General features: G+C 39.2%; 8 protein-coding genes across 8 annotated transcripts; 4 read left to right on the forward strand and 4 right to left on the reverse strand.

The window, feature by feature from the left end:
* Positions 1-15,930: 15,930 nt before the first annotated feature.
* Positions 15,931-120,696, reverse strand: DCHS2 (dachsous cadherin-related 2). Its single transcript, XM_054514721.1, has 20 exons — positions 118,873-120,696; positions 77,345-77,536; positions 70,937-71,168; positions 57,685-57,921; positions 55,333-56,352; positions 53,789-53,964; positions 53,259-53,358; positions 47,686-47,843; positions 45,765-46,599; positions 44,591-44,830; positions 40,495-40,629; positions 40,040-40,249; positions 37,954-38,811; positions 33,116-33,223; positions 30,111-30,322; positions 28,477-28,628; positions 25,536-25,666; positions 23,766-24,052; positions 20,960-21,098; positions 15,931-19,560 (listed from the first exon to the last, which is right to left on the reverse strand). The coding sequence occupies exons 1-20, from the start codon at positions 120,694-120,696 to the stop codon at positions 16,934-16,936; spliced, it is 9,873 nt and encodes a 3,290-aa protein (XP_054370696.1). The 3' UTR covers positions 15,931-16,933.
* A 21,016-nt stretch (positions 120,697-141,712) lies between these two features.
* PLRG1 (pleiotropic regulator 1) lies at positions 141,713-157,229 on the reverse strand. Its single transcript, XM_036382262.1, has 15 exons — positions 157,161-157,229; positions 155,325-155,431; positions 154,955-155,097; positions 153,857-153,910; positions 152,551-152,644; positions 152,060-152,150; positions 151,762-151,863; positions 150,779-150,871; positions 150,277-150,426; positions 150,067-150,168; positions 149,605-149,707; positions 148,920-149,028; positions 147,291-147,430; positions 145,617-145,810; positions 141,713-144,635 (listed from the first exon to the last, which is right to left on the reverse strand). The coding sequence occupies exons 1-15, from the start codon at positions 157,167-157,169 to the stop codon at positions 144,576-144,578; spliced, it is 1,551 nt and encodes a 516-aa protein (XP_036238155.1). The 5' UTR covers positions 157,170-157,229; the 3' UTR covers positions 141,713-144,575.
* A 5,556-nt stretch (positions 157,230-162,785) lies between these two features.
* Positions 162,786-169,229, forward strand: FGB (fibrinogen beta chain). Its single transcript, XM_036382200.1, has 8 exons — positions 162,786-162,860; positions 164,393-164,596; positions 165,346-165,529; positions 166,110-166,337; positions 166,920-167,033; positions 167,567-167,689; positions 167,876-168,161; positions 168,722-169,229. The coding sequence occupies exons 1-8, from the start codon at positions 162,786-162,788 to the stop codon at positions 168,948-168,950; spliced, it is 1,443 nt and encodes a 480-aa protein (XP_036238093.1). The 3' UTR covers positions 168,951-169,229.
* Positions 169,230-171,011: 1,782 nt separating this feature from the next.
* Positions 171,012-177,306, reverse strand: FGA (fibrinogen alpha chain). Its single transcript, XM_036382199.1, has 6 exons — positions 177,256-177,306; positions 175,362-175,490; positions 174,335-174,518; positions 173,895-174,040; positions 172,190-173,228; positions 171,012-171,828 (listed from the first exon to the last, which is right to left on the reverse strand). The coding sequence occupies exons 1-6, from the start codon at positions 177,304-177,306 to the stop codon at positions 171,080-171,082; spliced, it is 2,298 nt and encodes a 765-aa protein (XP_036238092.1). The 3' UTR covers positions 171,012-171,079.
* Positions 177,307-181,830: 4,524 nt separating this feature from the next.
* FGG (fibrinogen gamma chain) lies at positions 181,831-187,076 on the reverse strand. Its single transcript, XM_036382323.1, has 10 exons — positions 186,978-187,076; positions 186,837-186,881; positions 186,257-186,440; positions 186,059-186,152; positions 184,986-185,116; positions 184,227-184,360; positions 183,908-184,092; positions 182,974-183,251; positions 182,467-182,636; positions 181,831-182,062 (listed from the first exon to the last, which is right to left on the reverse strand). Exons 1-10 carry the CDS (start codon positions 187,047-187,049, stop codon positions 182,048-182,050), a joined length of 1,308 nt encoding a protein of 435 aa, XP_036238216.1. The 5' UTR covers positions 187,050-187,076; the 3' UTR covers positions 181,831-182,047.
* An 8,829-nt stretch (positions 187,077-195,905) lies between these two features.
* On the forward strand, positions 195,906-253,921 carry LOC118686463 (uncharacterized). Its single transcript, XM_036382691.1, has 20 exons — positions 195,906-196,071; positions 196,301-196,401; positions 196,737-196,806; positions 197,854-197,984; positions 199,663-199,751; positions 200,903-201,002; positions 202,352-202,395; positions 204,089-204,166; positions 212,795-212,991; positions 215,203-215,267; positions 215,541-215,647; positions 218,743-218,854; positions 222,093-222,192; positions 233,008-233,047; positions 234,054-234,105; positions 239,598-239,709; positions 244,428-244,511; positions 246,042-246,165; positions 251,029-251,116; positions 252,058-253,921. Exons 1-20 carry the CDS (start codon positions 195,906-195,908, stop codon positions 252,130-252,132), a joined length of 1,935 nt encoding a protein of 644 aa, XP_036238584.1. The 3' UTR covers positions 252,133-253,921.
* A 4,042-nt stretch (positions 253,922-257,963) lies between these two features.
* LRAT (lecithin retinol acyltransferase) lies at positions 257,964-264,193 on the forward strand. The gene is made up of 2 exons (XM_036381498.1): positions 257,964-258,587; positions 259,055-264,193. The coding sequence occupies exons 1-2, from the start codon at positions 258,045-258,047 to the stop codon at positions 259,205-259,207; spliced, it is 696 nt and encodes a 231-aa protein (XP_036237391.1). The 5' UTR covers positions 257,964-258,044; the 3' UTR covers positions 259,208-264,193.
* A 4,164-nt stretch (positions 264,194-268,357) lies between these two features.
* RBM46 (RNA binding motif protein 46) lies at positions 268,358-287,936 on the forward strand. The gene is made up of 6 exons (XM_036381524.1): positions 268,358-268,604; positions 276,154-276,315; positions 279,935-280,402; positions 281,597-282,379; positions 284,998-285,057; positions 286,365-287,936. Exons 2-6 carry the CDS (start codon positions 276,165-276,167, stop codon positions 286,388-286,390), a joined length of 1,488 nt encoding a protein of 495 aa, XP_036237417.1. The 5' UTR covers positions 268,358-268,604; positions 276,154-276,164; the 3' UTR covers positions 286,391-287,936.
* Positions 287,937-288,358: the final 422 nt, after the last annotated feature.

Below are 288,358 nucleotides of genomic sequence, written 5' to 3' on the forward strand. Positions count from 1 at the left end.
GGAAAGAGTTCATAGGGAAATGGCAATGGTCAAAATTATTTTGACCATATATACATAGCAATGGTCAAAATGCTCAGGGAGTTTATGATCACTGCATGGGCACTATGCTCCAAACCTGGGTGCACAATCACAATTTTCCTAAAGCTGGGTCTATTTTTACCTGCATGGGACTGTCTGTTGTGTCTAGAGCTTTTTTTTTCATAAATGCAGCACACAGGAAATTACCCCTCTTAAAGCCCTCTTGGCTCTACTTCTCATGCCAGGAGAGGCAGCCTCTCCCCTGTGAAAAGGGCTTGTGCTATTGCCTCCTCCTAAGGCTTCAGTGTTTTACAATAAGCAGTTCCTTGGAAGGTAAAGGCCCCAGTCAGCAGTTTAGATGCCTTTCTCATTTGACTGGATCTGGATTTATTTGATGCTCAGCAGGGTAAGTTCAGCAGAAGGATATGAGTGTCACTTATCAATACTGTTATCACTGTCATGCCTCAACTCTAAACTCAACCAATATGCGACATTTTCTTGAATAACAAGTGCTAGAAAAGGACAGACTTGGCACAGGAGTCTCTCTGCAAAGTACAAACATGAGAAAGTCCCCACACCTTGTGGGGACTCCTTGATCACAGATGCAAGGCTGAAGGTCAGCTCACATTTACTCAGACAATTGAACAGGCAGCCTGAGTTAATCCATTAGCCATCATCATTCCCAGCTCTCTCCTCAGACTGCAGAGTACTATGACAAATGTGGCTGACATTGCACCAGGACAGAGTGCCACACCAGAACCGAAAGTATCTGATTGACCCTGTTTTGCCATAACATTTCCCTTGGGTGCTCTTCATTCACTGGTTGAACGGCCTCTTGGTTAAACAGCAACTCTACTCTTCGGGCCATTGATAAAAGGTAAGAAACTGCACAGATCTAAGATCTGATCCTGTTAATTTCATTGACTAGAGATCATAGGGGTTTTACATTCTTCTTATGTCAAAACTAAAACAGTCAGGAAGAACAAGTAAAATACCAGACGTCTTGTATCACTACAGCAATCATTAGCAAGTAAATTCACAAGCTCATGACAGGTTTTGATGATGTTGTGAATTTACTTCATGAATTATAGTGTAAATTATACAATATATGCAAGAACACAAATTTTCTACTGAATTATATTGTAATTTAACTTTTCCCTTACCCCAGTCTCACCTTTGTGAACTGACATTAGGTATTTTATTGCCGTTCAATTCCCTCTTGAGTCACATTTCCAACATTTTGTTCAGTCAGGCTGACAAGCCCACAGTAATGACTCCAGTTGTCTCAATGTCAACATTGACTTAATATTTACATTTATAAGTTCCCCATGGTTTGAGGCACTACCACATTTAAGAACCAGTCCCTTCTCATGTAGCTCTTCACAAGCTAATTATTGAGACCTGTGGGTTAATCTATTTGACTATGTCAGTGGAAAGCATTGCATGACCAGCCAGAATAAGAGCATCTCTTGCTTGCCTCTCTATCTGTGACCTCCAGTATTTCCCTAACAGGAACTTCAGTGCTAAGCCTTTCTGCTTAGCTTCATCCACTGGGGCTGACCCAGCTGGGTTAACCAGTTTGAATCGTTTAAAAGGAAAGCCAGCTGCAAACCCAAGAAACAACTCTCAGCTCCTCATCTTCACCAAGCCACAAGAAGGCAAGACCTTTCTCCAGCCATCCTGTGCAGGAGCTCACCAAGAACAGACTCAGTAGGTCTGTCTAACTCCAAAGTGGGGTGCTAAAAGCTCTCAGGATATTTGCAATGACAGCAGCCACAGCAGGAGGGTGAAGTCTGGGTTTTTGTTCCATGGAACTTAGGACAAAGCAGTAAACATTCAATCTTCTCACAGGAAACTTCTCTTCACGCTACTGTTGTTTTGTTCACCCAAGTCTAAGTGAACTGGATCAAAGCTCCATCTAACCCAGAAAATCTAGTTTTTTTCAGAATATGTTCCCAAGTTCCAGCCACTTGTGGCTGGAGGATTTCCTGAGCCAGAACAATGTCTTTCTATGAAGGTGTCTGGGAAGGGTTTTCTTCCACAAATTTTTGCAGGACATTTTTAAACTTTGCATACAAACACAAGCCTATATATATAGGCCTATTGCACATTTTTGTTGCTATTGATACCTTAGTTCAGAAGAGACTACGTATCATTGGTAAGCAAAGTTATTGTTAGAATAGCTGGGGCCAAATGGTTACATAAGCAAAATGAATCCAATTAAAAGTCCATTTTCCCCCACAACCACAGTCTTCTGAATCACTCATTGTTCAGGCTGAAGTTTTCCATGCCTAAAGAGAGGTTTTCTTATTCCCTTACAGTCAAAGCAAAATCCCTGCAACCATTTTTAGGTTATGGGAGAGTGATTCTAACCAAATTTTTTCCAGAAGAACTACAGTAAAAACAGATGAAATTTGAAACTTGGCCATGACTGAGTGAGTAATCAATGAAAATTAGTGCCCTTGCATGCTGTGCCAGCATGCCCTTTGCTTTAATTTAGCAAAGTTGTTGCTTTTCACAAACAGCATGCTGTGTACTCATGGCTAAGATGCTGTCTACAGGTGGACCTACTGAAGGGGTGAGTGAGAACATGCACTGATTTCAAGATCTCTGTGTTGCTGCAGAGCCTGCCATTCACTGAAGTCACCCTGTAGAAGAAATAATTCTCTTTTATGGGTATGGAGATCTGAGCTAATCCAGCCCTTGAATTTCTTCCAAACTCCACCAGGTGTGAGGGTCCTGTGCTCAGATGTAAGAATAGGGTAGCATGGGTGAAAGGGAAGAATCAATAAACCAACTACCTTTTCTAAGAGCTTTACTAAGTTTGAAAAAATCTGCTTCTTACTCTTCCCTGTTTTAAGAAAATCCTTGCATCAGCTCAGCTTTGAAGATGGGAGAGTCCTCCCTCAGAAAACCAGTGGTCACCAGGAAGTCAGGGATGTCCCTGAGACAAAAATGTTGGTAGTTAGGACTCCTTAAGATAGGTCTTACCTCATAACTCTTAGTTCTTGGATGAGTGCTTTTACTCCTTTGCAGCCAGGGAGCATCAGGAGTTCTGGGTCAACAGAGGCAATCTGAAATTCCTGCTGTATTCTGTGCATTCCTTGAGACAGGGATGACGGCCAGGTCATCTTCTGAGTGTGACTCTTTAGGGAGCCAACAAAGTTAAAAGCTGATTTCTCAGGGAACATCTCCTGAGGCACCTGTTGCCTCAGTAAGGAGTTCACTGACTGAGTAAATAATTCAGCATAGGCAAGAACCTTGGCAAGACCAAATGCTTAGGAAATTGATAAGCCAGTGACTAAGCTAGGCTACTTGAACCTCCCACTCTGCTTTTAGAGAGAATATTTCTTTTAATGGTGGCCACAGCTGATTGTTTTAAAAGTTTCATTGTGCTGGAAACAATATAAGAAATCACATAAGGTCACAACCAGCGAAGGAACAAACAAAAATCAGCCTCAGCTTTACCCAGTTACATTTTCTAGGAGTTCTTCTGAAATATCTCAATATCCCTACACATCACTCATCTGCACCTCTTTGTTTACATGAATAAATGGTTCCCACAATGTCAGAAAGGTTTCAGTTCTGGCATTAATCTTCAAATAAATTCTTATTAAGCAATTTCCTCCATGTCAATATTTAGCACTTTAAAATAAGATTCCTCGTCTGGGAATCATTTCCTTGGACAACTAATTACAACAGAAACTCTTTCTTGACAGAATTTATAAATGCAAGGATAAAGAAAATAACACCATTCTGACTAATTTGAAAATTACTGGTGTCTTTTACCTGTTCTCAAAGTCTTTAAAGCATTTGGATCATACATGACAGACTATTACCTTGAACTTACGCACCACTGGGAAATGCCATTATCCACCAGGGAATACTGAAACACAGAACTTTAGAGTTATTTATATGATTTACACCTTTTGTATATTCTTTTTTTTTTGTTTGTTAAGAGCTTATCAGCTTTTATATTTATCTATTGTGTCATTCATCAAAGCACACAACTTTCTCTGAGACCTTTGAGAAAATGAAGAAACAAGGTTGGCCAGGTAAAATCACATAGAAAGTTATGCAGAAAAATGATGCTAGAATCACTTTCAATATTGAAAACACTATCATGGGTGACCAGGGAAGCATTAGATATGAAGAAAAAGTCTTCAATTCTGTAAAACCTTAGGTTTTCACTGCTTTACAAGCTTCAATCCATTTGCAAATTTGCAGCTATAACTGAATAAAACCTACTACATAAAATCAAAGAGAAAAAAATCCATGACAATTCCTATTTCTTTGAAAACACAGAATTCCTTTCAGTACTAATTTTAGCAGTATGACTGAAGTGTGAAAGGTATCTAATACAAAATAAGCAACTTATAAGTTCTTTCCAAAACATCAAAGATACTTTACTGCTGTGTTAATCAACCTCTAGTAACCAGTGAAGGACCAACCGGAATACTCCGAAGCATCTCAGCACAGGCAAGCAAGAACCAAGTCAGACCCAAGAAGAGTAATTTTTAAAATTCTTTGGCAACATAATAAAGTCGTTTCTGTTAAAAAACCCTAAATTACCTTTTCTTTTACAGGCTCTCAATCCCACTTTTCAATTATTGTCACTTGCCATGGAAAGACTTTGATCATGTAAATGGTTTTGCAGTGGGCAGGAGTGCAAGTGTCAAGATGCAGAACAAGGAAATTATCCTCAAGAGTTTAATTTTGATGGGTTGCCTTTGATCCCACAAAGACCAGATTACAAATTTAAAGTCCATCCTAGCAGTGGGTGCATCACCTCGGGAGCCCACCAGAGAACAAAGCACATTCCAAAGACGGAAATTGCAGGATCTGGCTTAAAACTCTTGAGCTGCAGTTCAGGAACTTCACCAAAAAAAGAAACCTCTTACTTATGCCAAGCCATCTAACGACCACAGAATTTGGGAAAGTGTTCAGTTCACTTCCTTTTTTATCTGTTTGTCCAGTCTCCAGCTTTCCCCTTCAAGATCACCAGGTTTGTTGACAGCAGACACTGTCAAACAAAGTTATTTCTTGAATATTGTACTGAATTTTATTCTGTTTTGCCTAAAATTTTATTCTTTTTTGCCTATACCTTGTGCAAATGACAGGAGCTGTTTAACATTTATGGGAATGCAACAGAGAAAAGAATTTGAAATGCTTCAAAACTATGCAAGATGAAAAATGTAAAAAAGCATTCAGAATGTCTACAATAAAAGAAAGAGAAGGAGACAAAAGAAGTAAAAAGATTTGTTTTTCCTTTGGTGAAAGCCAGCCAGGAATTCTTGAAATTCTTCAAGCTACATTGAGCTACATCTTCTAGATCTAAATGTGAAGCTGCACAGGATTTAAGCACATGTTTCCACAGACTTTTCAACCACTGGAAATCTTTGTTCTGACACAAAGACTATCTCTTATCTTATTGGGACTCTATATCTTTTACAGCCTATTCATTAAAGTTGTTTCTGACTCCTAAATTTGGTTTCTGAGTAGTGAGTTTTGTGAAAGACATAAAGTGTTAGATTTAATGCAGAAGGAAGCATAAAATGATGTGATTTTTCATGCTGTGAGCACTCTTCCACATATCTAAGAGATCTGTCCTGGTTGAGAATTCCCACTGATGTCTTGGGAAAGAATTGGATTCAAATGAATAATTCCCAAATGGCTAAGTTACAGTCTGATACTTGCAGGTATTGAAAGGAGGGAAACCTTGTGGCTGATGTCTAGAAGAGGAAAAGACATTAGAGGGAAGAAAAGCAGTGGGACTTCTCTCTCCTGTGTCCCCTGACAGAAACAGGCTCCTGCCTTGAAGTCCATTCGAGAAAGGACATCGTATTGCATTTGACTTGAGCACTCTGACCAGGAGGAACATCCAGAGGAAAAAAGAACTGATTAAACCACCAGCAATTCATTTAAAACAACAAAGCCTGCTGGGAAAGTTCCTGGGGAGGAGGTACTACTGTTGAACTTGGGGCGTTTCCTCCAAGATTTCCACATAAAATTATACAAGTACAGGCTGCAATACGTAAAACCCAGAGATTGATTCAGCCCTTGAGCTACAGATGATGCTCTGCAGAGTATCAGCAGATAGGAACTTGGGAGCCAGCTGTGGTAGTTTTGGATGCACACAGGACTCAGACACCAGTCCTGTGAGCAAGGTGATGCCTTCCCCAAGTTGACTCTTCTCTTGCCAAAATAAAGTGTGAATCTTATCCATGGAATTAGCCTGCTCAGAATAAAAACTACTGATAAGCCTAATGACCTGCCTAGGCTGCAAAAAAAATATTTAGTTTAATTAAAGAAAACAGGAGGCTCTTCCTACCTGTCTATGGTTAAAAAAAATAAATCTGTCACTGATCATGAGATATTCTGCTTTAACAAGTGCCAAAAGTTCTGAAGATCCTTTTTAGAGGTTTCTAAATGCATTATTTATAAGTTCCCTTCCTCTCGCAGAATTCTTTATAGCTGGAATTGTAGTATTAATGGAGCTTGGCTTTACAGGCAGAGACAGAAATAGAAACAATAAAACTTTAAACTTACTAAAATATTTTAGGAATAAGCTGCTGTAAAATATCAGGCATCTACAGAGCTGTGGTGTGAAATGCGTGGCTTCTTGGAGATGACCTACATAACTCACCCACAATATTTTCACTCAGAAATACTGAATCTTTCCACATGCACACTGCAAAACTTTCTCAGGCCACATTCCAAAAATGTTACAATTTTTATATCTATCCCAAACACATATCTTATGTACTTACACATCTCTAAAATGGAGTGAGATGATTCATTAATGCAACATTTGATAGCAAAATATGCTTTCAGCAATCTGACTACAGCTCTCTGGTTTGACTTCAATTCCCAAAATAATTTTTGGCAGGAAGATATATTGGGGGGTGGGGGGAGAAAGAGAGGCAAGGAAACAGAAAAAGAAAAAAAAGAGGCAGATTTGTGAAACTGGAAGCTTAAGTAAAATGTGCCTGCTTTTGAATTTTCATCCATTATTTATTAAATGTGAACATCTCCATTACATTTCAAAATACCTTGATGAGAATTCAAACAAAATATTTTGAAATATTTGAATCTCTGGGCAAATTTTGAAAAAACTCAATTGGTCCCAAACTCTCATCAAGAAATGGCAGTTCTAGATAGCCTAATGGATTAAACAGAGCTCTTTGAGTTATGGTACCCTGAAGAGTACTGAAGCCCATGCCAATATGCACATTCTCTTTAGTACTTGCATTCATGTTTTATGCAACCTTTTCAAATGATAGTATTTTCTTTCTCTGCACAAATAAATGTAAATTCTTTCCTCAAATACAAGTGTGTGTGAAGCACTGTTAATTCAAAAGTGTTCAATACTTCTTTCTGGTTTGTGCTTCTGAAAGAAGAACACAAAGAACCTCCAACATTATTTATGGATTATAAGCATTGTCCAGTCCATTAGTAAGTGAAGGAATGGTGATACTATGAATGTTAGATAACACATAACAGGATGAATATGGCTGAGTCAGAAGCTGGAGTACTTTGCATACAACAGTCAAAAAATTGGCTGCAAATACTTCAGGTCTACAAATGTAAAGTTGCAATTATTTTCAGTATTTAAGAATACTGGAATAACAACTGAATTAAATATATTTCAAGGTGTTGAAAATGTAGGTTCTGATGACAGCCACAAAAATTCTCAAGGATTAGAGAAAATGACATATGGTGTGACAGTAGAAAAGGTTAAAGAGATTAAAATAGATACAGTTACAATGAGCAATCATATCAGGTGCTCCTTAACCTAAAGCAGAAAAAGATATTATATGATCCAATAGTTGGTGGATGAAATTTGGCCAATTCACATATGAAATTATTCCAAATTCCCTTTTTTAAACTTACCAAGCTCTGTTTCAATCAGGCTTGTTTCTGTTGCTGACTCTATTGGAAAATATTAAACAGTCCAGAAAAATCTATCTGTCTCTACCAATGACCTCGCTCCAACTCTATTTTTCCCTGCCAATATACTCTACAATAAATGTATCATGTTGCAGTTCTAGAATTAACTCTTACTTGGCACAGTGTCAAATGTCTTTCTGAAACTCAAATACATTAATTCCATTGAATTTATGTATTTAGCTATCTTCTCAAAGAGTGCAGTGTTTGGGCACATGACCTACCCTGAAATTCATGCACAATACTATTGCGTCTGTGTGTCCTGATTTTTCCCCAAAGCTGATTCCATTCCAGTGGAGGTAACACTTGGAGAGCTGAGTGAATCCTTTTATTTGCCCCTTCTTTGCTAGGGGGACTCAAGCATGACTTCCAATGGCATACTTTTATCCTTTCCTTGGTGAAAAGCCACAGCATTTCATGCCTTACCATACCATGCTGTTGGGCAAGCTGGCTCTGCATCCACATACTCTATTTCAGCCTTAGGACAAGAACTATTATTTCCCCTCTATTTGAGTACAGCATCTTCACCTTAGGGGTTGTCTCATTTCCTTCCCTGCTCTTATTATTACCTTTGTCCTGTCATTAATCTCATGATCATCATTATCAGTAGCTTCAATGCAAATTAAGGTTAAAAATGCCTTCACTTTAGCTGGAAGAGATTATTTTTAACCTTTACCTCGATTTTCAGGGTTCCTACTTCTTTTCATGAGCAAAAAGCCTTTGGCAGTTTGCACTAGTATTCTCAAGTCCATTCACTGAATTTTTGCAATCCTTACACTTTGTCCTCTTTTAAACATAAACATTTCTTACTGGACAGTCCTACCCTGTGGGGCTTTTTTGCCCTGAATAATCTCTGCTATCCAGACAGTTCCAACTAATGTTCACATCTTTAGCTTGATACAATTCTAAACCTCTTGAGCATTCAGATTGCTGTGTCCCAATGCCTTCACCTCTATATTTATGAAAGTTTGTTCTTTGAAGTTAGTAATCCTAGAATTTAGCTTATACAACACAGTAGGGAATATGATCAAAGACTTTGTGGGTAGCGTAGCTGTGTCAGTGTGATGTTCCACTTGAGCTAGTGAACTTTGAGTCTGTTAGCTGGAGCAAAGAATGTGGCAGAACAGCTTCAGATATTCAAATCAGCCCATAGTTAATGTTGTGTAGAAGTAATTCCTAGTTACAGACCTATTTCTTCCTTTCTTTGGAACAGGGTTTTAATTTTTTTTTTAATTTTAACCAAAGTAACTTTTGGTTACAAATACAAGCTTGTTTTCTGCAGTAAAGTTTTCTATAGCATGCTATTTTTTTATGAAAATAAAAATTAATACAGATCACCTTTTGTCAATAACTTTGTGAATAAGTGTGTTGGCTCCATATTATTAGCAGTATCTGTTTACCAGCCATATATATATTATTACAGAAAATACCCCAGGAGTACAGTTACAGAAAATCCTATGTGTACATATATACCTGTGCCTAAGCCTACCTTAGAGGCTACAGCAGGCTCTGTAACCAACCAAAACCTGCTCTAACTGGACAGTGAGCATTTTTGAACTGGAATAATTACAATTGGTACTCATCTCACCTCCACACCTGATTTTTCTCTTCTATTTAACTCGACCAGGCTTGAGATATCATATGTGTGACCTTCTCTACACAGTCTTCCCCTATTCTGTCCCTCTACTTGGCTGACCAGCAGAACTCTGCTGAAGGTCATTGTCATGCTGTAGGAATGGTGTTCTCCAGTTTAGTGCTCCCACACTGCTGCTCGCTCCCCCACTCCACCCTCACTCCTGTGTTGGGATGGAGAGGAGAATTCAAAGAACTAAAGGCAAAAATCAAAGGTTGGGATAAGAACAATTTACTAGAAAGAGCAATAGGATAAGAAAATGAACAGTAACAATACTGGCAATGGAGGGCATAAGAAAAGAAACTATTCACATGGAAAAAAAAAACCACCTGACAATCGACAATATTGGCTCCTTCTGGCTACTGCCAAAGTTTACCTTGTCCTGGCTGGAACCAGGACAGTCATCTAGACTACAAGGTCCTGAGGCCCCAGCTTTTCATCACTATCCTTGACAGACTCCATCAGATAGAGTCTTTTGTCAGGAGACTGCAAATGAGCAAAGAAACTTTTTTGTTTCTCAGAGATTATTTCTGTGTCTTTAACATGTAATTCTGTCCCTGGCAGGCAGCACAACATTATCTTCTGAAACAGCTGAGCTGCCAAGTACTCAGTTCTCTCTAGCAGGGAGTCCTCACTAAGAGAGATCTACTCCATGTCTGTTATGCATCTTTGCTCTTCCATTCAACTCCATCTTTATCCATCAGTTTATCCCATCTTCTCTTCCTTACCGTAAACCTTCATCTCTCCATTGCTGACACTCACAACATCTCTGCTGAGGAGAGAATGTAATCAGCAGTCTCTTGAAAGATTTTGCTCCGATTCATAATTAATTTCTCTCTTAGGAAGAATACCCCAAAATCTGTCTTTTTATTATTTATTTTAGGCAAGTTTTTTGTAAACTAAGAAGCTCAGTGAGTGATGGGTTTGATGATGTTGTTTCAGTTCCCGTTGTTGCCAAAAGGCATCACTAATTCTGCCAAGGGATACAGTATCAGGCACTTTTGTTTATACATGTGAGAATTATCATTGCTACAAAACAAAAGAACTGTAACAAAGGACTAGCAGGCCTGCACTCCCCAAAGTATTACCTTGCAGTATGGACACAAGATATTCCTAAGGAGTCAAGATCTCAAGCATGTGGGTGAACTGGATAGGCCTTTTACTCACTGTCATATTTTAAAATTTGGTTATCAAGATCTCCTCCTTGCTTCATCATTTCACCTTTGCACTAGTTGCAGTAATCAAATCTCCTTGTTGCTTTTTGTCTTCGTGCTATAAACTTCACTATTTAATTCTGCAAATCACAGAAGACTTCATTAAACCCCACACAAAAACTATTGGTAAGAGGAGGCTTGTGTTACTAAACCTGCATTTATCTCTAATTATGGTGATAGAACACACCACATTCTTTTAACAGGAAATATTCACAACTTAAGGCTCCACACCTTAAGTGCTTAGGGATCAGAATGCCCAATTTTCAGTTACTAAAACTAAGTTAAAAGAAGTATGCGAGGGATGAAAATGGTGAACAATGAAACATTTTAGCTACATATGGAAAATATCTAAAGGAAAAGTGGGGAGTTCAAACATATCAGTGATCAAGCCTAGAGTTTATGACATTCAGAAACAAAATTAAATACAGTTTACTGCAATTCTATTGCCAGAGAAAAGAGGAGGCTGCTGAAATTTACCAATCTCTACCCACTGAATATATGATCAGCCAATGGCACAAGATGTTCCATTAGTGTGACAGAAGACAGATTTCAAAGTTCAAAAGCTGTAGATTTCAGCCTAAAACTGAAAAAACATGTGCATCTCTTAAAAAACACAATCAAAAGCCAATGCCACAAAATCTCCCAAAACCCTGGTAAACCCCCAACAACCACTCAACAATTCCCAAATCCTTCCTGTTTACCTTAACAGTTACAAGGATAATTTTGAAGACTAATTCAACCCCATACTTGATCTCAGGTCGACAAGTAGAGAAATCCTTGTCTGACGGTGTAATTATTTTGTGCATTCAGTAAAAGCAGTAGCAAATCAGGCAGCCAACTGTAGTTTACATAAAAGAAGAATAAGGAAAGAGTAAATGAACTTTCCCTTACAGACCTTCCCAGATTTCTCTGAAAGTTGCTTCAAAATAAGCATATAAAGCAAGGTTTGCATCAATCACCTGGAAGCACAGAGGAAGCTCCACTCCAAATCCCAGCCCCCTGCCCCATGGCTAGTTCTTCTATTTTCTAGGCTCCCGATTTCTCTTCTCTTAATGCTCCCTCCTGCAGGCTTACAGCCCTGCGCACTGGAGCCAGCTCTCCACTGCTACTGACTCTTGCAGGAGCATCAGCAAGACATATGTTGCCCATTTCTTCTAAGTGCATTTTTTATTCAAGTCCCACTTTAATCAGTGGAAGAAGTCTTGGGATGTTGGATCAGAACCCAGTATAAAAAACACCTTTGAAATTAAATAGAACCTACAGTTCGTTAAAAGGGAGATGCTGGAAAGTAGTCTGCAGCCAGCAAGATGGGGCTTGAAACAGAACTTTCAGAGGTCAATGCAAACAAGTTTGACTTGCTACTCTTTTCTTTTGGTTATGGCACCAGTAACACCATTTTGGAAATTCTATTGAGCTTCCCATTTAAAAGTTTCCCACAAAAAGTTTCCAACAAAATGGTGGAGGTGGATACAGGCAACAGCCAGGTATTCCCCCAGTCTGAGCTAGTGAGTATGCACCATCTACCCCCAGCCACTCTGAAATGGTCACTTCTATACAACAGTTAACGGCAGCTGAACAGCTCTTGCAATCAACAGCTTAACTTTCATTTTCTGAGTTTTCTGAGAGCTTTCCATAGGCAATCAACATGAAGTATTAGGGAAGGTGACCAGCACTATGTAAATACTAACTTCTAAAAAAAGTGTAAAATAAAAGACTATTTACAAGAAGATAAGGCTACACAGATGTGACTGACAGTTTTCAGTGTGGTTTGTAGGGCAGAAATACCTTGTTTTAAACATGATACTCCAGAAATCTGAGTTTTCTAATTGTAATGAGATTTTCATTTGAAGTTTTGAAAACGTGATAGATTCCTTCAGTCCTTTACTATGACATTTGCATTTTCAGGCATATGGTTTGGCTCCTAATGCTTCATCCAGTACAGGACTTATTAGGGTCAGTTAAACATTTATATAGTAACAAGGCAGCAATTGAGATTTTTGTGACTATCACAAGCTAAAGGATTTGGTACTTTTTTCATTGCTCAAATAACTCATAAGTGTCAAGAAACAGAATAATTTTGTAATTCTAGCCTACCCTGCTGCCTCTCGGTATTCCTTACAGATGCTCTTCTATTACTTTTTACACATTACAGAAGAAAAGCATCTGATGTTTTATGAGGAATAGCCCAAGCAGCAACGTAAAGTGCAAGTCTTAACCAGAAAGTTTTAGATCTTCATTTTTTCCCTTCTATAAGGCCCCTTTTCTTTTGCTTAGGCATCCACATTTTTTCCAGTGTTTTTTAAATGTTGTATGTATTTATGGAGGAATTTTCAAAGCCACCAAGAGGATTTTGGTGTCAGACTGCAGCTTTTTGAATGAGTTCTAAACATACAAATCCATGCACAGACTGAATATACATTAGGCTTTCCATACGTGCTAGCAAACAGCTAACAGAACTAGCAACCATGAGGCACCCAAAACTATACTCAATTTGATTCTGCAACACTCTATTTATTGCAACCAGATCATCTACAGGCAACTGAGCCACATATTGCCATGGTGAGTCGGTTCTGTTGTGACAGACATTAAGAGCAAGAAGCTCCAAAGCAGATTTCAGCTCCAAAGCAAGCCAAATCCTAAATATAAACCTCCCACCACAGTATATTCAATTACTAAGTCACAACTGCCTCCTATTCCAATTAGTGTTTTTACAAGGTTTTAGGGAACACCCCCTTCCATTTGCAGCCAACCAGTGCAATTCCCTTCCTGCAAGGATTCAATTCCTCTGTGTTCTTCACCCCCAGAGGGCTGGTTTTCAGGCAGCAATATCCCAATGGCCTCACACATGCCTGTGGTGGCCAACTGGATTGCCAACTGGTCTTAGTGCTGGAGAAGTATAAAGCTATATTACTGGGCACAATTGTCAGTCTGGTACTAGCTGATGTTCTAGTAACTTTTTTTTTTTTGGTCAGGGCAGCATGTTTCCAGTTTATAGATGTCCCAAAGAGAACAGTTAAATATAGTTTTCAGCAACATGTCAGTTATAGAAAACAAGTGACGTGCAGCACAGAGGATGGATGGCTACCAAATGTAAATGATACTAGGAAATTATCAGTGCAATAGACTCAGCAACAATGGTTCATTTTTATCACAAGTATTTTTACCTAAAACTGCTTTGTGAATAATATTTGTTGTCAGCTGAAGATAAAGTACAAAATAAATATGGACTTGGTAGGTAACTGGTGTTTTTAGTATCATTTTAGAAAATAGGCATACAATGTTATAATCAGTAAATAATGGGTTCCCCACAAATTCTGAAGGTTTTTTCCCTTTGCACAGAAATCTGCTTGAACGTCAATATAACAATTACTACCGGTAGATGGAATTTTTATATCCATTTGGTAGTGATTTACACCAGTGTTTTCAAGGCTGCCAACAAGCAAATCCAGAAGGCAGGCAGCCAAAATTCCAGAAGAGACAACTGTCTTTTATTTTATAGCTTATGCTTAATATGATTTTCCACTAACAAGTTCTGTACCTTCTCCAAAGTGCTAAAACTGGTGTGCAGAATTGCAAAGTAACACAGCCTCTTCAAGGCAAGCTAATATTAAAGTCATGGTAGATTATAGAAGTTATACTGTTTATTTAGGGAAAAAAACAGTAAGGTTAAAAGAACTGCATGATTTATTGCAGGCACTTGTTTCAATGTTCAAGTTTTTGAGCTTGACTTTATATGACACAACAATATATCAGCTAAGCGTTTCCCATTTGATAAAAAAGAAAATCAATAAATACTTAAGAAAGAAGGAAAAGATTGCTGTAACACCTAAATGGAGCACAAAGTATCCATTGGTTATATCATGTGCTTGATAAATAGGATGTAAATCATATCTAATATTCTTAGAAAGGCATCAAAACCAAGCTGAATTTGAAGGAGCTAAAAATGCACAAACAGAAAAAATTTTCTTGTTTTTCAAGAACTCCAGGGGGAGGGCCATTAGCAAGGTGAGGTCCAAATATCGTCCTGAATATGGTTAGTGATGCTTTCTAATGATTTCTAATGCTACTAGCATTAGAACTTTTGTAAGAGCCATATTAGCAAAGAAAAAGCTACTCATCCATCAGCCTAGACTGTATACATGAAATGAAGGCCTTGTTACCTGCTTCATATCCATCAATGTGAAGGATGAAACGATTTTGCTGTATAAAGCATTCATTCTTCCACTGATCCCATGCTGAAAAGGTGACCCCTCTCTAAGGATGGCATGTGCTCATTGCTCACCAGAGCAATAGCTGCCACTTTTCCATGACCATCTGAAACTAAAATCAAATTAGCAAAGTTGTTGACTTCACAGAAAAGGTAGCTCTGTGTGCCTTCTGATACTATAACTGCACAGAAGTCAACACCCAAAGAACACCTTTCAGTGTATTAGAAATTAATTTACAACTTCACACATATAAGTTAAAGCCAATCAGGCTGTATACAACATAATGCCAACAGGCAGAGTGTTGACAGCAGAGAATAACATTCATTCTGAAATTATGTCCTTTAGCTGAATCTCTGTGTTTAGATATGAACTGGGAATGAATTCCTCTTTTTTTCTTTCTTCTCCCTGGCACAGTTTTTTGTCTGACTACAAATCTTACTATCCCATCTTCTTTCTTAGTAAAATTTGTCTATCCCAATTAATTCCCAAGCTAAGTCTCATTTCCAGCTCCATGGCAGTACAAAGAAGAAATGCCAGCTTTAAAAGACACATAGCATCATGGATCCTGTTGCATGTACAAGATGTACAGTGTCAGTGTAGCCTCAGAAACAGGATCTCATTCAAAGACTGGTTATGAGCCCACAGGCTGCAATTGTTGACATGCATGCTTGAGGAAAAGCAGCCACTGCACAAATGCTACTGATCCCACAAAATCACTCAGCCTAACCACACTGCATGCTTTCCCTCCACACCTGTTATGACCTGTACAATATATAACTCTCTATACATCCAACTTGTAGTAGCAGACTCCTAGGTATCAATTAGACACTTCCTTATAAACCCAGTTTTAATACATATGATGCAAAGGACTTTGGAACATACATTGAAGAAAAACCAGAGTTATTCTAGATGTATTGTCTGTGCATTTTATTGATCAAGATACAAGCATATACAGCATGTGTATGTGTCTGGATATACATACGTACACAAAATGCCATGTGTATGATACATACAACAAACAAGGCCAGATTATCTGGTCTTGCAGAGATCTTTGGTCCAGCACAGAACCAAAGACCAGGGTGGAGGCATACTCAACCTTCAAAACGGTAACACTGTCTGTTCTTACAGCTGCCTGAGCCCGCCCAGGGCACCCTCTGTAATGCAACAAAAACACAATACATATCTACTTGAGATCTAGTAATAGAGGAGATGGTTGCTTTTATCTTATTGCTGATTATTCTGTTTTCCAAAGGTCATCCATTATTCAGATTATGGTGACTTGCTGGCTTTAAACCAGGAGATAAAAGAAAGGTGCACAGAACCTGGGTTCCACACCACAAAGATAGCTAAGAAAGCCCACTGAGGAGCCATTGCCACACCAGGCCAAACAGATTGCTGGGACCCAGAGGCTGAGATGTAGGAAACCTGGGTAAACACTAGAGAAAGAGCTCAGTAGGAACCCAAGTTTTATCCTTTGTATACCCCCACACCCGCTGTACTTACACATCCCTCCAGTACTCTCCTCTAACACCACCACAGAATCAGTCAGAACCCACCAGTATGCTAACAAATGCTTTCCACAATAAATAATTACTTCCATTTGTTTGTTATTAATGTATTTTATAAGAAAAATGGTAGAATTGGGCAAATTGGTTATCAGGCACTTGGCTGTGTGTTTTACATAGAAACCACAGTTGGGAACCGAAAGAGAAGCCTCATGTTCTCCCAGTGTATTCTGGGAAGAACAAGAAGTATAGTTACCAAATTTCTGACTATATATTTTAACTTTTTAGGCTTATGAAAACAGAAAGAATACTGGTGATGCAGCTCTGACGGGCATATTTTGCTGTTAAAAAGTAACAAAATACATTTTAAGCCATATTTTTTACCATAAAATACTTTCAGTTAATAACCTAGACCTGAATTTTTTCTTCTGTTGCAAGATCGTAGCTCGGATCAATAAGACACGTTCCTATCATTTTCCCATCAGACACTACTGGAGAAGCAGAAGGTGTCTGCATGGTAAGTAAAGAGAGAGTAGGAGAAAATCTGGGGGTCATGGTTGGTGGAGGGTATCCATGATAATGGATAATGGGAGAATAAGGGCATTTATTAAAAGCTTGCCCTGATGTTATATTTGGCATTCTTGGCGGCACTGTCCTTATGCCAGGCTGTGCTACTGATGTTATCAAGGGAGGAGGGAAATCAAGAGATTTCTTCTCCTGAAAGAAGCTGTGAATGTGAACATTTTCATCTTTCAGTTCTGCAATATCATTAAACACTGAGGCAAGAGGTTGAAATCTGGGTTCACAGCTAAGCCCATAATCCCAGTCATAACCACCTCTGAGATCCTCATCTGAGATGCCAACAGTTGCAAGCAAATCATACCCAGAGTCTTTCCCATCTGGCATCAGGACATAGTCTCTTGTGTGGTCTGTCATCATGCCTTCCTCTTTTATTCCAATTTCTGTAAGTGTTTGAGACAAGATTTTGTGTGCATAGGCTGTGTCACAGGCTTCTTCTCTGCTTTCTCCTTTAATGGTCTGCACATTCTCCATGCTTTGCATGGTAGCTGTGACATCTGTTTCTCCAGAATGATAGGAGAACTGATCAGACTGTCTTGGGATCCCCGAATCTGGCACCTGCGAGCCGTGCTTGCTCAGCGCTGAGCCAATGCTTTTTCTGCAAGGACACTCATAGATCCGTTTGATTTCCTCGTCCTCTGCAGTCTCCCCTTCAGCAGAACCATGGCCACTGGAGTCTGAATGCCTGCAGGAGACATCATCATCCTTCCCCTCTCCAAGTCCTGCTAGGCTCAGCCATTTTGCTATAGCACCCATGGGAAGCATACTGCTCTCTGTACTTTGGATTTTCTGGCAGTCCTCATCTTCTCTTATTGAATTCACATCAGCAGCTGAGGAGGATACTGGGTTTCTTTTCACACAAACATTCATCAGATCTTTCTGCTTAAGTCTCAGAGTAAGTGTGATCAGACTGATGGCAAGCAGCAGAAACACCATCAGTGAGATGGAAACACTTACGGTCAGGCTGTGTGCTGACACTGTGGGATCACTCTCAGGAGAACTGGAAACATTCACAAAAACAGTGCATGCTGTGAACCTTGACACAATTTTAGGGCTATGAGCTCTTACCAACAATTTCAGAGTATCATCATTCCTTTTGATGCCATTTTTCCTTCTGTGAACAGTCTGAGTCAAATAAATATTGCCACTGGTTTGATTCACAGAAAAGAATGGAGAAGGTTTTAGAAGGGAGTAATGAACAACTCCATCCAGTCCACCATCACTGTCTGATGCTGTCACTCTACCAATCAACTGGCCTGCTTCATTCTTCTCAGGAAGATTAAAGAAATAATGTTCTTGTGTAAACACTGGATCAAATTCATCTCTCCCCTCAATATCTACCTGAACTGTAGTGGTAGTCAGTGAATCACCTTTGTCTTTTGCTTGGATTATGAGACAGTACCTATTTTGACTTTCATAGTCAAACATTTGCTTTGTATGAATATCTCCTGTTAAAGGATCAATGAAGAACATGTCATGGTCTCTAGCAGCTTCACGATGAGTCAAACATGAAGACTGTATGGAGTAGGTAAGGTACCCATAGGAGCCTTTATCAAAATCCAATGCACAAACAGCACACACAAAAGAAAAGGTAGGCAGATTTTCACTGACAGTGCAGCTCAGACTGGGAAACAAAAAAAGCGGGGCATAATCATTGTCATCTAGGACACTAACAAGAATAACAGCAAAAGCCATATTTTTTACATCAGTTCCTCCATCTGTGGCTTGGATAACCAAAGTGAATTTCATGGTATCCTCATAATCCAGCGTTTTTGTCAAATTTACAGATCCTGTTCTACCATCCAAGCAAAAATGCCCTCTGTCATTTCCAGAGATGATAGCATAAGTGATCTCTGCATTAGTGCCTGCATCACAGTCTTTTGCTGAAACTTCAGTGATGTGACTGCCTATGGGGATGCTTTCTTTGACATGAACATGATACTCTGAGTTGCTAAATACTGGAGGGTTATCATTAACATCCAGCACAGTGATTAGCACTGTAGCAGTTGAATTCAAAGAGGGTGTTCCACGATCAGAGGCAAGGAGAACCAACTGGTGAGAAGCAGCTGTTTCCCTGTCAAGAGCACTCCTCAAAACAAGACTGCCAACAAGTTTGTAGGATGTTTCTGACCCCATGACACTTGTTTCTACAGAGAATAAATTCTCAGCATTGCCACCAATAATGGAGTATTCAACAAACGTGTTGTCACGCGTCCAGTCGCAGTCGATGGCTGAGAACAGGAGGATGTTTTCTCCAACTGAGGCATCCTCACTCACACTGAGATTGTACAGAGCCTTTGTGAAGTGAGGGGCACAGTTATTGACATCTTCTATGTGCACCTCTATGGAGGTAACTGCACTCAGAGGGAGACTGCCACCATCTGTGGCCTCTATCAGGAGATGAATAATGGAAATATTTTTCAGCTGCATAACTGGTTCCGTGAAAAACAGTGAACCTGAAAACAAAACAGAATTAACAAAAGTCCACACTGCACAGGCAAATAAATGTGATTCCAAAAGCTGATTCTAAACAGTCATATTTAAAAATGACCCAGCTGTAATGGCTATACACAACAAAATTACTCTCTTGCATCTGGAGAGTAGTGGGTCAATTTCTGGATGAACACCAGTGACAAGTGGCATACCCCAGGGGTCTGGGACCAGTACTGTTTAATAGCAGTGACACAGACAGTGAGATAGTGTGCGCCCTCAGCAAGTTTGCAGATGACACCAAGCTGAGTGCTGCAGCTGACATGCCTGAGAGATGGGATGCCATCCAGGTGGACCTGGACAAGCTGTGGAAGAGGGTTCATGAACCTCATGAAGTTTAACAAAGATGAGTGCAAGGTCCTGCACATGAATCAGGGCAACTTTTGATATTGACAGGGCGTGGGGGAGGAAAGGATTGAGAGTGGCCATGTGGACAAGGACTTGAAGGTATCAGTAGATGGAAAACTGGACATGACCCATCAATGTGCACTTACAGCCCAGAAAGCCAATTGTATCCTGGGCTGCACCAAAAGCAGCATGGGCAGCAGGGAGGAGGACATGATTCAATCCCTCTGCTCTTAATAGGGTCCAACTGGAGTGCTGCATCCAGCTCTGGAGTTCTCAGCAAAGAAAACACATGGACCTGTTGGAGCAAGTCCAGAGGAGAGCCATAAAAATGATCAGAGGACTGGAGCTCCTCTCCTGAGAAAAGGCTGAGATAGCTCAGCCCAGAGAAGGCTCCAGGGAGACCTTATTTTGGCCCTAAAGAGGGTTTATAAGGATGAGAACAGACATTTCAGTAAGGCCTTTTATGATAGGACAAGAGATAATGGTTTTCAACCAAAAGAGGGTAAATTCACATCAGATATGAGGAACAATTATTTTCAATGAGGGTGATGAAACACTGGAACACATTGCCCAGAAAGATGGCAGATGCCTCATCCCCAGAAACAATCAAGGTCAGGTTGGACAGGACACTGAGCAACCTGACCTATCTGAAGAGGTCTCTGCTCATTGCAGGGGGGTTGAACTAGATGACCATTAAAGATCATGTCCAAACTATTCAATGATGCTAAGAACTCATAGCGATGCTGTGAAGGCAAGACCTCCCCTCAATGATGCAGTATCAAATACACATTCTGCACTTAGACCAGAAAAAATATGCATGGTCTAGGTACAAACTGAGAACTCCAGTCTTTGATGCGATAGTTCCCCACTGATAATGGCAGATTTAACATTAAACACAGTGGACTTTGGCCTCCACAAATTTCCAGAACTCAAGTAATCACTGGCAACAGGTGAGAAAGCAATAGGACTCTTTGATTTATACTTAAAAAGCTGAAATAATAAACCATGCAGACTCACCATTCTTGTGATCAATGGAAAATCCCTCACAGGAAGAGAGGATTTTGTAGGAAATCATTCCATTATGTTCAGAATCCCTGTCTATGGCAGAGAGTGTCAGAACAGTGGCATCCATAGAAATGAGCTCTGGCAAGTTCACCTGACATATAAACCAAAAATAGAGCTTAAAAAAACATTTTAGATGCAAAAAAAATTGCCTTTATTTGTTCTTATCAGTAAAACCCACACAATTCCCAGCTTTGGAAGAAGTTTTACCTACCCATTTTCTTCTGGGACAAAACCAGAAAGACTTGAGATATTGAAAACTATGCCTTCAATATGGCCAAAATTCATAGTAAGCTTTAACAGTAGTAAAATCCATCTGTTCATTATGACAGCAAGTTCAGAAAATAGATTAATCACTTTTTTCAAGAGTACACTTATGGACTGCAACTAAAAGCTTTTCCCTTTGCTTTCAAAACCCCCCTCATTTCCATACATGGAATACAGTCTGCAGTATATGACTGAATGCTAAAAAAGCCAATATGTGCACCCCAAAAACTCCAGCACTAGTCCAGTTAATCACCACTGGATTATTCCTAGAATTTGACTTTTCAAAATGCTTCCTTTTTTTTCTTCTAGGAAACCAAGAAAATCCATTCCCTTTTTAAGAATGTTCATTGTTTTAAGTTTCATACAGCACTTTTGTGACCAAAGTTTCCTTCCACCTTATAAATCAAATTTCAAATGAACAGTATGCTATAGCAGCTACCTCTGTCATAACTTGAAGTGTTAGTTTAAGTAATTTAAACAGAGAGATTATATGTATATAATAACCACATACATATATTAAGCTATATATGAGGAACATAAATATGAAAACATTTGAAGGAATAATAAAAGGGTAAAAATACAGGATGATGAATAGGGAATTACACATATCATCAACCAAAAAAGAAGCAGTGTATCTTACTTGCCAAGCAACACATCAAAATATCAGGACTGTGGAGAGAGAAGCTCAGCAGTTTACATTAAAATAGTAAATAAAGCTACACTGTTTTGAATCAATTAATAATGCTCCCTACAATGTCTGCTCCAATCTACAAAAAAAAAAAAAAGTTCTGGCACTTGCACAAGCAATTGCTTGCCTAAACTACTCTCCAAAATCAGACACATATGAGGATTGAGGAAAATAAAGGTCTAAAAATCACTTGAGTATTAATAATGCATTTTTTCCAGAATGTGGATTTATAATTTTTAGTGGAAAATTTACACAAATTCTGCCCACTCAGGCACCCAAAAGTTTCACAGGTGTCTACAATTTGTCACAGAGGTATCGAAGTGACTAAACTACTGTGCCTGCAAATGCTCAGAGGTAGAAAATTCTTTACTAGACCAAATGTTTAGACTTATTTCTTTACTCAAACTGTCTGAGACTTACAAATGGAGCATTATTAAAACCAAGTCTTCTGTGGTGCCTCATATTTTTGGCTCTGAGGACATCTACCACACACAAGAAGCACCAAGTCAAACAGCTCAGTTCCAGAATGGCTGGGGTTGTTGGGTACCTGCAAGGTGCAATCCTTGGTCAGAGTAGGGTCACCTAAAACAGGGTGCCCACGACTACATACTGCTGAGTTTTGAATATCTCCAGAGAGAGAGATGCCCCAACCTCTGTGGACAACCTGTGCCAATGCATAGTCACTGTTAGAGTTTGAAGGAAAAAAAAGAAAAAAGTTTCCCGATGTTTAAACAGAACTTCTTGTGTGTCCATTTGTGCCCACTGCCTCCTGTCCTTCAACAGAGAAGACTTTGGTTTGCCCATCTTTACTTGCCCCCGCTAGTATTTAAACAGATTGGTAAAACTGAGCCTCCTCTTCCTGAGGCTGAAACATTTCTTTAAATAGAGGGTGGTCAAGCACAGGAACAGGTTTCCTCAAGAGGTGGTCAATGCCTTGTTTAAGAGGCTTTTGGCCAATGCCCTTAACAGCATGCTTTAGCTTTTGGTCAGCCCTGAAGCAGTCAGGCACTTGGACTAGATAATGTTTGTAGATGCCATGCATCCCAAACTATTCTACAACTCAATGATTCTATTTTATATATGCTCCACTTTCTTTAATCTCCACTTTTCTTTATGGCCCACAGTTGTCCATAGTCACAAAAAGATTTGCTTTCACTGTTGGACAACCTCACTTCTACAACAGTACCAGTTCAAATGCTTGTCCAGGAGTCCAAAAGCAGAGCTCTGTACCCTCCTCAGTCTCAAGGGATGTTGGGGAGGTCAAAACTCATATCCTTCACTCCCTAGGTGAGTGCCATAGCCATAAGGCAGCATTACACATTGCAAACTTTAAAGGCATCATCTACCATAAAGGCAATCACTACACCTGTGGAGCTGTGTAACTGAAAATGAAGAAATTCATGCCATAGTAAGTGGGCCAGTATAAAGGTACCAAATTGTTTAGCATTCTCTCAGAAGAAAGAAGTTCTGAACACTGGACCCTGCTCCCCAAACTGGATTGGATTGTATCCAGTAACTATGAATGCATGGTTGATGAGCTCACATTCACACCAATTGCCTTCTGAAGACAGAAACCACAAACATTGAAAGTGAGCAGTTTCCTCAGTCCTTTTAGCAGAATTCTTAGGAAGGGGCTGGAGGTCCCTAAAAGAGCTCTGCTCTGTTTTTGCTCAGTAATAGTTTGCAGAGACCTTTACTCTCAGTGCTCACATGCATTCAAAGACAAATATGAACAAGCACTCCTACTATTTATCATCCTATATGGAAAGATACCACATGCTGATGGTTCATTTGCCATGTTCCCACCTGATAAAAATCTTGAGTAAACACTGGAGGGTTATCATTGATGTCCAAAACAAGGATGGTCAGTTCTGCTTCTGTTTGATGCACAGAATCTGAAACTATGATATGCAGCGTATACACAGCAGTTTCTTCAAAATCTAATGGTTCCACCACTATGATGACACCAGTATGCTGATCGATGGCAAATTTCATTTCAGGACTCTTATCATAAATAAAACCAAACTGAAGTGCTGGCCTGGAGTCTGCATCACTTGCTGACACTTGAGTCACTATAAAACCAGGCAGGGCATCTGAAACAATAATTTTGAGAATAAGTCAGAGTTAAAAGATAATGTTACAATTTCTGAAGATTTTGCCTATTTTGTAATATTGGATCTTGGATGCATTTAATCTTTCTGTATAGCTTTTGGTGTATTCAAACTTTGTGTATTACAATGATCACAATATCCAGAAAAGCTATGGAAACAGTAGAATATTTCTTCAAAGGTATGTTCTGTATCCCAATTTTAATTTGGATTTTCTTAAGACTTTCCCAGATCCAGTGTAGTCATAACAGTTTCTTCACCAGCAGCAGGAACTTACATGGTTTTCCACAAGCATTTATGTGACTGAATGTAATTCAGAATGTATTTACTGAACAATGCCACAAGAATATTTAACTGAGGTATTAGAGATGCTGATCTGTGTAGAACCAGCAAATGCAATTCTGGAGCTTTTCCAAATGAAGAGAAGGCCACTAGAGAGAAACAAGGCCTTCAGACAGACCTACATGGCACAAAAATATGAAGAGATCAAGGTATAATCCTACAAGACTGAGAAACTGGATACAGACAGCTTTTGTCATGGGCCAATTTGACAGTACCAGAGATTGCAAATTGAACCTATTAGTGATCATTTCACAAAGCCTGGAACTAACAGAAGTGAAATCATTTCTCATTTACATGCCTTGGGCATGAGGCCTCAAAAATACTGTGCCATGTCGTAAAGCGAGTTCTTAAATGGAATACAAAATATTAAGTAACCTGTAGTTTATAGCTGCTGTGCATCTATGGATTCTGTACTTGTCATAACCAGTGGCAGGTAAACTTAGGAAAGACTAAAATCTATCAGAAAAGACAAACTTGTTATCTTTTGTTAAGAGAAGTACTGGTGTTTATAATTTTTCTGATGTGTATCTTAATGCATTCACATGTAAGATGCCTGTATTTGAAAATTACAGGCCCAGTACTCAAGCTGTGCAGATGTTGAGCTTATGTCACACAACACACAGAATGCATGCTAGGTTGAGAACTCAGGAGGTCTTGAATCTTCTCTTAATGATCATCAACTGCACTTAGCTATAGAGCTTGTGTAACACTACATTCAAACTTATAGGAAGTATTTCTTTCATCACAGTGAAGTTCAAAATGTCTCATTTCTAGCAATGCTGGTTTTAAAACCAAACATTTTTATTGGAGAAGAGCAGAAATCAAAAGACATATGAAGAGTACAATACTGAAAATGAACAGATTAATGTTGCATTTCTGCGGATTTTCCCTCCTTTTAAATAGCCTATGGTTTTATTCCAAACTATCCACAATTAAGATTAAAAATAATGACGCTGAGAATAAAAGCAGATCAAAATTTGCTTTGATATTTCAGCTTTAATACTACCCATTATAATCTTTACTGCAGTTGTTTGGTTACACAAATCACCAAAAGCACTAAATAATTATCTGAGAATTCCTAGCCTTAGGAATTAGGAAGGAAACGTAGCTGTACTTTAACACTTACTTTCTGGGACCTCCGCTTCACCTAGTGGTTGGACAACTGGAGCGTTGTCATTAACATCTAACACTTGTATCCTCACAATAGTTGTAGCAGACAGTCTGGGGTTTCCTTTATCAGCAGCTTGTACAACCAACCTACAATTAAAGGAGGTACTAATTGTCACTTTTGATCAGAAATCACTGAATTATGCACCAATATTATAAGCAGGGGAAGTTTTAAACCCAAAAAAATAGCCATTTCTGTTCCTCATTGCAACTCCTAAATTCCATCTTTCTTTCTGTAAGGTTGAATGTGCATCATTTTACGTTTTGGTTTTGCAGGAAAAATGTCCAGGAGATTCTACATGGCAAAAGAATAGCAAAATCATACAAAGAAAAGGAAGTGTGTGTCTGTACTCATTTAATCCAGTTTCATACCAAATGTAAGTGGTTGAACAACTCTTTCATATAAGACACAGTTCTTCCACTGGTAATTCAGAGCAGTACTAAATACTAATTAGTACTAAATTATCATTTGCAACAACTTGACTCTCTTCATTGTTTATAAAGGGACAAAAGGGATGTGGAAATTGGAAAATACAAAAACATCCAAAATGGTATTCAGCCAGAATTCCTGCAGACACAGAGTAGCCCTTCAGTTACATTATAAAGGCAAGTGATAAAGTGAAAACCCTGAATATGTGCACCATTTGACAATGGCAAAGTTCCCACTGATTTTAGTGAGATCAGAATCATGCTGTCAGATAGAAGAGTTTTGACTTTAAACTTCCATTTCACATCTGCATAAGGATGGGTTGTAAATTCTGTAAACAACCTTTCCACAAAAAATGAAGCAAAGAAAATGGTGAGCAGCAACATGATAAACATGTATAAAATGTTTACTCTTTATGGGAAGCAGCTTCTGAACAATAAAAAGCAAATGTAAACTGAGATTATTTGGAAGACTTTACCACTTCCCAGTGGAGGATATTCCAGAAACAAATTCAAAATTAAATCTAACTCAACAGGTGATCTTACAAAGAAAAAGGAAAAAAAGAAAACAGTGAGTTAGGCTAAAGGATATACAGGTCAAAGCTGAGCATCTCAATTAAGTGTTATATGTACTAACAACTGTTTTCATGTTGCACCACACTTTTTTTTTGCCTCCCCAAAGATCTTCTTTCTCCATCTTTCTTCTAAGTAAGAGTTAAAAAGTGTCAAATAGATATTTTACTTCCTAAATGTTCACTTGACAATATGGAATGCCAAGGCTGTAACTCAAGCTGTGGCTTAGAGCATTTCTATTCCTTGACCACACCACCACTACTCTGGGTATCCTTGTGGTTTCTGATCAAATAGAAGATAACTTAAATTGCAGGCTAGTATTCAATCAGTGACCATGCATAATTCCATATAGAAAGTGTATTTTTTCTAGAATGAAAATTGGGAAGGTATACATATGGAAATATTTTAGTAAAAATAATCACTTTCTAAGGTTTCAGGAAAAAAAGCCTCTCATAAAAACATTTTAGCCAAGGCATTAAAATTAAGGTTCTGTCAACACTTTCATTATAAACCCTGTTGTAAGGGACTTAGAACTTCTGGGGATGAAAATGTTCCATTCAGATATATAAACAACTCCTTGCAAATTGGAAAAAAACAACAGTAACATTTTGACATCAAACAGGAAATACTTGTGAAAGCTTCTTTTGCTATTCACTTTTCACCTAACAATGTCCAGATTAATAACTTGTTTTAGAGAGAAGGAATATGAAGCCACAGATTCCCTGAACAAACTGTCAAACTGAAAGTCTAGAATTTTAACATAGATATGGAAATAAATCAGGCTCGCATTTAAAATGAGATATGAGGATTATTATGATCCCATGTTGAACATTTCACCATCAGTAAACATCCTTCCTTTGAAGGACTTATTCTAGGTGTTCTTTTAAAGTATTCGTTACAAATAAAATGTATTTTTTAAGTTTTTGAAAATCAGAATTGATGTATTTGATTCAGTGAAAAACTGAAAAAAATCCTCCTAATTAAGTGTCCTGTGTATTAAGTTAAAACAAAGTATTTTGGGGATATTATCAAATCAGCCTGATACTAAAAAAAACCCCCACATACTCTATCAATATTCTTGGATGTGGTTTTCTACAAGTTATTCTCATTCATAAGAATTCTTATTGGAAGTTTAAAACTTTGAGGTCCCACAGGACAGGAAAATGGACAAATATTTTAACTGATACCAGATGGAAAAAAAAAAGTAATTTCTATTGACATATACACAGAAATACTACTTTTTGTGGAGACTGCAATACTTAAAATGGGTCCATTAATGAATCTTCATAGTAATATTTTCTCTTCAAGGCATTATTTATTTGCTTTCTAATTCCAACGATGGCATGACCCATAAAGGAAAATTGTCATGTCCACTTGTCCATATTTATTCAGAGTTTCAGAAAAACTGGAAAAAATTAATACTTAGTGCAAGACAGGTTATAGATAGAAACAGTTTAAAAATAGTCTTTATCACATTATTGAGTACAAACTTTGAACTCTTTACCAAATAAAAATGAGAACATATCCCTGTTTCTTGGATTTGATTTAAGTGTTTTCACTGTGTCTTTATAAAGTACATTTCCAGAGAGGGAATGGCTGTACAGTTATTAATAAACTAAAATCCAGGAACTGTCACTGTTCCTATAGTGAATAACCACACTTATATCAATAAGTGTTGTCATTGATTAAACTATAGTATATTTCTTTCTCTAAATGTGGTAACTACACAAGAACCTATAGTACAAATGGGCAGCTTTAGAGCTGTTCTCAGTGCTGTCTGGCTTGCACCCAGGTTCTGTGGGTAATGGATACCAACAGGAAACTATGAAATATGTAACATTAATATTCTCAAGTTAGACAAGACAAAAAGAATACATTTTATGGGAACCTTAAATACAAACCTGTAAGATGAAGCATTTTCATAATCTAGGCCTGTATTAGTTGCTAGAATTCCTCGTGCTGAATCAATTAGAAATGTCGCATTTTCATTACCAGATACAATTGAGTATTCAGTTTCTCCATTCAGCCCACTGTCAAGGTCAGTTGCAAATACCTGTTTGTGAGCAAAGCTGAGGCTTAATTAAAAACAGTAGAACATGATTCCAGAAGGAAAACCCTTATACTACAGTCAGATATTTCTGATTACTTTCCTTTCTACTGCACGTATTTAAATAAATCATCTTTGTCCCCAGCTTGAGTGTTGTGTAAGGTCACAAAATCTGCTCATGACCTGCATGGGCTGCACATGAATGAATAATTTGAAATTCAGCTACATAAAGCATTAGGGCTGAATGCAATCATCTTACTGTTAGGTTGCTATTAGAATGCTGTCCTTTTTGAGCACATAAAAATGCACTTTCTCAGTGGTACAGGACTGGCCTTTAAAGTATTGCTGCTATACAAACAGACAAAGGATAAAATAATTAAACTACTATGTTTTCAGAGATTTCATGGGATAGTTTAATAATTACCTCTTAAAAATACCAACCAGAAAATGTAAAAAGGGCAGAGGCACTCTGTAAAGATTTGCCAACAGAATAAGGAACATTCAGCAGCAGTGAACAGGTTTCTCAAAGAGTCCTCTTACTCTTTGAAGAGTCATCTTTGTATTTTTTTGTTGCTGAACAAGCATTATAATGAGTCTGGGACCCAAAACACAGCAGAGGCAACCAGTCAGATTGAATAAAGGAAACATAATAGAATGTATTCTGTCATAAAATTTTGATTACACATCTGGCTTGACTGCCTTTTGATTTTTCTCCATTCCTGGACATATGTTTCTCTAAATAGAATGTCCATCAGTTTCTAATCACTTTGCCCTGGAGGCATTTGTAGCTTTTCATTTATTTATTCTCTAGAGAGGGAATATCTTTAGTACCTAACATGACCCTCACCGTGACCTGACTTGCAATGCAAGAACACGTACTGAGGAAATTATATGTTCTTCTAGTCCAACTGATGTCTTCTTTTGCTCTAACACAGCCAGCTGGAAACATTTTGGGAGAATGGACCCATTCAGAGGAAGAAGTGTTTGCACATTTAAATTAAGACAAGCTGCTCTTTAGGCAGCAGATTTTAAATTGAACACTTGGGTTCAACTCTACTAGTCTGATGAGTAGAAAGTATTCTTTTTATTGCTATAGTCCTTTCAGTAGAGGCATTAATCCAAGACCCAGCCTATATTGTAACCAGAACCCCAGATTTGAATGGTATTTTTCAATTGCTTGAAGATAGAAACAGAATTTTTTTTAAAAGAGAATTTAAATTCCAGGTGCACAGTTGCCCAGAAGATAGAGAATTCTCTTTCAGCTCAACAGACCTGCATGAATTATCGGATCTGCAATATGGTCTAGAAGAAAGAATCATGTAATATTTTAGATATCCAAGCAGACTAGTAGCAACACCAAGAGCCTTACTCACAGTTTTTAAGACAGAATGGTCCAAGACAGAGCTAACAGGATTGTAGTGATTAACAGATCAGCCAAACTTCTTTTGAACTACAGCACTGTGCTTGGGAAGATATACTTTCACTTACCTGTATGATATCTGTTTTAGGACTCTGGCCTTCCCATATTGATGTTCTGTAATAGCTTTGCTCAAATTTAGGTATATTGTCATTCACATCTTGAATCAAAACTGTCACTCCGCAGAACACTGAACTGAAGCTATTTTCAGCCACAACTGTAAGATGTATTTTACGTTTATCTTCATAATCAAGGTACTTTGGCTCTTTTACTGTGATTGTGCCTGGTTTATTATAAGAAAAAAAAATCTCAAGATGTGACATACTCATTCAGAAAAAACAGGTATAAATGCAGTTATGTCCAAACATACATGGTCATGGTCACATGACAGAATTCCAGCAAGCTTGCCATTGCGTTCTTTTTCTACCTACTATCACCCCAACATGCTAGGTACTGAATAAATCTTGGATAGCTAAGTTTTCACCAACCACCACTACACTGGCAATTTCCAAAAACTAAGCCAATTTGTTAGCAGAAGAATAGAGACAAAATGTCTGCATGATGTTTCCTCCTCAGGACACGACAGTGAGACAGCCATGTCAGGAGAGACTCTTGTCCTTCATCTGACAGTGGCTACATCTTCTCCTCCACCAAAATCCACACCAGGCAACAGCTGTAGCAATTTCTATATCTGATTGACACACAGGCAAAACACTCACTCCTTCTGAGGCAGTGAGCCTCCTTCCCCTGAGCTTTTACTCCATCAAAAATAAACAAAGAATGAGACTTATTGAGATGACAAGCACAACTGGCCACCTCCACATTAAACATGACATGTCCTTGGAAATCTATAGACATTGTTTCAATGTTCTAGGAACATACTCATAATTCTCCATTACATCTAAGCATAAAACATACTCGATTTGTATATTAATTTTAGTTAGAATTCAAATGCAGTTTTGCATGGACTTTTCAGTAATGATGTCATGAATCTTGTTATCCCAAACTTGGGCTATCATAAGAATGTATCAACTGTGGCTCCCCAAACTAGTGCTTTTTATTTTTTATTTTCTAGGATAAGCAAACATTAACTATTGTTTATGGACCTGCATCTTGAACATAAAGATTTTGAAGGTGTTTTATTTTCAGCACAACACTTTAAAATATCACATTCTGTTTACAGAGATAAGAAAACAGACAGTGGTAGAAGAAATACATTTCCAGATGACAGAGAGCAAACTGAAAGGCTCTAGTGAAGACTGAAACAAATAATCACGTTTGAGGTACACCACCTAGGAGAAACATGTGAAAGAACCAGAGTTGCTCATCTTCAGAAGTGCACTTGAAGAAAAAACAGGGTAACAATCTTCAAATATGCAAATAAGAGGGGGGTTGCCTTTGTCTTATGTCTACCCTTATTGATTAAGAAGTAATAAGTTTAAAACATTTCAGCAAACATTCAGATAAATATGAATAAAAACTTTCCAATTGCCAAGACTTTTGCAGACTTTTGAGAGGGTTTGCAGAATCACTGTCCCTGATGGTTTTTAAGGACAGTACAAATTTCTGTCATATTTTGGCGCAATTGATTCCCCTCCTGCATTGGAGGGACAGACTAGTTCATGTCTTTGAGTCATCTCCACTCTTTCTACAATTCTACATCATAATAAAAAATTTGAAAATGGTATAGAGTCTTCTCCAAAGTGTGGTTAATTAACATCAGTGCTAGAAAAGGCAAGTAGAGCAGACCTTTGGCTGTTCAGAAGATGAATTACAGACAGGGCAAAATTTTGGTACGGCTCAAAATACTTCTGCTGTAGAAGCAAGGGGTAGAGAATTACTGGCTTTGAAATTATGCTAATGTAAGCACTGCTCTTCAAAAGTCCTTAAAGGTTGAACTTCAATTAATTTTTTCTAAGAAACACAAGAGAGGCTTCAGAGGAAAGGAAACAGAAGAAACCACAATGGATCAGATGTCTCAAAAGAAGGCTTCTGACATTCACTGCTATAGAAATTCCACTCCTGTTGGTGAAGACAGTGCTTATGAGACCCTTCAAAGCATCACGTAACCATTTTTCAGCCTAGCTTGATAAAAAAAGAGTAAATACCATTTGAAAATACCATTTCTTTTTTTTTTGAGGTGATATTGGAAAAGATTCACTTCCTCCGTAAAAAACCTGTCTGGGTCTAAGATGTTCTTTAAGGCCAATCTCTCTAGTTTTATTTCAGTGAAATAAGAAGGACTTGAAAATCAAAAGTATGCACTTCAGGCACCCCTCATCTAAAAAAATTATTCTAGTGGTATGCCATTTGTTGCCTGGAGACATCATGATAATCAGAACTAAAGTCTTCAAAAACTCAGGGATAAAGCTATTTATTAAGGGTACAAGTATTTACACCGTTTCTGAGGAAAACTGCTTATACTGTCTATATGCCATCCCAAAAAGAGAGACTGCAGCTATTGAGAAGGCAAACATATTGCAGATGTTTGGGAGCTGAGAGGTAACCAGGGTAGCTGTGCTCTCTTAGGCACCTTAGAGGAGAAAATGTAAATGTACATGGGGAAACCTCACCCTCCTGTACCTGGAATTCCTGACAAAAGAGTAGGTGAAAGCAGAACTGCTGAAGAACACAACTACAATCACAAAAAAAATAAACAGGCTTGACTTTAAAATGTGTTGATGTTTGCCTGAAACAAAGAGCATTAAAATCAACAAGAGTCTAATGCTTCTACTTTAGAAGTGTTTTGAAGGATTTTCTTTATTGAGTTTTTGAGAAACTGTATGATGAGAAAGAAGTTGGAATCTCAGCTTGAATCACAAAGCAGTAGTTTATCAACTCCCAACACCTGGTGATCAGTAGTAAATCAGAACTGAGTGTTTTAAACAGGTATACTGGTGCTCAATTTCTCTTTACCTCAAGTTTATGACAGTGCCTGGATTTACTAATGACCTGCTCATTGTTACAGAATTACTACTACGAGTACTCTTAAGATATCTAGCCCTTGTTCTTGTGGTAGGAACTTGCTAATGCTCCAAAATACACACAGACACTTGAAAAAAATAATAAAATGTACCTGTAACAGGGTGTATGGAGAATATTTCCTGGTCATTGAAGATGCTATATTTTATGTCTTCTCCTGTAAATTTGTGTTCATAGGCTTCTACTCTTAGAAGTGATGTACCTACAAAAGCAATAAGACATTTTCATCGTGTTAACCTAGAAGGTTTTGTTCTAATTTTATAGCACTGATATAAATAGCAGAAACACAACTCTGTACTAGGTTAGGTGTTCATTCATTAGTTTAGTAGACAATAAGAATAATTCTCCATTATTTTTCCTGTATTACAAATTCATAGACAAAGCACTGTCTATACCTCCTTCTTCAGTAAATTACACATCTGATAACAACTTTACCTGCCTAAATAAAATTTTGAGATTTAACTTTTCCTAATTGCAAACTCACAGGAATCATTGGACTTCTCTCTTACCTGAAGTCATATCTAATTTTTTTTGGTTTTTGGTGCATCATGTCACCCACAAATGACAAGAAAGAGTTAATTTTTTTTCTCCATTTATCAGGATTCAATTTGGTTTTTTGAACAGTACCTTAAATTAAATATCCTTCAGAATTTTAATTAGCCACCTTTTGATAAAGAGAAAGAAAAGATGAAACTATGTGCGTAGCTATGTGTCAATTCACAGATAATCCAAATTCCATGAAAAGACCAATAATTTAACATAGAATGCAGGAGACATGAATTAGAAATCCTGTTTGGAATAAAAAAAAAGGGAAAATGTGGAACTCAGTAAATTATCTTGCTCAGAACCATCACTTTTAACAAAAATATAGTAAATTCAAAAGGCATTATCACAACCTCCAAATAATTATTATTTGCAAGTGATTTAAAAAATTCTCTAGCATATATGGCCATTGATTTTAATGCTTTTAACTATTTAATTAAATTGTAATTGTTTCCATGCAGCTATGATGGAATGAGGCAACATGAGCTCTTTCAAACAGCATTAGAGGCAACTAGTTATTTTATTATATCACAAAGGTCATAGTCAGTGTCCTGGATGCCACAAGAAAAGACTTTAGTGTAAAAAATGAGAGGACACCTTGCTATTACAACAATCTGATACCTTTTTTTATTTCAGCAGTTACATATTATGTTTTAGAAACCAGAATTTTTCTATTAAGGGTTTACTATATGCTCGCAAAATCTGTCTGCCAAAAGAAAAAGTATGCCAATTTTGACATATGATTTTCTGAACTTGTCAATATACTTGTAAGGTATTTACTAGAAAAGCTCTGGAATCAACATCTATCTGTTCAATATGTAAAGAGAGATATATGAATGCTGACCTAGAGTTTTTTAGGAACTAAAATAAGGGCCTGTAGGTTGAATTTTCATTGCCAAGCAACTCTGGTTTACTACAGAAAGCTGCAAGGACAATCATTCACACCATCCTCACAGCAGAGTTAGAGATAAAAAACCCCAAGGTCTGAAGAATATCCCTCTTTATCTTTTAACACACTCTGCATCTTTTTGTTTGCTTGTGTGTTTAAGAAGAAATACTATCAGAAATAAAGGAAGCAGCAGCATTTCTACTTGTATCCTTGTTTTTCAGAGGTTAGGTTAATAAACTCTTTGTCTGAGTCCTCCTATCCTAATCTTTAAGCTCCACATTTTTCATGCAGATAGAATTGTTTACAACTTCTTTTTAGCAGAGTACAAATCTCTTGTTCTGATACCCTTCACAGAAAACAATTCCTCCCAACAGTGAATTTTTACAGTTCATTGTCAAAAAAATATGACCAAAGTGGGAGGTCAGCTGTGACATAAACAGGCCCTACACAGATAAAGAGCAATAGAAAACGTCCATCTGCTGGAACTTGCCATTCCAATCACACCCAGTTCAGACATTGCCTCAAGCAGAGGTCACATCATGTAACTCTTAACAGAGAAAAATCAGTGAAAGGGAGCTTTCTGTCTGCAAAACACATTCAACACTGAAGATAGAGCAAGGCAGCAGGGAGATCAGGTTCAAAGCAAAAGCTGTCAGATTGGCTTGAAATAGTAGGCAATTGACCTCTGAATTAGTAAAAAAAATTGAAAGACATGAAGAGTGATGTAAAATATGTAAATCCAGGATTTTTTTCAGGGTTTTTTAATGTTTTTGTTCACATACAGTCTGACTGGATATGGAAGTATCTCAAACTGTTTTATACAGCCTAGATCCCACCATTAAGCCTGCAGACTCAAACCCAAAACACGGCAGAGTGAACAGCATTTGCCTACCTGGTCAAATCAGCTCCAAAACACTTGCTGAATTCTTTGTTAGGGCATATATGTTTTATATATATGGGGCTTTTTTAATATATATGTCCTAACACCAGCACCACACAGAGCTGCTGTATCACTGTAGCACTTTCTTCTTTCTTCAGTCCTCATTAGTAGGCTCTTATCACTGTCCTCTGCCATCTAACCTATGTTCATCCTTGTCATTATTTCTTCAGACCTCTAAATTGCCGTGAAATGAAAAGCTGAGCACAGAGATAATGATTCAAGAACCATCTTGACACAATCCATGTGCTCTGTGATAACCCTGCTTGAGCAGGGAGGTGGCACCAGATGACCCTTTTGGTCCCTAACCCTAACCCAACCTCACCCATTCTGTGATTCTTTGACTTAAAGAATGAGGGGATACATATTTGATATCTAATGGAAAAAGAAAATAGAGGAGTCAAGAAGTTTTACTGGTGAATCTGTCTCCAAGTGTTATGCAAACAACCATTCAATTAAAAGTTGGGTAAATAATAAAGGTTTTTTACTCTCTGAAGAGCACAGTCACGTGATTATTTATTGATTAGCTTCTAAGTGCCTGCTGTAGAACAGTTTATAGTATTTAAAGACATTAAATATTCAATATTAAACAAAAAAAATTAGAAAAGTAGGGTTTTCTAAAGGTCATTAAACTTGGAAGTTAAACACTTAAAGAAAATATGACCACAAGGACCAGTTCCTGAGGCACTTGCACATTTGATGGGTTTAGACTAAATTAAAACTAAGGACCCTTGGCTTTGGTTTTTTGTTGTTTATTTTATTCACATTTTTTATTCTTTTTAAAATAAACGTAGCGTTTTTCCCCTCCATCAGTTAAGGCAGAAATAAAATTATGAAGAGAAGCCACATTTATTAATACCAGTTCTACAAATAATCAGTATGTAATGTAAATCTTCCCTGGACTAAATACACTGGTACCATTCACATTTGTCGGGGTCCCAGGATCACATCTATCCTATAAGCTAACTTCTATGAGAGTTTTAATTACAATCATGCTTTTCTTCCCCACTGAAATGTAAAATATTTGATATTTATTTATGCTTATGAAAAAAGGAAAATAGTATAAACAGAGACAAGCAGTATACTAGTATTTGGTAAAATCTCTTATATTCTTAGAAGAATTTGATCTTCTTAGCAAATAGAAGTATTATTAAACACAAACTAACATTTTGTGATCAAAGCCACCTGTTTACCCTGAAGCTTTGCTAAATTTCCTTTAATCAAAACAACTTAAATTGAATCTTAATTACATTTCTATAGATTGAATGGGAGAACACAATGGCATTCTGACACCACAGTTCCTTGGGGCATTTCGGTGATTTCAGGCTGGCTTTTTAGCCTGATCCAGGAACACATCTACACTTAAAAGATCTAGGATCAGAGCAGTTTATCTATTGCCATAAAGCTCTGATCTTTATTTTCTTTCGTTAAATGTAACAATTAAAAAATTTGGCTTGTAGTCCCAAACAAGCACAGAGGAAGGAATGGCTGAATAACCACAGCAGTAATTACTGCAACAGCCATCTTCACCCTTCAGTCTCTCTTCTGTTTGCAATCATCCAAGAATATTGATTAGTTTTCCAAAATTACTAACATATTGTTATTTACTGATTCATAATCCAATATACAGGCTGTTACTTAAGATCTAGTAATCCACTAGTCTCACAAAACCCTTAGGATATAAGGGAATGCTGCTTTTGTTTTACTGAGGGAAGTTTGAATTATAAAAGAGAAATTACTTGTTCAAGGTGAATCTCATGGGCTGTTTTAATTGAGAATATAGTGCAAGTCAGATCTTTAAATACATCTGGCCAATTAAATAGTGAGATTTGTGGACAGAAATACACAAAAGCCATTCCTTTCTGCCCCTCATCAGGACAGAACCAATCCCTGTTGCAGGAGAAGATACCACATCTAATTGGTTGGAGGGATAACTGTTAATGTTCTTTGAATGATAAAAAGTAGCGCAGTAATTCTCATCAATATCCAGAACAAATCCAAATAAATCTGTAAGTACCTTGGGACTGAAGCTGGTTGGTCTGTAGGTGGCATTCCATTGTGCAGTCTCTACCTAGAGAGACACGGTAGAAGCATGCACCAAGTGACCATGTACCAATAGCCTCCGACCTTCTCTACCCCATCCTACTCCCCTTTCTCCTTCTTCTGCAAAGTCTAAAACTTCAGTAAGGTATTTATGAAAGCTACTACAGTTTGTGAAGGGTTTTGTGAAAACAAGAAATGTCAGGGTGCAACTAGTTTCCAACACTCAACTCATCTGAGCTTGCGTGCACTGCCCAGCAAAACAACAAGTAAATGCCGTCCACCCATCATTAAAGCAATTTTGCTATATGAATGAACCCACTGATGGTTAGACAATGCCTCCTCCATTGCATCTTTTTCATGCTGGTGCATTTGAAAGGGGCAAACAGGTATTGGCTACATCCACATTAACTTTTCCCTGCTGCTGCACATAAAAAAAAGGTTTCCCTATACTATTCATTACAATTTCAATTCCAAAAAGAGGGGAAATTGGCGACTACAAGAAGAGGGATTTCATGCCCACCTGCTGCACTGTTCTCAGGCACACTTGCTTCGTACAGGCTGTGGCTGAATGAGATCACCTCCTCTTGCTCTTCTGTAAAGATAATGACCACAGCTGTGGCTGTTCGAGGTGTGATGCCTTGATCTGAAGCTGTCACTAGCAGCAGGGTACTGAAGTCCTTGGAAGCCAAGGGCTCCCGAAGAATGATGTCACCTGTCTTCACATCGACCTGAAATACAGTTTCTGCCATCATCAAATTAAAAACAACAGCTCCATTTGATCCCAGATCCACGTCCTCTGCTCTCACAGTGGCTACTGTCTCATTCACAGCAGTTTCAGCAGGCACAAAGACCCTGATAGGATTCTGCAAAAAACCAGGATCGTTGTCATTGACATCATTAACATGCACCACAACACTGACAGTGGTGCTCCTCGGAAAATGGGTGCTACAGTCACTTGCCACAGCCCTAAAAGTGTACTGGGACTTGGTCTCCCTGTCCAGTGCCTTTGTAGTAACAATGGATCCTGTGACACTATTGATGGCAAATGCTCCATAGGTGTCATCAATAAGGGAGTACATAACTTCACCATTCAGGCCAGCGTCTTCATCAGAAGCAGAGAGGTCCAGGATGGCTGAGCCTTCCTCCAGGTCTTCTGTCACTGAGATTTGATACTGGGTCTTCGCAAACAACGGGCTGTGATCATTTTCATCCAAGACTGCTAGATGGAGCTGTGCAGTGGAGCTTCTCAAGGGACTGCCTAGGTCATGGCACTCAATTACAAGAGTGAAATTGCTGATGTCTTCTCTGTCTAAGCTACGAGTGACCAGCAGCTTGCCTGACGTGTTATTTAGTGTGAAGTATTCTCCAACATTTCCACCTTTCAAACACATGAAAAATGAAATGATCACAAACAACTACTTTTAAAAAAGAACCCCTTGTGAATGCTTTATACTAATTGCAGTAACAAGGTCCAATTGCTCATACAGCTGGTGTGCTCATGTACCTTTCACATATTATATTTCTCATACAAATTAAAACCTGTATTTAATTTAAATCAGTGAGTGGCAATGATAGCAAATGCAGAATGTCATAACAATTTAGACTGGCCTTTTGGCCAGATGCATATCTTTTTTTCCCAAAATAGCCTACCTTATAAAAGCTCATGCATCTAGGCTACTCCATGAAGTGACCTCTTCCCAACCTTAGTTACAAATTCCACAAATCCAAAAAGCATTGCTGACAATTGTAATTGCTTGCTCCTAGTTCTGTTCTACATACCTATCTCTTGGAACTCAAGAGTTGGGCAAGGTCATGATTTGGGAGCACTGAGAATAAATATGAAGCAGTCAATTGAAAAGTCAGCATTTTGAGTAACAGTGAATGGCTTACATACTTTATAACATGCAGAAAGACCAAAGGTAACTAAATTAAATGTCATAGAGATCACAACATTAAAACCAAGAAAAAAAAGGAATTCATAACTGTTTCTTCAAAGAAAAATGTGTTGGTTTTTACCACAGTAGCTCTCTGCCTACATTTGAGCTATTGCTGAGAGCCACAAACCAAAGTAAGCACAGCAAACTTGTACTTGTCCAAAGATACTACAGGAGGCTTTGAACAGCTGTGGAGCTTACATTGGCATAGGGGACACAGGGAGAGTTTGGCAAGATGGAAGCCAAGTATGACATTATTAATTGCTGGGTGAAAGAAGCACTCACAAAATAAAATTTAATAAATAGCATTACATAAATAAATTTCAATTAATTCTTGGGTACATTTTCAAGGGAATATTTACATTCAGACTTCTACAACTATAACAAAAAGGACAAAAATTATGCCTTCATGATTAATGCCTTGTTCTAGCATTTGGTGGTTTTTTTGTTTCAGTGTTCTGCACTATTTCAAATCCAGAACGCAGAATGAAAGTATGCCTGGGAAGTGCTTATTAGTGCTGACAAAAGGGTGAAAGATCTCTTTTCTTTTCCACTGAAAAGAAGCATGGGAGCTCAGGAGGCCTGGTAAAGTCAAGACTAGCCTAAAACTTGGATGCTGCTATTTAAATATTTCCCTGATTCATACTAACAAAATGATGGAATATAACTTACCAGTTATTTTGTATCTTAGAGCTCCATTATTGCCAGCATCCATATCTACAGCCTGGATAATGTAAACAACAGAAAGCTGTTGGTTCTCTGGAATAAATATCTCAGAAGGAGGAAGAAGAAATGTGGGAGAGTGATCATTTTCATCCAGCACTGTGCAGATTACTGTCACTGTGCTTGACAGCGACGGAGTTCCACTGTCCCGAACCAAAACTAAGATCAATAAAAAGAAAGCAATTTTCATTCAGTGGTTGTGGTTGCAACAATAGATGTTCTTTAATAATATCAGAGTAAGAGAGTTATCTGTACTATGCAAAAAGCATATGCTCTTCTGTACTGGAAAATCTTACCACATGCATTGACTTCAGAACACATGAAAAAAAATAATGCTGATAGTAACACCTCACTCATTCTCACTTCCCACTCTAGAGGCATTCACAGATAATTCACACTGCTACCTTTAATACTGAAAACCTCCTGGGTTTCCCTGTCCAGTGATGCAGCTGTTACGAGCTCTCCACTGTCCGAGTTCATTTTGAATTTCTCATAACCAGCTCCTGGTAAGATTTCATACTGAAGCAAGGAATTCAGCCCTTTAAAACAGAATAGAAGTCTTAGTAAACCATGGCAACTCTCCTCACATTCAGGTGTACTTATTTGTCTCTTTCTTTCCCCTCCAGATTCTTCTGAATGACAATTCTATACAGTTCCTGATCAGACCTACCAGTAGTGCAGGGATATTAGCCTTCCCATCTTACTCTAGGGAATAGGTTAAAACTTTTAAAGGTTTTAGAAACCTTTCTTTCAAAGTTGCCCACCTTAGTTGAACAGGAAATGAGACTCAACATTCTTACCTATTATGGTTGTAAGATAATTCCTTTCATATTTCTTCTTGTTTCAATATCCTCCCAAGGAAAGTATAATGTCATCTCCATCACACCTATATTATTGCCTTAAATTAGTTTAATCCTACATTATAACTGAAGGATTTGACTATTGTACCCTTTTTTTTTTTTTTTTTTTTCATTTTCTTACATTCCAGTCAACCATTCTGTGTTTTTCCCACCCAGAATTAGTCCTTGAGTAAGGCAGGGACAGTTGGTATGCCTGAAAAATTACATGACACTTCTAGTAATTTCAAAACACTACCTGCCTGTTCTCATCTGCTGCAGTCAAGCACAAGACAATCTGCACTGGAGTTGATGGAGAAATACAATGTGAGAGAAGAAACAGAGTCTACAGGTTGTAACATACTCGACTTCATTTGCCTTTGAATAGCTTTGTTAAGTGGTTGACAGTGCTACTGAAATTTGATTAAGAGAATTACTACCGTGAATGCATTCGCACCCAAACTAAGTCAAGGGAGGGATGTATACAATACACAGCAGGAGGAAAAATGACTTACAGAAATCCTTTCAGCTTTACAGAAGAAGGGAGAAAAATCACATCAGTGAGGACAGTCAAGGTGAATGTCTTCAAAGTCTCAGGTTACTAACATATATTTATCTGATCTACCCATATCAGATAACATTCAACTAAATTTTAAAAGCTATTCACAGTTCTACTTGCCTTTATCTATCCTTTATCATCAATATTGCTACAAATGAAAAAACAGAGACACAAAGCTGCAGGTCTGATAATATTAGCTTCTTGACTCCTGCAATTGAGCTGCTTCAACCCAGTTCCTTCTCCAGCAGGTTCCACAATGGACACTATTCACAACCAGGGCTGAAAAAACATGGATGCCATCCAAGTTGACTGTTCACACAATGCTGAAGTTAAAACTTTCAACCCTTAAAAAACACAGATATGTGACTTCTTAATTACATTTATTTACCAAATATTTACTGACTCCTTTCCCATATCCAACTGCTAGGAGTGTAAAGTAGCATCAGGAAAAAGCTGCACACCCTGCCCAGGAGAGGAGCGTGCTGACTCTACACATGCATACACCACAGCACAACAGCTAGCACATTTGCACTCAATCCAACCTGCTGGCTAATTATTCAGTAGCACTGGTCACACTTTGGGAGCTAAAATTACAAACTGAAATAAAAAATGTCCCCCCTGCCCCAAATCCAGATTCAAGTTTCATCTTTATAGGGCTTTACAATAATGTCTAACGGATGGCAGTAAGCCCTGTCTCATAACTCAAAGTCAATGGTTCCTATTAACCTTTTAAGATTTTTTTCCTAAGGCTCTAGACAATAACTATTGAACCACAGAGGTGCACATCAGATTAAAAGGAGACCTTGCCAAATGCTAGTTTGGTTTGCTAGTTCAGTCTTCTGCAAAGACCTACCTCAAGAAAAAACCCTGACCTATCTTAAATGTGCTGCTGATATCTTCGCTTTGCCATGTGTATTTTTCCAACATGCATATTTTCAAATGTTATCATCTTTTACACTTGCATTTGCTGATGTTGAGCTGTCAGATGTCAGCTGGGTAGGGATGAGGGCATGGAGGGATCCCTAAAGGCTCCCAAAGTCAGGCAACATAGAGATGCAGTAAGTGCAGGTGTTGTAATGTACAGGAAAGAGGTAGCTAAACAAAAGTTTTCAGGGATATTCATGTGAAGAAAACCATTCCAAAGTCAGAAGCTTTACTTGTGATTTCCCAAAAAAAAGACCCCCTTTCAGTCACAGAGAATGAAGAAGAAAGGAAAATAAAACAAAAAGTTGAGAATGACTGGTTCCTCCCAGTGGTCACTCAGGGAACATACAAAGAGAACAAAAAAGTGTGATGGGATAAAGTCCTCCACTGAGACTATGCAAATATTAATGGGATGTGAACTGCAATTCAAAGAGTATGAAAAAAAAAAAGAAGATGGAAAAACAAAAAAAGGACACCATGACAGGAGTCATTTTATTCCAAAACTGTGTTCCAAAAATGTAAGAAAAGTGAGTAGCATTATATTTATATGACACGTATATAAATCAAATTTTCTTACATTAGGAACATCACTTCAATATTAATTTGAAACAATAGTATGACACACCCACGACATGGGGCCAAATCATGCAAATGTAAGAAAAAGACCCAACAGAAGGACTGTGGTTACTGGAAAATGTACTTCAAAAAACTAGCAGGAAGGAACCATCAGCCACAACAGTGCTCCAGCCCAAAGTGTCTGCACAGGCAGGCACACACTGTGCCACCCAGTGTGGAATGCCCTTCCTTTCCACACTGCCAAGCCACCCTGACTCCCTCCCACTAACTGCTCTGGAAAGTTCCTTTCTGCTGTATTTCCCACAAGATGTGAAAAAAATATAAGGGATGGAAAAGGAGGGAGAAGAATTCAAGCAAATTCTCAGTTGTCTCCTTTATCTTCCAAACCTTTCTTCAAGTATCATCTTTTTTGTGATCCACAAAAAAAAGAAAATATTTGGAAAAGTGAGCTACAGAGGCAGACTGCAGTACAGCTCAGCTGTTTTGGAGATCATAACAGGCAGGGATACCTACACATTTCCCAATTTCTAAATACTTTACAGACTTGTGGGGAAATGTCTTTTTTATATAATACCTCTACTGAGCCCACATCAGCCTTTTGTAATCAATAAGTGTTCTACATTAAAATTACCAATCTTACTGAATACATAAGTTTATTTTGCTAAAAAGTTCCATTATCTGTTTTTAAGATAGCACAATCTGACACAATTCTAAAGAAAGTACAGAAAGTGAACCTACAGTAAAAATTAAGCCATTCACAGAGCTGAGACTACCTTTGGGCCAAAGATGGCAGTATTGTAATATTTAACTCTCTTTCCAGATTTTATTATTTATCACATAGACCTTGTATAAGTGCTCCAGCACACGGACTAACTGTAACATCATATGCTATGCATTTTAGACAGTTCAAAAGAGCATGTAGTTGAAGAACTGGAGGGAATTTTTTGTTGCTTAGCAGACTCTCAGGTTTAGTCCTTACATGTGATTCACTGAGGAGATGAACCATCCACACATCTTATTTCTCCATTCTGTGTATTTTTGAAATGTATTTTTGAAATGCATTAACACTCTTTAGCATGTAAAAAGCCTCTTTAAAACCCGGGGCAGTTTCCACTATCCCTTCACAGCTCAACCAGCATGAAAATCTTGGATGACAGTGCCCCTCTCTGGTCAGAAAAGATAAGCGCACATTTGCAGGCTCTGTTACAAAACCAGGACTCTAGACTAACTGCTTTAAAACTATCCAAAATGCTTTGATTAAGAGGGACAAAATGTTCAGATATTGACTTTGAGTTGAATATTGTTCGCTGATTTATAACCAGAGAACGTTGTCTTTCTTCATGTGAAACCTACAATATGCTGTGTCACACAAGAACACATTTTACATTTAATATAATCATCAGAGCTGAAGCTACCCCAAAGTGCAAGTCAGAATAGCTCCAAGCTCTAATGAAGATTGAGAGTCTGAACCAAAACTCACATTTGGAAACTCAAAAGACATACATTACCTTGGGAATGGCACAGCAGCTGTACACACAAGGCATCAAGATTGGATTAGTCTACTATGGTCCACAAGTAAATTACAAGCAGAAGGACACAAATTACCTGCATCTTGGTCCACAGCCTCCACTCTTATGACAAACTCCCCTGGATCTCGGTTTTCAGGAACTGCAGTCTCATAAAGTTGCTTCAGGAATCCCGGGGCCTCATCATTCACATCAAGAACAATGATGGTTAGAACTTGTGTGGCAGAGAGAGCTGGGCTGCCATCATCAAGAGCCATGACTGTCAAACTGTAGCGCTCCTGAACCTCACGGTCTAGAAACTGGGCTGTAGTTAAGAGTCCTAGTTTAAAGAAGAAAAGGTTTTAAAAAAGTATCCTGCTCCAGGTTAGGATCCTAGCTGTTCCAGCACTCACGGCTCCAATGTAGCATCACCATGCCACTGCCGCAAGGCTTCGGGACTTGCAGTCTTTCATTACCTTTGATTTCCTGTACAGTGCTAATTGGCTCAGAAATATTGCCTTTGGTATCCAGGGAAATTGGGGTTCATGGAAAATTCAAGAAGTTCAGAGATTGCTTTTTATTTAACTTTGGGGTTAACTTTTTAACTATATTTAACTTAAATATTTGTCTTCTTTGCACATAAGTAATGCAGTTAGGAGCTCCACAAACCAGTGTAAGCTCCATCACCTAATAGATTCAAAATCAGAATAAAAACCAGAAAATATTACAACAATTAAAGTATTTTTAGCATTTGTGAGACCATAGTATAATAGTTAGAAAGCAGAGAATTTCAGCGAGCTGAAGAATGAAATTTATCAGCACTTTGAGCCTCCACTGAACACATTCCATCCACAGTATAATGCAGACTCCCTGATCTCAACTTTGCCTTTCCTCATGTGCACATATCATAACATACATGTGTGCACATGCTTTAAGTATGCATCATGCCAAAATCAGAATGAAGTATTTCACTGCCCGCATTTTCTTCCCACCTTCCTCAATACACCATTGGAAGATGCCCCAGTACACCCACACAATACAGTAACAGTGTTATGCCAAAATTTTTGAGCTGAGTCTCACAGTGTTTGACTACTGTGCTCTGCACTGCCCTGCTTGTGTGGTGCCCTGCCCAAGGCAATCACCCCTGAGGACAATAAGTCACCTGGGCAGAGTGCCACACTAATGTGGTATTTCACTATTGTATGGTACGCACTCCCAAATGTTACTGTGAGAATCACAACACAAGAAACCCCAGAGAAGAGAAGTCACGGTACCTGTGATTTTATCCAGTACAAATGCTTTGTTTTCATTGCCTGCAAGAATGTGATATGTAACCTGTCCATTTCTTCCCTCATCAGGATCCTTTGCAACTATGTGGTGTACAAGGAAGCCCACCTCCACATCCTCCATGACATAGGAAAGATGTGAAGATGTAAAACTGGGACTGTTGTCATTGATATCTAAAATAACAATTTTGACAGCCAGGGAATCCAGCCGACGATCAGTCAGATTTATCGCCTGGTCTTCTGCAAACACTGTCAAGATCACAGAACGAGTAATCTCCCTGTCTAGTGGAGAAGCTGTGGTCAAGGTGCCATACAAAGGGTGAATAAGAAATGGATTTTCACCTGTGTTACTTATTTCTAAGGAATACTCTATTTTGCTGTTCAGAAAACTGCCATCTCCATCCTTTGCATTGAATGTGTAAACCAGAGTGCCAACAGGTACATTTTCTTCTATGCCAATCACTACAAAGTCATCTTGAAAATGTGGAGAATGATCATTCTTATCTTCTACATCAATACTTAGGAAGACAGTGCTATTTTGTGGAGGATTATTACAATCCTTTATAATAACTTGCAAAAGAAAGTGTGAATCTGTTTCATAGTCGAGCTCCTTGGAAAGATAAAGGTCTCCTGTTAAGCTGTCTACTTCAAAATGAACATTATCATCTTTAGCAATACTGAAATGCAGTTTCCTGTTAAGTGCTAGATGGTTACTCAACGCCTTCAGAGAATCCAACACTTGTGCAGGTTTAAAATTTTCAGGTACGACAAAGTGCTTGAAGTTCTGAAAGAAGCCAGATCTCCTGTTGGGAAGTGGGATCACCTGCAACCAAAACACAAAGACTGCAATATTTTCCCACTGTTATTGTTAATATTGTAATGTGTAGTGGGCTGACCCTAGCTGGATGCGAGGTAAAGCTGCTTTTTCACTCCTCTCTGCCACTGGACAGGGGACAGGAAACATAATGAAAGTTCTTGAGCTGAGATAAGGACCAGGAGAGGTCACTCAGCAAATACCATCACAGCCAAAACAGACTAGAAATAGAGATATTAACTGAACTTAGTGCAAACAAAATCAGAGCAGGATAATGAGAAGTACAATAAGAGCTTAAAAACACACCTTCCCCCCACCCCTCCCTCCTCTTCCAGGAGTGCAGGGAGACAGGGAATGGGGTTCACAGTCAATTCATCACCGGGTGTTTCTCCCGTTGCTCAGGGAGAGGAGTCCTTTAATTCTCTTTAATTGTAGGAACAGCATTTGCCTTGCCCGGACTGAAGCTACAAGCTATCCAAAATTAACCATCTTTAGGGTGACTTGAAAATAGCAGCCTCAATAACATTCAGCCTCTGACAGAGGAGTGCGCAGGTGGCTGGGACAAAGCAGGTCCACTGTGGCTCAATGAACAGCAGGTGGCTGGCTATGGAATGAGCACATGCTGCATTGCACACTCCCATGAGGAGCCGCCCCGTATAAATCACCACAAAGAAATAAGATATCCTTATACAATTTAATTTATAGAATTTAGAAAAGAGAGCAACTCAGGGAAGGGAACAAATCTGCTCTCTTCCCCACTTTCAGTCCCACTTGATATTTTTTTCTCTGCCTACCTGGATATTTTCCTCCTATTTCCCAGTGTTTCCAATGATCTCCTAAAGCACAAGCATCATCTATTTGCAAGATGATCCAGAATGCTGCTATGCATTCTTAACAAATCAAAATGATTTGCCCTCTCATTTCCTCCCTCAACAGAAAAACAGCTAAAGAAAATTACCATGAGACAAGGTGCTTACAATTTTGAGCTTCTTCCTTTTTTCAGTCTATTTCCCAACCTTCTTCCAATTTTTTTTTTTCTTCAAAGAAACTAAGCATTTAACATAATTGTTCTATCTGCACAAGGTAAATAAGTACCTGGATGTAAACAGCAGCACGTCCTTGAAGTGAAGGCATCCCCTGGTCCTTGGCTATCACCATCATTGTGTAGTCAGATCTCTCAGCATGTGACAGAGGCCGGGTTGTTCTTAACTCTCCACTGACAGCATCAATCTGGAAGTATCCTATATCGTCTTCTGTGGGGTAAAAATGGACATGTGTTATTGAAAATCAGTAACAGCTTGATTCCATAGTACTGAACATTGTAATGAACAGTGAAAAAGAGCAGGACCCGGAGGAAAGGAACTTGCTGCACTCATTTGTATCTCTCTGGCTTTTTTGGTTTACCTCCTCTTCCTTCATTGAGTACTTATTATAAACTACTTAATGTGGATTTAGAAAAATATGGAGAGAAACTCCATAGAGTACTAAAGCAACTGCCCAGTTTTGTACCAACTTCACTCGCACCAGTGGTGTGTGCATCAGGAGGGTGACAGATAGCCCAGGACTGGTCCTCCCATTTCTAACCTTGGCAAACAGGGCCAGAGAAAGAATTAAGTCTTAGTCTCCAAACTGGCATGAAGAGTAAAGTATCTCCTGTGACTCACAGATCATGGGGTCAGCAAAGAGCACTGTTGACCCCTACAATATGCCATGATTGCATGATTGCAGCCATGCCACCTGCCCTCCCTGTGCTCTGTACCAGCAGACAGATGGGGGTAGCCACAATCTTACAGTAAGCTGTTGCAGAGCAACATGTGAATATTGGAAATTATGCTCATATCTTTCATCGAGGACTGGCGGCATTCTAATAATAAGTGACTTTTAATTGAAGTTATTACTTGCAGCCACATCATTTATTTGAGAGTTGCAAAGAATAATTTTACCACAGATGAATAAATAGCTCTTCTTGACTTAGAATTAGAGAATCATTTAAGTTGAAGAAAAGACCCTTAAGATCATCAAGTGGAACCTTTAACCCAACACTGCCAAATTCCCGAAACCATATCCCTAAGTACCATGTCTACATGTGTTTTAAATACCTTTGGGGATGACGACTCCACAACCTCCCTAGGAAGCCTGTTCCAATGCTTGACAAAAAATTAAGTAAAGAAATTTTTCCAATCTAAACCTCCCCTGGGAAAAGAGACTGATACATATCTCCCCCATGTTCAAGAAATAGAATACAAATTACTTTCAAATTTTAGTAAAATGGGAAATACCTATTACTCTGTATACATCACCAGAAACTGAGAAAATGACAATTGTTATAAGTACTTCTCTCTTAGAATACTATCCAAACAGCTTTCTGTTATGTGAATTTTCAGTAAGGTGCGCTAGCAGGTTAAATAAAGTCCTGCAGCATAACAGCCACTATTACAGTAAGCAACTGTGGTAAAAATAAATTCAGTGCAGATGTAGCACACAAAACACACATAAACAACTATATTTCCATAGACACCTAAGTGAGCATGAAGCTGTTTATGTTCTCCAAATCTGCACACTCAAATTAGTTAACTGCACATATAGATGTTCACTTTTGTATCCAATTATATCATCTGCAACTGTAAAATATTTGCACCTGTAACATTTGAAGAAAAAAACCATTTAGCAAACTAATTAGAAAATTGGGTTTTCACAACCAATAAATAGGAGGTTTTTTTAATATTGTTCTGCTATTTTTTGCATGAATATAGCTTTCTAATTCTCCATCAGTCCCTTCTGAGTTGAGTCTTGCCGTCTGGAACATTAACAAGGAAATTGCCAACAAAAGGAAACAATATATAAAGACAATTATATTGAATGAGACAGTCTTGCATTTTTCATTTTTCATGGTAGTTTCAAAATATTAATGCTATATCACTCTTTTCATAAATAGCTTTTGGTTTACTTTCCTGGTGTAGGTCCCAACAAGATGTCTACAGTCACAGATCTGCTACTTTGTTCCATATAATGTTTAATGACACAAAATCCCAGCTAGGCAAAAGTCACAGGAGATATGAGAAACAGAACACAATGTGAATTGCATGCATATATTTTCAGTATTTTGCTAAAACCTACACTTAGAGTTACACTAAAATTCAGATATTGCATGAAATAGTTTTGTGCATATTTTGGTGGTAAAAAAGTCTGAAAATTTTGGAAAGAGACATTGTATAGAAGAAAAACCCCTTGGGACTTCCATTTTGTAAGTGTTTCATGTTTTCATTTTTTTATCTGATTCCACATTATAAAGACAATCAAAACTGAAATGCCCCATGTCTGTTTTTTTGGTATTTTTATCAATCTATTTTTAAAATATTTTTATTTAGTATTCCAAGTGTAGTCATTTGATTGAAATTCAGAAAAAACTTTTACACTGGGAAAAAAGTTTAACACCTACACAGCATGTCAGTCATTGGTCTAAAAGCTCATGCTCGCTGCACTTCCAGAAATATTTCCTTAGCTCTTATCTCCATAAGTCACCTGAATTAAACAACTGCTGCTTATATCGAACACCCTAAATATGTCCTTTTGCATCTGAGGAGAAAATGAAGAAAGTATATGAGAAATGGATAAGAAATAAGGAAACTGGAAAAAGCAGATTAAGCATGGAACAGAAAAAAACTGAATCTCTCAAAAACTAGACTCCAATGGCCCCAGCCTCTTCTTGAGCTTGCAAAAGTAAACTGCCAATAAATACATATGTTTTTACAATTAAATTTTTCACCTCTGTCTTGTCCAACTGTTGGCCAGACTTTCATTTACATGAGGTTCTCCAAAACTCAGACACTCTTTCAGCTCTGTGGTCTCAAAGATGTTCAGAGAAATTGTAGTTTAGAACCAAAAAGAAAAAACCAATGGTGCCCTGAGAAACACCAAGCAATGTGCTACTGTGAACTTTGGCTGGCTGAACATTTAGGCCTTACAGAAACTGGCATTTAGGCAAAATGGCCCAGAAGGCAGACAGAAAATAACACCAGAGATTTCTCAGAGATTAGTGACCTCAGCACACAGTCATAGTTAGCTACGTATTTTTACCTAATTTCCTGAACAACTATTTCTTTCCTAGGCATTAAAATACTTAGTGCCCAGACCATGTCCTTCTCCTTTGAGATGATGGAAAAGTTGTTTCCTTTAACAGAAAAGAGGAAGGCAAGGCCATGGCTTCCAAAGAACCTGAACATGATGAGGACTTGTGCAGAAATGTAGCCCTCTGCAAGTCTGTGAATGCTCCCTGCACGCTGCTTGCAAGTCATTCTGGAGAACAAGGACTTCTTCACAGACACATGGACAGCACTTGCCAATTTGTGCATGTTAGCAGTGTAACTAGGCTTCTCTTGGCACTTGTGTAGTCAAGGGCTAACGTTGCATTCACATAATTGCTCCAAATATAACCGTAAAAGCCTCTGTCAATGCTAGACTTAACACACAAAGCAGTAGTTCCAGATGCCCTATAAATACACACTAATTTCTGTTATAAATGCAATACTATATCCTATTGACAGTCATAAAGAAGACCAGGCAAATCACTTTCTGACTGCCAGCATCACTAAGGAAAAAACAGTACACACAGCTGGGATTAACTCCCTCTGAGTTAGTGATAACACAGAAGTGGAAGTAGGGCCATGTGACCACCCACTTTGATGCATATACATTTTTAAAGCATGGTTTGCTTTGATTTTCTAGGAAGAGGAAGGGGCATTTTGAAGGAAACACTTCCCTGTAACCTAAAATTTATCTGGTGCGTAAACCTCATAGTTCTTTTACAGATTTGCCCTCATGTATTTTGTTGGCATTTGTCATTAACATTCCTACATAGCTTAATATATTGCTCCTATCTTGAAATTTCTTTAAGATCTCGAGAACATTAAAAATTACCCAGGAACATTTACGAGCTTAACAGCTGACACTGACACTCGCAGCTTTCCATCTTGTGGCAGCCCCATGACTGAAGAATAAAGCACTGGTCTGCATGGAGTTCTCCAATTAACCTGCTGTCTCTCTGTTTAACAAATATGGCTGTAAATCAGATCATGTTTCTTCTTCATATTTAAGTACTGAACAGTGTCCCAGAACAAGAAAATACTATTTTAAATATAAACCAGGCGAAAACTTCACCATGAAACAGAAGACCAGATGTTAAAGGCTGTGAGCCAACTAACAGCAACAAAAATTAGTATCAGAGAAGCTCAGCTGTTTCTGGATTTATCAGGAAAATATCTAGTTCCAAGGCTGGGAGGGATTTTTAGTGGTTTTTTGCATCTGAAATGGGGGGACATAGGGGTGTGTTTGCTGCTGTTTTTATGTTTTTGTTCTTTCCAGAGACGGCTTTTGCAACACCAGTCATATTTTGTGTTGCTAGTCATTTTTATAATTTGAACTCTTACTTACTCCCCTCTGGGGGCCCTACAGTGAAGCCAGTAAGAAAATCCAACATGCTGTTTGAAGGAAGGGGATATAGTTAGATACATGAACAGGCAGAGACCCCTGAAAAACACTTACTGTATTGCCTGGCCATCACTCTTCAAACAAAGGGTTGCACACTGCTCGTCCCCTTTTTCACAAGGGGGAACTTTTTTGTGCAAAATACTCTTACTCACTATGCAGAAGTCTAAGATACCATCCAATTCCCTCTGGAATAGGCAGTCATTTATATTCAAATTAAGGCAATGATGTTTTCTAGCGCTGATGAAACTGTAGGATCTACATGCAAATTACCATAGATTACGAATCCCAAGCTTAAAAAGTATTGATTACATAAATCTGGTAGAATAGAACAGAAACCAAACAAAAAAGAAATAGTCCTGTTCCTGGGAACTCTTACTGTTTTGAAGCAATAGTGAAGGGAAGCAGGAGAACAGACCTGTTTTCCTTCCTGGTTATAGATGGAGTTCTCACTTTTACGGAAGCATAGCAAGTGGTATGCAGCAAATCCAGACATCACATCTATGTCTCCTACCAGTATTAATGCCCCAGTCCCACTCATGTTCTAACTTGGGACTGCTCTGTTATTAATTTCACTGCAAACAAAACTGGATCCTACCGCTTACCCCAGAAGTGAAATATTACATGTAGGAATTATGGGGAAAAGTAAAGAGAAGTGTTTTTAAGGGGCCACGCTATGTCAGGTTAACACACTGCTAAACAAAGGGTGAAACCCAAACTAAAAACCACAAACCTCATTGCTTGTCCAGATTATCTGCTGATCCCTCTGATCCCTGTCTCAGACCATCACAAGCTGTTATTTTAGCAGGAAAATTTTCAACTGGTCATGGGAAAAGGGAGCTCATTTTTCCTTTAAGATGTTAAACTGACTGAAATACTAAACTGTACAGTAAAAGATCACGATCCTAGTCTTTTCTGAGAGCTGTTTGAACACTTTCTGGCCAGCCACAGAAGCAACCAAACCACATGAAAGATGGGGCAGAGAGCAAAGGGAGGAAAGGCAGCTGCTTACACTTCCTTAAATACTTTGTAAGACACATGGTGGTGCTGATTCCTATTTCCAAAGGCAGCTTTATTCTACCTGACACAAAATAAACATAAAATCTGGTATGATACATGGCTTTTCTAAAATGCTAGTTATTTTAATGTATCCTTTTGTATTAATTAACCCTCAAAATTCTTACCTGATTCTATTGAATATAATACAACACCGTTGTTTCCAGAATCGAAGTCTTTTGCAAAGATGGTGGCAACAAGTGTCCCTGATGGCTGCCCTTCCAAAACCTGTCACCAAGCAGTTCATAAATGATTTGAAATGATACATGGATAAAGCCATCTTAATCAAATCCCTTGCCATAACACAAGAGTTTAGCTGCTGCACTATTTTCCATTTCAGTAATATTTAGCGTGCAATGAGCATTTCAGGAGATGGTTAAACAACAGTTCTAGCAACCCTCTGTCGTAGTCTGTATAGAACACTAACTCGAACATCTTTACTATGGCAAGCTCGGAGGTTCGAAACCAAAAGGGATTCCAGTGCACACATGAACAGAGTTAGGCTCGTGCAATCCTTTAGATCTGGCTGTGTGCGGTGCCCCGATTTGGAAGGACCTGCAGTGCGCGGTGCGGCCACAGGGTGGCGCTGCATGGTGCCCCGCCCCACCTGTCGGCGCAGCGCCCCCTGCAGGAAGTGCAGTGCGGTGCCCCGCCCCACCTGTCGGCGCAGCGCCCCCTGGGGGAAGCATGGCGGGTGGTCATTGCGGTCGTGCACGGCGATGCGCACGGTGGCCGTGGCGCTGCGCTGGGGCTGGCCCGCGTCCGTCACCAGCACCTGCAGCTCGTGGTGTGCCTGCTCCTCGCGGTCCAGCGCCGCCCAGTTTATGATTTCACCTGACAGCCAAAGAAAAGGGGTGAGAAATGGAGTTAGGTGTTTACTGTGTGCTAGGACCCGTCTTAGTGCGTGCAATTATGCATTTAATTTAATGTGAAATAATGATAAGTGCCCTCTGATACACCTGATCATTGACATGAAAACCTCAGCTTTCTAAACCCCATCCTGCAGAAACATTCTGTCAATCACAGTTTTGCATATGTACTTTAGTGCCCTATTGACACATTTTACTGTACACTGGGTGCCCCAGAGCAAAGGTATCAAACAGTATGAACCAAAGTGCCGACCTTCCAAAGAAATCCATCTGGCCTTCACCACACTCCAGGACAGATAATACATGAGCACAGGGGTTTAAGTGCTGACAAGGGGCCTTTATTAATTACGTGCATTAATCATAAACCCTTATGTCTCCCATACATTCTGGTAAACCCAGCAAATAAATCTGACCAATATTCTCCCTATCTGCTTAGCAATACCCAATACAGCCACAGATTTGCGGTTGATCAAACCTTATCACACAGGTAACCACATGGTTTTTAAAAACCTTCTTGGTTAACTCCTAGTATTCTGTTTGCCTGTAAAGTTCCATAAGTGTACTCAAAAGCTGCTTTTATTTTGAGATTCATACAGAGAAATTCTGGAAAAGCTTTTCACTCCCCATGGGGACTGGACATCTGGAAATAGGAATTTTAAACAGCAGATCATCGCTTCCTACACAGCATTTTGCTAAACTGGATTATTTACGGTGCCTGTATCCCTTGAAGAATTCCCTTCCTTTAGGCTCTCCATGCTCTGGTCTCTGGTGTTATACTGTGTAGACATAACCTCTATTACTTGAGGCATTTGGGATTCACTGCAGAGTACACCCTATGCTGTGAAGAATTTCTCTCAGCCAATTTGACTTCTTTGATGCTGTGTACAACATGATCTCCGTTTTGATGTCAGTTACAGAAGCATTCACAAGTATTTTAAATCACTTTGTCTAACTTCATAAGTACATTTATAGTTACTTATGGCTGATTTGTACTTTTCAACTCGATCACAGGCAAAAATTTTTCTCATATGAACCATTGAAGCTATAACTTAAAACAACTTCTTTTAATTTGTTTCAGCCAAACACCAAAATTTATGACCAAGTGACCTGAACAAATTAATGAAAAAAAAATCCTAAGGGCCAGTCCATTCTTCATGAAAATATATTTGGTTTATTCCATTCCCCAAATTGTGACACTCCGAGTTAAAATATTCATATATCAACCCAAAAGATTCACAGCAGTTTCTGGAAGCTTTATATTTACTTCCGTACCCTTAGGGAAGGCTGCTTTCCAAAAGCAATATTAGGCAGATTACAAATCATAAAATGCTACCTGTGTTGGAATTCATCTTGAAATACTTTCCATCAGACAAGAGGAAATAGGAAAGCTGTCCATTTCTTCCTGAGTCTTTGTCAACAGCTGTAATGGTGCCAACCACACCACTGGGAATTGGATTTTCCTCAATTTCAAAGAAGTAGCTCTCACGCAAAAACATGGGAGAATTATCATTTTCATCCAGGACGTTAACTATTATAGATGTACTTGCATTTTGCCTAAGGTTTTTGTCCTCAGACATGCTGACCAAGGCTCTAAAACACAGCATCTGTGCGCATTCATAGTTCAAGCGTTTCCGAAGATAAATCCAGCCAGTATCAGAGCTGATTCCAAATGCAACAGAATCAGTGCTAGGCTCTAAGGAATACCTCAGATTGGAGGTAATACTGTGTGGATCAAGGGAGTGGGCTTGAACCTGAAGGATTTGGGCACCTGGAGAGGTAGCTTCACTGACTTCTACTTGATACACCAAGCTTTGGAAGACCAAAGTAGGGCCCATCTTCTGCTCTTCAATAACCACTGTCAACATCAGCAAAGAAGTCAGAGGAGGACTCCCGCAGTCTTCAGCTGCTATATGCAGAGTATATTCCTGCTGCTTTTCTGCCACCACTGTCCTGGTAAGGTTTACCACTCCGAGACTTGGATCAATGCTAAATGCATCTGACTGCTTGCTTGCAATACTGTATTTGATTGCCCCATTTAGGCCACTGTCTTTGTCTTCTGCATGAGCAATGTAGACAGCAGTGCCAGGAGGCTGGGTATGTGAGATGGTTACCTTATCAGATTTGGTAAGAAACTCGGGGGGGTTGTCATTGATGTCTGTCACAGATATGTTGACTTGAGTGCTGCTGTAGACGGGGGAGTCACCCAGCTGAGACTGAACAGTGAGCACCACAACAGACTGAGCTTCGTGGTCAAGCTGTTTCTTGGTGCGGATAATGCCAAACTGGGGGTCAATAGAGAACTTCCCATGTGGATCACCGGAGCAAATTCTGTAAGAAACCACTTCTAGCGAATCTAGAAATGGAAACAACAAAAAAAAGTGTAACAAAAAAAAAATGGAAGTGATAACATAAACATTGGCAAGAACATCTGGGGAGAATGCATGCTGTTAAATTCAATGGAATAAATGTAAGCTACACAGATGTTTGACATTCTTGGGCTTTTTATGCTTCCTTCTTCACATCCCTGGAGCCCTTCAGTAAAATATGAATCTACACAGTTTGTCCACTTCTGCACTCTTTGATTTTCATCACACTGGTATTATAAAACTCTATAGAGAAAATCACATAATAGCCTCTTGTTTGTCCCTGATCTAAAATACAGAAGAAACACGCCTATAAATTAGTCTTATGGGAGCAATTTCACTACACACAGGCATTCATTACAGCGAGGAATGAAACAGGTGGCAGTTCCCCGAAAAAAAATGTAATTTAATAAACTTACTGTTCATGGGTGACCATTCTTGTAACATTTATACATCAGACACTACCTTAAGAAAAAGCTGTCTAAAGATTCAGGCTTTCTATCAAGACCACACAGTGGGTGCTATCTCCACGCTGAGGACAGTTCTTCCCAAAAGAAAGAAATGGGAGGACCTGACTAATGAAGATTGTATGAAACCTTGCCATCTACCACCTTACATTTACAGATGCATCATCAGGCTGTTATGTGGACTCACAGATCCCACTGCTCTGCATAGGAACCAAGTATGTACAGCTCTCAGGACAGGGCTCTTTATGACCAAGGACTGTCAGGAGCTAATCCATTTCCATTTACAAATGATAACAAAACCAGATGGATTAAATATATTTTCCAAAGGTCCTGCAAACATTCATCTGGACTTCTGCACTTAATTTGAGACAATGTGGGGTCCTGTTTGGTTGCTTGGTTCTGATTTGGTTTTTTGAGGGGTGGCCAGGAGCACTTCTTGCTGATCCTCTGAAATTTCTGAGTACACCCTGATTTTAAGTATTGCTCTGAAATTTGCCCTGCATGGCTAACGCTTTAACATGAGCCAGTCCGTCACACTTACTTAAACTTTCACAGCATGCTTCCTATCTCCTCATTTACAATTATAGAAATCCATCAGGAAGAAAATGGAGGCATTGCCAATCTCTATGGACCACCAAGGAGAATACCAGAAATCTCCAACTGTTCTAAAGAGCGTCCTGATAAATCAGCCATTACACCAGTTGCTGTAAATACCAAAGATAAATTCAATTTAATGCTTGACAGACTGAATAAATAACACAGAGGTTTATGGGAAAAAAAAATAATCTACAGCTATTTCCAGTTAATGGTCACAACAAAAATACAACATAATCTCTGACAGAGAACATGACTTACTTGGAGGCTCTCTGGCCTTTACAGTGCCAATCACGCTGTCTTCAGGTGCATCTTCTGGAACAGAAAAGCTATACCGGGATCTCTCAAATATGGCAGGGACCAAAACAGTCTGAAGGACATTTACTGTGACAGCTGCATTGCTGGCAGAGGGAAGGCCACCCCCATCCCGTGCAGAAACACTCAGGAAGAATGCAGAATGTGCTAGGTGGCCAAGAGCTGAGGTCAGGTAAATAATTCCTGAGAGTACACAGAAATAAAATAGCACTTAAGAGAGATGTAAGATAAAATTCAGCAGGTTGTCAAAATAGTTTCAACATATATTGCTACTCTAAGAGAAGGTCAGACCATGTAGAAAATATCAGCACTCCCAATTAAATTTTTGAGAGCCAAGTTCTTTTCATACTATGTGATCTTTACCATTCACTGAGCCACTGAAAGACAGCAAGTTCTGTTTCAAAACACAGTGTCCATAATTCTAATTTAGAAACATTTTAGAAAATCTAATTTTAGATTCAGTTAAATCTTTAACAATGCTAAATTTTACTACTACTACTAGTCAATACCAATTTGGAAATGCATCAGGGTGGAAAACAAGTATTGTTTCAGAAGACTAATTTATCTCTGCAAATGGTAAAGTTAATGTTATTTCAAACAGGCTGTAGAGACATTCTGCTTAAGTAACTCATGAAATAAAATACACACACAAAAGGAGTCAAAGCTCCAAAATATACATCTTAGGAGCAGGGGGCTCTGTGGAAAGTATCTGGAAAGAAATCACCTGCAATCTGATCACAATTTTCTGTCAAAATACCCCTTAATAGTGAATTCTAAGGTCCATTGAATTTGCAAGCTGCTAACAATTACATTTTATATGAACTTTATTAAGTAATTATTTGAAAAGAAAATACAATGTTCAGTCCCAAAATACAGCACTTTGGAAGTATATTCCTCAGAATAATCTATTTGTGAAGTAAATTTTTCAACATGAAAATGAAGATGAAAGGTGACCAAACACAAGAAAATTTTTCTTATCAATGAGTGTGTCTAACTAAATATACACTAAATGCTAGAATCACAGTGTGTTAAGTAGTAAAATTGCAGTAAACTCAAGTAATTCAACTAACAGGGACAACCTTTTACATACCTATAGATATTTTTAAGGAATCACCTAGTTTTTTTTGTAGAAGCTGGTGAAGACACAGATCCTCTGGCAGTTCAGTAAAACCAAACCTTTAAACTTTGGGCTACCTTTGTAATTTCCTGGCTGTCAAGACAAGTTTAGTAGGGATGATGTCTGCCATTCAAGTTGGACATTTAGTGGTTAGACAGGGTAAAACTAGAGTTAGCTCAAAATGCCTTAGGAGAATCAATGGATGATTCAATGAGAATATATCTTCTCAGAATTTAGGGTGAATTTTCTACAATCCAGTTTTAAGCAGAATAATGGAAAAGAAATAAAATTCTTATAAATACTCAAATGTGCATGCAATATTCTTTCCAAATCTACTGCTAGGACACTATAATAAACTGTGTCTTGACACGCTTAAAATGAAGTAAAAGGATCCTCAGGATCAAGGGAAAACACTTTTTACTAACAAAAAGGGAAGCTTATTCCAGTGTGACAAACCACACTAAAAGCTCAACAGTGATACATACAGATAGATTCAGGGTTCAGTACTGATTCAGTTTCTTTGCTAATAACTGATGCAATTCTAAGAAACAACCTTATTTTGGCTTTTAAAATATTTTTTTCTTCTGATGATTGAGTTCTATGATTACTTCAGCAGCTCAACAAAGTAGTCCTTCAAGGACATAGACTTCTGGTATTTCCTGAGGTAATCTGAGCAATAATAGCTTCATGGAAAAAGGGATTTAACTATTTTTCTCCAGAGGATAAACATGTACACATAATTTCTGTCCAATTAATTTAAACCAATCAAATGGGCTGTATGTTAGTAATTTTCCAACTGGATATTTTTCTATTGACAAGGATATAAATATGTCCTTCTCATTTTAGATACTTCAAGAGGAATGTGGGAACTGGAAAACTTCTACAGAAAAGCATCAAACTGAAAATCTTACTCTCAGAGCAGTAACTAAAGACTCCAGAACATCCTTTAGCAAAGGGTGGAGCAAACAGAGCTCCACTCCAGGAGCTCTGAAGACCTGTTGAACAGAAATATTTCAGAATCAAAGCTCCATCTCTGCTGACCTAGACACATTGCAGCACACTCCATGCCAGTTCAGTTACAGAAAGCAAAAAGAAAATTAATAAAAGATTTTGTTTTCCTTCTTCATTCTTTTGCTGTGTCATAGGGAAAAAGGGGAATAGGCAAGTACGTCTTGCCAATTCAGCTCTCTTTTGCAGGACCAGGGACACCATGAGACCAAGGGCAGAATCCAAGTAAAAAGTATGTGTTTTCCATATGGTTCCCTCCAACCTCAAAAACTGTAGTATGCAGAAATTTAATAACCCATTTTAACTTTTAACTGTGTGCATTCTGTTTCTTTCAGCATTTGTAGGACAGGGCATTAGCTTTGCATCTGGTGATACATAATCTATAGAGACATTTGAGATAGCTCAGCCATATGTTGGTGGACATGCCTCATTAGGCTCTATTATGGCACCACATGATGGGAAAGAAGCTGTGGAAGAAAGCAGCATCTGGGATTTCACTTTCTGTATGATTAGATAACACAGCAGACTGTGACTGAAATGGACAGTCAGGACCACTTGGGCCAAAAGCAGCTGCCAGTACACCTGAGAGCAGGCTGGCTGGGTGCATTCCATCTGCTGCATCATGGTACAGGAGGTGCCTGAGTACTACACTGCAAAGGCAGAAATATGGAGGAAATTTCAAGGAGCAGGAGCTGTCAAAGTCACAGGTTCAGTATGCAAAACTCAACAGAGGCATCTCTCACTAAGTAACTGGCTGAATATGAACCATGGTTTTCCTTTCTTCCCCATTTTGTAATTAAGATTGGAATTTATTATTGTTATTGCCACAATCATTTGCAGCCTGTAACTCAAGGCTTCAGAGAACTTAAAAGACAATCAGGTTGCTGCAGTACAGAATATGGTCTTCCATTATGAAAAATAGTTTCTATAAACATTGACAATGAAAAGGGAATAATGACACAGCTCCTCTGCAAGGAATGTTTTACCAAAGCTCCCAACAGGGGACCACAAAGAGTGGGTCAGCTTCAAGAAAAGGGACATATTTCTTGCTGCTTGACTCACCATATAAATGAATATCTGCTGCCCTTAAAAACATTTAATTTCCATTTTTCAAATTAATATTTATATCACTGAAGTGCTTTGAAGATTGTATCCCTAGTTAATTCCTTATTCTGCATGAGAGAGAGCTGGAATCAATTCTGCTTCACAGGTGAACAATCCTATAATTACACACTGGAAGAAGCATTAACACCCAGCCTCATTCACACCTAGGCAATCTCATTTTTTTTACTAGATCTACATGGGCGTAACTGATTGCAGATCCTGACCCTTTATAAATCAAAAGCATGACATACAGACTGCCTGTTGCCTGGATATGATCTGGATACAGACTTCAGGCAGAACCTGCAATGCTGGATGCATGTCAGCAACTGCCACTGGAGGTTGTGGTCTGGGAACAGCTCTGCTCCAAGGCAGGTCAGCACAGCCACGCTGGAATTCACAGATGCTTTGCTGCAGAACAATCTGTGCACAAGGGCTAGCAGAAATCGTTACCATGGTTTGGAGCACTGAATGTATGGGGAGAAATAGTACTATTGAAGGCAAAATCATGACTGCCAGCTCTTTATCCGCCTCATACTTCCTCACTCACTGTACATGGTAGGGCAGGATCTTCCAAGAAGTCTTGCTCTTCACTTTCTGCCTATTTGCCCAGAAAGTGCAAATGCACTAATGAAGGACAGGACTCTCTGCCACCCCCCATCCTCTAGCAATGGCAAAACTTCTCATGGGATTTTGTCGTTCTTATTTTTGTGGAGGTGCATCCTATTCCATGAGGGGGTTAACTGCCATTTCTCAACATTTGAAGGCAGGAGACAGGAACCCACATGTAATGATTTTTTAAAATACTTGTTTTATTATATTCATGATCCTGTGTTCAGTCCTAATCTTACCACAGCATCCAGCACCAAAGTAGGCTCACTCACCAAAAGACCTTTTAGTATGGGAAAATATCATACTGGTAAACCCGATAGGATTTCCACGCACATCTCCATCTGAGCACTTTGAAAATCTGCTTTGCACAGGGTTCTCCCATAAGCAAAACAAAAATCAGCCCTACAATTATAGGCATTTGTAGGTAAACCAAATGTTTTCCACATTTGGTCAAGTGCTGCAAAGACAAAAATCAGGATGCACTAACTTCAGCAACAAAGTCTGGATTGGATAACTACGCGTACTTAAATAGCTTCTAATATTATATAATTGTTCATGAAATTAAAAAAACAACTTTAGAACATGGCAAGAGGAATCAAATTACCAGTGGTTTTACCTAAGCCCTTGAAACCAAACACCCTAACAAACTTTAAATGATGGCACTATTTCTTCAGCAAATAACCTAGGATGAGCCAGCTGGCATCACCTGACACAGCTCAGACAACAAGCAGATGGTCAAAAGGTCCAAATGGCTCCTCACCCCAGTTCACCTTCAAAGCTGGCCACTGTACCTGCTGCTCACTACTGTGCAGGTCAGAGCTGACCCACTGATCTGCCCAGAGCACCCACTCTAACTCAGCAGCTTCCCAGTGCAGGGGTGCATGCACAACTTTGCTTTTTATATGTCAGAAAAAACTTCAATATGAGCACAGACAGGGTGATCCTCCAGAAGATCAATGCAGTTAGGAGGTGTGCATTTTGCATTAACATTAAAATTAGCATTTCTTTAAGGAAGAATGATAGTGCTTCTGCTTGACATTTCTATTTAAATTTGTCCCACTCATTGCCTATGCTGTCATCTTGGCACTGCATACAGTTCCAGCTTTAGTATTTCACCTATACTTAAAATGTGCCTTTTTTAGTGAAGCTGCATTTTTGATAGTAACCATAGCAACACTGCCAAATACACTGAACAGCTGGTTTAATAATGGCCAGGGGAAGGAAGGAATTAAATTGTTATTTACAATCTACCTACTGTAATACACATAGCTTCACCTCACATGAAAAGTCTTTAAAAAGCTTAATCTAATGGTTCTAATGCTGGTTTGCATTTCAGCAAAGAAGAGGACTTCTTCAGTTTGAAAATATTCATTGTTTGAATGTTTTTGTAGTAAACAACTGATTGAACCCATATCAATCTTCTAGCTACATTTATACTTTACAGGTCTCATACCCCTGCACTGCAGATGCTTTCAACACTGGCCCCTCTGTAGCAAATTCTTGTGCTCAATTCATAGTTTGCCTCTTAGAAAGAAATATAGCTATAGAAGGACTTAGTGTCTACAACCAATACTATACAAACATACTGTGTTTAATCACAAGAATTAGCTTAGCACATGAAAGTCTGGCCATGGAGTCTGCACATAACAAACCAGTACCTGGATCTATAAACTAACATAAGCAGTTTTAACACTGCAGCTCCCCCAGAAGCATGACACTATTTCAAATACTATAGGTTACAGAGAGTTTTAGTGAGCTAAGAAGTATTAATCAACACATAAAATACAAATTTCTAATTACAGCAGTTCCATTAGTCACAAACAGAATACCCACCTGAGCATCAGCTTCTAATATCAAGCAAAAGAAAGCATGAGTTTAGTACTAGAATGGTTTTGTATCATCTAGGCTGTTTTCTTTTACACAAGTGCTTTTTAAGCAAAGTCTTGTAATTCGGGATGCAAAATTTTACATCCCTAGAGACTACAGTTTGCCAGTTTAGAAGATCAGGTGCCTCCTAACTCTATTTTGGTTTTTTACATATTTAAATAACTATTCCCTAAAAAAACCCACAAACAAACAAGCAACACCACAAAAACCCCTTCTGAAAATTCTACTTTTTCAGTAGAACAGATAACTGAAGAGATATAATTCACTGTTATAAGACTTCCTTTGTTTCTGCCCTGGTTTATTTCCTTTCATCTGACCTGATAGTAACTCAGAGTGTGTTTGCTGTCTGACTGTGTACAAAGCGAACACTCTCACACAAGCACGAGTCCATCCAGAAATCAAAGTTTACATCAGTAAGAGGGCAGGAGTTTGTCCTGGTGAATTGCTGTGTTTTCAAAGACAAAGGCAGAGACCCCCCGTAATCTGCACAGCTCCAGCCCTTCCACACCTTCTCAACAGGTCACCTTTCCTTGCTTACTTATCAAAGTTTTTCAAAAATGTCTATTTAATCAAGAACCTTTTCAGTCAAGGACCTTTTCAATCAAGCTGCCAGCCTCTAGATCCAAAAATAGCCCACTGCACAATCTGGTAACACAACTCAACTGCCATGGTAACCAGGGATGGTTAAAACCTTTCTTTGAAGGTACTGTAGAAAAAAAACATCAGGACAGACACAGAATGAAGCCTGCTATAAGCTAAAGAAGATATATTTACTGTTCTTATATTAAGAGCACTACAAAACATTCCAGATGCTGACCTTCATTTATATAGACTGATTTTCTGCTGCACACACTTCCCTGCTACATTCATTCTAACACTGTACCACAGCTGTCTACTCCCTTGGTGTGACCTGACACTTCTTTTCTTTAGGATAACTGAGAACACAAAGTACAGTAAATATATCCTGTGCTCTGAGACCCATGCAGTCTCTAGCAAAGAAAAGGGTTGATCATCTAAATTTTAGTGAATAAATATCACACTATTCTCCGCCACTAAAATGGGCATAATGTTTTCCTTTTCACCACTTTTTTTTTTTAATCAGCCCACATCATTTGCACAATGCCAAGGAAGTTCACTCTTTGCCTCTTCTGGTGGGTTCTTCTGTTTCTGAGGTTTGACATTGGCTTAACTAGGATGTAGGAGGGTGGGCTAGAGTATTTTTGTTAATACTTTGCATTCTTTCATGCACAAATCATCTCACGTACATTCCACTATTGCATGGTTGAGTTTTTGGCACAGAGCTTGTAGGAATATTTCTCTTTGTAGATAGCTGATTCTATTGGATTTTATACATAAAAGAAAAAAAAAAAAAGAGACACATAAGGCGCTAGCAGTATGGATATTTTTTCATGCTGTTCTGCTACACACCTTTCTTTCAGGGCCAAAATCTGCACCCTCACACTTGCTACGGCATTTGCTTCTAGGACAACATACTATTTTCCATTTTACAATTTTCTAGGATAACATACTATTTTACTATTATACTATTTATGATAAATTTCTCATTAGGCAAGATCTCAGTGAAGGTAAATGCCCACAAATAACTCTAATTTTTCCTGTTTGATTTAACTCAAACAAAGTTCTTCAAAGGTGAAAACTTACTGTGCTAAACCAACATCTCAGACATATTCCACTGATTTGCAGCATTCCAAATACACTATCAATATCATATGACAGATCAGAAAGACAGTAATTGAAGAAACTGCAGTTTAAAAAAAGAAGTGGCCTCAAAATGTTCCAAAATAAAGCACTCCTAATTTTAAATCTATTTATGTGAAGTTCTTCATATGTTTAGCAAATGTACTACATGCTGTAGGAAAATGCCAAAAGTAGTTTAAAAATAAAGTATTTTTTTCCCTACAATACCATACGAAAACATCATCAATCATCATAAATATGGGCCTTGTTTGCTTTAGAAAGGGTGCATCCTCATTTTACTTTGATGCCTAATACAATCTGTTATATATTAAACTGGGTATAATACATGGAGTTAAGCAAAGTTTTGGGGTTTTTCCCCCCATAAAAATAAACGTTGGTATTTCAACATTACTTTTCAACCTGTATTGCAATAAAAATAAAGGAATTAACATTTCTGAAGATGCAGCTGTTAAGAAACAGTCCTATTTTTTAATAAAACTAATTTTTTCAGCATCCTTAACTGGAATGAATCTATTCTGAACCAAATCAAAGTTTATTATAAGTTAGTTTGCCATTAAATTGCATTTGCATATGTGCAATTCCATAGTGTAGTAATTAAAGTAGTACAGCACTAAAATAAACACTGCCACAAGAAATATATACCAGTGAGGCACTATTCTGTACAAACTGTACACAACTCCTCTTCTTGTATCCATTACTAGGCACTGTTAAAGTGACAAGATGCTGGAATTGAATTTGGCTTTTGGATGAGGTACTTCTTACATTCTTAAATTTGCATGATCTTTAGGTGTACTCATCCTTTTATTCTTTGCCAGCAGACTAAGCTCCTAGACTGCTCTAAATCTTTTACAGGACATTTTAGTCACATGATGCCCTTTGCTAGAAAGAAATCAGAGTGCATCTTAAAGCCAAAATTCCCACAAAAGAATGTTCATTTTGAAGGAGCTGTACTTCTGTGCTGAACTTTTTTAAGTCATGTTTTTGTTTTTTACGTGTTCAACTACTAACCAGCTCTTGCAACAAGGCTTGTCTGCTCTCCTCAAAATGTGGTTTTTGGTGTAAATAAGTAACAGAAAGTAACAACATTTTAACAGAATGGTGATCCAAGTATCTTCAAGTCAATGGCAAGATTTCCAAGTATCTCAGTGTACTGTGTTTATGTGTCAAGGGTTTGGCCACGTGGGCACTACAGGAGTGGCTTCTGTGGTGCAGAGCATGGTGAGGCAGCTTCCCCCTGCAGTCTATGGAGGTCCACAGGGGAGCAGAGATCCACCCTCAGCCCATGGAAGACCCTTTGCTGGAGCAGATTGATGCCCAAAGAAGTCTGTGACCCCATGGGAAACTCATACTGGTGCAGGTTTGCTGGCAGGACTTATGACCCCACAGGAAACCCACATTGGATCATTCTGTTCCTGAAGGACTGGACCCTGCTGAAATGACCTGTGCTGGAGCAGAAGAAGAGTGCGAGGAGGAAGGAGCAGCAGAGACAACCTGTGATGAACTGCACAGTTCCCATTCCCCATCCTCCTGTGCTGCCGGGGCCAGAGGACATAGAGAAAATTGGGAGTGAAGTTAAGTGCAGGAAAAGGGAGGGATGGGGGGAATGTCTTTTATGATGTAGTTTTTATTTCTCATTACCCTCCTCTGATTTGATTGGCAATAAATTAAAGTCATTTCCTCAAATTGAGTCTCTTTTGCCAGTGACAGTAATTGCTGAGAGATTTCTCCCTGCACTTTTCTTGACCCACAAGCCTTTTGTCATCATTTTCTTCCCCTGCACAACTGAGGAGGGGAGTAATAGAGTGACTTTGGTGGGCACCTGGCATCCAGCCCAGGTCTATGAGCCATATTGACAGACACATTCTCAATGAAATACACAAAAGGAAGGTCACAGCCTTTTTTCTAGGCATCTAATTTAGGTAGGAATCACAGAATCACGAGCCTAAATATCTTATAGAATTTAAAGAAACAGAAGCTAAATTAAAAGCTTATACTGCTGTAACATACAATGAGCGAATGATACTTTATCTACATGGTTTTCATGCTAGTTTTAAATAACAAATACATTCATATGAAGACAAACCATGGCTGCTGCCTTTTGCTTAGCATCCATAGAAGTTTTCTCTGCACACAGGGACTAGCTAGGGGATTTGTTTTAAAATCTATGAACAGACTATTTACCTGAAGACTGACACTCGAAGTCACACTAGTCTAGAATAATTTTCAAGGACTACAATTTTGTTGGTTTGAAACAACTTCTCTGAACCAGAACGATGATGATGATAACTATCTTTTTACCAATCTCTTGAAAAGGGTATCACTAAGATCAATGGTAAAATTAATTACATGCCCTTGGGTGAAGGTAAGTATTAATGCTGTTATTGTAATAGAAGTTTCCTAAATCAGTTGTTAATCCTAAAGTCTTAAAGTCAAACACTGCATAGGTTTTCTGCCACACTTATGATTGCATCCTGTGACTTACATTTTTAATTACCAGCTCAGCCATTACTATAAATACACTGTCTTTCAGATAGCTTGTTAGGTAACAATGGGAAAATAAACAAACATAGCTCAAACAGTTTCTTACCCAGAAGAGCTCTTCAACTTGCCCTGTTCTAATCAATTCCTGAGTACTGTTCATAGATCATGCATGGATCAGATATCTACAAAAGGCAACATAATGAAGCCAAGATGTTGTTTACACCAACACTAGAAACAAACGATAGCAAGAGTCACGAACCAGCAGAGGAGCTGGTTTACAGTTTCCTATCCATACATTTTTCTAGTTACACAGTTCTTAAAGTGGTTTTTCTTGTGGAAAGTCTACCATTAATCAAATGAAAAAGACTTCAACTTTTTCAAAAACTGAAACATAATAAATGTTATTTATGAGTACAAGAGCATATCACAAACAATAAATGCAGTGTCTAAAAGCTAAAATAGCAAACAAATATAACTAATAAAATCTTGTTTAGAATTGAAAAAGAATTCAGTGGAATGTCAGTCTGGTCAATGAAAGGATGTTCCTTCCCGCTCCCACTGAATTTATCTATTTACAACATCCACATGTCCCAGTGCTTGAAACAAAAGATGGAGCCCCTTCAAAGAGCCTGGATGTGCCTCAACCTCATCATATCTATGTATCAAAAGCAGTATTGTTATTTTCTATATAGTGAGGAGTTGACCAGCTGGTAGGATATTTTGAACACAGCTCATAGAAAAACTAAGAGCTTTAACAAACAAGAGCCAGAAGCAAGACATAGCAATGAAGAATTTTGGTTTCAATTGTTATTTTACTGTTTTATCCATTTATCTTCCAAAAATTCAAAAGTCAATTTTTAGTGAATATTCTAAGTGCAGCACTCAACAAACATCCCTGAAGAAAATTACAGTGAGAAATTTTCCTGGCAAGAAAAAGAGAAAACACAAAAAAAGAGAAAAATTACATACATCATGGACAACAGCATCATCTTGCATATTATGTTAATGGATCATAGTGTAATGTGACACACCATTTGCCACTAATTATTGTAAATCTCATAATACTGAAAATAACTCTGTCCACGTAAAATATTAAAGGCTATAATGAACATAGTAAGTCAAGATTACTAATGCACTGATTTTCATTTCTCCTTTCTAAATTCTCTATCAGTGAGAGAAAAAATTATTTGAAAAAATAAAGCCTATTAGGCAGCCAAATCCACAGAATTCTCCAACACCATCATTGTCCTTCTGTTCAGGTCCTCTAATAATGAGAAGAGTAGATAAAACAGAATATGCCATACATACATAAATTGGAAAAAATGAAGAACACAACAGAAACAGACCGCACATCCATAAAATCAGAAAAAGAGGCCAAGCTGTAATATCTCATTTGGCTTTCTGGTTTGAGCACCCATCTCCTGGAGAATGCCTATTCCTTCACATACTTGTCTGTTGGCTCTGTCCACAAAATGCTGCCCAGCTAACAAGATGAAATCCCTCACATAACCTTCAGAGAGGCACAGCTAAACTAGCCCGTAAATCAGAGCATATAAAGACAGCTTTAGCACAATTAACACTGGAAAATGTCTCTGTTGTAACAAGAAGTAAGGAGGAAGAGCTCAAAATCTCTGTGCCCTAACAGTGAGCCACTTGTTTCATCTCTCTCTAAATACTGAAGAGGTTTACAAGCTTAAAGATGGCAAAACTTCTGTGTGATATATTGGCAATTTTAATGTTTTGGGGTTTTTGGGGGGCATTTTGGGGGGGGGTGGTGGGAGCTGGGGCTTTTTTTGGTTTAAAATGTTTATTTTAGTTTAAAAATCATTTGCCTCACCAGTGACTGAGCATAAGCCCTTATTTTCAATAGGTGTGGAAGAATATAAATGGAAAAATGTATTCAGAAAAAAAAAGAGCCCACAGCATTAATATTAATAAGTTAAAATTAGACACAGTCCGACCTTGTGAATTGCCCAGGAGATCTGATTAAGTGCAATCAGATTCCAAGCACTATAATGCTGGGAATAGTGTCTAACCTAAGAGCTTTTCTCATCATGAAATGTCAGCAATAATGACCTCAAGCAACTTCACCCTGAATTTGGTCTGCCTTTGATAAAATACCATGATAGATCCATGAGGTAATAGTAACTTACAAGCTTATAGAGTCTTAATCATTAAGCATGACATTTTTCCTATACAAAGTGCCAAACTGGAAAGAGAGGCCAAAAGGTCACAATCCAAGGAAGAAACCTTTCAAAAGGCTTTCTTTCAGCAGAGGGTTGCTGCAAAGCCAGTGCTGCTAATGTGATCCACAGGGGCTCCCTTCAACAAGCCTGATGGGACAGTTTTAAAATGACCAGTTAAATGCCTGTGGAGATCCAGCTCCCTAATTATTGACTGACCTACGTATTTTTGACATCAGTTATGCCCCTGAGAACCTGACTTGACAGGTAGTTAAAAGTCCACAGTTAAATAAATTCTGAAATAGCCAAGACAAGCAGCCTAACTTCCTAAGAAGATTAGTTTCTTCTGTTCATCAGAATGTTTTGGGAATTGTGTAAAAATAGACACCTATTAGAAAGAATAGAACCTTGCAAGATTTTGAATACTAAAGACCTAATATATACACACATGTATCAGAGCCTAAAAAGATCTTAAACACATAAAACAATCTGTGCCATGACTATCTGTTGATCAGGATACATTCACATGCAAGGGCTGGCCCTCAAGAAAAATGGCAATTTCCATTTAGTCAATCACTTATTGAAAAGCACAGTTAGAAAGCTAAACATTGAGTCAAAAAGGGAGGCAAATATGCCTTGTAAGACTGACCAGAATGAGGACTTATCCTAGCACAGTACAGAGGAAGATTAGAACAGAAATACAAAAGGAATGAAAGGAGGAACATTGTGAAGGGTGTTTTATTGCTCTTCAAGAGTAAGAATTTTAGAAATGCAGATATTTTTGTAAAAAAGAAAAATTTAATTATTTCTTACAATGATCTATAGATTTAGGGCTGAAAATAGTGGGTATGTGGCATGCTGCTTGTTCTTCATTGTGCTGTCATGTACTATATTTTCCATTTTTCTGCTTATTCCAGTGAATGCAAAAGTTTCACATTAAACCTAAATCCTCCATCTACCTCTAGAATTATTTTCCATCAGAATCTAAGTTTCACCCATGTGACATGACTCCAAATACAAAAAGCATAATCAAGGAGAATATATATCTTGTATAATTATAACCTTTCTGACTCATAGACACATACACTACCTGTAGATGAATCCACTGTGAAAAAAGAAGAAAATTCTCCTGGGACCAATTCGTATGTGACAATGCCAAATATTCCTGAATCTCTGTCTGTGGCAGCAACATTGATGATTTCTGTTCCTGGGTGTGTGTGACTGCTGATACTTGTCACATAGGTGTCTTGTTCAAAAACAGGCTGATTGTCATTAATATCTTCTATCTCGATGCGAACAAAAGCTTGGGCACTCAGACCACCCTGTTGGATAAATATGAAAAAAAGAACAAAAAACAAGATAATTTTTAAAATAGGATGGTACACAGCTGGCTTCAGTCCATCATTAGGAAATGGAGCATGCTGCAACAATATGGATCAATGAAAATGTCCATTAAAAGCAAATTACAGTATCTGCAATACCCCAAAACACTGCTCAGAAGTAAGCTATGTGCTCAGCACAACACAAAGGGCTGATGGAGTGAATAAAGAAATCCAGCTTCTCTACAACAGCGAGGCCTGAACACAAAAAGTCAGTTTTGTTAATGCTAATGAGCAGCACACATCAAAAACTTTGCTAGTCTAACCTCACATGCTTCTGCTGACATCTCCAACACCCCACTTATTCCTTCACAGATAAAAGTCAGGGCTTTATGCTCCAGGAAGACATGCCCCTCAGGTGACTGTGGTGCTCCAGCAAAACAGGAATAACTTCTCTCTATGAGACTTTTAGATGTAAAAGCATGACCATCATAATGGTGAACATGAGGCTTTTTCAACCAGGGACACAAACTAAAAGCAGGACAGCCAAAAGCTGACCTGTCAGGCTGCTGTCTGCAATACCTGTGGTCAATTTACTGACAGATGCCCTACAAAAGCCCACTAAAATACCACACGGGACCACATTTAGCCTTGCTCTGGAGTGAAACTGAAGAAGAAAGGAGCAACTACAAGCTGGTTTATCACACCATACTACGGAAAAATACTGATTTGTTATGACAAAGCACTGAATTTTCTGACAATCTGCAAAAAAGACAATTCTCTGGGTACAGAAGTATAGATGCCACAGGCACCTGAGTGAAACTAGTGGCAATTTACTTCTTGAAGGACTCCCTCCATGAGTTTGGAGGGGCTCATTTTTCCAAGACTATTTTGTAGCCATAGGAAGTACCAGCAATTTTAAAAGAAAGCAGGTCCACTGTGGCAGAGAAAACAGTGAATTCTGGGGCACTCTGGCATGCTCAGCGGCACAAAGCAGCACAGGCATGTACAGTCTGCATGTGCTTTATGTGTTACATTAAAATACAGATGGAGGAAGAATCCTGAGCTCTTCAAAGTCCACTGAGCATGCTGTGCTTGTAGCAGTCACTTTGAGAAACTGCTGACACAGATCAGATGTGCGTGCACACACAAACTATGCTGAGCTAGTGCAAACTTCATTTTGCAGTCACAGTAGCTGTGATACAGAGAAAACCACACCAACCCAAAACCAACTATGTTGCATAATTCTGCAATCCAATTGTTCACATCAATTATTTTTAAACCTGACCTTCATTAAATTATCCAAGGATTCAGACTGGATATGACTCCTTTAGACTTACCTTGCCATATAACAATCTCCCACAAAACTATTTTTGAGTGTTTGCTTAGTGTGTCCATAGGTTCAGACTTATTTTAAAAAAACCCAAACATTATCAGCATTTACCTTCACATTTGCATAGTGATTTTTTGCTTTATCCTGTTTTGGTTTTTTTCTGTGTTGTAAATGTTACCTCTATTGGGTGAAGTGACATTCCCATAAAGACTGAAGTAAGTGGAAAATTAAGATGATCTTATGCATCATGTGTCTGTGTTTCACCCACAAACAAAGAGATCTATCCCACATCCTCCTGGTGTGCTTCTGAAGAAAATAAGGCATGGCATGCTTCCAGGGCTCATGCTGCTGCACAGGCAGCCAGGACTCTTGCCTGGAGACCAGGACTCTAAAGGACAGTAATCAGCCTACAAATTACTGGGACTGCCATGAAACCTCATGCTAATATGGAGAAATGGAAATGGCAGTGAGCCCAATGCCAACACCTCCACTTCAGGGCAAGCCCCTTCCCCAGTACCTTGATTTCCATGATAAGGGATGCACAGGAGCTAAAAAAAGGAAAGCAGGGCAAGGGGAGGGAATGTGCTCTGCTCACTGTCAGAATATACTCTGTGTGTCCACAGCTTTCAGGTACTTTAGCAGAGAAATCAGAAGTATTTTTAAGGGAAGAGGACTAGGGAAGAAGTGAAGTCAAGAATAAAAAGAATCTAAAAAAGATGGTTGGAACAGCATGAAACCAAACTCACAAGAGCTTGTGTTAAGCTGTTTCTTTCAAGCTTCATTATTGCTAAACAGATAGGAAAAATCCCCAAACCCCATTCTTCAGCCAATTTATATTTGTGCTACAGAGTTATGTAAAGACTGAAAAGTCTACTGAAGTTGATTAACTCTAAGTATATAGGAAATTTCTATTCTCTAAGAAAATTGACCAAATTTTATGATGGAGACAGAATCTTCTTTTCCTGAAGAAGCAGTGTATACCTTCACACGCCAAGTATGACATTTACTTAATAACTTAATGATATTAACTGGTTATGGCCCAATTCTTGCTCTGACATCTGAAAAAAAGCATCATTCCAATTGAGAAGGAACTAAAACTCCTATTTCTAATGATGTGGATATACTTTGTCTGCTCAGAAGCAAGCAAAACATTTATCTTCCAAAACATGAAGGCTGACTTATATAAGATCTATTGCTGACAGAAAATTACACTTGTCAAAACATGTTAACAAGGAGCAGAAAGCCACAGTTGTTCATTTTAAAATCCCTTATCTCAAATGTTCAAGTATTTTTCACTACTGTTGTACTCTCTGGTGCAACAAGGTCACAACTACAATGACTTCTCTGTCAGACTCCTGAGGGTTGTGTCCCTCATGGAAGAAAAAGGGGACAAACTACCATCAAGTCAAAATAACAACAATTAATGTTTTCATTACTTCAGAAGGATCAAATGTGTGTAAATAGCTAAAGCTAGTAGACCTCTTGATCAAGTCTTTAAAAAAATGTCCTGCCTTGGGCAGGGGAAACTTTGTCTTAAGCAGAAATGATGCTATTTTGAGCAGCTATATTTCTTTATTTTGGTGCTGTAAAATGCTTAAAACTCTATCAAGATTTTCATCACAACCTCCAAAGTTTTTGTCAGCGAACCATGCTATCAAATTTTTGTTCCAAACTGGACTGTTAGATACAGAATCTAACAGTCATAATGGCTTTTTTTTTGTAAACCTAAAGGATATGTCATCTTGAAGTAATGCTGTCAAAGTGGAGAGATGTCTGCAATTATTTCAAAAGCCTTAAGTTCTTCAGAAGCTTTGCCTGTGAATGTCCAGTGTTTATATCTAAATTTTAAGTGCTCCAATATAAAAGACAAATAAAATTGGATAGGCCGGGTGGATTACCAAAAAGCAAGGGACAAAGTGCCTCTATGCAGAAAGGCAGTAAGAGAGTCACTAACACCCCTGCTGATGGTGTACTGAACCCTTTGCAGTGATGATGAAGCAGCTGAAAAACTGAAGACCTACCATTTCATATAGGAGAGATAAGGATACTTCTTTTCATCTTTGCTTAATCAGTGAGAGTGCTCCCACAAGCTCTCACAGGATGTTTATTTAAAGTCAGTTTAACAGAAGTTCTTTCCCACCTGCCTCTCCATGGGCTCTTGTGTGCAATTCAAGTTCACTCCTTACATTTTCTACTCAATGCATTTAAGACATGACTGACAAGTTCTAAAGCCATGTAATGGAGTAGCCAGGAACAGGTGCAGGAAACCGATAGCTTAGCTGTAAGATAAACTGCACAACACCTGGAAAATACTTTCTTTTCCTCCTCACTTCTAATTAACTGTGTTATTTTCTTTCCTTTTCATCTCTCTACCCTTCTTTGTCACAAGTGACCTTTCATCCCTCCTCTCTCTTTTCTGTGCACATTTCTCCCCTGATCACAATCTCTACTTTGAGCCCCATACCTAACATCTTTAATCCATCAAAATCAGCAACAGAATGTCAGGAAATAAGATAAATATCCTACTACAATTCTGCTTTAAGGGTAGAGAGTTGGTCAACACAAGTTCAGGTGCACTGAAAATTTTGAAAAGCTGATATTGAATTTAGGTGCTTTAGTATTTAGGTCTCAGATGGGAAAACTTCTACAAAGTGCTGATTCCAGTAAAAAGATCAAGCCTTGCCTGTCACAAACAGGGCAATAAAAAATTGAACCTTTCTCCCCATTCCTGAACTTCTGAAAACACAAGGTCCATAAATGGAGATAAATGACAGAGCAATTTAAAAACATAATACCTTATAGTTTCAATGCATTGGCTATTTTCCTTTAACTTAAGATGTATGAATAGAGCAGTAATTTAATGAAAAAAATTAAGGCATCAAGTTTTTCTTCGTGCAAACATATTTTCTTTCAGGTTTTCAAAACAATTTTCTGTAGCTGACTGAATATCTTAGAAACTTTTCTGAATTTCACTGCTATTGTTCAGCTCTCACATACCGTTTATTAATGATTAATCTTGATATTCCAGACATGTGTATGTGTCCTTACATTTATACAGCTTCAAAACACGTGAATAATAGGAAAAATGAAATTATGAAGTATAGCAGAATGCCTAATTTTCTGCTGTTGTACATTTCAATACAGACTGCTTTACTTTTCAAAGTTTTTTTGGATATATGTATTCAAGTATAAATTTTGAAGGCAGAAATCACATACAAGTGAAATTCCAAAATGGTCAGAGAGAACTACCTCTGCTATAGACATTACTGTCCTGGAAAAACCCACTCTTATATCCTTATATTACAATCATGGAATGGTTTGAGTAGGAAGAGACCTTTCAAAGGAAGTCACCTTTCGAAGACACCTTTCAAACCCCCTGCAATGAGCAGGGTCAAGTTATTAGACATTAAAATCAGATGAGTATGGAAACAAATATACCAATATATTTATGCAATTTTTTCTGCTCTAAAGAAATCTATGAGGAAGAAAAGGCACACTGGTAAAGGCAATATTAATTAAAGAATATTTCTGTAGCCTCTGAAATGAGCACTGAATTGGGACAGCTAAAGAAAAAACATTGTTTAACTATTACACAAATATCTGAATTCAACAAAACAGACATACTCTCAATGGCTACATTCTCAAAATGAAATAATTAATACAACCATCAACTGCAGCTGTTTAAGTTAATCTACTCATAGGTATAGAAATCATAGTTCACTAAGTTCCTTCAGCGTACAATAAAAAAAACCTACAGGCATTTTAATGAAAAATACAGCATTTCTAAGACAACTGTATTTTTAAAAAGTTATATTAGATACATTTAGGACATTATCTTAAATGCAATTTTAATATTCAAAGTAAGAAATAAAAACTGCTTAGCCTGAAATAATTGAATTTCCATGTTTTTCAGGACAAATTGTACTGCAAAATGTGACCTGAATAACATTTCAAAAAGTGTCCTTATGTTAATTTTAACGTTTGAAGGCAACCAATAACCTTTTTCTTCAGCTTCTTCACAATTCACCATTAAGCTGAAGAAGGTAAAGACAAGTACTAATTGGGCCTTACAAAGCAAAAAATGACCTCAGACTGCAAATCACCAAATGAATATTTCATAATGAAAATATAATGAATAGTTTTCTTCCATTATTTTTTGGAGCTTACTAGCAAAATCTTTTGTTACATGGCACCAGGTGGGCAAGTCGTCCATCCCCAGACATCTTAATATGTTCACACCACAGAAATGTCTCCTCACCTTCCTTGCCAGGATCTGCAATGGACTATTTCAGGCACATACAACTACCCTGCCCTTGCTGTACCATGAATGCTCACTTACAAGAACCAGATCTTGAGAAGTGGGAAAACTTGCAGACATGCAGCTGCAGGGAGGCTGCACCCAGCCACAGCAGCAGCAATGGCACCAGCCACCTAGAAAGGACAGGGAACTTACCCAGGAAAGTCACTGTCACCCGCAGTAGCCATGCAATTTTAGCCCATGGTACTGTCTTATTACTGCCGCAGGGGTCTTGAAAGCAGGGAGCAGAAGTAACTTGGAGTCCATTGGTTCCAATAGGAGGAGGAAAATTAGTAAGGACTAACATCCTAGAAACATTTTTCCAGACTTTATTTAGGAGTCATTGGGTATTTCCCAGCCAATTGTATTAGTTTGTGTAGAAATTCACAATTCATGAATAGAATTTTCTGTTCTCTTTAAAGACAAGACATTTTATCCAAATTCAGGCAATTTTTAACATAGTTGCTACATTCTCATTTAAAAGTATATCAGACATCCAGATTTGCAAATACATTCACAAATCTGGCAGTATAGAAAGGTGAAACTTACCCCATCTGTAGCTTTTACTAAGAGATCATAAGTGGTTGGATCTCCTTCTCTGTCAATGTCTTGAGACACAAAGATCTGACCAGTGTGTGGGTCAATCTGGAAAGCTTTGGATTTTTCATAAAAATTAAATCCATCATAAAGAGAATACTCAATTTCTCCAAACTGGTCAGCATCTGCATCTGTTGCTTTGACCTGCAAGGAGACAACAGAGATAAAAATGAAGCCAGTGAAACTATTACTCATCAAAACAAAGTATCTGTAATTTTTGAACCCATTTGTGTTGTACAAGAAAATGCGTATACCCAGAATAAATATAAACATGTTCTGCTACCTAAGCTGGCTGCCAGCAGTTCATAAAATATCTCCGCTACTGACAGTGTAAATATCAATCCTCTTCATTTCCCAAGACTGGAAAAGCCATTCTCTTAAGCCATACCTAAACTATTTTCCCTTTATGTTTTTACCAGTGGAGGTAGCTCTTACAAAAAATCAGAAAGCTCTTATGTCACATGTGGATCAGAAAAGTGCTGCAGGACATCCTTACCTAATATATTCTATAAAAGACTTCCCAGATCTTAATTTAGTTTTCACTTGAAAGAGGGCTTGGTGGCACTCATGCTTTTTGACCCACAGGTGGTATTTGATAAACACAGAAGTTTTGTACATTGCTCCTTCAATTTTATTCCCCTAAGATCTTTGATAGCAAGTGTTTTGTGCTGAGTTTGGCTCTTCTCTGGGATGTTCTATTGTGATATTTTTATAAATTATTTTCTAACAAAATGTTTCTAAACTTAAGTGAAAACTATGCACGCATTAAGAAAACCAGTATTTTCAGTTCTGTAATTTGCTATTATTGGAGATAGATAAATAATTTCTCCTTTGCAATTGGTTTCCTTTTTCACTTTTTCTTTGAAAACGGTAATTTCCATGGGTTTTCCATCAGCCTGTCTGTACAAGCACAATGTAACAGAGGCATTAACAGAGAAGACCTTAAGAGAGCTTTGGAAACGTTAGTATCACACAGCCCACGAGTCAGAATTTGTGGGAGCCCAGAGCGACCTGTGCCAGTCAGTGCCTGCACCTGACACAGGCTGATGAGACCCACAGCCAGGTCAGAGGTGGAGGTCTGCGCGTGCCTGCCTGTACAGAAAACCATCTGGCACAATTTTAGGTAGAGTTTCAAAATAAACAGTCCAGGCCAGGGAGTATTCCTGGAAGTAAGTTTGGATTAGGTCACCCTGTTTGGGTGATATAAATTAATTTAGTTGCATGGACACAAGCTGTGCCAGGTCATTTGGCCATAGGACCCAGAACAGCCTTTGGCTGCTGCTCCTACCAGAACAAATGTGGCCATAAAGACCAGTGACTGCCTGCATCACAAGCTCCCTTCTTTGCCCGCACAGGAATTGTTTTGGCACTGAGATACTTAGCTGGGACTGAATTAAAACCAAATGAACAAAGCATGTGTTGGGAAGCCTGGAAAGCATGGAATAGGGGAAAGGGAAACCACATAAAAAGTGCCAATTCAAATCAAAAAGTTAAAACTTACTCTAGAGAAGTTACATCAATCAGAATTTAGAAGTGACAGCCCAAAAGATACATGTGTTATTTCAATTATTATTTTTTGCTTGCTTTTCCGACTTTTCCACCTCTTCATGGAAGCTCAAGATTTTTTTGTATTTCAGAAGTATCACTGTGACTGCACCACACGCTCCATAACATTTTTCCTCCCATAGGAAGGTTTTTCGCACTGCCAAAGGCCATCATACCAGAGTTTACACCAAAAAAAGCTCCTTTAGGGGAGCCCTGTGCTCGCAGAGCCCTTCATGCCCTTTTCACACCCTTGCAAGATTGCATCCCACAGCTGCAGCAGCTGGCCACTCCTGACCCGGGTCCAACTACTTGTTCTGGGCAATTTAAAGGCAAAACTCACAATCACACACAGCTAAACAAAGATCCAGTCCTAAAAATGCTTTACAGCTGTATGCAAATCAAGTCTACGACATGCACGTTTCTCCAGCCTCATACTTTATTATTTCTGTCATAAAAACAAGAACAGAACACACGTCTAGTGTGCTCTTAGTAATCTACCACCCTAATGTTATGAAACAATAATTCACTCGGCCCTTATAAGAAAAGTATTTCAATTTATTTCTTTTGCCTGAAATCCAACAGGGGTGACAGTACTGAAAGGTTCTGTCTGACTGTGCCTACATGCAGTTACATGTGTAAATGCTAACATTTTTGTCTGCAACTAAGCATGAGTGATTAATTGCAGGTGAAATTTGAGGGTATTGTTAGAAGTTTAGCTCATTACATTCGGTGACTTGTTTTCTTTGTTGTAAATTATGCAGTCCTCAGACTTTGAACAGTACATGTAAAGGCATAATGAGTGATGAATTTAAATAAAAATGCTTCAGTTCAAGGCTATGCAAATTTAAAGGTCTAATTGCGATCAACTTAAATTACTATAATCATCTTTCAGGCAGCAGAACTAAGTGGCATCCATTTTTTGAGAAAAAAAAAAAAAAAAAATCTTTCTCCCAGTTCAAGTACCTCACATCCATTCAATTTCTACCCACTTAGTAGTCCTTTTTTTAATCACTCACCATGGAACCTTTGATCTGAAGAGGGAAGATCTGGAATTAAAAGTGAATGAAAAATTTCCTGTAGCAGAGAGATCTGACACAGAATGGCACTACAATTGAGGTCAGGGAAGATATTAACTATGATCATAGAATCATTGAGGCTGAAAAAAGACCCTTAAGATTATCAACTAAATGCAAGCTGATTTAGAAGGAGGAATTCAGTGAAAACACAGTAACAAATTCAAGTTTTTTGACACAATTAAGTGACCACATTGTTAAAGATTTTAGGAATTAAAGCACACAGTGGTCACTGTCCGAAAAACATTGGGTTGTGATAGCCTACTGTGAGTACCAATCCTACAGAGTATTGCAGCAGTTAACGGCCCAAGAGCTGTGAGTTACAGCAGCCCAAACAGGAGGAAATGAAGGCAGCAGAAGGAATTTTCACAGTGGACTGATCAAGAGAGTTGTATGTTAGCAATATCACAAAGGTGATAGAGTTGAATGGATTTATCTACCTTGAAGAAGCAGGAAGCAAGAGAGTACCAAATATGTAACACCTCTGACAAGCCTAATACAAGATTGGAATCTTGGAGAAAAATAAAGGGGAAGAAAAGAAACAGTTATGCCCCCAAGGTCTTTCTCCTTTTACTAAATTTGTTTTCAATGCAGTAAGTTTAACATCCAAGTTTTTAAGGAGTGCAAACTTGGGAATAAGTTCAGGACAAAGTACTTCCCCAAGAAACATTTTTAAAGCCAACAAGAGTCAATGTATGGATAGCTCCTGGCTGGACGTCTCCCATCAGTCATGCTTCCTGTAGCCTACACCCTTTGGTCAGCTTGTACAATGTCTAGACTAAAAATCTGTCAGAGAAAAAAACAGTTTGTTCTGTCCTGTTGACACTACCAATAAAGTGGTTAGATTTCAGATATTGTCTCAGGAGGAGACAAGAGGGGGACCTAGAGAAATGTTGTGCAGAACAAGTAAAAAAATCTGACCCACCTGTGTGATGTTCAGACAGATTAGTGTAAGAGGAAAATAAATGGTGTGAAGTGGTAGATACTAAAAGGTGTAAGAAGACAAAATTCAACAGTGTTGCAAGTGCAGAAATCATCTTCTATTTGCATATGGAAAGAGGGGATGATCTCAAAGAAGCCATGATTTTAGGGGCAACTACCCTAACTTCCTCACCCACATGTGCACTTCAACCCTGTAACACATGTCCAGGTTTAAATGGAAAAAAAATTTCTGGCAGTACATGTAAATAAGAGGGAACAAAACCATTTTAGCGCTATGCTGAGAAAGCAAAGACTTCAGAGCTTACAGAAAGAAAGCATCTGGCAGATCTTCAGCTCCTTCCATTCACTTCAGTGGGTTGATGACAACTCAGCAATGGGCAATACCTCCATATTTTACAGTCATTGAACTGTGTAACCAATAAACTAATAGTAAACAAGATTATAGAGAAATAGATCTGCTACTAAATTCTACATTGTTTTAAACACAAAGTAATTTTAAGAGAAATCTCCCGTTATATTTTTGTTTTTTTTTAAATTTCCACTCATTTTTATCCTCAACAAATTAAAATAAAGTCCCTGTGGTTATGTTTACCTTTTTTTATTTTGCTTCCTAGATATTATTCCCTAACAAAGGAACATATTTTGAAAAGCAGATTAAATATTTTACATTATATGCAAAATGGGGAAAGTGTCTTGTACTCACAAAACCACAACAGAAAAGACAATCCTATTACTTGCAGATCAAAGATTCAGAACCTATAAAAAATAATTCTTAGGATTTAGAGTATGCAGCCTTAAAGATGACTGATTGGCAACGCTGAATTTCACATTTGAGTGGCCAGGATTCATTTTATATCTTTCAGATAGACCAGACCACTGGAAAGACCAGGACATTCAGTCAAGTAAGTCATCACCATGGTCATCTGTGATAGCAATTAAATGAGACTAAGAAATATTAAATCAATTCTTCACAGCTTAAGAAACTACAAAAAAGAAAAAAAAAAAAAAAAGAGGAAACTACCAGGGAGCTGAAAAGGTTCAGTTAGATCAATGGTGTAAGCATGGATCTATCCTGCAGTCATCAACAGCACAAAATCCAGCGTCCTTACATTTGACATGCTGAAGGACAGCAGGCCTGTTCCAGGCAGTACAGCAATACCTGATTGCAAACCCTCACCAGAGACGTGTTTGAATTCCTCACGTAGGCAGCCCAAGCACCACTGGAATAGTTAGCTGCTGGGGAAGCATCTGCTCTGCCAGACCCTCATGTGGTCCACGACCACAGGGAAGGAGAAGAGCAGTCTGAGTTGGAGGCATGCTGTCAGCAACACGTGACCATAGAAATACTAGCAGTGAAGTTACTGGTAGAAGACATTTTTCAAGTTACTTGGGTGTATCTGAATGATAGATTAGCATGCGTGCTGCCACAATCACACATCATCAAATGTCTTCAAGCCAGTGCTCTGACTTACAACCCTGGTTAGTGAGAAAATAGCATATCAAATACAAACCAATGATCTCTACCTCACAGCTGCCTGAGGCAGCACAGACAATAATGCTGACACCAAACCTAAAGAGTGCAATAAATATATTACTTTGGAATTTTATCTATCTGCCTCAGCACCCACGATTAGCCTGCTCCCTAGTGCAGCAGGTTTAACATATGGAAATGGGAATAAAGCTGCAGATCCACTTGAAGTCCTAAAAGCATGAGCCTTGACTTCAAGAACAGGAACTTTTTGCCTGAGGCCTTAACAGCTGGTCCTTGACAATTGCACTGACAGCAGAAAAAGCCCCATTCTTCATTCTCAAACTGGGCTGCATCTGGAAAGCCACAAATCAAAATAAAAACTGAAATTTAAGCTGCTAATTCAACTGGCATTGATTCTTACTTTGTCAACCACCACAATACCAGATACTCAAAAAATTCCCACCAAATAAGAAAATCCTTAGTCCTCATCCTTGCTCTGATACAAAAAATTTTCACTGTGCTGGTCAGGTCAATGGACCTGACTAATGTCAATTTTTCTGCATTCTTTTGATCTGCTATAGGATGGAGATAACCACAGCTGAACAACTGACAATAAGCACTGCACAGACACAACCTTGCTAACCTGTACTGAAGCTGATGCTGATTCCTCCAGCTGATTTCCGATTCACTCTAGAAATTGCCATCAGTTTTATGAAGGTGCTAATAAGAAGCAAGTCCCATCAAAACACTTAATAATTCTCAATAGCCTTTCAAGTGTAAAGAGAAAAGCCTAAATGCAAGCAGAGACAGAGGCCAGGCACACTCTCTGCTCAAGGACAGCATGTGAAATGTAGTATTCACTGTAACCTCAACTAAACGTAACATTTCTTAATTGTAAGGCTTTTGGTTTTGACTTTTCCAACAACTACATCTGTTTGGGGTTTTTTTCCACTTGTGCCCCCATGAGTTGTACAGAAATACCAACTAACTACTACATGGTTTTAAACAAAAGTAAAATTAACCCTACTTCACATATGAATCTCTCATTAAAAAAATCACACTATTTTTTACCTTCTTTATAATACTCCATTTTTCCAACATTCTCTATCTTCCCCACAACAAACAAATGAAAAGAAATTTAATTTACATGATGAACGATTATGAGATCTTAGTTTTTGCCTTCTCTGCTCTTCTGTGTATCTAACTGATGACTGTGAACAAACCTGCCAATAAAACATATTGACAGATCTTTGATTTACTGCTTTCAGTTAGTCTACAGAAAGCAAGAAAAATTAAAATCACTGGAGGAGAAAACAGCTTAAGTACATTACAGCATCACTCTTTCATTCTGAACACCAGACACTATTCAGCAGGTAAAGTCCACATACAGGAAGAACTAGGCATTTCAGTCTGTATTGTAATCTGCAAATCCTGCTCTGATGCTAGCCAGAGGTTGAATTCACTCCAGTTTAATGCAGCTATTCCTGACATGCCTTAAGTTTTGCTACCATGCCTTCTGCAAAACAGCACAGGCAGCTAGATCCCATTGAGGTGAGCCAGGACCCAGAGATGTGGGAGGCAGGTCCAACCAGGAATGTCTGACCTTATCACTCTAATTACACTGGTTGGATTTGGCTGCTACAAAATACAATTGTTAATGTCTGAATTCATAGCAAGCAGCTGTACTGCTAAATGCCTACTTACTACATGATAGAGTAGGGGTTAAAAAATGTCTTTTTGGAAGTACAAAGCCCGAGTTCCAACAGAGAAAATGTCAGCTAAAAGCACCATCTACTCTGTCAGTCTGTTTGCTCTACATTGCCTTCCTTCTTACTGGGCAAATATAATCAAAAAGAAATAACTTAATTTTATCATTAACGTAAACTGAAAGAATAGAAGCAAAAAGAAAGTATTTCTGAGGAAAGAAAAAGGAATTAACAGCAACTAGCAAATATTTGCATGACAAGCCTTATTTAATCATCTAAAGTCAAACTCCCTACTTTTCAGTGAGAGCAGCTCCATCCATTTGTTAATTCTGTTCACATACTCTGCTATAATTTTAGATTTTATAACATGCTAAAACCTTGCTATGCACATTTAAGGGTTTAAGTACAAATCCATTTTTATTCATTAGTAAGCTACAGAGCCCCAAGACTGAATACCTCTGTCAAGCAACAGCAGAGCACAAAAATTTCCTTATTCGGTGCTAATTGCGTAAAGCAAGGAGCAATGGGTTTTATAATTGAGAATATTTATCTCAAAAATAACTATTCATACTGAACATGCTATTTTAATAATTGTACACTGGAGCATGTTTTAACTTTTAGTGGCAGGATTATTTTAGAATTATATTTAGTAAGTTGTTTTAGAAAGCAAAACTCAAGGTACTAGCTATCTTGTTTAGGGCAACTTAGAATAAAAAGCAAATCAATAGTGTAACATTATTAGTAGCATGTATTATAGGATGAATAAAAAATTGTTAGAATAATTCCATTGTTTCGCTTAGATCAATTAACTTGATTAATATACTCATAGTAACAAGTATATACTTATACAGCTGTAACGTGATCTATTATTTGCCTGATTGAAGTATGTATCCTGAATTCAGCACATGTGTATGATCTTAGAACACTAATGACAAAATCTTTTGATTATAGTCGTATCTGTGATAGACAAACTGCAGAAGGATGCTACAAAGGAGAGAAAGAACTCTAAGTAGAAAAGCAACCATGCACCCAGCTGCATTCCTTTTGGCAGAGTTTTATGCAAATGGATTTTGAGACAGATCAAGAATAGGATCCAATAAAAGCTCATCATAAAAACTTTGTAATTGGTGCAACATTTGATTTCAGCCAAGTCAGTTCCTGATACAACTGACCTGAGGCAAATGGTAAGAAGGTGGTAGGAAAAGTTCAGTCCATGTAGAGGCTAAACCCTCTTTAAGCAGTGGCATGGTCTTAAGAGAGGCTAAAGCTGAACAATTAGACACATTTGTGTAAACATTTTCCAAGCCCCAAAACCAGTCTGAGCTGCTAAATCCTGCCTGCCAACCACAATGCTCCAATCAATATTCCTGACTGGACTGCTACAACAATTTATGGAGCTCTGTTGCGAACAAGATCACTAAGAGTAGTGGTCCATTTAAAGAAAAAGAAGACAGAATGAAACCCAAGAACCTTTATTTGTATATAGTCAGATTACTGAAATTTTTTTTCCTAGTTCTTTTCCGAGTCACATTAGCAAGTAGCAGTGAGCAGCCAAGATTAAAAGCTCAAACTTACTTTGCTGTCGGCCTGAAAGGATTTGCATTGCACCTTTACAGTAAGCAAAGACTATGTGTGCGCTACCTAAATTGCCACTTACAAATACACTTCTAAATTTCTGCACTCCTTGGGTAGATATGGTGGTTTAACATCAGGGAAAGGGTAGTATGGCAGGCCAGCAGGAGGCCTGCTGTCACTGGAGATGAAACCTGTCCAAAAAGCCCTAGCAGAAGGTTAACTCAGATAATGTACAGTTTTGCTCAGGTCCAAAGATGTCAGAGAGGGTCAACCCAGAGCCCATCTGGACTACAGCTGTGGGTATTCCATGCAGTGTACATGGGTGTTCGCCAGAGCAGTGAGCTGACTGGTCACCACCTTTCCACAAATCAGGAAGAAGTCTTCATCTTAAAAAATAAAAAAAAATCCTCAGAAAAAGCAAGTTGATCAAATTTAGACAGATTCTTTGCTTTCCTCATGGCATCAGCTGTTTCAGTTTATTTATTTCTTCAAAGTGGTAGGCTTCCTACTGCCCATACTCTTTTTTTACAGATATTTATTTACCTTTCAGACTGCTACTCAAGTCAATGAGTTATACGACAATGGACTCATTTAATTTACCTAGTCATCCACACACTCTTGAAAAGCAGGTATTTCTATTTCATCCATGAAAAATCAGGGTTTAATTGCTGTCTTAGATAGCAAGAGTTCTATTATCATTATAGTGCAAGGATTCCATATTGCCGGGGCTTCATACTTCCTCAATGTTTGTCGCAGGCAGCTCCTCTAAGCACTGACTGTTCCTGCTCCTTGCAGTAGTCATCTGACTCCTGATCCCACCAATCCCCTCTTTCATACCACTTGTTCTTATTGGCTACAGCTGTGGCCTGCTCCTAATCTTTAGTAATTGGTCCAGCTGCAACTCATTGGGGGCTAAGATTACATTCTATACCACCTTCATTTACCCATACCGTATCCCCCTACATTTAATGACTACAGCAAATGTACTAATGTAAGTTAGATAAACAGCAATATATCATCATCATCTGTCCCATTTTATTTTGATAGCCATGGTGAGGCTCAAGAACACCACTTCAAGACAGGCTTTGCAGAACTCATAAGTAAATGAAGGCAAAGGCTTCTATCATTTTGCATGTCTAATGCTCAGAATCTGAATGTTCATTTAAACAGACTGCCAAATATTAACAAATATGAAATTCCTTCCAGAATCCCTTCAGAAAGCTGGCCTCTTCTGTCCTGACTCCTTCTGAGTATCTGCTAACGTGCTTATGTCCAAAATCACAGTATTAATAGCATCTTCTAGCTTGGCTTTCAGAAATATGGCCTGCACTACTTTCAGTTATTCCCTGCAAAATGTTGTGTTCCTAAGTGTTAAAAGAAGAATAAACTCTCTTCTAAGGAAAGCATACATTTTGTGTAACTGGAGTCTTATAAATCATGTCCAATTTATATTTGGAAGTAAGCAGATGAGGGCTCTCTTAGTTCATTTCAGCTTTTATGGAAAATTTAAAACATGGCCAAACTCACAGCTTGAATATTGTATTCACAGCACTTGAGAAAAAATATTTTCATATTTTGTTCATTGTAGGCTAAAAATTAGCAAGGGATCTTATATATCTCCTAAAAATTGGTGAGAAAATGAAGCCTGACACAAAGTATTGAGACATTTCCCTTCTCCTTCCTTCTAAATCAATTTTTTCATATACACACACCAATGTTGTTTTCTCTCTCTCCAACACTGCCTGTCTACATTTCTAGCTATTTTTGCTCTACACAAGCCTCACACTCACAGAATTTAGGGGCTAGCAGAAGACAATGTGCAATGATAAACAATCCTCAGAAAGAACAACAGTCACAGAACATGGAAATGTTAACCTCAATTGCATGACATGAAGCAAAATCTGGGATAATGTCTAATAAAAAAAAAAAGAATCCTTTAGTAATTTATTTGGTTTGAAATACAAAACCCACTGAGTGCCCAATAAATGTAACTAAAGCAGCAAGGTCTTCAATTTAAGTTAGCTGTATATTTTACAAACATGATTCAGATGGCCCAGCTTTGAATATGTGGAGGGGGCAGAGCCACTCCCAAAGAGTTAAAGGGTATCACCTATGATCCATGATGTTTGAACAATGATATGCAGAAGCATGACAAACTCACCACCACTCTAAATTTAACACAAGACAGAGCTTTTAAACACTCTAAATACTTAAAACTCTTTTAAACACTCTCAATACTTAAAACTGAGCTTACAATAAAATAATTCCCAATCCCAAACTAGAAGTCCTGATTAGTATTATGAGAATTACACTTACTCATACAACAGAAATTCTGTTTGCTGAAGGGCTAGTAAAATTTACCTGAAACACATTATCATGCCAACTAAGTCATGCACATCAATAATAAAAATAGTTGCGTGTACTCTCTCTTTCACAAGCTACAAATCTTCAAATGAACATAGTGACATCTATGTCATTCAGAATTATGGGGATAGAAGTACTCTGCCCTTTTCAGACCAGGCTACATGTCTGACTGAAATCACAAGATGCACTTTTCCTTCTACATTCAGTCCCTGCTCATGCAGCCTCCACACACAAACCCAACTACATGGTGGCCACAAGACCAGCATGTTATATGTGCACAAGTCAGGATACACATCCAGACTGTGCACTGAGTGAAAAATATTTCATTTGTCACTGTAAGAGATGCACCTCCGTCAGATGGAAACCCAGGAGCAGATTGTCCCGCTGAGCTGCACACACCACACAGAAATGCAAAGTTACAAAAGCTTCCAGGCCAGAACAGTCCTGAGCCAACTAACAGGGCCAAAGAGAAAGCATCATGAATCTGCAGCATAAGTAGACAATCCCCCTCCCCTCCATCATAACAGATGCATTACATACTCCAATTTCTACATTAATCCTTTGTTCATGAGTTCAGAATGAACATGCTGAATAGCATGATCCAGTACCTGACAAACCTTAAGACCTTTAGAAAATACACCCCACCTACTACAGGAACTACAGAACATCATACGAGGGAATAGTTCAAGCAAATACACAAGCACAGAAAGTAACTAAGTTTCATAGTGTAACATTCAAGGAAAGCACACTGTGTACTAGCAGCAATTTTTAATTTGCAAAAACAGCAGATGTATTAAGTTCTGGGAAGGAAATGAGAGAGGCTGATGGTATAAATTGGCCACATCAGTGATACAGACACAAGCATTGCTTTCATTTGACTCCAATGAAACAAACGGACACTGAAGCCTCCAAACAGGACACTGAAGCCCTATACTGTCCTATACTTCTTGCACAGAAGTCAGCTGTTTTGAAGTGGGAGATTAGGAAAATCAGATGGTTAGGTTCGTTTGCTCAGCTCCAGAATTCTCCAAAGTCTTTTGTTTTCTCTTAGGAAAGGAAATACTCTGTTCTGGGAACTGGTTCTGAATATTTTGGATTTAGCCCCTTCAGTTATCAAAAGGGTTAACTGGGATGAATTTCAACTTCAACAATCAGAAGAATGAGATCGCGCTGGCAAGTAGAGAAATTCTTCAGTATTTGCTCTTCAGAAACAAAAATTAGAAACATAGCAACTCCAAAAAGAAGTGTATGTCCAACTTGGTATATACAGAATTTATACATCCATAATCTTTGGGAGGATTGAGGCCTCCCTGAATATTCAGACAGTATGTCTCTAATACTAAATCACTTTATCACATGTGCTGCTTTTAGACAACCCATTCCCTATTTCCTCATTACTTTGAGAAATTTTCTCAAACTAATGGATGAGACTATTTGAACCATGGTATTTAAACTATAAACAGACCAGATATTCTGATTAAAACAGAAGGATCCCTGCAGTTTTGTCACATCTCTGTGCTAAATTTGTAGCCCTTTAATTTCCATTGCTGTGTAATGTTCCCCCATTTTCTGGAGAAGCTAAAAAGACACATTAGAATAGCAAACTACTGAATAATGAGATTCTGCTCTCAATTGCTTCCATCTTTCTTGCATATTATTGGTACCTGTCCACGATGCTAGTTATTCTCAGCTGCCTTTATTGGAACTTTTCACCATATGGCCAAAAAAATGGCTTGTTTTTCCTGACCACTGCCATGTCATTTCATCCCTAGCCCTGGTCCTGTCCTTTGCCATAGCTCCTCAGAGAGTGGCAGCTCTCCCTCACCAGCAGCTATACAGCAGACACATAGCAACAGTCTCTTAATTTAACTTTTTAAACAGTTTCTTGCTGAGACCTGGCTCCTGCTAAACAACAGAAATGGGAATCACAGCAACTAAAGTTTCACAACAGAACTATTGTATTTCATCCACACAAGGGACCCTGGAGAGAACACAGAAGAGAGATGGGAATATCTGGGCTCTGTGTGCTCTTTCCACTTTGCACCACTGGTTTCCACTTGGCTCATAAATATACCAGCATATTCTATTCTCAAGATCTCATTCTAGTACACAGAATCAGACCTTATTTCCTAGTGTGTCTCACTACATTACAATCTCATTTCCCCTTCCTTCTTTCCCAAGTGAAGCTGCAGCTTTTGAAGGAACATTATAAACATATAAAAGTTCCAGACTAGAGCAGAGCAACTGAACCTTTAGTGCAGGACCTGGTTACTGGACAATGGTCAGTGCCAGAGTCTGAAGATCTGAAGAGCAAGATGCAAGAACTGCACAGTCAGCTAAACTACTCTCTTCCCCTCTACCATGAAGTGCTCAATGTAAATATAATAGTTAAACAGGCTAATAACCAAAGGTCAGGCTTTTATTATTTCTTTAAATATTTCTTTAACTCTTCTAAATGAACTGTCTTCACTTGTGTTAAATCCACAAATAAATGACTTTTCTGAAAAAAAAAAAACCTTGCCAAGAAAATTCATAGCTAGAAATCTTCTTCCCAGGAAGAATGTTCTCATAATTTTTTAATTTATGCCTTTTCAATATAATGAAGTATTTTCTATTTTTAGACAATGAGTGAAAATTTCCTAATATCTACACTGAAATATTCAATTATTTCATAATTCCTTTACTCAGTGTCCCTTTACTCACTTTCTGGCCAAGATAAACAATACCAGTCTCTCTCTTCTCTTTCCCATTTCTGAAATAGGAAACACTTTACATCAGTCACAGCTTGTGTTGGGAAGCTGGGCTAATGTATCTGCAGAGTCCCATCAAAAAGCACTAAAAATTCCATCTCCTTAACAAGTGTGGAGCCAGCATTGTCCTAGAAAAATGATGGAACAGTACCAGTAAAGATCCTTTTCCACAGATAATGATCTACTACAGATTGCAGTAAGGTCCCTTTTGCCTGTGGGAATGTTGGTAATGACTAATAAATAATTGCTGGGAATGATCACTTAGGGATGAAAGTTGAAAAGTCACAAAGTGATCTCTTAAAGGAGTGACCTCAACCCATCACAGAATATTCTGAGTTGGGAGGAACCCACAAGAATCAAGTCCAACTCTTAAATGAATGGGATGATACCCATGGCCTTGGTGTCATCAGCACCATGCTCTGACTAACTGAGCTACTCTCAGTTGACCCTGAATAATTCACCAATCCTCCATCAAGAAGGAGGATGGTATTGGTTGGTTGGCCTTTATCACTATTGGATCTGGCACCAACAGGCACCACTATGGCACACCTCCACAACAACTTTTGACATTTAGATTCACTTCACCACAAAGTATAGAGCTTGCTTAATTGGCAGCTGTTTTCAAAATGCTATACAGCATTTACTGTAGCACTTGAAGCCTCCCGTGTGCTAAGTGAAAGGTAGGATGCATTAATGGTGCATGGAGCAGGATGAAAATCAACTCATAGGAAGGCTAAAGAATAAAAACTGACATTATGGAATTACAGAACAACTCATGCAGTCTAAAGTGAGCACAGCACCTCTGCAGCTCAAATTAACTCCAGCAGAAAAGCAATGGCAGGGAAAGGATCATTCAGTTGGAGGACATTCACTGTCTTAAATGAAAATGTTGGAAAAAAACAACCCTGACATTTTGAAAAAGTCAGTTCCACAGAGGGGGAAAAAACCCAATCAAAACAAATCATCATGAATATACACATGTGCTACTATCAAAGAACTACTTTCCAAAGTGGTGAAACCTAAAAGTGAAAAAGTAGTCTTCACAGGAAAACTAAATGCAAGAGAATAATATTTTAAATGTGATTTTTTTCTACAAGATGTTACAAAATACAATTCAGAAGTTTCTGAAAGAATTAATTATGACAAGAGTGATGGAGCTTCATGGGAAAGCAACTGCTCCATCACAAAGTAAGCATACTTCATCTGGCCCACCAGTTCTACACATGCACACTTGGAGAATTAAAGAAGCGTAAGTACTTTAATAGTCAGGTACTGTAAATGCAGATGCAGTTTTTTGAGACAGGAAACAGAAACATGATCTCCACATAGCCACCATGCTCACAATTCACAACTCTGTCATTTGAGCTGTTTTCACACCAGTAACCCAATGCCTCAGCCTGGACACACATCTGGTAATGTCATGCATGTAGCATGCAGAGGAAGAACAGGTGGGCTCATATAAAAATGAGCATGTTTTGAAGCAAATGCAGAATGGATTGGAAGTACATCTAGAAATAATTGAATACAATGACCATAACAGGAGCAACCAAAGCTCATGAACAGTGAGATGTCTTAAATAATTCCTGGTAGAGCTACTTTACTATTAACACACAAGTAGCCTACATTGAAGAAAGAAACTGTTGCTTCTTCCTGACAGCAACAGAGCTAAACAGAACTACAAAGCAGGGGATTCTCGCCGACTACTTGATTATAATAGTTATCTGCTAGGTTGTGCAATTTGCTCAAAAATAAGCAAGTAAAAGTAAGCAAGGGAAAGAGATTTATAGAAAAAATAACAGAAATGATACTTCATATTCTCATTATGGGGCAAAACTTTCTTTGAAGTTACAATACACTCTCCGTCTGCCAGAGAGGCAATTTCCAAAGGCACCATAAGATGGAACAGTGAGATTTACATTTATTTTCCTCTCAGTAATGGCAATTGAAAATGGCTTTTCTGTCTCTGAAAACTGTCTAGAAGTAGTGTAGTATTCTTTACTCACAAAAGATTGTTATCATCAGGAGAAAATATCAGGCAAATAAAGCACTGCTGCAGACATGCACTGCTAATACTTCTCTATTATATGAAATCCAAGCCATTAGGGCAAGGAAGTGTCTTTTGCTTGTTATTGTGCTAGGAACACACAATTACAGTGAATGGGAGTTGATTTTATATATATACACACACACACATATATATATACATATACACATATACATATATATATATTTCAGTGAAGTCAAAGGAGATAGATTCATGAGTTATGCATAATTTAATCCTTAAAAGACCCTTCCCATCATCCTCTGATTCTATCACTTGTCCAAGGCCAACATCATTGTGTCATTTCCTGCAGCCTTCTCCGCTGCAGGATTTGGTCTACTTCTGCTGTAAATTCAAAAAGCTGGAACTACAAACTGATCCTCTACTAAATCCTGTGGCCATTCACCGTGTTTTTGTTCTGTGAAGAAGTACTTACTTCATTTCCACTTGGTTCTATAGGCATCTTCCATAGGCACAACTTCAAAAGCTACAGAATGCTTCAAAACCAGGAGCTTCTTAGTCATACTTTGCAGGACAGACCAAGATTTGGGTTACTACAATTAGTGATAATGAATTCAAGCTATGGCAATATCAACTCATGGGCTGAGTACTATGAAACAGTGCTGTGAAACTGAATTACAGAAGCAGGAAAGAAGCAGAGGGCAAACTCAGCACAAAACTCCAGGAGAATGAGATGATGACAGAAAGCCAAGTTTCCAGCTTTAAGAAAAAGAAGCAGGCACACATCATGAGTACCAGGTTGTACAGTCCTTTGTGCTAAAGCTGCCCTCAACAGTAACACCCTACTGGCTACAGCATCTGACTTTTCACAGCCCACAATGCAAAAGTCCATTTTCTGATTCCTTGAAGATTCACTTCCAGCAAATTAGAGTAATTCTCCCATTCATAGCAAAGAACATGAATTCCAAGATAATTTCAGAGCCAAAAACCACTTTCTCTGAAGTCACTGTGGTTCCTCCACGTCAGCCCACCACTAATAAAAAAAAAGTTCAAGAGAAAAAGTAAGTTTAGATACCTAATCTAATTACATTAGAAAGATAACTTCAAAAACTAGAGTAAATTAAACAAATAAAAGGGCAAATTCCATTCAAATTTTGTTGTTGTATAAAGAAATAAAACAACTAAAGGGAAGAAGAATAAGCTTTTATGTAAAGACAGTGATACCAGCATTATGCATCGTTCTTGCTTGTACAGCTTTTCCAGGAAGAAGTGCAGCTTCACACAAACTTAAAATACCAAGAGCAAATTCCAGCTCATATTTGTTTGGTAAACATACAGCCACAGGCAAATATCTCCTAAAGTATATAACATAAAAGAAGATAAAGGAAGGAGAGGATAAGACCAACTAAAGAACAGAAAAAAAAAAAAAAACTGTAGAAACTATCTGAAGAGAAAACATAAAACACTTCATAAAACCATGAGACAAAATAGGAGAAAAATGTGATTACAGGTGTGGGCTTTTTTCCCCAATCTTAAGGAAAGATAGGAAAGTAGTTCTGAAATTCCACTGTGAAATTAATATGAAGTTATACTTGACAAATAAAATTGGCAAAACAAAATTACAGGTTCTATGACAAAGATTTTTTTTAAAAGGCAACATTGCTGTGAATTGCAACTGTTCTGCAGTACAAGGAATTCACTAAGAATAACACTATCACATTAGCATGCAAAGGCATTTGCAAAATGTATGTCAAAATCAATTTCCCAACACAGGCAGTGTTCTCTATTACTGCATGAATTCCTGAGGGACTGGTTTGAACTGACCATGGTGGCATTCAACACATTTTGAAACCAACCCCACTGTCAACACCTGTGGGTTCCAGACAAAAGAAAAACCAGCATGCAGAAAAAGATCTCTTTCTCAGCATCATTTTCTACCCTGCAAGTATCTCCTTTCTGTACTGCCATCCAATCTACAATCTGATGAAAAATAACTATTTGCTCTAGCTTCCCTCCAGTCTAAATGACTCCTTTAGTTACAGAAATACATCTTCAGTGTTTGATTTAAAATTCTTAAACTAAGAATTTTCACAAATAAAATCTTACACAATTTCTTCTTCGTTATGAAATTAATAAAAATACATTTAATACCTAATTCAAACCAAACTGTGTCATGGCAAATTTGCCCTCCTTTAATAATCTTTCCTCTTGCAAAGAATTCCACTATTTTTTAACATGATAGCCACAGACTGGGAAATTTCAGAAATACTACCTTAAGCCTTATAACATTATCACTTTGGCAATCAAAGGCAAATGAATTCAGACTTTGTGCTTTTATTAAGGCTCGTTTTACATCTAGTATAGAGAATAATATCATGCTGTGGCAAGCAGTGCCTGTGATAAACTCTGAGCAAAGTCATGCTGGCATGTATTTATCTGCCACTTGCACATTGAGATAATGTACCCAAAGAAAATAAAAATAACTTGCTAATAAATATTGCCGATGTTTTGCAAAACAAATAACAGGATAAAAACAAATTATAGGAAGTCTTGGATGATTGATCAGGTTTTTTGGACTGCAACTTCATGACAGCCCAGTGCTTCCAGCATGACTGCTCCTATCGATGGTAACACTACAAAGAGCCCTGCCCACAGCTCACGCTGCCAATGCCAAAATATTGAATGCCACAAGGAAAAAAAAGATGCATTTATGGATTAAACAGACTATACTGTTCATGCATTAAGTATAAAGTCTCCCACTGTGAAACTGAAATCAAAAGCAAAGATGGTATGTTAATAGTAAATGGGATAATTCCATGACAGAAGTGAGAAATGTCTCTTGCTGCAAAATACAGTGAAACAAAGTCTCTTCAAGCAAGTAATATTACAGCAATGCTTAACAAAATATTTAAATCCTTAATTAATACCTGCTTATCTCTCTTAGTCAGAGAGATCTCACCATGAAATCAAACTCAGTAATGCAAAAAACAATAACTACATGACAGAAAATTACATAACTCAAAAGATCAAATGTAGAAAGTCACAGCCTTTAGTAAACAAATACTGTGGTGAGCATGCATGTACTATCACTGTCTGTTTTACTTTATATGCAGCTCCTCTGCATTCTTTGAGGAATTATGCTAACTCCAAAGATCATCTGGCTTCATCTGTGGGCCTACTGGTCATTGACAGATACACTGACAATTTTTAAAATCTCATCTTCACATCTGTTACCAACAGCAGCTGGGAAAGTAAGCTGTTTCTGCTGCTTTGCAGATAATAAGGATTTACAGTTTTGAACTTTGAATCAGTGGAAATCAGAAAAACCTGCTTTTTTAGTGCCAAGACAAAGTTCTGAGGTGAAACAGGATTTTTCACCACTTTAAAGTATGAATAGTATTAGATCCTCTCCCGTGCATGCAAAAGCAGCTCATTATGTGGACATAGTCTCTGTATGAAGCTGTAGCAGCTGTCTCATATTAACATGCTTAACAACACAAATACAGTTACAATATAAATGCAAAATTACAAATGTTGCATTAATTTTAAGCTAGTATATAGTTGATACTAGCCCCTTTTTTCAGTGAGTGTCAGAATCCCTAAATCCGAGCTACTGTTGAGGTCTTGGTCCTTATTTTCTTTGGCTGGGTTATAGCTAAACATATCTACTCTCCCTCTTTCTTGAGCTTTAATCACTCAGTAAAGTAACTATTATTATTTTGTCTATTGGGTTAACCTGTCCACAATCACATACTACTTTTATCAAATTTGAAAGGTCACACAGCAGTCATTTTGCATGCAACCAGATAATGTCATGTGAACAACTGCATTTGGACACGTTAATGTCAACAGGCTAATGAAACTTTATTAATTTTGTGGGAAACTCTCACATATTTCCTTAACATGCATTTGGTTCCCATAAAAGCCCCAAGCAGCCAGCCCTGGCAAAACGAAAACCCTTCTCTACTCTGACAGGACAAGTTCCTGTTGGAGTGTATCAGCACCAACCACAAAGGAACCCACTTTTAGTTCAGAGATTTCACTATCTGTACAGTTTTGGGCTGTTTTGTTTTCCACTTGGCTGCCAAAAGGACTAGATTCTTTCACAGTGTGTTCTGTGACAAATGAAGCAGCAGTAACAAATCCAAGAAACCCAGTCCCATTCATGAAGAATAAGACTGTACAAAAGTAAGACTATTCATTTGTTACAAGCTACAAAGCTCTTCCTAAGAATCTGGGTTTTTAAGATCAGGGTAAATTTAACTTTTCCCCCTTGTTTTTCAGTTATGTCATATTCCCTGTTAAAAATCTTTTGATAAGGATCTCCTTTAAAGCTCACAATATTTGGCTATCCATTTATTCAACTCCCTTATTTACTTATTGTCTGTAAACTCCCAGTTCCCAAGGAAGCCAAGTGAAACACTTGGCAAGAATTGCCTCCAAGTCTATTCAGGAGCTGCCAAGAAGTGGGATTCCTCCCAGTTGAGGATGTTACTGCCATAAACACCTCACAGGGGTCACTGGGCTTGTGGTGAGCTGGTTTTAGTGCTCTTTTCAGAAAATCAAAGTGTTCCTGCTCCTCCTCTCCCCAAAACCACTGGGCTAAAATGAAATATAATGGCTTATGTACTGCCAACATCCCTCTTCACTATGATATACAAGAGCATGATTTCACTGGTATCCAAGATGTAGGATATGCAGTGGACAGCTGATTGAATCCTAGCAATCCTAAGATTGCCCTAGTGGAAAAGGAGAGTTGTTATAAAACCCTAACACCTTTCAAGTATCCCTCGCATCAAATGTAATCTCCCTACAGAACATTAGATTAACTGCTTTGGTATTCATCTGAATTTAACATCCTTCCCAAGGGGGGGGGAATTTGGGGGGTGGGGGGTCCGTTCCTTCCACAGCTGGATTTCATCACAATGATCACAAGTTCTTCCACCTTTAGGCCTCAAAAGTTTGACTGCAACAGAGCAAATAACTGAACAGACCACAGCCTCAAATCCTGGAAGGGCTCCTACCAGACTGAAAGACAGCACAACAGCTGCTCAGCAGTCATAATCGCTCAGCACATTTATGTTCCTTTGACTAACTCCCCTCCCATTAAATAGCAGATCAAATATTAGGCTTGCAAGAATTCTGAATGAGTAAGATGTGTCCTTGAACAAAATGAAAGTGTTCCAGATGATTACAGAACTTCCCTTCTCAACAAGGCGATGAACACTGAAGCAGCTGTTCAGTGGGAAGAATGTTCAGCGGTGGTTCAGTCAGGTCCCACAGTGCAGGAATGAAGGCCTTCAGAAGCACTGGCAGATTCTGGAGAGTCAGAAGGCCACTTGGTGATAACACAGTTATATAAACAAGGAGAGGTAAGTGAAAGAACAGAATCACTGGAGGGAAAACTACAGTAAAAGAATTGCTATCATTTGAGGCTGAAAGAAAATATGTTGTTGACATCCATTACAGGAAGGAGATCTGACAAAATGTTGAGGAGGTGGAAGAGCATTCTCACATTTTCAGCCCTATTTATACAATTCTGTCTGTTAAGTTCAAATATTCTTGTTGACAAACATAAAAAACCCTTTCACTTAAAAAAATATATGAACGTAGTTGAAGAGGAGACCTTAAAAGTTATTAAGGCAATACTTCACCACACCTTTTCAATATGGCCATTTCAACAGGCTAAGCAGTTATGTAACTACTAAATGAAAACCACCCAAGGAGGGTTTATGAAAATAGTATTTTCATAGTAACAGCCAATGTGCTGAAGAAAAATAGATTTCTTTTCTTACACTAACAAACCCCAGTGCATTAACAAGTTTTATAAATTAGACTTAATGAGCTCCTTTTCCAGTCATTAATGTCACACAGTAGTGCCTCCTTTTGCACTTTAATGACTTCTTTGCATATATCATCTGGCAGTGTCAAGCTTACCATCCAAGAGTCTGAATAAGGAGGTAGCACCAGAGCTCTGTTCCTTAAACTCTCAACTCCCTTGAAGCAGCAGCTACACTCCCTGCTTTTGTCCCAGAACACAATGCATACAACTCCTTTACAGTAACTGCATCTGCCCTGCTTATAGTTCCAGCATGAAAAAACAAAAGTACTTTTTACTGTTTATTTCAACTTCTGCCCAGTGGACTTTCGTTCGGGTGTTTGTTATGCAGCCATCAGAACAAAGTTATTTGTGAGAACAAGTCTACTCACACCCACTCATCCAGTCAAAGCTGAGGATAAACACCCATGGAAAGAGTTATCACCCCAACACAAGGAATAATATCCAGGCAATGGAAGGAATGAGAGTATTTTCAAGCAGTTGGGATTTTGCTGCCTAAAGACAAGGACCACAAGCCTCATGGAGGCATGTGAGCCTTCTCAAGAGAAATTAAAAGCAGCTGTTAAATTTCTCACTCTCCTTTGAGCCCTGATTTCACTGTGAGGAGTCAGTATCCTGTTTTACAAAGGAAAGTGGGCAGCTGGTTTCTTTTTCACAATACGAGCTGACCTGTTGGTTCTGGATCTCCTTAGATGAAGGCACTTGGACACACTACAGCTGCTCCGCTCCTGAAGAAAGCAAATTTCAATCTGTAATAAAATACTGCCCATGGTCATCCTGAAGGTATAAAATGTATGGCTTTAAATTTGTTTTAGGACTGTTGTTGATGAACTGTATCTCAAAGATACATAGGCTATCTACACAGCTAGAGTGGAATTTTTCTGCCATAAAGACACCTGGAAATTTGACTACTGTCCACTAAATAATCCCAAAGTTTTGAATTCCTGCTGATACACTGCTATCAAAGAATTCAAGCCTTGATTCTTATCTTAAGCATCTCTGGACTCAGACAATGAAATCAAGCAGCTCTTCATTTATAGATGCATCTAAAGACAGACTACAGAGAATCAGAAAATTTGTTCAAAGTTGTGATACTCTTCACAGTATCAGAGAGACACAGAGAAGAAATTCACAATACAAAAATTATTATGTAGAAAACATCAGACGAAACCTCAGAGAAAGTTAAATCTTGCCTTCCTTTTTATATTTACAAGCCAGGTGACCACATAATTACAGGTACTTAAAGGTCTCAGTAAAGTCCTAGCTACTGGACATGTTCAAGGGCTTAAGACAGGGGTTTTTTTTCCATTATGTCCAGAAACACAGGAGAAAAATTTACCTTTTGGTAGAAAAAAATAGTAACATTGACAGAACCAGAGAAGCTTGGCAGTTAATAATCTCATCTTTGAAGCCTGGAAAAGTTTGCTAATGTGTGTCAGCAATTCTCTACAGGAATGAAGCAGACTGACTACTATCTTGGGTAGGACTATTTGAGATTTATCAACCACAACACAGAAAGACAAGAAAGAAACCAAAACTGCATCTTCTGTTGACTTAATTAGAAAAAGAGAAACCCTGACAAACACAAAAAAAAGCATGAAAGGACTAAGTGTTCTGCATTTGCCACATAGATATTACTTAAGTGTTCCTGATTGCTAAAACATGGAAATGCAAATACTGCTGACAAACATAAAAGCCAGCTGTATTATTAAAAGCATGTTTTTTTATAGGAAAAATTTTTAGCACACAAAACAAGTCACCATCCTGGTTCATGCTATGAAAGTTTCTAATGCTCTATTGCACTAATGAATATTATAACACAAAAGCTTAACACGAGCAATTGGCAACCCCATGTAATAAATAAAGTTTCTTTGTATACTTGGAAAAGTTTTTCTATCACATTCAGTCTTCACTGTCTTTACGTCTCACTTTTCTATGCCACAGCTCACAACATGAAGAGTGACAGGATAAAGCACAGGGCAGCAAACTCATGTGTTTTATACAAGTGAATTTGGGAGGAAAGTACCTGTCCAGACAGACCACACAAGACACATGTAAGAAGTGGAAACAGCTTCAGTTACAAATCAAATAAGAAAAACAAACTAGTCACATGATCTAGGGTAGATATACTAGACACCTTCATTAAAAAAAACCCTAAAAATACAGAAGAAACAAGACTAAGTTCTGCAGTTAAAGCAGAGGACTGGGAGAAAAGTACCCTCCCTCCTATTCTGATTTAACCACTGTCATTCAAGCTGCTCACTAATATAGTCTTACCTGAAAGCACAACTGCAGAAGAGCCTCAGTAACCTGAGGCTTTAAAGGACAAAAGCTTTACACAAGGCTAAACATGGTTTAGAGCTGGACCAGAGAGGGAAAGGTAGCTAATTACTTGTAACTCCCCTTATTACAAACATCAGCATCACCAAGAAAATTTAGTGCATTATTTTGCACAACTGATAGAAAATTATGATATCTAAAATTCACTAAGGACTTTTTTTAAAACACCTATTGGACTTTTAAAAGGCAATATAAGTACCACCTCCATTAAGATGTTAAAAACCCCTAACTTTTGCTGTGGAGGCTTACCACAACCTGGTACATATATGTAAAGGGGCCTTTCCAATCAAATAATAAAGCTTGTTGGTGGCAGAATAGTTGATTACTTTCATCTGGTAGCAGGATAACTATAACACATTGTCCTAATGATCTTCAGCCAGGGAATTTTAAATTGGGCATGCCCTTACCACAGCTCAGTTTCTTAACAATACCCTTCAGATACTAGGAAAATTAATAGAGACAACAAGATAACAAAGACATCTACTGTAGCTTCTCAAACCCATCCATTTCTAATTGCAGGGAACAACAGCATAAACTCTAGTTAAGCTGAGTTCACAAAAAGGTTGTATTTGTCAAAGAAAAACACAATCTGTGAGACTTTCAAACACCTAACATTAATAAAGATTTTTCCCAACATACAACTACCAAAATGGAAAACTTTGTGATCAGTGGACATTCAGGATGCTGTCTACACTTACAGAGGTTTTAATTGCAACACACAGGTTTAGTGTGTTGCAATTACTGTGTCCAGTAATCCATTTTTCCTGTTCACAACACATAACCAGGGACAGACTAACACATAGGAAACAGGTCAGTGATAGAATAGTCCACTAAGTGGCAAGTGAAGGCAAGGGGTACATTAACTGCTGAACAGGTGAAATTTCTAGGGAATAGGAATGACTACATGAGTAATCTCTCCTGCAGAAATTAAATCCATTAGGCAATTAACTGCCTGAAGTGTTATATCCCCACTACAGGGATCACAGCTGAAACTGTCCCCCTTCAGATGGTTAACACCTGGACAAAGCCATTAGGCTTGGAAGTAAATCATTGCCTTTCCCTGCAGCTGAGCCTGCAGAAGCATTCCTGAAGACTTTCACGTTTTTATATCCATTTCTATAACTTCCCTGCAGGTCCCTCAAAAGTCAATCACTGATATTCAGTGTTTTCCACTTTACATTGAACTAATTAATTCAAGATAATGAAGTCAGGCTTTCAGTATTAAAGAGGGCTCTGGGGGAAATAAACCAACAGCAATGGTAGGGTGAGAGCACAAAGAGAACTGAAATTTCACAGTAAATTCTCCTATATGAGAGAGAACCTTGCTTTACTGTCCAGGACTTTTCTTTCTCTTTTGATTTTCTTCTCTTAAGTCTTAGTTCCACAAAATTAATTTCATGTCTTGGATTTATTATACTCAGTTTCCTGGGAAACATCCTGGCATGCTGCAGCATCTCACCAGATTAATATCACAGTGATTAAGAGCACCTTCAAGACTAGAAATGCTTTCCAAGCACAGGTCTACAGCTGTGACTGTGGAAAACATATGGAATTTTTTCTGGTTTTAATGAACAAGAAAAGCCTTCACCTACACATATCACACACCCCTTTTCAGAAAAAGGAAAATGGGAGCTTGATTTCTGCCTCTGTCCCTTTATTAACAACTGAGCCATCAGAGAAAAAAAAGGGGGAAAAAAAGAGATAGAACATTTACTTTGCTAACTTATTTGCTTCCTTAAGGATCAAAAATATGCTTTATTTCCAAAGGATGTCAACATTTTGTTCAGCCTGCAGCACCTTGTTAAATTCAAATGTTCATATTTAATAGGAAATAGAACAAAAAACAGCAGTGAAACAAGTTTCAGAATCATTCTAAGTGAAAGCCTGTATTAATTTTTCAGCTCAGAAAAGGCAGGATAAGCTCTAAAGCACTGAACCAGAGTAAGTGTGATAAAAGAGCCAATATAAGTAATATCTCTGGGGATTTGAACCAGAGAAGATTACAACAGACTAATCTTTCTACTACTTATTTTGTGCTGCTGGTCTAAATGTCAAAACCATATTAACAATCAAAAAAATCCACTGAAAAGAACTTCAGACTAATGGTACTGGAGTGACTAGAAATTGACAAATTACTCCAAAACACAGATTGGAAGAGCAAATTAAAGACAGCTCCACCAAATCAATGTTAGTATTTTAAGGTTTTGAATAATATATCACATAAAGATCATCCATATTCATTGATGCTGCAGCTAGATGTGATCAATATACTTATAGCTCAGTAACCCTCTGAAGATATAAAATCCCTCTGCAATTGTCACAAATACACAAAATGTTCCCAGAATCTAAATCTGTGTACTACATTACGGTTTCCAAGGCCAGCAATGACTGTACATATGAAGAGAATGTGAGATGAATGATTCTAGAGGAGTTCTATGCAAAAAAAGTGTTCTTAAAGTTCCCATTTTAAATGAGAGTAGCCAAATAACTAGAATTCAACTTATGGTTCTGTATTATATTGAATCCCATTTTTATTATAATTTAAAGGATAAGAATTAACAGTACCACTTTATTGCTGCAAAATAATATAGCAAGAATATTGAATGGTCTTAGTACTGTATACTTGGTAAAAAGCATTCAGATATCTAAAGAGAAATATTTATTCTAGATTTATTTGGTATTAAAATATTTATTCTAGATTTATTTGGTATTGTGCCATGATAATGACACAATGCCTCTTTTTTCCCAGCTGCTATGAAGGGCAGCTTAATATTCCAGTCTCATCACTGTATTTGTTAGTCTGCCACCTTCCTATTATCTTAAAAGTGTTTTAAAGTCCTTTCCTCAGGACTTTAATTACCTGTGTAATCTTTTCTCCCATTCCATTCATGCAACAGCAAACCTATAAACAAAACTAGGCTGAATTATAACCACAATTACATTATGTATAAGAACTTCACAGATTCTAGAGGAATACAACTGAGATTTTTATTCTTTCAAGTCAGAGATCCTATCTCTTGCTTGTAGTGATGTATCTTATTTAATTCAATGAATATTAATTTTGAAGAGGGATTACAGATATTCTAAATATTCAAAGGTCCTGAATTTTCTAGAGGATTTTTAAATGCAGGGTGAGGAATATAACAGATGACTGTCTCCTGAGGCTCTGTGAAGGCTTCATTAAAAATTCCACTCAAGAAAAGCAGTTTTAGTACTGCATGATAATAATATCCACACTCACTGTGACAGTTCATGAATCCTCCCTGTAAACAATTCATGAACTTTGTCTGACATTTGGAAATGTTTTAATAAATATTGTTTTTTTAATTGACTAACTCTCATACACACTATTTCAAATCATACCACTCGAACCAGACAGAATGACTGGCCATTAAGAATAACAACTGCTTCATTGAGAGAGATTGATTAAAGTCAGTAAAGAGTTTTCTCCTGCTTGTCCACAAGGAGGAAGTGGAGAGAGCAGAGAACACCCAAGCAAGAAATATTCACTGAGCAGATAAAACATAAGCTTAAAAAGCTTTGAAAGAAAAGCCTACATAGGGGGCAATCTCAGACATTTTCAGAGAGCAGAAAGAAGGTGGTCTTATTTAGTTGGAGAAACATAAATTCACGTGAGAACAAAATGTCAGAAAAGCTTTGTTATGAAGAAAAGCCGGAAAGTGCAGAAGCCAAGAGGAGCTGGGCTGAATCCCAACAGTCACTTGCAAGATTTATGATATCTTCAGAAGGTGCTTAGAGACCCCACAGAGGTTCAGATTCCAGGGGCTTAAAGAATGAATGGCCTAATGAAATAAACCCCTAACACATAAGCCAGTGAAATGTCCCACCAGAGGGGGAACTCTACCGGCAACCCCAGTTAACCTGTACGTTATTAAAAAGAAAAAAAAACAGAATGAATTCATGTGCAAGTCCATGAGCCAAGAGAAACATAGATGGTTAGTCCTCAGAGCAAGAAGATGAGATTTTAACAGCTGCAAAGTGTTGAGCTAATGCTTCAGAGGATATTCTGCTGTTTGGTGGATTCTTTCCCTCAGCATCACATGGAGTAAAGCTGAGTATCTGCTCTAGGTCTCCTTGGCCCCAGGACTAGACTTGAAGATATACAGAGAGAATTACCATGCTCTTGGAGAAAGAATATCACTAGGAATCATTTCTTTATAAGAAGCTTTGACTTCTCAGAGACTCATAAGCCAGTGAAAATAGCAAAGCCATTGGACTTGAATGTTTCAGACCATTTAATTACCACTTAAGTTTAAATTAAATGGAGGAATGAACAAGAGTTAGCTTGTATCTCAAAGTTTATGTGATAAATACATAATGCTCAAATGAGCAGTTAATAGAGACCAAAAAATCCTGGAGGGTTTGAGAAATGTATGAGGTATGAGAAAAGCCTAGCACTTCAATTAATCACTGAAGTGATATTTTTTTATATTAAAAAATAGAGGTATTTCTGGACAGAAGAAAATGAAGAGAAATGTGTGTACTAAGATGAAATGAGAGCATGCTGTTAAAATTGGCCATTTTAATTGGCCATTGGGGAAGGAGTACCTTCCCCACTTCTGCTATCAGCAGTGATTATGGCCAGCATAACTACAGTGAGGACACAACAGGTCCTCACAAATAAAATTCAAACAGCATTCCAAGTGGGAGGACACAATATAGAATTATTATAAAACAGACAAATCAAACTGCAAGCCTGCAGCCGTAATCATTCTAGATCTTAACAAAAAAATCTCTCTAAAAAAATCAAATGGAGGGGCTACTCGAAAAGGAGAAAAACTGAATGTGGCAACTACAATCCTATCAGCCTGACTTAAATTTTCAAGGAATAAAGACAGAAAGGAAGACAAAACATTTGTCACGTTCTTCAGTATCTTTCCAATAACAGATTTTCTCTAGGCACAGAAGAAAGCTGATCTGTATTTAATAAAGCAACCAATAGAAATCACATTTCTTTACATACTAAGTAGAGAACAGCACAACTTTTAGTCAAAGAGTTATATTTTATAAAACTAGGTAAAGAAGGAATCAAAACAAGTTGTCTCGAAAAAGGGAATTAACAAATATGTTGGTTGTATTGATAACCAGATTGTTAAATCTATTAATTAACCAGAAAAAAAACCCCAAACATAAGCAACTCAATAACATTCACTAATTCCTGAAACTAGAAAGTATTATCAGTGCAGCTAATCAAGAGGATCTTTATACAGAAGAACAAGAAGACTGAAGTAATAAATACAGAATGACAAAATATGAAATTACATACCAACAAAGTAATATCTCTTGCTGCGACCTGGGAATTTCTTCATTGGAAACTGAAGAAAATAACCACAAACATGGATGACTATAAGTTAAAGAGGTCTAGCCTAAAAAAAGGATAAATGCAAACTGATTTAGGTGAGATGTTACCACTTAAGTACTAACATTCCTCTGCAAATAACTGAGAAAACGCTGAATATAGGTGTTGGAGCAGAGAGGTCCTGATGCTGTTGAGTCAGGGAGGGAAAGAAAGACTCCAGTCTCCAGGTGGATCAGAAGGCAAAAGCGTTTCATGAAAGTAGCGGGTCTTTTATAATGTGACTCGCTAAGGTGATGATACTGGATTGGTCTCAAAGTAGAAACATCTCACTCTGTTGGTGACTATGAATAGCACACTCTGGAGAACCAAAAAAAAGCAAAATGGTTACAGAGAGAGAGATAATAATTGTTTTAATTATTTTCCTCTAAAATTCCCAGGCTCAGCCTGGGAGAAATTATCTCTCTCTGTTCTTTCTTTGACTGAACTGAGAATATCCACAAGGTCCAGTGGTCTGACTAGAGCCAGTGACCTGATGAAAACACCTGCCTGACCATGCATTTCAGAAGGCACAGCAGTTCTGATATGTTTCCCAGAAATGTGGGGTAGGCAAGGGGAGGTTTAGTCACTGGGAGCCTCTGGGGACTGTGGGTACTGAGATTTGCACCTGATAATCCCTACCAATGTTTCTAATTTTCATCCATACTTTCTAGGAAAAATTACCATGATTAGTGCATGCTCATAGGCCTAAAACATGGTTTCCATTAGAAGCAATTAGCAAGAATTATGGCATAGCATAAAATCAAAATCTCAAAAAGTGCACGATAAATGGCCTCCAATAAGATGTAATAGACATAGAAAACATTTGTTCTTCCTGGCGATTTCCGAACATTTCAACAACGTTTAGAAAATGAGGGATAACTTGTGTCCCACAACCACAGGGTTCTGGAAATGTAACACATGGTCTAGTCTAACTCCCAAATACTGGCTAGAGTCTTCCTTTCAGACAAACATTTCTGAAAATTAAACGCAGTTAGCCTTTCAAAAAGGCTGTTTCAACTGTCAGGTCTTTCCCCCATCCTCAGATACAGGCACAAGTGGATATTAAAATAAAATCTTAAAAGCCCAGTCAAAATTTTGATTAGTTTTGAGAAAATGTAAACATTACTTCTTTAATTGAATATTACAAACCTAAGAGACCTAGGGTTTGTTTTTTATCAATGGAAAGAGAACACAAAAGCAGTCTGGTATCATGGCAAAATCATTATAAAGCTGTACCCCTGCCAAAATTATTGCTAAAGACACCAACTTCAAAGACAGCTAAAAAAGGAAAAGAAACAAATTCCAGGATATGGAATTTGACTTTCATAGTAACAAAAGGGAGCAAATAAACAAACAAGAGCCAAATACATGGGAGGTTGCCATTCTTCTTTCTTTTGAAAACCAGAATGAAATGCTCTCTCTTAGATCCCTTAAAAGTTATACAAATCTAAAACTAAAGGAGAAAGAATTTTCTAACTTGTGACTTCATTTTCAATTTAATCTTTTGGGGAAAATAATTATTCTACTATTACTAGACACAGTAACACATTGTTTTGAAATGTGTTACATTAAGAAGGGGTTATGGGCTCTGGGAAAGCAGGTCACATTTAGTTTGTTTAGTATTAGTTTGTTTCATCCCCTTGCTCCTACAGGGCATGCACACAGCATTCTCTTCCCCTCAGAAACCCACAGACACACATTAAACTGACTGGGATTTTAAAAATGCAGAAAACCTGAAAATCCCCCCAAAGGACAATCTGTGGCTGATTTCATTGCAGAATATGTTCCTGAGCTCCCTGTATGTTTGAACAACTGAAGTTTTTTGAAAAGATGCTCCCAGTTCTCCCCACTGTCTCTCAACTTGTCCAGCCACCAACTGGAGTGATGTTGTTGTATAGTCTTACTATAGACCTACACAAGCACAAGGCAGAGGCAGGAAACACCAGGTTTTGTCTATTTTAAAACCCATCATTACCAAACCTTGAGGTCTGATTCAATAGACAATGTTTAATTTGAGCAATTTTTGCCCCATCCTTCTTTTGCACCATGAGCTGGAGACTAGATCTTGATGGGGCTTGAAACACCAAGTGACCCTTGGTACTACTGGTGCTGAACAGCTACCCCAGAGCTTCACTAGAATAACCACCTAAGTGTAAGCACAGTATGCTCCAAAACATTCAAAGTGATTTATTTTCTCAAAATGCTGTAAATCAGGTTCTCTTGCATGTCTTCATGAGCAGCAGTAGCAGTACACTACACAAAACAGGTTTTGAGTGTTTAGTGTACTATACTGAACAAGTGCTGAGTTAGTGCTTTAAGGTTACTGCTTCCCTTCCCCTGAATGTAACTGCAAATTCTAAAGTCTAAACCCTGATTGATACATGTATGTAGATGAATGTATTTTCTAGTGGTACACCAAAAACCCTATCTATACCACATGCACTTATGGTCCCATGTATGGCTTAAATATTAACAGAGGGATAATCCCTCTCTCCAAGAGATTATTCTCTTCCATTTGGGAGCATCTTAAGACAATGTTCTCAGAAGAGAATAACAGACATGCTTTATTGAGTCCATGTTCATGTAAACACACATTAATCCTACAGTAATGTCAATTAAGCATCTTAGTGATCAAAGTACCAAACTGAAATGTATCTATAAAATTACCTAATTAATAAAAATGCAATAGCCTGTCCAATGATTAATGAAATAACTTTAAGTAAAAATAATTAGGTGTCTATGTATCTATGCAGAGTGTTTAATATGTGACCTTACTGGTGTAAAGAAGGAGAGATGAAGCTATCAATATATCTGTGACAGCCTATGAGAAAACAGTTTCATGCAAATGGTAGGTTTAATATTAATGCCACAATACAGAAGGACACATGGAAGAAAAGGCTTTGATAAATCATTACTGTGGTATGTCTGGACATGAGCTCAAAATTCAAAGCAGGAAAAACTGAAAGTGTAGAATAAAATTCTATTCATTGGGGGTTTATGCAACTGAAAACAAAAGGTCATGTAGAAGGTAATGCACCAGAAGCAGAATGCAGTCATCTCCACAGTTTCTTTGATTGGTAAGATACATCCAGTTCCTTGGACACTGCATTAAACCATATGTGTTTGTTTATAACTGTTAAAAAAAGAGCATACACAAGTTGTTTGTCTCACATATGTTTAGCCAGACATTAGCTAAAAACTGCCCTTCCTGTTGCCCCTTTCCCAGTACCAGATGTAGGCACAAGTCAGTGGAAGTGGAGCAGACATAGGCATGACAACCTAATTCCCTGCATGAAGGAAGTAGCTGGGGACAAGGAGGGGGAAGGGGAGACATAAACACTTTGCACAAGGTCAGTGCAGGAGATTGAGACATCTGTCAGGCCTGGAAGTTAGTACATTTGCTTTTATTACAGCCAATAATGTTAGTACTGCAACAGTTTATGCTGAAAGCAGTGCAGCCTGTGAGCATAACTACATAGGCACGACTACCCTGATTTTTATTTTAAATCATTTCCCCAGGAAATGGAACTAGTAAAGTCTGGCATAAATGTAATGCTTGTTTTCATTTAGTTCAGAGAACAGGAAGAGAGAGAACCTAGAGCTGTGTCTCTAATGTACTTTCAGTTACAGAATGAAAACCCACTTCTAAACAAAGCACTTCAAAGCATTTCAAAGTCCATAGATTTGACCCATCCAGAGTAACCCAAGTTATCAATGGGAAGCTTGTGGAAGTGAGGAAATAGGCACAAAAAAGGAGTGCAACATAAGCATTGTCTGTCCCTTAAAACAATATTCTGCTAACTCTCCCTGTCAGATGCTACAATGAAGCTCTAGGTTGTACTGTCAAGTTCACCCACTTAAAGAAAGCCCAGTTAAAACTTTCTTTATCCTATTTCATTTAAATGGGATTAACTGAGGAATATGATTTGACTCCATACACAACACAACCAGTAACCCACCTACTTTGGTACATATTTCCTGCCTCCACCCTAAAAATACTTAACCAGGAGGAGGAGGAGGAGTCAGCAGAGATTTTATATCTAAGCATATCCAGCCAGCACACAGGTCCTTACAAAGATCCCTTCTGCATTAGAGTGCACTAGTAGTTCCTGCAAATCCTTACAGTTACTACATTTGGCCAAGCATGTGTTAGAAAAAATACAGCTATTTAATCACCTGCAGATTATTTATTTATAATATAAAATTATATACACGAGTTTATATAGGAGAGTAGCTCAGTACAAAGAGGTGGGAAGTAGCTGCACATCTTCTGCTGCAATGCTAAATACACCACCACTCTTCAGGCATGACAGAAATCCCTTGCAATTCAATATTCTGAGAAGAATTATTTCACCTAAGTGCCAATGAAATTAATGATTTTGTACAGCTTCTTATATACTTGTCTCAAAGAGCTTAGAACTGATTGAATGAACTGTGATTTATGAGCATCATTTTAAAAATCCATTACTCCTTCTGAAAGAAATGCCTTTTTACACAGATTAGTATGCTTTTCTCATAGACTGAGCAAGGCACTATCTTCTATTAATTCTATAACATGTGAACTTTCTTCTGCTACATTTCCTTTATAAACAAGGCTTAATTTTATATTTTCACCAGTGACACGTTTCAGCATTTGGTGTTAAAGAGTAGCTGCTGGCCAGATGTTTTTTTTCTTTTTTTCAGCTAACAAGAAGGAGTACTGGAAATGAATGGGGAGGTGATACAGCAGATGTGAAATCATAAGGAGTTGGACCAACATCCTCTTTGTCTCTAGGTTGAGAGCAAAAGGTGCTTTCTCCTGGAGTAGGCAGCTGATTGACACATCTACCACCACAACATATTAGGGCCAATGATACTTGGGAAATGCTGGCGTGGGGGCTAGGTAATTTCATTAAAATTAAAATGAAAAAAATCCATTCAGGGTTACAAATGTGCAAAAACTACCTTGCCTGGGATATCCTGAGACTAAAAATGGTCAAACACCAAGAATCCATGAGGGAAAATATCATGTTTGCCCTGCTCTTGCCCTGCTCTTGCAGGGTGTATGCTTTTAGCTTCTACAACAAGAAGGATATGGGGCTAGATAGGAAATTTATTGGTCTGATACAATACATATAATGACTGCTGCATATAACACCTGCCCCAAATGAGCTGTGTGATATTTTACCCCAACAGTTTTGTTAGCTGATATCTCTGCTTCCATGCTGTTCACACCTGCAGCAGGATTTGAACAATCAGTTGGACAGAGAGCCCCATTCCTCACTACAGAAGTGTTCACAATACTTTGACACTCAATGTGGAGTTCAGATTGCTCAGACAAATTTAAAAGAAAAAAATGCAGACTCTGGAAATCATTGATTATTTTTCAGCATGCAACTAGAAGTTTGTTTTCAGGAATTAACTGAGCCATGAAGTAAAATTAAAAGGCTCATGCTGCTGCGTGTCAATCTTCTTGCATAGTAAAGTGGAATTTAAAGGATTCCTAATTCATCTGTTTCCCAATGCTTTCCAGGAAAGACTGAGCATTCTGCTGACCCAGAAATTCATGAAAATCTGTAAGGACAATAAAATGCCATTAATATTTGATAAATTGACAAAACCAAAAATACCCATCCATTTACAGCTTATTAATAATTTGCTCTAGTGTACTCTAAGACAACTGCTGATGCCAATTCTTTGTATAAAAGTGAACGCCAGCAAAACCCATCCATTTCTGAATTGGGATGACTTCCATCTGAAAAAGTAATTCAGGACCATTGCTCCAGAAGGTCAGTGGCTATAAATGAACTCTTGTTGGAAACTTAACAGAAATGTTATTCATTACGCCGCATAAAAACCTAAAAATTTAGCAGCCAAAGGTATTTAAGAACTCTATCTTTGCCACTGGTGCTCTGAGTAGGCTATTAGCTAATATTTTAGTACACAGCTCTCTGCAATGTAAACTCTATGATTAAGACTTTTTAATATCATTACTCCTCTTCCATAGTTAGGGACATATCTAATTTCTCCAATAAGAATATCTTAATCATATATGCTTGGTTTCTATCACAGCCATAGACTGAAGTATGCAGAAAATTTTGGACTTAGCCACACATAAGCTTTCAAAACTTCCCTCTTTCCAGATCCAGTTTGTTGACATCAATTAAAAGATTTTCCTGAGAACCGGGGAAAAAAGGTAATTTACTGCAATAACTTTTTAAATGTTTTTGTTCTTAAACTTTAACATAATTTTTAATTCTCAAATAAAAGCCAAATATTTCCATGACAATGTGTTTTTGATGTTTCAGTATTTCATATGTTCTCAAAATCATGGATTAAGGTAGCAAACAGCTGTAGATTTATTACACAGATGGGGGGCAATTACCTTTGGAGAACTGTTTTTGCAGGTTTTAGACACTGAAAATTTAATTCTTGCCACATTTAAGAGTAACCACAAACTAAGAGAAGCAAAGTGAAAGGCTTCCAATTCCAATTTCCCAGGATAACAGCTTCTTAAATCTACAAAGCACCCATTCGATGTCAGATAAGGATTGCATCAAGGAACAGAGTCTCATTCTTACAAATGCTTTAATTATTAAACGGAACAGTTTTTCTATTTTTAAAATGCTAAAAGGCCACCATAAGAGAATTCTTAAGCAAAAGTATTTGGAGAGTTCTAATTCACCTGAAGTTCCCTAATGATTAAAATTATGTATTTTGGGGCTTGATTTTTTTTCTTCCTTCCTGCAATCAACTCAGCATGGCCATCTACTACTGCTGCACAGATTCAAAGAAACATCTATTTATCTTTGAGCCCAGACCACCCACACCTTCTAAAGCTACATATTAAGAGATCACGAAAAGCTGTGCATAGCTACAAAAACTGATTTTATATCCACAAAGCTATGATAATATACTGAGAATCTACTGAACAGCTTCTGGAGTGCAAAGGGATACTTGTTGTGAATTTAGAAAGAAATAATTGCTACAAAATTACACATCTAACTGATAAATGATAACATGTTAACTGCTTTCAGATTCAGTATAAGAATAGAAATTGGATGATAGTAAGTAAATAGTTTTGAATTATAGTTACAGATTAGATGACAAATTTCTTTGCTGTTGCTGTAGTTTAGTATGGGGTTTGGTCTCTCTGTTGTCAACTGTATTCGTTTTAAAACACAGTAGCATTTCAAGTCAACAAAAAAAAATCTGTCTTTTTTGCAGCTGACTAAATTGAATACAGTGAAAATAGGACCTGGGGAACTGAAGAAGCAGAGGAATTCATGGCATGACATCTTTAGCTTCTTTCTGGCTTACCTCTAACAGGGATGAGTTGGATTTCATAACTCTTTAGAATTTGCATGAACCTTCTTTGCTGGCTTCATTTCTGCTTTTGGTAATTGCAGTGGGGCTTAAATGATCCAGAACTAAAACCAAGAGGGAAAGGACTGTCCTTTTAGCTCCTTGTTTCAACATTCAGGGAAAGAAAAGGAAGAAAAATGTGGTCTGCAGCCAATGCTGGTGCTACCTGCTTAGTGTCTCAATGACAGATTACAGTCTCTAAGTCTCCATCCCTCAAAGCAGGGATGTATCCTCCATTCCTTTTTGTCCTCTTAGTTTTCTTTTTAATTTTGCAGAAGGCAGAGAAAAATTAGAGAAGAGGCATGTTATAATGTCTTTTTAGAATTCTCTCTTTCTGCAAGTAGCTCTTGGAAATGTGTATTTCAGGAAAGTAACAGCTCGCAAATATACTAAGCACTTAAAAAATCCTCAAACCACATGCATCCTTCTTACATATATTGTACCTTTAAATAGTGTTTTCTAAAGTCTCACTGATTTATTATTCCATAATTCCTGGCATACCTAGATTAACTTTAAGACCTTTAAACAAAATCTCTCTTTGATGTCATTGTATTTACAAAATTCCCACAATCTCAGCATCAGAAAGTCTATTATTTTTCAATAAAAGGAATAGAGAAACCCTACCCAGTAAGTTGAAACAGCCTCCTTAATGGATCAGAAAAGTACAAGTTGTCATAACACTGGAATGCATGTGATTCTCTATCATTTGCCAGATAATATATGTTTTTTCTCTTCCTCTGCTCTTTCAGCGATGACTCTAAAGCCAATAAACATGAATTTTCTAATACACCATAAAAGAAAATAAATTTACTAAAAAGCTACTGATATGGCTGTTACTAATTCATGACAATGTTCTCTTCAATATGCAATTACAGGTACATAACTTGTTAGACTTTTCATAAGAATGCACGTGCACTGTAAGAGAATGACCATCCCACATTTATACACTACAAGGTACAGCACACTCTGGCAGTGGAAGCAAGTTTAACCTACAAGCCCCAAACACATACAGAATGTACTGTGCTATATAACTCAAAACAAACACCTTCATTAGGTTCAAAATTTGATTTGAACTGACAGCTGTCACCATCACCAAATCGTTAAGCTTTGCAGAAGCCAGTAAGGGAAATACTCTTTTATGTAGAAGTCCTTGGAGGATAAGAAAGAGAATGTGGTGTTTCCATCCCATCTAGGTAAAAAAACACCAGGCAAATTGATGCCAACATGATGTGCTGGTTTCTCCTAATTCAGATAATGTTGTAGCCTTCTCAGAGACAGAAAGAGGGAGAAAGAATATTACCTTTCAATACTCTACTTCAGCTAGAAGACAGGAAATCTGGCAACCTGGCAAATCTGGCAACACAGTACTATAATTACGAGATATATTGTGCTAAAGAGAACCATGAGTATTGAGAAGCATTACAATCACCAAAAAAGCTTGAAAATAAAATTTTTACCAGAATTAAACCTCTGTTATCAAGGCAGGTCTATGACAAAGCTTTATTTCTTAATTCAGGATAAGTGAATGGCTCAGAAGAGAGACACTTTGTCACACCCTTACCCTTAGGCCACAGAGGTGCAGTTAACAAAGAGTTACACATCATCAGATGCTAACTCTACCTAAAATTGTCAAGCTCACACCAGAGTGCAGAAATAGGGCATAATCACCACCATCACTCAACAGTCAATGGACATTTGTAATCACACTGGTCTTTGAGAAAGTATAGTAAGAAAGACAGAAGAGCACCCAATGAGTTCTCACTCGTTCCTCCATCTTATTCCATTTCTAGGTCATGCTGAAGATCTTCAGGAAAATAGATTTTTATTATGCTGAAAGATCATCATAATAACTGATTAAGGCCAGTGGCCACTCAAAATTAACATGCAGTACCTCTACATGAAGAAAGCAGGATGTTGATACATCTGAAAAAATCAAAGCATTACTAAAATGTCTGCAGACATCACAAGGCACCAAGAGTGCTTCTGCTGCTTCCCTTTTAGTTACTGCAAATTGCCTTGATCTACAATTTATTTCTGGTTGTGTTCACTTTTACCTTCCTGTACCTTTTTTTTTAGGCATGCCACCAGCAATGCTTACATTTTAACAAAGGTGTGTCTATAACAACTGGTAACAAACCAGAAGTTCAGTATCAAAAATAGGCCAAAGTTAAACAAATGCTGTTAATGACTTCAAAATTCTACTTAGGTCTTTCACTGCATACATCTGCTCTACTTTCTAATGTCTGATAACCCACTACTTTCCCACTGATTTTCCCTTTTCTTCATTTAACATTCTCCCATTTGTCTGCTCAGATTTCTGATCTTCCCCTGCATTACCTACCCTGAGGATGCAATATTTTATATGCAATATGTTAATTAATGGCAACAAAATCCATTTATTTTTCAGGATTCAGATTCTCCCTTACTGGTCAATCTGCACTGGAAGGCTGAGTCTTTTGTTCACAAGGAAAAGCCCAGACATATGCCCAGAACAAAGCAGAACTTCCAGAAGTGTTTGAAAAATATGTCCTTTAAGTACATGGTTAATTCTTCTAATTGGTAAATTCCTACAGACTAGGAGGAACCACTAATACAGACTTACATGCAAGTTGATCCATTTCACAGGACTAGCCCCTGTTATGGGCTATTTCTGTGGAGAGTAGGGGGGAAATGGAGATAACTTGAATGATCACCGTAGGAGTTCAAGATCTCCCAGAAGGAAAGAAATCCCCCATTATCCACATGCAGTCAAGAACATATGGGAAAAAGTTGTGCAGTTATTTAATGGCTGGGTAGAGGCACAGCAAAGTACTAAGGTAGAAGGCTCTAGACAGTGTACAAGGCAATGGTTTGTCACAAGCTGGTCCCTAAACAAAGGTTACTGATGAACATGACTACTTCAGTAATGCCCTTTGCTTGCAGAGGGAAAAGACTAGAGGGTTTAGAAGACTTGCAGATATCATGATTGTGACTCAAATATAAAACAAATGTTTATTTATCATCACCTCCCAGCTTGCGGAGCAGGGGCAGATGTAACATGAGTAGCCTCCTTCAATATCTTGGTTTGTTTCCTATTCTCCAGGAGCAGCAATAACAGTAACATGGTTACCTCCTTCTCACGCTAGCTCTGATGCTCATGAGCCCACCTGGAGCCGACTCACACCACGGACCCTGAAAAACATGTTGGCCAAACCAAAACCTATTTTCTACATTCTCACCACTCACTCCAGCTCCTGGAGCAACACAAATGAAGCTGCCCACTTCATGCTCACAATCTTTGAGCAGAAGGTTTCCTTTCCTGGGGGAAAAGATACAAGGATTATTGTAGAAGGTGGGCATGTTTAAAGTTTAAGCCTGCTACACAATGTCAAATTAAACTTGGACATCACTACAATGATCCTGGATTAAGCTGCAAGTAGAACCAGCTTCCTCTCCTGGCAGGCCATAGGATACTCATCTGCTATTCTTCCTGTGCATGTCTCTCATGCCTCCTTCTCATTCATGTTTGGCTTTATTACCCCTAGTTCAATCATCACCGGGACGTGACTATTTCTTTCTACTATCTAAAAAGGATTATGGCAGCATGGTGACACTTCCAAAATTCAGAGCACTGTGAGTGATATCCACTCCCATGACATCACAGTGCATGACATGTGCGGCCCTAGAAATTCTGCGCTATTAATGCACCAAAACATTAAAAAAAATAGTAAAATCACAATTACAAGTTATTCGCTTTGAAACACTCAGGAACCCTTCGGGAGGCTTCTACCCGCTTCAATCGAAAGCAAACAGCCGCTGTCCGCCAGCCCGGCCGCGGTGTCGGGCTGCGGCCGCGCTCCCCGCCGGCCCCGCTGCCTTTCAGCACCACGGACGCCCGCGCCAGGGCCGGGGCTGCCGCCCGCCGCTCGCTCCGCCCCGGGACATCGCCAGCTCCTAAAATTATGTTGTTATTCTTCTTCTGGGCTTTCCTGGGGCCATCGATGCACGGTGTTCTGGGGTCTTTTTGGGGTTCGGGTTTTTTTTTTTTTCCCCCCATGGTGTTGAAAGAAAAAGAAAGGGCAGTGATGGGATTTTCTTTCTGACTTGGGATACCAAATGAAAAGCTCCATGAGCTCAACCTGCCCAAGGTTTTATATATTAAATTGTATTAGGGCTCTAAAAATGGTGTGCTTTTTGAGCTCAGAGTACAATTTGGAAAAAAGAGAAAAAAATATATAGAGAAGGAAACGCCTTTTGTTCCAATCAGCTATTGTCAGACCCAAAATATGACCAATGACTCCCGACTTGAAAAGAAAAAAATTAATTTAGTAGGCCACCTGAAGATAAAGACAAATTGATTTTTCATCAAATGTACTGAAGAAACACATTGCGGTTCTCCCTAGGTCTCCTCTTTAAGTAATGGTTTTTCCCAAATTCATGTAAGTTCTGCACAAACTCAGAAGCATTCACAGGCCCAACTGCTGTGAATTTTCTTCTGATGGAAAAGGCTTTGTTCATTTCAAAGGTATACATTCTGCAATGCTTTTCCAAGCTAAAAGCAAAAGGGCTCTCTGTCAACTTCTGGCCCTCCAAAGCCTCCAGTCAACCTCACCTGCGAAGAATAAAAAGGGGTTTTTACAGACAAGTAGAATTTTTTTCTCTATGAGGACTAATCAGTTTCGGCAAAGGCAGGGTGAGTTGATTCACGTCGTTAGCACAAAGCTCGGGAACCATCACAAAGGCCCTGAAGTGCATTTTAATTGTGTGTTACACTGGCTGCCCTTCTCTCTGGCTCAGTTTGGGTCATGCTGCCCTCGGGACGGGTCCTACCGGCTCTCTGAACACCATCTCAAGTCCTCAGAAGTATCACAGCTGGTTTAACTCCCTCTGAGGTTTAACCAGAGCTGATACTTGACTCCTTCTGAAGACCTGAGCTGTGCTCATTACCCACGCTGCAAGTGTTACGGGGCAAGGAACGCGTTTCTCAGAGCGCTTGTGAGACGGGCGGTACGAGGGCCGCGCTGACTAGCTGCGCTCCACCTGCCGCGGACCCTGCTTCCCGGCAGAGCTGGAGCGCGGCGGCGGCGCCATGGAGCGCAGGCGTTCCAGGGCAGCGGCCCCGGAGGCCGGACCGTGCCGGACCGAGCGGGGCCGGACCGTGCCGGACCGAGCGGGGCCGTGTGGGGCTCACCTGGAGGAGGCGGCGGCCGCGCGCGGCGTGCTCGGGCATGCGCGCGCGGTACACGGCGCGCTCGAAGCGCGGCTCGTTGTCGTTGGCGTCCTCCACGCGCACGCTGAGGCGGCACGCGGCGGCGCGCGGCGGGACGCCGCCGTCCCGCGCCACCACGCGCAGCTCCAGCGCCGCCTGCCGCTCCCGGTCCAGGCGCGCGCGAGTGCTGACGGCGCCGCTCCGCGCGTCGATGCGCAGCAGGGCCAGGGCGGCCGCGTCGCCCTCCAGCGCGTACCGCACCTCGGCGTTGGGCGAGCCTGGCTCGTCGGCGTCGGAGGCGCTGAGGCGGAGCACGGCGGTGCCGGGGGAGGCGGCCTCCGAGACGGCGGCGCGGTAGTGGGGCTGCGGGAACGCGGGCGTCTCGTCGTTGAGGTCGGCGACGCGCAGCAGCAGCGGCTCCTCGGCAGAGAGCGGCGGCGTGCCGCCGTCCGTGGCCACCAGCCGCAGCTCGTACAGGTCGCGGCTTTCGCGGTCCAGCGGCCCCGCCACGCAGAGGAAGAAGACGCCGGCCCCGGCCGTCCGCAAGGCGAAGGCGCCGTCGCCGCCCAGCAGGGCCAGCGCGATGCCGCCGCCGTCGTCCTCTGCGCCCTCCTCGTCGCCGCCCTCGTCGGCGTCCGAGACGGAGACTCGGGCCACGTAGTCGCCGGGCCGCGCTCCTTCGGAGACCCGCGGGCCGCCGGTCTCGGTGAGGTAGAGCAGACGGATGGAGGGCCGGTTATCGTTCACGTCCAGCACGGCCACGGAGACGAGGACGCTGGAGACCTCGGGCTGGGCGCCGCCGTCCCGCGCCTCCACGACCAGGCGGTGCAGGGCCCGCGCCTCGCGGTCTAGCGGGCGGCGGAGGCGCAGGACGCCGCTGCGCTCCTCCACCGCGAAGTAGCCGTCGGGGTCGCTCTGCCGGCGATTGATGGCGTACCGCACCTCGCCGTTGGCGCCCAGGTCGGGGTCGGTGGCCCGCAGGCGGCAGACGGCGGTGCCCGGCGGCGCGTCCTCCCGCAGCCGCGCCCGGTACTCGCCGCGGCTGAAGGCGGGCGCGTTGTCGTTCTCGTCCAGCACCCGAACCGACACCCGCAGGCGGCCGCGTCGCCGCGGACTGCCGCCGTCCCACGCCTCCACCACCAGCCGGTGGACGTCAGCCCGTTCGCGGTCCAGCCGCCGCAGCAGCACCAGCTCCAGCGGCTCCGGCCGCACATAGCGCAGCTGGAAGAGCGGCGGCTCCCCCGCCGCGCCGCCCTCCTCCAGCAGCGCGTAGCCCTGCGTGCCGAAGCCGCCCGCGTCGGGGTCGCGGGCAGCCGGCAGACGGAAAGCGGTGCCGGGCGGGCTGAGCTCGGAGATGTTGAGCTGCAGACTGTCCTTCGGGAAGCGCGGCGGGTGGTCGTTCACGTCGGTGACAGCGATCTCCACCTGCACCACCTCGCCGCGCAGCGTGGCCGCCGCGAAGCTGTAGCGCGCCCGCCGCTCCCGGTCCAGCCGCCGCGCCGTGCGGATGATGCCCGTCTCCGGCTGGACGTGGAAGTCCGCCAGCACCGCCGACTCGCCGCTCCCCTCCGACAGCAGGAAGCCCCCGGGCGGGTCCGAGCCCGGTGGCAGTCCCGCGCGGATGTCGCCCACCAGCGTCTCGGCCGGCAGCCCCTCGTCCACTGCCAGGCTGAGGTTATACACCGGCGCCGCGCCGCCGCCCGCCGCGCACAGCCACAGCGGCAGCAGCAGCGCCAGCGCCCGTCCCGTCGGGGGAGCGCCGCCCTGCCCGGCCCGGCACCTGCCGGTCCGCAGCCGCCGCGCCATGCTTGGCCGCTAAGCCGGCATCGCGGGCAGCCCGCACCCTGCTGCTCGCCACCGCCACGCAGGTGCCTCCGCCTCGCCGCCGCGGGAGCGACTCCGAACGCCGCCGCCGGTGATGGGAAGGACGAGCGTGTGCGAGGAGGCGGGAGAGCGGCTCCCGCCGCCGCCGCCCCGCGCAGCCCCCGCCCCGCCGCGCCCCCGCAGCCCTGGGGGCCACCGCCCGCCCGCCCACCCACCCAGCGCCCGGGGGGGCGGCCGCGTCCCCCGCGCACGGACGTGCCGAGCTCGGTCAGGATAGTGTGGCGCTGCTCCGGTGCCGCCCAGGATCCGGAGAGGTCTTCGCCGAAATTGATTACTCGGGAAATTAGCTGGTGGGACAAAGCGTGACTAGCGCACGGGCTGCGTCTAGATGCAGAGGCATGGCTCGTGAAGGACAGGAATTTAAATGAAACAGAAATCTGCAAGGATAAACGAGTTTGCACAATTCAGCAAGGATTTGTCTCGCCTTAATATTCAGGTCCTCATTTTCCATTAAAAGGCTTGCTTGTTATCCTAGCACCAGGTCAGTAAATAGCAACTCAGCATGGCAGGGAAGCATTTACCAGAGGTAAAGCTTTAACTAGAAACTTCAATCAGTTTCAGCAAGACCAGAACTTTTTTCCTTTACCACTATTCCTGACTCTCACATCTATCTCAGAATGGTCTAAGAATGAATAAATGTTTTTCAATTACACCAAGAATACACAGTGTCATATAAATGCTAAGTACCAGCCATCCATCTATCCATGAAAGCCAAGTACAATACTTTAGTGGTTACTCGTCTCTTGCTGTTCCCACTGATCCTTTACAAACTTAACTTCAGTTTTCAGGCAAGAATCTAACAGCTGTTCAGAGAAAAGTAAATTCATCCTAGGACTGCCAAGTAAAATCAGGGCAAAGACAGTAAGTAGCAGGAGGAGTTACTATAGCTTAGTCCTCTTCTATGAAGGGGCACTTGACAGGGCAGCTGTTTTACTATTTGCCCCTTTTCAAAGTCATGGAAGAACTACCCAAGTACACTGCCAGAGCACTCTAAGGAGGGAGAAAACTCACTGCAAGTGAGGAGAAGGTGAAGAAATGTTTTTTCCAACATTTTTGAGACGTACACAATACCACATATCCGGGTTAAGAGAGAGAACTAGGTTCTAAAGTAAGTTTAGAAGTCCTTAGGTCTTGTCAGATCTTCTTAGGCATATTCTGAGAAAGTCTCTGTATATTTATACACTGTGATAATTACAAGCATAGAAGTAAGAAGGAAATGCAGAGACCCTTGCCAGCTTAGTTCATATTCATTGAGAAAACACATGGATCCTCCCCAAGTCACAGATGTTCAATATGAAAATGCCTGAATTCCACTGAATCACGGCAAGTTTGGAAAAACAGCCATGTCCCTTGCAGCCCATGCTGTCACTAAGAAAACATGTGAATCATGTTCAGTCAGGCACAATCACCAAAAAACTAAACAAAACCTGCTGTTGACATGGTCAGGCAGTGCCTAAAGAGCAAAATTCTGTCTTCAGATACAGCATGTATAAAGATAGCAGGGGAAAAATAAGACTGACGTAGTTATCTGTGGTTCTGGCAGTATTCATGTATTTTGTGAAACTAGGACACTTTAACAGTTTTGTATGAAGTAAAGTCATATGAAAGCACTGCCCAGCTACAGCATGTTTCCAGAAATACTACATCTTTGGGACACTATAGATGTTTTGCCTACTGTGAGCATGAGCTTTACCTCTTAAGCGTTCCTCTACCTTCTTTGTGTTTCTGCCTTCTCTGAATCTATTCTTTCTTCCGTTCCTTTCTTAAACATTTTTTCTTCCTCTTTTGCCATGTTCATGACCTCATTCTTTTCTTCCACAAATCACAAACAGAAGTTTCTGAATCTTAAGGAGATGTTTGCCATCTCCTGGATATATTTAGCTGCCCCTGCTGTTCCCCATCTTCTCAGTGACATGCTGACCTACACAAAAAAGAGAACTGACAGTTCTAAGACATGGTGGGAAGCTGCAACAATGACATTATCCCAGGGGAAGCAGGGTGTCAAAGTTTTAGTGCACTAGCCACCTCCTACATCCTCAACAGATCGCTCTCATAGTGAAGACACTTGTCACCTCCTCAGATCTACGAAGTATTCCACTGTAAAAAGTGGGCAGGAGGAGAAGCATATTATTTGAAGATGAGGGATGTTGGTTAGAGTACACAAAATGCCAAAACATTCCAGTTTAGAAGGGATTGCCTGTTGGTGAGCCAGCCTGCTCAGTTAGATAGAAGAAAGTAACTTCTCCTGCTGTTCTCCAATCACATTCCTGGAGGCCACCTCCGACTTTGCAGGCAGGTGAACAGCACAGGAATCCACTTTCAAGCGACAGAAGTTTTGAACTCTATGTCTTCAGGCAACCCTACATGAGCATCTCTCTAATCTAATATGCAAGGCAGTGAACTCTGGTGCTCCTGAGCAGCTCCACATGCCAAATTCAGCTGTCTTGTGGCAGGGACCCAACCTCCAGGAAAGGAGCAAGGAAGGAAGCTGGAAGGTGATAGCTGTATCAGCTGCTCAAATTAAATCAGCCCATATTTGCAAATCACAATTTACTACAGCTTAATCCTCCCTGGATTAATTGGAAATTCTTTTTCCTTCAAGGAGAATTAAACTACAGCAAACCAAAGCCGGGTATGACACTAGAGTGCAAAAGATCACTGAAACAGAGATAGTGTTGCTACAACCACAAAGGTCTACCAATAACAGAGTTAATTCTATCTACAAACATTGCCTCACCCACGCAACAGCTGTGGCAGCTGAAGGTGTGACTCTTGCATGCTGTAGACATGGCTGAGGTGGTAAAGCAGGATGACCACTTCCTTTTCTGCCACTCACTGGCTCACTGCAAACCATCTTCAGCAGCAGCAGCAGCAGCAGCAGCAGTTCAAGCCAAGCCACCTGACTTGGGGCTGACACAGGGCGGGAGCGCTGCAGGATCCATTCCAGCACTCATTAGATGGGTGGTAGCAGCCAGCTGAGGGCAGAGCGTGGCTGAACTGCTCCAAACAGAGCTGAAGCAAATAAAATAAAACCTGAAAAATTTTCCATGAAGTTATTTCCTGCTGTTTGAATACAGTATGGTCTCAGCTGCTTGTTACTGCCTTTCAGCCAGTGGACACCATGCTTCCATTTCTGCCTACCAGGCGGTGTTCCCTGATCCTCTGTGAGTTTAGTTTAAGGACAGAGATTAGTTTAAGCAATGCTGAAACAATGATTTCCATTAACCCCAGTGATTTTTTTTCCTATGCTTGGTTACAGAACGCCCATATAAATCAGCTTTCTGGCAAAATTGTGCTGCGGGGAAGCACTAATATCTTCAACTATTGCAGCTGGATCTAAGAAAGGATGCTTGTCTCCAGCCTCACTGGCTGGGGTCACTATGGATATTCAGCCTCTAATATGTGATATATGGAGAAAGCGTTAACTTTGCAGAGCATCAGGTGTTTCATTATTTATAGTTCCCCAGGCACACATATATTGATTTCAGCAACACCTCCTTGAAGGAGTGTCAGTTGCACAAAAGATCTTCTGGTGACTACATGAAGGCTGGTCACAGTTACTATAATAAAGAGCTATGTAGGGACTGCTCTTCTTATAAATGCAGAGAAATGTAATTAAGAGTATTTTTTTTTTTCTGGTAGCCATCATTTAACTCTTAATCACAAGCTAATTTGACGAACTCCTTTTGCTGTGAAATAATAGATGCTTTGCCTTCTCTGTGGAAAAATCGTGTAGTTGCCAGAATCTGATTGGAAATAATATACCCGAGTCGGTCTTCAAAAGTAGGACAGACTTTCATACTGTTTGTAATACAGATAGTAGTAGTGGGGTGTTTCAGTTTCATTCCAGATATACCACAATGCTTTCACTCCACCTGTAGAGCATGTGGCTCCTGCCTTCTGTGGGCAATTACTTCAGAATTTGTCACTCAGATATAACCATTTAAGGTAGGATTACTGAGATCAATATTTTCACATTAACTTTATTTCTAGTCCACTTATCTCATATGCTGTCAACCAGACTTAATCATCTGTCCCAATTTTGTGTTTCCATTTTATGGATCTTCATTAATCTCTTTGCTGTCAATCCCATTCTGTTTCTACACACCTTCCCAGCTGCAAAACCAATCACTTTTCAAGATGATTGCTCAAATATACTTAGGTTTGCCTGAAAAAATTGGTTTTGTCCTACACATTAAATTTATCCCACTATCCACTACAGGATGAGGACATTTCTTGTTATGCATAATATATAAATGATCCTTTATTATAAGCAAAGTTTATAGAAAATATCAAATATTCATTAATTTATTTATTAATTATTTATTAATTTAATTTTGTTAATATTTTAAAAATATTAACATAATTAATTTAATTATACTAGGTAGGTGTTCATTCGGATTTTGACATCCTAACTAATTTTATATCTATACCTATATTTAGTTTATAAACTTGGTCACAGATTTAATTAATCTAGCAATGAGATTTTATCCAAAAGTAAAAGACCCCATATTTGATAGCTGTTCACTGCCTCATTCGTTATTAACATGGTACGGGGTTATCTTTAAAACAGAAAAAAAAGGCTTATTTCTTTAGCTGCCTGTTATTCCAACAAGCTGATGCAGATTTGAAGAAATCTCTTCAGGATGACAAAGGGTTCACCCTTACAGGCCAGGAATAAACACGCAAGAGCTTCCCACTACATGGGCTGCAATCCACATAAAGATGTCCTTTGCCATCTTCTTGCCACTGCTGAATCCAGACCTTGGTGGCCTCTCTAAAACCTGAAAGGTAGCTCCAGAAAGTGTGAAAAAATATATCTCAGGCTGGATTTAATACTCCTTGGATATAATATCTCCCTTGACCACTATGTTGAATTTTCACATAAAATTTATGAGATTATCTACATTACCAACTTCTCTCACACAATAATAGATTACAACCTGCAATCAGCTCCAGTAGTCAAATTCTATGTGTGTAGAAGAATGAAAGAAAAAAAGATGCAGATGTGAGAAACAAAATGGAACCAAATCCTGTTGTTTGGTTTGTTTGTCTGAACTGCAGCTGATACTGAAAGTATGCAATGACCAAACACATTTGCAGGAGCTCCAAATTCAGATAATCTTCATCTGAATGCAGCCTCTTAAATCAGGGATGTAAGTGCAGCATTATGAAAGTTATTCCATATCTACAGGAGATGATATCCTAGCACTTACTATGCTTCCCGATCTATGTCTCTCTAAGCTTTGAAGCTTTAAAAATCAAGACCTGTCTGAGAGCATGCAAAACACAACCATTACAACCATATCTAAAGACACAGAAGTCATCAAGCAGAGGATTGCTCTGAATTAGCTCTTCCCAGATTTCCCTTCAGTGACGTCAGTTGGCTGATGTTAACGTTGGCCAGCGCTGTGCGCAGCACTCGTGGTGCCAGCGAGCCAAAATACAGTAGTTGGAAGTAAAAAGTCAGTTAACAGAGTTCAAGCTGCAAACAAGATGCAAATAACAAAAACGATTGCAATGGCATGCCATGGGATAGGATGCATTTTCTGTCCCTTGGAGCTTTAAATCAAGGTTAGAGAGCTAACAGACATGTTCTATTTCAGCCACAAATGACAGGGCTTTAGGCAGGAATTACCAAGTAAAATGAAGTCAGGCTAAACGATTAGGCTGTTCCTTTCTGGCTTTCCCATCTATGAAAATCCAGCTTCCCAGGGCAGCTGCCCTGATCACAGAAGAGCAGCCCACACAGTGTGCTTGAGACTGGAAACCTACTGCTATCACTTCATCAGCTGAGGTCCCTGCTGAGGACTTGTGGCACTGAGAGGAGGGAGGGTCTACACATAAAGCTGTATCTTAATATGCTAAGCCACTCTGCCAGCTGATTCCCTTGCTGCATTGAGCTAAGTAATTATTTTAAATAGCTGTAAATCAGAAAAGAGCTTTGCTTTTAAAAGTGAAATATATCATAATCCACATGTGAATTAATGCCCCTGGCTATTTTCTCTCTCTCACGTGTACAAACACTAAAAGCAATGAATTCACCAGCAGTTTTTGAGCCTTTGTATTCCTCTTCCAGATGATAATTTCATAAAGAGTTTTGATGCCTGAGTTTTGGCTGCTGTGCTAAAACTGACACTACCACAATTACATTCCTGAAAGGTTCACATGTTTTTTTAAACAGTCTATTAAGACGAAGCTATAAATACACAAGAACAAAGCAATCCTCCTTGTCCCAGTAGAAGTGCCCTGACCTGCTGATTTTCAGGGCACACAGTATTATGCAGTACCATGTATTTCTTTGGGAGGTGACAGCTGGAGGTGTGGCTGGATGGGGTGAAAACCCCCGAGCAGCCGTAGGGGAGCAGATGTTTGTGTTACCTCCTGTAGCAGGTTTGTTTGTGTTGGCAGCTGTAATACAAATGCCAATGTGTACAATTGCTGGGTAATTCTGCTCATGTCACTTTGGTTGGTGGTAGTGGAGCACCTAGCACCTTCTCCATAGGGACTCAATTTTACTAGATGTGAAAACAAATTGATACAAATCTTAATTAATAAATCCTATTTGATTGAAAGTACGCCAGATGAGTGCTGGAGACAGAAGATGATTGCCTGTTTTAATTTAGGTCATATAAGCTGCATCTAAAAGCAGTTCTGACAGCTTCCTTGAGTCTCTTCATGTCAGCAGGGGGAAATCCTACTTCTACAGTGCTGTCACTGAATTATCCAAGATCTTCTCATTATTTTTATAGGGTTTATCACTACAGAATCTTTATGGGGCTGAGAAGGCTCATAATCACCATTCCACAGAGGACTGCAGGCAGATGCTAAGATAAGGCACATTTACATCTTGCAATGGATAGAGACCCCTGAGGTGAAACTGAACCTGCTCTTCAGCTGGAGGTGTCACAGCACCACCCTAAAGGGCCCCAGCCTGAAAGAACAGACCCAAGGTGGGGTTACATGCCAGAAAAGCCCCAACCATCTCACCATCACCGTTTCTAGTGCCAAGTCTTTGCAGTTTTGCAAAGACAGTGATGACAGACAGTGAATGCATTGGGGTGGGGAGCTCCCTGTGGAGCCCTCACTCCATGTGTGCATCAGCAATGCAACCTGTACTTCCTGCATCCCAAGGCACTGGCTTTGGGCTTGTTCTTCCCTGCTTGCTTTTCCCAGCCTGTTCTAGTTGTATTTCACTGCTGACCTTTTAATTTTTTTTTCTCTGTGTGTGTGTGTGCGTTCAAGAATAAAATAACACAGGCTTTTACCAATTTTAGTTATGTATTTTCTGCTCTGGTGGTGGGAATGTCAACTATGAGATGCTTGAGATCACAGCATCACAGCAGTGGTTTTAAAGCTTCAAACATGGACATCACACTGTTACCCACAACAGATTATTCCCCACCATAAAATAGTCAATCAAAATATTCTAAAATTTCTAAATGTTTTTTCATCACTCCTAGAATATTCACAAATATTCACATCTTTGACTATATTACCTTTAACATAACCCTAGGCATGGGTTACAATGCTTCTATGTATCATACTGCAGTAAATACAGAAATCAGTGTGTTTCAGAGTGAACTCAGCCAAAAAGGATAGGAAGGAGAAGTTTCTTAAGCCTTTAAGTAAGACATAAGATAAACTTCTGTAATGTATTTAGAGGAAAAAGAAAGACTGCTAGGCAGCTGTAAAAGGAATGCAGGACTTCTAAACCCATGTACATTCACGCACTAGAATATGACAACAGGAACAAGAAGATAGCATAGAGAGACTAAATTCCTACAGCTGATTTTAGGCAAGAATTGTCTGTATGCCCAGCTTAATATTTCAATTACATTTGCCATGTGTTCATGCCTGACTTGACCACATTGTTTCTGAATTCCTGCATCAAAGGTTGCTTCTTTCAAAATAACTCAATATACATCCCATCTCTGAACTGCACTGAAAAATGCCATCAGGAAAATGAAACTGGATTCCTAAACATGTTTATCAGAGTAGGTGTCTTGGGTACAGCACACCTGGGGCGGCCTCTCCCAGTGCCACGATGCACCCAGCCACAGTCATACTCTAAAACTGGGTGCCATCACTTTGGGGATTAGAAAACTGCGTCTATTTTCAAGTACATTTTTTTCCTAAGAGTTACTAGCCTTTTTTAGGTCATCCAGGAAAAGAATTAGTGCCATGCTTTTCAGACTTTACCAATAAGAATGATATGACACTATTGAAAGGAATTGTGAAGTGTTTAGGTCTATGCAACAGATCACGCTCTGCTGGGAGTAGACCTCAGGCAGAGGGAGGTGTGACTGCCTGTAAGGAAGTTTATACCAGAAATCCCAGTTTTGTTCACATCTAGCAAAAATAAACCAGCACTGAGAAGGGCATAAAATATCCTAGTAAATTCAAATGACATTGTTCCTCTACCGCACAGTACTTATTTGACTAAAAATTCAGAGAACAGAGAAACTGGGCACTCTGCTGACTTTGGGCTCTGCCCAGAGTCATGATACAGATGGGCTCCCCACTGCCACACAGGGGCAGGGACATGAGGCTCCAGATCAGGCCTGCCCCACACAGGGACTCACTCTGCCTTCCAGCTTCCCAGCCCTGACCACCAAGTCCCTGCCTCTGCCCACCACAAACCTACATCTGCATACCACCTCCCAAATGAAAACAGGCAAAATGACATTGTCCCTTCAGTAAAACCTGCATGTGTTCTCTCTGACTCCATCTTCAGTTTATTGCTGCATGGTGCAGGGGGGAAGGGGAGGAGGCCATTGCACTCACTGTGGCTGTAGGTATTTTTCTAGGTCTGGGAGCACTTCACAACTTCCTCACTTATTCTAAAGAAAACAACATGCACAAAAGTGCTCCTGCAGGGCCGAATATGGAGTCTCTCTCAGGCTCAAATCTCAGTTTACACCCATAGAAAAAAACATATTGCCAGCATGAGCTCATGACAGGGTGATCTCTCTCTGAATGCTCATTTTGGCTCATGCACTTGGAACAGCTTGCTGTTTTCTCTGTAGCTCAGTCGTGCGATATTTCACCTCACTCTTCATCAAGAGCCAGGAGGGGTCTGCAGTGCAATGGAATGAAAAACTAACAGCAGTTTTAATTTAATGTGCATTTCTTTTATGAGAGGGCCTTTTGAAATGATTGACAAAATTTTTATTTTCATACACAAAGCCATTCTCTGCTAGGGGAAGAGTTCAGGTCTGAATTTTCTCTTTCTTTTTTCTCTCTGTCATGAATGAGCTTTCGGTTTTTGACACAGGCTGTCAGAATTTCATTGCACTAAACAGATTGTTGGCAGCTGGTGGGAAGGTAAAATGAATTCATCTACATTGAAATAATAGTTTGTACTTTAGAAAGTGGCATTCATTTACAAGCCTTAAAGCTCTCTACAGATGTGAATGAATGAATGAAGCTTTATAGTGATCCATTGGAGGGGTAAGCAGAACATGTACTTTTCAGTCCCAGGCACAGAAGGCACCTGACTTGTCCAAGGTTAGACTAAATGCACCTGAACCAAGATCTACTGAAATCAATAAAACATTTCCTGCAACTTCAAGGCATGCTGAGCTGAGAGCTAAGCTAGTGACAGGAGTAAAAAATAATTCATAACCCTCAAATCTCTCTTCTAATTGCTATTTTAGGCTACTTTTCTTCCTTCTGTTTTAGAACAGGCTTAAACCAGAACATCAGCCAAACCATGAAAATTTATTACATGACAAAATGATACAAGAGAATTTGCGTTAAAGATTTCCAGAAAAAAACAAAAAAAACACATTGCAAGGATAAATAATAGCATTTTGTGGCCAAGATAATATTTAAAGGAAATCAGAATGAGTTGAAATATTCCTAAAGGCTTCTTTGCTTGAACACTAAAGTCTTTATCTGAAATTTTATTTACTGCAACAACTTTATGCCATTACTACCTAGGTTAAAAGCACAGGGCTATAGCAGAAGTACCAGCTAGAATTCAGACCCAGTAGTATACCAGGGAATTGAGAAATCCAAATCACTCCAAACTGTGCACTGTTAGGCTGCTAAACAGATGCAAGTCTTTAGCAATGACTTCAGCAATGACTAAAATAATCTTTTAATTTAAACCACACCTTTTTAATTGCAGTAATTGCCATGTAGTCACTGTAGGATCCACTTGGAAATACAGATGTATTTTAACTACAGGGAAGCGAATTATCATGGGTGGGATTAGTCATACCACAGCAACAGGAAGATACCCAGTTGCTCTGAAAAGACAAGCTTATTTACTTGCACACAATACCATCCAAACAGCTCTACTGCTTTCACACCCAAGCTGGGCAAAGCAGAACTGTTAGTAAAAGTTTGGGACTTCTCTACTCTGCAGTCAACAGCATCACCAACATTTTTATCCTACCAATTATTTGTAATATCTGCTCCTGCTCTGATTTACATGGGCTTCATATTAGCTGTGGTTTTATTTTCTCTAGGTGGTCACTTCACTGCATATTTAAGCTAAATGCAGTACAGTAATGGAGGATTCCCTCAATTACCGGCTAACCAGAGTCCTGCAACAGAAAATACCCTGGCATTAACTTCATCTTCTTTTGTAGTAAACTCCATAGATTTAGGAAAAGCACCATGGAGGATATGAACAATAGGAATGCTGAAACAGCAAAAGAAAATTCCTGTTTTCCTGTCCTCCACCCCTTAACCTATCTCTGTAACCCTATAAGGCAATGTCATGTTAACCCCTTACCCATTGGTCAAGCTTGGATCCTTCCCAACCCTATAAAAGAAGCATACTGTACCCCATTAGGGGAGGAAGAAGAAGAGCAGAGACCCTTCACGGACCTCCCCAAATAAAGCCATCTTCGTGGAACAGCCTGCGCCTTCTCCTTCTCCTCTCTCTCCGTCTGCTGCAGCCTCCAGCCCAGGGCACCACTACCTAGCAAGCAGAGCTGAAATCCTGAGAGCTTGCAATCACTATAGAGCTGATAATCACCATGCTTGCTAGATGGTAGCCCTGCGGCCTTGGCACGAGCGAGCTAGCTGTGGGCACCCTGGTCCCTATCCAGGGACTGAGCTCCTGAGCCCTAGTGCTCTGCTTTATGATAAGGCCAAAAAAGAGGCTTTATTATTCTTTCTCTCCTTCCCCAAGTTCCAAACCGCTTATTCATCCTCTGGAGATGTTCTGACCAGGACAAGAATGGAAGTTTCTTCCAGAAACAGAACAGAAATGGCTCTCCATCTACCCCTTTTCTCTCTTACATTAGCAGCCTTCCAGGCTGAGGGCCAGCCCTAACTGGCAGCTGAGCCAGGAAAGGACAAGCTCCTTTGGACTGTTGGAACTTCCCAGGCCAAAACTAACATATTCCAATCAAGGCAAGAGGTGGCCAAAGCAGACTGTGGAGCACAGGCATTGTGCATTCACAGGGGATAAAACCAGCCCATAATGTCCATGGGTATTGGTTTCTCATCAGGTAGAAGATGCATCTTCATAAGGAGCATGTCAAAGGAACCTGATGCTGGGAGGCAGAAACCTGGCTGAAATGTCAAGGTGTGTGTCCACAAGGATTCTTCAGAATCTCCCCACACCAGGTAACAAACAAATAAACCCCCCAAAGATCTCCTGGCTACTAATGATTTCTTAAGCATTTAGAAATCCAGCCAGAATGAGGTTGGAAGCCCAACTAGGCCTTTGGATCATAGACTTGGAACAACCTAAGACACACATCCTCAAAGGGCAAGATACTCTGCTTTCTCTGCTGATTACAACCCCCATCCAGAAAACTCACCTCAGCCTCCTTCAGATCTGGTTTCAAACATTTTCTTCCCATCTGTGCTCCTTTCTCAGCTAACCCTGTGCAATGCTGCTGTTGATGGATTACACAAAACAGAGATACAAGATCAAGTATGTATTGTTAATGTGGCAAAGACTCTCCCATCCATATTTCTTTCCAAGGACCCCAATATAAATGAAGGCTGCTCCCCCTAAGCCAGAGAACAACAATCCTTGTATATTCTCTACAGGACTATTTTAGTTCATTCACGAATTATCATAACATATAAAAACATATGTAAAAAGTATCGGATGAAACGTCTGCCTGACTGGAGTCAATGGCAAATCTCCCATTTACTCCAAAGGGACAAAATTTCATCCACTAAGTTCCAAAATGAACATTTTCTGCCTACATTTTCTTGTATATATATATATATATTAGGCAGATGCTCTGTGTTTGCTCAACAGCTAAAGAAAGTTATTCTTTTCATGCAAAATGCAGTCTTGTCTCCCCTCTAGAAAATAGACTTTAAATAATTTCTTCAGAAAATAATACCAAATTGTCAGGGTTTGTACTGTCTAATCTGGGTTTCGCATAACAAAGTGAACTCACTGGCTGCTAGCCCTGCCATTAATAGTAACAGCACAGTTTGGGACTTCTCTTTTGGTTTTCCACTTGCACATGCCTCTGTGTCCAATTTCAAACACAGTTAATCAAGAGGCAAGGAATAAATGGCAAAGTGGAAAGGTTGAGGATGGGGAAATGCATCAAAACTCTTCTCAGTGAGTAAAAGGGCAAAGACTTGAGCACCAGGGAGATTAAACTGGGGCAGAAAAATGTGTTCAGAGAGGATGCCTGGCCATTCTGGCAGCAGTTATGACTTGCTTTCTTCTGCTCCTCCACACAGGTTGTTGCCCCTCAGCCACAGGACAAGATGCAGGCCAGCATTTCATCTGCTCCAGTTCACACCTCTGTGAGTTAACCTCAGCTGGCTGCCTCAATTTGCACCAATAAACTGGACAGTGAACCACAACAGGCTGGGACATAGGCAGGCTCCTGCCAAGGGCTGCCTCTGGCCTGGCATGGAGGGCAGGCACGTACATGGGTGTTTATCCAGGGATTGCAGCCAGTTCTCCCATGCACTCAGGTCATGGACAGCAACATGGCATATCCAGGGACATCAAACTGCTGCTGATCACAGGTAAAAAACTCCCCAAGAGGTGAAGATAACTGGGAAAATAGGTATTTTCTGGAGGAGGATGAAGAGTGTTAAAATTCTCTCTTGGGAGACTTTGATTTCCTACTAAATTACTCCTCTGTGAACTCATGCCTGGCTTTCCCTCTGCACATCAATTAATGTATTAAAAAGCTTCACCAGACTGCTGGGAGATGCAATTCACTCTTCAAAACCTACATCTAAAGCAGCCATTCAATGCAGGGAGCTTTTGTATGCCCAAGTTCAGAGGCCACTTCACATTTTTTTACCTGCTAGAGAGACAAAACTCTTTGACTAATATCTCAGCCTGGGGATTTTTCCCTCTTTGAAGAAACACAGAGGAAAGGCAAAGGCACAACAACAACATGAGAAAATGGTTCAAACTGGAATTTTAAACTGGTGTTCAGACAGAACAAATATTGATCCCTCGGCTCATCACTTTCTGAGGTGGGAAAGGACATGAAAGAAAGAAACAGTACATTAATGCAGTTAGAACATTTCAGAATTAATTGAAACACCCCATCCCAGCAAGCCCAGCACAGTCTCTCTGGCTGCCTCACCCCAATAAATATTTACTGATTGTAACTGATTATAATTTGAATTACAAAACTATTCAATGTGGTAGAAATCACCTCCCCTGTTACGAGTAGTACAGACTGAGGGCACAAATGTGAGTGCAGAACTTGCTGAAGAGGGCTTATGACCAAAAGTGCTGGCAGAGAAAAGACATTTTAGAAAGTGCAGCCATGAGGACAATGTAACTTTTAAATTTCTCTGCCAGTGTATGCTGGGTGGATTTATTTACCTTTGGTCCATGAGGCAAGACTCAAGACTTATCTGTTGGCTTAAATCTCTACTTAAGGGAAAAGAGAAAAAATTAGGGTTTGATAGAGGAAGCTTTATAGTATGAAGTTTGGGAGGTTAGATCCTATGGCCTTACTTCTGTGGTGGGTTTATAGGACACAAAAAGCTTATGAAAAATCTTACTTCAGTGTTACTTCTCAATACTTATTCTCCTGTGCACTTTTTATTTCTACTTCCTTGTAAAAGGAGAAGAAGCCCAGAACAGATGTGGAAGATATAGATAGATAGATGGAAAGTGAATCAACCAGCCAAGAGAGATATTTCAAAAATGTTAGTGCTTCCTAAGCACACCTTGCTCTTTTCACCATCTTGTCCCTGGTACCTCCAGCATCCTGTTCCCAGCACACAGGGGAGGTGGGCAGAGTTCACAGCAGGCTTGGGCTCACACTGGGGGTTTCTGTGTGCAGTACCACACCCATGAAGACACATTAAATGATGTAAGCATGAGCAAAGCTGGCTCCAAGATACGAATCAAAGAGAAAAAGAAGGAAAACGAGTGAAAAGAAGGACATGAGGCAAAGACAGCAAGTAATACCAGTTTATCGGACCATTGAATGAGGGTGTCCTTTCATTTCAAATGCAGTATTTAAAAATAATAATAAAGAAACTCATCAAATTAACTGAACCAACTAATGGAAAACAAATGCATGGCTTCAATGAGCCAGATACGGAAAAAATGCCAAAGAAGAAATTTTGGCAAGACAAAGCCTTCAGAGCAGAGCAAATACAAGAACACTTCCTCTCCCTCCTCCTGTTATGGGATGCAACAGCAAGGATCACCATACACACAGAATGCATATCACAACATTCACATCTTGATTTAAAAGGAGAAAAGAATGTGGAATAGGAACTACAAATTTAGCTTCCCAAAATTTATTTCCTCAGGAATGTGCATATGCTTTATTTTCTCCAAGCTCAATATCCAGCATGATAAATAGATGGTTTTATGGGGTTTGCATGGCCAGGTTTTGGTAGTGTGTGTTGGTGGGGATGGATGATCAGGCAGCAAACAGCCCAAAGAGCTGGGCACATTTCCAAATAGCTGACACTGGCCTGCTGAAGCTGCTGTCACTGCCACTAGTTCCTAGGAAAGGGTGGCAAGAGGTGGGACATGTATGGAGCAGCACAGGCTGGATCTACCTCAGTACGTGTGCAAAAACCTCCAAACTGAGACATGGTCCCCAGGGCTGGTAGACTCACACCACCTTGAGCCCTGTAGGAAACATTTGGATTTTAGTAGCAGAAATGCTTCAATACTAATATTTGGACTAATGGCCTGGATGCAAAACCATCCTAGCAACCTCCAGAGATTTGTAAGAAACAAGCTTTGCAAGCAACTACAGTCATCCAGCCCCTGAACAGGAACTAAGCATAGCACCATGGGGCAGGATCCATTTCTGTGCTATGCTTAGTTACTCCTCAGGCTGTGTATTTGCTTGGGACAATGATCACTGCAGGGAGGCAATGAGCAAAGCAGCTGTAGAATTTCTGTTTCCCAAACTGCATTGACCTTGCCAAACAAAATTTAGAAATCCAATGGAGTGAATCAGTGACACTTCTCAGTCCCATTTTAAATGAAAAAAAAAAAAAAAGCATATAAAACTATTTGGAGGAAAAATGCAACTCCATGCTCAGTGTGCCTTATAGTTGTGGCAAATTATAGATCACAACCATTATTCTTATTGTTGTGATGCTTTCAGACAGGAGAAACAACAAAGTTGTCAGCAAAACAGCTGCAGTCTCTCTACAAATTCCACAGTGAATTTTAGAAGACATGATCCTATAAACACAACTCCAGTGTTTCCAGCAGGTGATCCCTTTCTAACCTCTAGGCATCAAGAAACCTCAAGAAACCCATTTCTTTTTCTGTAATGCACTCACTTCTCTTATGGTCTTTGGTGCTCAGGAGGGAAACAACAGATTATCATTTTATTCTGCTCAGGAGCCAACAAGAGGCTTTTGGTAGGAGTGGAAGAAGGGGCAGAGCTCTGGGTTGGGAGGACAGTGATGTAGCTGTGTCTCTGCTCACCACCTCCTTCCATTCTGGAAGGGGCAGGCTGAGAAAGAGGAAGATCAGGGTGTGCACAGGAAGGAGGAAAGCAGCATCTCACAATGCTGACCACTGTCCTAATCAGCCTCAGCACAGGGGGAAATTACAGCAGTCTAAGCAAAACTAAAAGCACTGAAAATGAATTCAGAAAGCTGAGCATCAAATGCATTTTTGCAAGAGGCTAAGCTGACTATAACTACTTATCATCAAAATGTGAGGCTAAGACATTTTAATTTTACCTTTATTCTCTCTTGCATAATACAAATTATATTCCCCTTTTACTGAAAGGGAGAAGTGATTTCACGTGAACTGCATGTGAGAACATACAGGAAAATCTTTCAGAAAAGAAAAAAAAAGGGAGAAAGAAAAGGAAAGAGGATGAGGAAAGTGTATTCTTTACACAGGAACATTTCTAAATTCAACTACATACTACTTTGGTCCTGTCTACACTAGAGAAAAGCACCGCATTGAAAAAAAGTGAGAACTGACGTGTCTTAAAACAAGGAAAACAGTGTGAAAACACAGTGTTGCCCTGAGGTAGGAGTGACAACAGCTGTGTTATTTTAAAACATGCTGGCTCCTAGTGGTTAACTGTGAGGTTGTCCTGCAGAAAATCACTAGTTCTGTCTGTCACATCCCGCACACCTCTCCACACAGGTATCAGTTATCACCAGAGTTGTTTCAAATTAACTGCTGCAGTATAAGCAGGGTGTAAGGCACACACTTACAGAACAGCACACAGACATTTATGTTCTGGCTGTTCATTTTATAAACACACCTCACCTCACCATCCTTTCTGCCTTCCCTGTGAACAAAGCAACATCATTTAGGCTTTTCTTTTTGGAAGATGTATATGGAGATGCAATATCCTCCAGAGGAGAAAGTTCTCCCATTTTCTACTTGTGACTATTATGGGTAATGGGTCCTTGCCTGTGAGTTTTTCTTTTATTTCTCTATAGGTACTGTGTTATCATGACACTTGTATGTCCTGGAATATTCTTGAGTCCAAAATTTTAAGACAATTTAGAAGTTTGACCACAATTTGAAGGTCTTTATTACCTGCAATACTAGATCAGTTTACTATTCACAGCAGCTATTTATGGGGTTTAGGAAACTAAGGAATTGTGAAACAGAAAAAAGCTAGACATTTTCTCATCACAAGGACAGCTTTTCACTCAAAGCCATTTTGGCGTTCCTCCACCAGAATATCCCCTGCTCAGCTTCACCAATACAAAGCATCTGCCAGTCAACCAGGTTGGCCTGAATGTTTCTCAGTGGAATACTGAAGTTTAGCAACTATTACTGGACACACTGCTGAGCTGAACATGTTAAAAAGATAAAAAACCCAGACATTATTTACTTGAACATCTTCCTCACTTTGGTTTAGGTTTCCTTTGTGTGTGCCTCATTCAATCTCAGGCTTTACTGCTTGCCTATTTTCTGTTACAAATGAAAACTGTTGTCAGATTTTGTTATTAAAACCAATGTGAGGTATTGTTAACAACCACTGGTACATCTTATACACAGTGTGCTGTACTGCTATGATTTCTCAAGAAAAATCAAGTAGGGTGAGAGGAACTGTGAGGATGGAGGCAGAACAATTATCTATCAACACTGGGTTGCATATCAGGTTATTCAGTCGGTATTTTCTGTCTCCAACAACAACTTCCCACCACAAAACACTCCCCCTGCATAGTTCTGTCAGTGTTTGATGCAGCAAGGCTGAACCACACAGGGACCTGAAAGAGCAATTGATAGCACTGCTTGCTGCACCTGGCCAACATGAAGCTCTCCAGAACAGCTGAGGATCTCACAGGCTCCTCAGGGATGTTGTTGATGGAAGAAGGCCAGGACAAGTTTGGGGGAAAAGGGGAAAAAAAAAAGGAGTTATCAAGTCATAATTAATCAGGCTGGAGATACAGGCTAGAGATAGCTTCCAATTTCTTAGCAGTGTTTTCACCATTAAAGTTTCCCAGGAACAAAAACTGAGAAATTGAAATCTGTGAGAGAATACAAAACTAAAACTGCACTGCCACAGGGTTATGTTACAGGCAGTGTGTGGACCTTCTCTTCAGCGTGTGACTCTTTGAAACTCACTGTGCCATTTTAAGCACAGTCTTTCTATCCTAATCACTCCAGAAAAACTGCATCACTGAACTGGCAACTGCATGGCAACTAAAATTGCAGAAACACCAGGAGCAGTTTTCTTTCCTCTCATATAATTACAGGACATTTACAACCTCACCTAAAAATTAAAAAACAAACAAACAAAATCAAACAAACAAAAAAAATTCAAAAAACCAAAAATAATCAATCAGGTTTGCCCAGGAAAACATAAAAATGCACTTCACTACAATAATTTATGTAAGCAGCGAGCAATTTTATCTATGCTTTCATTTAGCTACTGTGATTAATTGCTAGTTACTTTCGAATTTCCTGTTAAAGTATGATTTAGGGCAATACAGAACTCCTTCACTGGGATTTTCAGTTCCAAATAGAACAAAGTCATTAACAGAATTAATAGATTCTGGTTGGTTTGCACTGCCAAGCTTTCTTTAAAAGAAACATGCTCATTAGCATGTTGCATGGGAAGAAAAGACATTGAATGAGCAGGAAAGAATTAATATACCTACAGGACATGAAATGTGACTCATCTGGCAGCTGAAGCCATGCTCAAATTTTTGTATGGAGCTCTTATATTCATAATCTATATTGCTGCTTTATTGAGAGCAGATCTCTAGTTGTCAGTGCAGGAAGTTTGCTTGTCAAGGGGATTTACTTGGAAATAGTTAAGTCACATTATGATTTGTAGTCTTTTCCCATTAAAAAAAAAAAAACAAACAACCCAAAAAAACCCACTTTTGGATGCAGCACAAAGGTTTTTCTGATTGCACAAATGTGACAGTGGTCACAGGGGTTTTCAGGATGAGGGAAGAGATGTAGATCTGACTCCATATTTCAGAAGGCTTGATTTATTATTTTATGATATATATATTACATTATAACTATAGCAAAAAGAATAGAAGGAAAAGTTTCATCTCAGAAGGCTAGCTAAGCTAAGAATAGAAAAAGAATGCTAACAAAGGCAGCTGGCTCGGACAGAGAGAGAGCCAGCTCTGCCGTGACTGGTCACTAAATCCAAACGTCCACACGAGACCAATCACGGATCCACCTGTTCTGTTCCACAGCAGCAGATAACCATTGTTTACATTTTGTTCCTGGAGCCTCTCAGCTTCTCAGGAAGAAAAAATCCTAAGAAAGGATTTTCATAAAAAGATGTCTGTGACACACAAGCTACATTCTTATCACAATAGTCTCCCAACAGCAATGCATCCTCTCAGCATGATATTTTGTGGCTATAAACTCACTTCTCATTCCTCAGCTCCCCATTTACCTGTCAGAAAAAAACCAAAGTCAGTGTTGTAAGGTAATCCCTACATTCAATCAGCTGTAAAAAAAATTAGTCTATTTTTTAAAGATATTCACCATGCAAACTTTAGCTTCACTCTTCACACTTTACTTTTAAGCCTTCTTTAGAACTGTGCTTGCAAACACTTCCTCAGTGAAAATCCCAGTGCAGCTGCAAATCTCTCCTGACTTATCATTCTGCAGTGGTCCACAACTCTTTACCTGCCACTGACTTTTCTGTAGTATACTGAGTTATAATTTGGAGCATGAGGACACTGGAACATGCAGATACATTCAATACCTGTGCTTTTCAGAAATGCATTTATAGCTTGCTGTAAAAAGATGTATTTGCATCAAGGTGCCCACATTTTCATTTTCACCATTGGCTGCACCCACGTTAACACACTCTTGCTCCTCCATTCTTCCATTTATACTCATCTAATCCAGACACGCCTCCTCTACTCCAGCCTGCCACATAAATATAGCAAGTTTTCAGATATTTCTTTTCAGACATAATAGCTCTAGTCTCCTTTAGTCTTAATTCTTCCCCAATCTTTTTCACCTCCCTGAGAGGTTTCAGTTAATTACAGTTTTCTTATCTGGTCTCTGGGAAGTCTTATTTTTCTCTACGTGTAGCCATAATTCATACTGATGCTGCACTGACTTTCCCTTGCTCTGAAGGACTTAGCCCTTCATCCCTTCTCCTAGTGATGCATCACCTGGGAAAAAACAAGACATTTGCATCAGCTTCTAAAAACTCAAAAATTGTTATTAGAGCAGAAAGAGTAAAGCTGACATGTCTTGCAGACATGCTCTCCCTAAAAAATAAAGCAAAGGTTGCAAAAACACATTGGCAGAAATGAGCATTTCACACATTACCTGCACTTCTCAAACACAGGGGGGAACGTGTGCAGGTTTTTTGAAGAAAGAAAAAAAAAAACCCCAGCACAATAAAAATTTCCCAAGCATTTTCAACTACAGTTTTCTTGTCAGTGATTTCAAACTTCCTTGCAAGGAAACATTTAGCAGATTTAGCTAAAAGACATTTAGCTCAATTATTTTACTGCTGAGGTCTAATTTGCAGGGGAGTGCCTGCAATTAATCCATGCTTTAGATAGAAGTTTGGGGCTTGTGTATGCATTATATTCAAACAAAAACCCTAAAGGAAGGTTAACAAAACCCTGGTGCTAATATGCACCTGAAAGAAGTTAACATGTTACTGACTTGAGTAACACGATTAAGTGTTACAAACACTTATCTCACAGATTCGAGAAAGCAGCAATAGGAAGACAGTAACACCTAAGGGATGATCCTGCCACAAAGCTCTCACCCAGAACTCATCCTAGAACTCATACTTAACTCCAGAGGTGTTTCTGTGTTTTATAAAAACACGCTAGAGAAAATGCATGAACAATTCTGTATCTGTTTTGCTAATCCCTTCATGCAGACAGGAAGCTCTGCATAGAACAGCAATCAATAGTTTCTCACTTCCCATTACAGCTGATGTGCAAAAATATTTGTTACTGTGCTATGGGAAACAGTCCACGTCGATACTGAATTACTTTCACTTCAATACAGTTGTTTTTTGCTCTCCTTACTATAAAAACCTTAATGGAAAAAAGACATGAATTCATATTGTATGGAAGGTTTTATTGATTGCTAAATTGCTGTCACTTACATCAGGTATAGCACTTTCATTCCAATCCAACAAAACTAAAAAGAAGCTGCTGTTAGACACTTGTTTCTGTGAGCCTTTCAGCTGCCAAATACATATTGTTCTGCACCACTCTCATGCTGCCAGCAACACAACAGCGTTGTAGCTGCACAGCTTACACTGTATGCCTCAGTATCAGCAAAGACTAATCTGAAAAATTCATCACTTTTACCAGTTACACTTTTTTATTTTACAAACAAAACCCATCTCCTCACTGCTCTGCAATTTTATACACAGTATAAAACAAATCTCAGGGTTTGTGGTAGAAATTATTTGAGCCTATAGAGAAGACAACATCAAATTTTATGAAATTAAGTACAGCAATTATTTTCTGTGATTAGACTCCCATTCAAGATTACTTAAACTGACATTGCACTGTGACCCTTTCCAGAAGCATGGATAATCCATCCAGTAGATCAGATCCTCCTCTTTTGCTTCACCTTATGACTGACATGGACAAATCTAATGTCACTGTGTATCCTACACAATCAGGCCTATGTGTGTCACAACTGACTATCCAGGCTTACTCAGCCTATCCAGAGAAGTACTTTGATGAAATCTGATAATCCTGATGCACCACGAACAATACTTACATAAAAACATGTGATGATATTCACATTACTGTCAAAGGGAAGAAAAAACTGCTGGGAAGGAACAAACAAGTCAATCAAATGTTCAAGAATACACTTAAAAAAAATTACACTTAGAACTGGGGCAGCCTATCCTAGGGTCAAAAATGAAACATATTATCCCAAGTAATAGTGCACGGCCTTTAATGTATAAACAAAATCTTTACTGAGGGCACAAAAAAAAAAGCTCTCATAACCACTGTCCCAAGATATCAGATTCCTGCAGAAGTCCAGAGAAGAAACACAGGTTCTTAAGGAGACTTTCTGATCTCTCTTCAAAATTATAAAAAGTGAAATAAATGCAGTTTCTAAAGTAAAGTGCCAGTACAGAAAAGACATGCTAGAACTGTGGCCCATAGCTAGAGAAGTAATTTCTCCTTCCTCATTCCAAACTATCAAAAAAAAAAAAAAAGACACTTAAGAAAACCCCCAAAACAAAATGGAATAAAAAAAATCCTCAGCAATCCCACCTCTTTTCAAGTTAAGTTGTTTCTCTCTGCTCTGGTTTCCTAAACAGGATTTCACTGTGAGCAAAAAAGATCTGCATAACACCAATAATTCACTGATTTCTGGAATGAAGCATTAGTAGCTGTATACATGCATAAGCCACAATCTGGATTTTTAACTGTTATATTAGTTACATGGAAAGAACTGTAATTAAGATCCAGAAAAATTCAAATTACCACTCAAATAAAAGATGCTTAATCCAACTCCTAAATATCAAATATTCCCTTTCCTATTTTGTGAAGTTGCTTCTGATAGTAGCTGTCAACTAAAATTCAGTTATTTATGCAGCCTGGACTCCCCTAAAATGACTGTCAGACATTCAGATTATAAATACAAGACCTCCTATGTATCATAAAAAAGACAAAAATTGTCATAATATAAACAACACATAATTTTACTAGCTTTTTGTAAATTACATTGCAAATGAGTAACTCACTTCTCTAACACAAATCCTAGATTTGAACAAAGTCAAACTGCTAGAGAATAGAAATAATTATTGTGAACTGCTTGACATCAATGCTTGATATCAGTGAGGCCACAGAGCAATTCTCTAGCCAATGCAGCTATTAACACTTGCCAGTGCAGCTATTCACCCTGCTAGCAAATTTGCCAGTAACAGAATGGCCAGATGACAATGATTTTCTCTACTGCCCTGTGAAGAGAAAGTACTTTAGAGCAGCACAGACATCAGAGGTAGCAGTAGCAAGGAGTTTACATGTTTACTGCTTGTTACGTGACTATTCATAGAGCCAATCAAAGATTTGTCCCTCCAGAAGTACAAACTACCTTTCAGTAACAGTTTATCTTAAATTCCTTCCTAAGATTGTGGGAAGACAGCAACCTGTAAAATAAGGCTTAAATGAGTTAAGAGCTTTTCCTCTAGTGGAGCTTTAAAAGTTCATGGCGCTCTACTGTCATATATGCTTTAGATAACTGGAAAAAGCAAACAGTTCATCTACAAAGAAAGTCAACTTGTCCTGCAAACAAAGTGATTTGACAGCAGTCCTTGCTACAGAAGGCCCACTCTGAAACAACTAAGTGAAGATGAGTGCTTCCATTTGAACACTTCCCTGGGGAAAGATACACTCTGAAGATCCATTTCCTTCAATAACACAGCACCAGCAATGTTCAGTGGCCGTGTTTATAAAGTAAACTACCTTATTATTGTGTTGTCCTGCTTTTTTGTAAATTACTCAGTAACTCTAATTTAGTATAGACTTAGCCTATGTACAATAAACAATATTGGTCTAAAATCTGAAAGTGTCTCCAAAGAACTTCCAGAAGATGACTTCTATGCATAAATTTGTGATTAACTTTTGAGGTCAAGCAAGGGTGTTTCAGACAACTTAGCTCATCAAAATATTTTTATAAGAACCTATTGAATGTAAGCCTAAAAAATTAACCAGCTGCACACCTATCTTTTTCATGAACTATACATGCTTCACGAAGTTAAGATTCAACTGGTTTGCTGGAATTGCAACAAAAAAAGACAAAAGGAAAGAGAAATAAAATTTATTATAAAACATGTTGAAATAGCAATGACTTAGCTGACTTCTTGCTCTGCTGTTCTAGGCAGAACAAAATCTGACTGAATGCTCTCAGGAAAGCCAAAACAAAATTACAGAAGTAGTATGTTGCCACACTAAAATCGCTTTCTCTTGATAATTTCTGGTTTCCAGCTGACCGGATGGGTTTCTTCAGTCTAAAGGGAAAAAAAAATAATCTCATAAGGATTTTTATTTTAAACTTGAAACTCACCTATGATTGAGGTTTAGTATATGTACTCTATTTCACAAGTGGCATTATTAATACCTAATCTACAATGTAATAAATTTACTCAAATTAAATTTTCTATCATCTCACTGTCTGAAGTACATAGCAATACTTTTTCTGTACTTGTCTTTCTTTTTTCCAGCAAGGAAAATGATCAGGTTGCCAGTGGCATTTCCAAAACAACACTCTGGTTATCAAAGCACATGAGCAGGAGCTGCCAGTGACAGGCCTTCCAGACATATCTACATCGGTATTGGCAAATGTCATGGAGTGTATTTTGCCCAGCTTTAAAACTGATAAAAAATTCCTGATTCTTTATATCTAAGAGTTACTCCTAGTCTAATTCAGTGCAAAATTCCAAGGTTTAATCAAAATTCTTATATTCTTTATATTGAAGACATACACTGATAAACTATACAATCATCTGTTGTCCTCTCCACTGGTAAATTAATTCATATTTTAGAATAACAGTTTGAAAATAAGCTCTTGACTTCAAATTCTAAAAACCGTCAAGGCCAATAACTAATCCAAATCATATAAATAAGTACAATAAACCTTCAAAGCGTAATCCTTTTGCTGATTCCCATATTTTTATCAATACTACCACACATAGTTGCCCCCTGGGTTCAAAACCCAATGTACATGATTGTATTCAGATTTCTCCAAACTTCACCAAAAAGCCTTTTACAGAAGAGTTCACAGACCTGACACTTATTTGTACTACAGCATATAACAATAATTAGGAATGCAGAAAAAAGCTACTGTCCTGTTAATGCTAATACAGAGATTTCTTTCAAACTTCAACAAAATGGATTATGTAAGTATGAAAATGTCCCCTACAGATATGTGTTATATTTGTCTGAATTTTTCTGATTTTATGAAAATACTTTAAAAAGACTTTTTGACTTACCGCAGTATCATCTTCTTTGTACACTTTTATGGTTTTATCAGCTTCAGCTGTTAGCAATCTGCTTTCCGACTGGTCAAAAACACAAGCAAATATTCCTGATTCACTGTCCAAAGAACCTGGCTGTACAGCTGCATGTACTCTCTGGAAATTGTATCCAGTTCTCCAGTCCCAAAGGTGCATAGTGCCATTATCAGCTACAACAAACAAACCAGTTAATTTCTATCAGTTTTTTAAAACCAGCATCATGAACAATTAGTAAATACATCAGGAATACATCACACCACATTCATGTAGAATAGCACAGTACATCCTATAAATTTTCCTGTTTTCTGCTGTTTTCCTTCTCAGAATCTCATCCAGATTTTCATCAGATAACCCAGAGAGATGATACACTACATCACAGGGCAATTGCACAAGTTGCTTTGGAGGCACAGTAATGATGGGTATTCTGAAAATCAAGCTCCCTGCTCAGTAGCTCCACTGAAGTTGAATGAGGAGGCATCATCCTCCCAAAGAGATTAGAACATTGACTTAATGCAAAGTAGGTTTAATGTTTGCTGAGATTTTATTCCAAATCCAGTTTAAACCACCTCCAGTGTTGCTGCTACTGGCATCAGCTACAGAGCATTCACAGCAATCTGAACGCTCTATTCAGTAGGATACTGTTAAAAAAACTTGTCAGTTAGAAAACCCAATACCCTTCAAAAGCATTACCTAGCCAAAACAGATCTATTAAGAATTAAATTTCTCCACAGCTGCCAGCTAGACTAGAAATCCAGATATTTCAAGAAGGGTGTTTCTACAGCAGAAAACTCCAAGGTAAAATCAACTTATTTTGATTCAGCATCACCTTCTCTGAAGCTGCTGTAGATAGTGTTAGGATGTAAAGGGGAGAATTGATACTCAAATCTTAACTTTTTAAAAGTCACAATTAATATCAGTAAAATGATCATAGGTTTTTTTATGTGGAGAAGGTGTTTTTTAAGACTCAGCTACTATTAACATAAAAAGTCATAAAAGGACATTCTGAAAGTGTCTTCAAATAATAATAATGAAATGTAAGTCCATTCCAGTATTTTGTGAAGTTCTTGTTCTTACTGGAGATGAGCCATTTGTTAAACACAGCTTTATGCAAATTTTAAAATCAAGGGCTCCTTTCACACATAGATGGAAACATAACCGGAGTAAGGTGACAATGTAATTGGCTGTTTCCCAATTCCTGCTTAGCATATTTCCATCTTACCCCACATCCCCAGCCTACAGGACTAAGGGCACATTGGACCAAGAGCCTTATTCCCATTTAGCTTTAGCAAGATGCTTCTACATCTGCTAGCCAGTGTCACTGCCTCAACATGCAGCTAACTCCAGAGGAGGCACTAATATGACCAGCAGATCATGAAAGATGGACTCTGGAGCCTTGCAGCAGCAGCCAGCTGAGAAGAGAAACCTCTCCCATGCAGTACATTAGAAGTCCTTCAAATTTATTTTAGTTGCATGCAGCTCAGAAACATCCAAGGTCATGAAAGTGGCCCTGCTCAGTACAAAATGAAATGGTGTCCCCGCAGCAGCCTGTCAGGCCTAGGAAAAGCAGAGCTCCATGAGCATCTCTGCCTAAGGACCTCCAGCCATATGTGCATAGGGGAGAGGAGAGGAATGTGTATTTCTCATTTTTACCTCCTGAGACCAGAACACCATCGGAATTTACAGCCAGTGTGTTTATAATAGCATTGTGACCAGACAGATTCTGGATGAAGTTTCCATCTGGGAATTTCCACTGCTTAATATTATCTGGAGAACCAGATGCAAATGTGTAACTGAAAGAAAATAAACACAGTATATTAAAGCTCAAAATAGCTGTAGTGAGAGCAAATGTCCTTCATTAAAACTACTGCTAAATGCTAGTTGCAAAATTACTTAATATTAAAACTGCTTTTCTGACATGTTTATTTCACATGAAATTAAGCAATTTTATGAAGTCATGAATTACCTACTCCTACTGCTTTCTTTCCTCTTCATAAACTAAACTTTATAACATCCTGTATGCCGTAGGATTTAATATGCAAACAAATATTTAAAAAGCACATTAAGTTCTCTTCAGTTGTTATTCTGGCAAATTTTCAGGTATCAGGGCATCACCAGCAAAGGTAACAGGATAAAAAGGCAACAAACCTCAAGCATAGGCTAATGCCTAGTCTTCCAAAACTACATGAGCAAGGAAAAAGCCCTGCAAAAATGTAACTAAGAAAGATAATTTCTTCCACTGAGTCACCCCAAAATAAAAATTTCCTTCATTTTAACATGTGCAAGCAGTTACATGGTTATTTGAGTAGCACATACAAAAGCCTGCAGAAATACTTTCATTTGCCACAATATCCAGAGAATTTGCTGTCTATTTAAAAGATACCACAAATAAAAAAGTTGAGTATTATGAGAAAATACCACAACATTAAAAAAAATAGTAATACTGAACTGTAGACTGACAGTTGCTACCATTTGACAAGAACACTTCAAGTTTATTTTCAGAAAGGTATTATCAATGAAGTTGAACCCTGAACTACTTTTTTTTCAGAATGTAAGTAAAATAGAGGCTTTTTCTATAGCTAACAGGCTACGCAATTTTTCAGACACACACTGGAACAGAGTTTATTCATATCAAAGATGCTGAATTTCTGATAGAAATGACAGAATGTAATTTTAAAATATTAAAGGCACAGAAGTAATGTCCACTATTTTAACGGGGATCCAAACAGGCAACTGTTGTGCCTCAAAATACAGCATCTAAATTCAGAGCAATTCCAAGAACATTGGCTTCAAAGCTCCAATTCTCACACTAAGTTTTTTTAAGGCCAGTTAGATTGAAATGTCTTGTGCAGTGAACCACAGATTCAAAAGAAAGACCACTCTATTAATCACTGTCTCCTTTAGCATTAATCACATGTGTGCATTGGCCCATTACAAAAGTACTGCAATTCCTGCTCACAACCATTCAGTTACATATTTATTATTAGCCTTACGAACACTGTATCACCGAATTTTAAGGACTGAATGAAAGGCACACACATAAGCAACTCCGTGGGATATAAGGCATTCTCAGGATTGCTAATGTACACCAATGCCAATACTAGGGAAGCACAATCAGTGCAGTAAAATGTATCTGATAATTGATATGGACATTTTTGCATCATCCTAAGTGCCTTAGTTTCTCACATTATTATGCTCTACCATTCTAGATCATCATTCACATTGGCTCTCTTCAAGATTGTCAATAAACTGTGAAAGTGTATCAGAATAACGAAAACTTACTGTCTTGGATGTAGCACTACTGCTCTTACAGATTTCTTATGATTTGTTAAAGTAACACGAGTTTTTCCTGCCACCAAGTCCCAGAGCCGTATGGTAGTATCATGACTGCCTACAATGAGGAGAAAATTTAAAAAAAACAGTAGAAACCATCACCTTGATTTTATCATAATCATTACTTTGCTAAGGCAGCCAGAATGATGTGAGAGAGACATAAATATTGTACTAATGCCACCTCAGATGAAGATGATGCCAGATTGCTAAAGATCTGCAGTTTAGAAAAGATTTTGATTTTTACTCAGTCTTAAATCCAAGAACTAAGAAGTTACACTGCAAAGCTGGATTTTGACATAATGGGAATGAAGATGAACACTTAACCACAGTATTGGACACTCCTTAACTGAAATATCACAGAAAATGCAAGTCTCAATACATGTTATAACACAAATGAAAACACCAGAAAAAAAGGAAGTGCAGAAAAGCATTCAAACAATGCAAAGCCATATCTGCTTAAACATACCACTAACAGTATGTAATAACCATTGCATGGCCCATTTTCAACAGAAACTAGTACAAGACTTGAGTAAATTAATCAAGATAACATTATGAACATCACACAATTACTGAACAAACACATTCACCATTAGGTTTTTCAATCATGTTACTCATGAAACTACACCTACTATACCTGTAATAATTTGTGGTTCTGCAGCTTGGCATTTCACAGTTGCTACTGCATTTGTGTGTCCTGACAGTGTGTGCACACTGGCTTTTGTCCTTACATCCCAAATCTATGAAATTACAGGAAATACGTCAGAGGTCAGTAACAGGTGCATATTCAATGTATTTCAGGCACTGTCATTGATTACATAATTTCCTTGCCATAGTCCTACAGATTAAAAAATGGAATTTAGGTGGTATTTTTCACCCAACTATATATTACAGAACTGCCTCAGCCGGCAAATTTCAAGTGGAGCAGGAACCTGCCAGTGACCTTCCAGGCATATGGATAATTCAAGCAATATAAGACAAAGCTAACACAAATCACCTTAGCATTTCATGTAAAATGATGATAACTTTTGTTAAGTGACAAATGACGGTATTGAAATACACACATCAAGATGTTCAAACACAACAATGCTATACTTACTCGTGCTGTTGAATCCCTGCTGCATGTCACCAGCACATCTATTGTTGGATGCAAGTCTAAGCCATAAACAGCACTTAGATGACCATGGTAATGTCTGATAACCTAGATGAATAAAAACCACACAAACCAATAATTGAAAAGAATATTCTAAATACTTTGATTTTTGTATTTGCAACCGCTAATTCTTCAATTAAAGAAACTGCAGCTTACCTTATTGTATTCAAGATCCCAGCATTTCACTTGTTTGTCTTCTCCACAAGAAAAGAGGTATGGACTTCTTGCACTTACTATCACCCCACGTACGGTACTGATGTGTCCCGTCAAAGACAATTTCAATTTGCCACTAGCAAGGTCCCAAATCTGCACCAAAATAGGTATTTTAAGGTAGACAGGAAAAAGCTACACAGTGAAGCTGGGTAAACAGTCCAGATGTAACTGACCCTGCTGACATGTAAGTTAAAAGTACAGTCACATAAATGCTTGCTCCCCAGATACTACCACATAATAAATGAAATCTCAAGAAAAGAACTAGAGCTACTCCACAAATCCTTCATGACAAGGTAACAAAAGAAAAAAATGTTCTGCAGTTCATCATTCTGCAAACAGTAAACAAGAAATTGTTTCCAAGGGCTGGAAACATTTTTAAATAAAAAGGGCACCAAAAAACCCCACCCCCTGCAAACTTTGTCAGTCATTTCTTCCAACCTCTTACCTTTATGGTTCTATCAGCAGAGCCAGTAACAAACCACTGATTTCCTGGTTCTACTGCAATGCATCTCACCCAGCCCAGATGACCACTGATAACCTTCAGAAAAAACAAAACAAAAAAATTATATCAGAAATAATACAATAACTTTTGATGCAATTTTCCTTCTCCAACACTGAAATTTGCTAGTATTTACCAAGAAAAGTCAAATGTGAAATCAGATCTGAAGACAGCCTGATTTCTACTTCAGTTAGAGAAAACTAGAAATTTACATACACCAGACTTGGGGAAGCTGCAATATGTAAAGACCTTATTTGTGTAAGCAACTTTTTCACATCCTTTGAGAGTCCATAACACTGAGGCTGAACACTTGAAGCTTTGCAGAGAAAGACTGTATTTGAGCACAGATTCCTTCTGCTGCTGTATAGTGCTTATACAAAGAACAATTATAAAAACATTGGCTATTAAATCATATTTCTATATAATAACCTCTTAAAGCACACCATCACCTTCTTTTCCCCAAAAGAGGAGTAATATGAGAGTTGGACACTTTCCAATAATAAAATAATGGAGCCTGATCTCATAAGAAATACTCTGTCAACACATGCTTTGCTTTCAGCAGCCCGTTTCTCTAATTTTTCCAAAGTCAGACAGCTAAAATCAAACCTCATAACTAGTTTCACTGGATGTCATGTTTCAGGTATTGTCATACAGCTCATTTCAAAAGATTTAAAACACAATGAAGCTTCTTAGGCAGAAATACAGCAAACCGTCCACCAAATTTATCATAACACAGCTATGAGAGTAAAAGAGAGGTTCAAAGAGAGACTGTGTGGATACATAACTTAGTTGTGATCACTTTCTGATTACATTTTTAAATCATACTTGATTATATTTTTGTGAATGAGAACAAAAATTATGATTTGAGGTCTTACATAGAGTATGTTTACTTTTATATGCATGTTCGTGTCATATAATTTCTAACTTACTCTGTACAGCTTCCAAGGTGGATGCCACTGAGGTTTGGGCATGGTTGGAGCCTTCTTTGGCATTAATGCAGAATTTTTGTTTCCACCAGCTTCCACCATAGCCTGTAAGTTAAAAGAAGGGTTACTCTTCTGGTTTGTAGCTTATCTCTGTCCAAAGCCTAAAACTTTCTCATTCTGCCTTCTCAATACTGATTAAATTTAGTCAGTCAGGAGATCTCCAGACAACACACACACACAGATCTAGAAGCAATCTGGTCAACATCACATACTGTTCAAGTTAGATGTGCAACAGACTCACCACAGCCATGCCAGGAGGTTGGGAACGCTCAGACATTCCAGCATGCCTGTAAATGTCACCCACACCAGCAGCTGTCCGGTTTGCATCCAGCCTGGGGGGAGTGAAAATGGTTCATGAGTTGCAATTGACTTTCTCCTGCCAAGTGATAAGGCATCATCACAGGGCTGTACCCAGCTGAGTGCTGTAGACCTCTCAGGATGGAAAGTCCACAACTTCTCCTGGCACCCTGTCCAGGACCTGACCACCCCAAGGTACAGATACCACAAAGCTTCGCACTCTTCTAACTAAACAAAATTTCTCTTGTCCCAACTTCCACCCACTGCCTCTCATGATAATACAAAATAAAAAGCATACAGAAAAACAATGCCTGTCCACACTAAAAGCAGTTCCTTTAGGAATATTCTAATTACTCCAAGTAGCTCTTATCCCAGCTTCTGATTTGCCTTGCAATTCCCACAGACAACAGTGTCAATGAGGTAACACAGCACTACCTGGACTGGGAAGCAGGAAGTGCTACAGCTAAGGACTGTGCTGCAGATTCACTTGGCATCCTCTGGACTTTAGTATCTGCTGTCAAAGCCACACCTTGAAAAAAAAAAAAACATGTCAGAAACAAAGACAACTCCTTTAAACAGGAACTCAAAAGTGTATTATACACATATACACATACACCTGCAAACAAGGGCCTGACACACCTGTAATATAAACTCTCATCCTTCAGTAACATTTTCACATCCAATTCAAATCTACTGAAATCTTTATTTCCTTTCCATCTTGATCTACTACATGTGTGAGTACAAAATTTCTAGAATATAAAACAGTATGCCAGTGGAAACAAAAAAAAAGTCTAATTAGGAGCAGCATCCATCTTTATATCCAGCTTTAACTGCTATGGAAATCCAAACACCACAGAAATAAACATGATCTTGTGAAGCATTTGCTAACTTAGGCCCTTTAGTACAATTTATAATCCATCCCTATGCGGTGTCTGGCATCACACAGTCGTGCCAGAACTACAAAAGGTTTAGTCCTACTCAAGTGAGAATTTCAGGCTACATATGCAGAATTTTTAACCTTATCTCAAGAACAGCTGACATTGTCTAAAACAAAAATTTAAAACTCTTTGTAAAGTTTTGGTGCAGACTGGTGAATTTAACTCATTGCTTTATTTCTTTTCCTAACCAAACTTCTGTCAGTTAACAACAAACTCAGTATTTGGGCAAAATATTCAGGTTAAAACAGGAAATAGCAAAGAAAATCTGATTTTCACCCTGATATAAATGATTCTATTAAAAGAACACTGAACTTATGGAAACCACTGTGAGCAGTTCTTGTCCCCATAGTTAGAAGCAACTCTGCCTGGCTTTTTAATGGCTGAAGGTCCACTGAACACTCAAATCTGTTAAGTTATAAAACAAGACAACAGATTTTCCACTATACTCATAATAAACTTAAGCACAATAAAAGACCAACAACTAAAACTAAGCTCTTCCAAGAACACAGAAGGATCCATCAGTAACAGTGGCCATGAGCAATGGCCAATGTAACAACACAGAAACATAACCCTTACAAGCACAAGCAAAAGACACTAAAATTATTACACCCTCAAGTCTCTTCCCCAGAGCAAGGTGGTGAAACCTGCACCTTTCTGCTCTGGAGATGAAAAGCAGGCAACATTCCACTACTATTAAGTAGGGATTCACATCAAGAGGAAGCCTGCTCCTGCTAGGATGAAGGATATCTTGTTCACACAGGAACACAAAAAATCCATACGTACACTTGCAAAATTTTACTTACCAGGCCCAGATGGGTATGGGTGAGTACCAGTTACCATATATTCAACATCTTGCCCTAGAGAGCAAGAGAATGTTATATTAATAGTTACATTTTATAATGTACTCAAACAACAAATAGAGGAAAAGAGAGCAGATCATACACGGCAGAAGAAAGCAGCAATCACTTTCAATGTACGTAGACATTTCTCATTTTCATTAATTTAATCTGTTCTGGTTATCTTTATTTTAGAAAACTCAACTGTAAAAAATAATTTGAATGGTGAAGCTACCTGTTATCAAGAGGACTCAAGAAAAAAATCTTCATACTGCCTTTGAAGGACATATCATGTCTACAAGGAGCACGGGTGTCTGAAATGTAAGCTAGTCAGTTGGTTGTCTGTGCTGTCAGATTGTCCTTAAAAGATTTTTCATTCTCTCTCAACGTGCTTCACTTTCACAATACTTACAAATAGAGCACCTTGGGCAGACTCTGAATATCAACTGAGTATCAACTACCTCAACTAAAACGAGGCAGCATTTTTAGGAAAAAATTTTCATATGAGATCTAACTAATACATACACGTTTTACACATCACAAAACATACACTGAAAAAAACTCTACAGATTTGAAATAAAGTGTTTTCTGGTTAACTACACATATAGTAAATGTATAGTATATATAAATATACTATGAAACAAAACTAAAATAACAAAAAAACCCACCCCAAACAAAAAACAACACACAAAAATGCCAAAACAAACAAAAGTAAAAAAAAGAGCATGTCCTTAATCATGAACTTGCAAACATAAGAAATACATTATTCAACTCTAACACTTAAGTACGTTACACACTAATATTACCAAAAATTACTCTTTTCACCGACTAATCACAATAAAAAATCCACAGCACCCAATAACTCCTTTGTTAAAAGCAGCTTTCCCCTTTTTCTAAATCACTTACCTCCTGTGGACGCTAGCAAGAACAATACCAATCAAAAAAGGGTTTTTTTATATCTGTATTTATCTCCAGTACATTAACACTGGACTGCATTCTGCAGATTTTACATCAGTGAGACTGTGACAAAAGGAAGGACAAATTCAGCACTGAGGGCACACTAACCTTGATTTCCAGAGTACTGCTTGTGTCCATAAGGATCCCCGGTGTTGGGGCCTCCCTTCTCCCTCAGGTTCTCCTTGAGCGTGGGCATGTGCAGCACTGAGCCGTACTCCGTGCGCAGCTTCACGGCCATCTTCACCTTGTGGCTGTGCAAGAGGAAAGCAAAACCCTCACTGAACCCCAGACTCTGAACCGCTAACAAGGTCTGAAATATTGTACAGGGATGTCGTAAAACTTACTCTACAACTCTGATATTTCTCTCCCCTCAAGATTACACTGTTGACAGTACAGAAACATCTGAATTTCTGACTTGAGTCAGAAATTGACAATCACTGACAGAGTTTAAAACTTCACTGAGTGCAGCAGCACTTACCTTTCTTCATCCAGTGGGATAGGCTTGGCATTATCAGCTACAAACATGTCATGGGTTCTCTTCAAAGATCTGAACACAAGTGTGTGCACAGAATGCTTTTGGACTTCCTAAAATAAAGAAAGGAGCATTTAAATAATTTTGAACAGATGTAAATGAAAAACTGAACACTGAAACATAAATTGAAGTGAGTAGCAATTTCTCAGTTCTATGACATGCAACCATTCGGTTCACAGAAGACACTAATCTTCTTGGAAACTAAAAAATTAATTCATTGTGTCAGTTGTTTATTCAAAACTATATTCTATTCCTTGAAAACTTACAAGACTTTGAAAAGCAAGCTGAAAACTTTTATCAAACTTTCTGCACTGGTATCTATATGACAAATCCATGAGTATAAAATTTCTATCCCACGTCCTTCCCAATTCTGTTTTTATATGTAGGCAATAATTAATCAATTCTTTCTGAAAAAATAAAAACAACAAACCTGTAAATTTTCCCTCGCTACCACTGTAAAAAGAACATGAGCAATAATGAATTTCTGTGCACAGTACCACTTCATGTTAACATGGCTAATTACTACCTAACAACAGCAGCTGCTGACACCACAAACAGAGGAGTAGGTACCACAACGTCTCCCCAACAGGGAAGAAATTTCTGCAAGTAATTTTTGACAGATGCTTTTCTGTAAAACACCAGCTCGCAGTGTTGCATCTGGCAGCAGTCGTTGCACCTCCTTCTATAACCCTAATAGCCCCACGTGCCTTCAGAAGTGCATGAAATTCACCCCACAGTAAAGATTCTACAACCTATAAAACCAGTGGCTTTCTCCATAGCTGTGCTCCCAAACCCTCACAAAAAGACCCTTTTTGTGGTTTCCCTTATGGGCTAACAGAGTCAGTAGCTCTCTGGTGGAAAAAACGCCCCAGCATCAGTTCCCCACAATCACAGAATGTGCTGAGCTGGAAGTGGCTCACAAGGATCATCGAGTCCTGGCCCTGCACAGGACACCCCAAGAGTCACACCCTGTGCCCAAGAGCATTGTCCAAATGTTCATTGAACTCTGTCAGCCTTGTTGCTGTGACCACTGCCCTGGGGAGCTGTTCTAGCACCCAAACACCCTCTGGTTGAAGAACCTTTTCCTAATATCCCACCTAAACCTCCCCTGACATAACTTCAGGCCATTCCCTTGAATTCTGTCACTGGTCAACACAGAGATCAGATTAGAGCCTGCTCCTCTGCTTCCCTCTCATGAGGAAGCTGTAAACTGAAATGAGGTTTCCCTTCACCCTCTTCTCCAGTCTGAAGATGGCAAGTGACCTCATTCACTCCTCATAAGGTTTTCCCTCTAGACCATTCATCTCCATATCCTTTACACCTTTTTCTGATACTGTGGTACCCAAACCAATACCCAGCACTGGAGGTGAGGCCGCCCCAGAGCAGATCGGAGCGGACAATCCCCTCTCCTGACGGGCTGGCGATGCTGTGCCTGATGCCCCGCAGCACCAATTCCACATTCGGCACAAGCCTGGCAAAGCAAACCCGCAGCTCACTCCCGCCCCAGACACGCACACTCCAATGGCCCGCACCCGCTGCGTTCTGCAGGCACCTCGCTGTTCCCGGGCCGAGCTGGGCGGGGGCCGCAGATCGAGGAGCCGCCACGGACCATCCCCACAGCGGCCTTTCCCAGCCGGGGGACAGCGACGGTGGCGGGTGCGGGGCGGCGCTTCTCCCGCCCGGCCCCGACCCGCTCCCGCTCCCTGGTCTCGCCCAGAGCGCCTCAAGGGAGCGACAGAGTGAACGCGCGGGGCCCTCCCGGGGCCCTCCCTCGTCCCTCACCTCCGCCATGGCGCCGCCGAAGTCCCCCGGCCGCGGCCGCTATGGAGCCACTTCCGGCGCCTTCCCGCGCCGGACCGGAAGAGACGGGTAAAGAGGGAAATGAACGGAGTGCCAAAGCCGAGGGGCGGGGCTTATGGCAACCCCTCTGCTCGGCGTACGGGAGTCGCGGGTTCGAGCCCCGCTGGCGCTGCCGGAGCAGAGAGTGCGAGTCACTTCATCAATGTGTACAAATATATAAAGTGGTGGTGACAGGAGAATGGAGCCAGGCTCTGCTCGGTGCTGCCAAACAACAGGACAAGACGCAGTGGGCAGAATCTGATGCACAGGAAGTTCCACCTGAGCATGAGGAAAAATTTCTCTTACTGTGCAGATGATGGTGCAGCGGCACAGACAGGTTGCGGAATCTCCCTCACTGGAGATAATCAAGAACTCTGTGGACACAGCCCTGTGCCGCATGCTCTGGGATGGCCCTGCCTGATCCGGCAGGTGTGACCCGATGACCCCACTCACTGCTGTCCTGACCTCACTCACTGCGCTCCCTCCAGCCGGAGCCATCCCGCGGGTGCGGCGTCCCCGACGGCCGCGGCGGAGGGCGCGGCGCGATGCGGACAGCGGCCGGCAGAGGGCGGTGTGGCGCTGCGGGAGAGGCGCCGGCGCTGCTCCGCTCCCGGCCTGCAGCGGGGCCCGAGCGCTGCCCCCTCAGGGTGAGGGCGCGGGCCTGAGCTGGGCAGTCCCGGGTGGGTCTGAAACTATGGGACTTTGCAAATGCTTAGGGCTGTGGAGCTACAGGTTTCATGTATTGCTTTCCTCGTGAGTTGTCAAGGGTAAAGCCATACACTGTTGAAGCGCGGTGATATTGGGCGTTAGCCATTACAGCTAATCTTTTGGGAAGAGTGTCTTTAGTTTGGCTCCACGGGACCTCATTTCCATGGAGAGTGAAGCGTGTGAACGAGCTGGCAACCCCCGCACTTCATGGCAAAGTGTTGGCTGTGAAAGGGCAGAGGCTGTAAATCTCTTCCAAATGTACTCTGGTACTCCACCTGACATTTCACTTCCATTTGTGAGCAGGATAACCAAATGCATCTGTGCAAATTTCAAATAGGCACCTACTTTCTCCACATATACTTATCTGCTTTTAATTCCAGGAAGTCTTGTCCTCCTGAGCAGTAGCTGGGATTTGGCCAGCTCATCTTTTGCAGCCACTCCTTCATGCTGCTCTTCTTTACCCCTCGCTCTCTCTGCCTGCCTGCCTGAGCTGTGAACAGTTTACAAAACAATCTGAGCTAGAAGTAGTTCAGTGCAACATAGTTGGTTCAAACCTGCTGTCTTTACTAGCTACAGGACAGCATTAGCCTGGGATTATTTCTGGCACAGAGCTTGCCTGCTTGACATAAATATGGTGTCTTTTCTGCAGTTGATAGGGTCACTTCTGCTGGCTGCACTGGTGGTTTGTACTTAGTAATTTAGAATACAGTGATGGAAACATGCTTGAAGTGGCTTTGAGCCCCAGCTCCCCTTCTAGGTTAGAGGTAGGGAAGATACGCCAATTTCATGGTGTCAGTAGCGGTGGAGAGCTATTGCCCGCTCAGCTTCAAGCCAAGGCAGGCAGGTTTCATGTGTAACATGTCAGCCTATTTTGGTAGTCCCTCTGGTGAGGCTGGCAATCTCTGTTGGATTTCAGCACTTCTCATAAAGATCAGCACAGCATCTCGTGGAGGGGGGGCATTGTCTGTCCTTGCTTAAAGTGCAACCTAGAGTGCAAACTCCACAGGGCAGTGTGTCAAAATGGGGCAAGTCTCTATCATCCTCTTGGGCTGATGAGGTTAGACTGAAGATACACAATATTTGAAAGGAAACTTGGGAAGAGCTAGGAATTTCAAACAGGTTTATCTTTCTTTTTTAAGGTTGCATACAGAGTAGCATGTCCCTGCTTGATCAAGCAGGATTTCATGTGTGGAAATGGTTTAAAGGCTAGTCTCTGGCTGTCTGTAGAGTTGCTTCCTTCCTATTTTCTGTTGAAATAAATCAATTATTTCCACTGCCTTTTAAAGGGAAACCAAATTTGAAATACGGTAAAAAAATAAAGAAAAAAATATATTTAGCAAGAAAACTTGTCTGTGCTTGTTGTTACTATTAATATTAGTATTCACATGCACATGGCCCTGGAGTTGATGTAGTTTTCTAATTTTTTTTACACATAAACATTCCCCTCAGAAATTTATAATCTGAACTTGTTTCCTATTATCCTTGTAATGCTTCAGAAACTCAAAGGACAAATTAATCTTTTCAGATATTTCAGAATGCAGTTAGAGGACAATTTTTTTTTTTCCTAGAAGGTTTAGTCTAGGGTGAAATTTAGTCCTGGAGCATCAATAAATCATGTCAGTAATATTAATAAGAATATGCACTTCATTAATTTTCTTTGTTACATATGGCTTCTTGATGTGTTCTTGCATGTCAGCTACAGCTGCAATTCTGGAAATAGCTAGCTATGCATTTTTTATAAGCACTATTTCATAGAAGGTGACTAGCAAATTGGATGAACTTCTAATGTTATAGCAAAGCCAAAGGGAATAGCCCAGTCATTAATGTTGCTCCCAGAACATGGAGATAGCATTCGTTATCATTTACAAGAAACCTTTGAATATTTGCTACCAGTAAAAGCAAATAAGAAAAAAGGATGTTCATCTCAGCTGAGGTGAACATTTAAATTCACAATATTCTTTTCATAGGATGACACTGTTACAACACTAGTGGTTTAAAAGGACATTTCCAAACCAACAGCTATTTTTAAATTGAAACACTATAGCCCAATGTAAGCCAAGAAGGTTCTGCTCCCCAAGACCTCTTCTGGGGATCCATCCAGCTCTGAAGAGCCGTGATCTGGTGATCGTGGCTGTCCTGGGCTGGGGGTTTGTGTAAAGAGGGTTGCATCACTGGCCAGGACTACAAACACAGGGCACCGAGCAAACAGTTCCTCAAAACACACACACACCTCTGCCAGTAAGTGCCTTTTTAGTAAAAAATGCTGTACACAAGGGTGTCCTGGAACACCAACAGGTCCATGGAGTATTATTGCAGTTTCCAGCAGACATGCTGTGTATCACCACCACAGCAGCTCTGGGAACACATTATTGCAGTTTCCAGCAGACATGCTGTGGTGTCACCGCCACATTAGCTCTTCTCATTAACCACGTGAATTGGAGGAGGGAGTATGAAGGAAGAGAGGTTGTTCTGTTTTTGAAGAGAGCGCTTCTTTGATACCATTTTTAGAAGAAATTTAAGCTATAGTTTTGCTTCTTCATAAGGCTTTATTCAATCCTTATAAAGTGTCAGTCTGACTGTAATGGTTGCAAGCATGAGAGTAAAATCACATCTCATAACCAAGATGCTAATGGAGATTGACTTCTGCTGCCAAAATGCTTTCCTGCATGTGTGTATGTTTGCCAGGATAGACTCCTCTGTATGCCAGTCCAAATTTGGACCGTTTTTGCTGATAAAAGTCTCCAGGCACAGCCTCTGCAGTGCAGACAAGGCCCTTGCTCACCTGATGGACAGTCCCACGATCCCTGCCCTGAGGCGTCTGGTCATTTAGCGTGAAGCCACCAGCCTGCTGGGGTATGACATGCATGTGTTGCTCATGGAGAATGCTCATGGAGACACCACCACCCAGCTCTCCAGGGGAAGACAATGAAAGGTACTGGAGCTGAGAGGGTCAAAGGCTGAGTTTCAAAGGGGAAATCCCATCTGAAGGCAGAACAAGCCTGGGGGTTTCCCACGATGAGGCTCTGCAGTTGGCTTGGCAGCTCCTGCACCAACCCTCATCATCCAGTCTCCGACAGCCTCTGCACAAACACAACCAGGACCCTCCATCAGGAGCTAAAGAGAGCTTAATGCCTGCAGGAGGACACCATAAATTACTGCAGAACATGCTGATCATTTCAAATCAGATTTACCACAAATATCACTTGATCTTATTAATATTTAATTAAGATTTTTGTGAACTGAACTGGGATAATTTGTGTTTCCAGCTCAGGAATAGTGAGACCTAGTTTTACTTCCACTGTACCACAGGGTTCTTGTAAGCCCTGGGCAAAGGTTCAAGGACTAGATCCCTTCCATCTGTAAGATGAGGGTGGCTGAACTTCCCTCAGAGGTAAATGGAGGGAAAACTGTAGTTAAAGTTAGGATATTCCCAAAATCAATGATAACATCTTGGCTAGCATCCATAAGTGGTAATAATTTGTTAATTATGTCAGTTTTGGCCTTAGACAGATTTCTTAATGTCTGTAGGGAGAAGTTTGTGTTCTTCCAAATCTAATAGTGTTGGTGATGTCCTCATGCAGGAGATCCAATTCAGTGGAGTTTCAGCTCCTTGAGCCATGGCTGATTTAGGGCCAAACTGTTTAATAATTAAACCAGTCAGGTTAAACAGTTTTCATATTTTGCGAATCTCCATAGTTTACTAGAATTCTGACAACAGCACGAATACAGGAAAAAGCCTAAACCAATAAATTTTAGCTGTTCTTAGCTTTGCTTACCGTAAAATCCTCCTCTCCATCAAGTCAGTCTTTGAAATGGAAGCTCAGACCACAGTTTGCATCCCTTCATTGGTTCAGACATTGATATGAATGACTTCAGAAAAGTGTGCTGGCTCCCACTTTAATTTAATTTAATTCAGTACATTATGGTTATTTATAATGCCCGAGAAAAATCACAGGATATAAACACACTGAAGTGTTAAAACTCTGCTACTATGAGAGCAGTGATATGCAACTTCCTATAAAACATTAGAAAGTATGTTTGAGTATTTCGCTATGATTTCAAGTAACTTCATGCTGTATTCCCTTAAAAGATTATTTAAAACATTCAAATAATATTTGAAAGACGTAATTTTTGTATTAAAAAAGAAAACGTAAAATTGAATTATTTTAGTTCATTTACAATATCACAAGGCTGTATTAATGGAATATATATAATATTGGCTTATGCTTACATTATTCATCTGATCTGTAATAAATCAAAACATTGCTTTTATGCAAAATTATTAATGTAATGAATATAATATACCTTTTCTTTTCACTTTTGTGTTAAAAGACCCAAAGATTTGCATATCTATCAGGCACCATGAAACTATTTAGAAAAAGGCAGAAATCTGTATGATGTGAGTTGTCTTCACATTTAATAGCATATTTCTGAAACATTCAGCAGGTAAAGAAAAAGGAGCCATCACAACATGACATCTAATAATTTTTTTCCTTTGGCCATTCCCTTTTCCAGCTGCTTTAAAACACTTGTGATTTTTGAGAAAATGATAACCTTGTGTAATCTGAGCAGGAGGTGCTTTTAGGGATCTGAACATGTATTTGATGCCAGCATCAACAGAGGTCTCTGGGACATATAGATAAGAGTTTTCCAGAGGAATTGCTCAACAACTGCTGTATTCAGGCACAGAGTGAAGAGTTGAATATTAACAGAGACTCTGATTGCTCAGAAGGGTTGACCCTATCACTGTGAAGCTGGAAATTAGTGCTGCTGCATATATATAAAAGAACAGAGGTGACCTCTCCCTGTCAGAGCTGATGAAAAGAGAAGATCACTGAGCTGCTCAAGCAAGCCAGCACCATGAAACTGCTCCTGCTGTTCCTGCTCTGTGTGTCCTCCGTTCAGTCCCAGGACTCTCTTGACTATGACGAAGAGGTTGTAATATTGATATTAATTAATAATTAGTTATTAATAATTAATTTAATTTAATTGCATGCATGACTTCCTCATCTTATGTGAGTTAGCTAAATTAGAAGTTGTGGGAAAAGATAATCCAGTGCATATTCCTTTTGTGATTGAATTGTTCAAAAAATTAACTTTTTATATGTAACCCCACAATAGCTATTTTCTGAGTTTGGAGATATTTTCTTCCTATTTCTTTTTCTGTAGGGAATGAAGAATGTTGGATGGTAAGATTAGTTATTTAGCTGAATTCATTTAAGGATACTAATTTAGCAATGTTGACATATGATGTTACAGACAAGTAGTATTTGGTATAAAGGAGTAGAAGTGTGTAATAAATCACGTCCTGTCTCAAAGACAGTAAAATCTTTTCTGAAGAGTCAGTAGACATTAAAAAACTGAAACTAAACAAGCTACCAATTTATACAGCTTAACACTGGAAATTAAGAGGTAACAATTGCAAAACAGAAGGAAAAGCAATGAGAATCAATATAAAATAATGGTTTAATATATATTTTTATTTAAGTAAAATATTTCAGTGGGAAACACAATTTAGAATTTTGGTGCACTTTTTTATTATTTGAAAATCCCTGTAAAAATTGAATTGGTCAGACTTTCTGAAAATCTGACCACTTGTGTCTGCACATTGACTACTATAACACTAATGTGTTAAATAATTTTCAGCAATTCTGTGTATTGTATGCTGCTTATTTTTGAAACTCCTTGAAGCCTCTGATGCTGGATCCTTTCAAATGTTTGTTATTTGGAGCTAAGTCTCAGTGGGATTGGAAATGGCTGTAGGTTTTGATTCAGTAGCTCAAACAACTATTAATTTGAATGGTTTTGTGTGAAAAAATGCTTAGGGACCAGGCCTGTTTTCCTTGCTCATCCTCCTAGACTTTGCTGTTTCTGCCAGATATGGGGAATTTATGCATCATAGAGCTCTACAAACCTACTCTGAGAAATGTTATTAAATGGTTTTCCTAATTTCACCAGTTAACAGCTGGTATGTGGCTTGAGACCTGATGATGTATTTGACTGTAGCATAATTTTCTGAGACCTTACAAATATTCCTGTACCCCAGTAAAAAACTGGGACACCGAAAATGTCCTGCTGAATGCACTTCTTAGCCCCGCGGATGTCTAATTACTTTTTTTTGTAGCCTACTACTTCAAGTTTCATGGCGCTTAGTAGCTCTGAACTATGTAAGATTTATTCCTTGGTCAAAATTGGCTATTGAAATATTAGTTTACTTTGGTTTGAAGACTTTTTAGTTTATCTATGTATAGGTATGAAGAGCGTGACTAGTCTTACAAGGGAGGGGATGGCAATGACTTTTACATAATGTCATATAACATTTCCATTATGGCTTTTTCATTCCATTCCCTGGTTTTCCTTGCTGTTTAAAATACTAAAGAGTGCTGAATGGATGCCTTCACCCTGTGCAGCCCGTTTTGCAGTAGCAATCCCAGATTCAGAGAGTTTGTCTCTCCTTGGCTGTGCAGGATGAGAGCCCCGTGGTTGACGTTCGGGGCCACCGACCCCTGGACAAAAGGGTTGAGATGGCGCCGGCGCTCCGGCCCGTGGCACCTCCCATCAGCGGGACCGGGTACCGGCCCCGGCCCCCGAAGCGGGGGAAGACGGAGGAGAAGAAGGAGCGGACCGTCTATCCTGATGCCGGAGGCTGCCAGCGTGCGCTGGACGAGCTGGTGGGTGTCTGGCTGCTGAGGCAGCTGGTGACATGTTGCCCTTTCCTTCTAGGGCACCCGACACGGAGTTTGCCTTGCCAAATAAAGGACGGCCATTCATTTAAAGCAGTCCAGCTTTTCTTCACTCTGCTTAGGTTTGCTGGGACTGCATTCAGAAGGGTGATGTGTCAGAGTCCATGGGATTAGCAGCGGAGTCAGCCTACTAATGACAAGATGGGGGGATGAGAGTTGAACTGTAAACCAGGAAAGGAAGTATCTCTGGGTTAGCTTGTGCCTTCTGCCTGGTTTTGCATAGGTAACTATTCAGGACAGGAAAAACCTCTGCAGAAGCGCTGGATTCCGTTTCAGACAATCTTAAGGAACCCTAGGGACCAAAGAAACCCCATCCACCCATGTCTTTCTTAAAATTCATTTCAAAATGTAATTCTACTCTAACCTCAGTCACTGCTGCAGCTCTTACTGCATACTGCATATGAGCATGCTTGACACCCAGCACACCCCTTGCTGCCTTGCCATGATCCCTGCTGGAAAATGCAAGCTGTAGCAATGCTGAGAGGCATCTTAGTGACTGAGCACAAGTTTGAATGTGGAGGTTCTCAACAAAAAATGAAGTTTGTTAAAGTTTATCTAGATGCTTAAATACCTGTTCTCTCATTACAAACTCTTTGTTGTGTTCAGAGGTATGGCTGGTCACTGATGGGACTAGAACTTCTTTACTTATATTCACAGCACTTTTTCCTTCTTTTAAGGGAGTGCTGTGTCCGACTGGATGTGAGCTGCGAACTCTACTGCTAAAACAGGAAAAATCAGTGAAACCAGTTATTAATGATCTAAAAGTTAAAGTGAACTCTCTTTCGGAGAGCTCTTCAACTTTCTTTGAATATGTGACTGTTCTAGAAGATAAATTGGTAAAGAGGCAAAAACAAAGAAAAGGTATGCTACTTCTGTGAACTACTAGTGTAAATGGTATTGAAGTTTTATTGGCATTCCTACAATTACTTTTTAGTAGGACTTCTTAAAAAAATTAAAAATACCATAGACTATCTAGCAAAGCAGGATTCTGTGACCATGACCTTTTAAATCTTAAAAAACATCCTTTGAGAGAGGCGAAGGAATGGATTTCATGCTAAGGCAAGATTCTTATGAGGCCTTTAAATATACATCATTCACGTGTTCCCCTTACCTGTTTTCCTATGTCCATCCAATCCATTTATGACCAACCTCTGGACTGGCACCATGGCTCTCCAGAAAGAAGGGAATTACTGCTCTTTGGCAGTGTAAAGCACCAGTGATAATCCTATTAGCTAGCAAAGAAACAACAGTACACATGGACCACTTCCCTGAGAGTATCTGCATAGTTTTTGCACACTGTGGAAAAGTAAGCAAAAGAAATGCACTTCCTGACTTCCTTCCTAGTGGCATCTCAAATTGTACTTATAAACTGCTCTTCATAGTTTCCTAACAGGGAAATATGTTGAAAACTAATCTGCTTTTCATCTCTTTGCTCTTCTAGACAATGATGATTTACTTGCTGAGTACAACACAGAAGTGGAATTGCAGTATAGTTATATAAAGGATAATCTGGACAATAACATCCCATCTAGCCTCAGGGTCCTTCGTGCAGTTGTGGATTCTTTACATAAAAAGATACAGAAACTGGAAAATGCCATTGCAACCCAGGTGGACTACTGCCGTTCCCCATGTACTGTTTCCTGTAATATTCCTGTGGTTTCAGGCAAAGGTACTTATTCAACTCTAATGACATCTTTTCTCCAATTTATGTCACTGTGCAAATTGATAGATGCATCTGAAGCCGCACAATTGATTAGGGTATTAGGAAAGATGGAAATCCTAGATGAAAAAAAAAAAAAATCTTTTCTGGATTATGCTGGTCAGACCAAAGATCCTCTTACCCAATATCAGTCTTCGTAAGTGACCAGTTGGATTTTAAAGAAATATGTGCTTCAGGGCCTTTGTAAGGTGGAAGTGATACTTTTGTGACTATCATAGCTGTACTCTTGATTTCTTTCAGTCAAGAAAGGTTCTTCTTTCAAAAGCTTGTCTAGTTCAAGAAGTCATTGTAAGGTGTACAGTGTTGCATCACTTAGTTTGAAGTTTCAGAAATTCCTCTTTGGAAAAGCTGCATCGGGCAGTATTCTTTCTTCCATGATTCTTTCACTTGATGTATTACAGAAATCAAAATGAAAGTAAAATATTATCTATAGACAATTAAAAATGTTCCCATATAACAGCAAACCAAAAGATAAGAAAACTGTTCAAGTTCACAGATCTTTCAGTACTAGTCTCTGTTTTATTCTTGCAGAATGTGAGGATATCATCAGAAAGGGAGGCGAGACATCCGAAATGTACCTCATCCAGCCAGATCCTTTTGTCAAGCCATACAGAGTGTACTGTGACATGGAAACAGACAATGGAGGTTAGTGTGAAATAACTATGTTGTTATAATATTGATTTACCAATGCTACCAAAAAATAAAATTAGTAATTTGTATTTTATACAAAGAAATATGAAATTTTATCTTTTGTAATTACTTGATAATTAAATCTGATTGGCTTGTTCAGAGAAGTCTTGTTGAGGTCATCTGCTGATGCAGAATAGGATACTTCAATAGTGAAACTGGAAATAAATTGTGTATGTATCTTACTATGACCATCATGGATGGTGCATAGGTGGGCAGAGAAGGACAGCCTGGCTCATTTCTTATCCTGTCACTTGACAAAAGACCAGGTCTGTCCTTCAAGTTCTGCTTTTTCCACCTTTCCTTATGAAGCAAGGTTCTACTTAAGTGTGAGCAAAAGGGGCAAAGCTGAACTCAAAAGCAGTGAAAGGACCGGCTGCAAGGAAGCCATATGCTCCTCTGGTCCTGAGGTGAAGTTAAAAGGGCTGTATCTTAGTGTCAGATGCTCCTTTTGTACTGGTAATTTAATCTAAATACTCTTGCTTCTGCAGGCTGGACTCTGATTCAGAACCGCCAGGACGGCAGTGTTAATTTCGGAAGAGTATGGGATCAATATAAAAAAGGATTTGGAAATGTTGCAAAGAGTGGAGGGAAGAACTACTGTGATACACCAGGTAAAGCACTGAGCACAAAATGCAAAGAGCTGTTCTTACTGAAACCATTTTCTTCTATTTTTTGAAGCTCTTAGATATTTTTAAAATTAACTAATCTGCTCCAGCAGACCTATAGGCAAATAATAAAGTTGCCTTGAAGTATATTGCAAAGTCTGTTTCACAGAGCTCTCACTTGTTGCTTCTCAGGTGAATATTGGCTTGGAAATGACAAGATCAGCCAGCTTACCAAAATAGGGCCCACTGAAGTTCTAATTGAAATGGAGGACTGGAATGGTGATAAAGTATCAGCTCATTATGGAGGTTTCACCATACAGAATGAAGGAAACAAGTATCAGCTTTCAGTTAGTAACTACAAAGGCACTGCAGGCAATGCACTGATGGACGGAGCTTCCCAACTGCATGGAGAAAACAGGACAATGACCATTCACAATGGCATGTACTTCAGTACTTATGACAGAGACAATGATGGATGGTATGTAGTCGCACTAGACATTTAAAATAAAAATAGAGCTGGATATATAATATTTCTGTAATTTGCCATTAGTTTTCACAGCATTTTGTAGCATGTCAAGATATGTTATGTCCCTGCAAGTGACCAGCTAAACTTGCTCAGTATATAATAGAGCACTGTATCTCTAACCTGTGCTTAAAACCTGATTACATATTCATGAATAAAGGAATTGTTTCGGTTGGGGAGACATGCATTTCTCATTGCTTTATATCTTTAAATTTCATTGATATTGTACTTATCATTATGAACTGCAAATAACCACAGTTATCAATCAGTAAACTAAAATGGTATTCCCCAAGAAGTGCAATTAAAATTTGATTTTTCTTAGCTGCTTTATCTTCTGAGTGCACTGTGTAGTGCTTGTGATGGTCAATCCTTTATAGAAAGTTCAGAGAGGACTAAAATTGTTTATTATGGTTTGAAAATTTCAGTACACAGGCAGGTATATGTACTCTGTTGATCTGCTATCCTGTATTACAGATGTCACTCTCAATGCCTTTTTATTTTTTTCCCCTCATCAGGTTGACTCAAGATCCAAGGAAACAGTGCTCCAAACAAGACGGTGGTGGATGGTGGTACAACCGCTGCCACTCAGCCAACCCCAATGGCAGATACTACTGGGGAGGGACCTACAGCTGGGACATGGCAAAACACGGGACAGATGATGGTGTTGTATGGATGAACTGGAAAGGGTCGTGGTATTCGATGAAGAAGATGAGCATGAAAATCCGGCCATACTTTCCACATTAACCATTATCAAAATGTACAGAATCAGGAGTTTGCTTTTAGTATTTGTACATGGTTGTCTTTTTAGCATGGTGCTCAGTCTTATTTTTACATATGAGAACCCAATCTCTATGTACAACCATATTGTGACCTAAAGTGAAAAGCTGTGTCAAATATAAATCTAAATCTGTCCAATGAAAATAACTCACCAGTGTATTTTTCCCATTTTTCATTTGTGCATAAGACAGAATTAACTATTATAGAATAACACTGATAAAATAAAATCAACTTGTTTCACTCTTTTACAAAGGTCTTTTGTATCTTTTTTAAAGAGGGGGAGGATTATTTCTAAGTGTTTTCTATAAACTAATGAAATCTTAAAACTAAAGTATTCTTCATATTATTCTCAAGTATTCATGATCTGGGGAGAAGGAAATGCATTTCACTAAATAAGAGGTAGTTTTATTCTTTTGTATTATAAAAGTAATAGTAGCTACCTGTGTAACAAGTTGAGAAGGAATAAAAGTGGAAAGAGTATTGAACAAACCAGTAGGTGACTGGTCCCTTGGCTCAAATCCTGTTGCTGGATAAAATATGTCCTTTTCTGGGACCTGGTCATGTACTTGCTTTCACACATATGTGCTTTCATACAATCCCTATGATGGGACTGGAGTAATTAATGTCTCCAGTCACAGAGTAGTGGAGGTTGAGTATTCCATCAAACCTAGTAGTCTCTGCTCCCTTGAGCAGTCAAAGACAAGACTGCCCAACCCTGGCAGACAGGATGGACATCTCAAAGGGGTCTGCCTTCCTCCACAAAGGAAGGGACCCAGATCAGTAGGGGTGGATGGATCCCACCTGAAACCTTTAGTGTTTATTTAATCTGTGAAGCCCAGGAGGACAAGAAAGAGACATAATGGCAGCTTCTTACTGGAGGAGCACATGGATGTTCAGCATCCACACAGGCAGGCTTCCACTGAGGCTAAGGAACAAAAACTTAATGTGCAAGTGGAAACCTGTTTTCTGAAAGCACAGACCCCCCTCCTCACACATGAGTGTAAAGATGTCTTTGCTCTTCAGCAATCTTTCTGAAAAGAGCAGACAGTGGCTGTATTTGAGAAGTGCTGAAAAAAAGGCTAAAAGTGAGCTGCTTTACCAGTATTTGATGATCTTCTTAAATGGTATGCAACACGTCAGTGAGATTAGAGGTAAGGAAGTTTGCTCATGCCTCTTTCTAGAAGCACAGAAATATTACTCAGTGTAAATACTTGTGTAATTTATGCCATAAAGTATAAAGGTAAACAATGTGGTCTTCTGTAATTGTGTGACCAATATAACTGATATTCCATGCAGCCAGTTTTTTTCTAGAAGATCCTTAGCACACACTGTCAGCAAGCTGATTTAAAACCCTTACCCTTAGAAGAATTCTTGTTTGGCATATGTGCTGAGAAATATTCAGGTAGTTCCTCATCTTGCTTGGTCTGGTTAGTCATAACCTTTTAGTGGTTGCTAGAAAATTATAGCCTGCTTTGGGAGTTGCATTTTGATGAGTTATCATGGAATTGTCTTATTTTGAAGCTACTAGTATGCATGATAAGCTGTCTAGGATTCATCAATGGGATGGATGATCTATGTCCATATTTATAAAATCAAAGCTTAGGAGATTCTTACAAGTCAGTCCTAAAATGCATGCATTCTTTATCAAAGTGTACTCCATGTTGGGTGTGTGACAAAACAGAAACCCACACCATCCTTGGTTCCGTCTGAGAGCTGGCTCCCACTGCTGTTGTACCCCCCTTGAAATGAAATGAGAGTGTGAATGTTGAACTTGCTTAGACTTTCACAGTCCATGTCAGGAGGCAGGATTGTGAACATACTTCTAAATATTTTTACTTCTTTAGTACCCCTAAACCAAAGTAAATAACTCAAAAATTTTTAACTCAAGTCAATGTGTGAGCTGCCAAAGCCATGGACAAAGTTCATATCAAAAGGGTTTTTAAATCAATATTTCCTTGTCAGTTAAAAATAAAATCAAAAAAGTCTTGTTGATAATTAATCATTTTTTTTTTATTTTTTAATCTCCAAATGTGCTCAGTTGCCTTCAAATTCACAGGATAAAGGTTCATCACACATACACATATAAAAAAATCTTTTCAACTTGTAGTCATAAAATGCATTAAAGGCCTGTCTTTTTGCAGGGTTTCTATGGGCCTGATTTTCATTCTAACAGTTTTTAGGGAATAATCAGAGGCTTTAAATGGCAGCCAGACTACACCATTTTCAATCTCGTAGGGGACATTGTACCTGGGGTCGTAGTGGCCGCCCGGGTAGTAAATGCCATTGAGGTTGGCAGCCTGGCAGCTGTTGTACCACCAGCCCCCCCCATACATCTCGGCACAGTTCTCCTCCCAGTGGTCCTGGTCCCGGTCAAAGGTGCTGAACTTCATCTGGGCATGGGAGGTGTACTCGGTGCCCTCTTCCAGCCAGCCAGCCACCAGGGCGTCCCCGGCGGTGCCCTCGTAGGAGGACACGGCCAGGCTGTACCCCTCAGCTTCAGACCCTACCTGCACGAGATACTCTGCAAACACAGCATTCCCATCCCAGTCCTCTAACTCTACCCGCAGCACAGTATCATTCTGAGTCAGCAAGTGCAGGTTTTCATTGCCCAGCCAAAACTCTCCTCGCCCCCTGCCATCCACGCTGCCGAAACCTTTCTTGTAGTCTTGCCAGGTGCGGTTAAAATTCACTGATCCATCCATTCTTTGTTGGACCAATAGCCATCCTCCCAAAGTGGTCTCTTGGTCGCAATAAACTGACAAAACCTTATTGGATCCCGCTGGCTTGATTTTGAAAATGCCACTTTTGGCACCAGAAGTGTGTTTCTGGCGGATATCATCACAGTCTAAAAAAAAAAGTTGATCTGGTTTGACAGAAGTTATCAGCAAAATTTAATAAAAGGTTCAGAGGAATCCAAATACCAATAGCTCAGAGGAAAATTGTTAAACACGTCTTGGACTATGCTAGGTGTAGTGACAGGCAACATTAGAAAGAATTCAGGAAAGAAAACTTTACATATTTCTTAAATTGTGAATTGTCTATGTAATACCCGAGTATTAATGAAATATTTTCCGTTTTGTTTCTGAGGTGGTAACAAACAGACACAGTGCTTGCATTAAATCATCACACTGTTGTACTACAGTATCTAAAATCAATGTGTCAGTTTGGTTATGGATGGAGTTTGGCTCCATTACCTCAATAACTACCTTTCCCAGTGCTGGGTGTCCTTCGCTTCCCTCCTGACGATCTGAAGCTGCGTGCCTGAAAGTCTGGGGTATCCTCTGCACTCTGATCCTGTTCCAACCCACCTAGCTGCTCATTTATTTCACGGGTCTTTACTGATTTGGTTTCAAAAGTAGAGCCTCCCTTCTTGAAACTAGAAGAGCTGGTCGCTACAGTCTTGGAGTGACTTGCACTGCCAGATGGGAATCCAGATGGCTGAAGTCTTCCAAAGTCATCTTCCTCCTCCTCTCCTAAGTCTCCAAATTTGTCTTTTCCCCCATAAGCTCCTGTACCTATGTGGCTACTGCCTGTGCGTCTGCTGGTTGTGAAGCTGCTAGATCCACTAACGTGCTTGGTAGCAGTGGATGGAGAGTCAGGGGTAAAAAATGACTCTAGCTCAGGGAATACAGTCTCTAGCTTGTGCAAGCCATCTGCACCACTAAAATGGTAGGTGGTCCCTTCCCCTCCAACATTTCCAGGTAAATAGGCACAGTCTGAGCCATCAGAAGAGACTGTTTTCTCAAATACTTCTTCTCTAGGGCCATCAGGGCCAGAAACGACTTTTCTGGTGGTAGTTTTGGTGCATCTACGAACAGCGGAGGAGGTTTTGTCTTCCAGCCTAAGGGTTTCTCTCCCATGAGTGGGAATAACTAATTTGCTGGGGTATGAAGATTCATCCCCCCTTGCTTCTGCCGTGCCATACGAGCTGTCGCCTCGGGAGGGTTTTGTGTCTGCTTCTGGTCTTTCTAATACCACTTCCATCTGCTTGATGTCATTAATTATGTTCAGAGCTTGCATTTCTGGGAGAGGCTTATGCTTAAAATGATCAGGAACATTAGAGTCCTTAAGCGGCCTCATTTTCAGTGTGCTCAATGTGGTTGTTTGAAGCTCGGGGTGCAAGTTGATGGAGTTGGCTTGGACAAGCTGCTTCTGGATGTTGTCGTAGCTTTCTTTGTCCACCTTGTAATCAAAACTTCTAGCACAGGTTCCTTTGCAAGCTCGTATCTTAATATCAATGTCAACCTACATAACCAGAGAGAAGTAATTTAGTTAGGGAGCTTTCCCAACTTTCTCAAGCAAGGATATCTTCTATTGAACAGGGGAAAGATGAGAGCTGCCCTAGTACCTCCCACCTACAGCTGAGAGGGGAAGATTCTGTCATGGGGTTACCATTGCTTTCTCAAATGACCCAAATGATGGATTTCTGCTCTAGGAATCAAAATGAGCCTTTGATAAAAACCACTGTTTGTGCCATGACTTTTCCTTGCATTACCATCAGAACTGTCTGCAACCTGGGAACACATGTTCTTGTGCCCACCCTAGCTGTGGGCAGCAGTGGCAGCACTGGGGAGGGACAGAGCACAGCGCCTTTCTAACTACTCAGCAGCTCCTTAAAGGAGGAGAAACACCTCATACAGAAGTAGTTATCAGCAGAGGGAGCATCCTTGTGGCCTGGGAGAGAAGCAGCAGATGGGACTAGAAACTCACGTAACTCATGCTGGTTCCTACAGAGCAGAAGTAGAAAATCAGGATGGATAGGTAGCAACTCATTTGGGGATTTTTCTCAGCAAGTCAGGTCCTGTGAGTTGCACCATGTTTTCTCCCAGCAGGAGCACTGCTCACCATAATGGACAGATCCCCTTTCTGTAGCTAAGCAGAGAGAATGGGAAGTGCACGGCAGACACCTACCTCTAAGCGCTTCATCTCCACCACTTGTTCCTGGATGCTGCTCTGCAGAGCTTTAATTCTGTTCACTTGAGTGACAACTCTCTGCTTTAATGTCACAATTCTCCGTCTCAGTTCTCCTGACAGGCGACCGTAAGTCTCATCAAGCTCTGAAACAAAAATGCCTCACAGTCAGCTATGCCTATGTGCTTTTCTTTCCTAAATATGCCCTAAAATACTACATATTTTAAAATATGTAATTCAACACATAATTGAGAACATATTTCTCATAGTACTGAGCAGTTTAAATTAATTTTTGCTAACTAGTTAAGAGTCTGTTAATATGATTGTTCTGTTTCCTGATAATGATATTCAGTGCAGCCTGTACTTTCACTACATATGGCTTATTCACAAAAAAGTAGTAATTCTGTAGTGGATAATGAAAATGGGCCCAAGATACTCACCCTGAGCACTGTCCAGGTTTGGTTTTAGTGCATTTACAGTTTCCACAATTATCTGATTGGACTTCTTATAGTTGTTTTGATTATCTGAGAGCAGTTTCTTGATTTTTTCTATTCTTTGACTGAACTCCTGGTCCTTTTCTTCAATCAGTCCTTGCATTCTGCATCCTGATGGACATTTGGCACCCTAGAATTGAAAGAGGGAAATAACTGTGCTAAAATCCTCAAGAGTAAACATCTCGTACAATGGAATCTGTGAAGCACATACTCAGAAACCTGCTGTAACTGTGTGGTGTGGAACAAGTAAACCTTTAGTTTCCCCTCTCCTCTGTTCCTCATGGGTGAGATTTTTTTGTAGATACATATATATTTCCTAAAGGTCTGCTGTAAGAAGTCTGTCATCCAGTTTGAGGGAGGATGTTAGAGGCTAGCATTTTTATGTTCTGACAGACTTAAGTTCTTTGCCAAGAAGTCATCAAATAAATGTAGCGTAGAAAAGGACTGAGATGCAAGAGGCAAGAAAGCGAGAAATTAATAGTTTATATACAAAAACATCTGGTCAATTATTATGAAACATTTACTGAGCAGCTTGTAATCTGACTTCCTAAAAAATTAACTAGTGAGTGATTGTATGTGATTTCTAGCTACTTCTTATCTTTTTCTCACAATTCTCTTTCTGATGCCTTTATTTTATGAACTCCAAATGTGGCAATACCAAAATTCTGAAAAGAAACAACTCTTATGTTTCTCTACAGTGAGCCTTTGTTTACTTAATCTGTCTTTTCCAAACTTACTTTCTTTTCTCATTCTGCACCACTGCAAACTTCTCCCTGTTTATTTTGTATTCATTTTCCCCTTTTTTCCTTTGTTTCCCACAGGAGACCTGTGCAGGCTGTCCCAACCTGAAGTGTTACCTCGGCCCTAACGCTGAACCCGTGCTGGCCTGTGGCACCTGATGTAGTGCTCCAGCTGCTGATCCAGCTGCTGATCCAGCTGAGGCCCCCCTTTCCCCCCAGTGTCAATGGCTCACCCAGTCATCATCTGCACAGAAGGGCCAGTTCTTCTCAGACTGGCAGCTGGATGGGGACTTGTGCTCCACAATCCTGGGACCACGCACTCCTGCACCCCCCTGCTCAAAGGCAGTCTTCCCATCTTGTGCCTGCCAGCAGGAAAAAGGGGAGAAGTAAAAGCAAGATTCAGTGAACAGCTGTCAAGGAAGCAGAAACACAAAGCTGATGTCCTCACACAGCTGGTGGGTGGCAAGGACAGCTATCTGGTAAGCATCACACCCAACAGTGCAAGGGTTTTATTCCAACGTTTCTTGTAAGATATTATATTGCTTGTTTAGTGATGCCCAGGATGCTCAGGATACATTATGATAATATCATTCCACAGAAATAGTTTGTCCTGTGTGTAAATACGAAATTAACTTGAAATTAGACTGAAACTGGACAAGTAAAAATAAATACTTTAAAAATACTATTCCCATTATCTGCAATACTCTAAAATTCTTATTGTCACTTGACCACCTTCTGTCTACACAAAAGTAGCTTACAGATATATGATTTTTCCACTAGAGTTTCTGGTTTTAATCACATTTGCTAACTGGAAGCTTGTAACAGGGTTTTGCCTGACAGAAAGAGCAAGAAAGCTACTAACACAATTTAAAAAACAATTTCAGTGATGGACAGGTTTCACTGTCTTAATGGAAAGAAGAAAAATAAATACACTGAGGTTTTCTTCAAACCTGAGAAGAAAAAGTGATACACAAGTTAATTCCAGGCCAAAACACAATAAAGGTTCCTGCAGTGTTATCACTTAGTAAAAGACCATTTTTTTCCCTTTTTTTTTTTCATTAAAGAAACCCGTGTTTAAGATGTAATTAGGTCTGACTGGAATCCTCTGTGCACATTTTGTGCTTTTCAAACATTATAATTAATGCTTGAAAATATTAATGACTACTTATTATGATTGATGATTAATTCTGAAGCTGAGAAAGTGATCCTAATTCTAATCTTCAGGGTCAGAACCACTCTGAGGAACTGGAATGTTTTTATTAAAATCAGCAGATTCAAATACATTAGTTTGATTAATTAATGATTTGATCTGGCCCAAGTGCCTCCTAAAAGTAGCACATACATCCAAAAATGCCCTTTAGGCATTGACAACTCCAATATGACTGCTTCTGTTTTGTCCCAACTGCTTCATATAATTTCTGTCATTTGTTAAAACAGGCACTTTATTTAAAAAAAAAAAACAAACAAAACCAAACCGACAGTCACAAAGAAATATGTAAAGAATATAACATAAGAATATGGACTGAGCCCTCAATGGAGAAAAAAAAGGTTATATTAGCACAGTTGAAAATCAAGTTAATCTCCTTCCTTATCAAAGATTTGATTCTTACTTAGCTGTAGTTTAAGCTGATGTTGCTGCTACAAGAATCCTTGTTTTTAAATATGTCTTTCATAATAAAGGAATTGTGTGTCATTTGTAGGTAGAAGATCCTGCTGAAATGAAAGGGGCACGTTCCTATACTGAAATACTGTCCAAAGGAAAGCACAATTCATCCCAATAAACATGAAAATTCCTGAATGGCTGGAGCTACTAGCATCCAGCCAGTTATGTTTAAGACTTAGAGCATTACCTATGAATGTTTGAATTCACATAAATGGATTTGCTTTGCTGGTCTTGAAGCCTGGCAGATTCAGCAAAAGTGAGTTAAGCAAAACTATAGAGGGCTAGATACTCCAAAAGTAACTTCATCAGTGAAGTGTTACACTAAGCTGCTGCATATGTGTGTGCACTGAATTTTACAAGCTAGGTGATAGACAGAATTTATCTATCTCATGAATTAACATTAAATAAATGCTTACTATTCAAAGCAGAAAGATACAAAAAGAATCAAGTAAGCAAATTCATACCCAGGCTATGCTGAGGCACAGGAGCACACAGAGGATCCTCACAGGTATCATCTTCAGGAGAAGAGCAAGAACTCTGACTGAAAGGATGCTTTTTGCCAGTCTTTTGGTGCAATTTAAACCTGAATGTGAAGCTGAGATTAATCATTATGCTCCCTTCTGTTTGTAGAAAAAACACACCACATGCCCCCTTCCCCTTCAGTGATTACTTAAGGCCTCTTGCACAAGTTTCTGGTGTTATTTGCTCCAGATAAGTTTGTTCAACACCAACATGCGGGCAACACCAAGAATTCCAGGAAAAAATTCTGTCTAAAACTGTTTCTTGTAACTGGACAATCAACCAAGATGTGTGTCAGAGCTAGTGGGATCCAGCAGTGCTTCCCTCCTGGAAAACACACAGTCAGTGTGATGGGCGTTTGGCTGCATAAACAAAGAGCTGATATTTGAAAAAGGAAGTGATTGCTTTGCGTGCATGTTGGTGTTGAACAAAATATACTGAGGTCCATGGAGAATGTCCCCGTCAAACTCAAAAAAGCTCAATTTTTCACTCCAAAATAGACACAAAAGTCTAGTGAAAAATCACAAGCTTGTGATCTTCATGCTCAGGAGCACAGGAATTGCAGGCGCAATCATTGCGGGTTCTCCTTGGGCATGCAGTCATGGACTGTGCTTTACCACAGGATCGCGTATGATATTTCTTCCACTGAACCCCTTCTGCCTCACACTGAGTATGGGGATGGTGCTCCACAGGCAAGCATCTGCCCAGAGCTGTACACTCTTTTCATTGTAGGGTGATGCTCTGCAGACTGCTTAAAGCTTCAAGGATTTCCCTATGGTACATTACATTCATTCCCTGGCCTTTTCACAGTTGTAGAAACCAGGTGAGAAGGTTAAGTCCAAAAGTAGCTATTAATTTTTGGGATCCATTTTGATAGCCTGAAGCCTTCAGAGCACACCCTATGTGCAGATCCCATTGCTGGCAGCTGCCTCTCTGTGCCAGCACCACGGGGCTCAGGGGGAACAGCTGGCAGCCAGCTCTGAGACACATGAGTGTCTTACCTCTGGTCCCACAGGAACTGGCTGATCAGGGCATGAATAGCCCCTAATTCTGCAGGGTATCAGCTGTAAGTAAGGCACCACTGTGCCCCTACCCTGTCCTGCTAACTATATGTGTTAGAATCTATGCAAAAACTAACGCATCCTTCATAATGCAGATGTGACATGTCACTTGGGTTCTAACTCTTCCCAGTTTGTCAGTGCTTGATTTTGTGATCATCAATAATAACTTAACATTATATTTGTAATTTAATGGGCCTTAAAAATCAATAGTAGTATGAGCTCATAAAGCAGAAGAATTTCTGCCTTTTCAACCATGCTGACAGAGGATGTGATGATTTGCTAGGAGATGTTCCAGGCACTGGTCACCAGGGTAAGAGGGGACATGGCAAGGAGCGTGTTCCAGACCTCTTCTGACCCTGAGGGATGGCACAGCTCTCTGGTGACACTCAAACACAGCAAACCTAACTCTGGTCCAAGTAAAACTCAGCCACCAAGGCTAGAGGGACTGGAAAAAATTTGGCATAAACATTAGGTAAGCTAAGAGGGGTTTCCTGCTTGCTGTGAAGGCAGCTGCTGGGGGAAGCTGGGGTGAAAGAGGAGCTTCTCAGGCTTTACAAACAGGGGCTGAACCTGTGTGCCTGACCTTCAGTCTGTACCTCTGCTTTCATGTTGCAATCATTCAGTCACTTCTGTCGGTGTTTGTTTGAAAGGCTGCAGGCCAAGAGCTAGACAAACTTTGGATTTAACTTTAATTCAGGATCAAAGGACAGAAGTGCAGTTCACTACTTCATCTGCCCTGCTTTTGGCTAAATGCCACAGTAACAGTCGGGGAGTCTGGGATTTAGAGGTGGTTTGTGTGCCCTAGATGTGAGCCTCACCTTGTTTGCCCAGCACCCTCTGTGTCTCCTGCCACACCACCAGCTTCCAAGTGGTGCTTTCTGCTCCTCCTGCTTGCTCATTCATAACCTGCCTTTGGATGCTTTGCCTTAGACTTCATTCTCCTTCAGACTCAGCTCTCATCTTCACTTTCTTTTCATATGCTCCTCAGACCACCTAACCCTTCTGAAGTCATTACTAGTCAGTCCCAGCACTTTGTCCCACATTTTCCCAATGCAATATCCCAGAACTGAGGAACCCAGAAGTCCTGCAATCAATCCACTTTATTTGATTCTTTCTTCCTCTACATCTACCTCATTCAGTTTTTTTTTTTCCCTTGCCTTTGGAGTGAGATTCTTCTTTTTTGTGCTCCAGTGGTCTTTGGAAGAGTCACTGAAAGCTCAAGGTGTGAAACAAAGGCCACCAAATCCTTTAATAAACTTTTATAAAGTGAGAGGTACAGACTTTTCTAAATACAGGTAACTTTTACTGTAGGCTACAGTCTGAGGGTCATGTATGATAAGAAATTATTTAGAAAAGAGAAATATGCTCAGCTCTCAGCATACAAAATAGGGGCAGTAAGTTAAATTGCAATGTACTTGCTTGCAAAAAATAATACTGAGAACATTATTCTATTTTAAGAGTTAGAAAAAACAAGTCTTTTCCAACCTCTTTCTGATAAATATGGTATTGGATGCCGTAGCAAGGAGCTTCCAGAGGCACGAGTGTTGCTAGATTTCTTCCAGGGCCCAGAGAACACAACTGTGGGCTGGGACCCTGAAGACTCACTGATTAACTCTGGCATAGGACTTCATTGAAAGATCAGCCTTCTTGGATTTGCTGATTCTGACCCTTCTGACCACTGGAGCAAATGCTCCTCTCCAGAGATGAAAATGATTTTTGAAAACTTAAAGACACCCATCAGCAAACCAACTGGAAGAATAAGATGATTTTAGTAATGGTGAGCAATCCATAAAATACCAGCTCATATCCATGAAATGTGTGTAATTACAGCAGATGGCCATCAAATTACAGCCAAAATCTATACCGGGAGAGGCAATAACAATTCTCATCTAGCAGAGTGTAAATACAGATATCAAAGCAACAGAGGTGAAAAGAATACTTTTTAAATCCATGTTGCAAATATATAAATAATATCAACCTAAAGTCATGCCATAGGTGGCATAAATTGAAAACAGAAAGTGGAAGGGACTCAACCAATGCTACTCAAGTAGTGTTTGCAGAACAAGGAGGAGACTGGGCTTGCCAACCCTTCTCTTCCATCCTTCTCTCCAGCCTCTCTACACATACTGTTTCAGCTCCATGGAGCAACAGGAGAGGCCTTACAGCACAAAATGTTCAGGAAAACTGCTTTGCTGAGTGAGGAATTGAGTGTCAGGGCTGGCAGGGAGCTGTGCATCATGGCTGGTTGCAGGAGTGCAACAAAATTGTTGAAATATACCAGTTCAGTGGTGTGGAGGGGTCATCCCTCCTCTCAAGTCATTGTTAACCTCACTTGACCCTAGCTAATGAGGCCTTCTTCTCTCCTGAGAAACCTGTTTTCCTCTTAGATTTTGGCCCAAGAGTAAAAATTCAACTATGTCAAAATCCTAATAAAAATGAGAGAGAGTTGGCAGTTTATTGTGATGTGGAAACTCAGATCCAGGGAAGATGCTCAGCACCAGCCTCAGGAGGCATCTGGGCATCAAAACTGGAAAACAGCTGAGGCAGCATGAACTGACTGTAAGGTCTCTTTTATCACCGCAATGTCCTCCTGTCTCTATAATAAAGCACTTGATGTGCCATTTAGAGGTACCAGGCAAACTTCTGGTTTTTCATAGTAGCTAAAAATATTGAGACCAGGATACACTTCCTATTTTACTTAATGCATCAGCTTGAGATAGTTATAGTTTCTAGCTCTGGGTGTATCTTTTGTTGAGCAATTTGCCCACAAACCTAATTTGGTTTGCTAACACATCCCTCAAATGTACTCATCAGATTTCGAGGAGGTACATTCAGACAGCATTGCAAACTCTTTGTTGGTTGTGACCTGTGCTGTGGATTTTCTGATGTGGATCACATGGGAAATTATTACCAGATCCAGAGAAAGAAAATGCAAGTAAAATGCAATCAATTTCTGCTGCAAATTTTAACATTTCTTGGTTGCATGGCACTGAATACATTGAAGTAATTTTTAAATATTTGTTTACTACTATGTGTCATATAGTAAATGAAACTTATTCCGAGTAAAATTTGAGAAACTTGTTAATATATACGGTCTGAAGTAAAATACCTGTTCTCAGTCATTGATACTACCTAGCACATCCCAACTGAAAATGTATTCATTACTTCGTGGTAAGCGAAGTTAAACAATCTTCAGCAGGAAAATAGGCTACTTTCAACTTGCTACGTACTTTGATCTATGTCACCAAACAACTTTATTGTAAAACTTGAAAGCTTATGGATACTTGTCACATTTCTGGAGAAATAGGTTGAACACATGTCTCTAAACAAAGAGCAGGAACTGCTGGTGTGAAATTCAGGAATGACTGAATCAAGTAGGTTTGATCCACCTATCAAAAGTTTTCATTGCCTTGCTTGGCCAGCTGTAGATCACAGATAACAAACTCAGGCCTTTTTTGTTATAATCAAAAATTTATTGAGAATGTGTACAGAAAAAAAAAACCAACCATCAACAGAGGTATGCACTGCTCAGGGAAGAGGTTTGGGTATCTTACAGTCAATGTTGCTTTATAGTCAAAACTGTGTAATGTTTTGCTAAGTTCAGTGTTTAAGAAAAGATTTGCTTTTCCTGTTCAGACTGGAAAATTTTCCTGTTAAGACTTTTTCAAATTGTTCTTTATGCGTCTCCAACCTAAAACAGAAAAAAAAAGAGTATTTTAATGTTCTTCTAATGAAAGAAGTACCTAAGGCTATGATGACATGTTGATAGCATCCATACATAGTCATATTAGTTGGAAATTAAAAATGCAGCATTTAAATTACACAAAGGCAAGGGATTATTCTTGGTCATGAGACTATCCATTTATCTATCCATTAAAAGAAACAGTAATGTAGAAGGTGCACTAAAATTAAAGTACTAATGTGACTACTACTACTACTGTGACAAAATGATAAAAAAAGCCAGCTTCTCTAAGATGCAGTGGGCTTAACTTCAGCTGTCCATGCTCACTATTTGAAATTATTACTGAAATGTTTCAATTATTATTGAAATGTTCTGTGTTAATTTTAAATATCTCCTTGGCCCTGTGGTCGAACCTGTTTGATATTGCCTAAGTTGTGCTGCTGTCCATCCACTGACAGTCTGTTGAATGGGATGATTTTCATTGCCGATTTCTTCATGGAGTACCACCGGTCGCGCCAGGTTGCCCAGATAATGCCATTGTCAAATCCAGATGGACCAGCATCTTCTGATGTGTACACACCACCTAGGCAACACCAGTTGGAGCAAAACAGTTGGTAGCTTTCTAAAATAGTGCCCATACATTTTTCTGGTCCTGACACTCCATGGCACCCCTGGGTGATCTAACAGACTCTGTTCACCCTCTTTCTCCCCTTATTTTGTTTCTCTCAGGACTGATTATCCCACTTCGGAATGGAGAGCAGTAACAAATTCCTACTACTGATGTTAACAATTATTGCAAAGAATGGACTATGCCAGCTTTGGAAAATCCAGAAGGCAAAGTGTACTCTACAAACATGACTCATTTTCCTTTATCACTGAAACGTGGTGTCCTGGATATAAGCACTCAGAAGACAGCTTACCTACATAATATTTGCCATTGAGGTGGCCAGCATGACATCTATTCATCCACCACCCAGATCCATCCTGCTCAGCACAGTTGCCTTCATAGTTATCGTTGTCATTGTCGTGCGTACTGAACCTCATGCCATTGTGGTAGGTGTAGGATTTATCACTTGGGTCATCCCCAAAATTGAATCCATCAAAGGCATCCCCAGCGTCACCGCCGATGAAGTAGGCGTAGGTCAGTCGGTACTTGTCCTCTTCACTCCCCACTCTGAACACAGCGTAGTCAGCAGTGCTGGGAACAGAGGGCAGGGCTGAACATGGGCATGCTGCACTCCCAGCACATGCACAAGTGAAAAATGCATCAGCACTAAAACTGCAGAAAAGGCATTTATTGCATCCTAGCATTTCAGAGTGAATTGTTTTCATGTGACTGTGGGCCTCAGTTCAGTGACAAACATCCAATCAACTTTTGTGCTCCAGTACCCAACATATTTTCTGACTACTAGCCTTTAGTGATGTATGAAATACCTACATCATCAACACACACACAGACACACACATATATATAAATGTATATATAATCTCCCAGGTTCATAATAGAAAAAGAAATAAAAAATAAAATAAAAGAACAGTGTAGACCAGACCTATAATAATCACATAGTCCATAAGATATGTAAGACAAAGAAACTTGGAGAGAAGAAACAGATTCTTTCTGCCTAATAAATGAGTGCTGACAGCATGTGGCCTTCTGACAGGCCCATGTGACTGCAACACCCAGTGACTGCTGTCACAGCTGTAAGCTCAGGAGCCAAAGCAGTTCCATGCACATGTTATCTGGTCTAAGAGTTCATCAATTTTTAGGAGCAACCTTTTGTCAGTACAAACTGATGCAGCAGTGGGAGCAGGAGGTTGTAAGCTGTCATTCTCAGAAGCATAATAAGCAAATACCTTTTTTTGCCACTCCAGTCCTCCAGCTCTATTCGTAAGGTATATGGCAGAGTGGACTGTGTAGTTATTAAATGCATCTTTTCATTGCCCAGCCAGAACTCAGTGGTGTCATCTGGAGACAGATGTCCAAATCCTTCCTTGTACTGAACCCAATTTTTACTGAAGTCTTCGCTCCCATCCAGTCTCTGGAGAAATAAACCAAGAATACCAAAAACAAAAATAAAAACCTCAGTCAAAAAGATATGTATCATATGTAGGTAAATAAAAACAGTACTCATGCAAAAAGTTTGTTTACAGCAGTAATACATAAGTGACATACCCTTTGTAGTACTGTCCAGCCATTGCCATATGAGTCAATCTCACAGTAGACTAGGAATGACTGCTTGGCTTTCTGAGGCTTGATAAAGTACAGTCCACTTTTCCTGGCACCCTTATTTGCAATGTCTTGACAATCTGAAGTAAAGATATTCCAAAGATCATTTTCAATCTAGCTACAATTCTATCCTTACATTTATTTTATATTTTAACTTTTTTAGTGCAAGAAATGCAACTTATCTAAATACCATTGCTGCAAATTAAGCTACTTAGTCCACATAGTTCAATGTCATTGCCATAAAAAACCCTACTGAGGGTCACAGGACTTGTGTAAGGTGAAGATGAATTTAGTCTCATGTAGAGTTTAAGCAGTGTAAAACATAGCCATTGCATTGATTACTACAGCAACAAAGAAAGATTCTGGACCTAATGGAATAATTAAATTTTTTTCCACATGGCTTAGTAGAAATCTGATGAGTTATCTTCTCTTAGTCCCAGGTCCATGGAAACTCTAGTCATGTCCCGTGTGTTTAGCACACATTTTGGGATAATCGTATTTTGGCCAAAAAGGCCAAGCAAGAACTAAGTTCCATTTGAATCCTTGCCTGCAGATCATCTAATTTGTACTGACTGGTTTTATAATGTGCAATTTTATGTATCTTTGCAGAAGTCTATGACCCATAAGTAAATCATTGCTGTGATGCCAAGCAGCAGCACTCGTAGCTGAATTAACCCTCAACCATACAGGAAATATTCTGCACACCTCTTCCAGTTGTCTCGTGAATTTCAGCCCGGTCCTTGCATGGCTCCTGACAGAGTGACTCAAGCTGGGCAATCTTCTGTTTCAGCTCTGTGATCCTGTTGCCGTTCATTATATGTGTGTCTGTCAACTGTCTGGACAGAGAGACACAAAAATGGGTTGTTGTACCTGCTGTTTGGGAATGTGTAATTCTCATTCATTTCCCTGGACACATGCCTCATGGATCTAATGTGCTGCTACATGCATCCCTGTAAAACGGGGGTGCCTCTCCCAGCACTGGTATTCAGAGTTAAGGACAGGCAAAATGAGAAAGCACAGGCTTAACCTCATGCAAAACTTAACCATATGCAAAACTTGACTCCAACCAGCAAAACTCTAACCAGTAATTAATGTATTAATATAACTCTATGGAAAGTTTTACTTTCCTCTCCTGATGTAAAGGATAAACTCCTCTTCAATTATGGATGTATTTGTAAAACTTAAGTGCTCTAAATAAACTGCTGCAAGTGTCAGAATGCCTAAAAAATCTTTGACATAATGTCATAGAAGCAGAGATCTGTCAAAAAACATATCCTTAAGATTTAGTAAGATTAATGATGTTTTCAATTCTATTTCCAATGTCAACTTATAAAAGACTATCACTAAGTTTATGGTTACTTATGATTTAGAACTAAGTAACTGAGCTAATTTTCATGGATGTATGCAACAAAATTGGCCAGAGTAAATGATTGCACAAACATTCCACATGCTCTGCTTTACAGCAAAAACTCATGACCTCCAAAGGTCATGAAAAAAAATTTAGGGATAGCTGGCACAGCAGGGGAAACATAAATAAAAATATTGCCAGGCTTCATGGCAATTCTTATCTTCTACTTCTTGCACAATTAACAGTTTGTCCAGGTGAGCAGAGAATTCAGTATCAGATCCTCATGCTAGGTAGCTACTAACGCCAGTGTGGGCAGAACTGTCCTCAAGAGCACAAAATCCTTTCTGAGAGAGGCTTTTTGGCACTTGACAAAAGAACAGAAAGAAAACAATTTGTATTGTCACTGATAAAAGAAGGGGAAGATACCTACTGGATAGTAGTTTCATGAGACAATATAGTGTTTTCATATCTGATAATTTCTTCAATTATTTTCCTGGACTTTTGAGTGAAATCATCAATTGAATCTGTAAAACAGAAAAGGTACAAAATAATTGTAGTTAGGAAAATTAAAAAAATAAAACCACATAAATAATATTTTTCAGTTGTGTACTTATTTTTATATGCTCACTTGGTAATGTCTGCTTTTCTGAAGGATAGAGGCCTTGGATGTGTTGGATCAGATGGTCTGCTGTTACTGTGGCATTAGAAATACGCTGCAAAAGTCTCTCCATTTCCAGCAGGTCATTATCCACAGTGGATTGGTATTTAGCAAAGAAATCTGCAATGCCACAAGTTGTTGGGCAGAAGCTACCCTAAGGAGTAAAGAGAGACAGTTGTCAATGTTTCAGGGGCAAAGCAAGCAGAGCAGAATGTGTGGGCAGAGGAACTTTCAGTCACTGCTGACACAAATGATAAAGGATAAAAAAGGGCAGGCATTCGCAGCAGACTTTGTATTTGAATTTTCAGAGGCACTACATGCATGCAGCAAGAGAACAGTGCATGCCATTATTGTAGCATCTGCTGGATATGTGCTTTCATCCACTTTTACCAAGCATATACTGCTATCAGTAAATGACAGGTTTAAGCAAAGCACATTTAATAAGTACTGAAAACAATGATGGGGTTCAAGTGATAACACTGGTTAATAAACAGCATAGAAAAGCTTTAGTTACATTCTTAAGATAAAAGAAAATTGTTCAGGTACTTACAAATCTGTCATCCAGTATGCAGCAGTTTTCTCTGGTAGCAATGTACTGAAGAGAAGAAAAGAGGGCTGGTTTTAGTGGATTTTCTCCAAGACCCCTTTCTGCGCTAGGACGCAGTTTCCTAAAGGCTGTCTCTTCACTTACCGCCATGCTGGTGGAAACGAGCAGGGCGAGGAGAGACCCCAGGGGAGCCCAGCTGCACAACCTCAGCCCCATCGTGTCTGTCCCACCAGGTGCACTTGTGCAGTCAGCAGCCGAGAATGTTCAACCCAGCGCAGGGTGGCAGCAGTTTAAGGCAGCAGGCTGAAGCTGGGGGCGGGCACTGGGAGGTGGTGGGAAGAGGTGGGGTAGGGATCTGAGGTTGATTCCCAGAATTTGCACATACACTCCTCCCATTTTCAGAACCTGCTTTGCACTTAGTCGCCTGATCTCTGCTCCAGCCAGGTCTCAGGGGAGGCAGGAAGGTGAGACAAGGCATGGAGATGCTACACCTCATCACAAACATCATCAAACTCACACATCACTTTGTAACAGGGGCTGGCAGAAGTTTCACTAACAGCACAGGTAAAAGGCACAGTAGCAATCTGAATTATCTGTACCAACTATCAATTGCCTAACAACAAATGATATTTTGGGATTAAGTAGGTCTTTCCCACCACAGATCTCTACATGTTTTGCAAAGAGACTCAACACCATTTTCCCAGTTCTGTAGATGACAAAACTGAGGCAGAGAAAGGTGTGAAGTCATTGGGCAGTGGCATATCCGGAAAAGAAGTCTGTGGTATTTCTCACAGGCAATGAATGTTCCTTATCCTTCAACACACTGAGCCCATTCCTATGACTTTGGTCAATGCTTCCTTGCTGGAGAGCTAATGTTGTTGGTATCTGCCTTCTTCAATACTGCTACAAGAGTGCTGACAAGCCCTGTCTTCTGCCATGGGCCTTGTTCCAGCAAATTACTTTAGTATGTCCTTTTGCATGCTCTCTGTATTGGGAGCATTAACACCTTTCTACTCATGACCTAGACCTGATGTCTGAACTATGGCTTCTGCAGAGAAAGTCTGATTTTGTGCCTGTACAGCACAATGTGTGATAAGACAGTGTTGAATGAGGCTTTTGATTCTGTTACACATTTGACCAGATGATGAGAAGAATGGTGAGAATGGGGGTCAGGGATAGATCTGTTGTTACTGGGGTCAGCTTTGTGATTTCAGGCAAATGACTTTGTCTCTGTACAGCAGGATCAATTCTTCAACTTGGCTTAATAGGGATTTTAAAAAGGGGGGAAAAGCATTCTATAGGAACCAGATTATTAGAAAATTAGATATGATTATGCCCTGAAACATGGAGAGTTCCTGACCCGTATATCCTCTTTTAATCTGGTCAAATTGGATCAAACAGAAAGCTCCCATCACGTTCAGACATCCACCCACATATTGCCAGAAGGAAATGTGAGTGTTTAGGATGCTAAAAATCAATCTGATGTGACACAAGTGAGGCTGAAGCATTGTGCCTGAGAGTGTCAGCTTTCCAGTAACTGTACTGCTGACCAGTGAGTTAGTTGCCAGGCTGCCAAAAGTCTTTTCCAAAGGATGATCGATGCTAAAGGTTTGTCTTTCCAAATCTGATATTAATTCCCTTCAAGATCTATGTGCAGAATGTGCTCTTGTTGACCTTACTGATACAAATAGGACGTTTCCACCTTTTACAGAGTTACTTCTGTTTCCTAAAGTGTGAAAATAAAGTAAATAGGGTAGAAGTCAACCTGCTGTTGTGTTTTTTTATTGTTGCTTCACTGGTGCTGTTAACATGGACTGAGAAAACCATGGCTGAACCTCCTTGTCACTGCTGCTCATACACCGAGCTTGCTTTGCTTCATCTTTGCAGCTCATGACACAAGGGTCAACAGGGTCCTAGAGATACCATTCCAGAGGCTGTGCACCAGCAGGACTCCCTTAGATATGACATGAGTGGGCTGCTGGTATGAACTTTGTTAAGTAACAGCTTGAACACAGATGTACACTGCAGAGTACAGATGGGCACGTACTGTTCGTGATGCAATAGGTGAACCACGTAGCACAATTCAGGTATCCCTCATCCTCTGACAGAATAAAGAACACATCTTTCCCTTTTGTCGTTAGAAGTAGCACATATAGGCTTGAAACTCTATCAGAAGACTATTTGGCAACAGAAAATGAAAAAAACTGTCTTGTGTTCCTAGGCAAGAATTTCAGAGAAGATGACAAAAGTGAACTCTGGCAGTAAAAGCCTAGTTCATCTTGAGTTAAAAACCCCAAGATTTTATAGTTAAAGCATGAGAATGGCTATAATGACATAATAACAATGTATAAATAGAGTTTCAATGTTCAAGGTAAATGTCTAATTGGTGGGAAAAACAAAAGGATCATTATTCTTACAAATGGGTTAGGAATAGGAAAACTGAATTTTCAGTCAGATGCTTATGTTACACAAAATTATCATATTTACATTCATGAAGGAGTCAATTTTCAACATTGCCTCAATGATTACCAAATATTTGCACACTGCAATTATAAGTGTTGCTCAGCTGTATTTGTGGTTACAACTGTGGTACTTCTCAACAGAAGATGTAAATATTTAAACCTCAGGAAATTTTTGTTTGCTTTACTGATTACGTGGTCATGAATAATTAATCATTTCATACATTTGCTTCTTTTTTCTTTTCTTCTGTTATTACACCTTTCACTAGAAAGATCTTAGTCCTAATTTTAATTAAGTTGAAAGCAATACATATCTTAGTGGAATGACTATGTGGTATTTTTCCTCTCCTACACACCATTTTGTCTTGGTGAGTCCTGGTTGCAAAACAGCTGACCCACTTAACCACTTACCACTAGTGTGCTAGAGACCTAATTGTACCCTCAGATGTGTCCAGCCTAATTTAGCCAAGTTGATTTTCTGGTCAGTGTTTTCTTTCCAGTAAGTCTGATTGCTGGTTTGGTAACAGATGAGGAACAATTCCAGGTAGCGCAGGAAGAGTTCTCAAACTCAGTGTACTCTTTTCCAGCAATTTATTTTTGAGGAGAGAGTAAAAATCATTATTTGTTTGAAAGAGCTTTCTTCAACTCAATACTGATTAGTATTTTTTGTCAGCCACTGGGACACTAGCCAACACCTGCCCATCGTTCATAGAAAACCTTTCCTCAGAAAAACAAACACGTTTGAGTCTGTAAATTAGCTCCTGAATATCAGAATACCCTTATGGCTGCCTTGGAAAAACATCTGTTTTTTAAGCTTATACTTACTTGCCTTGAGCATCTAACCTGAGAAATCAGTCTACAACATTTTAGAAATGTTTAGTGATGAGTTTTAAGATTTCCAGTGGACTTTTATTACTATTTAATTGAAAGTGTTCAGTGGAATTGAAATGAACTTACATTTTTTTAGATGCTCCAGAAGATATTTTTCCTATTTAAAAATAAATAAATATTGAAAAATACCAAATACTAAATTATGAAAAAAAAATCCCTACAACACTTTGCTATTTATCACCAACATGTATCACCCTGCTTGCATTACTAAACTGATTAGTGGGCAAAATCCCCTTTTCTAGGTCAATCAATAAGTGTGATAATTAGGATGAGAACTAGAGACAACTAAAAAGCTGCCTCGTAGCAAATCTATACCAATGGTGGGTAAGAAAGCCAAGTGCACTAAAGAGAAAATGAAAAAAAAGTTTTGTAACTTATCTTTCTCTTTCAATTTTCAAGATGTGGGCGAAAGGTAAATAACAATATTTTTTTCCAATTGCATAGTCCACTCTGTGCAGCACATTCCTTCCTCACCCTTCCTGAAGTAAAATGAGTCAACAAAATCAGTTGCTGTGCAAGGGAAAGCCTTTAATTTTTTTACACTTGTGACACCAGTACAGGTACTTTGCTCAAATACTCACTGGAAATAGTTGTTTCTTTGAAAACTGAGTGAAGAACAGTAAGAAATGTATGTACTTCATGTCAGGCAGAACCTTTCATTTTGGAAAGAAATTATGGGGTATTTTGCTGCCTCCACACCGGGAATAGGCACTTTAGAGTGTATTCTTTAATACTTACAGGCTAATGTGTTTTCTTAAATCAAAACATGGAAGTTACAGTGATTCATGACTGTTCATATCAGCACTTTTAATAACATAAAAGATGCTTTGTTTTTTTGCAAAGAATAACCAAGGGTTATTGCTTTAATACATAGTTTTTATTTTGACTTAAATATCACTACAAACAAATTTAAATAAATATGTTAAAATTACAGGGCCAAAAATCAAGACACCTAATCATCATAATAGTTCTGAAGACACCTCATATCTATAAGTCAGATATTTGATGGTTTGAATGAGCTAGAATCTTATTTTTGAAAAATCCTATTGTGTTTCTGTTTAGTTAGTTCTGCTTGCCTAATTTGATGCAAGTTGATTAAATTTTATTTAATTTTAAATAAAATTAAAGATTTTATTTAAACTTCTTTCATATCTTAAGGTATTAAGAGTGATCCGATGTCTGAAAAAAAGAATGTGATATAAAGGAATGGAGTCAGGATGATGCAGAAGATAACTCATTCTGTTGTTTTGTCATAACTGAGGTTTTTCTGAGTCCTGTAGTACATGATGTTATACCTTGAAATTCTAAAAATCTCCTACAAAGCCCTAAACCATGCTCAGTGAAACATAATTTTTGAGCTTATTTAGGGGTATTTGATGCAATATAGTAAATTCTCTGCCTTTACTGATCTACAGAAACCATTTTCCACTGTTGATTCACTTAGAAAAGGGTGGTATTCAGACTGTCTGCAGAAGAGAGATTGCAGTGTATGCTTTACCTTGAGGGCAAGAACAGTGAACTTATTTGTTAAACAGAGAGATGCACTAATTTGAGGGAATAAGATAAGTAGTAAATTCAAATATTTGCTGAGTATTTTGTAATTAGTTGAGAGAACAGAGCCTCAATAAACTAAACAGAGTCTACTTCAATAATCAAACATATAGGCTGATATTATTAGCTTGGACAGGAATTTATTGACAATAACATTAAAGAAAATACAGCAAAAATGCAAAGTATTTCACAATAAACCTCTGGAAAATACTTTGCTTGTACTTTTTAAACAATCAGAGAAAGCCTGACTGTCAGAGAAATCCTAGAAATATAATGGAAAGTGTATTTGTTTTGAAAAAATGCACTCTGTGTTGTCCTCCCTCACTTCCAGGATTAGGCTTGAATGCCATTAATTCAGGATGATGGAAGCAGAAGAATGAATTCCACAGTTCTCTTACACATTACCTGTGCTCCATGCTGGTGCCTCAATCTGTTTACAGGAAGAGAAGTACAGGCTTATATTTGAAACATTAATAGCACTAGCAGATTAAATGTAAATATAAGTATTTAGGGTCACTGAGGGAAAGAAAATCTCAGATTTTTCTACATGTAAATCATAAGCAGAAAAAAAAGTCTTCTTTATTTTTCTTGTTTTAATCTGTAGTCTTTTTCTTTCTCTGCCATAAAAAATAAAGCCAGAAGATTTTTCTTTCTCTTGCTTTCTTCTCACAAATTATGAGAGGAATTCTGGCTTATTCTTAAAAATTTTACATTAAGCAATGGGTTCCTATCACGTGAGCGAGTTGTGACAGCTTTTATTGTTGACCCAAATCCCCTACACAGGTCACAAATACAGTCTCTTTACTAGCACCTCCTGCCTATGAATTCCACACAGGCTTGTTACTCGTTGTGGTTTCTTTGGCGCCTCACCGACAACCACACAGTGCCATCTGGTGTCCTCAAAGAGCAATAAACTGTTCCTAAAATCTCTTAAAGCATCTCAAACAAATCTCAAAATAAAGACTTGACCATCACAGAGCATTGCTTCCCAAGCCTACCTGGAAAAGAACCACTATATAATTTGCCTGTGTTTTCATTCAAACAATCCTAACCTCAGGTATAAAATAACGGGCTCTGAGCTAATCATTACTGCTCAGGATGGAATGATGATGGTAACGAAAATTCAGTATATTTTAAGAAAATAATTTCTGAAATGGGGGGATAGAGGTAGTGAATAAATTACTCTCTAAGAAAAATGCATGATTTTTCTAGAATCTCAATAAGCTTATTAAGAAGTCTACTTATTTAAGGACAAGTATAAGTTGAGTAAGAAACACTTTCCCTGGGGTGTTATTATTAGGTTGGACATGACATACACACACGTGATTAGGGTTTAAGAAGAAAAAAGTTTTTATTTTGCGTGTTTTCTAGCTTATATACTTTTAACAAAAGTGTGATTTTAAGTCATTTATTATAATAACTTATATTTATTGGTGCAAAGCAATTAGCGTTAATATAATTGGCAAAAGTTTTACAGAAATTTAATAAGGCACGTATATACATTTACTTACACACATAATTTAGTTTACAAAAATTTTCATGTATTTTTTCATGTATTTTTTCTAATGTGTTTCTATGCTAACAGCCTTGTCTTCTTCTTTACTATATATATATTCAAAAATCATAAATTGTTATTTGTTCTTTTAACTCAGCTTTGCTTGCAAGCCAGCTGTCAAACCCCTCCATACTGGGGGAATCAAGAGAATACAGGCTTTGATCTCTTTATCACTTCACTGCACCATTGCAAATAATGGAAACGATCCTAAATCCTTTCCTTGTGTTTTTGGGATATTAACTCATGGGGGTGTCTTAGTATTAAATATATGTTGGATATTAATTGTCTCACACAGCCGTCAACATCCATATACAAATTTGCTAAAATTGTATTTAAGGTTCCATAAGGACCTTGAAATGGTTTCTGACAAAGCAAGATCCAGTTCTTCCCCTGAACCGTGAGCAGTGGCTGTCAAAATCCATGCTCTGACAATACCTGAGAGAAGATAAAAGAATAAAGCACCTTCTAGATTCCAAGGTGGTTTCACCAAGGTACACACATGCATGTGAACATTTATTTCTTAACGTAGACAAAATGCCTGTTTCATCCAGAGAGGCAGAAAGGCACAGAGGATGCTGGCTGCAGGGAGCAGGTGGCTGTTTCTGGGGCCAGGGATTGTTTTTTAGGCGAGGAGGGTGCGGACAGCGGTCAGACACAGCCACCTACCGGCCTCCGGGTCCTTGGCCTCAGCAGCCAGCTCTGCTCACACCCGCGAGTTCAGCTTTGCAGCACTAAAACGTGGCCCAACAAATTACGGCGGAACTTTGACTTACATCCATGGGTTACCAGTGATTCTCTTTATCAGGGACTGGCATTTATTCTGGATGGGTTCAAGAACAGAAGGCAGGACTGCAGCATGTTGGTAATAGGGTCCCAGCCAAGGCAAACCACACCTGAATTTCACCCCAGGATTTGAGAGGATTGCATGACTTGCAGAGGATTAGCCCTGTCTCCTGCCATGCTGCAATATGTTGGCATGTGACTGCAATGCATTCTGCATCAAAACACACGTGGAAGACACTTTAAAGTTTATTTACAGAAAGCATCTGTCTTTATGGGTAGCTATGTATTTTGTACCAGACAGTGCTCTTTCTGATTCTCGCTTCAAAGTTGACTTTCAGGAGCTACAATAAATATATATTTAGGACAAAGCTCTCTAGAGTCGAATATAAATTACCTGGAGGTGAATATGCATAAACCACCTGGTGGTTTTCCTCCCCTACTGTGATTATTTACATGTTTACTAGTTTATAGGGACTCAAAACCTGCAAATTTTCAACATAATAATGAAATACTTTCATAGTGTAATAATAAAAATCTGTATAGGGAAGCAAATTTTCTTTCTTTATGACTTCCTTCAGTCTGCCTCTTTAATAGATTAGGACAGGAGTTGTTCATCACTCAGGCACTGAGAACATAAAATGGTGCTTTACAGCCCTCTTTGCCATAGGAAAACATTGTACCTCGCTAAATAAGGAACCAAGTTCTGAGATCACAGCATGATTATTTCCTATCTTCTTTCAACTGCATTATTTCTAATCACAATTTGAAAATAGTATCACTGGAAGTCTTACAGACAATTTCCAGAAGTACTTATTTATTTTTAACATGGCTATTGTTTACATCAGTAAAACCCCCTCTCATCATCAACACGTACTTAGCATTGTCAGTGTTACACCAAACGTTTTATTTTCCATCACTCTTGCAAAGACTCCCAGTTTTAGTATTGTATCATTTGCAAGATATAATTCAAACCCACTTGGAATAGAAGTGCACTTGTTAAGGAAGGCCAAGCTGTTACTGTGCCAGAGTAGCAGGTAAGACTCTGGTTCAGGCACAGCCTCGTTGATGCCAGACACGGAGGATTGGCTCTGGAGCACCTGTACACGATTAGCCCTCTATGCAGACACCCAGAGACAGCCTCCAGCTCAGACACCAGGAACTCGTTCCTCCTTATACACGAGGGAATTTCCTGCCTTGGTGACACTTTCCTCACGTCCACAGACTAGAAATTCAGTCCAGCACCCGAGAAACGCTGTAAGTCAGAACTGAGACGTGCACAGCCACACAGAAAGCCTTATTCTTTAATAAACATATTTTGTATTTAGGCCAGGAGGAAAAGGTTTCATAAGGACTCCATAACCGGACTATCTGACACGCTTCTGGCGTTATCCCGAGCCTCATGAGGGGGTTTCCACTGCCGAGGCTTTCCCCGACACTCCGCCACACGCTTCGGAGCGACACGGCTGCGCTCGCCAGGCCCGCAGCTCCTCGGGGATGCGACAACCCCGCCACTGACCCTGTCCAGCACGGGGCCGGGCACAGCCCGAGCCGGAGAGGTCCCGTTCGGACACTGCCCTACAGCTGACTGGCGCCATAAGTACACCACTGTATGAGTACTGTCCATCACTGCCCCACAGTTTATACTGGCACTATGAGGACCGCGCGCTGCGGCCGCACACCTCCCAGGGCTCTCCCCCGCGCACCCGGGGTTTATAAACTTTCTCCCGCCCCTTTTCCCGATCGCCTCCGCAGGCCCCAGCTCCTCCCCAGCCTGTGTTAGGCAGTCTCAGCCGGGGCGGTGCCCGTGCTCCCGCTGTTCCCGCTGCCCTCACCATGAGCTGCGCTGCGCTGCTGGCGCTGCGGGGTCCGCGGCTCCTGGGGGCCGCCGCCCGCCCGCCCCCCTGGAGCCGCCGGCGCAGCGCGGGCTGCGAGCCCCCGGCGGGCGCCGCGGTGCGCATCGGCTGCGCCTCGGGCTTTTGGGGGGACACGGCGGTCGCAGGTGGGCGGTGGGGCGGCAGCGGCTGCTTGGGGGGCGGCCGGGAGACCCGGCGGGGCGGCGGGGACCGGGGTCAGCCCGGCGGGCGGCGGCCCTAGCGCCATAGAGAGCCCCGTTGCGCAAGCGGCCGGGCCGGGGCCGCCGCCGCACGCCCGGGCGGGGCCGGCTCCGGGGCTAGGGCCGGGCACCGGGGTGTACCGAGCTGATGGTGCCTTCTTGCCTGCCCCGGCAGTGCCGCAGCTGCTGTACGGAGGGAAGCTGGATTTCCTCGTCTTCGATTACCTCTCCGAGATCACCATGTCGCTGCTGACGGCTGCCAAGGCCCGCTCTCCCGTAAGTAGAGCCGGTGTCCGGCCCCAGCGTGCTGGGCTCGGCCGGGGCGGGTGCGCTCCGGTACTTTGCGACCTCCCGAGCTCTCCTTCAGCACAAATCGCGCCCGAAACCTGTTTAAGACATACCTGGTCACAGGGACACGGTTTCTTAAGTATACTTTTTATTCGCATGTATTTATTTGCATCTGGTGGAAGTGTTTGTGTCGTTTCCCATCGTTACCCAAATGATGGTATTATTTGAGAGGTAGGTCTTCTTCCCTGTTTTCTGTGTTAACCAAGGAGAGGGGTTGGGTTGACCTACCTGTAAGAAATGGTTACAGCTCTTAATTATTTCAGGTTTTAGGTTACACTCCGGATTTTGTCTCCACTGCCATGGCTCCCTATATAAACGATATTCACAGGAAAGGTATGCTACTCCTTGCACGAGTTTCTGTGTTAATTCAGTACACCTGCTTAGGAAAGCAGGCTGACAGAGTTGGGGCTGTTCAGTCTCGGGAAGAGAAGGCTCTGGGAAGATCTTGCAGCACCTTGCAGTACCTAAAGGGGGCTTGCAAGAGAGTTGGACTTTTTACAAGGATATGTAGTGATAGAAGAAGGGGGAATAGCCATAAGCTGGGGTATATTTAGATTGGATGCTAGGAAGAAGCTCTTTACTGTGAGGATGGTGAGGCACTGGAGCAGGTTGTCCGGAGAAGTTGTGAGTGCCCCATCCCTGGAAGTGTTTAAGGCCAAGATGGATGGAGCCCTGAATAACCTTGCCCATAACAGGGGACTTGGACCTAGGTGATCTCTAAGGTCCTTCTAATTCAAACTATTCTAGAATTCTATGAAAAATCCTATTGTAATTGATGTGGGGTACAGGTCTGATGGTGAAATTGGGTTGATTTAAGGTATTTGTTACAATTGCAAATACATACATATATTTCCATGTGTTTCTTACTGTAGCTTCAATCTGTGAATGGTAGATTGCTTTGCAGATCTTTTTTAAAACGTGAGAGCTAGATGTTTTCAAGGTAATTTAAGTTTTTCAAAATTCCCACATAGTTCTACAATATGATTACATAGTTCTACAATATGATTTTCCACTGATTTTTTTTGTTTGTTTGTTTACATTAGTAAAACTTCACAGTGTCTACTACTGTTCCTGTCAGAGGTGTTTGATGGTGTCTACCTCATTATGTGTGTCTTTCTGGTCACTTTCCATTCATAAAGGATAGATGAGAAGTATCTATAGCAGTTATTTTTCTCTGAACAATTTTGTACTGGCTTATTCTGATCCTTTCGCAGGTTAAATGTGGTTTTATTTTAATGTGGTTTTCATATTTTGCTTGACTGAATGTCTGTTACCTTGCGAAGATGATGCCTTGCTTGTGCTTCAGCGCACTTTTTAAAGTACAGGTGATTGATTATTGATGTTGATGAACTTTATTTGCCTTTTTTTTTTTTCTGTTAGGTGTTCGTGTCATCAGTAATGCTGGTGGAATTAATCCACTTGCTTGTGCAGCTGCCCTTCAGGAGGTGGCAAAGAAAGCAGATGTTGATATGAAAATAGCTGTTGTTGCTGGAGATGATCTGATGAGTGAGGTATTTCACTTTGTTTTAAGCCTTAGTAGCTCAAGTCTGTATAGCGTGAAGATGGCATTTACTGTCCCATAGGAACCTTGTGTGTCTCTATGCACTCACTAGTCTTCTGCTATCAGGAGTATTGTTCTTCATAGTCTTTTGGGTTCTTTTAGTGCATAAATAGAATTCTTGGCACATCTGCTGTTTGGTATACAGCGGGGGTGAGTTTTATAAGGTTCTGCATCTTCTGTTTAGCTTTTTAAAGCAAAATGTGGATCTGCTGTAAGGTCTGCCTGCTCTTCAGGAGAAGCTATTGCATGCAGTTATTAACTGCTTCTGTCTAAACTAGGTAATCATGCCAGTTAATTCTTCTGAATGTGGTGTAGCTACCACACATTCAAATGTTTATCCCTTCTAGCTTTTTTAGTGGTTTACAGGCATTTCCTGATGGTACTTTGTTTATAGATACTTGGTTTTCTGGTTTTAAGTAATTAGTTTACAGCCAGTAAGGTAATGTTAAGTGAGAGGATTGAAGTTCAAATATAAAAAAAAAAGAAAGGTTAAATACATGGGATTTTTTTTTTTATTTAGAGAATTAACTTTATCTATGAAATCTGCAAAAAATGTTGGCCATACCTGAAAAGCTACTGGGAAAAGAGTTTGTACACAATAGTAGTTAAGAGAGGAGAGGTTTGCACTGTGGTTAAATCTCTGCCTGTAACTTGGAAAATTATTTATCTGCATAGGATCTGTTACCTCTTGCATGCTCTTGAATGTGGAAGATCATCAAGTAAGATCCTTCATTTGCAAGTTATGTGTGGTGCTTGGACTTCCTTTTAAGAAACTTCTGCCCTGCTGAAATTACTGTCTGTGGGCCAGAATTTCATTACTGGTACACCAGTGGTTGTTATTTGAGCTTGTTATGGGCATGTCTGATCTGAAATGCATTGTTTTCTGTGCTGTTGCCAGTACATAACCTACAGGAACAAAAAGACACAGCTTTTATGGTCTACAGACAACTTCTACTGTTGATACATGAAACATGGTAAATGTTACTTGTGGTTTGGAGGATTTCAATAATTTAGAATAGCAAATTAGTTCAGAGTGGAAGTTTGGGGTTTTTTCCCTCACACTAGAGATCCCACCTGTAAATTAGTATTTACAGTTTACATGGATGTTGTGTCTATGCATTCACTGTCCCCTCAATCCACTGGATTGCCTAGCTAATGCCTAATTCATGGTCAAAACCACACCCTCCCCTTGCCCCTACTTTTCTGGAAACACAGCTTATTCCAAGTACCATATGAAGCTGCAGGATTAACCTTGTTCTCTGGCCGTGACACCATTGCAGATGTGGCAGATACATTTCTGATTGCAGGGTTTGATTTATTTAGTCCTACAGCAATTAAAGGCCATTTAAAGCTTAGGAAATACACCAGATCATTGTTGTTGGTCGTATGTAAATGAACATTACATTCTTTAAAGACTACCTTAATTTTCTGCATGCTGGAAAAGTTGTGGTTAAAAGTGTATTTAAAGCTTTTAGCCTGATTCAACTGATTGGTATTGTTAATAGTTTTAATAATTATACTTGGCTTAGAGTTGCTATGAAGTGGATCTGTTGTTTGATACTAATGAGAGGCAACAGTACAAACTTCAGAATACTCACAGCTTGTGTGTTCTGTTTGCTTTCTAACAGAAAGAGAACTTAAAAGGAGCTGGTATCACCGATTTAGAGAGTGGCAAACAATTTCCAGAGAATATTCATAGCATGAATGTGTATCTTGGGTGAGTTATTTTAGCAAGGGGTATTTATTATGAACAACTAATTTTAACACATTGAATACAGGAATTTGTTTTGCTTTGCAGTTAGAACTTCTTAGTAGATGAGGTTCACTTTTGAATTATTCAGGCAACCAGAAAAAAAAATTATAACTTGTAAGTTTTAGTTATAACCTTGTAAATTATGATTTCTTAGCAATACACCATCTGTGAATTATCAGATTTTAGTTGAAGCCAAAACAGTGTTAGTTCAATTACAACAATTGCAAAAATGCTTTTTCATATGCTGAGTATTCTGTTGCAGAATGGAGTAATTTACTGTGCTGTCACTAGAGAAGTGCAAACAAGGAATTCAAGTACTGGGATGTGGTCAGTGCTGTAGGAGGTTCTGTTATGTTGTGCTGAACTCTGTGTCAGGCTTTGTACCCTTGAAATTTTGGTAACCAGTTTTTCAGGATGGTCACTTGTTTTGAAAGATCTCCCTTCTCTCCTTTATCATGCTTAGGGTTTCCATAAGTCTGTGAATGCAGGTGTTCTAGCTACCTCTTTGTGAAATCACATTTTCATTGTCACCATCCACTTCAGATGAATGAATGTGAATCAGGTCTAGTACAGGGAGAGGACCAAGAAATGAGACAATGGTATCATGCATCTCTTCCATTTGATCCTGGTGATCCCATTCTTGCCCAGTGCTCTTGAAGTTGGACAGTACTGTGAGTTCTTAAATTACTTAGGTAATTGACCTGAAAGGTTTAAAATTGGAGGGCTAAGTCACCAGGCTTTGTCCCTGAAGAATGTTCATCTTTATACACTCATCTAAAACTTAAATGGCTAATGAATCTCTGAAAAGCACTCTTTTCTGTAATTGATGATAGAAATGTCCCTCTCTGTGCTTTATTCAAGGAAGTTTCTATGGACATTAAGAGAAGTGTTCCAGTTATGTTATTTAGGTACCTGAATTTGATAGTGCCCTGATGACTGCTCTTTAAAATACTCTTGATGTACATACCTAGCCACAGGTTGGTTGCTGAAGTAGATTTTACTGATTTTTTTATGCAATTTTTAAGTGTTTTTTAGCCTCTGTGTGTGTCAGGGAACTGCTTTTTAAATGATGCTTTAAAAGATGAAAGTACTTACTGCTGTGTTGTCTTTTTTAGAGCAAGACCAATAAGCAGAGCTCTAGACCTTGGAGCTGATATTGTTGTGACGGGCAGATGTGTTGACAGCGGAATCGTATTGGGACCACTCATTCATTCTGTAAGTACAAGTTAATTTCCAAACGCTAATGAATATATGGGAGTGAACATTCAGCAGTCATTGTCAGACAATTTTTGTTCGTTATGAAAATGTAGATACTAAATGAAAAATAATGAGCATCTGTATTTTTTTTCCTTAGGTACGTGAAAGGTTGTCAGCTTCCACTTCTCCTAAATTGATAGCTGGCATACCATTGAGCTAGAAAGCATAGGTGAAGTTCAGGAAGTCTTAGCCTCTTTGACCAGTATTTCACTCTTACCATTTGTTTTGGATTTTTTTTCCCTTGCCTTTCTGCTAAGTTTGGTGTGCAAGTATATTTTTCTTTGCCACAAAGTGTTGATAGTAGAGCTCACTCTGACTGGGAGGTAGCTTGTGAGGTGGTTTAAAACACTGGGATTTTTTGTTAAGTGCGTAAGCAGTTTTGTTTAAAGTAGTCAAGTTTCAATGTAGCATTTCTGAAATTCCTTGAAACTCAAAAAAATTATACAAGCATGGTTGTTTTCTGGAGTATTTTTAATAGATTTTAATGAACTTGTGTGAAGGATCATACATGGTCAAATACAGAAGCTTTCTTTTGGTGCATATTTAAAAACATAGAGTATGTGTCTAGTTAAAAACATAATTTCTAAGACATCATACTCTTTTGACTTCATGCATGTCAAACATTGCCTAATTATTTTCCACTTCTAAATTCCGTTATGACTTCTTACTTTATTCCTAATTGTTTACGTTCTCAAAATAACAACTGTCAGTGTGTATTACCTACTCCAGAGAGACCTTATCTAATTTATGTAGGAAAGGTTTTAGGAAGATTTCTGCAAAGTGCTTAATAAGAAACAATTACTGTATCAATTACACTTATCTACTTGCTTGCAAGTAGAGCTCAGGGAAAAGATTCTAGTTAAAATTTCTAGTTAAACAGAAAGCATGCTTCCAGTTTTTGAGGGTGACTGGTAGTACTCTGGGAACTGATAATTTTCAAAGGTTGAAGACACACAGTGGTTTGTCCAGGTGACACAAGATAGGTATTATACTTGTAAACCTGTAAGTTGTGCAGTTTTAAGTAATACGGATGTTGCGCTTTCAGTTTTTTAAAGAGGGTATGACTTTCAGAGTTTAAATTTGTTGGGCTGTGTCAATAGGAGGAAAACTGAAATGTGTCAGAGGTTTTTTTTTGCTGATTTGCTGTATAGGAACTCAAATTCATGTACAGTGCCTGCCAGTTATTGTTATTTAGATTTAAAATATATCCAACGCATTGTTATTTAAAGCAATGAACTTACTGTGTGCAGTTTTTTGTACTGTATGAGACTTCTGTGCATTTAAAATATTTGTGTTTTTTCTTCTAGTTTGGCTGGAATAGGGATGACTATGACTTGCTAGCTGCAGGAAGGTAAATGATATTAGAAGAAATGGAGTAAATCTGTATTTCATATCATAATATCAAGATACCAACTTTTTCAGCACATACTAATTTTTCATATTATCGTTGCATTAATTTATTTGCATGTTTTTGTTAGGTTTTGAGGTTTTTTAAAGGCTCACTTACTGCTCTCACTTAGAATTGAAGTTACAGAAATTTCATTCTGGAACCAGCTTAAAATAAGAAAGGAAGGGTTGAAAGATTTTATTTAACAGCTTAACTTTCTCTTGCTGTTCATTTTGTGTTGAGAGATGAAATCTTATAGTACAGGCCACTGATTCCCAGGTTTTTCTGTTTGGCTGCCACTGTTGATAATTGGGTTGGTCACAGGGCCTGTTCTGAAAGATGCACAAAAGCAGGTTTGGTCAGAAGGCAGCATCCTGGTATGGTTTTGTTGAAGCTCAGTGTCAGTGCTCCCACTTACAAATCCTTGCTGTAGTCCTAAGGTTAAGAATGTGATTCTGAAAGGAGTAGAATTATGCCTCCTAATTTAATGTTGTGCATAATTTATCTGAATTGAAGTCCTCATTAACGAGTGGTTACTTAGCCTGAGCACACTCTAGTGTTAGTGTTCTTGAACTTCTGCTTGAGGAAAAATGTGGAGAGAAATTCATTCAGGCTCCACTGAGTTGGGGATGACAGAGATGAAGATTTTCCCCATAATTCTGTTAAATAGTTATGGACTATTAATAAAGCCTTGATCTAGGCCTTATTATCGAGTGATGCAAGGATGTTCTGGGAGCCCAGTCCTTCTGGGAGACAGAGTGCCCGAAAGCCCAGTTAGCTCGTGGCTGTCGCCACAGGCTACCCTTTTGGAAGCTTGGTGATTGTCAGCTCTTTAGTGATTATCAGCTCTCTTAGGATCTCAGCTCTTTGCTTGCTTGCTAGGGTGCCCTTGGCTGAGGCTGAAGCAGATGCGAGAGAGGAGAAGGAGAAGTCCTGGTGTTCCACAGCGATGGTTTATTGGGGAGACTGTGAAGGGTCCAGCGACAGTTCTTCTTCTGTCGAATGGGCTAAACCAGCCCCTTTTTATAGGGTGTAGGGGGATCCAAACTTGTCCAATAGTAAGGGTTAGGGAGAATGACCTGTGAGGTTACAAGGATAAGGCTAAGGGGCGGGGGTTTGGAGACAGGAGCTTATTTTACTGTCTCATCATGACTCAGCAGTTCCTACTGTAAAAGTCTCAATCCTCCATGGAGCTTTCCCAAGCTCTATGGAGTCTGCTACAGACTGTCACAATCAAATATGAAAATAGTAATAGGTAATCATAATACATTGTGGTGAATATATAATACATGGAGGTGAGATTTTCTGTCTCTTCATTTAAAAGGGATCTTTGTCTATTTAGTTACACAGCGCAGACTACTAAGATACTGAATTTAGATCAAGATTTGAAATGACTAAGAAAACTTGGTTTTAAGTGTAAGGTAATCTTCTAGGTATTAATTTTTTGTAGGAAAATTCTTGCAAGAATTTGTCCTTTAAATTCTGTATTCGTCTTTCAGGATCCCTTGTTATACTTAATGTATAATTCATAATTGTGTTAGATACTTGTGGAGGAAAATAGCTTTTAATTTAGCTCTATTTCCATCGTATTTTAAAGCTGGATTTGTAAAAATTGATTTTTGCATTTTACTTAGTTACTTTAATGCCATTTTCCCAGTCTTGCAGGTCATCTCATTGAATGTGGTGCTCAGTGTACAGGTGGAATATTCACTGATTGGCACACAGTACCAGACTGGTAGGTAAACTTGATATCAGCATGCATGTTTGTAGCAGACCAAAGATGAGGTTTTCTGCCTGTATCTGTGTTGTGAAAACTGCTTCTACCGTTTTCTTTTTGGGGACACAATATGGGCCTCCTGATATTTTGCCGCCTCAGTGTTACTTTTCTACAAGTCCTGTTTTCCCTTTTTAAGTTTTCCTTTTTGGTCAGACAGGGTCTTTCTTTTGTTAACTTCAGCAGATCTTGAAAAATAAATTAGCCCTTTGATTATTTTTTTTCCCCTTTAAAACTATTTTTTTTCTGTTTCCTTCAGTATCCTCTGCTTTTTGAAAAGATTTATTATTGACTTTCATGTATGATTGTATCAGAAAAGACAATATTGATGTTTTGGATGCTGTTACAATAGTCTTCAGTTAGACGAGAGATGCTTGCTGGTCAGTCAAAAATTTCACATAATTTGCTTCGGTAGGTATGAATATATGCCATAGTTCAGTGCTGCTGAATAAACCAATGAACACAAATGTGTTGGATGGTCAGTCCTTCCAGAAAATTCTGTGTGTCTTGTGTTCAGAGCTATTGAATTAGAGTTACATGTATGTGTGTTGTTCTGCCTGCTGAGGGAGCCAGCTTTTTACCAACCTGTTTTTAAAAGTAGTTGGGGAACACATTTGCTGCTTCTGGCTGTGGTTACTTCTGTATTTATTGGGATGAGAGGGAGGAATCTTGTTGTGTGCTGTATCATGAGAAAGGCAGGATGAAGAGCAGCAGGGAGGTGCAGGAGAGAAGAGTGCTTTAATGCAGTGTGTTCCTGCACTCAGGCTGACTCTGGTCCAGCTTGGTGACTGTGCCCTGCTGTCTGAAGGGACATAGGGTTCCCTGGATTTTTTTTTTTCTCCTTGTCTTCTCTGCTTCTGATTCAGAGTGTGATCCTAAAATATGTGTGCTGCTTTTCTGAGTTCCTGAGCGCTGCTGATTAAAGGTGAATGCATGTATGGCATCGAAACAAACAGGATTGGGCAAATCTTCTCACTACTGGAAGGCTACTGAACAAACTGCACTCACTCTTCGCTGTTGTATTCTGTTGAAATCAAAGGAGAGAGTTTATAGTAACAAGTTGGTTTGGAAATTTATAATTCCTATTCTGATGTCTTTCCCAGTCATTTAATTGTGCTGCATCATGAAACTTCTTAAAATCTTTTGTAACTGCGACTCCAGAAGACCTTACTTTATAAAAGAATTAAAGTGAAAAAAGAGAATAGTAATTTTCTTATTAAAATGTTTGCTAGGTCTTTATTTTTAAGGATTTTTCTGTGAAGAGTGTCCATCTGGCTTTAAAAATGAAAGGAACCTTGAATATATTAAGCTATTGTGAGCTATTGGAGTGGGAGTAGCTCATTTTACAGAAGAGTTAAAGTACACGAATATGCATAGCTAATAGTTTTGTATCTATCAAAAATCACAGAACTTTGTCTAAAATCATAGTAGACTTGTGATAGCTGACTGGTACTGAATTGAATCTCTGCTAAAGAACATAGGGGTTTAACACCTGATACTGCTGTTACCTTGTCCCCTTCGATATGTGTACATACCCTGAAACTATACATGGACAGTTGTATTTGTGCTAATATAACAGTTATTTATTTACCTTCAGTTTAAGTCTGCTAAAAAGTTTGATTATGGTGCCTTAAACTAGTCAGTTTATTGGCAATTTTTGAGTCTTAGACATGTAATTGATTAAATTCTTGAAATAAAATAATGTGACACATCAGCCTGTATGATAAGCTGCTAAAATCAGTCAAAACCAGAATAATGTGTGAGCTTTGATTTTAGGTTTTCAGATGTAGAGTGGAGATCCACTTCACTAACTGAAGTGGAATTGGGATCCAACACATCCACTTAGAATATGGGGAGAAGGAGGACAGGGAGAAGATTATTTGGATAAATTTTGGCTTCCTGATGAATAGTAGTTGTCTATATTTAGGCCCAAAAGCATGGAGGGCAGATATTATTAATACTCTTGGGATGCAGAAAAATGTGCTTTCCATTTAGTAGTTTCGAAGTAACCTGTTCTCTCCTGAGTTCTAAGAAATTTGCTGGCTTGGGTTTTTTGTTGTTTAGACAGTCTGAATCTGTTTTCAGATAATGCATTCGTAATAATGTACACTAATGACATGGTGTCTCAGTAGTGACCAAAACATGCCATACCTGCAGCCACTAACTAACTATATTGCAAATAGGTCACCAGAGCTCTGACAGAGTTTGCAGAAGTTACATGACTGTGTCCATTAATGATTTCTCCCTCCTTTAGAAAAAATGCCATTTTTAGCAGTCTCCTGGAAATAAGTGAAAATAATTTAGATCTCAATAAATCATTGTGTCTGTGGTACCTAATGTTAAATCCAAACCAGCCCAATTAAATTAGTAAGTAGGAGGGGGAGGAAGCCAAGTTGAATCTGTGCTTATCATTAATGTGCCTTTCACATAGGAGTTTCCCACTCCATGAGAGTATCTCTGCAGCCCAAGAACAGAAAACCCATCCCTTGCACTTAGTGGTGTGTGGAAACTGAACACTGGAGGGCAGCCTCTCTCCTCCTCACACCTCACTGCGGAGGCTGAGCTTCAGTAGCCTCCAACCAGGGTCACTTTTTGGACTGTCCTTGGGGTTTTTTTCTCTCCAAGAACAGTAATCTACAGGTCTGTTCTGTCTAACAAGGACTGATGGGTATGGTTTTTTTCTAACGTGTAAACAAAACCCAAAGAATTTGCTGCATTTCAGGTTTATAAAGCTTATCTGTCTATTGTTTATGCATAAGCAGAAATAATTAACTCTGTAAACAAGAGTACTTTAGTTAATCTAAATGAAGCCAGGCAAGTCAGAGCTTACATTCTGTGCATTTGCTATAATGTCTCGGTGAGTATTGAGGCACTGGAATGAATCCACTTCATCTATCCAACATACTTTAGTTGGTGGATTTTTGATGTGGGTGGGGGGGTTGTTTGTTTTTAATTTTCTTGAAATGTTTGATGCAAATACTTCTGGGAACTCAATTCCACTGCAAAAGGGTGCTTTGAATCTCATGAATAGTTGTGTGGGCATTTAATGGTTAATTACTAAAACCTAAGCTATTCTTTCATTTCCTTTGTTGTCTCCTTAAAGTAAGTTTTTAATGTAAAACAAGTGAAGTGCGTGTTCCAGCTTGTGACTCTCCAAGTTACTTTAGTTGATAGAAGCTGAACTTGCTTGCTTGCTTTGTGTTCACCTAAGGCATTGGGATTTGTGCTGTGTCTATCTCCTTAGTGCATTTGACTTATAGGTGGGAATCTTGAAGCTGTAAGGTTTTGTCCAGTTTTCAGGAAGACAGCTATGTAGAGGGGATACACGCTGTTTATTTTTCCAGTGGGAGGGTGGGTGCTTGACTCTTCTCTTGTGTGAATTCTCTGATGTTTAGCAGAGAAAATGCAAGAAACCATTAGTTCATAGTCTATAGAAAGAGTAATGTGCGTTCTTAAAGTCTGATTTTAAGTTAGTGTTAACAAAAAGGGCACTTGCTCCATTTCTGTTATTTGTGTAGTAATACACATCAGCAGAGGGTCAGCAGAAGTCATAATACATCACTGCTCCCTATTTAATGTCTGTTAGCAGACATTACGTTACATTGTCTGCAGCTTCCAGTGGGGAATTCATGTCGTGTGTGAAAATGAACTGTACTGCTAGAACTACACTGATAATTCACAGATCTCTATTTAATTTCATTTGTCCCCAGACATTGCTGTCTCTTGCTATTGTTTAGTGCCAGTGGGTGATTAGTACATTGTTTTGTTTTGTTTTGAAATGCAGGAGAGAATAAACTAAGGCTGATCAGTAGATAATCATTTTGAGGAGATGATAAACACTGACATTTTGCCCTAAGCCAAGAGTGTACATTGGTTGAGACTGCATAATCCTCTGGCCTGGGATGACCAAAAGGGTAAGTCAATAGCTGTAGACTCTTAAGGGCTGGATCCAGATTTCTTAATTTGGGACTAGAACAAAATCCAGCATGCAAGTCCTATTCAGCAGTGTGGAATGTTTTTTTTCTCTGTAGCACCATCTATTCCAGGCAGGTGAGAACACCAGGCAGCTGGTCTGTTTAGCCTGAAATTTTCTGGCCATTAGAAATGGAGGTACAAGACACAGAAATGCCCTAGTCAGAGGGGATAAGTGATGCAATCAGTAAGTCCTGCCTCAAGCAGAATTGCATGTTAGGAAATATTTTGGTACCTACACATGAGGAGATGCTTATACCTTTACTTTGTAAGTTTGTGCTGATCTTGCCTGATGTATTACTAGTTTGGAACCTGTTGTCAAAACACTGCTAGAAGTGGTAGGAGCTTCTGCTTTTTGGCTAGTAGCATTCTGGTTAAAATGCATAGCTAAGGAGTTGAGAAGCTTGGCTCAGAGCTCTCCTTGGTGTGACATTCACTGAGTCACGTCCCAGGCAGCTGCTTTAGCTGTAGAGCTAAAAGTTCACACCACAGCTTACTTGGATCCTGGTTCACTTCCACCGTGCATTGCTGTGGGGTTTTGTTTTCATTCTTGCAGCAACTTCCCCTGCAAGTAAATGTACTCTGCTCTCTGTCCCATCTTCTGTTGCCAGTAATCTCCATTGAGCAGTAGTGGCTAGAATGAGGTACTTGAGGGATTTGACACTTTTGATGGGAGAAATACATGTTCCATCTCAAATGTCTCTCTCCCTGAGCCAAAGTACTGGTCATGGATTTTACTTTCCTTGTAATGCAAATGATGTAAGAAGTATGGCAAAACAAGGAGGAAGTTTATCTTGATGGCTCCTCAGAGGCTTCTGAGTAGTGTTCCAGAGTAGACAGGGAGGAGATCCTTGCTTAGACAGCTTGATTTATCACCTATGACATGCCCATAAGCTGTAACATTTCTGAGAGCCAAAGCTGAAGAAAAAATAACATTTTACATGGAAAAAATTAATCCAAGAGTAAGTTGTTGGCAGGCAGAGAACTTGACAGAAAACTCAGATTCTTGATTGCTATAAGAGTAGGTTGATGAGATGGAGGCTTCAGCAGCAAAACCAGTTTTGTAACTTGGTTATTCCTGTTCTGTAGGTCTTCACTGAGACCTGCTTTAACTGTTAACTCCTATCTAGGCCCAGTTTGGAGTAGTTTTTTGAGGTATAATCTTAGCTTGGTCTCATTCAGTGCTCTGATTTATTAATGTCTATATTGTATATACATTCATTTATAATAGATTTACTTGCTAAGTGGCAAACATGCAACCTGAAATGGACCTTTTGGACTAAAGAATGGTAGTTGTCATCTCCTCTCACAAACTAATGTGTATTTCTTGTGTATATTGACCCTGTGCTGAAAGAACTGCTTAAATATTTTAAAAGTAGTGCTTGATATTTATTTCTAGTACTGTATTTTATTAATTTGTATAATTTAATTAAAATTAATTGCGTTAGTTCCCTTTTGGAATTGTTTCCATTGCTTGCTACTGCTTCATCCTGCATAGAGGTTTTGTCACCAAACTGATGCAGTTCTTTTATTGATGAAGGATGCCACTTTGCCAAGGTACCTTTGGATGCCATGACCATGGTTGCTGATAAAGTTCATAGTTCTGTGCTTACTCCCCTGCTACACTGTACAAAAGGACAGCTTGGCTATGGGTTATGGACAGCCTAAAGGTGGCATGTTCCCCACAGAGCAGATATCATATGGTGTGTAGTCATTCAGCAAAGCCTACAAGTTAATCAGGCAAAGAGTCGCTGTTTTAAAGTGATGCTCAGGGTGATGGTGTGACTATACTGCCTGTGGTATACCTGAGCCACACAACTACTATTGCTAAAGAGCTTTTTATGCCTTTAAGTAGCTGCCATTTGACTGTATCTTAGGAGTCACAGACCTGTTTGTTTCCAAGGTGAAAATTAATTTTAAGTAATGTCTTTTAGCAATTTACAAAATACATTTTTGTCTTAAGTGTGTGTATGTTAATGTGGGTTATTAGTGCCATCTGCTACAAGATAATACTGGATATTTGTATTTTCCCAGTCATCCAGTTACAATACAGGTAGAATCCAGTTGCTTCTCACCCAGATCATTGCATCTCTATGTTGTGAGCTGTTAAAAAAGTGAGGGAACCTTTCAAGGCTGGCATAACCTGGGGGAAAAGCACATCTTCTGCAACTAACTGGCCATACAGAAAAGTTCATTGGGTGGTGGTGTACCCTGAACACCACAGGGGGGAAACAATATCTGTTGTATTTTCATCACGTTAGGGGATGAAATTTCTCATTTTGTCTTACTGTTACATTTGGGTTTTGTTTTTTAATGGTTTGGGGGTTTTGAGAGTGCAAGTTGGGCAAAATGAAGTTGAATCAATGTTAGTAGACTCAGTGGTACAGAGTAGGAAGCTGAGTGTCTACAGTTTAGTTCTTCGTTCAAAACAAAGATCACTGGAGAGCACTGTAAGAGTTGCATATGCTGATGGCTGAGATTCCAGTGGGCTGCAGCAGGGACACTGGCTGTCAGTGCAGGGACATGGACTGCTCTGGGTGATCTGTCTTCATGTGAGTGGTGTCTCTTCTGGGTACCTTATCTGATCAAGCTGCATTGACCCTGCTAGCAGGGCACTGGGTGCTGTTGCATTGAGACAGGACAGATAGGTGGCAGGGTCAGGCACACAAACATGGAACTGAGAGGATAAAAGCTTCTTAATTCTAGTCTTGTTCAGTCACTGATCCTGCTTTGTTACCCTGGCCAAATCATGATGCTTCCTCTGTGTGTCTCCTTGCATCTAAAATGGCGAGAATTACACATTAGTCTGTTCCCATATGTTTATGTTCCAGACCAAGAATTGAGGGTTTTTTTGGCTGTTGTTTTTTTTCTATGTCTCACTTCAAAATTTTGAGTAGTACTTACTTCTGCTACCATCTTTTCTCTCTCCTTATCCCCTCAACCTCCCCCCTCTCCCCCCCCTCCACTAGAAGAGCCTGTATATGAAATTGTTGATTCCATTCAATTCTTTGCATTCACCAGGGCAGGCTGTTTTTGTTTCCTATATCTTTTTAGTGGTGTAAATAGTTTCAAAGACCAGTCAAATGGAGTATTACCTTAACTGATTTGATGTGGTGTCCACCAGCTACCATACTTTTCAATTTTGTCTGCTATGTGTTAAAAGTTGTTGATCTCCAGTAACAGATCTTCTGTCTTAATCCTTTCTTTAAAATAATGGAGTTATGTTTGAATATTCTTGATGATAAGGAATCTGCTCAAACTCCCATGAACTTTTACATATGTCCCTTAAGAGTTCACTGGTATTTTTGCTTACTTTCTTTCAGACTTTGTGGATTTATGTTATACAAACTATGTTCATGTAACCTTTGCTGATAACCAATTCAGTTGTATGTTCAGCACATTGTTACCACTACCACCCAAAAATAATTCAATTGAGGGATTAACTGGTTTTAAGTTTGTATGGAAGACCTGAAGGTCATTGGCTTTAACGAGCATGGTAAAGTTCACCACCTTTCATTATTAGGACCTTTTTAGAATGGTTTAGCTTTTGCAAGGGACTGTATCTCCTTAACTCCTCTTTTGGTATTTATTTTATGTTGTGGGACACTTGTACAAATTTCAGGCTTCCTGTGAGAGGGAAGGGAGCCAGGTAGACTTTTCAGAAGAATCTTTGCATTCTTAATTTAAATTCTCAGGTACTTCTGAAAAGTTTGAAGTTCTTAATTTTGCTCAAATTCTCTGGAAAAAAATGAAAGCCTTTTAGCTAGGAAAGCAGATGTCTGGATCTTGTCCACATAATCCTGAAAGCTCTACCCTGATACTGTAATGACCAGTATGTGCCTCTTATTATGAGTTATTTGATCACTTTTTGTATATTTTGCTTGTGAGAATGTGAGGAAGAAGAATATTTTCATTTATGAACATGTCTGTAATTTCACTGCTTTTCTTTTTGCTGTGCCTTGTAATTTTCTCTTAGTTCTGTCTTCTATGTGCTGAAGATCTTTCCTTTCATATGTCTTCCTGTTTTTAGATTATTACTTTCCTGTGTATAATTTATTATTAACGTGTGAAGTTATCCTTTGTAGGTGGAATTATTCCTGTTTCCTACTTCTCTTTATCTCTGAGGTTCCCAGCAGTTTGTTCTTCCTGCTTTGACTGGCTTTTTACAAATCAGAGTGCAAGGTGTATTTAGATGTCTTTACCATCATGCTGTGTGTGCTGCTGTAGCCAAATGGGCTAGAATTAACCATGGTTTATTTTACTCTAAATTTACATCTTTAATCAGAGTCCTCTAATTCTTTCAGCTTTTTACTTGAACTGTTTCTGTTGGTGTCCTTCTCCATTCCCTTCCCTACACCCATGTTTGCAGGTGGACTCTCCTGTTATATTTGTTTCTTTGCCAGACAATAGACTACATCCTCATATTATTTCAGTTGAACAGTTTGTTCAGGGCTTGTTTTTTAGTCTGTTTCTGTAGATACAACCAGATAAATTGTAACTCTTGACAGGTTTTACTTGATTGGCCGTTACTATGAAATTTTGGTGTGTTGTTCATATTTCTTTTCACTTTCCCTTTGTATTTATAAGGCTTTTTTCTTAATGTTTTTCATATTCTAGGCACAACATAGGCTTTCCCATTGTAGAATGTTCCTCTGAAGGAGACTTTATTCTTTCCAAACCACCAGACACAGGGGGACTAATTTCTTTTGGCACTGTAGCTGAGCAGCTGGTGTATGAATTGGGCAATCCTCGGTGCTATCTTTTACCAGATGTTACATGTGACTTTTCCCAGGTTTCCATCACTGAAATTCCAGGTTAGTCCTCTTTTCATTGACACAGATATTGTTACATGAGTGTGTTATCAAACAAAAGCAGCTGCCTTTATTTCCATTTAGTCTCTACATATTTCTTGTTAAATCAGTTCCTTAGAGTCATGTTGTATTAAACTGATACTTTCAAGGCTGCTAGAAATTCCTTTAGAAATTTTAAATGTAATCTTATTTATCCTGCTGGCTGACTATTATATTTTTGATCACTGCTCCTTTTACTTTACCTTTTAATGCCTGCCTTGCACCTGTCAAGTTCTTAAACTATTTATTCAGTGAGAACAACATCAAGATAGCTTCATTGTGATTTCAGTATTTTTTTTTAAACTGCAGCTCAATTTGTTTTCTCAAAAAAACGTTTTGTACATGGTTTTACTTAGGGCATTTGAAGTGTTGGTAGCAATGAAAGGCTGTGTCTTTCAAAGCACTACTTGGTAATGGTGTTTTTCTTAGGCATTTAGGTGGATCATGGTAGAAGAATGATTAGGTACAGGATTTCCACCAGAGAATCTTTTTTTAAAAAGTCCATTTGCAATCCTCAAAACACTTAACAGCCAGTAGACCAAAGATGGATATAAGGTATGTTCAAAATTTAGCTTCAAAACGAAAACAAAAAAACGCCAGGCTTAACAGATTCAGAGAGCTGTAATTTGAGTAAGACAGCTTGAAAAAAATTTTATCTACAGTCATCTAGAGTTTGCCTTTTATTGGATCTATATTATATTTTTTCCTTTTAATGGAACTTACTTGTGACAGAAAGCACAGTGTCTTTCTAAAGCTTAGAACAATCAAAATCTCCAAAACTTACTGGGATAAAACTGAAAATGTGGTAACATAAAGAATATTTTGCTTGAGTAAAAAAGTACATAACATGGTACAATCTTCAGCTCATGCAACAAACGGCAGTCTGATAAGGCCAGCTTGCTGCTCTTAGCCTCTAGTCTTTCTCTTTTTATAAAAAGAATCCCTAACCTTCCTATGAACTTTTAGCTTGCAAATGACCTGATATGACATGTTTGAACTTAAAATGAACTTTCACATGAACTTTCAGTTAGTCCTCTTAGAAATATAACAGATGGAAAATGGGCAGATTGCTTAAATATTTTAGTTTGAAGTGCTTTGACACGTACACCAGTAAAAAGAGGCAAGCTATCTAATTTTGCTGTTTATATTGCTAGTTTTATTGTCCTGCTGGATTACTTGCAGGGTTTGAGCTGAGAGGTGCTTGTTTTTCTTTTTGTCAATGGATGCTATGCATGTGGTTTTGTGGTATTTGTTTTCTTGTATTATGCTTTCACCTGGGACATAAAACTCTTCCAGATCTTCACCCTGAATGGAGGGATGCAGCTATATATTTAGAGAGTTAAATTAACCTCATGTCAGTCTTGAGAGACAGTGATGATGTTATTTGAGTAAAATTTGTACTAGTGACATATACTTTTTTAGATAGGATCTGATCTTTTCAGAGTATTTATATAAGGCTTTGAACTGCTGCTTAAATATTTGCAAACACAGGTTAGTAACAGGTGAACTACACGATAATTCTGGCTCTAAAACATGAGGTGCCAATCCTGCACTGCTGATTTTCAAGGAGTAGCACCTCCTGATTTTCTCCAGCTCAAGTTGAACCTGATGGCATCCCAGCAATTTTCTGCTTTTCTTTTTTTTGCATTAATATTCCTAATACTGAACATGGTTTTTGCCCTGGAAAATATATTCAGACTGTTTCTGTTATTGATAAGAAAGCTAGCATTAAGTTACCCTTCCCTTACTAAGCTCTCAGCCAATAGCTCTCGCTGGTTTCTCGTCTTTACCAAGTGAGGGATTGCAGTCTGCTCCAGCCAGCTGCAGTAAATTGTATGCTCTGTGTGTGTGTGTGTCCAATAACTGGCTATTAAGAAGAATGTAACTGTTGAGTCTAATGTCCTAAGGCTGCTTTCTTTTAAGTATTTTTTAAGTGCATGAATAAACATTTCAATCGCCCTTTTAAAAGGCTCATGGCAGACATAAATTCAGTCACCAGTTTGCTGCTGTGCTTTCTAAGGCAAGGACTGTTTTCTGAAAGGTTCTCTCTTCTCTGGCAGTACAGCTATCAATGATTTGCTTTTTAATTAAGTGCATTTGATTAATAAGTATCAAAAAAGAATGTCTTTGCAGTTATATTGAAGAAGCTGAAATACTGATTTTTAACCACTATAGGTTTTGATGGTGGAGCAGTGAAAGTTTGTGGAGCAAAAGGATTGCCTCCTTCAACATTTTATAAGGTATTACCTCATTTTTTGATGTGAAAGGTATATTTTGATTTACAAAATCTTACATTTTGGAGACACTGCTAAAACTTAGCACTATCCTCATCTTCTCTGCCCCAGGAGTAAAAGAAAGAGGTGGAAAATTTGAAAAGGCAAACCTTATTTTATATGCAAAAACCTGTTACTTTATTTAAAAAGTGTGTATTTGTATAGATAATGATTGCCAGAGAGCGTTTATAGCCTATCAGTGCTGAATTCCATGTAACTTCATAATCCCTTTATCATTAGGTAAATGCCACTTATCTTGATGGCTTCAGAGCTACTGCTGTCTGTCCAGTGGGAGGCCCAAAGGCAGTTCAAAAAGCAAAACGCACTGCAGAAGCTATTCTGCAAAGGTTGGTATTTGAGTCTTGGAAGGGAATCTGGTTTGCTCCTTTTTTTTTTCCAGATGTGATGAAAATAGAACAGTGACACATGATGGCAACATTACTAACCTTGTAAGAATCCTAGAAGATGATAGTTTTCTTATTGGGATGACATTTCAAGACTTAAGTAGCCTTTTCAAGAGACCTGTTTTCAATATGTAGCTGCACTTCAGTTAGGTTCGACAGAGTGAGAAAAGTGTCAAATACATTTGAAAATAGGTGGCTGGAGAAAATCCCAATTTAGTGAGGAACAAGCTGTGATTGAGATTAAATTTTATTAGATACAGAGATAAACCCATGTGAAACTAGTTTTCAGCAGCTTTTGCAGAACTTTTTTATGAAAAGCCTTACTGATATGAAATATAGGAAGTTTACTGAGTTTGTGTTTAAAACATGCTTTCTAAAATGTGACCCAGTGATTTTTTTTTTTTCGTAGGACAGAGTTACAATTCCAAGACAGAGTGATAAACTTTCAGTTGTATTGTCATGCCAGTATTGGGCATGGAGGAATTCCTCTTAAATATAATTCCATATCCGGAATCTCTCAGTGCTTATTCCAGTAGCTCCAGTCTTTCTAGTTAAGAAATCTATTTCCTTGTGCCATGTTTTATATAAAGCTTCCTCCCCATCCTGTTGTAGACTTATGCAGAAACTACACTTGGAAAGTCAGAAATCCAAGGTTTACTGTGAACTTGGAGTGATTATTCATGTGCCTGTGTGCAGCACTGTGGTGAAGGAGGAGTTGTCTGACTTCCCTCAAGAGATATGGCAGATAAGAGCAGGCTGATAGGGACTGTGTAATTGCAAATGCTAAGAGCTCCTGTCCAAGAGCTATTGAGAAAATCAAACTATAAAAAAAACCCATCAGGAAGTGGCAAATACAAAGAGTCAAGAGACTCAGAACCTCTGGAAAGCCATCTTTCTGGAACGTAGATGTTTATTTTAGGAAAAAAGTAGAATGTTGTGTTTTCTATTTCATATTTGCTTTTGGACATTATTTCAGACTGGACTATGTGTATCTTTGTCTGAATGAAACAGATTGTAGTGCTGCTGCTGCCATCTCTGACATCTAGAAAATTAATTCAGCCTGTATACTGTGCTCTCTTTAGTAATCATCAGAGGAAAGCTGAAGTGAGGCACTTGAGGGCTGATTAATTGGTGTGAAAAGTGGCCTCTAGCCCATTAGGCATGCTTGTGGGCTACTTCTCTGTTTTGAAAATTACAATATACACCTCCTGCATCTCAAATGTAGTCTTAAACAGCTTAATATGTGGAATGGTTTCTTTGACACATCAAAATATTGGTGTATGTCAGCCCAGATAGAGATTAAGAATTAAGCTGTTCTGATCCCTCTCAAAGGATGCTCTGTCAGCAACTATAACTGTTTCAGAAATGTTAACATCAGGTTTTTTTAATGGTTTCTGTTCATAAAGTCATAGACTTGCCAGGGTTGGAAGAGACCTTTAAGATCAGCAAGTCCGACTATCAACTCAGCTCCATCACTATAATCCCTAAATCACATCACCCTTGCACCAGATCCAGACATCTCTTAAACACCTCCAGGAGTGGTTACTTCACCACCTCCTTGGGGAACCTACTCCAGTGCCTGACAACTTGAACAGTGGAAATTTTTTTTCTGATACCTAATCTGGATCTCCCCTGTCTCAGCTTAAGGCCATTTCCTCTGGTCCTCTCACTACAAGCACAGTAGAAGGAGCTGGCCTCATCCTCAGTACATCCTCCTTTTATGTGTAGCCTTTTTCCAGGCTGAACACCCGCAGCTCCCTCAGCCATTCCTTGCAAGACATGTTTTCTAGACCTTTTACAGCCCTTGTTGCCCTTCTATGGCCATGCTCCAGCACCTCAGTGTTCTTTCTAAAGTGAGGGGCCTGAAACTTGGATGCAGGATTTGAGGTGAGGCCTCACCAGTGCTGAGTACAGAGGGACAGTCGCTGCCCTGGTCCTGCTGGCCACGCTATTCCTGATAGACCAGGATGCCACTGGCCTTCTTGGCCACCTGGGCACACTCTGGCTTGTGTTCAGCTGCCTGTCAGCCAGCATGTGAGAGTCTCATTCTTCCAAACAGCTCTCAGGCCACCCTGGCCCAGACTGTGGTGCTGCCTGTGCTTGCTGTGACCCAAGTGCATGACACAGCACTTGTCTGAGTGAACTTCATGCAGTTGTCTTTAGGCCATTGATCGAGCCTATCTGGGTCTCTGTTTCAAGAGAATGTTCTAAGGATGTGATCTTTCAACTACCCAGCTTCCAGTCTGTTCTAGGTTAAGTTCTGTGCAGTAGTTGAGTGGCAGCAAGTACAGAAAAAGGTGCACAAATTTAATGTGCTTCATTTATACAGGTCAAATTAGTTGTTAACCTAAGACATTGAACAGCTTTGGCAGCTTGTAAGGTGACTTCCTTTGCTTCTTTCATGTGTACTTCTCCTTTTACTTGTTTATTCATTATTGAAAGCAAAAGGGATTTGGCAATATGTGTGTGAAGAAGTCTTTTTGAAATATCTCTGGTGTCCTTCTATTTTCATGATTCTTTGTTGCACTATTAACACATGAAAGGGCTAAAAATGACCCACAGAATGTATTTTCAGTTGTAGTATCTGTAACTGTAATGTTTGTAGATAAATCATTTAAAATAACTTGGTACAGACACGGTTGCAAATTCAGTTACCTTAAATGAGATTGTCTTATTTTTATCTCATCAAAAATAAAGGTGGACTTATTTCTATTGTGTGAACACATTTCTGTCTCTTTACAGCAATTAAAAAATTGTATCTTGTATTAATGTCCTGTATATTGCTTCACTATTTCAGGTGCTGTGGTTATATTTATGACAACAGTGATAGATTAGCAGCGTGTTCAAAATGTTCCACCAAAGCAAAAAATGTTACTTGTTTCACCAAGCAAAGTATATATCCTTAAAAATTCCAATATTTCAACTGATAAAGTCTCTTATACAGCTGTTTGACAGAGTTAACTTCTGTGGTCCGCACAGGGCTACTTCAGATAATTATTTTGAGACCGTTTGCTAATAAAACAAATCATTTGTTGCAGGACTCGTCTTATTTTCAGTCAGCTTGGGTATGAAGATTACAGTGCAGTTAACATACAAGTTTTAGGGTCTGAAGATACATATGGACCTCATGCTAGAAGGAGTATAGAAGGTGTAAGTATGCAGTGGAGTGTTCTTAAACTTTTACTGACCTCTTTTAATCTTTCCATATTGTTATCTTTTCCACAACTTTAAAGGAAGTCATTATCATCTTGGGAATTTCACCCCTTCATGTTGCAAAGAATTCACTGTCACTACTTAATGTAGAAAATTAACAGTGACAAGGTCTTTGCAGTATTGGGTGTTCCAGAAGCACTGATACAAAATCTTAGAAAAATGTTGTTGTACTTTGTTCTGATGGTCTCCTAAAGAAATACCATATTATAATAACTTCTGTGGCATAGACTTAAATTGCATTAGATGTAATGCAAAAAGACCACATTATAAATACTGCAGTCAGGAAATCTCAGCATTTATGTTGCCTGCACAACTTCAAAATTTTCTGTGAGTACTAGATATAGTACTGAAGAAATAATCTTCAGCTATGTAATTCTGCACTGTGAGTGCATATGTAAGAATATGAATGATGGCCATAGCCACTGCAGCTGTGATATCCATGGTCTGTTTTCCTAATCTAGAGAATGAAAGTCCTTTCTAAAGAAAGAAGACTGTAAATCATGTCCTCACTTAGACACAGTTTAAATATTTAGACAGTTGAGTTTGTTCCAAAACAGTAGCATTTAATTCTTCTTTGTCAGTGACAGCCTTGCAAAACTCTTAAGGTACACGTGGCAAAACTCAACTCTGAGTTTGTTCTTACTAGTGCTGACATTTTATCCAACAGTTTGTATCTAAAGGAAATGTGAGTGTGGTGTAGCGAAGGACAGTGGACTTCTTACTAGTGAAATTGAGTGTTCTTAGAAATTGATCAAGTTATATCTGCAGCTATTTATTTCAGTGCTTGAGTTCAATTTCCTTCAGCAAAGCAGCAAGAGTTGCCTCCTGAAGACTGAGCTTTATAATGTGGTCTCTTTCACAGAGAGGACCATAAAACCTGCAATTTTAAGTGTCTTACTAAGAGTGCGGAATCAAAATTTTGAAACAGAGGAACAGATGTTCCAGATGTTTGTACCAACTCCTGATAATTACACATTGTAATGTATTCTTTAATTGAATTGTTGTATAGGAAGTTCTGTACAAAGTGAATAATGAGTTGAAGTTGAGCAGTTTCTCCCTCCTGATTGTTCAGTTGGCCTTGCTTATAGTACGTTAAAGAAATTTTTTCAATGAAAGACTATTTGTAGTACTTTCTGTATTTCCAGCCTCAGTTCCCAGGTCTTATATTAAAAGTAAACAGAGTGTTATCACCATTGTATGTGCTTCTATCCATGCCTGAAACAAGATGTGAGAGCTAAGGCTGAAATACAGGAAATCAGACTCTATTGCCTTTCATGCCTCCTCCAGCATTTTAGAAGAAACTAGCCAGGGGAGCTTTCATCTGGAAAGCAGCCATGGTAGTTTGAGAAAAAGGACTTGGGAGTGGAGTTTGCTTTTCTATTTAAAATACAAAGTCATAGAATCCCAAGGAGAACATTTACTCATTGGGGCTTCAGGTAGGGATAATGCAGTCACTTAAACACTCTTTCTTACAGTGTCCTTCCATGCAAATTTAGACCTGGTTATTTGGGTTACTAATCACAGTACTCAAAACCAGAGCCATACTGTGCTAGGCAGTATATTCACACATAAGGAAAATAGTTCTTGCTTTGAAAGTTCTGCTACCTAAATTTGAAGCAAAGAAGCAAATATGTACGTGAATACCACAACAGGGTAAGTTGAACAATATTTGGAGCTCAGTGTTGATATGTGGTGTGGCTAGACTACTTCCCAAGCACATCTGTCATACTGGTGTGGTGGTTAGCCTTTGCAGCTGTGAAATCACTGTGTCTCCCAGCCTTAGGTAAGCCTCTAGTCTGAGCTGCTGTGTGGAGGATTGACTGTTCCTGACAACACAAAATACCCTTGAGAAATAGGAAAGAATGGCAAGCACTTCTTTGTCTCAGACTTTGCTGCCTGTCACTCTTGATAGCACTTTGTCAGCACCTGCCCAGCCTAAGCTAGAAAGGGACCTGAATCAGCACTGAGTAATTTTAGTGATGTTTGATTTTTAGTATCCTCTGTTCTGTTGAGGAGAAAGGAGTTGTGACAGTGAGTTTGTGGTTTGGAAATCTGGGATATGTTTCATGTAAGCTGTTTTTTAATAGCGCATTAGGCATTAGAGTTTGTGGCATAAAAACTGTACGTGCTCTGTTAGTTTTCTGCTAACCCTTTATTAATTGATTTCCAAGATATTGTTCGGACTTTGTTTTGCTGTTTTTTTGTTTTAATTCTGATACTGTAAGATTAATTGCTTCAGCCCATATATATATACCAGTTTTAATACTGGGTTCATCCACTCCAAAAGAATTCAGCTGATTTTTGTAGACCTTTGTATCTTGCCTTCGCAGGCAAGGAGGTAAAATGGAACTTTAAATGGAATGTTGATTATATGGAACGGTTTAGAACCAGAAAGCAGATGTGAATGTGTGAGGATGTTTTTTTACAAGAATGTTTCCAGTTGATTATTATTTGTAGTAATTTAATAAATCTTTTGATAGCTTTAGGAACACTGAATGTTAAAATTCTGCGCTTCTTGGGTTGTATGGCTGTATATTTTTTGTATATTGATTCCAATGGTAGGTCCTTCAGTGGCTGAAAGTAGAATTTTTTTGAGAAGTAAAATTTGAAATGAGAGACAGTGCTTATCTGCAAGGACAGGTGTTTTGACTAGAGTAGGGAGCACATTTGGTTTATCTTTAGAGGGAGCATCTGCTCTTCTCTCTGAAAACATGGTGGTTTTTGCAACTTCTGTTCTCACATTTATCTCCCAAGGATTAGGTTTGAATTCTTTTCTGTGGACAGATCTGCTTCCTTCTTGATGCTAAGAGAAGTGAACCTGGCTCTCTAACTTGTCCCCAGAGTACTCTCAGTGCTCTTAGAATAAGAACAAACTTTGTTTGCCAGTTCCACTGACAGTGAAGCCAAGTATTTGGTATTGTTAGTTACAGTACTTGATTCTTGGAGAATGCTGGAGAACAGGCACAGTGCCCTAGTGACTTGAAATACCCAACAGTTGATTCCATGGTATTCCAAAATAAAGATAATGAAAAGCTGACTGCAAAGGATACTGATGGTGGTTAAAAAGTCACCAAATGATTTAACTCAAATACTGAGCTACAGTTATTTTTCAGTTTTGTAAATTTAACCAATGTTCTGCATCTAAGCTAATCTAATTTCAACCTTTTTGAAGCAGGGACCTCGGGAAGCTGTTCTTTGGCTTGCTGTACACCATAAACAAAGAGAAGCTGTAGAAATCTTCTCCAAAGAGATTGCACCAGCTGGAACTGGCATGGGTAATTATTCATATAATCTAAGAATTTTCAAGTTACTTTTTATTCTCTGAGCATGACTAACACCCAAAAACTTGGTCATATTAGGCTTCCTTATGTTGTTCATAGTGAAATAGTAATTTTTAAAGGTATATAAGCTTGGTGTAGAAATTCAACAGACATTAGCAGAATGATAAAGTCCTCGAAGTTCACCTTTGTATTCCTTTTAGATTCTTTATTATTCCCATGCTGCTACTGTTCCATCCTATTTTTTTTCCTTTTCCTCATCCATCTGTTTTCCTACATGTGACTGTGCCGATGTGCAATAGTGATTTACTTTTTTACCGTGTTCCTAAAACTTAGTAATGGTATTAGACTTGGCTGAGTGTTACTCAACTGGCAAAAATATACTCAGTGTCCAGCTATAACACTGCAGTTTAGGAAGAGATGTGCCATTTGAGTGTTCTGAAGGTTCTCTTCATACTTCATTATCTGGTGTTGCTACAAAGGATTTTTATTGATGCTACTGTACTTTCAACTGTTTAATGTATAGCTGCTTGTGTAAGTAATAACATTCAGGCGTAATTTAAAAAATTTAATACTACAGTGATGGTGCTGACAATCTGCATCTTAATTCCCATTGCGTATTAAATACCCAACTTAAATTCTCATCCTGCAGTATTAAGTCTAACTTCAAATTATTCTGTCCTCAGAATTTGATTTTGTGATATATTGCAAGATTTATTTTTGAATTGATGTGTGAGGTAAAATCAAACCACTAGAATTTGATTAAGTCCATCTTAGTTTTGAGGGTATATTTTTAAGTATTTGCTTGAAGGTCATGTAATGTGAAATGATCTGTGCTTCTATCACTTGCCAAATGTTTGTTCCAAAAAAAGGCACATTTGTTTTTTGTAAATGTCATTGGTTTCTCTAAATTTTCTGGAGTGACCTACTGTGTGATTATTTTGAGCAAATTTTTTTCTTTTCTACTCCCAAGTCCTTAGGTGTCACCACTATAACTATCTGAATTCTAAGCTTTTTCATGTGTTTTGTGCATAAATCATGAGTAGTCATCCCACTTCTATTATCCATTCTAAATGAATTTAAGTTTTGACAGCCTAATTTGAGGACCAGAGTTTAGATATTTTGCAGTGGCTTCTGCATATCTTAATGAAGACTGTATCTAGGATTTACATAGATCTTCAAAATTAAATTCCATGGGCTTCACCTGAAACTCTGAAGTTCCATAGCAAATCTAAAATACTGATTAATGTAGGAATAGTTAAGTGTTGCCTTGCAATTAAGGAACGAATTTTTTGCCAGTTGGTTAAAAATTGTACAGAAGTGTGCACATTCTAACATTCTGTGTTTATAGTCTTTATAGTATTTGCAGAGAACAGTTTAATGCAGGTTGGGGTTTTCTTTAAAGCTGTATTTATGGAGACAAGGTCAGCACATCGTGGTCCTTTTTCTTGTTTTTTTTGTGTCTACAATAAAGAGATGATCATGTAGAATTAACTGTAAATACTCATTGCAATAATAGTTTAAAATGTTGCAGTTCTGAAGGCTGATCAGAAGGTCAGCATTTGCCATAGATGTAAGTTGCTTATAAAGACTTGGAGTTTTCCTTATGAATGAAGGATAGTATTTTCAGTTGGACCAAACTATCATTTCTGTAACTAGTTAGGAAATCATAACTGAAGTAGTTTCTCCTTTTTCATAGTGATTTCTCCATAGTAGACCAAGAAAGTAAAAATATATTCTTATTATTTATTCTATGCATGCATAGACAGTGCCCTAGAAAACATCTTTTTGAATTAAAGAAAGCTGTGTGGATTTTAAAATCATTGCTTATTTGTAAGGTCCAAAACTAATGGACCTGTACTTGTCTCTCCATTCTTAATCTGTGCTTCTTTTATAAAGCAATTGCTGTGTATTTAAACCTTGATTGAAGTCTGCAAGTGTTGGTTTTATTAAGGGTTCAATTTTTTCCTTTTACCACTGATCTTTCTAGAATGAAAAAGTGAAAAATCTGCCTACGTGGGTTGGGTGAAATATGCAGAATTGAAACTGAGTTACTGTAACATGTGAACATCTGTGCCTTGAGGTGACTGGCAAACTTTCAGTTCTTGTTATCAGGGCTTTCAGTGATGAAACAAATGCATTCCTGTGTGGAATAGGGTTAGGCAGTCTGTGTGGATGATGGTTGGAGTGCTGAGTTTGTTTCCAAAAGGAACAGTTTAAGCTTTCTAGAACATCCTGTAGAAGTTTTTCTCAGAAAAAAAAAATCTGTTTCAATTCTTAGAGCTGCTACTAATGAACAGCAATGGGAAAGAGACTATTTCTGGAATCATCTGAGGCATCTGGTGATAAATAGCACTTTTCCTTGCCAGGTACAGGACTGCAAAAAGGGCTCCATGACAAAAATTACTACTATCAAAGGCTGCCAGGGCTGTTTACTGATATGCTTCCAAGTGCATAGTCATTCTTTTTTTTTTCATTTGTGGAAGATATACTGGAACTGCTTCATACAGTTACTTGTTTCAGTTGCTGTTGTGTGGTAAATTTCTGTATTACCTGTGCCCATAAACTCTTATGTAAGCAGAAAAGGGTCAGATTTGGGATATGAATGCTTAGTTAGCTACTTGTTGGTGTGGAGTATGTTTAAAGCAGTAATTAAGAAGAATGTTTTTAATTTTCTTTCTTCAGTGAGATTTAGAATTTTGCAACACTGCCAAACAGTAATTAGTGGTGTACTAATAACTGCATCAGCTTAATGATGCTTAATTTCTGACAGAAGTGTGGAATTCCAGACCTTGCTGTGAAGAGCAGAACAAGCAACTCTTGATACTTAATTGTCTTAAAATGGGCAGGTCCACAGACAAGATTTGTAGGGATGGGTGAGTGATCTTGGGAACAGAAGCCAGAGCTAAGACTGTTGAGATTGTTGTTGTCCTAGGTGAATTCTCCAGTAACAGCACCTGGTGTTCGTTTCCCTTCCCCTTTTCCCTGAGCTTTTTCCCTCCCTTCTATTTGACTAGGACATTTTTGGAAATTATTACAATTCTCTGGAGTGGCACAGCTTCAGGGAGGGGCGGAGCATGCCCCATGGCAGTATGGTCACTGTGATGCTGTTTCTTCATGAGAAGGTCAGATTTTCCACAGGCAGAGAGCCCAGAACTTGAGCCTTGCATGCCCTGTGCAAGTGCTCTGGGCAGTGAGCACCTGAGGTCCCATTCTGTGCAGTGCTGCACCACTTTTTCTCACTAGACATTGAATAAAAATAGCTGTGGCTGCTGTCTCTTACATGGATAGAGCATGTCTGTCAAATGTGGCTTTGTGCTCTGCACATGGATCTGTGTGATGTAACTGCATGTGGCTTTGTTCTGCCAAAATGGTGGCAGCTCTGAGGATACACAGCGAGTGAGATTTTAAGCATGAGTGGCTTTTCCATATGAAAATCCTTTAAACAGTGAAGTCCTGTGTTTCAAAGGTGGCCAGCTTTGTCATACCCCTCCCAACTCTCCTATGTTAGTTCACTTCCAGGAGGTGAGATAGTGACTATAAGAATCATTGCAAATAATCCTTCTTTCTTTTTGTGCATATCCTTTTAATGAAGAACAGAGGAAAAGCAGAAACAAATTACAAATCTTTTATAATGGACACCAGGGAGGAAGGAGAAGTTGATGACTTGTAAAGTGATGTCACCTGAACTGAAACACTTTGTTCCGTTATTTTTGGACATTTAAGAGTGACCTTTAAAAAACTAAGCTCACTTTTAGATCTGTACTGGAAAAAAAGGGAAAAAAGGAAATATTTTCTCTTCTGCTTGGAGTGTATATAGTGGTTGAAGAGTACTGTTTCTAACTATATTCTTCTTTCCCAACAGTAGCAGTTTGGTGCTTATTACTCTGAAGTGCTGCGTAGGTGGTTGTACAGATAATAATCTTCATATATAGCACCTTTCATCCAAGAACCTTTAGCAAGCTGTGTGAAGATGATCAGCTAAGCTTTCTAACATCTTAGTAGCATTGGAAAGTATTCTCTCTGCTTTACAGAAGGTTTCCTGAGATAGTGAAAGAAAGCGTAAGCACGAAGAATGTGAATCAAGAGTCCTTGGTTCTGCTTTCCCTGTAAGAAATGCTGGAAAGCAACTCCACCGATATTTAAGGGGACCAAAATTTAAGTTGGCTAAAATTTAAGAATGGGGAGTAGAGGAGAAGAGACATTGAGAAATGAGATTTGATGGTTCAGAATAAGTGTGGAGAGTCACAAGAACTCCTGCTGCATCTTTTGTAGTGAAATCCAGAAGCACTGTCGCTTCTGGTGTTTCATCAGGTGGTTTAAGCCTGCTAGTCACTACTTGTGGAGCTGTCAGCTGGAGTTAGTTGGTAGTTTTATTTTGACAATATTTAATATGAAAATTACAATTTTTATGTAAAATAGGTGTTGATTTCTTTAATAATCAGTACTAAAAGCCTACTTCTGGTGTTTTTCACTTCAGCTGAATTTAAATCACTTGAGTCACTTTACCTATTTGCTTGACTTCTTTTCTTTCTTGTAGTTAAAAATCGCATCATAATAATTTTGTTGAGGAGTGATCTTCAGAATGCTTCACTTCAGAGACTTAAAACTGGATGTTAGGTCTTGAGTATCAGATGTGCTTTTTAGTAAATTTAGTCTTAATGTCAGTATTTAATAACTTCTGACTTACTCTGCAGCATATGACTTTTGGATATAATAACATTTTTGGGAATTGGTGTATGTCAGGGATAATAAAACTCAGATCTCATAAAAGGAGAGCATTGCATAGCTTCTGATCAATTTAAGAGTGCTTAAATTGTGATTCCTCCCCTCTCCCCTCCACACTAGTAGAACCATCTAAAGGCATTGTGCCGATCTGAAATTCCCAATTTCTTATGAAATTGCATCCTCCGCATAAAAAGAAGGAATGCTGTCTATATGTTGAAATGGGCTGAAGCCTGTGTGTTTGTGCTCTGCAATATATGCAAGGAGTGAGACCTGCAAGAGGGAATTTTGAGATGTTGCATTTTTTAAGAAGCTTCTATAGTCAACAATGAACGACTGAGGTTTTCATAGTTATTCTCTGACTTTTTTTCCCTAATTCTTTTTAAATTCCCGATGTAAAGCCCAGCAGGACACATTGGCATACTTCCACAGAAATTGTTTTTAAGTATTATTAAAACTGCAGATGAGACACTTAAGCCCAGAGAAGAATTTGAAGTTACTGTATATAGACATGTCATGTTGGAGAATGATTTGTTGTTTATTTTCTGTTTGGAGTGGAAGACATTTACTGTAAACTTCTGTTGAGTGTGGTATTTAGTTCACAAGTTCAAATGCTTAATCAGTTTTCATTTGGATTATGCTGATCTGATGAACTTAAAGGGATACATACTATTTAAAAAAAAGGCCAAACACACCTTATCCCATCTTTCAATATTTTTTTGCAGTTAATACTTGAGTTTAACCTTTTAATTGATAAAATTATTCTTTGTTTAGTCCTCAATAGTCTGAAAGTTGATAATGGCCAGTTTTTTTTATCAGCAAGCAGCAGATTTGGTTGGCTTTATGCATGTTGGTCTCCTTAAAAAAAATAATACCTTTCAATCTGTCTGTATGGTTCTGTCCTAATAGTGGGGTCTTCACAGGTGTTCTGTTAAGTGAGATTCCTGTGCTTGGCACTGGAGAATCCTAGACCACATGGACTCAGATTTTTAATCTGTAGTAACCTGTGGGAGTTCAGTGCATTTCTACAATACTGTCCATAGAAGTTCACCCTCTCTTCATGAGAGCTAGCAAACACAGACCTGGTTTGTATTACTCAGTGAAAATCTCTTCATTATGTACAGTCCAGTCAGCCAAATGGTTAGAATTTAAATAATTTCTGTTGATTCAATGTTTTTATGTTGTCTTCTTTAATTCAGATACTTTATTCTGAGTGAAATGCAGTATTGAAGAGGCTCAAGAAGAGCCTTACTGTGGGAATCTGGCGTTCATAGTTTAACGGGGGTTCAGTAGCTAAGAAATGTTTTACTAATAGCTGAAATCATGTGCTGACCCTTATTTCACATTAAAATGACCGGAGTTTGACACTAAGATGACAGCTGGTTAATACAACTTGAGATTTTAAAGTGCTTGAGTATATGTAAATATTTTGACTGATGTCCTGAGTGTGTTGGAAGATACTTTTAGAAATGTCCTTGTTGTAGCAGTTTACTGCAGTCCCTGTTTTTTTTTGAGAATAATAGTGCAGAAGATGAACTATCTGCTGTTTTCAGAGGACATAGATAGAATAATTAAGAACATACAATTGACCCCTGTAAAAAAAAGGTTGTATGCATTTTATACTGGTGCTCAACCATATTGTAAGAACTGCTGAGTATAAAACCTGAGACTTCAGATTTCTCCAGTGTGATCACTTAAAAAAATAATGCTTGACAAGTGGACTTCTTTGTCTGGCTTTATATATAAAAACCTATTTCGTTCCTTAGAATGTGTCGTAAATACATTAATAACCTATTGGTTGAGCTGATTCAATCACTGGAAGTGTAAGGGTCAAAAGCTGAAAGCTGTTCAGCAAGAGACATTGCTGTATCTTGAAATTCTGTGAAACTTCAAAAAAAAGCTCTTAAGTTTTATTAAACTTAAAGTACTTAAAGCTTTTTAGATTACAAGTAGTTGGAGAATTTTCATGCTTTTTTACTCCAAAACATTTTACAAAATGCTTCATGCAGTCTAGCATCCTTTGTATATTGCATAATGTTTTATTCTGTGGAAAAATATATGGAATTCTACAGAAGGGGTTTTTTTTTTTGACAGAAGTAGATTAAAGAATAAGCAGTAATTATCCAAAATTAGGTGTGACCATTCAAGTAGGATTGGAATAGGATAGAGGGAATACTAAGGAGGCAAAACATCTGGGTTTTTTGCCATTTGTAAATCTAGTGGTGAATAAATGAGAGTTGGAAGGAACGAGGCTTGTTTTGCTGGAAATTTGCATCTCATAGGTTGATAGGTTGATTACAAGTTCCAACCAGGGTGTTTTCTGCTGTAGGGCATTTTACAGGGTGTGGTATATATGATATAGATTATAATGTATTAGAAGATGGTAGTTCTGCATATTGAAATAGGTACTTATTTGGGCTAATTTTATGCATCTTTTGTCAGGGCTGATTATCAGTGGATCCATGCCCCTGAATTTCCCCAACTGAGAGCAACATTGGTTTTCCCAAGTACTCTTTAGTTTGCTTGCTACCTCTGCTCATGAAATTTATCATGTTTTCTTTTCCAGCACATCATATGGGATTTTTAGAAGAATTTGTATTTGCAAGTCCATCCACAGAAGGGTTTTACAGGGTGAGAAAATAAAAAAGATTAAGAGACAGCTGGAGAGATAAAACATACATGGGAAACCAGAAATTGTCAAGCTTTTGTAGCAAGGACTGTGTCCTGATTGGGCTTCACCTTGTATTATTTACATGGATATCTGTTCCTATATCTCTGCTCACAGGGGAGTGCCAGTCATGGGATGTTAGTGTGCTTTGGTATTCTTGAGATTCTTCTCCATCCTTCATATTTGGATCAAATTTGCTATTGGGCCCAAAATGTGGGAGTCTGCAGGTGTGCTGAAACAATCATGAACAAAGGAGAAAGGAAGAAAACCTGACAAATAATTAATTATATGGACGTGTATACACAGAGGATGATGGTTTAGTTTTTGTAAGATACTTGGGCTGAAAATGAGTAAGACATAAAATAGACTAGAGGAAGGAGTCATAAAATGAGAAGACAGGATAAGACTGTATAAAAAAAGTGCAGATTAATAAAAGAAAAGCACTTTCTAACTAATAATATATTTATTTAATAGATTCAGTGTAGATTTAAACCTTTAAACACAGAATCTGAAGGAAGAGTCCCATACCAGAGCTTAGTCACCTAGAAAGAAGTAGATTTACCATTCTTACTGCCTTAAGGTTTTCCAACCATGCAATATATTTGGGAGTTAATAAAAACAGTGGAATCCCAGTGGTGTGATTCCCAGTACTCATTGGTTTAAAATGCCCAGCCATCTGGAGAATTTGTAGTTCTTAGGCTTGGTCCCCAGGATTTTGGATCAAAATAAGTGTCATGATACTCCGTTTGACACCAAACAAACACTGTACCTACAGATGAACAGGATATGGATGCATTGAAAGGAAGGTCTCCCATCTAGAGGTAATCCCTCCATTCTGCGGTCCATCAGTTTTTATGCCATTCTGAGGCACAGAAGCTGGCAGAGAGTGGTGGTGAGTTCATTGGCTTGAAGTGAAGCAACATGTTCAAGAGGTTCAGTGGTAGCAGAGGAGACAATACTTTTATCTTCCTTGAGGCACTAAGGAGTGGAGCTCTGATGACAAAAAGTGGTCATGTGAAGTTTCTGGGAAAATAGATCAAGAGCTTCAATTTAGCTGAGAATCTTAGGGATTTGAGACTGCATTTGAGATGATTGATTGATATCTCTACAAGTAGGACAAATTGTTTGTGTTATTGTAGATAAAGATAAGCTGTCCAGAAAGGAGGGAGAGCATCTCTACAGATATTTAAACAGGCAATGCAACATAAGCATAAATTACAGCATGAAGAGATATTTTTATGAGTTTGCTTGGGACATCCAAGGCAATCATAATTTAATTAGCAGAAGGTAGGTCTAAACACAGTGACAAGGTTCACTATTTCTTGGTTGTACTACACCTTCCATTGCCTTCTTTTGGTCTACTGGAGGAATGTAATAGGAATCTGAGACCTAGGTTGAGGTGAAGTGTAGTGCTCATGTGCTGTTTACAGAATTAACAACTGGTTGTGGCTTAACAGTAATTGAAGATTTGCTTTGTCTTCTCTGCTTGAGACCTAACTAGGAATTTCAGATAGATAAAAATTAAATTTGACTTTATATTGCTTCCATCATATTTATATTTACATAAACAATAATCATAGTATAGAACTTAAATGTTGCACCTGGGATGTTGGTGCACAACACTATTATAGTTGTGCACAAAGGTATAGCTTTGCTCTGCAGCTGTAGGGATAGCTGTAGTAGCTCCAAAGACAGATATGCTGTTACAGTAGCTTGTGCTCCTGAACTTCAGAAAGACCAACAGAAGAAGGTTATCCTAGCCTCAAGGTGTGAGCAATTGTTGCTCTTACTTGGACTGTTTTCTTGTCTTTGTTGAGAACTACTTTGTTGTAGGAGTCAAGATCCCTTGTGTGAAAGCAAGCAAATGAAGAACTTTCTTTAAAAGCTTTCAGGAAGTTGAAATTGATGTTGGAGCAAACTCTGGTATCCCTAATGAGCAGTTCAGCTGCCTAGCAGGAAGTGACCCATATGACATCCACAGATAATTTAACTAGCTTTATGGACCTGTATTTTCAACTTGACCTTACCATATCCACCCTCCTTCCCCAGCAACATAAATAAACAAACTAGGCACATAATTCAATAAAATCTCTGCAGCTGGTTTTGTTGCTGAGTGGCAGTTCTCCTTGCATGATTGCACAGGTAAGATATATAGGGCTGAAACCTCACTGGATTATTTAAAATTGTGTAATACTTGCGTAAGGGATTCTTTTGTTTTCTGTCCACCACCACATTTCTTTTTAGCAGTACATAGTGAGCAGGAGGTGGTTATTTGTGATGCTGTTTCTTGTGAAGGTTTTTTTTTTCAGTGTACTAAAAAACATTATAGACTTTTTTGGGGAAGTCGCTTCTGATGAGCATGAGTATGGCAAGGCTGTGTAATCTCTGCTGCCACTGGTATGTGTCCACATTGACAAGGCACTGAATCCAAGCTAAAGCAGCCTGCTGTGGAGTAGAGCTCATCACTGTTAGCTCTAGTATAACAGCAGCACAGTTACATGGCTTTTAGCTTGCTTGGAGCACTAACTGAGAGCATTCATACCTGCAGAAAGTCTGAAGCCCTTTTTAGCCAGAATTAATTTGGCCAAATATACCATGTGGGCAGCTTTCCACAGCACTTCTTTTAAAGGGACTGCTTAACATAGTTGTTAATTAATTCCTAGGCTGATGTAATGTATGCATTTTACTGTTCCTTTCCCCTCTTGTTTGGAGCTCTGATGCATCATGTGTTCCTGCTGTCCATGCCAGACAGAAGGGTGAGAAGCTGTACTCAAGGATGAGGAGAGCAGAACTGTTTCTTTCAGAAATACTGAGCTGGGCAGATGGGTTTAATGACAGAGCCTGGCAACCTGATAATACAGTGCTGACTTAGCACAGGTCTGGGCTCGTGCCTTAAACTCCTGAATTGCCTCTGTACCACAGAGAGAGAATGGGATCTGCACTACCCAGCACCTTAAAAAAGCAAAGTTAGTTTAAAGGCTAGAGAGAGTGATTCAAATTTAACAGTCTACGCAAGCAAAGTCATTGAATACTAAAAGAAACCATGGTTCATCAGAATTTTTTCTCTGCTGTCTTTGAAAGTAAATAAAACAAGAATGACAAAAAAACTAAGGCGAAGTTCTTTTTTATCAGATGTGTTGCCTCCCTGGCATTCGTATACAAAGTATTTGGAAGAAGATTCTAAAGATTTAGTTCACACTTTGCACATTTAAATTTTTTTTGTTAAAATTCACAGTTATGTGTTTTGCCTTCTAACTTGTATAAAATGTTCAGTTTTGTCAATTTATGGGAATGTAATTTTCTAGAGATTTCCCTGCATTTATTAAAAATGGATCAATTCAAGCTATGGTAAGCTGCAAGCTCTGATGTTTTGAAGAAGGCTTTAACCATTCTTTTGTGAATTTAATTTCCTTTTCCAGCCCCTGGCCTCACTGCAATTGTTGGAGGGCGCCCCAGAGTGTAAGTTAACTCCTGACCATTAACTTGTTGTAGTGTGTGATTGTAATGTTCCTACCAGTCACCATCACAAGCTTCCCCAGCTTGGGACAGCAGCCACAGAAGCAACTAAATCTTCCTGTGTCACTGTACTTAATAACTGATAACAGGATAATAGTGCTATATGATATGCATGCAAATAATAAAATTCTTTATTGAATTAAATGTGAGTTATTTAGGTTTCTGATCAGCTCATAGCAATGCCTTGGCTTAATGAGCTGTAGGGAAAGCTTGAAATGTGACTTTGTGGCAAGGCAGTAGCTCAACCACATGAATACATGCAAATTTCTGGACCAGTTTTCTCTTGTAGTTGGTAGTTTGGAATATGGGCCCACCAAATTTACATTTGTATGAGTTCACTTCACCTAGAAATTTAAGGTCAAATGCGAGAACATCCCACAAAATTTTAGCATGAAACCATTTCATGACTGAGCTGAACATAGCAATATTGAGCATGTTTAGAAAAATTGGCTTGATTCACTTTCTTTCTAGATACGGCTAAAACGTTGTGGTGATTTATAGCCTCACCTTTCGATGCTTATTCATCTAAAACTTTCCTGTCATTTAGCAAATACTGCACAGGAAGGTGGGAGAAGAACCTGTGGCTGTATTTCCAGTAGCCCTGTGTAGCTGGCCTAGGTATCAGTGTGGGGCTACTGACAGTGTAGTAGACTTCAATGTCAGGAAGTACATCCTTTGTCAAGAAAATATTTTTGCTGTTTTGGCTACTTTCCCTCAGTAAAATTTTCTTCAGTTTTTTAAACAAAATCTTACATTCTTAATAATGGAATTTAAGGAGTTTTTACACTTCTCAGGCTTTCCAAAGTTGGTTGAAAAACCATTACTAGACATGGTTGAATGGATTTAATTTCCCGTGTGTTTGGTGTATGAATAGTCCAAAGGTGTATGATCTGTAAGTTTCATTAATTTCTAGGTAAATGCATTTATGCTTGTTGTTTTGTGTGTCTAGGTCTCCAGTTTTGAAGCCATTTTTCTTCCATTATCCCAAAAGCAATGTTCAGGTAAGACCTACTGCCTAAAGTCTGAGTTCTGTTTTCTTGGAAGTAATTTGAAAAATCCTGCTGATTCTGACATTTTTTGATGACTTTCAGTAATAAAACTGCAAAGTAGCCTGGTGACTTTGATTAAAAAATATTTCCTGAGAGACTATGTTACTCACACAGAATGTTTTGCAACAGTTGAACTTGCACTAATTAAAATGGAAGGTTGGCAAATTTTGAAATAGCTTACATCAAAACTGAGCTTCTCTTTTCAGGTTCCTGGAATTGTAGGTTTGACTTATTTTTACTGCATTTGCAAAGAGTGCTTAAGAAAATTGTAGACTTTTTTGGTGGTTAATGGAGTGTCTTTAAAGAGTAGGTAGTTGGGTGTTCAGAGAGTGGAACATTAATCTTGTGAACTTGAATACTTCTTGGGAGTTTTTGGGTTGTGATGTATTTTGTGTATACTACTGGAAATAAATACTAAAATCATTGCAATTCCTCTGATTGAACAGGTTTATAACAGGTCTATAAAAATAAAAGTAGTAATTTCTATTCTTGCCTATATTACAAAAACTGTCAAATTATGAAAGCCAGTGCTACTATTGTGATGTCATGGAGGAGCCTGTGACTCTGTGCCCCTGTTTAGTTCTTAGCAATAGTTTCTTTCAGTCCAAGAATTTACAGTTCAGATGTCTAGGTAGCCTAGGTGAGACATTACAGTGTAAGATGACATGTTCATCTAGAGCCTGCTTCTTTTCTGTGATGCAGATGCCCCTGTCTAGTTCAAAGATTTCAAGATAAACTGGAAGAAATTGCTTTTGCTGAAACCATAAAGTGCTTGGATTTATAAACATTGTCTCTGATCTTCTGAGTGCTGTCAGGTATTGAATTTATCATTTGGAAACGGCAGACAAAACTAATATATGCCCTTCTTTTTCAAGTAGCTTGTACCTACTGCATCCCTCTCATGCCAAGGCATCCTAGTACTCAGTAAAAGCCTTCTCACCCATCCTCTGTCGAGAAAGTGGCCCAAGGCTGGAATGTTGGTCTGTGCTAGGCAGCAGGTATTGTGACCTAACAGGTCACAGGTCAGTCAGCAGGCTTCTGCTTAGGGTGGCTCTGGGAAGCTTTGGGAGCACAGGCAGCAAGTGAAAAAGTGGGCAAGGGGGAGCAAACAAAACAACATGATCAGAAAGGGACTGTTTTGTTTTCATTCTTTAACATTCATACAGTGCTTTGCACAACCAGCCCTATTCTTTAAGTTGTATTCTTCATTAAAGGAAAATATTTTCATTTCATAGCTTTATAGAGAAGATGCCATTTAGTTATTAAATCTAAGTTAATTACAAAGTCTTCACAGTGGAATAACATCAAAGAAACCCCCACCTTTCTTGTTGTGTAAAGTTGAATTACTTACTTTGATCATCTCTTACATGTTGCCTTATACAAATGGCTTGTCTTTGGCAAGTTTAGTGTGAAATTATTATCTTTATGGAAGTTTAGTCTACCAATGTGTTGTTCAAATTCAGTATTAACTAACTTAATTAGCACTGTGTTCCAGACTTGGTAAAATGCTGTTGAGATTAAACAGTAACCTAATTTAACATTTACTCATTTACTCTTGTCTCATTTACTCTTCTCAATACAGAAAATCAAAGTCCTTGCTCTGTGTAACTAATCTGATAGAGGCACTGCTATGCTGTCAGCAAAATGCAGTGTGTCCTATCACTGTTGTCCTGCAGTAATATTGAGGGTAAAAACGGGGTGTGATTCAAGTCCTTGATTCAAAATTCTAGCTGTATTTTAAAAACTATTGTTCAGTAAGAGATTACAGAGTGAGTATGGTATGATTTAACTGATTTTCTAAATTAGAAGTTCAGTTACAAAGAGTCTAGTTAGTTTAGATCAGCATTTGACCTAAAACTAAAAAAAATTCCATAAGCAGATTATGAGTTATGTTAACATTGCCACAGTGGGTTCTTTTCTTTTGTGTTAGGTAACAGCTTTCTGGGTGTCAGTTTGGATTCAATGTCTTGTTTGTTGTTTCCACTCCTTTTATGCAATTGTACTGATTTTTGTACACCAGTTCAAATAGTAGTTGTTTTCCATGTGTGCTTTGAAGGTAACCTAAAACTTTTACATAGGGAGAAACTGCAGCAAACCTACTGAAGGCAAGTTGTTATTAGTTATTCTCTAAGGACAATCTTAAGAAAGAGTGCTGAGTGGAGTTATTTTGCATTTTCTATCAACTGAGCACTAATAACTGCTGCAGCTAAGTTCATTTATATTGTTTTGCTCTGGAAGTTTAACCTGATTGTGTCTGAATCTTTCATACTGGGAGTCCTCCAATACAGATGAAATGAATGCCATTATTCATTTCCATCTCACTTCTTCGTGTCCTGTATGTGGTCTGTCAGGTAAAACTGAAGGGTAGCCTGCTGCGTGTGTACTTTCTACATTCTTCCTCTTGATCAAAAGGATGGTTACTGTTAAAAGCTGAGATACTGGTCCATATATATATCAGGGAGCAAGACTTTTTTTTCCCCATGTTGTTGGAGGTGTTGAGCCACTTGATCCTTGGCTGCTGCCTCTGTGTCTCTCCAGGGCATTGCTGCCAGTCACTTGGGATACAGTGATGATGTGCTGCACACTAATTGCTGTCCTGTGGGTCATGGGAATTGGGCTTCATCTGGATCTGACCTGACTAATCTGCACATTAGTTAGGTCACAATAAACCATTTCTAGCATGGCTAATTCTTCTTCTTTCAAGAACTGGATGCTTCCAGTGCTCCAAAGAGCATTGTGCTCTTATCTGGGTGACATACAGCATTTTCCTTGAAGAGATAGCTTTCCTTCAGATCATCTAGTCCCAACCTTCACTGCCAAGGGCAGGGATGCCTCCCACTTGACCAGGTTGTTCAAGGCCTTAACCAACCTGGCTTTGAATACCTCAGGGATGGAACATCCCTAACTTCCCTGGGCAGATTGTTCCAGTGTTTCACCACCCTCACAGTGAAAAATTTCCTCCTAATATCTAAACTAAATTTCCCCTTTTTCAATTTGTACCCATTACCTTTGTCCTGTCATCACTGTTCTTGACAAAGAGCTGCTCTCCAGCTTCCATGTAGGCCCCTTCAGATACTGGTAGGCTGCTGTGAGGTCTCTACACAACCTTCTCTTCTCCAGGCTCCCTCAGTCTGTCTTTGTAGGGAAGCTGCTCCAGTCGTTTTATGACCTTCATGGTCTCCTCTGGACTTGCTCCAGCAGATCTGTGTCCTTTGTATTTTGGGGACACCAGCACTGTACACAATCCTCCAGGTGGGGTGTCACAAGAGCAGAGTAGAGGGGGAGAATCACCTCCTGCAGCTGACTGGCCACACTCCTTTTGATGCAGCTCAGTATTGGCTTGACTTTCTGGGCTGTGAGCATACACTGACGGGTTGAGTTTTCCATCAGCCATCACCCCCAAGTCTTTCTCTGCAGAGCTGATCTCTGAGAAATAGTCTTAAATAGCTGTTTAAACTTTTAAACAAGACCTGGAACACACTCACAAGACATGAGCCAACAGTGTGGCCAGGAAGGCCAGTGGCATCCTGGCCTGTGTCAGCAATAATGTGGCCAGCAGGACCAGGGCAGTGGTTGTCCCCTGTACTCAGCACTGGTGAGGCCACATCTTGAGTCATGTGTCCAGTTATGGGCCCCTCAATTTAGGAGGGACTTCGAGGTGCTGGAGCACATCCAGAGAAGCTGGCAAAGCTAGTGAAGATCTGGAGCACAAGTCTCACAAGGAGCAGCTGAGGGAGCTGTGGTTGTTTAGCCTGGGGAATAGGAGGTTCAGGGCAGACCTTGTCACACACTACAGCTACCTGAGAGGAGGTGGAGTCACCCTACCTGGAGATGTTTAGGAAAGACTTGATGTGGCACTTAGGTCAAGTTGACATGGTGGTGTTGGATCATAGGTTGGACTCGATGATCTCGGAGATCTTTCCCAATCTAATTGATTTTGTGGAGACATAATGATGAGACATGCTACTTTGAACATCCCAGGATATTTAAAATTCTCAAGATCTATTGTAATTAGGCTGGAGCATAAGGAGAAGAGGAAGGGAAGTGTGTCCCCTCCATGGTCTGAGTTTCCAAAGAGAAAAGGTAAAAGGTGTAATTATCAATGGTTGCTGGTAGATGACTCCCAAGTACAGGGATGACAGCAATGCCGAGTGCAAATACCAGATTAGTTTCACAACCAGCAATTATATCATATCATTAGCCAGCGTTACAAAGTACAGCTTGATAACCTCAACCCAGTTTCCATGGGTGATAAACATTGTAATAGAGAACACATACTGCAAGTAAGGCGGTACATAATTGAACTTAAGGAACAAACACATCAGCTTGGTGAGCAAATAAGTCATTATGGCCAGTGGCTATTAAACTAATACAACAAATGCTTGTAAGAAATTTGTTCTAACATATTCTAGTCAGATCTGTTGTTATCTCAGCCCATTAACTCCCGTGCTGGGCATGAAAAAAGTCTGTCAGGGTTTATTTCCAGCTGGCAATTAAGTGCCACTCGGCCACTCTCTCACCTCCCCCCTCCCCCGTGTAATAGGGAGAATTGGAAAAATGGTAAAAATTAAGCTACACAAGTTGGGATAGGAACAGTTTAATAATTAAAACAAAGTAGTAGTTGTTGGTATTATTAAAAAAGGGACATGACAAAAAAGTAAGAGGGGAATAAAACCCAAGAAAGGGACACACCTGTAGAGTGTCCCTCCACCCACTGACCAATGCCCAGCCTGTCCCCCAGCAGTAATCAGTAGCTCCCAGCCAACTCCCCGCTCTCCCCATTTATGTAAAGGTCATGATGCCCTTTGGTGTGGAATATCCCTCTGGCCAGTTCAGGTCAGCTGTCCTGGCCATGCTCCCGCCCAGCTCTCTGTGCACCTGCTTGCTGGCAGAGCATGGGAAACTGAAAAGTCCTTGACTTAGTCTACTAAGTGTTGCTACTGAGCAACAACCAAGCCCAAAATTCCTGTATTGATGTATTTTTTTAGCAGCTTTCACAAAATATATTTGAAGATAAACACAGAATGCAGCAAGAAGTTTGTCTATAATACAGACAGCAATATTAAGAAGAAAAGGGGGTTGCATCATGGAAAAGGTGGAAATGTTCAAGTTTTGGGATTCAGCTGTCAAGAGTTGTGACATGCAATGTTGCAGTATATAGAGTGAGATGGAAGGGATTTGTCTTCCTTTAAAAAATACCAAACTGGACAAAGAATTCCTTTGGGGTTTTTTATACCATTTCTTTCCCTAAACAAAGATTTCTTTTAGGTTTATAATGAATTATTATTGTATTGTGACCTTTTAAAAGGGAGCAACAGAGCCTTATATGTGAAGCTCTTACTGGAAGTCTACTAGATCAGTACTTAATTAGGAATGTGTTTTATTTATTCACATTGTAATGGATTTCTGATTTGACTGTTTGAAAATCTGTGTTCTTTGTACAGATCAACCTATTTTTAAATGGGCAGCATGTTGAGATATTTGAGGAGGATCTCACATTTACTTCAGATGAGGTGGTTTCATTTGATCTACCCAAGATTAGCAGTGAATTGAAAGGTATGTTCATCTTTGTACTTGTAAATTTATCATCTGCTATCTTCATCCTGGTAAATTGTGTTGGATTTTGTCTCTGAAATACATTTTGCCTCCTTATGTGATACAGTTTTATGGCTGTTGCAAACACAAACTCTTTTCTTGGAAGTGTCGTGTAGTGTTTCAGACTATAAGAAGTATGGAAGTACATTTTTATTAAAAACCTCTAAGCCTTTAACATAACCGAAGATCATGTAAAGCTGGCTTGAAATTGAAATGTGATTTCAAAGTATACTGTAATGTTAGCTTTTGTGAATCCTGGGAATAGTTGGGTTTGTCTTACATCAAAATAGTGTTCAGAATAGAGGACAGACAAACAGAATGATTTATGGACTCACAGGACTTAGATAATTAAAATTCCCTCCTGTTCCATATGGCAGCCTTCACAAAATCAACAAGAATGGGATCAACCTGGAACTAGTGAATTTAAAAGAAACTATACTGGGGTAATAATCCAGTATTATTATAGTGATTATAGTGATTGTGTAGTTGCTGTGCTGCTGCTAGACTTGTCTAACCAAATTCTCTGAGAAGGAAAAAAACCTTGAGAATTGCTAACCAGTGAGCTGAATGGAGCAGATCAGGATGTCTGCAATGAAAAGGAAATGTTACATCAGAGTTGCTCATACAAGCAATTATTGAAAGTGCTGGACACCTGAAAATGTTTGTTATTGCTAATGGCTGAACTATATACAGTATTTCTTAAAGTATAGCATGCTCCATCATTCCCTTTTGGCCCAAACAGTCTTCATTATCTTATTTCTGCTTACCAGAGAACTGGGAGAATTAGTTTAAAGCTGTGGCTAGGTATTTGAAAATCTCAATCAGCTGACTCTGCCTAAAAATTAGAAGTTGGAAAAATTTCTGAAAATAATACTGATGGTGAAAGAGTAATTCAGGTATTAAAGTCTCTGTATACTTAAAAAATTAATGCTATTAAGGCATTTATATGTTAAGGTTTACTCTGGATTCCAGATAAAGGTGAGCAGTATTTTCTCAAAGCTAGCAGTAGAACAGTGTAACAATTACTATGAGTTAGTAAGGAATATTTGTATCACACAGAGAAATTTTGAAATACATACGTGACTTTGTGTTTATTGCCATTTGAAAGCCACTGATAGTGGATGCCTGATTGCCATGTGTGTATTTATTTTCCCCATCTATTCAAACATCTCTTCAATAGAATGATTTGTGCTGTGTGGAAACAATTTAAAGTCTTAAGTAGGTTTCAGCTCTTATGTCTGTTGGAAATCTAATGTCTTACCAGCATCTCTCAGCTCCCTGGGAGTTCTCAGGAGGGCAGAGTGGTATTTGCACCATCAGACTGGGCAAGTTAAGGAATAGGAAGTAATTGTTTGGCTTAATGAAAGGGTTAGTAAAAGTCCTGGGTTTGGGTTTTTTTTCAAGGTGACTCCAGTGCTAAATATGGGAGAAGCCAAAAGCTGCTGGACTCCCTACTGCCTTTTTATAACTTGAGAAAACTCTCAGAGGTGCCTGACACCAGCAGTTAGCTACTGAATTCTTCAGGCCTTTTTTCAGGCAAAATCCCACTTTTGAGAGACAGCAGAATTTCTCTGGTTGTTTCCCCTGAGAAGCATCTCTAAACTTTTGCCCTTGGTTGTAAATATAAATGTTTTCTGCATATGACTAAATACTTACCTACTTCTGTGGCTTAATGTAGGACAGCATGGATGAGAAAGACAAATGGGTTAGACTGTAAAAGGAATAGCCTCTGCTAAAGCATTTTCTGTAAGCATTTAGAGAGGAAAGTATTTTTCTTAGTTTCATGGTTATCTCAAGGGTGAGGGACTGTTAGTTGTTGTTGAATAGATAAGAGAAATATGTGAAAATGGATTTAAAATATGTGCTAGATGTGCTTCTGGGAGGGTGGAATTTGTATTTACCATTTTCCCTAGCTTTGAAGGGAATTCTTTTGTAGATTTAAGATGTTTATTAAATGAAAACAATTTCCTGATAAACAGGTCATGAAAGATAAATCAATTAGGGTAATAATAAATGAGAATACCAGAAACACGGACTTAAACTGGTTTTGTTTAAAGGGAGATTGTCAGAGGCTGACTGTGTAAAACATCTGATGGAGAAAAGATTTCTGTAGCTTATGCAATTTAGATATTGTCAAATTTCAGCCTTTGATAAAGCACCACATTTTGTCTTGAATGGTATATTGAATGGAATTATTAAAATTAATGTGATTTCTCTAGTGTATGAAATGTGGTAGTCTTGTCCAAAATGAGCAGTGAGCTTTAGGTGAACTTTCAGATCCACTCTCAATGGAGATATTTAATCACAAATAATATTCCCCAATTAAATAAATACACCCTTAAATATTTTCTGCCACATTTCATGGTACATTTTTGCTTGCAAGTGAATGTGGAAAAGATTGTGAGCTTCAAGCTCAAAACAAACCTGCTGTGTTCCTCTTTCTCACTGTATGCTTTAACTTCTTCAAATTTCATGTTACTGTGAGTTTCTACCACTGAGGAGCTGATGTGCAGACTGAACTGTAATCAGTCTTTCAGCTCGCCTTTCACAGTGACACAATATATATTATAAAACTCTAGATCTTAATTAAAGCAGTTCAGTGCTGATAAGTTGTTTGAGCAGATTGTGGGAAGATTTTCTGATCCAAGTAGAGTGTGCAGTAGAAGAGGTTGCTGTGGTGAGCCCCTAGTTCTTCATTATGTTTTCCATGTTATTGCCACTCACATGTGCCAGCAGAAGTCCTCCTGTGAGTGTTGACTGATCTCCTTCAACCAAACACAGATACACTGTACAAATTATGTGTCATGCCCTACTGAGCTATTTTTGTTATCCAATATATCTCCTACCCCCATACCCAAATGGACTTGGGGGATCTGTCCAGCTGCCACTGCCACAGACAGGGTCAGTGAAAACTGCAGCCAGTAGGATTTGGACATAGTTTCTCTCTTACCCAGGTCAGCCTGGCTCACCTGGTTCAGTCTTTCTCAGCAATTTCCTGTGAGCGGGAAGGAGTTGAAGGTTAGGATGATTAGGCTAGGGCGGGGTTTACCTGATCACCTGATGCAGTTCACAGAGTACATATCTACTCGTGCCTGCATGGTAGGTGCACTAAGTAATCCCTCAGGCCAGCATTTGGAGCATAAGATCTTTAATACTGGGTCTCCTACTCCCTAAAATTAAAACAAAATTTAAAAAGGAAAAAAAAAATCAACCCAAATAGTTTGGTATTCTCAGCAGAAGCAATATAGTACAAAAGGGACAGACAGATGTATTTTCACATTGCATTGTGCCTTGCAACATGAAGTTAGTCCAGCATAATTGATTTACAAGACCTTGTATCAATTCCTTTAAATTCAGGACGTTTGTGACTTGCTGCCTCTGGCTGCCATCAGCAGCAGTTGCACCAAAGCTGCCACAAAGCAGGAAGGCTGTCACTTCCTGCCTGCATATTCCCCCTGCTGGTGTCCAAGGAGCAGAGAGGGGGGGAGAACTGCTACTTGTGTCCAGAAGGATAGAAAAAAAGACAGGAAGGGGACAGAGGAGAGAAGGACTGAGGGATGAGATGTTTACTGCGAGTCAGGAGTGGAGGTCAGTCTGTTATTTGATGGTGAGGTTGAAAAGCCAAGGAGTCCAGGAGAGTTCATATGGCCATAGGAAGGTTGGATCAGAAGCAGAACTGACTGAAAATTACTCGATTCTTGCTGCCTAAAGCTTGGATACAGCCCATGCTTCAAGTTGCAGTGTTATGCTGTGATCAATGAATAGCTCAAACTCATTAGCAGAGTGGGTGCTTCATCTCTCACTTTGGAGAACAGGAGGTAGATGGTGACAGCCTACTACTCATAATCAACAATTGCAGGAGGTCTGTGCTGTGTAACTTAACCGTCAAACCTCAGGTATGTACTGTGAGAATCCCACAATATTAAATTCTGGATTTGGACAGGACTGGGTTCACTTTTTGATACATAGATGGATAATATATTTTGTATCAACTTCATTCAGTGAAGTGCAACAACCTCCATGTTCCTTGAACGTGCAATACTCAAACATTGACAAGTTAGAAAATTGAGACTGGCTTCCTAGAAAGCATACATTTTCTTATATAATACTAAGATATTTACAAAAGTAGTAACTTGAAAAAGAAATCTTAGGTTTCTTCTATACAGCTGGATAAGAAGCTGTATATTGCAAATGCAAATGAGAGATGTCTTAAAAAGGAATTTTTTACTCTTTTCTACAGGTATTAGCAGATAATTCTGTAACATCTGTTCAATCAGGACAGGAGCAGCTGCAGGTATTTTCCACCTGCACTGGAGGCAGAGATCTGTGTCTTAAGGGGACAAAAGCTACTGGCTAGCCAAGAAAAGACTGCTTATCCCTCTTTCATAGGTCCTGCATTGCTAAGGCCAAGATGGAAGTCATATTGATGGGTCATGGAGAAGAGGATGCATTTGGCTGTAAAAAAAGTAAAAGGGATTTGGGAGATGGAGCAGGAGGGATCAGCTTCCTAATGTTGGCCCCCCCAGTCTTTTTCTCTAGGTGCTCCTGTGAGAAGAAGGAATAGAAATGTTTTCAGTGCAAACAATGCAAAAAACATGCACCTAAGCTGACAGTTACTCCTTCAAAATGTGCAATTATTTGTAGCACCATTAAAAGGAATTAATTTTTTCGTTGTACAGATCTGCCAAGTGGTCCACACACTTACCGCTTAGAAGATCTTGCCTATACTAGAAGTGGAGACAAAGGCAATTCTGCAAACATAGGTATTTGTCTTTCTTTTGCTTTCTGAAGTGATGAAACATTTTCACATTAAGAGTTACATACCAAATGCTAGTCTTAATTTGTTTAAACATCACCTGACCTTTTTTATAATTGTGCTGAAACAAATGAGAATATGTATTGAATATGGATTTACTAATGAAATATCTGTAGTCTTCTGATTAGCCGCTGTTGTAATCTGAGGTACTAAGAAAAAATACTCGCATGTCATACTAAAAAGAAAAGGTTTTTGTTTTGGGTTGGAAAGTTGAGCTCCCAGAAGTTAAGAAATGCCTTTTTAAGGTTTCTTTTACACATCACTTGCTAGTCCTTCATGTATGTATGTTACATAATATAATTTCTTGGTTGTCTGATCATGTATAATATTTTCATATATTAATTTTGTAACATGTCTATGGCTAAAACATTGACATTAGTAGGAAATACTAAGGTGTTCTCATACGTACAAGAATGTTTTTATTATATTGCTAATGCAAATGGTATATTTCAGTGTGCAGTCTCTTTGCATTGATTGTGCTGCTTCTTGCGTTGTTTAATAATTCCTTCTATTCCTTACTTCTGCATGCAACAATTGGCTCTCTTACTTGTTGGAAGATGAGAGCGTGTGGTGTTCAAAGCTCAGTATGAATTAAAGGTGCGTTTGGGATTTGATTTGCTATTAGCTGTTCTGCTAAAACTGATGAATTTTGTTCATTTGTATTCAGGAATATAGTTTTCTTGTCCTTGTTTGTGAAACTAGTTTTTTTGGGTTGAAGAATGAAGCAATGTTGATTTTTTTTTTCTTTTTCCTATTTTTTCTTTTTCTTCATGATTGACCACTGTTGCAGTGTAGCATTGCCAAGTCATGAATGATGTATATGTAATAGACTGCTTCAGATACAAGGACACTGCAGGTTTTCTAAGGAACAACACTAATAACAACAAACTTAACCTCTAATTTAAGTCCAGATAAAAAGGTCCCAGTGATACAAAGCTGTTTTCCTGATCCTGCTCTGGAACCTCAGCTTCAGCATAAAATTAGCTGAAGCTTATAAAGCATGTTTACAGCAGTAAAAATGTAATTGCAATTTGTCATACTTACATCAGGATCCCGGGCAAGAGGTGGGGCAAGGACCAAACCTTTGGTCACTGATCATTCCTTGTTGTGATTAATTGTGATTACTTAAACATCTAAGTCTTGCAAACCATTTAAGGGAAGAGAATTGCCTGTGGGTTGTTTGTTGTGATGTTGTTCTTTAGGTGTCTTTTCAGTGGCAGGGACTGCTTGCAGCAGAAAAAAATTCAGTGTTCACTCAGTGGTGACTTAGCATTCTTTGGTGTCATGCTCCACCCTACATCTCTACTGACAGAGGGAGAGCTGTCATACTGTTGTGTTTTTTATTCAGGAGCTCATTAAAGGGGATCCATATGTACAGTTTCGGTTAAGCGGAGGACCTCGAATTGATTTTGAAAGGATAAATACAAATTGGTTTTAACAGTTCCTATTTCATCTAATGCCAGTTAATGCCTAACAGGTGTGATAGCACGGCATCCCCTCTACTATCCATACCTAAAGAAAACTTTAACTGCTCAAGCCCTGGAGAATTACTTTCAACACCTTTTAGAGCATGAGAAACCAGAAGAAGAACTAGTAACAAGGTGAGTAGCTTGCTGTGCAGCCCACAGTTGTATGGTAGATACATGATGGTATCAGAAGTTATCTTAAAATATGTTAATATAAATATTGTGAGTTTATATGTATTTTCTTTGGGGTTTTTAATGTATCTTCCTTTGACTTTTTAAATAACAACATGAGCATAGTCACTGAGAGCATGAAGTTGGGCCTCTCTTGAAGCTGGACAAAGGCCGTGAATCTGTTTAGTGAAGGCATTTAAATTCTCAGAATTAGCATAGTACTGTTGGGGCTGTTTCTTTGTTTTGTGCCAGTACAGAATGTCTTTACCAACTAGAAATAGCTTCCAATGCCCTTTGAGAAATTTATCTTTCCACTGGTTTTGCACCATTTGGGAACTGCAGGAGCCTTAGTAACTGAAGCTTCCCAAGCCTCTGAGCCAATGCTGAACTGAGAGTTAGATCTGTAAAACACTACCTGAAAGACATTCACACAGCCACTGTAGTCTGAAGCCCAAACTTACCTGATGATCCATCAGAAATGGGCCTCATACTGTCCCTGTTTCTGCAAAGCATTTTAATATTGATGAAGTTCACTCACTTTAGGTAAAGTATTCCTTCTAGTACTTCACTCTCACCCACTTTTGTGCCATCTATACCAAGCCAGAATTTAAAGAAAAAACATAGCTGATTTCTCTTAAAATCTGAAAGAGAATACGTCCTAAACAGGACACATATGTGATACTCACCTACTAAAGAATATTCTCTGCCAGCAGATAACATTCTTATTTTTGTGTTATGGTTGATGCTCAGGGCCCTTCCTGGGGACTGAATGAAACATACACTGCTCTTGCTGTAGCATGAGGTAATGAAGCTCGCTCTCCTAAGGATGTCTAGTAAAATAGTCAAGAGATTCTAAACCTTTTTATCTCTTTGAAAACAAGTAAAAGCTGAATACTGCCACAAAACATTCAGTCTTCTAAAACATGTTTTGATACAAAGTCAGTTATGCTGCATATAAGGAGATTTTTAGCAAAATCCTTTATGTATTTCCATGGGTAGTGGATAAACTGTTGGCTGTCTTTTTGTTTGTTCAGAAAGCTTGAGTCAGAAAGGTACAGCTCAAAGCTTAGAGAGAGCTTGGAGTTATTTTAACCCCTGATCTTTGAATTGTAAGTGCTGGTTTTGTCTTCATAAGCAGCTCAGTGCAGATCTCACCCACTGTTTCATAAGTGCTAACAAATCTATGTATCTAATAAATTGTGATACTAAGAATTGTAATTGAATTTCCTCGGAAACAGAGCGGAGACAAGAAGAAATAAACAATGTCATTCCTCCTAATGATAGTTCTAGAAATGGATTCATTGTCATTCCTTAATGCTGTTTATGTTCATAAATAGAAGCAGAAATTCGCTCTCTTTGGATGTAGCCAAATTAATTAGATTATCTGTTTGTGGTTTTGGCTTCCTTTAATGATGTGATAATGGAGCTCTGTGAGTAAATTGGAAAGCTACTGGGGAAAAAGAATAAAACCTTTTGTGTAAATATTTAGGATTATAAGGATTACGCTCATGTGCTTCAGATTGTGTAGTTTGTTTTTTAATTACTTGTTTATTTTTTAGTTTTAACTGTCATTAAAAAAAGAGTTGTCTTACTATCTGATTTTCCTTCATTTCCTTTATTTAAATAGTGAGTAGTTAAAAACTATGTATTAGTTTTGCTACTATAAACATACCAACCGTGGCTCTTGATCACTACAGAACAGTCTGTTAACCAGCTGCCTTTTATGCTTTCTCACTAGAGGCATTAAATAGGTGTACTAAAAAGAGAAAAGATGGGATTATTTTGGTAGAGGACACTGAAAACTCATGAATTTCCAGATCTGCAGGTAAAATAATAGAAAAAGATGGTCTTTCCATCCTCAGGTGATTGCTTCCCACGGTAGAGTGCTGGAGTACATTCTTAACAGATACTTTGTATCTTGAGATGCAGAACAAGAAACTTTCTATGCAGTGGTACTAGGTCAGTCATTTAAGAAGGACAGTAAAACTATCCTGTAAGATTTTTCTATTTTCATCTTCTGAAATGTGGTATATGCAATGTTTTGAAAACATTTCAATACTCAGAAATATTATAAATTGACAGCTGATTTCTTCCTATGCGATGTTTTCACCAAGAGCTGAAGAACAAGAAATGTGGATGCTGATCCTTCTAGATGGCTTTTTCTTACATACATTTGTTAGGAAAAATAAGTATTTCTCTACAGTATCTCTCATATGCAAACACTTGTTTAAGCCTATGGACTGGGCTCCTGCTTTCCGGGGATGAAAAGAATCATGTCTTTTCCTTGATTTAAATGCATTAAATAATTTTATATCATTATTATTTCCATGCTTTTTAATGGGAGATTGACCCGAAGACCTTACTTCTCTGAATACTATGGACAGCACTTTAAAGAAAGTAGTTAAGCAGGCACTCCATTGTGCATAAGCTTGGGAATTCAGCTAGAACAGTGAATACTCCTTGTTACTGGTTTTTGTCACAGATACAGTATTCTTTGAAAGGTTTATTTGTTTTCTGTGTTTTTAAATGCAGCTCTTAAAACATTTAATTAAGTTGTACAATTAGATATTTTTTCCTTTAGATCTCAGTTAATTAAGCTTAAGTTGTTTAATTATGTTGAGTAAATGCCTGCCAGCATTTTGTTCAATGTATTGTTGCTGCTTAAGACTATTATAATTCTTATAGTGGTTTTTCTTCCTTTTATTGTGCAAGTTTATATTCTTTCTGGAAATATTTTGGATGCTCAGATGCTACAGACAAGCCTTAAAATAGTGAAGATGTTGGCCATCATATATTATTTTGTAATTCTCATTTTAGCTACATTACTCCACTGTAAATATTTTCTTAAAGTAAATAGAATTAATATGCCATGTAATAGTGTTCCAAATTAAGTTTTGTTGCTTGTATTGCATATTTCCTCTGCCAAAATTACTGCAGAAAGTGAAATTAAATTCTTCCACTTGTATGTTTCTGCATTTATATGCTCTTCAGTTTCTCTCCTGATTTGTTTTTCCTGATTGATTTTCATGACACTTCTTTTGAGAGATGAGATATTAGGAATCAAAATTCCATCAGTCTAGTTCTTGAGAAGACCTCTTCCTGTTGTGAAATTCTTTGCTGCCTGGAAATCTTTGCCAGCTTTTCAGAGTAAAATTCATAGTGTAGTGCTTTGCTTTGGTATATTTCTGGCTTTCGTGGTATGTGGTGATTGGAAATTTTTATTTAGTTTTTCAGAAAATTTGGTGGGGTTGTGCCATATAGTTGATTATGGTATTAAATTTAGTAAATTAGGTAGGTAACTTATTGTAGAATTGCTTTATTCTTCATATTCTTGCTGTCTAATTGAGCACTGATAGATTAATCTACTTTCCTGCCTTCCCAGTGGATTTGTCTTTAAGCATGATAATGGTGCCTGTCAACTAGTTTTTGAGAAAGGGTAACAGAACACCAACACCAAATTTTTTTCTTAATTATAACTAATAATACTAACACTGAAGAAGAGTGGGGTAATGAAAAAGTTGAAGGGACTCATTGGCACTTTTTGCCTGGGAGACAGACATGGACACTCCGATGACTTCTTGCTTTCTAGAACAAGAACTGAAGTGATTGCCAGGCTGCTCAGCAGAATCATCTCTTTCTACAAGAGGTTTAGGTCATATGCCCAAGATAAAAGGGCAGACAGGGCTGTGAGCACCAGCAGCAGCCATGGTTTTCAGAGTGCTCAAAAGGAGCTGAAAGAGATAAACCTCAAAGTGATAAAATCAGCTGTGTAAGAGCACTGCAAGAAATTGCACTTCTTTAGGGGAAAGATATAAAAAATCTGTCCCAAACAAATGAAGATCAGGTAGGTGACTAAAGCAAATAAGTGATCTTGGAGGAAGCAGGATTTAAATTGGATATCATCTTTGTTAATTCCTCATGGCTTGATGATGTTCTGATTTAAATTCTTTCCTATGGAATTAAAGTAAAGCTATCAGGTACTTAGATGAAGAAAATATTGAAGGAAAGCAAAACCAAAGAAAACCAACAATAGAAAGAAGATGGCAAAACACTGCAAGGAGAGGCAAATGGAAATATAGACCTATTTATGGAATTTGAAACAATAGGAAACCACAGAGCCATTTGCCAAACTGCTACAGAAGTTTCCAAATTGGAACTGCACCAGTCAAAAGCAAGGATGGAAAAATGCTTACAGTGGCGATGGAACAGAAACATAGGTCTGTCACACTAAAATAAAGTTTTATCTGAACAAAGTATATGGCTCCAGGAAAGCTCTGAATTGAATTTGCCATGAAGTTATCTGTTTGTCGTAAGAGCTGATGTAGTGACTCACAGAGGTTTCTCAGTAATGAAGAGGGTGTCTTTCCAATTAGCTGGCAGCATTTGTTAGCAAAAGTGAGTTCCAGGAATTAAGTGATTGTACTTTTCAGTATCAGAACTAGGAGCTAATACAAATATTTTCTTTTACCCCTCATGTTGTCCAAGTTCATATTGGATCTTCAACCTCTGGCTTTCAGATACCAACTTTAACTCACAGAAAGAAAGAACTCTAGAAACAGCCCTATTAGAAATTGGTGATTTTTGAATAGAGGAGAATGATTACCTTATGGTCCAGCTTTAAAACTATTAAGGGCTGGTAATTTGGAGTAAGAGGAAGGAACAAGGCAAGTAAGGCCTTGTGTTAATCTTGTTACCTTTTGGACTTGACTCAGCAGTGGGCTGTGATCAGAAGCATAAAAATTTTGCATGCTGATTTTTGTCTGATGTTCTCTACATGTGTTTCTTCCAAAATCTGCTGGAAAATAATGTGCAGTTTTTATTTTACAGATATGAGTTACCAGGAATCCACGGATTAAATTTTGTTCTGAAGAATTCCCTTGGTGGTGGTATAGCATCCCTAAGAAGTGACCCTCAGGCATGTATCAAAGAAATCATTTTAATGTAGTCATCTTTTATGGGTCTCTTTATAAGCAGCTTTTGGGCTGGAACTGTGAGATTTGGGGTTTGACTCCACTTCCTTTTAATTTCCTGTTAATAGATACTGTCTATTTAATTTTGTAAGGTTTGAAAACAACATAGGAAAGTCGAAAGTGGATTTGGAATATTTGGTGAAAAAGATGTGCACTAATAAGATAGCACCTCATAAAGAGCATTACTGATTTGAAGACTACCAGATTTTTGATGCACCAGCAAAATTAATTTATCAGAAACTAATTTCAGAATTAATATCAGAAACTTTTTCCTCATTTTGAAAAATGCAGATTTACTAGACAGTTCTGATTGTTTCCAAGTATATACAGGAACCATGCTGTAGGACAACTCCTCGTTTAGCCTATGCCTTCTATAGTTAAAAAACTGATAAATACTGTATATAAACATGAAAAGCAGATGGATATGAGTTCTTTTGTGTTGATGATTTCATGTGAATGTGGAAGTAAGAAATTTTTTTGCAAATGCACAATGAGTATTAAATACTTAAAATATCTAAACCTGAAGAGGAGATCCTGAGCCATGCTATGGCTTACACAACTGTGCTCATAGGCTCAGAAATGCTCATGTGTATATAATCTCAGTGTAGTCAAGAAGACTGCTCACAGAGTGAGGTGATGCTATGTATGAATAGATAGAATTGAACCCCAAATTAATTGATTTTAGCACTAGGTACCAAATAAATGGAAGAAACTGTTCAGTCTATTCAGATTTGGATGCTTGAAAACTCAAGGAGCTTGGAATGAATTCTCACCCTGATTATAGGAAAACCACTCATATGAAGCCATTTAAAAAAAAAACTTCCTTTAAAAAGATGGTATGTTTAGATAGTAAAATAAAATGTTGGTTTGGTTCTTTTTCTTGCAGGGTAAAGCACTTGGACAGATGCTGTTGGATTTCCAGATTAAAAATGTTCCTGATTTAAAATCACTGATAGAATAACAGGTGTTTAATATATATGCTTTTAACACTTAGTGGTATAAAAACAGTTTATAAACAAGAACTGGCTTCTTGAATGAGATTTTTTTTAAGGTTAAAGAGTAGAAATTTGACAATTATTTCTCACAGGTTTAGCTATATGGCACAGATTGGCAAATGTTTTGAGTAATATCAGACTAATAGCGTTGTCTGTGCCTGATAACATTTCCTGTCTAGATAATACAGTGGATGAAGAATCAATTTATTTCCTGAAAAATAGAATTAATCAAATGGCAACATAACATTTAATTATGAGACAAGATAATCTTTCTTTCAAGATGGAAATTACTTGCTGTTCCATCTGTCTCTCTTTTCCTTCTCCCATCCTTTATTTGGAAACCACTGGGACTGCTGTCCTGTCAGCTGTGTGTGTCCTGTGCAGTGAGTGAGGCTGGGTAGCCTGCTCTGTACTGCTGGGAAGGCAGCAGTGTCTGGTACTGGGGAACAGTTCTCCCTGCTGGGCAATAAAGAAAAGTAATAATTGGTACTGTTATACAGTGACTGGTCATAAATGCTGACCTTTGGTGGTGATCCACCAAACTTCCAGCACTTTGTCTGGTTAATGATAGACTTTTTTATTGCATTTTCCAATATCTTTTACTAATTAATCCTTAAGTTGAAAGCACTGAATAGTAGTAAATTGCAGATCTTAGTGTGGTAATAAATTTGAAGATGAGGAAAGGAGAGTCTGCCTGCTCACTCCTTCTTGTGGTGGTGCAATCCTGGCAGGGGTGAAGCAGGGCTGGGTGGTTTGTTCCACGGCTATTAAATCCTTGATTTGTGCAGCAGAGTCATGCATGGATTAAGTTTATTTGACTGTCATTTGCATTGCCCTTCCCACAAAAAGGTGTCTTCTGCCGTGAAGAAAAACATGTTAAATGCAATGTACTCTTTCTTCTGACTCCCAGTTATGACCTCTCCATCTCCTTTCATGCACAATATGATTAGCATTTTCAAATTGGGATACTTCTGAGCTTCTTCATCTCATTAAGAAAAGATTTAAAAATCTGTATCAAATTTCCTGGGACAATAGCAAGGTGGAAATTCTGATAACTGTATTTTCTCTGCAGAAGCTGTAAAAATATTACTTCATGTGTTCAGGCATTTTATATTCAGAAATTAATCTTTTTGTTTATTTTGGGGAGATTTTATTAATTGTTTAGTGCTGAAAAAACGAGGCATTACTAATAGCAGACAAAATTATTGGTGACTTTTTAAATTGTCACCAAACCTATCTGTTAGTTCCTAAATTTCCAGTGCTGTCTATCGCTGTTACTAATTTCCTAGCCTCTTGCTTGCTAATGAGGACTATGCAGTGAATTGTTCCCACGTTTTCTGTGGTTTTGTTCATTTGAATTGAAGGCATCATAAATGAATGCTTTATACATCTAAAGAATTATTGCCTGAGCAAGTCATATGTACTATCCATGTGTACATGATTGTCAGGTTGTAAAAAATAAGTCATTACTTCATTGCAGAAAAATAGCCAAGTTAATAACTTCAAAGGGAAAATGGCACGGAGGTTTTATTATGTTTACAGTCATTGTTTGTTAGAAAACTCTCCTTAATAATTTGGAAGCGTACTGAGAGAAGTAAAAAATAAAAAGTGATAGACCTCAGTAGCAAACCTACAAGGATAAAAAGGCTACAGTAAATTTTTGCAGTTCACTCAATATGCTGCTTAAGTGACTCTGGAAATGTGTATGCAATAAGTTTCTGAATAAAAGTCAACATTTATAAAGTATAAATTTGTTTTAGTTGTTTATGTGGTTTCTTCTTCTGGAAGAGAGTAATACTTAGTTCAAGGGTTCTTTCTTTGGAGTTGTTTCACTTGCCTGCAATTTCATGCGTTGTCTTGCTGGTTCCCTTCTTTGTTCAGATTTTTTTCTATTCTGTCCCTAGTCTTTGTTAAATACAAAAACCAAAAAAGTAAATTATACCGTTTGCTGGAGAGCTGGTCACTTACAGCTCTGTAATGGAAGCTGTAATTTGCTGAAAGGAATGGTACAGGTTTCAAATGGATTTGGATATGGGAATACAAAGGTGTTATTTTTTTTATCTCTGGAGTAGTTCTTTTGGATGCTGTTAAACTATCCTTCACAAACATGTTTTCTGTCCATTATTTCTTTCAGCACACCAGCTTAAACCAAATGGCTTTGCTTTTCAGATACTTTTCTTGCAAATTATATCCTCCAAAAATCCCTATCCAGAGAAGTTACTCTCCTTGAATATCTTAACATGTTTTGAATTCATGAAACTGTGCTTATTTCAGCAGTCCCAGATGATCTGAAAGTAAAGCTTGACTAATTGACAGAGGTTTGGTAAAATACACACAAAGGTGAGCATGTATGCAGTCAGCATTGGTTAACTTCATTCAGTTAAAAAATTCATTTGCCTGCTCGTTAAACCAGGTCTGTTCCTCATATAGGCAAGAACATACCCTTCCAACTCCCTGCCTTTCCTGCCTTTTCCCTACTGTGTTAGCTGTGAGAGCAGGATGGAAATAGTAATGTCTAGTGCATAAAATAAGGTTCCTTCTAATACAGGAGTTTCAGTGTAATGGAAACTGGCTTACACCGCTTACTTAAGTTTTTGTACTTTGGCTCATCTGAACTACTAAACAAAGGCTGCATTCTTACCTCTCACAGCTCCCTTACTGCATCTCAGCCTAACTCTCAAAAATAAAGCATGAGCTTTATCATTAAATTATTCCATGACATTCAACAAACAAATACTTCCTCAGTGTTTCTGGGTTTATATTTAATATTCCAGAGAGATTTTCCCACTTAAATTTGTGTACTAAAGGTACAAAAGCTATTATACAAAAGTCACCCAAGAAGATATGCCAGTGTTTGATGCACAGTGTATATTTTTAGTTTTGCCATGTCTAGTAGAGGTGTTTTTCCATTAAAGTATGTTTTCTTGTTTTCTTCCTTCAGATGCAAAATTATGGTAAGTATACCTTACATTGCACTGTAGAAGTTTGACAGTAATAGAAGTGCAACCCCTTGGGTTTGAAAGCAGAAAATGTTGGGTTGCAGGTTACTTTTCAAGAATCTGAATGGTTTTATTCAGGAATTACTTTGATATGTTGTACTTAGTGCTTTGCACACAGTAATGCTCACAACAGTTGCAAGGTAGTGGTGAAGTATTCATTACCCGAGTGGATTCCACAGACCCGTCTGTTCTGTAATGCCTTTTGGGCTTATTCACTGGGGTTTCTGGGCTTCAGAGTGAGTGAGTGAGTGGCTGGGGGGGAGGGAGAGAGGAAGCTCTTCAGTCCCTGAGGTATGAGGAAATTGCACAGCAGAAGTGTCACACCTTTCACCTTACTACTTTGAAGCCCTCCCATGCAGTAGTAAGGCTTTGAGTCTCCTTCTCATGGCAATTCCTCTTCTTCGGTTTCATCCTGCTTTCCTTTCTGGATTTACTTGAAATGGACCCTGGTGATTTTGGGATTAAAGCTAACTGGCAAGAAGAAAACAAACAAAGGTTGCCTCCGTGTGAAAGATCCCATTGGGAAGTGTCTGTATCTGCCAGGGAGTTCACTGAATTCCTCTACCTGTCTTTGGACAGGGAAGAGGACAGGACCTGAGCTGTAGGACTGAAGCATCTCTACCGCCTATTTCAGTAAAGACCATTCAGACACTCCCTAGACAGCTTAAGGGAAGGGGAGAGGGGGAGTCTTGAGACAGCAGTGCAGGGCAGGAATGGTGCTTATCCACACAGGAGGGAAACAGCAACATTTCTGTGCCAGGACTTTTTGTGGAGTCTGACAACCTTCTGTACCTCCAGCTCTGGGCCACCTGCTGTGACCATCACCAAATCGGTGAGACCCTTTATGAAAATGAGGTGTTTAAATTTCTTTTCCCCTCATCCATTAAAATGCACTAGTTAAAAATGAGAAGTTCCTCCTTCTCCTCCCCCCACTTTTCTTTACTAGGAGCAAAAGCCTCAAACCTTCAAAATAATGTTTTTCAACAGCTGGATTTGAAAATACTCTGGGTTAATTATATAATTGTGTGTCTGGTGGCTAATCTGCAGGGTTCCTGTACAAGCATCATAAGCTACATCTAAAAGGTATTTTCTCTTTCGTAAGTGATGTGATTTGAAGTAGGGGACTTGAGAGGGGTAAGCCTCTGTTGCATAAAAATTTGGCTGAGACTCCAGAGAAAATCCCAAAGGCCTGATCATTCTGTTAGTAGTGCTGTGGCTGGCCTGTAATCAGCAAGTGAACAAGAGCTTGTGGGGGAGGCTCTTTCTTTGCAGATACAGCAAGGTGAGGATAGTCTTAGCTTCCCAAGAAGCTGCTCTCTGCTCCAAGCAGGAGGAAACAGAAGGGTACCAGCCATTGTCTTTTGTTGACAAGTAGTGTGGTAACCCCCTCCCCTGAAATATTTTCTTTACTGAGGAAGTGGGAAAACTTGCTTTTGGTTCATCAATAAACTTTTATGTTTACAAGATCCTGAACCTGGGTTCAGAATCTGTGAGGGTAGAAGGCTCTCACCTGCTGGGTCCTTTGTATCCCCTTTGCCTTCCAAATCATACCAGAGTTGTTTGCTAATGGAAAGAAAAGGGATAGTGAACATTTTCTCTTTTTTGCTGGTGTGACCAAAGGGATTCTACAGCTCTGGGGTGGTCTAGAGGTCTCATTCGTGTTCCACAGAGTTTGAAGTGACTGAGGAGAGAAAAATAACCTACTGTTTCAACGCGGCTTTGCCTGTGGAGAGCTGCCAAGCTGTTACACACCATCGCTCCTCTTCCCGCTTCCCCGTTTCGTATTTGGCATCCTGAGGTTGCAGTGTTTGCCCGAATTTAAAGGAAGGTGCTCCACCAGACTTCTCCAGCGTTCTTACACACATATCCTCTTTCCCTCTCCCTCCACCCATTCCGCGTTTCTCAGAGGCGAAAGCTCCCCCCTGCAGCCGGAGCGACAGCGGCACGAACAAAGATCCATGGCAGCGGGCCGGGCCGCGGCGGCGGGGACTCGGTGAAAGGCTGCAGCCACGGCCGCCTCCCCTGCCACTCTCCGCGGCCTGTCATCTTCCAGGTAAAATGAATGTCTGTCCCATCCATCATCCCGCCATCCCCGAGGGGGCGGGAACCTGCTTGGTCACTGAAACTTCCGAGCCCCGATCGGGCGGCATTGTTGACCTGACAGGGCTGCTCCTTTGTGCGCTCCGTTGCCAGGATTTAGCCATTTGCATAATGGATTAGCATGAAACTGAACTCACGGGAATGCCGCTCCGCCGTTTCCCACTCTTCCTTAGCTGGCGGACCTTTGGGGCGAGTTCATTTATAAATGTGACTTGCCGCTATTCCTCGGAGACCTGTTTCCTTTCAAGGAAGACAGACGCTCCCTCCCCTGTCCCGCCACCGTGCGAGCACCGCGGCAGCCCACACGGCCCCCCCGATCCGGTCCGGTCGCCGCTTGCCCCCCGCGACGGCCGGGGCGGCACCCGGAGCCCCTCAGGTCCCGCCGGCGGGGGAAGGTGCACGGAGCGGCTGTGGCCCCGGGAGCCCCTCGCTGCTCTCCCCGGGGCGGGAGAAGGGCTTTAACCGCACTTTTCCGTGCACTTCTACCTGGGCAGCGCCGGCCGTAGACGGGGCGGAGCTGCGGGTGGCTCCAGGCTGCGGGCACCGCGCCATCCCCAGGGCCGAGCCGCCGCCGCGGCCGGACCGAGGGACGCCGGGCCGGCTGAGGGTGCCCGCCGCGCCCCCCAGTAAAGCCCGGCCGGTCCTCGGGGCGGGCGCTCCCCACACGCCCCTCACCCGGTGGGCCGGCCCGGGTGCCCGCCCCGCCCCGCCGGTAGCCTAGAAAAGCGAGGCCGGGGGCCAGGAGCTGCTCGGAGACACCGAGCGTTTCCCCGCCGACCATGAAGAACCCCGTGCCACAGGCGGCCTCGCTGCTGCTGGAGAAGCTGATGCTCCTCGTCCACATCCGGCCATTGCCCGCGGGCTCTGGCGAGGAAACGCCACCGCCTGCACCCGGCTACTACGACACCAGCTGCTTCAAGCGAGGAGACCTGCTGGAGGTGCCCCGCACCCTCTTCATCCACTTCGGCATTTACCTGGGCGAGAACCGCGTCGCCCACTTGATGCCCGACATCCTGCCCTCCATCACCGGCGACCGTCGGCAGATCCAGCAGGTGGTGACCAACAAGCGGCTTATCCTGGGCGTCATTGCCAGGACGGCCAGCGTCCGGGTGGACACGGTGGAGGACTTCGCCTACGGCGGCAGCATCCTGGTCAACCACATGGACCGGCTCTTCGAGGACCAGGTGCTGGGCAGCGAGGAGGCGGCCCGCCGGGCGGAGAAGCTGGTGGGAGCCACGGCCTACAGCCTGCTCTGGAACAACTGCGAGCACTTCGTCACCTACTGTCGATACGGAGCCCCCGTCAGCTTCCAGACCGACAAGGTACGGACCGGCCAGCGGCGGCGCTGCCCTTCCCCCGGCGGCCCCGCTCCCCGCAGCCGGCCCGGCCGCTGCCGCGGGCCCCGGGCGGGGGTGCCGGTACCGCCCGCCGGCCCGGCCGCCGCTGATGCCGCTGTTCCCGCAGCGGGCAGTGCCGCCGGCGCGGAGCTGCTCGGGACGGCGGCGAGCCTGGCTTCAAGCGGCGAGGAAAGTGAAGCTGAATTAGTAGAACAATCAATACGCTTCTAAAATGCTCTGAAGCTACAGCCTCTAGCCAGAGCCACAGGCAGTACCGGGGGTGATGCTGGGGGTGATGCGGTGCCAGTCCAGCTCTTCCCCTCCCACCGGGGAGCCTGTGTGAGAGCTGAGGCAGCAACCGCTGTTCTCTCCCGAGAGAGTGGGCATCGCCAGCTCTGCAGCCAAAGCTTTCCTCTTTAAATCTCATCTTTTGCAATTTTTTTTTTTTCCAGTTCTGTGAGACTGTGAAGATGATTATTCGGGACCAGAGGAGCGTCCTCGCGTCGGTGCTTGTGGGACTAGCGTCAATAGTCTGCCTAGGTGTGGCACCGTCCACCACACTCCCCACCATCTTCATTCCCTTCTTTCTGTGGATGGCTGGCTAAGAGCCTTCCTGGAGTCTTCCATCCAGCGTCTGTATATAGGATGTATACTACTGTATTTATGAAAGCACACATTACTCACTGGCATCATGTAAAGTTTCTTAACTTTGTGCACCATTTTAAAATGCAACTTTGTCTAGAACACAGTGCACAAGGCATAGCTTACTGTGTAAGCCAAATAACAGATTTCCTGAAAATCTTGGTATATTTTAACACATCTTTAAATCATGGAAAAAGTAGGGTTGCGATGCAGTTCTGCTCCTTATCATTAGCCAAAAATTATTCTAATAACATCCTTCATGTTCTTCAGTTGTTTAGCTGGGTGCCATAACTATTAATAAAAATGGATGATGGAGTTCCACAAAGTGATGGAAATGGAGAACAAACTGCTTACCTCTTCCTTTTATAGATATAGTGTATATACAGAAATTACTGTCTCCATTCCTAAAATACTCCTTGGTGGAAATGCAAGTAAATTGACTCTTTTCTGAGAGCAAAGAAGAAAAACCAACCCTGAGCTGGGTGCTGCGGGAGCACATTTGGCCAGTTTCCCTTTTGGGAAATGTTCAGAAATCTGTCATTTGCATTAATTGTGTAAACACTTGCTACCTTATTGAGCAACTCTTTAATTGGGTTAGTGATAAGGAAAGATGGCAATTCCTCACCAGTTTCCTTGTGGCTAATATAAATAGCTACAGGAGCTATAGGAAGAAATCTGCTTGCTTTATGTCAACTAGTGATGTACAGATGTTGGGACATTTCCAGCATTCTAGGGCACATGGTGGAGAGGAGGAGGACAGGCACCAATTTAGTTCCTACCATTCCTCAGCAGTGGAACCTATGTAGGTGCTGTAAAGTATCAGGGATCATTTGGAGCAGTTTCTATGGTGGCTCTATTGTCATTTTGGATATTGCCTTAAAACACTTTCTCAGTGAAAGACAACATGTCTTCCTATACTCATCTCTTGTAAGTATTCACTTTCAAGCCAGTAGCTGGTGCTAGAAACATTTTATCTTCAATGCTGAGGCCTTTCAGTTTGTCAAGAATGTGTAAAGTTTGATTTGAAATCAAGTTCATGTAGGCAATTATTTAAATGCTAAAAACTTTTGCTATTTTTTTCTTAGTAAGGTCTTTTATGTATGCGGAGAAATTGTTCAGCTCCTGGAATGCCTGGTGTGCATATGTGTATTTACTTGTTCACATGCTGTGATTGCCTTCCTTCCTAGTTAAAGGCCAATATGATGGTGTCTTCACTAAAGACTCAACCTCAGATTTACTTCTACTAATGGTGTGCAGTGTCCTGCCATCAGCTCTGTTGCTGAAATGGCCACTTGCCCATTTTTAGAGAGATTCTTTTTAACTGTCCTATAAACCCCCTCCTCCTTCCCCTAGACCTTACAGAAGCTTGAAGGTTGGATTTTTAGAACTGAGTCTACTTAGCTACTCTCTAATTGTCATCTTCTGCCCCACCATAACCCACGAAGAATGTAAAGACTGGGGTGAAATTCCAGCTCATAGGAAAGAGCAGCATGACTCCTGCTGCCATCAAATAGGAGATTTCAGCCCAGCTTTCGCATGTTCAGTCGGCAGCCCAGCTCCGAGCAGCTGGATATCAATTACTGCTGGATCCTTGTAAACAACTTCTATTCTGCTTTGAAAGATTGCAATGCTCAGTGTAACTGTTTCTGGTAAACTTTTGAAATTAAGGTGTTTTTTAATTAACATGAGTTACTTTTTCATAGCACATGCATTAGTAATATTTACATAAACTCCAATGTGTTTTTTTTACTTGCTGTGAATAAGGCATGAGCTGTAGTCATAACTGTAATTATATAAATTTTATTCATTTAAAAATGTCTACTGACCTCTTGAAATTGAGTATAATGCTGTAGCATTACTCTAAGGTATCCCAGTAGGGCACTCAACAAGCCATTAACATGCAGTTACATGGTGTCTGATTACAGGTGGGCTTTTCTTTTACCTTTTATTTAATTGGGATTTATAAGAATTCCAGTAATTCTTATGATCCACATATACAATAAACAACAGGGTCATGACCAGTAACCGAATCACACCGTGGGACTCTTGGAAGGCAGAGAAATGTTCCTGCTCTAGCTTCGGTATCAAAGGACCTGTGCAGCTGCACTGCTAACACTGTGGAGCAAAAAGCATCCAGATTGACTAAATTGGGATTTTCATAGGTGTCTACAAAAGAAATGAAAGCAGTTCCTTGCAGGCTCTCAAGTGTATTAGTAGAGAATTTTCCTTCAGCATATAAAGTTTTAAACTTATGAAATGGTCTAGAATGACTTGCTGCATCCTTTCATCAAAGACAAGTAATAGTGGCATAGGAGCAGAAATTCAGCTGCATGTTTAGGCATCTTTCCTACCAACTGTAGTTCTAGAAATGATCTGGAAATTTTGTTAAAGTCAGGCACGAGTCAAATCAGTCATACTCTGAGGAGAAAAACAAGACTAGCAGGCATGAATTTTCGTGTTCAGCTCAGCGGGTGGTGTTTGTGCTCTGAAATATTTTGGTAAATGTCAGTGTCAACTTTTTTTTCTGTAATTACTTGAGTAAAAATAAGCACTAGCTGGAGCATTGCATTTCAGACTTGAGTTCAACTGTGATGCCATTGAAATGAAGGAGCTAGTTATAATAAGAAAAACACAGGAAACTGTGGAGCAGTTCAGCTGCTGGGGAAATGTGTGTGCTTAGAAGTGAAATTGTTCATTGGTAACTGTAAGTGATGGTGATGGGGAGTGTAAATCCAGAGCCACAGCTCATTATAGTGGAGACTGTTTTGAAAAGCTGTGTGGTTAAACCAGAATGCGTAATGAAGGAGTGTAAGGAGTGAAGGAGTATTTCTGTGCCACTGGAAAAGGCAAGTAGTGAAGACATCAGGGTTAAAGGATAGATGTTTCACTTCAGGCTTTTCAAGGAAAACAAAATGAGTAAGGTTCAAAATGTTTTTAGAAAACCCTTGTTTAAAAGAAATGAACGAAAAGGTAAGTTACTAAGTTACATTAGAACATTGTGCTTTCTGGTTTTCTGTTTCATTTATTTTAGTTTGGAACATAAATGATTACTCATTCTGTGGTGAACAGTCATCTGCTGCTTGATTTCACTCTGCATTCTCCTGTGCTGAAGGAGAATGCTACATATAAATACCGTTGAGGCTTTTAATGAAAACAAAATCATAGTAATACTTGTTAAAGGCTGAGGGGGTAGGGAAGAGGGAATTAAACTTGTGTGTGACCTGACATCATCCAGACAGGTTTTAGAATGCAAAATGCAGCAACAAGAAACGTCAGAACTGTGATCTAGAAATTATATGGTGCTGTATTACTGGGAGCATTTCCTCATTATGCTTTGTAATAGCTTTGGACTTGATTCACCTGAGTACTTAACTGTCATGAATGAGCTTTCCAATGAGAAGTGAAGATAGAAACGCTTAGAAGTTTTGAAGCTCTTTGCTGTAGTGCCTTCCAGTTTCTTGTCAGCCTTACAAAAATCTTTCAGAGCATTGTGCTGGTAGAATAAACAATCTCCTCTCCTGCAGGAATGGAACACTAGAAGTATTTGAAAGCTTTTAAAGGCATAATTTCTTTTAAAAAATTATTCTGGTATGTTCTGTGATTTAGCTTCAGTTCTGAAGTCAAGAAAACATTTAGGATATGGTCCTGAGCTCAGAGACTGTGGGAGAAGGGGGGCAAGTTGGGAGACCCTAAGGAGGCTTAAGTCAGAATTACATTGATTCCAGTTCCACAGTTCTGTCTGCCACAAAACTGGGGATTTGGAGTTACTGTTTCTGTGTCTCACAGGGTAGAAAACTTTCTGTTAGACTTTCTGTAGTGTTTTTAAGTTTTCCCTTTAAATAAGAGAACTTTGTTTAGCTGTGTAGCTTTGTTTCAGAAGTTGCCTCTTCTGTATTGTATGTCTGTAAACTGCAAAACTGTTGGTGACTGCTCTGTGCTAGTGTGATTCGGAGCAAATCAGCTGCACAGTCCCCTACAACTATATCACAACACCTACAACTTGGTGCTTGGTCTGATCAAAGCAGTGGGAATGTGACAGGCAGATAATGCACGTTTATTTTACTTGCAAGGGCAGGCCATATTAAGTGTGGTGAATGCAGAAGTGTGTGCCTGAAGACTCAGATGCAGGAAACAGTGTTGTGTCTGCCTTCTTGTACTCAGCTGGAGTTTAGAAGGTTTGCACGGGGGTTGCATGGTAGAACAGAGATTGAAAGGATTAATTTACCTTCCCTTAAATTGAAGTATGCCATCAATGCCACAGGCTGTAATCTAACCTAGTAAATAAAATGGGTGGTAGTCCGTCTTCTGACTATGTGGTGGTGCACTGTGACTCGTGTGTGTAACTGAACTACTCCACTGTTTCACCTCTACTGGCTGTGAGTGGCCCTCCCTGGCCTGCCTTGACCTAAGGCATGCCCCAAGAAAGCACCAGCTGCCAAGTGCTGCAACTGGAATCATGCAAACATGGATGACCATGTACAAATGTGCAAACCTATTTTGCAACCTTGTTTAGCTGATAACCCTGGCCAGAATTTTAAGGTAGGCATCCCCATTTGCTACCCTAAACCTTTAGCCCTTTCCTGACTGAGCAGCACTTTGAATGCAAACAGCAATACCAATTTACAAAGAGTGGAAAAAAATGTGATGGTTACAGCATTTCTGGGGATTTGGGAGACTTGTTCCTAGGACCTTCTCAGTCCATCCTTCAGGAGTTCACAAGACTTTGGATACGGCTATAGGGTGGCTACCCTTCACTTTTTTAAATTTTTGGTCTTATTGTTAGAACAGTGATTACTGATTTTTTTTTCTTTTTTTAATCAACTCAGGCAACACCTGTGACTTTGAGTTAGAAGGGCAAAATGGTTCTTTGTCCACTCTGTGTTGGAACAGGCTCCTTTGGGATCTCCAAAGGAGGGTGTCACTTCTCTATTGGCCCCCGTGACATTCAGAATGGGAAACAGATCTCTAGATGCACTGCTTCTTTACTTTCATTGTAACAAATCCTCTTAATTAAAGCAGGTAACCTGCTGTATCTCCCAAACTATTGGCTACAGTGCCTCTTTTTTAACCCTTTCCTATTTCTATAACCACAAAAATAATCATCTCTCTGATTTCTGGCTGCTTCCAGGACCTGGTTGATATTTGCATAAAGTTGAAGGTTTTTTTGCATTGGACATACCTAATAAATAAAATACATGGTTCATCCCCACAAGGCATTTTCTCTGCTTGTGAAACCAGAGTTCTGTGAGGCTAAGAAGGCATACTATAGTATGGAATTAAGAATACATTCAAATGAAAGGTAATGCTCTGCTTAACTTGCCAAGCCACCTTCTGCTTGTGCATAGGCTGAGATTTGCACCCATGTTTCTTGTAGTTTTGCAGAAAGTACCTGCACGATGCCATTTAGTACTGCACATAAACAGAGGGAGGGGTGGGTCTGCTACTACTACATGGAAGGAAAAAATTAGTAATTAGTTCTAATCCAAAGTGAAGAAATGTGGATGTGAAGATAATGAGGAGTTTCCCAGACTCCTGCTGGAAATATTAGGGTTAGATATTAAACAGAGTAACTTGCCATTTATATTTGCAGACTGGATTGTAGGTAGCTCCAAGTAAATATTAAGGAGAAGGGAGGCACCTGGTTTCAACTGCTTCATTTAGTGTCTAAATGATAATGCACTGTGTACATACCCTGGAGCCAAGGATGACTTGGTTGCCTCCAGAACCAGAAACAGCATGGCTGTGAAAAAAGGAACAGTGCATTTAGCCCTAGGGGGAGGCAACTGTTCAGTACAGCACCATCTATTCCCCTTCTGTCTCTTTTGGAGCCTGAGCAGATAATGTTTCATGACCCTGTCCTGTATTGCAGTCATACCTGCTCACCTGAAGCAAGAGATCTGAATCATGCAGATACACTTCAGACTGTTTCAGTTCCATCCCAAGCCTCATTTTATTCCTGGGTGAAAACAGGTTGCAGCTCTGACAGTATCTCAGGAGTCCCTTTCAAAGTATTTCAGATTTTGGAAGAGGAGCCTGAAGGTCTCACTTAGGGCTGCAGATCATCTCAGACTATTAAGTATGTAAGGTTGAAATGGCCTGAAGTATACATGAAGATGTAGCCTGTGATACCCATAGTCATGTTACTACATCCCATTACTCATCTTTTCATCAACCTTGAGATGCAGACAAACCTCAGCTCCTCTGGAAATCCAAATGTGTAATAAACTAGGACATGACCTTGACAAATAGGTAAAAATAACATTTCTTCATCCAGTACATCAGTCATTTATCAGGGATGACTGCATGGTAAAGACAGGTGTTTGTGTTCTTTTAGTTACTACTCCCAGTTTCTGGCAGCAAGTAGGTTTGGTTGCACTGTATGCAAGAAAGAGCCACTCCAGTGTACAAGTAACTATTTTAGAATGACAGTTTCATCATGTATTGACAGACAGGGTGTAGACACGGTATAATGTCTTTTCAAAAATTTGCCTGGAGAAAGCAGTAATTCTGCTTGGCTGATAAACTGAAATTCCAGCAAGGAACAGAGCATTTCTATTTCTGATGTCTTTGAGCAATTCCAGTAACTAATACTGTCAAAGCATTGAGAACTGCACAGGCAATAGAACTGATGCATAGTCATGAAATGTGTTTCAAAATTATAATGAGGTTTTTATGACTTGCAAAGAGATTTTTACTAGCAAGCTGAAAATATCCACCCAAACCAGTTATAGAAGTTACTTTCCCTCAGTAATTTTCTAGTTTGCATTTTTCATTTTGTGGAATGTTTGCATTGAAAGTTCTCTAACAGACAGTACTTAATGCTGCAATTAAATATAAATCTGTGCTTGCAACAGTCTGTTCTTATGGGAAAGACAGTGGATTTGTGACATTAATTGTGAGCTCAGTATATAACTGAGCAGGAAGGGAACATGGGATGTGAGCAATATATCTATTTATACAAAAAATATTTGACCCTAATTAAAAAAATCATGAGAGAAATTTCTTTAAAAAAAGTTGCATAATTAGGACTGCACAGTTAAAAGTTATAGCATTACATTTATAATTAAGTAGTACTACAGGCTTACTACAACAGCATCACTGGGTTATATTTCCTCCAGCTAAAACCAATAGGAGCTTTGTTACTCTCTTCATAGAGAGCAAAATTTAATATGAAATATTGCCACCAATTCCCTGACTTCTTCAAAATCTGTGAAAATTTAATATTGATGGTCAGAAATGAAGCCCTAGTAATAATGAACTTTACATAGAATTATGATTCGAAGAATCCTACACATCAAAACTTTGCAGGTTTGTTTTTTTTCTTTGTAGTTTTTCAAATCTTTACAGGCAGCTGTCTACAGATGATTTTGCACTGTCACCATTGTTTCAACCAAATTTTCTGTTGGTCTAGGCAATGCACCCTTCATGTGGCTCCTGAGATTTTTTTTTCTGTGAGCAAATCTACTCCCATTATTATTTAGGAAAACTGGACTTTCAATCCAGAGCTGCAGCAAGACAAGCAGACACTATTAACAACTTTACTACCTTTGAGCACCTTGAGCTTATAGATGAGGGTCAGATTTTTACCGTCAGAGGAAACTGGGAATGATCTTGGCAACATGTGGAAGTCAGTTCAGCAAAGTATCATTCTCCACGGATGAGTAACAGTGAACACTTGAGGACAGAGTACAGGTACAGATGGATTCTTGATATTTTCTCAGAAGTTACAATTCACAAACTTCCAGCTTTAGAGCTTGCATTCATTTCATCGTGTTTAGTACTCTTACCCTGTGTGAATGTACCTTACTTCATTTTTAGTTTATCAGCCTGACCTTTGAAAGGCTCTATGGTATGACAAATTATGATATATGAAAAAGCACTTTTTAAAAAAATTTGTTGTCCCTCCTCTTCTTGTACTACAGGGAACAATAAATAATCATTTGCAGTACTTTTTTTCCACTTACAGTCTTACAGCTCAGATATTCCTGATGTGAAAATCAGAGTTTTTCCTGTTTCCATAAAGTTGTACTTTGGGAAACAGCTCTTTTGGCACCATCTTTCTAGTACCATGGCTGCCCTCCAAAATTTACTACCCATTACACTCTTAGTCCAACAGTATCATCCTGGATCTTTAGAGTTGAACACACACATCCTTCAGTCATTACTTGGAATTTACTCATCTGTGCTAAAGTACCTTTTATTGTATTCTCAGTTTAGATCTAATGGGAGGCTCTGTTCTTTTAAAAAAAGAACTAGCCTACTTTGAAAACTGCTCTATCACTTTTGTGTTGAATATTGCTACAACCTTTTTTTTTCCTATAGCCTAGTTCCTCAAAAGACCTTTTCTTTACCTTTCAGTTCCATCTCTGTCAAATGCCTAGCTTTTAATATATTTTTAAAAGTTTTTTAAAAAAAATTGTTACTATTAGCTTTTATGTTAGCGAGGTGATCCTCTGAATCTATTTTCACCGGTGTCCTTGGGGTTTTCTACATAATTAGCTTGTGTTCTTTGTCTGGCTATGAGACAGACTTTTTGAAGCATGGCACTTGTAGTATTATTAGAGAGTGTCCAAAGAAGGGCCAGGAAGATGGTGAAGGATCTGAAGGGGAAGTCATATAAGGAGCGGCTGAGGTCACTTAGGCTGGCCTAGAGAAGAGACTGAGGGGAGACCTCATTGTGATCTACAGCTTCATTGTGAGTGGTCAAGGTGGGGCAGACACTGATCTCTCCTCTCTGGTGACCAGTGAGGTGACCTCTGAGGGAATGGCCTGAAGCTGTGTCAGGGGAGGTTTGGGTTGGGTATTAGGAAAAGGCTCTTCACCCAGAGGGTGGTTGGGCACTGGAACATATCCCCAGGGAAGTGGTCACAGCACCAAACCTGGCAGAGTTCAAGAAGCGTTTGGACAATGCTCTCAGGCACAGGTTGTGACTCTTGGGGTGTCCTGTGCAGAGCCAGGAGTTGAAATCAATGATCCTCGTGGGTCCCTTCCTACTCAGGATTCTCTGTGATTCTATAAAGTCTTTGCCTTTGCTTTCCCCAGCTCATTGCCTTGCCTGCCTTTGCCGGGCCAGAGGTGCAGTGAGGCAGGCAGCGTCTCCCTAGCGTCCAGTGTGGAGACGAGCGTTGAAAAATGGCAAAGTGATCACCACCAACTTGAAGAGGTGTGAAGAGAGTTGCAGCATCTCCCGGCTGCCAGGAAAAGAGGAGTGGAGCGTCTCCAAAAGGACAACTGCCGTGGCTGACCAAGCGCCTTTTAAGATAACATACTCCCACCTAGTGGCTCTCTTAAGGGTCAGGAAAATGCATCGTCTCCAGCAAACTGAGACGTTTAACTGTGGAACCCGCATTTAAAGAACAAGTAAGTGAGATATTTACTAAGTCGATATAACTTCGCAGTAGGTCTAGAAAAGTTGGTTTTGAATTCCTATTTCACTGCTGTACCATCTAACCAGAAATTAGGAAGGAACAGTTAAGCTGCATAACACTGATTTTACAGTTAGTACTATAGTTATTACTATAGTATATAGTAGCCCACGATGTAGTTAGTGATTCTTAGGGTTTTTCACCGCAGTTCTGGTTGTGTCATTAGGTTTTGTAGGACAGGCAATAGCTAGATATAGAAAAGCATTTAAAAATCATTCTGTTAGCTGTACTCAATACCATAAGAAACCTTAAAGAGAAATTGTGGTATTCTGTGTGTGTGTAAGAGATGAATATATAAAAATGTGTATATATATAAATGAAAGAAACACCCAAAATGACAGGTAACTTTGCTTCAGGCTTTCTTAATTGTGTCTCCAAGCAGACCACAATATCCCTAATAAAGAAAATTACACAGAAGCACTGTAAGTTGTTCAACTACAATTGGTATTGACAGTCCAGAGTTTCCTGAGTTAAAAACTAGTTAGCTGCTCACAGCAGCTGGACTGCAAATTTAGAGGATGTGAACTGGATATATCAATGCCTTTTAGGATTCTCAGTATAAGCAGGAATTCAAAGCCAAGTATGAGCAACCTAAAGAAACACTGAACTCTTTCCACTTTTCAAATTACTCATGAGATATTTTAAATATTTAAATTTAGAAAAAGTACAATGAAATCTTGTTGTCCACTGTTGCACTCAATGTAATTTATTTCCATAATTATTTAATATTCAAAAGCTAATGTGATATAAAAGTCTTCAGACTCCCTGATAGACTTCCACCTAATGTCTAGGTTAGATCCAGTATGACCAAAGACTTTACAGTTTAACACCTATTTAATTTCAGTGCTGAGATATGCTCTGAGATTTTCACAGAAACTGCCATGAATTCAAGTTTTTTTTTTGGCAATATTTTCAGAGAAATAAAACACTGAGCAGGGACTGTGTCTGAACTTTCCAATCCCTTCAGTGAGGACTGGGACACCAGTAGTGTGAGGAAGGAAGCCTGCTTTGTAGTTCTTTGTGTTTCATATCTTTCTCTGAAGAAAACTCTGGTTTCAAGCTTGTTGAGGCAGTAGCCATTTCCTTGACAATCCTCTTCAATTCCTCCTCCACAGAGGTGAAGATGATATATCTTTGTTTCAGAGTGCTTTTAAAACATCTGCCTATATATCTGTTTCAGAATGCTTTTGAAACATCTGCTTAAAAAGCAGACTGGAAAGCATTCTATGATGGTGGAACATCAAAAGACCACAGTGCTGTAGGGCAGGATTTTCTGTGTCTCCCTTGGCCCTTCCCTGCTTCCTGTCTTTTCCTCACTTAACTTGCCTGACATTCACCACTTTTTCCACCAACCCTTTGTGGTGTTACTTTTTCAGCAGTTCCCTTCTGCTCCTTCCCTCTCAGGCTTAGCTGTATTGCCAGAAAACTGCCATTTTGCTCAGTGATAAAGGCATGGCTTTTATTGTGAAGGGCCCAAGTTTTTAGAGAAAACAGAAGGCAATGGTTCTGGATGTAATGAGGGGAAAAACAAGACAAGAGATTTTATACACTTTGTTAATGCGCATTTTACATCACTCCACACTCAGCAATATTGGTTAAAGATCATTTAATTCAGTTTATATCAGGGCAATTGTTGACATTTGTACTCATCAAAGTGAAGACAGAGCTTGCTCCAGGATCCATTTTTTCATCTTCATTATATATCTTTTAACATTGCATGTTAAAATCTTGTGGCATGTGTCTTGAAGTGGTTTACCAAAAAAGGAAATTTGTATTACTTTTTTTCTACAATTGATATTCTGTTCCCCCCTCAAATGCTCATTTCAGCAATATTAGATCTTGTAATTTTATAAATTATTTAATTAAAAATTATTCCAACTTTTTAAGGCAGAAAGCTGAATGAGAACAAACCGTGCTTTTCAAGAAAAAAAGACCCTTTAGGCACTAGGATGCCTTGTTAGGAGGATCCTAATAAACAAGCACTGCAGTGCTTGATAAAGTGAAACCCAAAATAAAATGGGCTGATTGACTGAAATGAAGTCTTTCCAGACAGCTTACTATAATTAGATTTACAATCATATTATGTCTAGGTTTTCTACAGAGACCTTTGTCTAAACTTCAAAGGATGTCTGGTTCCTTTTAAAGTATTTCTCCTACCTACATATCAAACCTGTCAGAGTGCAGAGAAATACTACATACCCTCTTTTTCTGCTCCAGGCCATAGTAAAATTTACTCTGACAAAAAAAAATCTAATGCTTCTATTAAAGTATATTACAACTGCAGTAATAGCCCACTCCAGGAATATATACAGTGGGACTTGCTAGCATTCCAATAAAACAGAAGTTAAATATCAAGGACTTCTGTGTTACAGCTACCTAAAATAACTTAGAAGGAAAAGCACTGTCTGGTGCAGTGCTATAAAATAAAATGTGTAAGAAAAAGACCTCTTTTACATTTTCAAACCTAGCCAAAGGAATCTATGTCATAATCTTGGCAAGACTCTGCCCTTATTCCTCACCCATCAGATTTGTGAGAGTTTCAGCTACACATTAGTAAGGAAACGAACTCAGTGTTAAAAGGAACTGTATAAAGCTTTGGGGCAAACAGTATATTATTTGCAATTTAAGGTAATTTTTGAACCAGAATTGGTGCCAAATGCTTTTTGGTAAATTATGCTGTAATTCTTGTACAATAATCCCACAATAAGTTTCTATTTCTCAGGTTTGAAAGTTAAACAACTATGTCCTAAGGTACTGATTCAATAGAGCAATAAAAAAAAAATGCTGTGATAAATACCAAAACATGTTTTGGGCCTGGCTCTTTTTTCCCATCCTTTCATAAAAGTTCAGGAAAAACAAGTGAATAAAACTTTCAGATGTGTAAAATCTCTTCTGACGACCTGAACTTATCCGATATTGTTCTTAATTTAATAAAAAATATTACATCCCCTGTAAATTATGTCTTACTAGGAAAAAGAGTTCGAATATTCAGCTCAGATTTTATTATGAGTCACAGCAAAATCCAAGAAAAGTACAGGTTATAAACAATTGTTCTTAGTAAAGCCTAATTATAGTGAACAGTCAGATCATCAAAGAAAAGCAGCTCACACCTGTGGGCAAGGGTGCACTGAGAACTCTGATACCCAACTAGCACATGGGGAACAGAGGAAGAAAATATCATAAATTTCTTTCAGAAAGGCAGGGGTCTTCAGCTCCTATGTTCACCTTCGATGTTTAATAAGAGATTATAAACATGGAATACTTTTCAGTGATTTTTACATTCTCTTTTATTAATGCCATAAAGTGAAAAACCTGATTGCAAATTTGTGTTTTCCTTGAGACCTTCTGCTGTACTCCAGAAATGGCTGTACATGGCAACCTATTCTGTAAGATGTCACTTATATGAAATACAAAGAAAATGCTGAGGAATTGTGGGTTGGGGTGGGGTTTGGTTTTTTTTTTTTTCCATTTAAAAGAGATTGCCTGCATTCCTTCAGTATTTCCCACCACCAATAACAGCTGAGACACATGGAGTTTTCAGCCAGGGATTGAGCAGTCTCTAAGGTAACAGGGACACACAGCTGCAGTCAAAATGTCACAAATTTGACATTTGACTTAATATACCCCAAACTGATTCCTAAGAGAGGCTTTGTGGCTGATTTAGATGTAGGGGGAAAAAATAACCAAACAGGCACCTCAAATGAAAAGGTGGTGAAATTTAATCTTGAAAGCAATAGCTTTGGTATGTTGGCCATTCAGAACTTTTAAATGGAGACATACCATCTGTAAATTACACAATGAGTGTAACATGCCATTATTAATAAAAGCACAATATGCATTCTCTTTGAAAATTAAGCAAACTCCAGTGACTAAATGTCAAATATGACAATGTGGCAATTCTGTGGAAGTACAGATTTAAAGTCAGATTGCTAAAAGTGCTGGAAAATATTCATAATAAAGATGAATTTGCATGTCCTGAAGGTAAAACTTCAGGGATTCTCTGCCTTATTACTAAGTGCAGTTGAGCATGTAAACCTTAGGAAAAGGGAGGGGGAGAAGTTTTTGGTGAAAGCATATTTGTTTTTAAAGACTTTAATTTCTTAAATGGGGGAAACAGGCCACAACATTATGATAACAACTTGAAGAACTTGCAAGCTAATCCCACAAACCATATTAACCCTGGTACATTTGATGTGTGCCTTGCTACGTGAGCCCTAAGGAGTTGTGAGGGGAGTTCAAGAGCAGGGCCAGAACTGCAGGGCCTCCAACCCAACTGGCTTGGAGTGGCTGCAGGTTTTGTGAGGCTCATGGGGCTCATTTCCAAGACACTGAAACATTAACTGAGCCAACAGGGATTGAAACCAGACCTGTCTTCTCCCAGGCAACCAGAGACAGGACAAGAGAACGCAGCCTTGAGCTGCACCCAGGGGAGGTTTAGGTTGGACATTAGGAAGGATTTCTTCACAGAAGGGGTGATCAAATATTGGAATGCAATAGAATGTCCAGGGAGGTCATCAACACCATCCCTGTGCAAGATGGGATGGAGCACTTAGTGCCATGGTCAAGTGGACATGATGGTGTTGGTTCATAGGCTAGATTTGGCTTTTCCAGAGGTCTTTTCCGTTTTTGATTCAGTGATACTTCACTTTGGTATTACTTGTCAACATGGACCTGAACAAGACTAAACACTCCCACTAAACAACAACGAGTGCATCCCAGATCACATCCAAAAGGCCCAAATATGCCGCTTCGGAGGAGATAAAAGCCTCAGGACGCAAAAAAAGATACATCAGCCAGGTTCTGAAAACGTTAAGGGCGCGCTCACGACCCGGCCCCCATTTGCCATGGAGCGGGAATGGAACGCCGGGCCGTGAGGCGGCGCCGCGTGCCCGCCCTGAGGGCGGGAGCGGCGCGCGCCGTCCCAACGGCTCCAGCGGCGGCTGCGGCGCGCGCGCGCCGGACACGTCCCCCCTTCGCCCAACCGTCGCCCGCTTTAAAGAGCTCTCGCGTGCCGGGCACGTTTGCCCCGCTGCTATTGGCTGGCGCCGCCTGTCAATTGTGTCCGTGCCCGCCCTCCGCGCCCGCTGATTGGCCGGGTGGGTTGAGAGCGAGGGAAACCCCATGCATGCCCGCGGGGCTGGGCGCATGAGGCGCTGACAGCGCCGGCAGCCGGACATCGCTTTGTGGCGTTCGGCTCCCGACGGGACAGCGGGGAGTCATGCCCTGGCCTCGTCTGTTTGGCGATAGTGGTGGGTTCGGGTCCTTGCCGTGCCGTGGGGAAAGGCGGAGGTAGCACGATGAGGGATGAAGCGGTGTAGAGAAAGTGCGAGTCGGCGGGAGTAGCGTAGAGATTCCGGGGGGGGGAGTGTGGGGTGTGTGGGGTGTGTTTGTGTGTTGAGTTTATTGTCTTCCCTTACTGTCCCACATGCAGCCGTGCCTCCTCGCGTCCGTGGCGTTTGTGCCCCAGGCGTGCCCGAGGTTGGTTTGCTTCTGCATGGGCCTCTTGCTGCTCCTCAGGGCCACTTGGCCCCTTTGAGCTCCCGCGGTGCTGCCCTTGCAGATAACGACGACAAAGGGAAAATCAGTAAATCAGTTTGCTTCCCCCTCGCTCCGGCTTCGTTGTCATCTCCATGCCTTGTTAGGCCTGAAGCTGCCGAAAGGTTTCCTAATTACGGAATCACTGTGTAGCTTGTAGGCTGTGAAATAAGTGTAATTCACTTGCTGAAAGGAGGTGGGACACTATTACACCATTTCTAGCAGGTGGGAGCCATGCTGGTTTTGCTTGTGCCTGTGGGGGATTTTTTTTTTTTTTCTGCTCTGCCGGTTTTTTGAATCTCCTTTTGATGAAGCCAGGAGTTTTGTTTAAAATTTGGGGGTTTTAGTGCCCTGTGACACAATTTAAACTTCTTGAGAATGGTTGCTTGCATGGACTCCTGCCCCAAAGTGAATACGGGCTCGGTGAAAAGACAAAAAATATATCCCCACCAAAAGTCTTTTTTTCCTAGAGTGAGAAAAATAACTGTTAACACTGTTCTAATTGAAGGATATGTGGGGTCTGTCATGTGAAGACTGTTGTGAAAAAATGCACTTAGAATTAGTAATGACATTGATTTAAAGCACATTTGAAATGATAAAGCTGGGGCATGAGTGGGAGAATAAGCTGCAGCTCCACCTCTCAGTAGTAATATCATTGCATAATATCCATAAGTGTAGTAGGGGAACAGGCACTTCATCACTCCATAAATTTGGTCTGCAGTATATTTAAAAACTTCAGTTTTGTTGAGTAAATAGTAGTGGGTTGTTAAGAAATGTTTGTGTGAGCTTTAAGCTGGTTTTAAATGTTTTTCTTATAAAAACTAAACTGCTGATGTCTCAGGATATTGTCTTTTGGAGCCTGAGCCTGAAGATGAAGAAAGCTGAAAATGTAAGGGGCACTGAAGAACAAACAGTGGTACCTTTATTTTTCTGGTGATGATTTTTTTGGGGCATCATTTCTCAAGAAGTGGCATAGCACTTGGAAATGGCATTTGGACAAAGGATTGAAGTGATGAAAAAGATTGCTTGCCTAAGCAGACCTTAGGGCAGATAATTTTGGGAAAAGAGTAAATAAATTACGGAAGTTAAAAGAGGCAATGAAAGAAACATCTGACTTGAGATCTTTTTATTGGCTTGGCTAGTAAAATCGGTAATTGCCAAGTGGTGTGATGTTTTTCATCACCTGGGTGACAGAAACCTAAAGATGTTGGGTGAGATCTAGGCATGCCAGAGAAACAGGAGATAGGGCAGCAGCAACCATAGTGATAAGGTTTAGTTTTTGAAATTGTGAAAATGGATAAAGCCATGAAAGTAGGGATCCCAGAGGCAGGATTATTACAAATCTTTAGTTTTGCCAGACTGTTCTGCCTAATTTTATTTTATGTTGGTATTAACAAAATTATTTATGTTCATGAGTTTTTTGACTTCTTTATAGTGACTGGGCATGGACTTGCAGTGCTCCTCCAGTGTTTTAGTACTAAAATACAAATTTGAAATAGTTGGCGTTCTTATAAAATGAAGTAATAAGAAATTGGAACTTGTCACCTCGAGTAGCTCTTTGGTCCTTTACACAACTGTGATGACATGGTTAATGAAAGAATTCATTCTTCTACTTGAAGGGCAGCATTCTTAAAAATAGTTGTGCTACTTATGTTGTGCTAGCTGTGATAGCACTTAAGAGAGTTTGAGTATAGATCATGTAATAATCTATTACGTTACATATTTCTGTAGCTGGGTAAAGTTCCAGATTATCTCAGCTACAGAACAATGGTCTGAAAGCAAGTACACAGCTGATAGTGGCTGGGTGTAGGATTGAAGCTTCATGCTAAACAAAGTTGCAGTAAATAGGCAAGTATAGCCTGAGTGGTTTTCTGTATTTTGGTAGCTTCTGTATGCACATAACAACTTAGAGTTTGCTGAATTGGAATATTTGTGGTATTCTGTTGAAGCTGTTGCAGATATGCATGAGGAGAATAAAGCTGCAGCAAATGGATGTGGCAAGATCCGAAGCGGTGGTCAAAATGGGGCAGCTTTACTTGCCCTGATAGAGAAGACTGGATACAGCATGGTTCAGCAAAATGGGCAAAGAAAATTTGGTGGTCCTCCACCAGGTAAGCACTTCTTTTGAGACTGAAAATTGGTGTAGCCTCATGTTGTGTATCTTGACAGTGACCAGTAGTAGAAGCTTAAGGAAGCAGTCTAAGAAACATCACACATATGGGGAGAGTCCTGATGTGTTTTACAATTTCCAGTAATTTAAGATCTCTTGAGCTAGACTGTGTGGAACATTTGCTTTTGGTAGACTTAAAAATCACACCTTTAAAACTACCTGAAATTGGCAGGTAGCACAACAGATGTGGAGTTCACAAAGCCAAGTGTGTTCCATATGGCTGAGAACATGCTTCAAAACATTTAGGGACATATAAGGGAAAAATACGTTGGTGACGGAGTCCTAACCCACTTACTGTCTTTTCTTACGCCTCACCACTTGCATTGGCCAAAGAATATTTTTTTGAACTTTTGTTCTCTGAGAGAGCACCAGTGAAGATTAACTCATTTTGTTTCAGAGTGGACGATAAAATATTTCTTTTATTTTGAATAATTTTTCCAGTGTTGCTGACATCAGCAGTGTACAATAATTTTGCTAGTAAGCCTGGTTGTATGGCATGGAATACAGTGACTCTTCTTTCTGAATCAGATTATGCACTTAGACAAGCAGAAAGAAGGAAAATTTTTGTGCTGCTCTTTCAGTTCATTCTCACTTGTGGCCTGTGATCCCATGTCTTTATAAGTTATGCTCATAAGCATGGACTTTATTTACTCATTGCTGTATGGAGTTTAAGTTAGAGCTGCATTAAAATTTTAAATTAATTCAAAATTATTTCTCTGGGTTTTTCTGTTTTACATTTTGTCTGTACTTTTACTAAGCCCATATAAAATAGCAAAAGGAAGCCCTGTGAAACTCTTTTGAAAATGGCACTGGAAAAAGAATTGCAGGACATCACTAACTTCAGCCTGTTCTTAAATTATTATACATCTTTTACTTAATAATGTCTTTTAATTAGAGCATTAGATGGTGTTAAGTGTGTTTGTTTAGCAAAGTTAATTTTATTAATAGATTCTGAAACTAGATGGGTTTGACAAGGTACCTCTTCCATCAATCTGTTCATTGACTTTAGGCATATATAGGCATATATCTTTTCTTCAAATCTTCATGTCTTTTCATAGGACATTGAAAATGCATTTTTTTTTAAGTTGGGAATTACTCTCAGTTACTATAAATGGCTGTAGGCCAGGTGAGGCTTAAATGTTTGAGATGGCTTGTAGGAAATGGCAGTATCTTTATAAATGAAGGGTTTCACTATGTATTTTCCTTGTTTAAGATGTGATTTCTATAAGCTTGTGTTGCTGTCAAAGGATAGTCTCGCTGTTAGCTCTGTTCTAAGCAGATGTGGCTGAAAATTGCCTTAAAAATGTACAGGTTTTTACCTGATACAGTTCTTGTTTAGTGTATGCCACTTATGAAAAATGTATCTCCACAGTGTTTTAAGAAAAAAGCTGAAAGTGAATTTTCATAGTTTTATGTCTGCTGCCATCTAAGCAGTGGACCCAGTGATGTCACTAGGCATGTGAGTCATTAGAATTACATGGAAGTTTAAGATGACATGGACACTAACAGTAGGAGGATTATGTCTAATGTTGATGGAGCTGCTGCAAAAATAGGAGTCCCATTTTCTGTGGTCCAGTGATGAATCAGGTACCTGGTCAAGGAAGCTCTGTCAGCTACTTGTGGAATGCTTTTGACTAACTTTCCACGTGTGCTCTGCTAAGTACATGTCCCTCATGGCAAATGTGGCACAGACCAGTTTTTTTTAAGTCAGGAGTCAGAGGCTAATTCCAGTTGGCAGTAATGTGCTGTACTGCTGGGTTAGTATGCAGCTTTAAAATTAAAGGGGGATTTTTGTGTGGTAAGTGGCTTTTGCTTATTGAGAATCACTGTTCAATCAGTTACTGGGCTGAGAAGGATGGTCAAAATTTATCTAGTTAATAAATAAATAAAGATTGTTATTTAATTTCATTACTCCTGCACATTTTTTTGCTCTACTGAGGTGTGCAGTTGCCATTGTCTTTGGAGCTCCTAAAATGGTGTACAGTTGGTGTTTTCTTTTTATGTGGGAAGGGACTGGCATGATGTGAGTGATGGCAGTACTAGCCTGCAAATGGTGTTAGCTGCCATGTCCAGTCAGACCTCAGCTCAGGTGGTCAGAGATATTTATAAAGGTGAAAATGCTGTGTGGAACAGAGCCAAGCTTTTTCCTAGATAAGTCATGGCAATGTGACTCCAAAAATGCATGTCAATTCTGATGCCTTGGTAGCTTCCCTGTGTGCCATGTAGTTCTTTCTGTACAGTTTATGGATAAAAAATGATTCTGTGAGAGGGCAAAAATCTTTCAATTCTGTTCATTTTTTTCAAAAGTAAATTACAGGCTCTCTGACAATACATTAAGGAAAAAGTGTTACTTACAAAATAATCTAAATATAATTTATTCTGAACTTCAAACCAAAGTACATTATTTAATTATCTTCTTGTCTTAGCTTGTCGAGAGTAATTATTTTTTCACCTTGCCTCATTATGCTTTGTCATTTCATACTATTATAGTTTTTTCTACCATCTTTGTACTCCTTGCTTTTTCTCCTGTAGAAAACCTTCCTCATCAAACTTTTAGAAAAAGCTTTTAATCATGATTTGACCATCTGCCTTTGAACCTTCTACCTGAGTTGTTTGTCTAATTTTAAAAAAGAAACAAAGCTGAACAAACTTTTAAAATTTTTTTATTATTATTTTGGGAAAATGGAGTGCTGTATTTGAAGACCGTAACTCCATAATATTAAATGCATAAATACACCTTTACATTATCTCCTGAACATATCTTTCGGTATGTACGGCAGAGATATGAAAGAATATTTAAATGTCCTTGGCTTAAGGAGAGAAGCATAGATGTTCTGCAGCTTTTGGGTGTCAACCAAAGACTGAGTTGTTCTGTGGAAATTTTTTTTGCTTCTTTTTTTCCTATCATCCACTACTGCCTGTGAAAACTGTGTTTTTTAGAGTAAAAGTGTTCCATATTTTTGGCTGTTGCAAAAAGTTTGGCTCTGTATCCTGCTTTTCTTAGGGAGTCTCATTTTATTGGATGAATGAAGGTGGGAGAAAAATATTTGGAGTTTTTGAATGATGTCAAGGAAGAAAAAAAAGTGATGCGATGGGGACCTTAGTGAAATTTATAAAAATATGGGGGCAAGAAGTGCAGAGAAACATTTTGTAACTTTAAAGCATTGTAGTAGAAAATAAAACTGACACCTTACCTAGGTATCTTTCTTAGGTATATCAGTTTTATTAATAACTGAAATAAAATTGTAAGGGGCATAAAATTATTGAAATAGAGACTCTTGGTGAACCTGTCAGTGTTTTTGATAAACACGTTCAGTGTGTTATCATACAGATTACATTGGAAAAAAGCCTAGAAGATGGAATTTAAAGAAATGCAAACTTTAGGTTTCTCGCATTTTTAAAAATTTAAACATAAAAGAAATAAGACATAATAGAATGTACTAGTTTTCAGCTGAGACCAAAAATAAATAACTTCCACATTCAAAGTGGATATGGGGGAAATGTACTGTACAAATATGCAGTATTTGTACTAAGATTGCTGTTGGACAATTTATTTTAAGGTTGGGAAGGTCCTCCACCACCTCGTGGCTGTGAAGTTTTTGTGGGTAAGATTCCTCGTGATATGTATGAAGATGAACTGGTTCCTGTTTTTGAGAGAGCCGGGAAGATCTATGAGCTCAGACTGATGATGGAATTCAGTGGTGAGAACCGAGGCTATGCTTTTGTCATGTACACCACTAAAGAGGAAGCCCAGCTGGCCATCAGGATTCTTAATAATTATGAAATTCGTCCAGGGAAGTTTATTGGTGTCTGCGTGAGCTTGGACAACTGCAGACTGTTTATTGGAGCGATTCCTAAAGATAAGAAGAAAGAAGAAATACTGAATGAAATGAAAAAAGTTACAGAAGGAGTGGTGGATGTTATTGTTTATCCAAATGCCACCGACAAAACTAAAAATCGTGGCTTTGCCTTTGTAGAATATGAATCTCACAGAGCAGCTGCAATGGCTAGGAGACGACTAATCCCAGGTAAATCTGTAATTAAACGGAGTTTTTATGGAGAGTATCTATTTCCATATTCTTGGGGGATGAGATGGTGGATCATTTCTGTTTTCCATGCTTTAAGGTGTTTTGAGAGTTACAAAACTGCAGTATTGCCTTTTGGCTAAGGATGATTTTATTTTTTATGTTTTGTAGTTGTGGGGTTTTTTTAACTTATTTTTTTTTAAGAAGCTGTAATTTAGGTGGTTCTGACAATTAAAAAATAGAAATCAGTTTTATGTAATTTAGGTGTTTATGCCAATATGTATTTGCATGGGCACGCATTCAGTTTTCATTTATGTGCACAAGGCTCTGCACTAAAATTCTCTTAAAAGTGAGCTTAGAGAGGATAATGCCTTGAATATGCCTCGTATTTTCTGTGGGTTGTCATGAGTAATGTTATTTTCATCACTATGAAATACATGAATGTTTCATATTTTAAAAAAAGGTAGGTCTTTTATATTCTACTAGAAAATAATTTTGAAAGAAAAAGAATAAATATGCAAAAGTATATACAATGTACAAAATATAAAATATATAATAAGTATCAATATAATAATTGTAATAATATGTAATATAGTCAAAATGTAATTGGTGTATATATATGTAAAAAAAACCATATATATAAATATAAATATATATATGCAAAGTGGTGGGTGAAATACCTCCAGATCACTGAATGGAGAAATAAACCACTATGATACACGAAATCATGGGTTGACATGAATAACAAAGCAGATTTGGTTTTGGTTTTTTCTTTTAGTTTGGGTTCTGGCATCTGCTGCGACATAGAGTAAGGGTTGTGCTGAAGCTGTACATTTAGATAACTATTTCCAGGTGTTGCCCATGCTTTCTAAAGTGGTAGTATTATTGAAGAGGCTGTGTTTAGTAGCTTTTTAAATCCATTACTTTTGGTCTTCTTTTGTGTGTCTCTATGTGCATGTCACAAAGTCTTTGTTTTGACAGCTTATGGTGCTTAATGAACCCAAAGGTAACAGAGCACTTGTCATTTTTGCAGAGTCTTATTTACTTTAACAATTTCAGATAAATTTAGTAGATATAGGCCACAAAACCCAGTTTCTAGTGGTATGCATCGTGTTTTCTTTTTGTAGAGATAGGCGATAAGAATGATTCTGCTTTCCTTTGCATGTTTCTTATTTCTATAATACTTCTTTGCTGTAGGAACGTTCCAGCCCTGGGGTCATACTATTCAAGTAGACTGGGCAGATCCTGAGAAAGTAGTTGATGAAGAAACTATGCAGAGAGTCAAAGTATTGTATGTGAGAAATCTAATGATATCTACTACAGAGGACAAAATCAAAGCTGAATTCAACAAGTTCAAGCCAGGAGTAGTTGAACGTGTGAAGAAGTTGAGGGACTATGCTTTTGTTCATTTTTTCCACCGTGAGGATGCAGTTGCTGCTATGTCTATAATGAATGGAAAGTGCATTGATGGAGCTAGCATTGAGGTAACACTGGCGAAGCCAGTTAACAAAGAAAGTCCTTGGAAGCAGCATTTTAATGGTCAGATAAGTCCCAGTTCTGAAAACCTCTTAGGGTTTCCTAACAAAGATGATGGTACTCAAAAATCCTTGGGGAAACCAGCAGGTCTTTCAGTTCGTCTGAATGGTCAGCACAGTCCAAGCCCTCCTGAAGTTGAAAGAAGTACATATCCCATTTTTCCAGGAATAAAGCTTACTCCAATTAGCATGTATTCTTTAAAGCTCAGTCACTTCAGTTCTGCAGTAATGCATCTGGATTATTTTTGCCATAAAAATAGCTGGGCACCACCAGAATACTGCTTGTATTCAACCACAAGTCAGGATGGGAAAATACTCTTGGTGTACAAGGTGCTTATTTCTAGTATTGTCGATGATTCTCAGAGTTATTTCATGCCAGAAAAACTCTGTACAACAGTAGAAGATGCAAAGGAATTGGCAGCACAGTTCACACTTTTACATCTAGGTAAGCATAAACATTTTTGATTATCTATGAAGAACTGGAGCTAGAAAAGTTACTTTTAAATGGTTCTTGGTATATGTATCTTGGTGCACATGTATGTTTTGTAAAAAGTAGTCTGCAGAAGGCTTGGTTCTTGTGTCAGTTGAGTCTGGACCATTAGATGAGAGCACCAAGAAAGCACTCTAAGTATCTAAACAGTCCAGTGCCAGGGTAATTTTTGCTTACATTCATCTACAGGAATGTATAAGGAAGAATTAGATGACATGTAAGTAACTTAGGTTTAAGGTCATCTGTGAGATGATTACAATGCTGAAAATTTTTTTGAAAGTCTGTGTTCTAGCATCTTCATTTATATATTTTGCTTTTTTTAAAAATCAGAATGCAACTACTAGAAGAGGAAAGTTTTTCTATTATAAAATTGAGCAGGGGGGTGGGATTTTTTTCTTTGGTTGGGTTTATTCCCTCACCTGTTCTAATTTTGGTGAATTGGAAAAGTGATTGCAGTACACTGTTAAAATAGTGTTACCATTCTTCTCTTCCTAATACTGCTACTTAGCACTTGTTCTTCAAGTCTCTTGAGATGTATGTAGGCTGTGGTGAGGTTTCTCCTTTGGATGAGTTCATAATAGCAGACTTATTTCAGGCTTGGCTGTGATGCCTTTTTTTTGCAATGCATGACTAAAATGTAAACAAGCTTCTTGCTTATGTTCTTTCTTCTCCTTGGGTTTGGACTTGGTGTGGCCAAAAGGTCTTAGAGGAAGAAGAACCTCTGAAGCTCAAAGCCTTATACATTGTGTCCACTTCAGCAGTGGTGTGCTGGGTTTACATTATTGGGACACCTCTAGAAGGTGGTGCTTTCATATGGCCAAAGTGATTTTGAATAATAAGTGGCTAAATATCTGTGTCTGGTTTTGTACACACAGCATTTGACTAGTGTCTGTTTCCATATTTTTCTAGCTAGGAAAATTAGGGCCATGCCATTATAACCCATGTAATCCTAAACACAAAGATAAAAAGGGTACTAAACTCAAAATAGTGTTGTGAAGCTCTTCTTAAAAGAAGAATAAGGACAGTTGCAGGTTTTGTGTTTCACCACATGTACCTGCCCAGTTTGCTTCTTTCATTACCTAAAGTTATTTTCTCTCCTGTACTTCTCTGGGAAAGAATCAAGGGAACAATTAAAGTTAGATTAAGAGTGATTATTCACAGCTGTGGGCAAATAGTCTGATGCAGACTATTTAAAAAAAAAATAAGAAAGTATGTGTTGAGATTTTTATCTCCTGAGTTACAATTACAAATTATAACTGTAGGGAAAATGTTTTAAAGTGGATTTAAATTAATAGAATTCTAAAACTTTTTCTGCTTGATGTGCCATACAATCACAGTTAATGTGAATTGGTATTTAGCAGAGTTCCCAAATACCAGGTTTGCTTTTTACAGCTGTCTGCCTAATGGCCTAGTGCTAGTAATGCCGTCTTGCTGTCTTTGAATAACACTTATTTTTTCTTTTGATGGCCTCTGTGCATTCTGGTTTGTGAGGATTTGGGCCTGCAAAGAATATGCAGAGCCCTGATTTAAAGCAAATGTGTACAAGGCTGACTTTTGAAAGATACACGTCTTTCATGTTGATTAAAACCCCCTTTTTGATTTGGCATTGTTGTGATGCTGAAACATAGCCTTAGGGAGTCTAAAAGTACAATTTCCTTTCCCAATCTAATCTAAAGAAGTTGTCTCTGTTCCAGTTCAATATATATTCTGTGTTGAAAGAAATATCTACAGGTAAAGATGATTTGCTAGATGTGACAGAGTCCTTCCTTCTCATGGAAGTGTTGAATGATGCTGATGTTGCTGATGGATGTATGGGTTGTGGTTTTTCTTTGGGGTTTGCGGGTTTTGTCTGGGGTGGTTTTTTTTGATAACTAGCAGTGATTTGAGAAAAGTCTGAGTGTGTTTCTTGGAAGCAACTCACTATAAACATAAGTGTACAAAGATGATATAGGGGCTAATTCTTTTTGGTAAGTAACTTCTCTTACAGGAACCTAATTTTTTGGCCACTTAATTTTTGATAATGTGTACAGGAGGTTGGGTTTTGCTGTTACTTTTCTTTTTAAAGAATATAGATGTTCTAAGGTAAGTAAATGAGAAAGGGCTGCTTTGGTTAATAATCTCAAGGCATTCTGGCTTTTTTAAATTTTTTCTTTTTGTGGTATGTATTTCTGTATTTCCTTTCACACATTACAGAATACTTGATTTTTACCAAGTATTATATAGTACTGGTACACGGCAGACCTGAGCAGACAGCACTATAACAACTAACCACTTGGTGTCACCTGAATATTTTGAAAAAGATGGTTTTTAGAAAACATGATTGTTCCCTGACAGCAGAAAACTATGCTGACAGGGAACAATCAACAGCCACAAATGGTAGGATGTTTGAAAAGAATACAGAAGTTGCTGGCTTTGTTTAGCAAATACAGATGATAAGTGGTAATTCATGGTTTGGAGGTTTTTTGTGATCTTTAGAAAGGCTCAGAATGTAGTATAAGAAGTTTTTTAACAGTATGAATTTAGAAGTCTGAAATATTTATCAGATGACTTACACATAATGGTTTTTCTTACAGCCCCTGAGCAAGCATATATAACATTGCTGTCCCTGAATGCAGCATGGTGGGATAGTAAAGGTGAGTAAGCCTCTCAGGATTGTTCATTTTGGCTTTTTACCCTCTGAGAGACATTGTCTTAGCTGCACTGTTTGCACTGTTAGAGAAGTTGTACTTTCTCACAGACACAGCTCTAAAGTGGCTTCTAGAGATTCTCTGTTGCCTTTTCCAAAGGAGACCATACCTCTCCTATACCTGCTGATGGATCACGCAGTCTGATGTTCTTGTTGGTTGTGCAGCACAAAGAAGGTTATGGCTTTTATTCCTAAAATGACTCTTGAGTTATTTTTTCAGTCATGTCTTAATTATTTGCCTTTCCAGCTTGGGTTCAAATTTATGTACAAAAGTGGTACACAGTTTCACGTAAAAGAGACTATTGTCTCCTCTGACTTTTTTTTGAATATGCTATTGTGGATGAATTTAAGTATGTATATCTGTCACTTCTGAGACCTCTCTCTTTTTTTTTTTTTTGGAGTGCTGTGAGAATGGTTTTTGAAAGCTTATAAGGCAGTTTGAAAATGGCATTAAATCCATGCTGTGTGTTAACTTTACTGCTGGAAGTTTCCAATCCCAGGCACACAAAACATTTCCCAAAGGTTCAGTTATTTTTCGGCTGCTGCTAATGGACAGGGAACACAGATTTTGGAAATCTTGGTCTGTGTAAGAGAACTTGGAAAAGAGTAAGTTAGACAGACACAACAATGTTGGACTGACTTTATCTGTGAATAACTTATCTGCCTTTTGTAGAGTCAGTCACTTCAAAGCAGGATATAATTGACATGTTTTCTTCTACTCCACTGATGATCGCAATGAATTTGGGTTTTGTCTATGCAGAGTACATGAGGCAGAACTTGGTGCTTAGTTGAGCGTAGACTCTAAGGTGGTAAATATGCAATATGAATGACTGCTGCCATAGTATGTATAATGTATGTAGCTAAGATAGCTCAGAACAATGACCTAATATGCACTTGAGGGTTGTCTGCATTGATATTTTGCACTCAGTGAAGGTGAAACAAAGGCTTGTGTATATAACAAAGGTGTGTGTATATATGGTGAGAAAATGCATTCAGTACTGAAGAATGGGGTCTCTTAAAACTATAAAGCTCTCAGGAAGAAAAACCCTTTGAGCATTTGACTATAAAGTTTCTTAATTATTTTGAGTTAGTGTTAGTGCTGCAGAGGAAAGGGAAAAGCACAGCTTTGGTATAAGACTCTGAATGCTTTCGTTATACCATTATCTTAATCGTTAAGTCCATCTTGAAACTGATAATGCAGTATGTTTGCTGAAATCAAAGCCGCTTTCCTCCCCCTCCCCTCTCTTTCCACAGCCAACTGTACACCCTACTTGGTTTGAATATCCCTGAAGAAGAGGAGTTTGGAATTTATTGCTTTGGATCTTGTAATGAAAAGAAAAAGAACACCCCACTGATACGTAATTACTGGAAATTCACATTCCATGTTTATTGATGAATAATTCTTCAAAGCATGTGTATTAAGCATTTCAATTTAAAGATTAGTGAAATTGAATGTTAAATTGTTTTGGTTAGTTTGATTAAATTTGGGTTTTGAAATATAATTTGTTTAAAAGATTTTTATTACCTGTAATAGCCTATACAGCAGTAATTTATATTTAGTGTTGAAACAATTTGCCACAATTCCTATTCTTGTATTTTCACACAGAATTTTTCAGCTTCTATTGTATGTAATAAAATTTAAACAAATGTTAAAAAAATCCCACCAACAAAACAATGAACACCATTCTAGCAATCATAAACCTCCATAATATGAGACTTCCACACCATCTGCAATTTTGCTTCCATTAACTTGATGCAAAATTTGATAGGAAGAACATGACTAATAAAATTTTTGCTTCTGATCTAGCAGTACATCGATGGAAAACTGGTATTTTGAAGGACTTTACATGAATGTACCATCAGGCTACATTGCTGTAGTCGTAGCACTAAGGTTCAATACCTTAGTTAATTCTTAGAGACAAAAACAGGCAAAAAAAAAATCTTGACAGATACAGATTACATGTGCTTTTATGTACAGCTCACTAGGTTGTGTTTCCTGTTGTTAGCACCTCCCTGTTGGGACAAACGTGTGCTTTCATATTCATAAAGGCCTTACTTTAATCCAGGCTGTCCCTTGAAACCAGCACCTGTGCTTGCCTGTGGTAGCCATGTGGAACAGCAGCTTGCTCACTTTCTAATCAGGCCGTGTTCTTCTTAAAAAACATTGTTTAGCATTAAACTGAAAATAGTTGTTGATTTTTAAAATCAGATATATGTAATTCATTTTGAGTGAGCCATCTTTATTTTTATTGTGACTATTTGGCATTTCTCAGTCAAGTGCTTTATTTATTGAATGACAAAATAAAACAACCTTTTTTTAACCTTCTTAAAAATCTGAAACTAATACTGTAGGCATTCTTATTTTTGGGATTTTATACCTAGTTTCAGTTCATTGACAAGGATTGGACCAGGTGGTTAAAATGTCTAAGGGCCTCACCTCTGCAAGTATTGTTTGTAAGCTGTTGTATCTGGAAATTGTTTGTCAGAAAGGAATATTATGTAGACAGAAAACAATGCAATGGAAAGATTTCAAGTTGAATAATTTTTCTTAAAAGCAATCAACTGTTGTGGTCCACTATGTATTTTGGTTCAGTGTATTTCATCACCATATTAAATTGTCCTTTTTGCTGTTAATTTACGTGCAGTTACAGCAGTTTCATTTCATTTGCATTTGATATTAGCTACCTAATAATTCTTTTACATGTTGCAATTTCTAATGTTGAAATAATGTGTTTGACTTCTGTATGCGAATTAACATTTATATTAAATTTATGCTGTTCATACTTGGTGTGTGTAAAAGAAAAATAAATTATTTTAGACATGGTACTTTCACAAACTTACTTTGCTTTCTGTAATAAACCTTTGGCCAGAGCTCCAGTGCTTTCCTGAACAAAAGGAAGGGTGATTAAGGGGCTGAGTGAGGACTTAAAAAAGAAAAGTAATTATTGGAAGGCAAGTTAGTTGATTAGCTTTTATCGCATGTGAACGTTGTTAAAAGGTTAGGATTTCCTAAAAAATTCATGAGGAAAGGCAACAGGGAACTTGTTTAATCTATGTTTAAAACCAAGTGGTTCCTAAGGCCAAGAAAAAAATCAGTTTGAGATAGAATTATACAGTATAAGGCTGGTAAGATACAGGGTTGGTAATTTAAAAGTATTTTCCTCGCAGCCTGAGAGTTCTAGTCTACAGACTGCTGAAATAAGCTTCATTTTATTTTTCAAGTGTCTTGATGAAGACTTAGGTTTTTG

The sequence above is a fragment of the Molothrus ater genome, chromosome 4 (genome assembly GCF_012460135.2).
Source record: "Molothrus ater isolate BHLD 08-10-18 breed brown headed cowbird chromosome 4, BPBGC_Mater_1.1, whole genome shotgun sequence".
NCBI lineage: Eukaryota > Metazoa > Chordata > Aves > Passeriformes > Icteridae > Molothrus > Molothrus ater.

Coding starts and splice junctions, on each gene's coding strand:
- FGB (XM_036382200.1), top strand. CDS start 162,786: ATGAAACTGCTCCTGCTGTTCCTGCTCTGTGTGTCCTCCGTTCAGTCC. Junction 167,690..167,875: donor GAACTACTGTGATACACCAG/GTAAAGCACTGA, acceptor GTTGCTTCTCAG/GTGAATATTGGCTTGGAAAT. Junction 168,162..168,721: donor GACAGAGACAATGATGGATG/GTATGTAGTCGC, acceptor TCCCCTCATCAG/GTTGACTCAAGATCCAAGGA.
- DCHS2 (XM_054514721.1), bottom strand. CDS start 120,696: ATGGCGCGGCGGCTGCGGACCGGCAGGTGCCGGGCCGGGCAGGGCGGC. Junction 30,323..33,115: donor CTCCATACACCCTGTTACAG/GTACATTTTATT, acceptor ATAATAAACCAG/GCACAATCACAGTAAAAGAG. Junction 28,629..30,110: donor CTAAAACAGATATCATACAG/GTAAGTGAAAGT, acceptor GCTCACAAACAG/GTATTTGCAACTGACCTTGA.
- FGG (XM_036382323.1), bottom strand. CDS start 187,049: ATGGGGCTGAGGTTGTGCAGCTGGGCTCCCCTGGGGTCTCTCCTCGCC. Junction 183,252..183,907: donor GACTGGAGTGGCAAAAAAAG/GTATTTGCTTAT, acceptor CTCTGTTCCCAG/CACTGCTGACTACGCTGTGT. Junction 182,637..182,973: donor CAATGGCAAATATTATGTAG/GTAAGCTGTCTT, acceptor GGTGTTGCCTAG/GTGGTGTGTACACATCAGAA.
- LRAT (XM_036381498.1), top strand. CDS start 258,045: ATGAAGAACCCCGTGCCACAGGCGGCCTCGCTGCTGCTGGAGAAGCTG. Junction 258,588..259,054: donor TCAGCTTCCAGACCGACAAG/GTACGGACCGGC, acceptor TTTTTTTTCCAG/TTCTGTGAGACTGTGAAGAT.
- LOC118686463 (XM_036382691.1), top strand. CDS start 195,906: ATGAGCTGCGCTGCGCTGCTGGCGCTGCGGGGTCCGCGGCTCCTGGGG. Junction 199,752..200,902: donor AGCATGAATGTGTATCTTGG/GTGAGTTATTTT, acceptor TGTCTTTTTTAG/AGCAAGACCAATAAGCAGAG. Junction 246,166..251,028: donor GAAGAAGAACTAGTAACAAG/GTGAGTAGCTTG, acceptor TTTATTTTACAG/ATATGAGTTACCAGGAATCC.
- RBM46 (XM_036381524.1), top strand. CDS start 276,165: ATGCATGAGGAGAATAAAGCTGCAGCAAATGGATGTGGCAAGATCCGA. Junction 280,403..281,596: donor TAGGAGACGACTAATCCCAG/GTAAATCTGTAA, acceptor TCTTTGCTGTAG/GAACGTTCCAGCCCTGGGGT. Junction 285,058..286,364: donor AGCATGGTGGGATAGTAAAG/GTGAGTAAGCCT, acceptor CTCTTTCCACAG/CCAACTGTACACCCTACTTG.
- FGA (XM_036382199.1), bottom strand. CDS start 177,306: ATGATACCTGTGAGGATCCTCTGTGTGCTCCTGTGCCTCAGCATAGCC. Junction 175,491..177,255: donor TGTGCCTCAGCATAGCCTGG/GTATGAATTTGC, acceptor TCCTGCTGGCAG/GCACAAGATGGGAAGACTGC. Junction 173,229..173,894: donor TGGAGATGAAGCGCTTAGAG/GTAGGTGTCTGC, acceptor CTGGTTATGTAG/GTTGACATTGATATTAAGAT.
- PLRG1 (XM_036382262.1), bottom strand. Junction 155,098..155,324: donor ATCCCACTGGATGAAGAAAG/GTAAGTGCTGCT, acceptor CCTCTTGCACAG/CCACAAGGTGAAGATGGCCG. Junction 145,811..147,290: donor TGGTGTTCTGGTCTCAGGAG/GTAAAAATGAGA, acceptor TGTTTGTTGTAG/CTGATAATGGCACTATGCAC.